This window comes from Meriones unguiculatus, chromosome 8 (genome assembly GCF_030254825.1).
Source record: "Meriones unguiculatus strain TT.TT164.6M chromosome 8, Bangor_MerUng_6.1, whole genome shotgun sequence".
Taxonomy (NCBI): Eukaryota; Metazoa; Chordata; class Mammalia; order Rodentia; family Muridae; genus Meriones; species Meriones unguiculatus.
The window spans coordinates 80,487,062-80,775,419 of NC_083356.1; the positions used below are offsets into that span (position 1 = coordinate 80,487,062).

Here is a 288,358-nt window from a genome sequence, read left to right on the forward strand (position 1 = left end):
ACAATGCCTCCAAGGCTAGCGGGCTGGAAGGAAGCCAATTGAATGACATTCAGCCAGCATAATGCAACGTCTGAAGTGAGTCTGAAGAATCCTCGTGCAAGTAGCAGAGGGGGAGGGTGCCTTGGCTGAGCAGGTGCTCATGGGAAAAAAGTGTGCACTGCATTTTTGAGAGAATAATGTTGCTGGGGCCTCGAATGACTCCAGCGTGAAAGCTACATTACCAGAGACAGAGTATGTGGAAGACTGGGAGAGTGCCTTTGAGTTGGCCCTGTCAATCAACACTGAATCCCACCCATGGGGGGGGGACAGTGGCAAGCTAGTGGCGGTTCAGTGAGGATGGCCTAGGTTATTGGGAAACCACAGCACCTACAGGCATGCATTCCAGCTCCCCAAGAAGGAGCCAAGACTCCTGTATGCAAATGACTGTGGGGGAGGGGAGAGGAGAAGAGGCCACCCCGAATGCACACAGCTAGGGAGAGACACCCACTGAGGCACAGAAAGAGACTGTTTCAAGCTCTGGTGATGGGACAGGATAGAGAGGTTTGGGAAAGGGGCCGTTGACCTCGGAGTCTAGTGGTGGTCTCTTGGCAGCTCAGTCAAAGGGGGACGTGGTATCGGGTGGGTGAGTGGAGAGATAGGACAGCACAATGGGTAAGAGTGCTTGTGGCTCTCGGAGAGGACCAGAGTTCAAGTTCCCAGCACTCTTATAAGGCAGCCCGCGGCCACCTGTAACTCCAGCTTCCAGGAATTCAAATCCTCTACTGGCCTCCAAGAGCACTTAATACACACAAGCACACACCCACCCAAACACATGTGCACACACCTATCCACCCATATATGCACACACACACACTTTAAAATAAAATCAGATTTTGAAATAAAAAATTCCTTTAGGGCCTGGAGAAATGGCTCAGAGGTTAGAGGTTAAGAGCACTGGATGCTCTTCCAGAGGTCCTGAGTTCAATTCCCAGCAACCACATACGTGGTGGCTCATAACCATCTATAGTGAGATCTGGTGCCCTCTTCTGGTGTGCAGGTGTTCATGCAGGCAGAACACTGTATAAATAAATAAATGGATAAATCTTAAAAAAAAAAAAAGAATTACTTTAATCTGAGACAGAGGCAAGAGGATGGCTATAAACTGGAGGCCAGTCTGGGCTACATCAAAAGGCCCTGAGTCAAGAGAGGAAATGTGAAGGTTACTTGCATAGAGACAATATTCTTTTCATGTGGAGATGTTGCAAATAAAAATGTTAAAACAGCCATAAGCCATCCTCAAGGCCTCAGTATGTAATACGACCTTGACTGTGGCCTTGCCCCTTCCCAGGCGCACACATGCAGCTTTCTAGGCCTCTCACAGGAGACCCCGTGTACAGTAAGGCATGTTCTGACTCGATTGGGTAACCCTTGTGACTCGGGTATTCTTTTTTTTTAATCTTCTCAGATTGAAATCCTACCAAAGGCCCCTCCAAAGCCATCCCACAACCTCCCTCGCTGAAAAGGAGAAAAGTAAGGGCAAAGCTACCTAGCTAGCCTTACAAATGTAACTCCAGAGCCACTTGATGTGTTTGTTTTTAAACTACTTCATTTTGGGTTCCTTAAAGCCTCTCCCTTCCAACCCCTCAACCCTAAGTAGGAGACAGAAGGTTAGTGGGAGAGCGGGGCACAGACCCCTTTACTTCTCCTGGCTGTTTAGGGTGGATGGGTTCTTTTTGGGGTTATACCAGTCTTTGTCCATCTCCCTCCTTAATCTAGGCCTCTGCTCCAGGAAGCATCTTTTCCATGTCTCTCCAGTTGCCACACTGTCACTCTCTGCTCACTCCAAACTGTCACATTTCTCTTTCTGGACTCTCATATTTATATCCCTCAGAGTCCTGGACCACGCTCCTCTCCTTGCTGCTCACAACCATCCACAGTGAGATCTCCTCTTCTGGCCTGCAGGCACACATGTACACAGGTTCCTGCCCTGTTTGAGTCCCTGTCCTGCCTTCCTTCAATGATGGGACTACAATGGAAGTGTAAGCCAAATAAACCCTCTCTCCCCCATTTGCTTTTGGTCATGGTGTTTCATCGAAGCAATATTAACCCTAAGTAGGTTAGATGGGAGGGACGCTGTAGGTAGATGGTCCAGTGAATAGGCCCAAGGTAGGAAGGGGCAGTCAGGTGGCTAGGGAACCAGTGTGCATGGGTGTTGGTGCCTGAGCAGAGAAGGTGGAGGCTAGGAAATTCTGTTTTCGAGGGCCATGTCTGGGAGTCATAGCTCCTGCTGCTGGTGGTAGTGGCGTGGAGTGGCTCTAATCTCAGCACAGATAGGTCTCCAAGGAGCCGACTCAGTTACTTGGGCCCTCTGGGAGTGTGGATGAGGGTGGGCCTGGCTCAAAGCCACCATTGTCGCCCCACATACACGTCTGACTGTCTCAGGCCGAAAATAGAACAGAGAAAGAGTGATCCCGTGAGAAGATTCTGGCAAAGGGCTATGGGGAAAAGGACATGAGTCACAGCTGGGAACCCTTGAGTTTGACACTCCCAAAGTTCTGCCGCCCTGCCCAACATCAGGAGCCTGAAACCCACTAGTCCCTAGTGACTAGGGGTAGGCCTCCCACATCCATCCCTGCCCACTTTGATGTGGCTGGGGAACTGGCAGGCCTGGTTTTGGCCTCATCTCTGCTCTGTCATGGAGGAACTGAAGAGATGCCCATGCCTCATTCCCATGGCATCCTGTTTCTCAGAGGTATCAAAAATAAGGGACCTCGGACACCTGCTGTAAGGGACCTGGTAATGAGAGATGGGCCCAACCCAAGGACCAGCACCATTATCCTCCTCCGTATTTCTCTGAACCTCATAGTCCTCATCTGTAAAGGTCTGTTCTCTGCAGGCTTCGGGTCAGGAGATCCATATGCAATCCCAAGAGCTCCTGGGACCTGCATCTCCAACTCCAGGCCCTCAGCCGGCACAGTAGGGAACGTTGGCCAAGACTAACATAATTTTACATGCCCTGCACTAAGGCACACTCTGCCTCCTGCTCCTTGCATCTTGAGGTAGAGGTGGATGTTGTCCCCAGCCCCAGGGCCAGCCAGAAGCTTGGCTCCTCGTGGGTGCTACCACGTGCTAGGCGCTCACGTGTTTTACTCAACCACGGGTTGGGCAGTGGTAAATCGGATCCTGTTCTGCGTGAGGAAGGAGTCCGTGGGAGCGTTTGCAGTTGGTGTCCTGGTGATTGAGGTTGGCGCGCCCTCTAGAGGCCACTCTGTCTTGTTCCACAGCCAGAGTGGTTCGGGATCTGGCGGGCAGGGTGGTCCCAAGGTTGGAAGATCATTTCTGCTGGCTTCAGGAGCCCTGCGATGCAGCTGCTATACTTTCTGTAACTAAAAGCTCTTTCGCTAAGGCCTTCCGGGTAGGTCTCAGAGACCTCCCCTACTGCGGCTGCGCGCCCTGACCTATTACCATGGCGACTGCTTGTATACAATTTTCCTTCCCTTTCCCTCCCCTTTCACCCTGTCCAGAACGCAGGCCCCTCCAACGGGACAGGTGCCCTTAGGAGGAAGCCTGCCCAACCCAGAGGCGGGTGCCCATGAACAGCGATGGCCCCAAAAAATTGGCTGTGGGCAAAGTGAGGTACTTCGGTCAACATCGCGGGGAGGTGAGGACACCCAAGGTCTACGCAGTCTTGGTGGGGTCTTTCCAGGTCCCAACTCAAGAATAGACTCTAGGTTTATTTTCTCTCTCTTTCTTTCCTTTCCTTTTCCTTTCTTTCTTTCTTTTTTCTTTCTTTCTTTCTTTCTTTCTTTCTTTCTTTCTTTCTTTCCCTCTCTCTCTCTTTAATTCACTTACATTTATTTTATGTGCAGTGGCGTTTTGTCTGCATGTATATCTATGCGTCAGATACTGGAGTTACAGACAGTTGTGAGGCTGCAGCGTGGGTGCTGGGATGTGAACCCAGTCAGTGCCCCTAACCACTGAACCATCTCTTCAGGCCCTTTTTCATTCGAGACAGGGGTTCAGTATGTGGCTGTGACTGTTCTGGAACTCATTACACAGACCAAACTGACCTTTATCAGAGATCCAGCTGTCTCTGCCTCCCTCGTGTTGGGATTCAAGCGTGCCTACCAGGTCTTTTTGTTTAAAGACAGGGTCTCCAGCTGGCCTGTAACCCAACTCTGGGAGGCAGAGGCAGGCGGATCTTTGTGAGTTCAAGGCCAGCCTGGTCTACAAAGTAGTCCAGGTCAGCTAAGACTACACAGCGAAACCCTGTCTTAGAAAAACAATGAATGAGTGAATGAATGAATGAAGTCTCAGGGGGGCCATGGTAACACATGCCTTTAATCTAAGCACTCCAGAGGTAGAGGCAGGTGGCTCTCTGAGTTCAAAGCCAGCATGCTCTACAGAGCGAGTTCTAGGACAGCTACCCAGAGAAATATGGCTGTTTGGGCCAGGTTATCCAGGCCTCAAACACTCACAGATAGGCTTTGTCTTTTGAGGTAGCATCAGGCTGACCTCAAATTTAAGACAATCCTCCTGCCTCTTCCTCCCTGGTGCTAGGACCAAAAGTGTGCATCATTACGGCCAGCTTGGATTCAATCCAAGTTCAATGACTTTGAACTTGTCAATTCATGATCCAGAACTGGCTTTAGGCTTTGGGTTCCAGTGTTGGTTAGAAGATTCCTGGAGTTTATAGCCCTGTCCAGGGTTCCTGGGCAAGTTAGCGATGGTTAGAGCTGAGGGGACAAATGGCTGCTGACAAGCATGGGACCAATTTTGGCCTGTCCTTTCAGGTTAACTGCTCTGCCTTCTCCCCTGATGGCAAGATCCTCCTCACAGCCTCTGATGACGGTTTTGTGTATGTATGGGAGACGAAGAGTAGGCGACTGCTCAGGAAACTGACAGGCCACAGAGGTGGGGCTTAGCCACCTCGATGAAGAGACCTCTAGGGCTCTGCTGACATTTTGAGCCTACCTCGGTGACCTCTGACTTCTGGGGAGAGGGTTGGAACAAGAGTCTGGCAGGGGCTGCTGAGACACCAAACCTAACAGCCAGGGGTCAGTCCCCTTGTTCTAAGACTTGAACTAAAAATGTTATTTCACAAATCTTAAGACATGTAGCCCCGTTCTCTGGAAGCTCCTCTTCTGGCAGAGCTGTAACATGAAACACCCCCCTCCATCCCCACCAGTGCAGTTTGCTCTCTCTAGAAGCCTCTCCACTCAGGCTTATTCCACTCAGCCTCAAGGCTGCCTCTTGTGATGCACACATGAACTTGCTCCGACTGTTCTTAGTTTGTGCCAGAGAACCTAGCAGGGCAATGAGGGCACGTTAGTGGGAGGCGGAATCTGGATATGATGGTCCCTGAGATGGGCAAACCAGCTGAACCCAGCTCAGGCCTGGCCTGTGGCCAGAACGACAGATGACAAGTCTGGATGGTGAGAGCAGGACAATGCCATGTGTTCCCTGCCTCAGGCCCAGTGAAGTTCTGTCGCTTCTCCCCTGATGGCTGCCTGTTTGCCAGTTCCTCCTGTGACCACACTGTACGCCTGTGGGACGTGGGCAGATCCAAGTGTCTACACGTACTGAAAGGTGAGTAGTTGGTTTGGCTGGGAACCATACTGGCTACTTTGTGGATTGTGTCCTGTCTTCTTTCCCACCTTCGGGCTGGTGTCTGCAGGTCACCAGAGGAGTGTGGAGACAGTGAGCTTCAGCCCTGATTCAAAGCAGCTGGCATCAGGTGGCTGGGACAAGAGGGTGATTCTCTGGGAGGTGCAGGTATGAGGATGGGGCCTGGTTTAGGTTTGCCTACTCCCCACAGCCAGTCAAGTATCCAAGAGTTTCTAGGCCTCAGGTTCTAGCCTGGATTGCCCTTCCTCCTGCTGTGGCAAGTCCCAGGAAGACTTAGGTCAGCAGTAGGGAGCACCTGGCCCTGTCCACCTCTGCAGCTCAGACTCTCTCTACAGTCTGGTCACAAAGTGCGCCTCTTGACTGGGCATCATGATTCCGTCCAGAGCAGTGACTTCTCCCCAACTTCGGACTCTTTGGTGAGCCTCTCCCCGACCCCCTGCATCAGTGGCCAGCAGATAGAGCTGTTTCATAGTATTTATCACTGCCCACAGGCCACTGGTTCCTGGGACTCGACTGTACACATCTGGGACCTGCGGGTGGCAAGCCCAGCTATCTCCTACCAGGAGCTGGATGGTCACACAGGCAAAATCAGCTGCTTGTGCTACTCAGCATCTGGCCTCTTGGTAAGCTAGGCTAACTGAGCCCCCAAACCTTCAAGGGTGTAGGCTACTGTCCAGTCCACTGAGCTCAGGGATGTCTGTTCAGGCATCTGGCTCCTGGGACAAGACCATCCGCCTCTGGAACCCCACAACTAGCAGCTTGCTTTTCCAGCTCAAGGGCCATGGCACCTGGGTGAAGAGCCTAGCCTTCTCTCCTGATGAGTTAAGGCTGGCCAGTGCAGGCTACTCCCGCATGGTAAGCCCCTTCCTCCAAACCCCAGCCTCACCTTTCCAGAGGTTTCAGCCATACTAGAAATGTCCATGCACAGCAGAGGCAAGGACTAGATCTGACCTCTGATGACCTCAAGGAAAGCACAAAGAACCAGACTGTCCCACACATGTAGCACCAACACCACTGACCTATTATGTGGCACAGCAAACCTTGTCTGCAGACAAGCCCAGGCAATGTCCTGGCCTCTGAGCACACTACCTCCCACCTCTTATGCCTGTTTTTACTCCCAGGTCAAAGTCTGGGACTGTAACACAGGACAATGCCTCGAGACGGTAAAGGTAAGGCACTAGGATCGGTGCAAACCAACCTCCTCACACCCCACCCACCCCACCCACTAGCAGCAGGGGCCTAGGAATGGTAGGACCCCCTGACCCTGACTCTGATGCTGTCACTGACAGGGCCTGCTGGATGTGGCCCACGCCTGTGTTTTCACCCCAGATGGCAAACTCTTAGTGTCAGGGGCTGCTGTGACAAGATGACAAGTCTCCTGCTTAAAGTCTCAAGAACCCACTCCAGTAGCTTATCACAGGCCTAAAGTAACTAAGAAAAAGGTCACTAGATCTCTCTGATGCAGGGGCTACCCTATCCTGTCCCATAACAAGACCTATAGGCAAGTGGTCACCTGGTCCCCCACCTCTCCCTACCGGCCCCAGGTGGCCAGTGTAAAACATGAAACAGAAAGAGCCAGTTTTGCACTTTATTGTCGTTGCCACCTCAGGCCTTGACTGCATACTTGCGCAGCGGGTATAGCCTCTCCTTCCGCTGCTGCTTCTTGGTCTTCAGCTTCTCTTCGTGCTTGGTGAGCCGGCGGCGCATGGCTCTAGTCTTCTTGGGCCGCAGGTCCAGAGGCTTGTATTTCTTGCCCTGGGACAGAGATGACAGAGTGAATCTGAGCACCAGGGGCTACTGGGAAGATGCTGAAGCACGAGAGCCAGATGGGACAGGAAGTTGGACTTCTCTGAGCAATTTGTAGGGCATCCAGAGCCTTTTACCTGGAGGCTCACAATAAGGTTCACAGAAGTTGGCAGGCCAAATATTTGCAGAGTCTCCTAATTTCAAGACTACAGGGATAAGAGGGAGGCTAACCTTCAGTTTTCCTACACACCAATCACCAGTAACTAAGTAAAACACCACAGCACAGAGCGGGCATGATGGTGCATGCCTGTACTTCCAGCACTTGGGAGCAGAGGCAGGCGGATCACTGTGAGTTTGAGACAAGCCTGGTCTACAAAGTGAGTCCAAGACAGCGGAGGCCACAGAGAAACCCGGTCTTGAAAAAGCAAAAAGACATGGCACAATCTAAAGGACACAAGAGACACACTAGGTCCTGTGGTGGCTACTACTACTTGGCTACAATTAACTGGATGGTCTCCAGGGCAGGGCTCATTAATGCTCTAGGTAACACTGAACAGGAAGAAGGCCTGGCCAAGGTCACCCTGACACAATAGCCAATAGCTTAAGACCCTGAGCTGTTAAGGGAACTATTACCCTCCTTTATGTCCTAGTCCTTCCCAAGTGCTCTAAAGCAAGGCAGTCCCTTAAGTCCCTGCCTGGGCCCCCCCAGGCCTGTGGGTCACGCTCCTACATGGGGAGGAGCAAAAGCACCACCAAGAATTTCAAGAGTCAATAACCTCCAAAGCAAGCCCCTCAGTTGAAAAGCAGAGAGCAGGGCGTAGAATATCCTTTAAGAATGTACAATCAGAAGCTGGACATGGTGGTGCATGCCTTTAATCCCAGCATTGGGAGTCTAAGGATAGCCTGGTCTAAAGAGTCCCAGGGCAGCCAGTGATGTACAAAGAAACCCTGTCTCAGAAAACAAAATCAGGCTCCATGTACGTGGCTGCTGCCGCCTTCAAAGGGGCAGGCGTCATGAGGTCACAACACCATGCATCAAACTCCAGCACGTAACAAGAAGTCACCAGAAAGCTGTGGTGCAGGATGGGGCAGGGACACAAAGCCACCTCAGGCAGGCCCTTATCCACGCCAAGTTCATGTATCTATTTAGCGCTCTGCCCACACAGCAGCCACTAAACATCTCTATTCATTCTAAAACCAGGGTGGGCAGGGGTGGAGGGACAGCTCAGAGGTTAAGAACACTGTCTCTTCTTCCAAAGGTCCCAGCAACCACATGGTGACTCAGAACCACCTATAGTGAGGTCTGATGCCCTCTTCTGGCATGCACTATAGGCACAACACTTTATACATAACAAATCTGTTCTGCCTGCATGTTCACCCCATGCCAGAAGAACCATCTCTCCAGCCCCTAGTAAATCTTAATGTAAGTGTCACAAAGCATGATGCCTCTAATCCCAGCACCCAAAGAAGCAAAGACCCTGTTCTCAAACAAGCAACCCAAAACCCCTCATCTGGTTCCTTGTGGCCTGGAGGCAGCTCAGTGCTGCTTTTACTCACTTGCCTGATATGTTAGACCTCACGGTTTAAGCCCCAAACACTGCCTAGATAGAAAGCCTACATCTCCAGCCACATCACATATTCATGAGTGTTGACAAGCTCTCTGTACCAGCAGTCACCGGGAAGCAGAAGCAATTCCACACAAGCTCCACTGCAGAACAGTATTGTTAGGCCCGACAACCAGTTCCCTGACAGTTAGCTGGATCCCAGACTCTCAAAAACTGAGGGACACTTCAGACCCGCCCAAGACAAAAATTCCCTCACATGAGAGGCCCCCAAGGGCAGTGAGTGCAGTCGCAGCACGCAGTTTTCTGACGTGCCTTGCAGAGGTAGTGAAAGACTCCACTAGATGGCTTCAATTAAGGGTGACTACCTTAGAACGAGGCTCCCTGTTGCCATGGTCACAGGAGCCAATTCCCAACAAGATGTGTAAAATTGCAGCCTTAGGACAAATCCCTCACAACCATCCCAGCAATGCTCCAATGTCCTGACACGGTTCTGAAGAGAGGCTGTTGGACCCTCAGTTTTACCTACTGTGCTGTCTCTGGGCAACCCAACCTCTCCAACCCTTGGAACAGCAAGTGCTTGGCTGTGAGACAGACCCATTTTCACAGTCAGCTGACACCGAACAGCTGGTTTTACCTCAGGGGAGGGTTCCAGTTCCATCTTACAGCAAAGCAACCCTACAACTACCACAACTGAGAAAGCTGGGTTCAAAGCTCATGTTCAGACCCTTTAACACCAGCATCATGCCAGTTCATGAGGCTGACAACTGGGTGAACTCAACCACAAAATGGGAGCCTTGAGGGCCCGAACCCCAGTCCCATGATATAATGCTCACACGATACAGTGTTGGACAGGGCTCACCTTGTAGAATTTCCTGAGGTTTTCTTTTTGAGTCTGATTAATGACAGTGAGGACACGGGCAATGGATTTGCGGACGACTCGTCTATAAAAACAGATGACAGTGAGGACCAGGAAGGCACATAGCGCTCACAACACAAGTCTCTTATCTATAGTCTCTAGGAGAGCCAGCCCGGAGGTAAGGACAAGTTTGTCAACAGGCTCCCCAGGGACAGGTGCGTGTGGAGACTTAATGCAGATGAGAAGATGAGGAAAAACCTTTAAACCCAGGCCAAGACCTTAGATCAAGGGCCACAAAGACTGAGGTCATGTTAACTGACTAGTTCAGCTTACGGAATCACAAATTGGAGAAATGGAACAGGCGTCGAGAGAGAACACTGAAGACAGGTACAGGGTACTTTTAGCCATGCTGATGACAGGATCAGTTGCTGACTGCCACACATGGTCTGGAGGTCTCAGAATACAGGTAGCCAATGTTTCCCTAATCATCTCAAGGTTGTGTGAGGGGGTGCTGGTGGGATCCATTAAAAAACCCAAGTTGTCCCTTCGAAGTTGACTTTCTAGTCCTTACATGTGCCTCCAGTCCCACTGCAAGCTACCTAAGAGTCCCAGTGGATGGCACTACCATGGCCCTTCCTTCAGGAAGAAAGCCCAGTTCTTTCACCACGGTAGTTGGCCAAGGACGACCGGGGGAGACGGCACCAGGGGTAAAGGCACGGATAGTTAAATACACAGGTGGGTCACTTCGAGTGTTACCTACATCTTGGACAGCTTGGACGCGGCACCGCCTGTCACCTTGGCGACGCGAAGCTGAGACAGCTCCACCTTCAGATCGTCGAGTTGTTTCAGCAGCTCCTCCTTCTTCTTGCCACGCAGGTCCCGAGCCTTAATCTTGGCCTGCACAAGAAAAGTTTCTGTGGGTCACTGAGCGGGAACTCCCGTTTCCTCCGAGGCCGCGACGCAAGCAGTCTGAACCGGCCAGAACCACGCACAACCAGAGCCAAGCCACAGGCCCCGACTGATCCCTGGGTTCCCCACGTCCGCCCCCCGCCCCGCTCCGCTGTTCCCACGTGTTCCCCGCGCCCGATGGCACCCGATTCTCTTGGCCTCACCATGGCTGCGCTGCTCACTGCTGAAGACGCCTGGTTCGAGAGAGAGGGCGAGAGCGAGGAAGGGGCGAGGCCGACCTTTGCAACTACTTCCGGGTGGCGCCGAGCACGGCCAATAGCATCTCGGCGTGGAGGACCCGCCCCACCTGTGCGCAGTGGAGGTGCCCTCCGCTTCCGGGGTAGCCTGCCCAATCTAGACTGGCTGGTTCCTAAGCAACGCATGTGCGGAACCTGAGAGGCGAGCTGAGCCGCACACACCCGCCGAGAGCTGAGGGAAGCTGTTTGTCCTTTCGGTGGTTTATTCGGGAAGCCTGACGTTCCCTGGCCTGTGCAGCTCTGCACTGGCCGCGGTTGGTCTTGGGTGCGGAGGGCAGGAGGTGTGAGGGTTTTATTACTTTAAAAGTTAGAGAAAGGACTGGAGAGCTGGCTCAGAGGTTAAGAGCACTGGCTGCTCCTTCCAGAGGTCCTGAGTTCAAGTCCCAGCAATCACATGGTGGTTCACAACCATCTATGAAGAGATCGGGTAATGAGATCTAGTGCCCTCTTCTGGCCTGCAGGTGTGCATGCAGGCAGAAATTGTATACATAATAAATCTTAAAAAAAAAAGTTAGAGACATGTTCTTACTGGAAATCCCTGGCTGGTCGGGAACGTTACCAATGCTGAGATTCCAGGTTGTCTTGGCAGTGAGTGCTAGAGCGAGCCAGCGAGCATGTTTGGTGGTCAGAACAACCGTGGGAGTTGGTACTCTCTTTCCACAATGTGGGTCGCGGGGCTCGAACGCAGGTGGTTAGGTTCTGCCGAAACATCTCGCTAGTCCAGTTTTTTGTGTTTCTTTAAATACAAGATATACATTCTGGGCTGATCTGGGGTGCCCGAGGCTGGTGTGGAAAAAGTGCGCCACCAGTGGTCAGGGTAAGAGTTTCAAGGATGACAATAGAGCCAACCTCCAGTGAGAACTGATGGAGACAATGTAATCAGTACAAATGGCATCCCCAGACTTCTGGGGTTTCCGATTATTGCTCTAGGTCTGAGCACGGTGTCACACTCCTGTGACTCCAGCGCTCAGGCAGTGGAAACGAAGAATCCAGAGTTCAAGCCTCCTGTACTGCAGCCTGGTGTTGAGACCCTATCACAAACGACTCAAACATAGGGGCTGGGAGTTTGGTTCCTTTTCCCTGACATGCACGAGGGTCTGGGTTCAATCCTCAGCACCAATATATGAATAAATAAAAAAACAACTCCAAAACAAAACCAGATTCTTCTTTTATTGCTTTGTTATCTTGGTAAGTCCATGTGTCTTTGAGGATTAGAGGAACTAACCTGATAACTGGCAAAGCCCTCAACCAAGACGTGAAACGTAAAGATCGAGCAAAGAATCATTGGTATTTGGTTAAAGTGGACACTGCCCTTCATCTGCAATCCCAACAGACCACCGGCATCTAGGCTGGAGCAAAGCAGACTAGATCTGCTAGGTTTCTGTAATACGTGACCAAATGGACCTATTGGAGCCCTTTCTTTGCCAAGCTCCAGTCACACAGCTGCCCTCGGCAGCAGCTTCTCAGTTGCTCAGTACACAGTGCTGACCTAAATTGGAGAACAAGCAGGGACCTAAAAGGCGGAGTGTAATAAAGGTTTTTAGGCTGGGTGTGGTGCACATGCCTTTAATCTCAGTACTCGGGAGGCACTGGCAGGGGGATTGAGGCTAGCTGACCTGGTCTACAAGTCAAGTCCAGGATAACCAGGGCTCTGTTACACAGAAAAACCCTGTTTTCTAAAAACAAAAAGTTTTTAAAGTCCTCTCTCACCCCTACGAGTGGCAGCCTACCCTTGTATTCCAGGTGTTCTGTGTAATGCTTTTAAGCACCCAACTGAGTTAAGTGGTGTTTGTGTACCTGTCTCCAGAGTCAGTCTGGAAGGTCTCCGATGGCAGAACCGCTTATCTGGTTTTCTGCTCTCCAGGCCCAGGATGTGGATACTGGCTGGAGAGATGAATTAATGGGCCTTGTCCCAGACCGCTGTGAAGTCAAGGAATATGTAGAAATGAGCAGAGGGTGTGAATTAGTTTTAAATGGTAAAAGTGCAACTTCCCAGATGCCCAGAATTCTACTAGAGTTATGATTATGCATATTTTTGGAAAATTTTTGTGGTTCTAGGATTAAATCCAGGATTTCCAATGTATTGGAACTTCTGGTGTATTGGGTTCCATTCGCAGACCTGCATCTTTATCTGCTAGTTTCTATTACATGTCCCATCTAATCTAACAGCAAATCCTGTAGGATCTATCTGGAAAACACCTGATATATTCCTAGCACCCTCTTTTGGTACCTTCCTGGCCTGAGCTACTATTGCCTACAACTTACTCCTATTTTTTTTTTTTTTTTTTTGAAACAAGGTCTTGCTATGGAGCCAAGTTGTATGTCCTGGAATTCACTATAGGGACTATTCTGCCCTCAAGCTGAGAAATTCCACCACGCTCAGCACACCTCACAACTTTGGATCTTGTTCCCAGATTTTTGCTTTTTGAGACAGGATTTCTTTGTGTAACAGCCCTGGCTGTTCTGGAACCCTCTTTGTAGACCAGGCTGGCTTTGAACTCACAGAAATCTGTCTGCTTGCCTCCTGAGATCTGGGATTAAAGGTGTGCATGATCACTACCTATCGTAGAGGTCCATTTTTCATTCCCCTTTAAGAAATTTAAGGCATAGTGGCACACACTTTTAATCTTGGCACTGGGGAGGCAGAGGCAGGTCACTCTCTGAGTTCAAGGCCAGCCTGGTCTAAAGAGTGAGTTCCATGGAAACCAACAACAAAACCCAAACCAAAACTTAGTAATTTTCTCCTCAGCAGTTTGCCATCCCTGACATAAGACAGCTTAATTTTTTTTCTTTTTGGTCTTTTGAGACAGGATTTCTCTGTGTAGCCCTGGCCTCAAACTCAGAGATCTGCCTGCCTCTGCCTTCCAAATGCTGGGATTAAGGGCATGTGCCATCACCACCTGAATTAAAAATTTTTATTATTTTCTATTACCATAGGTGTGCCATGCCAGCAGAGCTGACTGGAGGTGGAGTTGCAGAGCACTCTGAGCTGCCATGTGGGTGCTGGGAACTGTACCCAAGTCTTCTTGACAGCAGCAAGTACTTTTTGTTTTTGAGACAGAGTTTCACTATGTAGTCTTGGCTGACCTGGAACTCATTATGTGGACCAAGCTATCTAGAACTAACAGGAATCCTTTGCGGCTGCCTTCTGAGTGCTGGGAGCAGAGTCACGTGCCAACATTACTAAGCTGTATGCAGCAGGAGATCTTAACCAGTGGGCCATCTCTCTAGCCTGGGATTTGTTTTGAGGCAGGATTGCATTTAGTGAATGCATTCATTAAATACTCACTCTTTATCCTCTTGCTTAGTCTTCTGAGGATCAGGATTACTGTGGTGCACCACCACGTCAGATTTCATATCATGGATTTAAAATCCTATCTGACTGATAAATGTGCATGAACACAAGCTAGAACATTACTTCATTATCTAGACTATCTGAGGCTATTTCCCTGTCAAACTCATATTTCTGATATTAAGTTCCTTCTCACCAAGATGTTCTAGGGGAGGGACTGGAGAGTAGGTTCAGCAGGTAAGAGAACTGGTTGCTTTTCTAGAAGACCCGTGGTTCCATGACAGGGTGGCTAGTAACTGGCTGTGTAATTGCAGTTCCAAAAGGATCCCACGCCCTCTTCCGACCTCCTGCAGGCAACACACCCAACGTAGTGCCCAAAAATACTTGCCCGCGAAGTACTGATACAAATAATTTAAAAAAAATTAAAGAGGGACTGCCTCTGACATAATCTGATTGGCCTGCTCTTTGACCACCTCCCCCTGAGGGGGGAGCAGCCTTACCAGGCCACAGTAGAGGACAATTCAGCCACTTTTGATGAGAACTGATAGACTAAGATCAGAAAGGAGAGGAGAACCTCCCTATCAGTGGACTTGGGGAGGGGCATGCATGCAGAAAGGGGAGCGAGGGTGGGATTGGGAGGGGAGGAGGGAGGGGCTTATGGGGGGATACAAAGTGAATAAAGTGTAATTAATAAATAAAAAAAAAAAACAAAAAAAATTAAAGATGAGCCCGGTGAGGTGGCACACGCCTGTAATCCCAGCGCTTTGGGATAAAGAGGCAAGTGGATCTCTGTGAGTTCAAAGCCTGGTTTACAAATCGAGGCCAGCGTATCCAAGCCAATACTACACAGAAACCCTGTCTCGAAAAAAACAAAAAAAATTAAAGATGTTCTGGGGATATTAATTTCTGCTCTCTTGTGACCTGCTTGCGTTCCATATTTCTCCTAAGGTACAGGCAGGAATACGGGTAGGTTTTGACCAGTTCCGTGATTTGTGACTATTCAGCATCTATCTGTCCTCGTGGGAGCCTGCCTTTAGGATCCCAAGGTTAGGTTGCATCAGTCTGGCAAAGCAAACCCATGTTTCAACTACTGGTTTTTTGCTCAAGAGTTCTATTAGGTGAAAATGTAATAAAGTTTTCGTACAATTACAGGAAAGATCCATTTTACCCTACGGCTGAAATAAAGAGAAACCAACGTCGCAAGCGTCCTAGAAACTGCCTGCCTTCCACCATATCCCGGGAATCCTGCAGCTTTCGCCTCCTAACATGCGCCTCTTCAGTGAGGATCGGCGTTCAGTAGTACATGTGGCCACGGAATCATCTTTTTCTGGAGTGCCCAGATGTACTGAGTCGGTACATTCGCAAGGAAAGACGTCATCAAGCGTCCTGTCAGCCCCTGGGTTACACATTAACGCCTTTCAACTCTTGACTCCTTTAGCAAAAAAGTCACTGTGGTCCATGCGGTTCGCGTTCGAGGTTGCGAGGCACCGACACTGCGCTCCAGCCCACTCTTCCCTCAGCTCAAAGGTTTCTTTCCCAGGAGCGGACTGAGGCGCTGTCTATGACAGCAGGCTGGTTTTTGCGAAGAAGCAGTAACGGCCGCATAACCGGACCCCACCGCACCAGCGGCCCACTGTCCCGTGGCGCTGCCCCGCCCCCGGGGTGCTTCCGGTTCCGGCGTAGCCCGGAAGTGGGCGGGCGGCGGCGGCTGCGCGCGGAGGAGGTGCCGGGCGGCCGCTTCCCGCCCCCGAGCGGAGCCGGTGCGCAGGGGAGCCGGTACGGAGCGAACCCGAGCCGCCTGGGCGGCCGCCGAGCTCCCACTATGGCCCGGAACACGCTGTCCTCGCGCTTCCGCCGAGTGGATATCGACGAATTTGACGAGAACAAATTCGTAGACGAGCAGGAAGAGGCGGCGGTGGCAGCGGGCGAGCCAGGCCCCGACCCCGGCGAGGTAGACGGGCTCCTGCGGCAATATCCTTCCCGGCGCGGCGGCCCGGGCTTGCACCCTTATCGTCCCAGCCCCTGTTTCCCTGTCCCCCTCTGGCTCCTGCCGGTCCCAGGCTCCGCTGGTCAGTCGTTGGTGGCCTCACGCTTCCTCAGCAGTGCGGCCCCGGAGCTCGTCTCACTCCTCCGCGCGGCCACGCTTCGCATCCCTCAGGGTGGCCCTGCATCGGCCTTGGTATCCCTCCATTCCTCTTTACAGTAAACGGGGCCATTCCCGGGCGCTGGTCCTCGGGAGGGCCCGAGGTGAGACTCCTTGGATTCACTGAGCAGCTAGGGCCACTGCCCTCCTGCGCCTGTCTAACTGGCTTTCTTGGGCCGGATTGCAGTCCAGCGCGAAGATAGGTGGGCGGATAGTTGGAGGAAGGCAGGAGGGCGGAGGTGGGAGGTGATGCCTTAAGGCCAGCCCTCAGGTGTGAGGTTGTAGTACCACCTTTTCTCACCTCGCCACTTTGCTCTGAGCACGTTGGGTTTTCTGCCTTTATGGGCCCAGTCACGTTCAACAAGTGATTTGCGACTCTCCCATTAACCGCCTTGTGCAGAAATCAGGTAAAAAGCTAGTGATTCAGAGCTAAGCAACACGTACAGTATCAAGTGTAAAAGTGGCTCCCTGCGACTGAAAATGAGTGTTTGTGGTCACAGAAAACAAGCGTTAAGAAGAGTAAAAATAGAGGTGATTGTCACAGCTGGCCTGGACTCTTAGCAGTTTGAGCACCACAGGAAACTGACTGATTCTCACAGGAAGATTTTTTTCTTTATTCAAATGGTTTGAAAGGAAGTGTGTACCCCTCCCCCGCACTTGTCAGGGTAGGGTTGTATGCCCTTGCTGTATATAAATCAGGTTCTGGGTGTTTAATAGTTGATTAAGCCTGGGAAGTAAGGCCCACTGCTTTTGGGACGATATCTTTAAAGCAACTCTTCTCAGACTGAACATGTGTTTTCAAATGTGGAGATTTCAAATTTGTTTTTCGTGCATCATCAGATGGTTAAATGGGGAAGATAGGCTTTTAGTATGGTGCAGGGTACTGACTGGCTTTTATCGGCAGTGACTGTTGTCAAGGCTCCAGAATGATGCATTTGGCCTAGAATCCTAATTATATTGATGAAGAGACTGGGGCTTGTCAGCCGCTGCTTTGGTATTGTTGCTGCTGGAGCTTGTTGAAGGCCCTGGCTGGTTGTTGTATTTTTTTGAGGCAGTTTAGAGGCATTGGCCTCGCTCATAGAGGAGATGGTTTCTACACTCATGGTAGTGTCAGAAGCCTTGTTACCATGGAGAGCATTACCTCTTGGGACTGGGAGAAGGGAGGTTAGCAGATGAGAAGTGAAACCCTAGCAGATGTCAGGGCCAGGTAGGGAGAAGGATAGAACTAGTAATTGAGTCCCTTTCAGGAGGCAGTCACTGCATTCAGTCTACAGAACCTCCTGTGAGTCTTGGGAGAGAAGAGGTCTGGGAGGAGGGTAAGAGGAGGTTATCTCAGGGCTGTGCTGGGTATTGTCGTTGTGGAAGAGCCGAATGAGGAAGTAGAAAGATGGCTGTGCGTTCACATAGGCAGGCTCTAACCTGCTTTAACCTTCCACAGGTCACATATCTCAACCTTGGTATTGTTTTCTTGATAGAGACAACTCTGTTGATCTTACTACTTCAGGAGTATTACTGAACAGACAGCAGGTGTTCTCCACAGCCTGGGTCCGGGTTGTAGTGGCAAGGGATTGTGGAGAGGGCTTAGATTTGAAGGGCAGGCCGGCACTGTAGTTTTGTGTCCTCTGCAGGTAATTTCCCTTTGACTCAGTTTCACTGTCTCTAAGATAGATGTCAGGTCTTGTCCCAGAGGATTTTTAGAGAAAAGTGAAATGTGACTGCATCTGGTCCTGGGTCCAAGACCTTGGGAACATTTTTCTTCCATTCTGGCAGTTTTTTTTTTTTTAAAGTACCACTGTTTTCTTTCTCAGTGAAACAGATAATAGTCCTTGAAGCAGGATTATAGAGCAATGGTTTTGAGTGATTTTGTAGTGCTTTCACCCTACCCCACGGAAATTGGACAATGGTTGGTGACATTTTGGTTATCACAGTTTTGGGATGTTACTGGAAACTTTAGGGTAGAGGCCAGGGAAGCTGCTAAGCATCCTGTATCACTTATCAAAAAGTTAATATGGTTTAAAATGGCTGTAAAGCCATGCCTGAGACTAGTCCAGCGGGTTCTTCAGTTACCACAGCTTGTTTTCTGAAAGTCTGGAGCTAGTTTAGTAAATGCTGCGTGATTGCCGCCTATTCTACCCAGCAGTTGGGGGCCCTTAATTGTTAGTGGTTGCAGTGGCTGCTTGACAGACAAGCTGCAAGTGGTCACTAAAGCAGTACTAAGCCTAATATTTTCATCTTTGCAGGCTAATTATATCATTTCTCACCTTCCCCACCATTCATTTTGTGAATGGAGTGATTAGTCCATGTGTACTGTTAAGCCTATGGGACCCTGATTATTGCCTGGGAATATCAAGTTAGAAAAGTTATGGGGTGGAGGGTTATCAGTGGCTGTAGCAGGACTAGTCCTTGTTTGCCTGAAAAAAGGAATTCCAAAACTAAAAGGGTGGGCACCTGTCCACTCTGTAAGGTAAGTCTGATCCAGCACGGCAGGGGAGTGACTTGCCTGGTATAGACCAGCTTTTCAAGATGGCACTCACTGGAGAAGTTGGGAATTCAGGTTTGCACCAGAGACTAGCTGTTCACACATTGGGATTGCTGCATGGACAAGAGTAAAGACCTGATTGGGCAGAGTCATCCCTTGTTCTATTTTTGAAGCTTTTTGGCTTAAGCCACTGTTTCACATGAGGAAATGAAAGTTGGCTGATGTAATTCAGTTTAAAATAGGTGTAACCTTTGGGGACATAACCTAGATTGTAATTTTCTTTTGTGTGCTGGGTATTCAGAACTCAGCACTGAATGTGAACTTAATATTCTATCTAAGGTTTATGGGGCAAAGGAGCAAATAGCTCATTTTGTGGGCCAGACTGAGATCTTGCTGACCTGGAAGAGAGACCACCTACCCCTCTTTTTGAGACAGGTAGCTCTGGCTGGCCTTCAGTCTGCCTGCCTCTGCCTGAATGCTGATTTAAAGACATGCTACTAGGCCTGGCCTGGGAGGTAGACTTGACACACTTGATTTCTTTAGTAGTTTGATAGGAGTGAAGAGTTAAGGCGCGTTTATGTTAAGCCAGTGGTGGTAGTGCTTGCCTTTAATTCCAGATTTCTGAGTTTGAAGCCTACAGATGAGTTCCAGGATAGTCTGGGCTATATAGAGAAACCCTACTTGAAAAAACAAAACTATTAAGATGTGTTTATTTCTTTCCTTCCCTTTTAGAATGAGAGGTTGAGTCTGTTTGTGTATGATTTTTCTACGAAGATCCTTTAGGGCAGACAGTGCCCAGCACTGAGGAGGTGCAAGTAGGCTCTGAAGGGACTCTGGCCAGCTTGACCGTGGCAAGCATGGCTCTGGCAGGCCTTGCCCTTCTCTCCCGTTCCCTTTGCCTTGCTAAAAACCATTAGATAATATTCCTGAAGCTAGCTAAAAAAGTCTATTCCCTTATTTGGCCACTTCCTCCTCCTGAGGCCAAGGTCCAGCAATCAAAAGCCCCCTTTGACTCACCTAATTAACATGCCAATTAAAATTAAACACTTCGTCCTAACATGGGGTTTCCCATTGTACCTTTATAAACCACCATTTTCCTATGTGTGTGTCTCCTCTCTATCCAGAGGCAGTCTATTGTCCTCTGGGACAAATACCCTTGCCCCCTTTCCCCTTCTCCCTCATTTTCTATCTCCTGTGTTTGTTTCTTATTCCTTGCCCTCTCTCCCTCTGGGGCAAAATATACTTTGCAGTGAGAACTTGGTCTTGGGGATCCTGATAATTTTTCTTTCAGGCTCTATCTGATTTTACCACAAAAGAGGGCAGGTTCTCCCCCCCCACCCCCAGGAGGAAGCTTTAGGGAGATATGAAGGAAGAACTTAGAAGTTGGCAGAGGTGCCCTCCATTCCTTCCTGTGGCTCAGGAAAGGTCAAGGCTATAACAGGATGTGCCTGCCTGAAAGAGGCCAGCAGGAGACAGTGGGTGGTATGGATAAGATCCCTTTGACTATTCTTGAGCTGTTTATGAAGTGAGGTCATTAATGACAGCATGGACATGTTTGAGCCTAGCCATCCTTAACTGGCTTTGATGTACAGGCGACATGCTTCGGGCGTTTCATGCAGCCTTACGGAACTCTCCAATCAACACCAAGAATCAAGCTGTGAAGGTAAAGAGGTTGTGCTGCAGCTCTGCTCAGTAACAGGGCCAGGGCTTTGATTGTGTCCTTAGCAGCAGCCTGAACTCCCTGGGGCCTGGACATTGGGAGTGAGCTGCCACTGGGAATTGCTTTCCACGGAAGCCACCTGGTATACCCCAGATACCAGGTGCAGTAGGTAGCTTGATAGCTTTGTAATCTGTAGTCTGAGGCCTTGTTAATGTATCGAGAGTAGTGATTCTTGTGGCTGGGATGAGCTTAAGTGGTAGAAGGCTTGCCTAGCATATGGATGGTTCTGGGTTCAATCTTTTGACACCAGAAAAAGAACATTGTATTTGCCTGCAGTAAACTACTGTTCTCTCCACAGTAAGTAGAATAACTTATTTGTAGAAATATGGGATATAGTGAAATTTAAAGCCAAAGAAGTTTAGCTTATCCATGTAGCTCTACCCTAGATGAATTAGGTTGCTGTTTTTGGCATGTTTTGTCTTTGGGTGTTCTGCAGCAGTGTTAGGATTGCAGCTCCTGGCCTCACTCACTTTTTCTATCCTCTGTAGGAACGGGCCCAGGGTGTAGTCCTGAAAGTACTCACAAACTTTAAGAGCAGCGAAATTGATCAGGCTGTGCAGTCACTGGACAGAAATGGCATTGACTTGTTAATGAAGTACATTTATAAAGGGTTTGAGAAGCCCACAGAAAATAGCAGTGCAGTGTTACTCCAGTGGCATGAAAAGGTACGTGACTACATTGCTCTACTGCAGCTTGCAGTTCCCCCAGGGTTCACTGGCAGGTCAGACTCAGAACAGATGTAGGATGGTCTCATAGTCATTTGGGAGTGGCAGGTCTAAGCTGCGACAGTGAACATTTCACCTCACCCTGGAATCACCTAACAACGACGATCTTCAAATCCTGCAGCCATATATTTTTTTTTTTTTTTTGTTGTTGTTTTTTACCTGTTGATTTAGGCTAGGCTGTCCTTGGTATAGGACAGGAGGCAGGTGGCATGGTGAGGTAGGAAGGGCCTTCATTGATGTTTCCTTTGTTTGTGGAAGAGAGCTGCTAAAAAGAGGGAGCTGAAGAAATTTTAGAAATGTAGGCCCAATCTCACTGCCAGAAGGGGCAACTGGCAGAAATCAGAGTCATTTAAAATGGCTTTCGTTCACTTGAAGCAAAAAAGGCTTTTTTTTTTTTTTTTTCCTATTTTGGTCCTTTATTAGAAGGATGCAGGACTGAGGCATATGTCAAACTTTGTCCTGCCTGTGTCAAGTATACACCCCTCAGCCCTGCAACACTTAAATATACTTACCACTTAAGGGTTCCAGGCTGTGATGAACACAGTTCTTGCCAGGAGGTTCAGTATGAGATTATTAAGATTTTCATGTAGTTCAGGTTAGCCTCAAAATTTTTTTTTAACTGGGGATGATCTTGAACTTCTGATCTTAGTGCAGAGATTGTAGGCATGTCCCACTCTACTGGGCTTTATATGGTGCTGGGGACAAAAATTTTGGGCCTAATATATGTTGGGTGGGTTCTCTACCATCTTAACTACATCTCTATCCTGAGATTTTTTATTTTTTTTTCCCCTTAGGTTAGAGGTGGAACCAGGGTCTGGTGTGTGTTAGGCAAGTGATCCCTCACTTACAGTATTGAATTTTAAGAATACTGCTCTTACTGGCAGGTCACTTTCCAGCCAAGTGTTGGACTATGGCCTCTGGTCCTGTTGGTGAGGGTGCTGAGCCCTTTAAGCCTCATCTTTGCATGGGCTCAGAAATTGCTGTTGGTGGTATGGTAGCCAGGCCCTTTCATCCCTGTGAGGTGACTTGATGTCAGTCTACCAGTAGGAAACAATGAAAATGTTACAAGGAAACTTGGGCTTTGTTGTATGCTTGGGGACAGTGGTCCTAAGCCAAAGCCAGTTCTGTTTCTACAAGAGCTGGCAGCTTTCGGGACCCTAGGCTTTAGGACAGGGCTCTCCCTAGAACTTGATCTTTTGCAGCAAATCTGTGACATGGTGGGATTGAGGTCTGGGAATATGTGTCCTCATCTCTATAGGTGAGTGAAGCTTCCCTCTGGCCAGTCAGGTTCCGTTTGACATGTTTCCTTTTCCTGTCCCCACAGGCCTTAGCTGTAGGAGGACTAGGCTCCATTATAAGAGTTCTTACAGCAAGAAAGACTGTTTAAAAAAAATTACGTTGAGAAGAATTTTGGATGCCCAGGCTGGTGAAGAAGGGACTGACAATGGACCATCTTCCTAGAACTCCTAACTAAGTACTTCAGGACACACCTGCTGGAATGTATTTTACTTTTGAGGTGGAGGGAGAAAATGTCTTATTGTTTCCTAAATTCTTTGCAGGATCAGAGTGTCTGCCTTTATCTACAGAGTAACACAGAACTGACACTTGACTATCAGGCTGGCTGGCCAGATTATGTCAGGTGTACCTTTGTGCACTGTCTGTTTGAAATGGGGAGGGACTATTTGGGCAGGTGCAGATCCAAGGGCTGTAGTGAAAAGGAGAGCTTGGATTCTGAAGTGGAAAAAACCTGAGAGATTGTACAGATGTTCTGTCTTCCCAGAGAAGACAGGCTCTCTTGGGTTCATTGTAAAGTGCCTGCTGCATCAATAAAGCTCTTGGCTTATTAGTCTGTTCATTGCGGTGTGTCCTCTGTATATTAAGTGGTAAAGCAAGGGATGGGAATGAGTGATAGTTTGGTTTGGAAAGCTGATGTGGAAGGGGTACAGCTGTCCCTGTCTTGCCCTCCCTGGGGTAGGGAGAGAGCAAGCATGGTGGTGTCACAGCTATGCTACACTTTAACCAGTGATGCTGGATGCTACTGAGAGGCATTTTGCTGAGTGTCTATTTTTCTTAATCCTTTGGTTTGTATGTAATTTTGGAGCTTATTTAATAAAGTGCCAAGCCTTTAATGATTGAGGTTTCAAAAGTCATCCGTTTGTATGATTACAGTTGGGGTCTTTATCTCCTGGTGTAGGGTCTGTTGTATTGCAGGATTCTCTGTTATGCCTTGACAAATTTTCTTTCAAGACTAAACCCCAATAATAGTCAGCTATCAGACATAAAGCAAGTGCTCCTGAATATCATAACTGCAGCTTCAATACTGGTAGAGGCCCCCATTCATATTCCTGTAGTTCTGTGGCCAAAGTGCCACAGGCTCTTCCCTTCCCAGATCCTCTCTGCAGATGCTTGAGAGGTAAAACTAGGCTATGGATTTCATTAAATCACATTTATTTATCTAATCTGGGGAGCTTGCTTTCTTTTGAAAGACAAATGTATAATCCTTGACATACCATATTAAATACAAAGCTGAGAGATGGTGGCGCACGCCTTTAGTCCCAGCACTTGAGAGGCAGAGGCAGGCGGATTTCTGTGAGTTTGAGGCCAGGCTGGTCTACAGAGTGAGTTACAGGACAGCCAGGGCTATGTAGAGAGGAGAGACTGTCTCAAAAAAAGCCAAAAAAGAAAAATACAAAGGATTATGGTTGAAACATCAATCACATCTCAACTTTATCAAGCAAAACTCACTGTAGTTGTATCTTGAAGAGCTTTAATCAAAAAGTATTGCACCACAAATGACTCTGCTACAGCAGTTTTTCAGATAATACCATCCTTATTTACATTGTAGTAAGATCACCACCGTCCAGTGCTACACATACTGTCTCATCACCAAAGTTTACAGAAGTAAAGTGCATCAAGCCATGTGGAATAGCTACTGCACACTTCTAGTGCTGGAGGAGCTCAACATGCAGCAGGAAAGCCATTCTAAATGAGTGGGCCCCATAGCCACACGGTATGTGTATGTGCATGTGTGTGAGAGACCAGCTCAAGGGCCTGAGAAACCTCAGGTGTAGAAGGCTTCTGCAGCTGCCTCTGAAAGGCTGTGTACTGCTCAGTCCTGGGGTTTCTTACCTGGGACAGGAGGAGGGGAAGGACTCATACTTGGTGGTAAAGTCATATAACAGTGACTCTGGTTTCATGTACCCACTAAATGGGAAGAGGCATCCTAAAGGGCAACAGCCAAAGCAATGCCATCTTGATTTAGAAGGCAAATGCTGCAAATACTTGGATTTCTGTATGACACATTATATGTATGTACATACATAAGTTGACTTTAAGCTGAAAAACATAGGTTTACCTAGATCAGTGGTTACTTTAGAAGCTCAATTATTAGTTTATTTGCTAATGAAACTTTCATCAAACTCAGTCAAATATTTTCCCTTGCATTCTGACTAAGTTTCTATCAGCTAAAACTGAGGCATGTGTGCTGTTAAGTGCAGCAGCCAGCTGGGCTTTCTGGGCGCCATGTATGAATGTAGTGTCATCGAAATACTGGGGTTAGGAGAGGGAGAGCCTGCTTCCATTGAATTCAGCAGGTTGTTCCTAAGTAGAAAGAGTGTGATTGGCATGTGCTCAGTGGTAATGTGACAGAATTCAGAGCAAAGCCAGAGAAACTCCTCCATTGCTTCAGAGAGCAGGTGCCATAGAAGGCAAGCAAAATTACAAAGGGGCACAAGTCCTGGCACTAGAAAGACTTGATGCTGATTTTCTTTTTTAAATGGATTTTATAATACAGAAAACATGTTTATAATAGTGAAGAACTTTTGCTATAAAAAATAGTTTAAAATGGTTTACCAGCAACCCATTCAAGACGAGTACATTCATTAAGAAGGCAATTGAGTGTATTTGGTGCTATACGTAGAGATCATTCCGTCTGCTTGCTAGTTTTCTCAGGACTGGAAAGTTGCACACTCATTAGTCCACACTGGCCCCGTTACCTATGAGATGGACACATCTCAAGTTCTAGGTTGGGGAAACAAAGTGAAATGATACTTTCTTGAGAGGCAGCATTGCATGAAAACCCAGACATGCTAGTGGAAGGGGACTTCAAAGACCACCCTTGAGTTGTCTTTTTATACAAGGACTAGCTCCACCTACAATCCTGTTACCTCTGCTTGATAATTGTCACCTGACATGCCACTTCAATCTTAAGTGCTAATGTTAAGAGAGGACTTAATTGCAGCTTGCCAGAGCTGGGATATTAGCAGCACTGGAAATCCGGGCAGTGCCCAGGATTCCTTCTCATGTTTGGTGACCACAATGACAGAATTGGCTCCCCTCTGATGTTCTTATCAGTCTGCAGGGAGGTGGGCCTAAAGTCTTGTAAACTCTCTAGACACTTGTACAAAATACTGCAGTTACAGCAATTAAAAACCCACCCAGTCTGGTGTGTCAGTGTTCTTTTCACAGAGTGTCAGCCCATGTAGCTCTATCCTTGGGTGGGTCTAGGACCATGGTATCCGAGGGTTGGAGATAGAAGGTCGGATGCTGCCCTTGGGAGCTGGTTTGGATCCAAACCAAGACATCTGCATTTGAAACAGAAAAGGCTTCTGAGTGGAGAAACAACTAGAAACAGTGGGGGCAGAAACAGCTCTTTGCCTTCTGGTCATCCCAGTTGGGAAGAAGCTTCCAGTCTGCAGGGCTAAGAGCCCAAATTCAGGGAAAGAAATGGTAGAAAGACAGTGAGTTGATGAAAAGACAGTGAAATTGTAGGAGGGTTTCTTCCACTCTATTACAGTGTTTATGCAGGTGCCTTAGCAGTTGCATGGGGTTTGCTGTGCTGGTGGTTGAACCTGAGACCTTGCACTTACTAGGCAAGCACTTTACCACTGAGCTATACCCCAGCCCAGGAAAAATATTGTTTAAGTGTAGGTGCTAGGCCAGAACTGGGGCAATTGAGAAAATGCCATCAGTGAAAATGCTATGATGAACAAAGTCTAGTGGTGACAAAGAACAGAACATTGGGCTAAAGACAGTTCTTTGAACTGTCTGATCAACTTCATCCTGCAAAAGCAAATAAGCAGAGGTACAGCTGTGGCTGCTGGTCTGGATGACAGTGCCTGGGTAACTGACAATACTGTGTGGTAGTGGAAACAGCAGACCCAGGAAACTCACCTTATATTCCAGAGTTTCTTTGAGCATGTTCTCCTCTTCTTGTGAGAAGTTCAGCAGCATTGATACTGCTTTTATGAGATGAAAAGCCTGAAACAAAACCCACTTTTGCTGCCATAGGCCTTGAGGGGTAGGCAAACAGTTAAGGGGCTAAATGGCAGCATTTCCTGTTTTGTTTTGGTTCACGAGAATGAGGCAGTGGGTGCAGTTCCAGGCTTTTGAGTCATCTCTCACTTTGGGGACTGAGCCAAGAGAACATCCTTACCAGCTACCCTGCTCTTCATGCAGGGCAGACTTTCTAGGTTTCTAGCTTCAGGAGCATTCAAGCTGGAATTCAGAGGGGAAACCCACATTTCCCAAGGAACCATTTCCTGTCAAGGTATGCTTCGTACTGAGGGGTGAGGGGAAGAAGGCAGAACTGGGCCAAGAGGGAAGCCATGCAGGACTGGCTGTACAAGCCCAAAACCCAAAAAAGCAGCTTGGAAGCCTTTACCTCAGATTCTCGACAGGACATGAATTTTAAAACAACATGTTTAAGGTATTCAAAGTTGATCTCTCGGGCATCAGTCAGGTCAGCATTATTGGTGACAGAAGGGGCCATATTTGGTATTTCAGGGCCTGTCTTCTCCCGGACCTCAAAAAGCTCACTGTCAGGTTTGATTTTCTGAAAAGCAATGGGAGATGTGCCATGTCAAACCCCTCAAGCTAGGTCTAGTATCACAGGGATTCTCCAGCCCCAGCTGTGACCAGCTACTGCTCCTTGACTGACTGTCCACATCACTGGGCAAAAGGGCCCTTGATTAGAAGGAAGTGCCTGAACCTGAGGAAGGCTCAGCAACTCCTCTTGGGGTCAGTGGCTGAGAGGAGTGAACTAGAGCATGTTTTTCTATCTATGCAAGAACACATGGAGATGGTATGGAGAAGGCAGACTCAGACCTGTGCCCAAAGGCTGCATGGTCACAAGAACACTTTTCAAGATCTCAGGCTGTTCTTCCACTAGCCCAAACCTAATCTCTCAGAGAACCTTTTGCAATCAACTAAGAGCACACCAGGCAGCCAAGGACCCCAGGAGGACCAGAGAGTCAGGGAGGCCATGGGAATGGGGAGATGTGGGCTGTGTGAGGGCACAGGTGGGCACTTACCAACTCCTTCTGCAGAGTCTTCTTAAGTTCCAGCATCCTCTGCTGCATCTGCTTCATAACCTGGAGTAATCCCCACCCAAAGCCAGCTGTCAGTGTCATGTTAGAAGGCCTTCAGAGGCCCTCCTGTAGGCTCATTCTCATTGCCTCCTGGGCTTCCTTCCTTCCTGACGCTCCACCCCTTGCTTTCCTAGACCCCAGAGGGGCCACAATATCATCATGTTCTCTCACAGCATACTCCCCACCCAACTGTGTGTGCTGGGCCCTCAGGCCTGTTGGCAGTGCCCCTATATGTTGAGGGTGCTGCTATCAGTGTCTCTGCAAAATATATTCCATTTTTTAAAATTAACTTTTTTGTGCATGGGAGTTTCGCTTGAAGATGTCTCAGATCCTCTGGGACTGGAGCGACTATGTAGATGCTGGAAATTGAACCCAGGTTCTCTGGACAACCATGCTCTTAACTATTGAGCCATTTCTCCAGCACCTCAGGTTCCATTTTTTGGGGGGGGGGAGGCTGTTGGATTTTACACATCACCACTGCACTGATAATTTGCAGGGTAATTCAGATAGTGTAAAAGGTCATGAAGTTTTTCTGTACAGTCCACCAATACTAGCTTTACATTTATGTATATACACATATATATGTATATATGTACATATATAATTTTTTCCATGTACATTGGTGTCTTGCCTGCATGTATGTTTGTGTGAGACTGTTGGATCCCTTGGAAGAGCAGTTATGGACAGTTGTGAGCTGCCATGTGGGTGCTGGGAATTGAACAGGCTCCTCTGGCAAAGCAGCCAGTGCTTTTAACCACTGAGTCATCTCTCTAGCCCCTTATTTTTGTATTTCAATCAATGCGTTTATTATTATAAGGCTTAAATGTAGTTTATTACACATTCCATCATTCATCAGAAAGGCTGAACTTCATTTAACACTTTATAACTTGCAACAAAGGGGCTGTCCCCTTTACTCTGCTTTACTCTGTTGACTGGGTTTTCATTTTACTTCATTTTATTTTTGTAATGCTGTGGATTGAACTCAGGGTCTTATGCAGGCTAGCTAGTCTATGTTCTATTATTGAGCCCCATCTTAGTCCTTGGCTTTCTATTTATTTGTTTGTTTTTCCTAGAGACAGGGTTTCTCTGAGTAGCCTTGGCTATTCTTGAACTTGCTTTGTAGACCAGGCTGGCCTCAAACTCACAGAGATCTACCTGCCTCAGCTTTCCTGAGTGCTGGCCACCATGCCTGAGTTATTTACTTATTTTTTTGAGACAGGCTCTCATTACAGAGCATGCTATGTAGAGCTGGCTGGCCTTGAACTCAGATAGATCCACCTGCCTTTGCCTCTAGAGTGCTGAGATGAAAAGTGAATACTACCATGGCTGTCTTTCCCAATTGTCCATTTTTGAAAGCAGGCCTCAAGGTTAAGGTGGCATACACCTTTAGTCCCAGTACTGGAGAGGTATAAATAGGTAGATCTCTGGGAGTCCTAGGCCAGATAGGGCTACACAGTGAGGTCTTGTCTCAAAGACCTTTTTTTTCCTTTTTCTTTTCTTTTTTTTCTTCTTCTTCTTTTTTTTTAAGTTACATAGTGGACCTGACCTGTCTTCATTTAAAGAGAGCTTCACATAACCCAGGCTGGCTTTATCTCCTGGCCCTTCTGCATCTATCTCCAGAGTGCAGGGTTACAGGTATGCGCCATTACACTCGCAAGGACTGCAATTTGCACCGAGAGAGATGGAAGCAGAGTAGGACAGTGAGTGAGAACAAAAGCTATTAGAAGCCCAGCAGTGGTGGTTCACACCTTTAGTCCCGATGCGGAGGTAGAGGCAGGCAGATCTGAGTTTGAGGCCAGGAGTTTGAGGACAGAGCAAGTTCCAGGACAGCCAAGGCTTAAAAAAAAAAAAAAAAAGCCATGAAAAAACCAGCACCAATCTCTGGAGGAGAGATGGTAGACTTGGGGGAGGGGCTAATGGCCATGAGAAGGAACAGCTGGGTCTAGGGCCTGAGTGCTGGGCTAGAGCAGAACACAGCTACTACAGCTAGCCAGGTGCAGTGTCCTTACCTTATTTTTCTCTGTAAGTTGCTGCTCTAAGTCCTGCTTTTCTTTCTGTAGCTGCTTTAGATCCATGGCCCCAACTTCACCATTTGGAGTTCCTTCTGCAGCCGGGAGCTCATACTCAGAATCCTGCATAGCTTTTGAGATGATCTACAGGATAGTGGCAACAGGACAGAAGGCAGGTGAGCTGAAGGTCTGTGGTGAAGGGGTCCCAGCTCATTGTACAGGTGTGGCTTGGTGCAGGCAACTGGGGGGAACTAAGGTCAGACATGAGAAGATTCCATCCAGTGCCTGCCAGTTGGTGATCAACTGGCATACTAATAGGTGCTGCCACAGAGCCATGGCCCTATAGGTCTCAAGCCCCCTAGGCAGCTGAGCACTGTCAAAGTGCAGAGCAGGTTCTCTACCCTCTCCCATCCCCCTAGCAAAAGGAAAGCACTCACAAGTGGCTCCTGGCCTTGCAGTGGCAGGGGGTCCTCTCCTGTTGTGGCTGGCACTGCCTCCTGGGCCCTGCAGGTCCTCAAGGCCGCCAGTTCACTCTGCAGTTGGTGCATCTGCAGCAGGGCAGAATTGTGACCTGTGGTGGTAGGAGCATAGCATGAGCCAGTGATTGTACACTGCTTGTGACAGGCTGGCTCATTAATGACACCTTGCTGGCCAGGGGTCAACTCCTCACCTTTTTCCAGCTGGCGAAGTTCCTGCTCCTTCTGGAGAAGCACCTCATCCTTTTCACACAGGCTCTGATTTTTCTCTTCTATGATGGCTGTCAGCTCAGCAGCCTTAGCAGGAAACTCAGCATGAGAGGGGCTGACATAATCCCCTCTCCTACAGGGACTCCGTTTTCCAACTGGAGGATGGGGAGCCCTCCATGACATCTGCAGCCTAGAACAAACCTATGGCAATCTGATCCATTCTCCTAAATGGCACTGCACAGGGTGCTTCTCCTCATTGCCCCTCTGGCCTATGCTGGGCCAGCCAGAGTGTGAATGTTCTGGTCAGCCTCTCAATACATCCCTTCCTGAGCACCCATGCTTCACCAGCCTGCTGCATCACCTTATTTGGAGTCAGATGATTGATTACCCTAAGTTCTTTTCAGAAGTGACTGGGCCTCGGAGTGGTCAAGAACTCACTGGAAGCCTCTAGCCAGCAGAACATTGCTAGGTGCTCTGTTTGTCCCCACATAGTTTCCCATACACTTCTGGCTGGAAACTTAACTTCCCCTTTGTGGGTAGTGGGAGATGATGTACCACTTCAGAGTCTACCTGTTAGATCCCTACCTAAGGACTTTTCTCCAATCAATGTTTTATTACCAAATAGCCATGAAAACTTAGGAAGAGGTATATGGGCTAAAGTTGCTTGGTAGTAGTTTCTCTTTGTATCCCACAGGTCATAGGGCATCTTCCAATGGACTATGCCCCCAAGACCTTTGACATGCTTACCCTGTGTATGTGGGGACTCTCTGATGGCCCCAGCAGGTGCAGTGACCCTGAGACTGCAGGGGAACATGGTTTTGGCCCACGCCTTGGTAGGCAGCTAGGGGCCTACCTGTTTCTGGAACTCTTCCCTCTGTTTCCGCACCTCCTCCAGGGCTTGAGCCATAGCCACACTCACAATTTCTCTTTGGCTCCATTCATCCTAGAATTCAGGAAACAGGTAGGTGACTGAGTCCCAAAATACTTTTTTTTTTGAGACAGGGTTTCTCTGTGTAATAGAGCCTTAGCTGTCCTGAACTCACTTTGTAGACCAGGCTGGCCTCAAACTCAGAGATCCACCTGTATCTGCCTCCTGAGGCTGGGATTAAAGGAGTGTGCCACCACATCCAGCCCAAAACAGTCTGTTTTCTTATCCAGTCTATTTTCTTACCTGTTTCCTTCACTTGAGGCACAGCAGAGCTTCCTCTCTTGACCTCCCTCCCCCCAACACCTTTGCAGGGCCATTCTTCCTGCTTCCCTAAATGCCTCTGATGACTACCTTGTTAGACACTGTACCTATTCTAACAAATGGGCACATCAATGAGGGCAGTGGTTCTGGGAGCTCATCATCTAGTATCCAGATGAAACCCACATAGAACATGAAAACTCACAGGCACAATCTGGTCATAGGAAATGTAATGAAGCAGCTGCTGAGATTTATAAGAGCTTACTCTCACTGATTCATCCACAGAAGCCCTTTTATGAGATGTATTTTTATTATTTATGTGTGTGCAAGTGTTGAGTGTAAGTCATGTGTATGGGCACCTGTGGAAGCCAGAAGGGGACCCTACAGCTGCAGATCAGGCAGTTCTGAATTGCTTGACTGGGGTGCTAGGAACTGAACTCAGGTCCTCTTGGAGAGCAGCAAATTCTCTTAACTGCTAGCCATAATACACTCTGTCTAGTCCCCATAATACATTTAATAATTTAAAGCTATCTTTCTTTCTTCTTTCCTTCTTTCTTTTTTCCTCTCTCTCTCCCTCCCTCCCTCCCTCTTTCCTTTCTTCCTTCCTTTTTTTTCTATGTATGCGTGTGGGCTAACATGCCACTGTGTGCCTGTGGGGCCAGAGGGGAACTTATAAGAGCTAATTCTCTCCTTCTACTATGTGGGTCCTAGGCATAAAACTCAAGCCAGAAGGCTTGGTAGCAAGTCCTTTATCTATTTAATCATATCACAGCCCATGGGCCTATTTTATAAGAGTGAAAACAGAGGCTCCAAGATGTTTGGTGATTTGACTTAGGTTCCGGTACTAGCAGGTGGCGGGAGCAGACAGAGAGCCAGACCTAGTTTGACCCAAGTCCAGGGTCTCTGGATGCCAGACTCTCCCACCTAAAGCATCTTCAATATGAGCAGGAACATCAGTGCCCCAGCTGACTGGCAGGACTTCTGCAGCACAGGACTGCTGTGCTCCTCTGAGAGTGTGTTACCACTGTCCTCCTCTGAGAGTATGTTCATGCTTGTCAAGAGTCACAAGTATATAGTACAACCTTTCAGGTCTTGACCACTTGGTCAGGGAATGACCTGGGGAGAATATGATTTAATATCTGCTGTTTCTGTCTACCCAGAACCCCCTGGATGCTGTGTAAGCACCTCATTTCTGTCCTCCATTCCCACCTTGAGACTCTACATGGCAAGAGTTGGACTGTCTGTAACAATGCCCTAATTTTGTGGCATATGATTTGGGTCTGACCTATCATAGCATCTCTTCCCCTTGATCAGATAAATTCAGCTAGCAGGTAGTTACGTTACCAAGATGAACAACCAAAAGTCTTTTGTATCAAGAGTCTTCTTTATACTCTGAAGCTAAGTTGAAGAGGACCTCCTGAAATGTTCCAAGATCAGAGCTAACATTATGTCCGTCCCTCCAAAACAGGAAGCTGTCTACATTAATGAGCCAGCAAAATATCATTGAGGGAGAAAGAAGACCATCAGTTTCTCTGTGTCTGTGGGCTTCCTGTGTCTTCTTAATAGTTCTCTCTGGGTCAGCTACTGGGACATGGCATGCTGGACCTTCCTTACTTGAGTAATCACAATTGTCTTCACAGTGAGTCTAGCTCTGGCAGAAAAGGAAAACTGGTACCTGAACTTGACAGGCTAATGGTGAGATCCTGAAGTGCACTGTGCAAGACTCCTTGTCAGGGTCCCCCCATTATCTCCTGCTACCAAATGTTGGTTCAGGGTGTGGCTGCTGGTACAGGTGAAGGGGGTGCAGATTCTGGCTTGGTAAGAATGCTTTACCTACTAAGGAATGTTTTTTTTTTTTGGGAAGTCTAGAGAGATACTTATGACTGCTAGTGTCTGGAAAGGCAGATGGCCTCAATATATCTGAGAAGGCATGAAGGCAGGGTGGGGCACAAAGGAAACTCATGCTGGGGAACTGTCCTTGGCACTTTTCATCTAGCCATGTTTGTTCCTCCAAATAAAAGTCTTGTTGGGGTCAGTGGTTTTAAAAAAGAGAAAACAGACCAGGTATGTAGGCACAGACCTGTAATCCTAGTGCCTGAGAGGCTGAGACAGAGAATTCCAAATCCCAGGCTAGCGTGAGCTACATGGAGATTCCCTGTCTCAAAAAGACAAACAAACAAATAAGACGAGGGGTTTCTCTATAGTAGAGCACTCAAGTAGCACAAGGGAAGCTCCAGGTTTCAGGCCCAGTACACAAGACAACAACTTAATACCAAATACCAACTTAATATCAACTGTAGTAACAGCAAACACACAGACACACAGAATGGATTTTTGATAGTGAGTGGTATACATGGCCAGGTAAATGTAGTTAGGAAGTGCCTCAGAGTCTCATGCGTCCCCAACTATTAGATTCCAAGTTGATATTCCAGCCTGCCAAGTAAGCCTGGTTTATATCCTGTAGGGGGTATCAGGCCTCCTAGCTGGTAGTTATGTTACCAAGATGAACAACCCAAAGTCTTTTGTATCAAGAATCTTGATACATGGCAGCTAAGTACCTGGGGCTGAGCCTGGTATATGTGGGGAAGTTGTTCCAGTAACAGCTTGTTTTAAAAAACAAAAACAAAACAAAACAAAACAAAAAAAACCCAACCCAAACCAAACCAAACCAAAAAATAAATAAAATAAAAACAAAGCCAGGTGGTTGTGGCACAAACCTTTAGTGTCAGCACTGGAGGGAGGCAGAGGCAAGCAGATCTCTGTGAGTTCAAGGACAGCCTGGTTTACAGGGTTGGTTCTAGGACAGCCAAGGCCACACAAAGAAACCCTGCCTTGAAAAACTTAAACAAACAAAAACCCAATTGGGTGTGGTAATGAATGCCTTTAATCTCAGCACTTGGGAGTCCGAGGCAGGCAGATCTCTGTGAGTTTCAGGCCATATGGGAATGTAGAGTGAGAGCCTGTCTTTAAAACAACAACAAACCCCAAATATATGTATGTAATAAGTTACAGTCCTTTAAAAATGCATGAAGACAGAAAGGAGAAATGCAGACAGAGGCATTATTAGAGATTTGTTGGACTCTGAGTTGAATCAAAGAAACAAGTAGGAAAAACAAGTAAATAAAATACTGATTTTTTTTTTCTTTTCTCCTTTGGATTTATTTTTATACACACACACACACACACACACACACACACACCTGCATGCCAGAAGAGGGCATCAGATTCTATTATAGATGGTTGTGAGGCACAATGTGGTTGCTAGAAATTGAATTCAGGACCTCTGGTTTTAATTGCTGAACCATCTCTCCTGCCCCAAAACTCACTGATTTTAATAATGCTATCATGTAAAGAAAAGTTCAAAGTGTGTGTATGTGTGTATATGTTTTTCAAAACAGGGTTTTTCTGTATAGCCCTGGCTGTCCTTGAACTCTGCCTGCCTCTACCTACTAAGTACTAGGTCAGCTGGGTCTGTCCTCTGTCTCAGGGGCATTCCAGGAAGATGGGAAGGCTGTTCCTTCCTGGGGTCTTCCTGGTCCCCAATAACCTAGGAGGAACTCTCCAATTCCAGATCCTTCCGGATCCTTCCTTCACTCTTCACCTGCAGAGTCCCCTTTGACATAGAAAATGACTGGGTATGCACAGAGTTAAGGCTGTGCCTTAGCTTCTGCCCCACCGCAGCCTTTCACTGCTGGGATGTGGCATGTACCACTACACACAATTTCATATAACTTTTCACTTTTACAGCAGATATTGGTATAACATTGTGGGATGTTTTGTTGTTATCACTGTTGTTTTACTGAGACAGGGCCTCTAGCCTAGCCCGGCCTTGAACTCCCTAAATAGCTAGGAATTAGTTCTTTATATTTCTTATAATGTTATGCCTATAAGATATATAATAATGTCTCATTTCTCACTCTTGACTTTGGTAATTTGGCCATTTTTTTGTGTCATTTCCTTTTTTCCTTGATTCATCTCACTTTGAGTTTTAACAATTTTACTGACTTTCAATGAATCAACTTTAGGGACTGGCAAGATGGCTAAGCAAGTGAAGGTGTTGCCACAAAGCCTAATGATTTGATCAAACATTTGGACCAGAGAACAACTTACTCAACTTTTTTTCTGACCTCTACACTCCTACCCAAATAAATGTAATTAGAAAAAAAAAAATCAACTTTAGGTTTCAATGCTTTTTCTTAATGACTCTCATATATTCTGTTTTTTAAAGTTATGTGTGTATGTGTGTGTGAGAGAGAGAGTAAGAGAGAGAGAAGGTGGAGGACAGAGGTTGAACTCAACCATCTGTTCTCTTCCCTATTGAGACAGGGTCTGTCATTGGGCCTGGCACTCACTGACTTGGCCTCAATGACTGGCCTCCCAGTTTTGAATTTACAAGTGCCCAGTACTGTCTTTTTGTCTGTTCTTGAGACAGAGTCTCGTTTTGTACTGTCTGGAATTCATGATGTAAACCAGGCTAGCCTAGAACTCAAGAGATTCTCCTGCCTCTGCCTCCCAAACGCTGGAGTCGAAGGGCTATACCACCATTCTTCTCTTCTCTCCTGTTTTTCCCCTCTTCCTTTCTTCTCTCTCTCTCTCTCTCTCTCTCTCTCTCTCTCTCTCTCTCTCTCTCTCTCTTTCTTTCCAAGACAGGGTTTCTCTCTGGATCCTGGCTATGCTTGAACTCCCTCTGAAAATCAGGCTGGCTTCTAGACTCAGAGATCTGCCTGCCTCCCAAGGCTAGGTTTAAAGGACTGTGCCACCATTGCCAGGCTGCTATGCTTTCTAATTTATATAATTACCTTAAACCTCTGCACTGACTTCCAGATTTGTCAGTTAAGAAACTACCAGATATATCCTAGACACCTGTGAATGGTATCTCTATGTGCCCAACCCTCTGGTCAGGTGGAATTGTGTTTCCCTAAGGACATTTCTGGTTGTCATCAGTGGGCTGGCTATTGGTGTCTAGTGGACCAAAGTACTCCTAGAATCCAACAGTACACGTGTGCTGCAAGGTGCCCACAACAAATCTTAGCGCAAATGCCAACAGTGCTGGGTCATGGAGCTCTGAATTCCACAGACCAAACCTAGGAGTCACTCCATCTCCCATTCCTCTCATTTCCTTCTTGCAATCAGTAGAAAGTCCTAAATGTTCACCCAGAATCTGAATATGTCTTCCATATGCTGACCTAACACAGCCATCTTTTCCAGTTTGTGTTATTAAAAGCTTTCCTTACAGAAATTTCTCTATGCATAGCTAAAGAAACACCTTCAAAATAAAACCTCTCCCATGCTTTTCTGCAATGGCTTTCCATTGTACTTCCTAATTCCTACTGTGTTCTATACTGGGAAGTCCTGTTCTCTCTGTCACTAAGCACTGGCCACATTGGCCTTCCAGCGGTTCTTTGAACAGAACAAGCTTTCACCTCAAAACCATTTTTTTTTTTTATGTCAGAAACAGCATTTCCTTGGAATGTCTACTTTGCTGGCTTCACTGTTCACATCTTTTGCTGAAATGCCACCGAAGCCTTCCTTTCCCTCCCCTGTCCTTCACAAGGCTTCATTTTCTTCATAGCATTTGCTAATTTTTTTTTTTTTTTTTTTGGTTTTTTGAGAGAGGGTTTCTCTGTGTAGCTTTGGCTGTCCTGGACTGGCTTTGTAGACCAGGCTGGCCTCAAAATCATAGGGATCTGCCTACATCTGCCTTCCAAGAATTGAAATTAAAGACATGTGCCACCACTGCCCTGCCTGTCTTGTTCTTGACACATCCTAACACCTATCCTGGTATCTTGGCAACTGTGGAACTCAGATATCTGCTGATGGAATGAAAACCAAAGCCAAACCAACCAACCAAACAAAACCCAAAACAAAACAAAACTTAACTTCAGTCTGGGCTTTATGGTGCAGGCCTGAAATCACAGCTACCTGGGAAACTGAATCAGGATGACTGCAAGTTCAAGACCCTTTTCTGGGCTACAGAGCTAATTCAAAGTCAGCCTAAGTTGCCTCCTCCTCCTCCTCCTCATACTTCTCCTCTTCCTTCTTCTTTTTCATTTTTTCAAGACAGGGTTTCTCTGTGTAGACCTGGCTGTCCTGGACTCACTTTGTAGACCAGGCTGGCCTGGAACTTACAGAGATCCACTTGTCTCTGCCTTCTGAGTGCTGGGATTAAAAGCATGCACTACCACCGCCCAAGAAAAAGAAAATCTGATTGTAAGATACATGCTTTTTGATGTAGCACCTTTGCAATAGTGCCTAAGCAACTCATTGGATATTGTTACTGGGAGCTTGCAAGGGGAAGGCCCTGAGTGACAGGTATTGATACAGAGAAGGTCTGAAAAGGCTTGCTATCAGGGAAAAAGCTTGATACCAGGATTAAACTGGGCAAATATTGCCATGACTCACCTCTCAAAAGTATCATGAAAGACCCAGGGAACCTAGAGGGCCTATAAGAAAGTTGGCATGCCAGGGCTGGGGAGATATCTCACAGGTTAGGAGCACTGGCTGCTCGTCCAGAGGACACGAGTTCAATTCCCAGCACCCACATTGTAACTCACAACTGTCTCTAACTTCTGTTCCAGGGGATCTAACACCCTCACACAGACATATATGCAGGTAAAACACCAATGTACAATTAAAAAAAAAAAAAGTGGGCATGCAGTTCTATCTGGGGAACAACAGGAATAAGATTTGATTAAAACTCCAACTTCACACATGGGAAAAGACAACCACGCAGCAATCTGTTCACTCTGGTACAAGGTCCCCAACATACATAAACATCTTTCTAAGGCTAAGTCAGAGGGTTGCTCTGACAGCATAGTTTTCAGTTAGCTGTTGACAAGGATACAGAGAAAGAGCTGCACTTTGGGGTGGAGTGAACAGCTAGATGAGACTTGGACTGACTGTACTCAAAGGTCAACAGCATTAATTGCTAAAGGAGCACAACTCTTCCTCCTCCTGGATCACTGAGAAGACTTGAACAGATCCCTAACAGAAGCACTGGAATAAGAGCAACTTCCATTCCCTCTTTGCTGTAAGTGCAGGACTTTTACCTATCCACTCTGAACATATGTGGCAGAGAGGAACTTCTGTAAAACTGATTCTATTAGATAAATACCTTTAGTTTCTTTAGTTCTAATTGGTGCTGTTGTAAAGAACGTTCACATTCATTTCTGCTTTCTTTAAGGGCCACATTTTCTTGCTGCAGTTGTTGCTGTAAATTGAGCAGAGCATATGTAAGAAAAGGTCTTACCTGCCATATTTCCTCCAAGGCATAGCCTGATCTCTCTGATATTGCCCTTTTGAAATGACTTTTCTTGGGCTGAGGAAATGACTTATTTGATAACGTGCTTAGGAAAGTATGAGGTATATTTAGATTTCTAACACCCATGTGAAAAAGGCTGAGAGTGGTGGTACACACCTGTAATCCCAGTGCTGGGCAGAGGCTGGTGAAACTCTGGGGTTTGCTGGCCAGCTGTCTAGCCAAATAGGTGAAATTCCATCCCAAAAAGTAAGGTGGAAAGCAACTGAGGAAGACAGCTGATATATAATCTCTGGCCTCCATAAAAGAAATGAAATACTGAAATACTGAAAATCTCCAGGGGCAGGAGAGTGGCTAGAGCACATGCCTAGCAGATGTGAGGCTCAATCTCTAAGTGCTTAAGAAATCCATGCCTTTTAAGACTGTGGGACACATAGAGGGGCCATAGAAGAGAGAAGCTAATATAGAGGAACAATGTGGATTTCAGAAAAACCTGAGTGGACTGCTGGAGAACAGAAAGATGTCCCTGTGGAAAACTCATCTGCTGTGCATTTCTGTAAAACCTGGTCTTTTTACTTCCAGTCTCCTAAGCAAGTTAAGTCCTTATAGAAAAGGTGAATTGCTCTCTCAAGTGATTCCCCAGCCTAGAGACACCATTTTGCTCAATTGCAATGATAAGTGTTCCAGCATGGGCTGACTCCCACTCCACTCACCATTCCATTCTCTGAGGCTATCTGGTCGGCCACCCGTGCTTGTTCCAGAGCTTCAATCTGGGTCTCCAGTGCATGGGTGCGCTCCCTAAAATGTTGCTCCAGGGCATGAACCTGCTGCTGGGAAACACTGCTCTCTTGGTTTGTAGTGATCTGCAGGAAAATCAGAGGACAGTTAGCCCAGACACAAAGATTTCAGAGGAGGGCCTGCCTGTCTAACAGAAACTATCCTCTTTGACCTCTGCTGCCCTGGTGTGGCTTTGAACCCCTGCATGTTCTACATATTACTGTTGGGTCTAGCCCTGCCCTGAAACTGAAACCAGGCAGTTGTCCAGATGCCACTAGCACACCCTTCAAGGTGTATGCTGAGCACCTCTTTGTTTTCAGATATAGGTCTCTGTCAGCTGCTCACTGGATTTCTATGGCTAAGGTTTTCCCAGGGGAGGCAGGAGAATGAAGTGGTAAAGAACAGGGCTATGCATGGACAGATGGAGTCTTGACACCTTTATGTTTACCTTCTCTACAGAATGAGTATGACAGACAGTGCCAATTTATTAGGTGTGCTACAAGGACTAAGTGAAAAAGCATTCTGCACAGTGCCAGGGATGTCACAAACAAGAAATCAATGCTGGCTGCTTTTATTTCCCTAGCTCCAACTTATTAGCTCATTCAGGGTGTTCTGAATGTATAAATGCTTCAACTTTTTTTTTTTTGGTTAGCTTTTGAGAGGGTCTTACTATATACTCTGCTGGCTGGAACTCACTATGTAGACCATGGTGGCCCTGAACTCAGATCTGTTTTCCTCAGCTTTGCAAATGCTGGGATTAAAGGAATGTGTCACCATGCCCAGCTCACCTAGTAGTTTTGACCTGTTTTCCACACCTCTGACTGAAAGCTAAGCTTTGAACTCTAGAGAATCCACCAAAGGGCAGGGTCCTCAGGAAAGGCAGATGTTAGGTAGATACTACCAGTTAGTCCACGGCTCTGGGTAACACTGAGTCCCTGGCATAACCTCCCTTGCTCTGTTAATGGTGAGTACAGATAAGTGTTGTGCACATCTGGGGCATCTGCAAAGGTGCTGAAGGAGAGCACTGGAACCTGCACATGCTGAACACTTACAAGCTTCTGGATCTGGACTTCCTGGGCAGCCACAACGTCTCTGCTCTCGCTTAGCTGCTCTTCAGCAGCCTGTAGACTGTGCTCTAGGTCCTTCACCTGAGAGAAAACAGAAGCATTCTTTTTGTTCACAAGAAGCTGGGCAAGTTTAATGAATGACTTTAAAATTAGAGCCAGACCACAACAGGGCAGGGTGGGGGGGCAAGGGGAGCCTGGTGGTAACAGCACATGACTTAAATCACAGGAATATTTCTGAGTTTGAGGCTAGTCTGGTCTATAAAGTAAGTTCCAGGACAGCCAGCGCTACACAGAAAAACCCTGTCTCGCAAAACAAAACAAAAAATTAAAACAACAAACAAAAAAGTAAAATTAGAGCCAGAAACAAAGGTGTAGTAATCAGGGCAGTCAGTAGGTGGAGGCAGAAGATCAGAAATTCAAAGCTCTCCCTCACTACATAATAAGCTTGAAGCTAGCCGAGGCTCTAGGAGACTGTGTATGTGTGAGCACATGCTCTGAGTTTGAGGCCAATCTGGTATATATAAAAGTTATAGGTCAGCCAGGGCTACATAGTGAGACCCTGTCTCAAAACAAAGATGGCTCAGTAGTTAAGAGCATTGGCTACTCTACTATTCCAAAGACCCAGGGTTTAATTCGCAGCACATAAGCTGTAGCTCAGAGATGCTCAGGACTCCAGTTTTAGGGACTCTTCTGGCCTCTGGCAGACATCAGGCCTGCACATGATGCACAGACATAACACATAGGCAAAATACCCACACACATAAGAAAATAATTAAAAATAAACAAACATAAAAAACTACCCCTTCAAAAAAAAAATCCCAACATAAAAAAATCAAAACAGAGCAGGTAAGCTCACAGAGGAACTTTAGTACTTGGAAGGCTGAGATGGGGGATTGCTACAACTTGTAGGACAGCCTGGGAGATATCTATATATATATGTATATGTATATACATATATATGTATATATATATGTATATGTATATACATATATATATATATATGTATATATATATATATGTAATATATATAATGAAAATAAATAAAACTCCATTAGAAAAAATAAGTTCAACTCAGGGACATAGATTTTGCTCAGTGGTAGAGAAAGTGCCTAGAATGAACCAGGTCCCAGCTTCAATTTCATAACACACTTACATAAATCCCTACTTTATAGAAACAAGCAAGAGAGTCCCGAGTCTTCCATTATAAAGCAATACCACTTCAATGTTTTTTCTTCAAACCTTTATGACTTCTTTATAGTTTGTGTACAATTTAAATAATCTGTCATCCTTTTCCTCCCATTCAGTTCCACTCTGACCTGAGATTCTTATTTTCTCAAAGAGTGCTTCCCGCTTTACTGACCACACGTCTACAGCTGCGGGTACTTGGATTGTTTTACATTTGTATTTGTTCTAGATTTTCAAATTTTTGATTATTGTGTGTGTGTGGCACATATCACGTGGGTTTATGGATGCACACACCAAAGTGTGCTGAAGAGGTCAAAGAACAGCTTTGTGGAATTGACTGTCTCCTTACACTCCATCTGGGCTCTCGGGATCAAACCCAGATTTGTCAGGCTGATGCAGCAGGTGCCTTTACCTGATGAGCCAGCTTGAATGCCCTCTTTGACCATTTTTTCAATCTAAAATAAAGCAGCCATTAATATCATCACATAAAACTGTCTGATGTGGTTTCAATAACTTCCTTGGGAAAGAGTCCCAGAAGTAGGATTGCTGATCACAACATGAATTTTAATCTCACTTAGTCCACAGATTCTGAGATACATACTGCCAACACACTACAGAAATATATCAGCAAAGGCAGAGACAATCCAATGTGTTCAGAAAATCTTAGTATATGCTAAAGTTAGGTTAGTGACAGTGAGGAAGGTCAGACTGTTAAGTAAACAGTGCTAAGAAACGTAGAGAAAAGGAAAGCTAGATTCTTACTGAATACAACACACAACTACAGTCTGTAAGTCAGCAAGAGCTCTATTATGTGGACAAACATATACAATTAATTAAAAATATAGAAGACCTCTGTGACTTAGAAATATGAATGGATTTTTTTTTTTTAGATGGAGCTTTAGACCACAGACAGAAGTGATAACAAATTTCAGAATTTCTGTTCAACAAGGTATACCAACAAAGACTGGTTCAAGACTGTAACTGATGAGATTAGGAACTAGAATATGAAACAAAATCCTATAACCCACTTAAGAAAAGACTGAAACCACTAAAGAAAAATAGGTATAGGATTTGTAGACAATTCAAAAGTAGAAACCCTAGAGGCTAACAGGAAGATGAAGCAATTGGTGAAAACCACAACAGTAAACACAATGAACCATCACTTCACATTTACCAAACGGGCAAAACAAACAAACTCCAAAACAAAAAACACTGAGGTTGTGTAATACCCACGCTGGGAGATAAGAAATATAGCTCGGGGGCTAAAGAGATGGCTCGGCAGTCAAGAACACTGACTTCAGAGCATCCAGATTCAATTCTCAGCACCCACATGGCAGTTCACAACTGTCTGTAACTCCAAGACCTGACTCCCTTACACAAACATTCATGCACACAAAACACCAACGAATATAAAATAAATTAATTTATTACAAAAAAAAAAAAAGAAAAAAATGCAGCTGGGGCCTACAGTGGACAGAACAACTACCTCGACCCTGGCCAAAAATAGCTCCTTGGAATGAAGATGCTCTGACCAAGGAGTGTCTTAGCTGGGATTTACACAGCACAGCATATACTAGGAATGAGGTTCAGTACCCGAGTCTCCAGGAGGTCAATGGCCTTGGTGTGGCTGCTTCTAGCAGCCAAGAGCTGCTGCCTAGTATCTTCCAGATTCTGCTCAGCAACTGTTTTCTGTAATTTAAAAGATGAGTAAGAGAAAGTTGTTTCTATATTTAATGAGTATTTATTGATGCTATCACATTTGTGGTAGGCACAAATAGATAAAACCATCAGCAAAATGAGATATATTTCACATATCATAGAGGACACACAAATAAATTTGGCAGTCTTTTGTTCCCAAGGCTGGAACAAATGACTAACAACACTGGAAGACAGGCATGCATGGTGGTGTGAGCATTTAATCCTAGTGCTCATGAGGCAGAGGCAGACAGATTTCTGTTAGTTTGAGGCCAGCCACATAGTGAGCCCTTGTCTCAAAAACAAAACAAAACCAAACCAAACCAAACCAAAAAAAACAAAAACAAAAACAGAAAAAGAGCTTGCTGTGTTCCAAGAACTATAACTCTTTAGAACTCAAGACTATGAATGTTTGGTATAAGGGTCAGATGATGAGGAACTCTTTAGTGCTATAAAAAGCAAGTTTTTTTTTTTCTTTAATAAATTCATTCATTTAAAAAGAAAGTTTTACTTTATTTTGCAGGCAGAATTTTTTTCGAACGTATCTTCCAAAACTTGGGGAGACTGGCTAACTGTGAGGTCTTACTAAAGTAAGGCTAGTGACCTGTTGACCTCTAGACCTGTCTAGAGACCTGTTGATGTCAGCATTTCTTGGAAAAGGATTAGAGATACATACTTTAAACAAACTCCCAAGTAATTCCTCTTCACTCTTTAATAATGGTTATAATACTAGTAATGCTATTAAGCCAGGCATAGAGGCTTAATCCCAGCACTTAGAGAGTTCGAGGCTAGCCAGGTCTACAAGGGGAGTCCAGGACAGTCAAGGATACACAGAAAACCCTGTCTTAAAAAACTAAAAAATCAAACAAGAACCCCAAAACTAGCAATGCAATTATTATATACTCCAATTTTTATTCTTATTTCATCAAGTTTGACATAATATGAACCCAAGTTTATAGAGAAGACAATAAAGAGATTAAGTGACTTGCTTTAAGTCACAGTGACTAGACACAAGATACAGATGCTTCCCTCTAGAAAACAACTTAGACATTAGAACCCACCTTATACTCAATGTAGATGTTTAAGGGAATTGTAGAAGATGTTCAAGGAAGTAATATGATCACAAATACAGTTTGGGAAGATTAATTTCATACGAGTGGAGACTGGTGTTGGGTGGCCAGCCTAGAGACTTCAATGCACCTTTAGTTAGTGCTGTGAGAAGCTCTGAAGCTCTGCAGTACTGCAGTGGCTGGAGAGGAGAAGCTTGGCTTAATAGACATTGAAGTCTACTTTAGGGTATGCTCATGGCTTTGTCCACTTTGTCATGATGAGACCAATCACTGGGCTACAAAGAGGAGAGAAAGTTCACCTCTACTACAGGCAAAATCAGTCTGATCTACAGCTTCCCCAGCCAAGGTAAACCTTGTTGTTGCTCAAGTTAAAGGATTTCGTAATTTTCCTTGCCAGTAGAGAGGGAGGAAAGTGTATATGGAACAGTACAGCAAGACAAAACAGCCTGGGTAGTATTAGTCATGACATGGTCAGGATGCAAACTGTCCTTATAGTCCTGTAAACTAAGCTCTTTCCTTCTCCAATAAGCATATAGAGGCATAAGAAGGACGGTTTTTGTTTTGATACAGGCTCTCGTGTAGCTTAGGCTAGTCTCAAAATCACCACCAAGGATGACCCTACACTTCCCAATTCTTTTGCTTCTACTGACTAAATTCTGGAATTACAGACATGACTTTTTTATGCAGTGCTCAGGAATAAGTCCAGGACTTTTTACGTGTCAAGCAAGCAGTCTAATAATTGGGAGACATTGCCCTGCCCTATAAGGCTATTCCCCTCCCCCAAGGGGTTTGGTTTTCTTTCTTTCTTTCTTTTTCTTTCTTTCTCTTTCTTTCTTTCTTTCTCTCTCTCTTTCTTTCTTTCTCTCTCTCTCTCTCTCTCTCTCCTTCCTTCCTTCCTCTCTCTTTTTTTTTTGAGGCAGGGTTTCTCTGTATAGCCCTCACTGTCCTTGAACTCACTCTGTATACCAGGCTGACCTCAGAGATCCACCTGCCTCTGCCTCCCATGTGCTTAGGTTTAATGGTGTGTGCCTCCAACACCTGGCTAAGGCTATTTTTGATGTCAATCCAAAATTGGTTAAGCCAGGTGCTGTGGTATGTGCCTATTGTCTCAGCTACTTGAGAAATTAGGTAGAAAGATGGCTTGAGCCCAGGAGTTTTGTGCCCAAAAGAGCTACATAAAGTTTTAGAGAGCTTTTATCTAATCTTTAGATTAGAAACTCAGAACATATTCAACATCATGCCTTTCTAACACTGGCCAGCATGTGTAGATATTACCTCTTTCAAGAGTTCTTGTGCATGATCTTCTCCTGATAAATTCTGTTCTAGTCTCTTTTCCAAGAACATAACCTTTTCTTGCAAATGTGTGATGACTTTTTCTTTTTCTTGAGTTTCAGCAGTGACCTGGAGGGGAAAGCAGAGTCATTGTTTAAGTCCTCTTTAGACTATAGCCCTCTTACCACTCTTTCCTGCCCTGTTGTGTTGTTTCCCTGAAAATCTCTGCTTAATCACATCACAGAAAAATATGCAACCAAAAACCCATCCCTGAAAAATGGGCACAGAGATGCCAGATCAGAACCAGCAACATTAAGGAAAGAGCCCTACCACAGCAAGAAGCAAGCACAAGGTGAAGGAGGAGACCTTGTACAACAACAAGTGTGCATGCTCACCAACTTAAGCACCCAATAATCAGGAGGGAACAAACTTCACTTCCCTGTAGAGGCAGTAAGGACAATCCCACTAAAGAAGCTCTCAGTGTCCTTGAAATGACGTATGGAATCATATTTCAAAGGCTCTGGATTCAGTCCCTAGCACTGACAATAAATAACTCTCCAAAACAGAAAACCATAATGATGTTCGTAGAAACTCAAGAGCTGGATACAGGAAGAAAAAGCTAAGATAACAGCTTTAAGGACAGCAAGAGAACTTCTAAAGCAAGTGACAAGAACCAACAGGCCACCATGACTCTCACAGCTTGGCCTCAGAACCACACTGCACACTTCAGCTTGATATTCTATCAACGAATGCAGTGATGATAGGTGACATGATGAGTCCTTTCATCACTACCAATCATCAAATGCTGCTTAATGTCAGATGCAAGAAGCCAGAAATCTGAATACACAACATTCAGATCTGTGGTGGTCCTTCATCCACTGAGGATGCCCATTCTCCTATCCCATAGGGTGCAGGGAATCAGACTTTAACAGTGGTATGTACACACACCTCACTCACTCTGCTCCTTTGCATCCCCTTCTTATACTTCCAATTTAAGCCACAGGCATGTTAAACCCTGGCTAATCTCTCCTCAGGAAGATGCAGTATAGGGTGCTAAAGAAATACCATTCTCAACAGTTATCTAGTGAAAGCAAGGTCAAGTGGGAGGACTCTGAAGAAAGGATGCACAGCCTCACAATTTAAAAAACTTTGTTAGGCCTACATATTATCTGTTGCTGTCCAAGAATATACAGGTTCTGACTACAGAAGCAACAAGTATGGTCTCTGGAAGTAGAGAGAAAGCTAAACACAAGTGAGCCTGTGTGCATTATCTCCTCTCTGTTTTGGACTATGGATATAATGTGACTGGCACCCTCACTTCCCTCAATCATGGACTATATGGTGATCTGAATAAGAATGGCTCATATATTTGAATGCTTAGTCATCAGGGAGTGGAACTATTTAAAAGGATTACAATATAGGGAGGTATGGTGTTGGTATAATGTTCTTGTGGAATGTATACAATTTACCCTTGTTCATTCAAATGCTGATTTCTCTACCCCACTATCTGGTTTCAGTCCAGACACTGTATTGTGATGCTTATTCTAAGCATAGTCTGTCTCAAGTTTGTGTAAATATGCTACCACTTGTTCTCTGTGTTACCAATAAAAACAACCAGCCAATGCTCAGCAAAGGAGAGATTAGGGTGGGATATCCAGGTCTGGAGGGGAGGAGAAAGAAAGGAGTGGGAGGAGAGATTAGAGAGGAGAGGACCTGGAGACATTAGGAAAAATGAACATGATCTGAGATATGACTAAAAAGCAAGTATGACGTGGGAAATCTGAATGAGAGGAAGCTGTGTGGGCTTGGAGGTTTAGGATGGAGTAATAATTACTCAGCATTGTGCTGAGTAATTAAATAAATTCTAGTCTCTGTATGATGATCTGTGTATAGAGCTGGTTTAGGAATAACTGCTGCTTAACTAAAAGATAAATCAATATTAAATATTAATAATTATTAACAGTATGGCCTTGTTGGAGGAAGTGTATCACTGGGGTGGGCTTTGAGGATTCAAAAGCCCATGACAGGCCCAGTCTCTCTGCCTATAAACTAGGATGTAGCTCTTGGCAACTGCTCTAGAGCCACCATACTCTTGCCATAATGATAATGGACTACAGTTCTGAAACTGTAAGCAAGCCCCCAATTAATCGTTTCTTTTGTAAGAGTTATCTGGGTCATGTTATCTTCACAGCAATAGAACACTGTAAGAAACCCTGTAACTTGAAACTTTAAGCTAAAATAAATCCTTTCACCCTTAAGGCTGTTTACTATAACAGATAACATATGCAAATAGCTAAAACAAGTTCACCTGGACCAGTAAACTGGATAGAAGCCGCCAGAAAGGCTGAAGACACACCCCAAACCTGTGGCCCAGATGTTAAGGTGAAGGACAATATTCAGAAACTAAGGAAAGATGAATATTAAGACAGGAAGGAAGAGCTGGGCATGGTGGCACACACCTTTTACCCCAACACTTGGGAGGCAGAGGTAAGCAGATCTCTGTGAGTTCAGGGCTAGCCTTGTTTACAAAGAGAGATCCAGGACAGTCAGGGCTACACACCCCAAAACCCCATCTCAAAAACTACTCCCCAAAGAAAAAGGAAAATGTTTAAGTTGGGAGGTTGTGATACATGCCTTTAACTCCAGTATTCTGGAGGCAGAGGCAAGCAGATCTTTTTGAGTTTGAGACCAGCCTTGTCTACAGAGTTCCAGGATAGCCAGGGCTAAAACAGAGAAACAAACAAACGAAGGACAGGAAGGAAACCACTTTGCCCACACTGATGCATCTAAGACTCTCCCATTATAATGAAAACCAATGTAACAGAAATACTTGCAAGCCACAGCAGCAGCAGTTCCAGTATGAAAATATGTATAAACATTTCCCATTATTTCTAGTCCTTACAACCACTCTTCATTGTGTCTATGTTACAAAAAACTGACAGATCTCTCAGTGACACAGTAAGGGTTCAAGCCTACACTTGTTCTGCTGCACATTACTCTGAACTTGAGGAATACTATAGTGACCTGTTCCACTGTGGATCAACCATCTTACACAAGTTACTGTGTTGGTTAGGTAGAGCATAAAGTTGGGATCAGAGAAATTATCAGTTGCCAAGCTCCAGTTTCTCTTCTTATGGATCACATCCTACATTGCTTTTGGTCTGGGTGTACTACATCAGGCCTTCAACACCTGGGGCTGATTAATGGAAATTCCTACCAAACATGATGTCTGCTGCTAAACTTGATCATTTCTTAAGACTCCCTCTTCTCCAGCCATATGTTCTCCAGCCTTACCTAAGCCTCACAGGTGCAGGCCTAAAATAAGAGTTACATTAAGATTGGAGATGTAGAAGGGGGGTATGGTGGTACAGGCCTTTAATCATAGCACTAGAATGCAGAGGTAGGTGAATCTTTGTGAATGGAAGGCCAGCCTGGTCTACATAGTGAGCTCTAGGCCAGCCATAGCTGCAAAGTGAGACTGGGTTTCAACAAAACAAAATAGCAAGGTTTAGAATATTTATACTATGATTTCATTTATATGATTCTAAAAAGAACAAATGATGATACTGTATAGGAATCAAATATGATGAAAATATAAAATAAAGCAAGAATTAAAACAATCTATGGCTTGTGCTTTATTATTATTATTATTATTATCATTATGATGTTCTTTTGAGACAAGGTCTCATTATATAGAGCAGGCTGGCCTCTTCCAAGTGCTGGGATTAAGGATGTGCACAACTATGGCCAGTTTGTGCTTATTTCTGAAGGAAGAAAGGATGAGATAGAACAGTGAAGGGTGTGCACAGAAGCTTTATAGATAAACACTGTTTACTTAGCCTTACACAAGGGAGTCAGCAGTTAGCTACATTTTTTTTTTTAACCTCACCCTATTTTCATAAATCTGTAAAGTTTATAAAGTCATATCTGGGTAGTAAGAACAATAATAAAACCTATTCTAAACTCATAACCTTGTTACTAATTGATCTTCCTGTAGTACTCTGAGTAATGACTGGTAGTATTAGCAACTCAGATGTTCAAGCTAGGAACCAAGAAATCCAATTTTGTCAGTCTCCTCAGTATTTGAGTTTGTCAAACCTCTATTTGCCATTATTCTTAGCAATGCTACCATCACTGGCTGGTCAGATGGCTTAGTAAAAGTAAAGGCACCGGCTGCTTAGCCTTACAGCCTGAGTTCAATCCCTGGGAGCCACATGGTGGAAGGAGAGAACTGACTTCTGAAGCTTGTCCTCCGACCTCCACACGTGTGCCATGATGCATGTTCATGATACAAATGCACATATAAATAAAAAAATTACTAAAAATTAATCCACCATCACTTCACAAGTGGACAACAGTAGAAGTTTTCCACCTGTAAGGATTTGTCAGTATGCCCCCTCCTACAGTCAGACAAGTCTCTTCTACGCTGAGGCACCCTTCCAGACTTCCTCTAGGTCCTTCCTGTACCAATTCTTTTACTTGTCTCAGGGTTTTTGCTCATGTTGTTTCCTGACTGAGATTCTCTCCCTTCATCCTTCCCTTCTAACTCCAGAGAATATCACTGGGTGTCACTATTTGAAAGAGGCATTCAGATCCCAAGATGAGATCTATAAGGGCTCCCACAGCATATCAAGTCTTCTTTCAGTGCACTCACGAGTTATTAATTGTATAGTGATATTACTACTGGTGAAATCTGTGCACTCTTCAAGAATATAAGCACCAAAAAGGCAGGGGAAGTATTTGTTCTGATCACCATGATATTTCTAATAGCTAAAACATAGCCAAGCATATGAAGTCTCAGGATTTTCAGAAAGGAGGGAACTTTCTATAACTATAGCCTCAACCTTCCTGGGCCTTGTTTCTTAATTATAAAAAGATGATGAGCAGTTGTGGAGGTGTATGCCTTTTATCCCAGCACTTGTAAGGAAAAGTAAGGACAAGCTTTGAGTTCTAGGCCACTTCCAAGCCAGCCAAGGCAATAGTGATCCAGCCAAGGCATGGATGATTTTACCAGACATAAAGAACCTCAGGTGGACTTTCTACTCTACCATCTACCATCGTATCTTACTTATTCTTGTCATTCCATTTCCTCTGGGCAAATTTCCTTGGCTCTTGTATAGAAATATACTCTCCCCTGACACATCTTATGAGTTTGAAAAATCTACATGACTAATCTGGGACTTGAGGTTTTCTTTGTGGGTATAAGCAGTTTGAGTTCTATAATCAAACTGTAAGCCTCTGAAGGAAAACAATGAATGTGTCTAGATATTAATTTAACTAAGGATAGGGACTTTGGACCACAGACATAAATTTCTATACTATAAATTTACTGTTTTATTTTTCCTTTTTTCTATTTTTTGAGATAGTATTTAACTATGAAGTCGTAGCTGTCCTCGAACTTGCTATGTAGACCACACTGACCTCAAATTCACAGAGGTCTGCCTGCTTCTGTCTTCTGACTGCTGAGATTAAAGGCACCACCACACTTGGCTGTTATGGAAACTCCGACATTGTCCAGGCTAGTCTCAAACTTGCTATTCTTCTGCACCAGCCTCTCAAGAACTGAGATTACAGACATGTGCTATGGTTTACTGGGTGATTTATTTTCAAGGAAACAAAACTCATAAGAACAAGTATAAATTTTAGAGTGAGACTTAAATTAGAATCCAGATCTGAGGGCCAGTGAAGAGGGCTCAGCAGGTACAAGTGCTTGCTGCCAAGTCTGTTCACCTGGCCTCGAGCACCAGAACTGACACAGTAGGAGACAAATGACTCTCACAAATGGTCCTCTGACCTACACACACACACTCAAAATAAACAGATGTAAAAAATGTTTTTGAGGCACAGTTGAAACAGGGTCTCTCTGTGTAGCCTTATTTATCCTGAAACTTGCTCTGAGACCAGGCTGTCCTTGAACTCACAAAGATCCACCTACATCTGCCTACTAAGTGCTAGAATTAAAGGCATATGCCACCACTGCCTGAAAAAAAAAATATATATATATATATATATATCCAGTGGATATATATATATCCAGTGAACAACCAACTTCCTGAACTGACAGTGTTGGTACATACCTTTAATCCTAGCATTCAGGGGGCAGAGGCAGGTGGATTTCTGTGAGTTTGAGGCAAGGCTGGTCTACATAGCCAAGTTCCAGGATAGCCAGAGCTATATAATAGAGAGACCCTGTCTCAAAAAATAAAGAAAGAGAAAGAAGAGAATGGAGACATGGCTCAATGGTTAAGAGCATTGACTGTTCTTCTAGAGGAACTGGGTTCAAGTCCCCAGCACCTACACGGTGGCTCACAACTGTCTAAAACTCCAGTTCCAGGGGAACTGACACTCTCACACAGATATACATGCAGGCAAAATACCAATGCATATTTTAAAAAAAGTATATAAGTTTAAAAAAAAAAAAAAAGGAATGAGGCCATTTCTTCTACTTATACCTCTCAATGAGTTTTCAAAAGTGCCATGCCGGGCCAGAGTATCTGGAGGTTCATCTCCTCCATGGTCTGTCACAGCCACTATGAGTGAAGTATTTACCATTTTCCATGGAAGACAAAAGCTAGTTGCTGGTTATAAGGACCATGGACCTTGGACCTGAATTTACTGTACCTTTCTTCATAGTAAGACACAAGCTACTTAATTCATCCCTTTAAGAGACATGAAGAATATTTACAAGGAGCAATATAAAAAACAAACAAGCAAACAAACAAACAAACAAGAAACAAAGTAAACTCCTCAATGCTTATACTAGATAAAACTGTAAACAAACTAATGACAGAAAAACAGAGAGAGAAAGAACATGGAGTTGGGCAGGTAGGGAGGAGTAGGCAGAATCTGTGAGGAGTTGGGGAAGGAAAAAGAATATGATTGAAATATATTGGATGGGGCTAGGGAGATGGCTCAGTGGTTAAAAGCACTGGCTGCTGTCCTGAGTTCAATTCCCAGCAACCACATGATGGTTTACAACCATTTATAATGGGATCTGGAATCTGATACCCTATTCTAGTGTGCAGATGTGCATACAGTCAAAGAACTCATGTACATAAAACACATAAACAATTCTTTTATAACCTAGTTTGGTTCTTAGAACCTACACAGCAGAAAGAAGACACTGGCCACTCTGGGTTGAATTCTAACCTAAACATACCCACACGCGGAAGAAGTAAAGAATAGTCTTTCAAATTCAGTTATTATTGTTCATCTGTCTATTCTCAGAATTTAGCACAGGCCTACAGTTTTTGCCTACTGGGCAATAAATTTTCTTTCAACAAAAATAAAAAACGATGTTAAGTCCAAATAAAATGTAGCCATATCAGTGACTGTTACATATTCTTGCACTCAAGGTCTATTATGTGTTACTTTCAGACATAATATTATTTTTCTTGATGGTGGTAGGGACTGAACTTAGGGCCTTATACTAAGCAAATGCTCTACAGCTGCACTTAACTCCCAGGCCCTTAAGACATGTGTAGAACAAACAAATGACATGCTATTTTATATGGATACAATGGTACAAGCTTTTAATCTCAGCTACTTGGGAGACTGAGGTTGGAGAATTGTAAGTTCTAGACCACCCTAAGCAATTTAGACTGCCAATCAAAACCAAAACCAATAAATATTACGCTTTGAGAATTCCTGTTACTTTACCCCTTCACCTCTTCCACTTCTTTTTTTTTTTTTCTGTTCTTTTTGAGACAGGGTTTTCTGTGTAGCCTTGGCTGTCCTGGACTTGCTTTGTACACCAAGCTGCCCTCGACCTCACAGAGATCTGCCTGCCTCTGCCTCCCTGAGTGCTGGGATTACAGGCGTGCGTCACTGTGCCTGGCTCACCATTTCCACCTCTTAAAAAAAAATGGAGGTCTCACATTGTTTGCAAAGCCATCTCAAATGCCTAAGCCAGTAAGCCTGTCTTCGCTTCTAAGTTCTCAGACTACAAGTATGGACCAACACACCAACACACGCGGAAATACTGTCTTTCCTATTAAGCAACTTGGGTAATTTGAGTAGCTACTCCCCATGAGTGCCATTTGGCTAGAACAGAAAGTAGGACATGTGGTCCATGCAAGAAGCACACACTCCAACAGGAGGAAATCCCCATTCATGCTTCTGTGCTTACCTTTTGTAAGTCAACGGAAAGCTGCTGGATGAACGCTTGGAGCTCTTGTTCCTTTTGTTCCAGGACTATAATCTTATGTTCTGCACCTGCTTTTGAAGCTGTCACGTGATCTCTTCATTAAAAGAAAACGGACAATGAGCAAATTGTGATATTTCCTGTATGACACACTCTCCAAAGGAAGAATGCACACGACTTCTTACACTTCAGGCTTCAAGTCTTATTACAGCCACATTAAGTTTATCTCTGTGAAAAGGCTCCTTGGCTTTTGGAAGCAGAAGCAGGAAAACTATCCAGGTCTAAGTAATGAACTCTGATCTTGTCTTTGAGTACTCAATAACTTTACAACTCAAATCAGATTATACTGCTTAGCAGGATAGGAATGAACTTGTGCATACACAGGGGAGGGAGGGAAAGCCACTGCTGAGATGGCATGGAGGGCCTGAGGCCTAGGCATGTAAGGACTAATCCAGAAGCCTTTGCCAGCAGAGATCAAAAGTTGTGATGAGCAAGGGGGACATGTGAGCGAGCTTTAGCAATACTACACCAACACCTTTCCCAAGGGCCCCACAGACCAAGCAAGAACCTCTGTTCTTCCAGCGTTGAGCAGTGTCTCTGCAATTCTTCTAGTTGCTGGCTTAAGTCAGATGACAACTGATTGGAAGTCACCAACTCCTCCTGAGTGCGATTAAGTTCCCTGGTTCGTGCATCCAATTCTTGTTCCATCTTCCCCAAGCATTCTTCTTTTTTTAAAAGCTGATAAAAAGACAAAATGTCCCATTAGGCCACTGCTAAGAAATACATTTGAGTAGACGGTCAGACCACTGAGATGGCTCAGTGGGTAAAGGAACTTTCTGCACAAGCTTTATCACCTGAATTCAATCCCTGGATTCCACGGTGGAAGGGAGAATGGACTGAAAACTGTCTCCTGACCTCCACACAAATGCTAGAGCATATACATGCCTACTTTCTGTCTCTGTCTTGCTCTCTCTTACACACACAAAAACAGAAAGAAAAAAGAGAATGACATTTTTATGAGATGAGAATTGGGCTTAATGTATAGTACTTAAACAAACAGGAGGTAAAAGATACATTTCAAACAGGACTTTTCCACTTTCAACAAATCTGAAAAACATTGCAATGTGGTTAATATCAAAGACTATGAGGGTGTTCACAGTCTTGTGAGTGATGACCTCTTGAGGCATAAGGACTCACTGCTCATTGGTACTATTACTGAACTTCTGAAACAGAAACACCTACCATGTGTTTTATTTTGCTGATTTCCTGTTGCTGGAACCCCTCTAACTCATCAATTTCATCTCTCTTTTGAAAAAGGTTCAAGCTCTGGTTCTTCACTTCTTGCAGCTGAGCTGTTAGAAACCTTTTATCCTGTTTGTAAAATAAAGACACCAACTTAGGCAACCCAAGAAATCTTCATTGTACAAGCAGAACTTCTAAAAATAGTTTTTAAATAGTGTTCGCAGACACACACATGCATGCCTCAACATGTGTGAGGATTAAATGGTAACTCGTTGGTCCAGGTCTCCAGACTTGGCCACAAGTACTTTTCCCCATCTCTCCAGCCACCAGACATTATTCTGAGACAGGCTTCACTACGGAGCAAATAGCTCCCTATGTAGAACAGCGAGCAATGGTCTTTGGATAATCATCTCATCTCTGTCAAGCCAACTGCCTCTCCTACCTCCTCAGTGCTAAACCTTGAGAAATGTTCTGGTTCCCCCTGTTTTGTTAGGCAGCATTCCCAATGTCAATCAGGGCCCACAAGAAAACAGAGAGCAGAGCCAACTTAACTGTTAGGCAAAGGGCACTAAAAAGAGGGAGAGGTCATGAGAAAAACTATCTCAAAGTGTTCATCTGAACCACTAGTCCAACAGAAGCTTAACTTTTTGGTCATGGGATTAAGGAGATCCAAGGAACTACATGTGGACAAAGCTGAGGAATAAACATTTGGATTATACTCTTTCCACCATCATTCTTCTGGTGTTCTCAAGTGGTCACTCAAAGCCAGGGGCATCAAGTGCAGTTAATGCAGCAGCCACCAGCCTTCAGATAAATAAGGAAAAGGATGAGGGTAGAGAGCACAACAGGAAGAGCTAACAAAAGATACCCAGCATGCCCACTATGGAAGAGGAATAGGCAGGATGTCGAAGTCAGTCTAGTCATCTAGTATTCTGCTTCCAGGGTCTGGAATTGTAAGTTGGGTACTAGGGAAACAGCCTCTTTTTTGCATAGTATGTGAGATTTATCTTTATTAATGTTTATTATTTGTGTGTGTTTCTGTGAACGTGGGCATGTGTGTGCCATGGCATATGTGTGTACATTATAGAATAATTTGTGGTTCTCTCCTTCTACCACGTGGGTTCTAGAGACTGAACTCAGGCATGAGGCTGGGAAGCAAGTGCCTTTATACACTGAGCCACCTTGCTAGTTCCCACTTCTAAATTTAAAAGAATTTTGGGGCAGCTGGCTCAGTGGTTAAGAGCACTTTTTGCTATTCCAGAGAAGTCAAGTTTGGTTCCCAGCACTCATGGCAAGTAGCTCACAACTAACTTTGACTCTAGTTCTGGAGGGTCCAATGCTTCTGGAATCCATGAGCACCTTCACACATGTGGCATATAGTCACATAGTTACAAATAACATATATATGATTTTAACAAGCAATCTTTTTTTTTTGTTTGTTTTTGTTTTTTCAAGACATGGTTTCTCTGTGCAGCTTGGCTGTCCTGGACTTGCTTTGCAGACCAGGCTGACTCTGAAATCAGAGACCTACCTGCCCCCGCCTCCTGAGTGCTGGGATTACAGGCACACACCTTCACACCTGGATTTTTTGTATTTTTATTTTTTAGATAGAATTTTACTAAGTTGTTAGGGCTGGTCTTGAACTCACTCTGTAGCCAAGGCAGGCTTTGACTGTGTAATCCTCCTCTTTCAGACTATCAAATAGCTGGAGTTACAGGCCTCTACTAACTAGTTTCTTCTGGCTGGAGAAAGCATTTTCTAAGCCCCAGAGATGACGCCAACGTGCACAAAAGAAAAATGACTAACCTTTTCAAGCTGGTCCATCTTTTCTGACCATTCCTAAAACAAAACAAAAGAAATACAGTTTCCAGGGAAGAGAATCTGCAACACTAAGACTCTCAGAAAATAACCTCCCCCTAAAAGCCATCAATTAACAAAAAAAAAGGAATAATAAACAGTAACATAAACAAACAAAAAATAACCATCAATTAGTTTAATATTAAGAAAACTAAATGTCCTAAAAGAAAAAAAAAAAAGAATTTTACATAAAATTCTAGAACACAATATAGCCTGCATGTGTCTACTCAGCAGGACATTCAAGCTCTGCTGTTCATCTGTGTCTCCCACGAACACTGCTATTACTTCTTGAGAAGGGCATCTTGAGTAGATTCTGGGCAGTAGAATCTATTCAGTTGGGTCACATGGCTGATATTTAGACATCAACTTATTGAAAGTCTCAAGGAGCATGACCAACAATATATGGTAATTGTTTGTTCCCTTGTTTGATTTTCTAATATGCATTATGCCCTCCAGTGTGTGACAAAGAAGAGATATTACACTCCTTGTTCAGGAACCACAGAACGCAAGGAAAACAACAAAAGGCCTAATCACAATAGCTGCTAATCAAAATATACTACGTTTTGATTGTTTTTTTCATATTTACATATATTCACACTACAGTTATCAACTAAGTAGTTGTACATAATGCTTTTACATTTATACTTTAAAACAAATCAACCACTTATCTACAGAATTATCACTATAAAACACTGAGGTTTACTCTAATTTAAAACACTACTGACTACATCAAACACAACATACCCCATAGTTACTATAGTATTATTTTCCTTTAAAATTTTTTTGTTTTGTATTAATTTATTATTTTTTTCCCTTTTTTTTGGAGATAGGGTTTCATATAGTCTAGGCTAGCCTTGAACACCTGTTCCTCCTGTATCCACCCAAGTGTTGAGATTATAGGTGCACACCACACCTGGCTTACTTTTCTTTTTGTCATTCATTTAGCATCTTTCAGTGGCTGTTTCTATGAAGATCAAGATTTTCACTTCTGTTTATACTTGGTTTTGGAGAAAGGGTCAGAAGGGCTATGTGAACTCCTGTGAGTAATGTGACGGTGTCTTATATTGGAAGAGGCTACTGTTTGTTAGTGCAGGTGTAGGTTTGGGGACAAATTTTTAGAGGGTAAGATCTTCTCCTCATTTGTAGGATCACTAGTAGATTATGGACATACACCACTTTCTTCTCTAGTTTACAAAAATACACAGAGAATCTCTTTCACATTCTGGACACATTTCATGATTAAAAGTGTGACTTCATAAGTAAAGGTCAAATGAATTCTTAAAGAACTTATATGCATTCCTTTCCTTCTAGGTCTTATAGACTTTTATCAGGTCTGTGGAAGTCATGATTTTTAAGTCGGGTCTCTAAGTGAGATCTTTTCCTAGCCTTGGGCAGTACCATATTTAAATACCTGGTCCTTCCTGGCTAATGCCAAAGCCAGTCCTTCTGCCATTTTGGCTCTGTTGGCTTGGAATGTTTCATTCTGCTCTTGAAATTTCCGCATGGAAGCTGTTAACAAAGAGGCTCTATTTGAGATATGGAAATACTTCAGAAAAAGCATGACAAATAGCCCATGTGAGTAGTTTACAAATGTCACCAAATGAAAAAGGCAAGATCACAAAAATGGGTTATGAGACTTTGAAAAACTCAAGTTTCTAGAACCTTTCTATCCTGGTAAGGGTCCTTACTTTTGCCTTCTGTAATAGTGATGATATTAAATAGTTGCTTTTTGAACAGTATAATGACAAACAGATATGCAGAAAACACCAAGGCTATTGTGAAGTGACAACTACTACCTCTTCATCAGAAATGATAAACAAAATAAAAATCAATACCAATAACAACAACAACAACAAAACAAAAGCTTGCTTTAGTTTTCTTCTGACTTTCTGTAGCATCTTTTTGGATGACAATACTCAAGGAAAACAGGAGTTTAGAAAGGTTAGGGTAATTTAACAAAATATAGTCCATTCTATTGCTGGTATAGTGATGTCATAGCTTTCCCACAGTTAGTCAATATAACTGTAATGAAACTACATTGAGAATATTCTCCTCGGTTAGACCCAAGGGCCAGGTACTAGGTTATACTAAAACCTAAGGGCAATCAGAAAGTGGGTCAACTAGACAGAATGAGTACAAAATGATCCCCTTAAGTAGTATGCCCACAAAGCAACAGAAATATGCTTATACTTGATAACTTTCAGTCAAATGTTTCATCAATTTGACTAAGAACACTATAAAATAGAGGTGAGTTCTGATGGACCTTGTAATAATATATGAATTCATTTAAAAAGCTAACGCCTGAAAATATTATAGAAAGCAGGAAAAAAAAATACGTACAATCCTGGTGTTTTTCTAATGCAATTTCAAGCTTCTCTTTTATCTTCTGCAAGTTTCGGACCTGTTCAGCATAGTCTTGGGTGAGGAGGGTGATGCACATACCAGGAGTGGACAAACATCAAGAAAGGAAGTTAATTAAACAAACAAAACAAACAAAAATGAATGAAAATGGTAATGATTTTCTTAACCTGAAAACCAGTCCTGTTAAGGAAAGCTAGGTAAAAAGCCTCCCATTAGCAATGAATGACACAGGCGGACAGGAATAGTACAAACTACCCATGGTATAAACAGTGAGTACAAACAGGTAGATTTGTTTAGCCTTGACAGAGAACAATTAGGCTGGGCCTGGTCATCAGAAGTGCCCTGCTATGAAAAACCTACCGCCAACTTTATTCCTTAGTTCTAAGTATCAGGGTTACTTTGGAGTTTTGAGAAAGAATGACTCCCACAGGCACACATATCCAAACTCTCAATCATCAGGGAGTGGTACTATTTAAAAGGGTTAGAAGGATTAGGAAGTGTGGCCTTGCTGGAGGAAGTTTGTCACAAGGTGAGGGCTTTGAGGTTTCAAAAGCCAAAGCCAGGCAGAGTATCTCTCTCTCTCTGTCTGTGGGTCAGGATGTAATTCTCAGCTATTGTTCCAGTGACTGCCTGTATGCTGCCATACTCCTCACTTTGATGATAAAGGCCTAACTTTCTGGAACTGTAAGCAAGCCTCCAATTAAATTTTTTTTTAAGAGTTGCCTTTGTCATGGTGTCTCTTTACAACAATAGAAAGGTGACTAAAACAGTTCCCATCCCTGTTGCCCTTAGTAGTATGGCAGATAAAGGATGTTCACTAAAAAGCTCACTTGCAGACCATGCAACTGAGCAGCAGTGGTTAGGTATACAGCAAACAGCGCAGAACTGCCTTTATGTTGCAAGTGCTTAATTCTGTAGACAAGTGTGTTCCCTTTATACACAGGAAGTGTATAAAGGCGAAAGAATACTTGGGGTGCCAAAGAAAACAGTACGGGATAGCATAAAAGTAGACAGTAGTTCAAATCCCAACTTTGTCAGTTCTGAGCTAGGAATCTTAAGTAAATTACTCATCCTGAATATCAGTCTCTTCATATGTTAATATTAAATTAGTAACATCTATTTTAGCTAATACTAATAACACCTATTTCTCTTTCTTTTGGAGACAGGGTTTCTTGGTGTAGCCCTGGCTGTCCTGGAACAAGTTCTATACATCAGGCTGGCCTCAAACTCAGAGATCTGCCTTCTTCTGACTCCTGAGTGCTGGGATTATGGGTGTGTGCCTAATTACTTGCTGGCCCTAATTACATCTATTTCAAAGGAAGCATTAATTTATTCATTAAGTGCTTGGTACATAGTGATGAATAAAACATAGCTACTATTGTTATTACTCATACAAAGCCAGTGACAATTCCTAAGACGTTAAGTGGGCTGATTAACGTCAACTCTCTGTGGTCCTCTGCCATCATTAAGTCAAGCCCAAACATTCTCCTTTTTGTATTAAGGAAATCACATACCAAACTACAAGTACCTTCCCAACATTAAGCAATAGTTATTTATTTCACTTCTGTTACTGGTGTTGTTTATAGATATCAAGACAGAACAACCAACTTTATGGATAGGTGTACAAGATAGTAACAACTGACTTTAAGCAAACTATTTGGAGCTAGGGCTGAATCTTAGTTTGGATCCCAGCTCTACCACTCACTACTTATGTGCCTTTTCTTGTGGACCTCAAGAAGCTGATCCTGAAGACAAAATGATAAACTACAGTGTGAATAATGCTATGAACCCTTAATAGCTATATAAATCTATTTTACATAAAATCCCGTGAATTTTAGTTTTAACACCCCAATAAAATCAGCATAAAGTCAAGGAACAAAAGGAGACAAATAAACCATGGAGCACTTCACAAGATGAAGCTATCAAAATAAGTTCACAATATAAAAACTCACAATTCTATCATGAACATGCCTTTATCTGGTAAAGGATATAATGGGAGCTGTGTAATTTATAAATTGAATAGGGATTATGGTGGTTTGAATAAGACTGACCCCCATATGCTCATATATGTGAATGCTTAGGCACCAAGGAATGGTCCTATTAAAGAGGAAATAAGAGGCATGGCCTTGCCCGGAGTGGGTGTGACCTTGTTGAAGGAAGTGTGTTGAAGGAAAGGGGTGTTCTTTTTAGGTTTCAAAATCCCACACCATGGCCAGTCTCTCTGTTTTCAGATCAGGATTTAGCTCTCAGCTACTTCTCCAACACCACACCTGACTGCCATCAAGCTCTCCTCCATGATGACAGTGGACTAAGCCTCTGAAACTGTAAGCAAGCTCCCAATTAAATGCTTTCTTTTATAAGAGTTGCTTTGGTCATGGTGTCTCTTGACAACAACAGTAGTACAGTGACTAAGACAGAGCTGTAATAAGAATTACACCTCCTAAAGAAGCAGGTATTAAAGTTAGGGAAACCACTGAAAAGTGGCCCTAAGCAGTGGAGCAAGGCTCACACGGGTAATGTGAGCTATACCAAGCGGCAGCCCAGCACCAAAGCCTCTCTGTAGCACATGAGTTCAACATCTGTTAATCATTCCCTATAGATAGTAGTCCCTATAACTTTCCACCTGAAAGGAAGCAATGCAATTGGGGAATGTGGCCTAATGTATTCTACATACACTTTTCTCATTTTTAAAAAAGAACCATCAAACTTCATTATTTTGTGTTTTGTGTGCACATACAAACGCATGAAGATCAGAGGAAAACTTTCAGGAATTGGTTCTCTCCTTCCTCCATTTGGGTCCCCGGGATAAAACTCAGGTTGTCAGACTTGGCAGCAGGTGCACTGACCCTCTGACCCATTTCTCTGACACCCACCTCCCTTTGCATCTTGCTATATAGCAAAAGACTGGCCTTAAACTTAGAATCTTCCTGTCTCCTTAAGTACTGTTATTAAAGGCCTGTCTGTACCATCATACCTGCTTCTACATGAACTTTAAACACTTTTTACAGCAGTGACTAAAAACTTCAGAAGCAGAAAAAAAAAAGAAACCTTCTGTTTTAAGAGATCAAATGCTATGTGGAACTTCCTATAGAGTTATCCTATAAAGCAGGCTCATAGCAGGGGAGGGTCACCTGGCCTATGTTTGCTGTTTATGGCTTCTTAACACATACCAGAGAGTCTGGCCTCTAACTTCCGTATCTGTTCATTTCTTCTCAAAAGTTGGGATGAGAGATCTTCTCTGGAGCTGCTTCCATCAGAAGCCTGTCGGGACAGATGAAAGGAAAGGTCAGTTCACATGGATCTCTAGCCCTGTGAGGCAGCACTAGTTAGAAAAGTAACACCTCTTCTTTTATACTTATTACATTTTAGTTGGGTATGATCACTAAAGACTTCCTGATGCACCTTTAGCTCCTCCTCCTCCTGGAAAGTTGAAGTGACACTACCTTCCTCTGTGACTTGAAGGCCACAGGGACTGTCACACAGATAAGTCATCTGTGGGTGTAGGCTACTACAATAGCTCTTTATGGAATAGTATGAAATAAATTAAGTTTCTTATGATCATATTACACCAAGAATATAATACAAAAAAGAAATCACTTTGTCTTTTAAAGATTAAAACAAAGAGGGAAAGGTCTTTAACAAAGAACCAAAATCTTGTGCATGGCCAAAGCTTTGTCCTGTATTGATAAAGCTTCAATGTCTCCATTTACAAAACAAAAGGTTTTTAATCCAAACTTCCAAAATGCATCAGACTTTCACAAAAAACATGCATTCAATAGTTCAATATATGAATAGGCATCCGTTTTCCCCCCCCAACATCAATTATTTTAAAACTTATGTTAAGTTGGGTGTGGTAGTATCCCTGAGTTTCAGGCCAGCCTGGTCCACATAGGCTGTTCTAGGACAGTGAGGGTTAGTTAGTGAGACTGTCTAAAAAACAAACAAACAAACTAACTAACTAACTTACTTACTTATGGGGAGCCAGGCATGGTGACACAAGCCTTTATACCCAACTCAGGAAGCAGAGAAGGCATGTATTTCTGAGTTAGAGTCTAGCCTGGGCTACATGGTTAAATCCTGTCCTTAAGTTTATGGGTAGCACTATTATTACTTTGGATAGCACCCGTTACTGCTAAAATATAACTTACTTTGGAGGAGAGGGTTCTTTTGGTTTTTGAGACAAAGCTTCATTAAAAAAAAATTATTTATTTATTATGTATACAGTATTCTGTTTGCATGTACAACTGCACCGCCAGAAGAAGCCACAATGTATATACATTTGTGTGGAGGCCAGAGGACAATTTGCAGGAGCCGGTACTTGTCTACCACATGTGTCCTAGGGAGAAAACTCTCATCAGGCCTGGCAGCAAGTGCCTTTACCCACTAAGCCATCTCACCTGTTTGGATATACAAACTCTTATCTTTTTACTACTACTACTAGTACTTCTTCTGATGGAGAAAAATGAGATGAAGGAACACACACATATATATATTCTTTTTAAATTGGGGCGGGGAAGATGGTTCAGTGGGTAAAGTACTTCCTGTATAGGGACTTAAATTTGGATCCACACACCCACATAAAAGCCAGTACTGGGTGGGAGGGAGAAGATAGGTAGATACCATAGCAAAATGGTGAGCTCCAAGTTCAGTGGGCTAGAGTGTTTGCTGGGCAAGCATGAGGATGAGTTGAATTTCTGAGCACCCAGATAAAAATCCAAGCATGCCTGCATGTACCTGAACCCCAGTGTTGGGGGAGAAGGCTGGGGACAAGTGGATTCCAAGAACTCCCTAGACAGCCTGCATAGCCCAAAGGGCCTTCTTTCTGAGTGAAAGACCTATTCTGAAAGAAATCAGAGAGCAGAGGAAGATATCCAATGTCCCCCCTCTGGCCTTTGCATGTGTGTTCACCTAGGTACCCACATACATATTACCCCCCCCCACTACACCAAAAAATAAAACAAAACAGAAAGAAAAGAAAAAGGTAGGGATAAATAGAAGAAGATTCTCAAAGCTGACCTCTGGCCTCCACAGAAGCCTTTCTGCGGCTTCATAGAATGAGTTTGGTAATGTTGCTTCTGTTTCTATTTTGTGGAATAGTTTGAAGAGAACTGGAGTTAGCTCTTTTTTGAATGTCTGGTCGAATTCTGCGCTGAAGCCATCAGGTCCTGGGCTGTTTTGGATGGGAGACTTTAGGTGAATGTACCTGCATGCATATGTGCACACTTGCGCTTACCACACACACTCGAGGGGGCAGGTAAACAGAATTTAAAATACTAAAAAATATTCTATCTACCTACCTACCTACCTACTACCTACCTACCTACCTACTACCTACCTACCTACCTTCCTTCCTTTGATAGACAGATACAATGTTTTTCTATGTAGCCCAGTCTGGACATGAATGGAAGATAATCCTTCCTTAGCTTCCCAAATGTTAGGATTATAGGTATGTGTCACCCTGATGACTCCTGAGTTTTTGCCTTTACTATAAAAGTTTTCAAAAATAAATCAAAGCAAGGAGAGTAGCCTAGTGATCATTTCCCATTAGCCCCTCAAATGCAGGTTTGTTTTTCTCACATTTGCTTCTTCTATTCTTATTTTGCTGAGGTTCAAATAACAGACATCAGGACCTTTTATTATTTACTCTGATACATATTTCTAAAGAATGGTATTTTCCTATTTAAGCAGATCCTGTTACCACATCAAACAAAATTGAAAACAATACTAATATCCCGTCTTTCATATTGTCTCCTCACTTTATCCCCAAGATGGTTTTATAAGTGGATGAGTAATTCACAACCTATTTTAAACGTTTATTTACCTGTTCAGCTACTTACCATCCAATAATATTTACTAGAAGTCAGTTTCTTTAAGAAAATTCTGTACTAGGGATTGAATCTAGGGCCTCACTTATGTTATCAGAGTACTCCGCCAGTGATTCTTTTAACCCTCTGAGAGTCGGTATCTAGGACAGGTAAAAGTAGTCTATGGGTTCAAGGCCTAGTTTCACCACTTCTTAGCTGCAAGAACATGGGCTGATTACCCAACCGGCCTGCACAGTTTTTCTTATGGGCAAACTGTGATAGTGATATGATTGACCTCACAGAGCTGTACAAGGACTAAATGAAGAGGCGCTTTCAGTTCACAAAACAGAAGCTGCCACAGACTTACTTCTGTTTCATACCATCTGCTACTAGTTATCTTCTCTGCTGCTATAACAGATACCATGAAACAGTGGCTTATAGGCTACAAAAATGGACTTCTCAGTTCTGTAGTCTGAGGAGTCTAAAAGATCAAGGCTCAGGGAAAGTTTATTGTTGGTAAGGGCTCACTTCTTATTTCATGAATTTTTTTTTTTGGTAGATTTTGTTTATTTATTTTGAATGCTCTATCTGCAGGTACACCTGCATGCCAGAAGAGAGCAGTAGAGGGCATAGATGGTTGTGAGCCACCATGTGGTGTGGTTGCTGGAAATCGAACTCAGGACCCCTGGAAGAGCAGACAGAGCTCTTAACCCCTGAGCCCTCTCTCCAGCCCCGGACGGGCACCTTTTGTCCATACCCTGCATGGTAGAAAAGGAAAAGCAGTGTCTGGAGCCTTTATAGGGATGCGAATCCTAAATACCCACGGCTCCTGATTTACTCCTCTCTTCTACCTCCTAATGCCAACAGTGATGAAATGTGGGGGAAATAAACAAAACAAGTTGTTTTATTACTGTGAATGAAATATCCTAGGCTTTCACAATGTGCTAAACATTAGGAACAATGGAGAAACAGGCTTCCCTAAAGGGCAGTAGCAACAACAGAAGCTGATTATGAAACGTTCACTAAGAACCAGCCCCCACAAAATTATTTATTTATTTATTTGTTCGCTTGCTCACCCACTCATTTACTTACTTATTTATTTTTTGTTTTTCTGTTTGTGATTTTGGCTGTCCTAGAACTTACTCTGTAGACCAGGTTGACCTCAAACTCACAAAGATCCATCTGCCTCTCCCTCCCAAGTGCTGGGATTAAAGGTATGTACCACCACTGGACCGATATTTTGGTTTTTTAACACTGGGATTTCTCCGTGTAGCTTTGGCTGTCCTGAACTCGTTTTGTAGACCAGACTGGCCTCAAACCCACAGAGATCTGCCTGTCCCTGCATTTCTGAGTGCTGGGATTAAAGGTGTGTACTACCATGCCCAGCTCCTATAGGATTTCTCTAAAAAATACGTATTTCCTATGTGTTTGGGGGTTTTGCCTGCATGTATGTCTGGGCATGTATGTGTACTGCACCCTCAGCAGACATTCTCCATGTACTGCTACAGCGTAGCACTTGGGCAACAGAGTATAATACTATAAAAATTAGAGATTCCACCAAACTTTGCTCCACATGTCTCTCTCCTTTGTTAACTGTGCTTTACATCCTTTCCCTGCAAATGATGATGGCAGTTAAAAGTGTACACTGAGTGCTCTTGGCATATCATCCTGCCTGGGGGATAAGTTGGTAGATCCCTGACACATACTTTAATAAAGACAGATCCAGTTTAATAAAGACAGAACCTGTTTTGCAGGTATGGGAACTAAACAAAGATGAGTGAAGGAAGCTGTCCACTGTCATATAGTAAATGATGCAGTAAGAGATCAAATTCAGCTTGGTGAGGTCATATGCTTTTAGTCCTCAGGATGTAGAGGAAAGGAAAGTTCCATGAGACTGAAGCCAACCAGACTGAAGCCTATACAGTGGGTTCCAGGCTACCCAGGGCTATATAGTGAGATCTCGTCTCAAGAGAAAAAGAAAAGTAAGTCTAGGTCTTGGTTCTGTAATTGGCCTCTGTGAGTTGTTAAGTCCTTCACTTTGCCTTTCAAGGAATTCCTAGTTTAGTGGAAGAGCCCATCAGGTGAGTCAGCACCAGGAATTAAGAATAACCGGGGCTCCTACAGAGGAAAGATAAAATCTGCACCAAACCCAGGAGGAGAGAAGGGTCAGGCTCCAAGGCGATCTCTAGAGTGCCATGTGAGGAGAGTCTCTAAAAGATGACCAAGAATATTTCAGAGGATCATCAGTATAAAAGAGAGACATAAGACATTCTAGAGAGAGTAAATAGCACAGGCAAGTATTTGCAGGCAGGAAGCAATGAAGTCTGTTCCAGGAAGTTCAATAAATTAAATATGGATTTAGCATATGGTGTAAGAAAAGTTGAGTAAGATGAAGTTGGGTAGGTAAGCTCTGACAAGACCATCAGTTTATAAAACACAATAATGAGTTCCTGAAAATGAGGAGAAAGCTACAGGGTTTTAAGCACTGAGAGACATGAATAGATTTACTGAGAATATCACAGGGGCTGGAGAGATGGCTCAGAGGTTAAGAGCACGCACCGTCTACTCTTCCAAAGGTCCTGAGTTCAATTCCCAGCAACCATATGGTGGCTCACAACCATCTATGAGATCTGGTGCCCCCTTCTGGGGTGCAGGTGTACATGCAGGTAGAACACTGTATATAATAAATAAATAAATTAAAAAAAAAAAGAGTATCATCGTAGGGGGAAATCTACTGGAATCAGGGTACCCAGAATGGCGACTTTCATCCAGGAAAAACGGGCAGCCTGGGTAGGAGGGAAACACTAGTAAGTGCACTAGTAGTCTGAGTAGAGGACTTTGGGAAATGGAATCCAAAGTATCTGTTGACTGATTAGACACTAAAAAGTCAAAAGAGGGAGGATTCTAAAAAGCCTTTACAGCTTCTGTCCAAGGACTTGGGCGGATGAGATACACATTTAAAGATGGAGTTAAGGAATTCAATTTATTCATTTTGAATCTGAGGTGACACAGGGAAGATGTCTGTTTAGAGAAATATACTCAGTTAAATGTAAGGGTCTAGAGAGAGGGAGTGAAGTTCAGATATTTAATTATTTAAATTTAAACACGTTACTGGAAAAGTCTCAAGTCAAGTAGTCCCTAAACTCAAGTCAATCTCTATGTCTACAACAGATTCTAGATGAGAGGGCTTCATTTATCATCAACATGAAGGGAAAACAGGTCTTTCTGCTGAAGAACTCAGTGTTAATACTAAATTCTTCAGCTAGGCAATCAAACTGCCACTCCTATTTCTGTATGTTATAGGAGCCAATGATAATCTTGATCTTGTAATTTTATTGCTCCACTCCAATAACCTAATAGCTTTTGCCACGTAATATGACCTCAATTCAGGTAGAGGAAGAAAAGAGAAGGAAGACTCAGCTGACCATGGAAACAATTCAAGTGTCAATCACCAGAAGAAGAAAGATAAAATACAACCATTTCAAATAGTAGAATTTTAGCAATGTTAAAAATAAATGAGCCATAGCTTCAGGGAACATAGATAGATTTGGAAAAATGTTGAGTTAAAGAAAAAAAAAAGGTAAGTCTAAGAAGACTATGACATACCATTTTTATAAGTTCAAAAATGAAGTTTTAAATAACAGATTATTTATGACTAAGAGATATTTTAAATCTTTTAAATCAAAAAGCTGCTAAGATATTTTAAAAAGCAAGTGAATGATAAACACAAAATCTAGGATACTGCCTATCTGGCACAGCTGGGGAATTTGGAAGTAGTACATAAGTGGCTTTAATAGTATTAGTAATATTCTGTTTCTTAAATGGGCACTAGATTTGTTTCATGACTTACACTTTACATATACATTGTTTTTTACAAGCTTTCTTTCCTTGTAGAGCTGAAGAGTAAGTCTGCTTTTATGTTATATACATTTACATATAAGAATATATATATACATATACTAGACACTAAATGCTTAGTCATTTAACTTAGTATATCATTAAGCAGGATCCTTTCCTGATAAAGCAGCATACTGTGAAATTTTACCAAACGCACACACGCACACACGCACACACGCACACACGCACACACGCACACACGCACACACACACACACACACACACACACACTTTATGAACAACATAGGACACTGAATCCATTACAGTTAATTTTCCATCAACTTTCCCAATAAAACTACACTCTGGCTAACTCAAGACCATAATTTACAGACCCTGCTAAATAACAATGACTTAAAATGTGTGTGCTTGCAGAAAAACAAGATATGTATGTATGCCTGTATGTATTTGGCTTTTTTGAGACTGTTTCTTTGTGTAGCTCTGACTGTCCTGGAACTCGCTCTGTAGATGAGGATGGCCTCAAACTCAAAGAGATTCATCTGCTTCTGCCTCTTGAGTGCTGGGATCAAAGGTATGCACCCCCACACAGGGCAAGATTTACATTTTAATAAACTAAAATGTAAACAGAGATGCACAGGTTATATAAATGGAAAAACAGAATAAGAGGGTAATGCACAGAATACAGGAGAGAAAAATGGATAACAAACCAAATGCTAAAAAGAATGGAAAATGAGGAATGCAGAGTTTTCTACCTCTATAAACTAGAAAAAGCATAAAATAATCATGAAATCTAAAAACTTTTATTGGAAAGATTTCTTGCAGTAGTATTTAGAAACTCTATACTGACTTCATCAAATATTCAAAGCAAGAGAAGATACTTACAAAGTCATCTCCTGAGTCAGCTCCCATAGAGGCCACAGACTCCTTGCTCACAGATCGTGGAATCCTAGCAGTGCCGCCTGGCCTCTGAGCAACAGCACTCTCTTCTGCAATTTTCTTCTTTAGTTTTGCAAACATTTTTGCTGTGTGGCTATATTGTAGGGTAAAGTAACCCCTGAACTTCTCAGGGAATGAAATTCAGACAGAAGTACCTAAAAAGTTTCACACCTCCAGGCTAGATGCATCCCACTTAAATGTGGACCAAAGAATTTTGGCAACACAGTATCTATAAATCAGATTAAAGAGATAGTTCCAAGTTAAACACTGAAAAGATTTCATATTTCAGTCATCAGGTTAAGCTTCACATATATGTATACACACAGATATAATAGAACATAGTTATTAAACATTTAAAAGTGCCAGGTGCAGTGGCACACTCCTGTAATCCTAGTACTCTGGGAGGCAGAGGCAGGTGGATTGGTGTCTGTTCGAGGCCAACCTGGTCTACAAAGCGAGTCCAGGACAGCCAAGGCTACACAGAGAAACAAAAAACATTTTAAAAGCACTCATGTGCATCATTTGCATATATGGGTAAGAAATATTTGGTCTGAAAGAGGCAGAATAACCTCTCAAGGACTATGTGGCTAAGTCATAGAGCTAGTATCTACACTTGGTTGACTCATAAATCTCAACTTTATGTTTTAGCAATGGTGTATGACACATAGTAAAATTTTCCAGGCCACCAGCATGTAATCATGACTTAATACTTTTGAATGTTTATTCTAATAGTATGTTACTAAGAATTTAGTGCTTTTTCTCTTTAAGTCAAAGACACAAAAGTCAAAAAATACAAAATATGCAACACAACCCCTCGTTTTCAATCGATGCTTCCTGACTGAAAGTCACAATGTAGAAAACAAACAAACAAAAAACCACAAACAAACAAGCAACAAAACCAACCTCAAACCCAAGAAATCCAGTCTAACTAGCGTCATCTGATAGCCTTTAAATTTCCCCATCTGTGTGGAAATGCGTGGTTTTCTTTGTGCTTGATAATATTACCTCAAGCCATTAAGTTCTTCCCAAATGAGATTTAACATGAGATTCAAAATTTCTTTCCTCTCAGTGGTATATAAATCACTACTGGGCAGCTGTAGAGTTGGATGCAAGTCTTTAATCCCAGTAGAGGCAGAAGGATCTCTGTGAATTCAAAGCCAGTCTGGTCTATGGAGCAAGTTCCAGGCCAGCCAGGGCTGCATAGTGAGATTTTGTCTCAAAACACAAAATAAAGCAAAAGACTACCATTCGGTTTCAACCTTAACTTTTCCTGTCTTGTAAAGGATACACTCTGCTGTAAGATGACAGATGACTCCTTGCCACATCAGATTATCCATTAAAGTCTATGAACTCCTTCAAAACTTTACTCCCAATCTCTGTAAACCACTAGAGTCACCTGTCTTTATCTACTATATTTAAAACAGTCTGGAGGTCAAAGTCACTGCCCTGTGTTGAACACAAAGATAAAATAGATTGGATATTGCAAGTGCAAGATCAAAATGTTCAGTGGGAGTGGGTCGAAATAAGCTGGGCAAGGATGATTAAGGGGGCGAATACACCTTGACACTATTGTACTGCTGTCAATGGGATGGCCCCACTCCCAGTGAACAGCCTAAGAATTTCACCTATAAGCAGAAAGAATTTCTAACAGCATTGGTGTCTATATTCACTTCTCCCTAGGTGTTCTGAGCAAAACAGCTTGAATTAGTTGAAGGTTTCCCAGTGACAGTTTTTATTTCTCAGCTGATTCTCATACATATAAGTGTTTACCTGGTCAGGCTTGGTGGTCTGGTCCCGGAGCCCTTACTCTAGCGCTAAGTCGCTAGAGCAAACGACCAACCGCAAAGTTCAGACAGATGCTTAAGATCCGGAGGTGCCGACACCGCAATTGAGATCCCACTCCCTCTGGCTCGCCCTGGAGCCGCGTCCTTGCTAGAGCTGTCAAACAAGGGAGGGGACCAACCTCTGACAGCAGGGGGACTGCGCCCCAGAGAAGAGTGGTGGCTTGGCTCTGATGGCGGAGGGCGGCTCCAGACCCTCAGGCCAATGGGGCAGCCTCCGCCCGGAGTCCCCGGAGCACTCCGGCACCGCCCCCACCCCTGGGTCGGGGTCCAGCTTGTTCCCACCTCACGGTGGACCGCCGGAGGCCCCTGGAGGTAGGGAGTGAGGCCTACTTGCGTCCCGGGGCTCCGGTAGCGCACTTGCTGCTTTCAGGGCACAGCCACGCCTCCGCGGACTCTCGAGGGTGCTGGGCTCCCACCTCAGGCCGGCAAGCCGAGCACCGACCCGGAACCGCACGTTTGCCGCGCGCCGGAAGTGGCTGCGCGTCGGCTGGGTTCTCCGTACGCGCATGCGTCCGTGTGGGACTCCGCGGCGCCAGAGCGGGCTTCCTGGGCCGTTGAGCTGGAACGGCTGCAGGTCGCGGGCGCCTCTACCTGTGCTCCCCGGCCACTGCCACGTCAGCGAGCTGCACGACGGCGGACGGCAGTCGGGCTGCCCTCGGTCACCGCCTTCCCTTCTGAGGTGGGAGGAGCCCTGTGGCTGACGCGGCCCCGCGGCGGGCTGTACTGAGGGCCGGCGTCGGGGCTACCGGAAAGTCTGTGCCCCAAAAACTACAGCTGACACCTTTCCCGTTGTGACCCGGGTTTTAACTTTGGAGTCCAAGTTCCTGTCGATCATCCGTTTCATACAACTGAAAGAAGTTTCTAGAACCTTATTATTCTTGTGCTGCCTAAGTAAGATTTCCATATTCCTCAAGCATTCCACGTTAAAGACACTTCAGTCCTTCCCTAGAGGTAACACCAGCCCTAGCATTTGTTGATTCCACCTATTCTTCCAGTTTTCTCTTGTTCCACCTGTAGCAGCTACCAGGCAGAGATAAAACAAATACCTTAAACAGTATTCTCAAAACTATAAAGTAGGAGTATTAAAAGCGTGAATCTGTAACTCAAGACAGCTAAGAGCGCCCAAGGTAATATCCCAAAGAAACAGCTGTCAATAATATTAAAGAAGTACACAGAACTTTAAGCAAATAATGTTTATTTTAATATTGATGATACACTTAATATATACGTGATTCAAGATACAAAATTCATTTACAAGAGTTCACACTTGATGAATGTATTCACATTCCTAGAGAATATTTATCAATGCAAAGTTCTTTATTACACTGACCACAAAACCCCAAATATTCTGTAATCTTGTTATTTAACAAACATCAAAACCACAACGTTTTATTTTCCATCCTCTAGTATTTATGTGCCCTCTAAGCGATAGGCACCGTGTAACAGAACAGTTAACGTTGGAACGCCTACGGAATCTGCTCTGCAGAATCACAGTGTTTACTCTGAAATCCATGTAGTGAAGAAGTGAAAGGCTCACATTGTTTATGACAAATCACACAAGAGTCAAGTGATCAAAGCAGGAAAATAAAATGTTCAAGAACTTGTCAATTTCTAAGGTCTATAAAATGTTAATTGTGACAGACAAAAGCAGAAATGACTGCTGGAAAGGAACAAAACGAAATAAAAACCTTAAGAGAATGTATAGTTTAAACAATTTAGAAACGCCAACAGACAAGACTTTTACAACACAAACGTTGAGGTCAAATCATACAATATAATTTTCCCTTAGTCACTGTAGTAAAGTCTCTTCAAAATTCACCAGTAACACATAAAAATTGTGAATCCAAACAGTTTACTGTATAACAGAGCTGACAGGTTTATTCTAAAGTATTAACTCACAATACCCAAATGAACAAGACAAGTCTCAAGGATCATAGTTGATCTGTGAACAACTAAATAGGCAATCAGCTTTGTTATTTTCACGACAGAGAGCACTTGGATAAGGTTTGTTACATGAATATTGTGCTTCAATCTGTTGAGCTAATAAATATAACTCTATAGTCCCTACAGTGTTACAATTCTATAACATCTCAGTTACAGACAAGCACATTTTTTTTTTAAAGTGTTTCACACTATTAGAAAGTCAAGTATAGTTTCTGCTATGATTTCAACAAGTGCATTTCTGCCTAACATATTGTAGACAACAGGTTCACCATTATTTTCAGGGTAAAAAAGATCAAACAACTTTTAAAAAAATCTTACTCGATTAAATTAAAACTTTAGTGATACCTTGAATAAAGCTAATTGATGCTAAACCTTAAAAAATGGAAACTGCTCAGAAAATAACAAAGTTCTCTGAAATCATACTAATCCTTACAGCAAAGTAAATGTTTTCTAACTACTTCTGATTTAGTGACAAATGCAACTACTACTTATATTGGTGCTACAACATAGGGGTAACTTATCTGGGGAGATTTCTCTTGTAATCTCTACAAAGAATATGTTAGGACACTGTATCTGCATTTCTTGGTATGTAAGACCTTTCTGCCTCAATTGTAAGAATCCCACAATATACAGGACCCCAGTTGAAGAGCAAGGCTCATTAAAATTAAAAAAAAAAAAAAAAAAGTTTGGAAAACTAGTGATCATAGTCCTATGTGGTGAAAATAATGCTTCTAGGTAACTACAAAAGGCCACATAAATCAAATTCTAAATTACTGTATTGAACCACACGAAGTATTTTAATGATGATATCATAAAGAATTAAAAAAAAAAAACTCCTCAGCAAACAGTAACAAAACTTACTATGCTAAAACATCTTAAGTAATTTTTTTCCTGAAGATTTTTAAACACATCACTGTATACTTTTAATTTAGGAAAAAAAAATCAGTGGCATGCAAAAGAGGATGGGAGTTAAGGTTTTGAAAACATACAGTGGCATTTCTCTGTGGTTTGGAAATGTTTACTGGAGAAAAGGGTAACATCATTTGACATTTTATAATGGTTATGCTGGTTTCATGTATAAGAAAATTCATAGTTCAAATTCTACTATAAATCTCACTTTTGAACGAGGAACCAGTGGACATTCATAACAACTTTAAATGGAAAAAAACCCCGTGATATATTAAAAAATATAATAATTTAAATACCTTTCACTGCAGACTTATAACTAGCCATAATTATCTTTAATTTGAAAGTGATATAACTCACTCCATTACTTTCATTTCATAAGAATAAAAATTTAAAACGTAAAGTCTGAGATCTGAGAAAAGTAAATTTGAAATTAGTGATATTGCCACAAACAATACTACAACTAAAGAGATGATTGTCTTAGGATACAGACTAGAACTGTCCACTTAAGGGAAAAATATTTGCAATTTGTAGACTGTTCTGTGACCAAATTCAGACTGAGTCTGTAGGCAAATCTGTCAGATGCAATGGAATATACTTATTACTGTTTTTTAAAGTATACTGACTATACTGTCAATAAACAAAACAACAAAAACACCACCACCACCACCAAAATTACTGCATTGAGTAATCTAACTTAAACAAAACTTGAAAACCACAAAAAGAAATAAGGATATTTTTAAACTATGAAATGATGCTAACAGTTATGAACAGTCTTGTATAAAAATGGGGTTCTATACTGACTTTCACTTAAGAAAACATAGTTATAGAATTCCAAAGAAAATACTTCTCTGGCACCAAATTAGTTACACTCAATACCTGTATGCTTACCTAATTACATGTTTCTCCTACATCATTCCTTTCCCGTAAGCAAGTGACTGACCCCATCTGCACATACATCATTCTTCATTAAATACAAAGAATGTTGAAAATTATCTTGTTGAAAATTATCTCAGGAAAGATGGGACTAAGTATAGACTTACATTTGGAAGGTCTACTCTGAGGAAGATGTATCGTCTTTTCACTTTTATTAATTATGTGGCCCTAGTATTCAGGAAAGACTAGGAGTTGACTGTGTGTGCAGCATCAGTACATAAGCATTCCAGAGATTATGGGGAAAAGGCTTTGTTTTCTCAGCAATTCGTAGCTTACTCAACTGCAAAGTTACCAGCTTTGTGACTGTTTGGGACAGAAGTTAAAGGCACAGCCATCAACCTTTCCTACTATGCTTTAATTTTTTTTTTTTAAATAAGCATTTAGATGTATGAGTGTTTTGCCTGCATATATGTCTCTGCCAGAAGAGGATGTTGTGTGCCTGAGAGCTGAAGGCTGTGAGGAGCCATGTGGACGCTAAGAATGAAACCCAGGTCCTCTTGGCCAGGTGTGGTGGCTCATGACATTTAACCTCGTCACTCAGGAGGCAGCTCAGCCTACATGGCTAACTCCAGGACAGCCAGGGCTATAAGAAAGCAAAAGAACAAACAAAAGACGTGCTCTTATTAACTGCTGAGCCATCTCTCCAGCCCCTAGTTTTAGGAATTTTTAAACAACATAATATATGACCTGCCACCCGCAAAGAAGTTTGGCTGTTAAAACATTAGAGCCTGTGAACATTTTTTGAAGGATTTCTCAGGAAAAACACATTAATGCATCTTAATGTACTTCAAAAAAAAAAAAAAAAAAGACAACTTTAAGAGTATAATTGAAAAGTTATGCACAACTGGCTGCTTTATTAACAATGGGGAGGCAAATGTAATAGCATTAGAAATGGTAAAACTGACTCAAACTGATTTCTCTCTTTGAAACAATATAATGTTAATAGATTGATTTGTTTTTGGAAGATTAGAGTAGAAAGCTGCCCTGCAGTTTTATTTTACAATGCAGAAATAACTTTCCTATTTAAAGTGAATATAGAAGTGTGTTTAAACATCCATTACATTCATGTGAACAAACACATAAACTAAAGATAATGATACTCAGCAATATCCCAGACACTCATGAATTGGCACTGTACATATTTTCTATAATTTTACTACCATCCCAAGTCTTTCTGTCATTTTTGTTTTGTTTGGTTTTTCTGTCATGATTTTTGAGTAGGGGGGTTCTGTAGACCATGCTGCTCCTAAACTTACTATGCTTCAGAGGCTGGCCTGAACTCTTGACTCTCCTACCTCCACTTTAAGAGAACTGGGATTACAGATGTAGTGCCCTTGCCCTAACACACGCTGTGCTCAGCTGAAAGCCTAGGGTTTATACCCTCTCAGGCACTTCATATTAAGAAATCCACTTTGTATGTGAATGTATGGTTAAACTGTAGAGCAAAAGTATTCCCATAGAACTCAGCAATAAAAGTAAAGGCACTGAATTTGCTGGAAACATTTTTTCCCCCAGATGAATAGATGTATCTTTGATATGAATGCCAGTAAGAAAAGTTTATTTAACCAGACACTGCTGCAGACACACATCAACAACCCAGTTCCTCTCTATCCAGCCCTCTGAGGTTTGGCCTTCTTTTGCCTCATAGAAACACATTTAGAATGAGCATACTGATGGGGAAAAAATTCAGAAATTAAGATTTAGCATCCAATACTGAAATGATAAACATGACTATTTCCTCAACTTAAAGATATTTCCTATTTTCAAATGAGAGCAAAGTAATTTTTTTCAGTAGTCTCCCCACCCCCAAAGTCATAAACAATTTTCTACTCAGTAGTAACACTCAAATATGGACTAAAAAAAAATTGGACCAATAAAGTTTAAGACACTGCTGGTGTCTCAGTTTTACAAACTTAGGTTTTCAGGTTTCTAGCAAACGTATCAATTTAAATGGAAGTTTGTAGATGAGTCTAAAGCTGAAAATATGAAGCCTCCTCTTAGTATTTTCATATCCTAATTTCAACTCCAAAGGAGCCCATTTTTATCTCAACACAAGCCCCTTAAAATTGAGGCTTGTTAAAGAGATCTAGCCACAACCTAATTATAGTAGCATGAACAATGCCACTCTGATGTCCTCACAGAACTAAAATAAATTCAGCCCACAATGGGTATGGGTATATAATACACACACCGCACACCAAGATATTTACAGATATGTACACATATATACAGAAAGTTTACAGAGATTTAGCCTCACAAAAATATACACATGCCATTAAAAATAAGAATTTCAAATAAATAAGTTCTAAAAAGAGCCTTCAGCCTAAACACTCTTTAAATTCTCCAAATAAACATGAGAACAGAAAACACTCCCAAGTCACCAGGAGACATCACCAGGAGACTCAAGGCATTCATATTCACGTTTATATTAAGTCTTATACTCACTCTTATAGAGTGGACAGATAATTATGGCAGTGGCCAAGTAAGCAGACACTGGTACCTTAATATATCTCCAGAACATCTGGTTATTGAGGTGACTATCAGTCTCCATGGATAACTGAGACTTTTCAACTAGGTTGAAACCACTTCTCAGATGCAGGCAGAGATTGAACTTGGAGAATGGTAGAGAAGGGTCTGTAACCTATTCAGGAGTCTGATCTGTACTTCTTCCTTGACACTAATGAAATTCAGTACCATTACCTATTTAAGGGAATTCTATTGCATGACAGAGGAGAAAAAACAAAATCAAACTCCAAACCCAGACAGACCCTGAGTTAGGAAAACCTCAAGTAAGATCAAATTACACCTCAATTTCCAAACTGTGAAACATTTCAGCTTTGTTAAAAAATATAAAGAGCACAATAAATTCTGTGCTTTGAAAGGTTTTGAGAGCACCACTTCCTAGGAGGGAAACATACAAAGAGTATATCCTGACTAAAATCAAAGAAAAAAAACCCATCTGATTTTATAATTAATAAGAATATGCTACGGGTGACTGGCATGAATATTCACTGTACTGGGAATCAAACACAGGGCCTTGGAGATGCTAGGCAAGCACTTTATGACTGAGCCTTATCCTGACTGATTTGAATATCTGATACACTGGGAACAAAATCTTAATTTTTTATGTTAAGAATTTACAGCTCTAAACTTTTCTCTCCTTTTTTTACAGAAAGAAGTTTGGGCTACTGGGGAGACTGGGCTGAGATGAGATGTTTGTAGCCCTATCATAAAATAATCAGCAGCCTTTGGACACCTCAGCTGTCTCTGCTATAAAACAGGCAAGGTGGCTGCTTTAGTATTAGAAATATATGAATACAGAAAGAAAATCACATTGTGCTTCACTCTGCTTTGTGTGTAACTGGTCTCTTGGAGTCTGATGCTTTCTAGTTTGTTTACAATGATTCTTAAGAAACCAGAAACTTTATCAGAATCTATACAGAAATTTGTGCAATTTGAGTACAAAAATGTTGCTTCTTCAGCTTTGCTGTTTTTATTTCTAATATTTAAGTTTTTAAAAATCCTAAGGGCTTAAAATAAGCAAATCTGTTTTTGGGACAGGGTCTCTTGCAGCCCAGCCTGGTCTAGAGCTTACTCTATATAGCTAAAGATGGTCCTGAACTCATGATGCTGTTGTTCTACCTCCAAGTGCTGGGAATGGAAACCAGGGCTGTGTGCATGCTAGGCAAGGTTCTACTACCAAGCCATAATCTTAATCCTTAATGCAAGAATTTTTAAGTCTCTTTTGCTTGCATTTCAAGTGCCATTAAAAAAATGTCTGCTGTGAAATACATGTTTTTCTTCTTAAAGGCATAACTTTTAAAAATGTTTCAAATTTCTTACCATAGTTTTGTTCTCTAAGATTCCGGATCTCTTACTAGGTTTTTTTCCCCCCCAAGACAGGTTACTTAGCAGTTATTTTTGAGATGAACTTTTGCTGTATAGTCTAGGTTCACCCTGACCTTGCAATCTTCCTATGTACTGGGATTACAGGCATGCACCACAACACCCAGTTCAAAACTGTTTCTATTTTTTTTTTTCTTTAAAAAATGATGGAGGCCAAATACAGAATTTCTGAATACTAGATAAATGCTGTTCCATGGAGCTACAGCCTCAGTTTCGGTCCACTTTAGATCTTTAGCTACTAGTTAGGAACTACATTACTGTTAGTTCAAGGGCCCCCATTATAATCTAGTTTTACACTGTGATCTTTAAGACACATTTTTCTGATCAAGGAAAGTAATTTCCCCAGGACAGTCTAAGCAAGTCTCAACAGCTAAGTAGGATCTAGTGGTTTTTTTTTGAACTATCTTAGTAAACACAATATGGGAAGGATATTATAGTGCTAAAAACACATACAAATCAATTTTTTTCTGGAAGCAGTGGGGAGGAGATAAACATTTTTGGAACTAAGGCTCCAAACTGTAGAATTACAGACAAGATCAGGATCTTGGGTAAGTCACTCTTCTTTATATGGAAGAGTGCTAAAAAGCAGACACATGAAGCTACTCATCAAAGGGTATCATGCTAATTATTAAAAAAGCCAAAATTAGAACTCAGACCTCTTGCTTCTGAAACCAGCGGTCCTTATGCTTAGCAGAAAAGAATAAAACACAGGACAGCCACTTTAAATGTCAGGAAACAGGAAAGTGTGTGTTGTAGGTTAGCAGTTAAGGCAACTGGAACAGAGGAGCTAATGACCATTTACTGCTACAGTTCAGAACAGTTAAAAAAGGAAAACCATGATTTGCAAACAAAGTAGGCCTTTTAAAAAGGAAAAACTACCACCTGCAATGGCTCTTTCCACATTAACTTTTTTTCTAAGTTTTAAAAAATACTGTGTGAAAGAACACACAAACAATTTAACAGCAAACAAAACATCCAAAGTCTCTGACTCAGCTCTAACCTGGACATCATGAAATGCATGCACTGGAGCAGAGATGGTCACAACTTACAACTACAAGATGCGCTAGGTGAGAGAAGGCGACCCCAGGAACTGCCAGGGGTAGACCATGAACCTACACAGAAAATGGGCAGAAGGAAGTGTGATGCACTGATTTTTGAACTTAAATGCCATGCAACCTAAAGGGGCTGGGAAGGGGGGAACCTTCTCATAATCGCAACCCTTGAGATTATCAAGGAGATGGAGGGGAAGAACACATAAAATTCTTTATATTACATACTGAGTCCTATTTAAAATATTAAAAAATAACTTGTGCATGAATATAAAATAACAAAAATCAGGGAGTTTCAATATCTTACTTCCAAACTGCCAAAGCAAAATCAACTCAAAACTTACTTTCCTAATACCCAATTATCCTCAATTCAAATTGACAGTATCTCTAACACTTGAATATGAAAAAGGATCAGAAACTGTGCAGTGAGTATACCAAGGAATCTATGAAAACACTGTTTAAAACCCAATCAAAATCCTACTGGAGACATTGCAGGATTATGAAACCACTGATTTGATTTTTGGGTGAAATATTTAAAAGCATTTTCCTTTGCATTTCTGGCATTCAAAGACTACAATGAAAATAAAATATGCAAACAAATTTCATGATAACAGTATTCACATTCTAAGTAAGGTCTATCATCTTAAAGTTCCAATTTAAGATTTAATTTCCAGATGCAATTCAATCCTAAACAAATTCTAAAAATCTGACATAATTTAATGATATTCAGTGATCTTAAGACATCCATTTGTACATCAGCGAGTAACTCACTTTCCTACCTATTAGTGTGGAGTAGAAAGAAACTCCACAGAAGGGCTCTGCTCTTGATTTTCAGTAGTCCATGTGGCTAGTTTCACCACTATGAACAATTAGATAGTTCCCAAATCCAGACAAGTCCAAGTATAATTTATGAATTGTCCTCATTATGTAAAAATAATTTATTCTTCCTAGGGTGGCAAAGTAACTATTTGAGTATAGGATGTCAGAGGTAAGTATCTAATGTCAAAACCAAAAATAAAAATTTCAACATTGAGACTTTAAAAGACTTGAAAGATTATATTTTAAAAGTTACCCTAAAAGTCTGAACTTTTTTTTTCAGTTTGCTTTTAAAATGATGGTTCTTAAATCCAAAAATAAAAACCAAGTAACACACTATGTCTCTGTCATTACATTAAAAAACTGCACCATTTAAAATCTGTGGAAAATGAAAAAACTGTTAAACAAGAGGGTTTTAATAGTCATCCATAGAATTCTCAAAGAAGATATTTCGAACATCCAGAATGGTGGCCAATTCCAAAATGTGCTTCTGAAGGTGAGGATTCTCCACGGTTTCATCCCTTGGCAGTTGTGGATAGGATTCTGGGTAATTTCGAGTTTCCTGGTAAATAAGAAAAGTCGTGTGTCACAGTCTGATAGGAGGAAATGATGCTGTTTCACAGTATTAAGGAGCAGCTAAACACTTATTTTCCTCTCTTAACAGTTATTATTACTAGTGTACTGGTTTTTTGGTTAGTTTGGGAACTTTTTTTTTTTTTAGAATCTTTTTATACCTCTAACATATGGCAATTTTCCTGGGTCAGCCTCCTGCATGCATAACCATACTTGGCTACTGTACTGAATTACTAACAAGTGACAATTCTAACCTCTCAATACAGCTTCACATGGGTTAGCCTAATACATCTGCATGCTGAATTATTTAATAAATATTTGCTAACCTCTATGGCTGCTAGGCCCAATATTCTATACTATCAAAACCCATACAAATCCTGAGGGAGCTATACATTGAATTAGAAAAAAAAAAAATTCTGAATGGAAAAAAAAAAAGCTGTAGTAGAAATCAAAATGACTAAAACAGTCTAAAATAAAAACTAGTAAATAAAAAAGAACAAAACTTTTGTGAACTCAGAACAGAAAAGATTTCTTAGGTACCTTAAGAAAACACAAACCACAAAAGAAAACTGATTAGTTGAATTTCCTTAACATTTAAAAAGCTTTTAGTTCCTGTTTTCTCCCTCCTCTGATGTCCATCCAGTTTGCCTTTCTGAGTGAGGACTGATCATCTGACCCAGGGTCCTCCTTCTTGCTTAGCTTCTTTAGGTGTACAGATTTTAGTATATTTATCCTATATTATATGTCTAATATCCACTTATAAGTGAGTATATACCATGTGTGTTTTTCTGCTTCTGGGATGCCTCACTCAGGATGATCTTTTCTAGTTCCTACCATTTGCCTGCAGAGCCTACCAGAGAGGGCCTCTGAAAAACTCTACCCAGCAGGGTATCAAAGCATGCTGAGGCTCATAGCCAAACTTTGGGCAGAGTGCGGGTAATCTTAGGAAAGAAGGGGGAGATAGAAAGACCTGGAGGAGATAGGAGCTCCACAAGATGCGCAACAGAACCAAAATTTCTGGGCACAGGGCTCTTTTCTGAGACTGATACTCCAACCAAGGACTATGCATGGAGATAACCTAGAACCCCTGCACAGATGTAGCCCATGGCAGCTCAGTCTCCAAGTGGGTGCCCTAGTAAGGGGAACAGGCACTGTCTCTGACATAAAGTCAGTGGCTGGCTCTTTGATCACCTCCCCTTTCCCCCAGAGGGGAGCAGCCTTACCAGGCCACAGAGGAAGACAATGCGGCCAGTCCTGATGAGACCTGATAGGCTAGGGTCAGATGGAAGGGGAGGAGGATCTCCCTTATCAGCGGACTTGGAGAGGGGCATGGGAGGAGATGAGAGAGGAAGGGGTTAGGAGGGAATGAGGGAGGGGGCTACAGCTTGGATACAAAGTGAATAAACTGTAATTAATATAAAAAAATTTAAAACAAAAGCTTACAGTCTTCAAAACTTTTTAAAAAACAAAGAGCTATAAAACCAAGTGACAAAATAAATTAGCCAACCAGTAAGCAGAAGGAAAGATATTTACTACCACTCCTGATGAATATAATGCAAATTGGACCCCATTCATCTGGATGGGATCACAGTGTATGTCTGATAGTACCCAGTGCATCCAGGTACAAAAGCAACTTTCATACCTTGCCAAGGGAGTGTTAATGACCTGCTTTGAAAAATGGTCTGGAGGTTTCTAGAAATGGAACACACAACTTTCTGCCAATAAAACTCAAAAAAGGGGTTGGGGCAAGTGGTCCTGATGGACAGCCAGTAGGGGGGAATTCACAACTGGATGTCAAACAATTACAAAAGAAAAGCAAACTAGTGACAATAGGATATATTGGGTCATGCCAATGGAGAGGAAAAGGAAATAGGAACAGAGGCAGTGAAGTCCGAGTTTCCTAATGATTATCTTTGAAGAGACTGAAAATAAAAAGATCTTGTATTGCCACACAAGTCAAAAAGTTAAAATTGCTGATCAAGCTGCTGCCTCGTGGGGAAGCAGCATAAAAGGAAGCACTTTTATTAAGCCTTCTCTGTATATGGAGAACTTTAAAAAAATCAAAATATGTCTGCAAAGACTCACACAAACTCTTCTACTTTCACTGAAGTAGAGTTTCATTTACTAGCTAAAGACTTTCAGGGGCCCTGGTGATCATCAACAATAGAACAGCAGTCTGCTACTTAGAGAAAAAAAGAACTAAGTGGAGTTGGAGGGACAGCACAGTGATTCAGAACACTTGTTGCTTTTGCAGAGGACCTAGGTTTGGTTCCCAAAACCCACATGGCAACTCAAAACCATCCAAAACTCTAGTTCCTGGGGACCTGATGATATCTTCTCATTTCTGTAGGCAACGAGGCATACAAGTGGTACACATACACACATTCAAGCAAAACGCTTAGACACATGATAAATAAAAAGAAGGAAAAAGAAACAAGCTAGTGATATATGAAACAAAACGCACCAATCTTACTAATGGCTTTAATACAAGATTTTAGCCAATGTGATTCAGGTCTATGAGATGGCAGTGTAGTAACTACCACATGAGTAGCGATCTGTAATGGACTGGTTCAGACTCACCAGAACAGTTAGGAAAGAAACGTTCTGGAAATGATGCTATTGTATTTGGAATGATGCTTAGTAGAGGTTTTCATTCACAATAATACAATATACACCAATGGTAAACACCAGTTTAGTGTATTTCACTGTAGGTATGCATAATTGGGCATAGCGATAATCCTGGCACTCTGGAGGCTGAGGCAGGAGGATAGACAGTTCAAGGCCAGCTTTGGCTACACAGTAAGGCTGGATCAATTATACAAAGCCAAACTAGAAATGTGTTGCAGAATATTTTGAAACTAAAAGTTTTAAAATCTTTTAAAAAACATTAAAAAAAAAAAAAAACCCTTATGTTCTATACTGAAGTAAAAAATGCAATGTATAACATCAAAAAAACAAAAACTATGAGTACCAACTTGGTCAGGACATCACTTAACCCTTATCAGAAAAACTTCTTGTAGTAGATGGTATAATATAGAGACCCATAACTGGACAATGTGCAGAGAGTGGGGCTGTGGAACATTCAATTTAAACATGTCTTCATCAAGGCCTACCCCCAACCCCAGGGCTCAATGATCTATGCAAAAGAAGAGGTGAAGAGATTGTAAGAGCCAGTGGTGATGGATGACTCCAAGGAAACAGTGTCTTTAGACACACAGGGGTGATATACAGAAGGACCAGCACAGGTACAAACCAGACAAAATCCCAACCCCAACCAAGAAGCTATTTACAACTGATACCTGCTGGGGAAAGGAAAATGAGCCTTCTAAGTAGAGTATCACTGGGTTTATCAATCACATTCCAGAACAGGCCTCATGCCCAAGACACGTGTTTTGTGTGCATTTTTTGTTTTGTTTTATTGGTCTTTTTGTCATTTGTTTGTTATTATTATTATTATTATTTTTCTAATAAGGTCTCACCATAAAGCCTTGCAGGCCTGGAACTCAGTATGTAGACTTGGCTGGAGTCAAACTCATAGAGATCCTCCTGAGTGCTGAGATTAAAGGCATGCACCAACTATTATTGCATAATTTATATAATAAACACCTAAGCAATCCAAATGTCCATTGCTGGCAGAATGGGTACGTAACTGAGACACAGTCAATGCCATGGGGTAAAAACTACAATCACCATGGTTCAGTTGTGGCAATATGCCATATATACATGTACATATGCATGTTCGTGGATATGTGTGTGTTTTATTTTTCCAGTGGTGCTGCTCATTGGACTTAAGACCTTGTGCATGCTAGTTGGGTTTTCTATCCCTGAGCTCCAGACCTCAAGACACTAGTGACTTGAAATAAAGCAATATAAATCCAGTCATATACTAGATAGAAGTGAAAATACACAAAGTTTTAATAAAAGACAAATGATCACAGCACTCAGGGTATCACCTGCATTTGAGGAGAGATCTGGCAGGACCCATAGCAGGATTCCCAAGAAAAGAAAGGTTTTGTCTGTTCTCTATTTATTTAGAGACAGGGTTTCTCTGTGTAGCCTTGGTTGTCCTGGACTCACTCTGCTTGCCTCAAACTCCTCCCACCTCTGCCTCCCGAGTGCTGGAATTAAAGGTGAGCGCCACCACAGCTCTGTGTTTGTCATTTTTTTTAAAAGTTAATGTCTCATATATCCCAGACTGGCCTCAAACTCAATAGGTAGCCAAGGGTGACCTTGAACTTTGACTGCTTCCTCTCAGGTACTGGGATTACAGCAGCTCATGAAAATGTTCATAACAGGAACATGTGTCAATACGGTTAATCTTTTTCTAATTGTTTCAGCATTTAAAGATAAACTTTTACTGTGAATTCCAGGCTGACCCTGAACTCCATGTTCCTGCCTGCCTGCATCACCATGGCCATACTACTCATCTTAATGCTGTACATACTTACTTCTAAATATTATCCTGGATCTATTTAAACTTTATTTAATGTGAGTAAAACATGACGAACAACTCTCAGTAACAATTAAGATAGCGAACTTGGTCTTTCTTTAATTCTCTGCCTACCCGAAAGGCCTTGTGCATCCTCATGGTGGCTGAGCAGAAGACAAACCTTGTGAGAAGCAATCGAAGAAACTCATCTCCAAAAAACTGGAGGAAGGCCTGATCTGCAGAGGAGAAAGAGACAGTGAAAGGAGGGGACATGAAAATGACACTTCAACAGGGAACTAAGATAAGGAAAGCTTCACGACTTTCCTGCCTGTACCTTAAAAAAACCTATATAATTTACAGTAAGAAACCATTTAAGCCACTACAGTAAGCTTGGGTGAGTGTGCAGGTAGATTAGCAGGGTACCTATTGAACGTGAGTGGGTCAGTAGCTGGGCAATGTCACGGTTGATTTTTCGAAGATATTCTTGACACTTTTCCCACAGGCCTCTACGCATGCTTGACAATCCAGACACAAATAGGAAGGCCATTAGAGGATTGTTCAAAAAGAGAGTGAAGAGGCTACCTCGCTGAGACTGATCTGTAATAACAAACATGTTACATACAGACAAGAGTTTTACAAAGGGTTAGCAAACACATGAGGAATATTTTAACACACTAATAATGTGTAAAATTAAAGCTGTATCAGTAAATCACAATCCAACAATGTAAATTCTTCATGAAACTATGAAAACACATCCTAGTCAAATTGCCTTCTGAATAAAATAAAAACACTGAGCCTCCTTCAAATATGAATGATAAATAAACACGTTTCTCATCTTCACATCAACTAACCAACTTCATCTGAATATGACAAGTGTTGACTCATGAAGCACCTATGAGGTAAATATCTGATGAGTACTTGATCTGCAAATTTACATGATGGGTTGTTCTTTCTTTGCGACCCAGGCAAAGAAAAGGCCAGCCTTGAACTCATGAAGTAGCTAAGGACAACACTGAGCTCCTGATCCTCCTGCCTTTTTACCTCCTAAGTGAGGGATGATAGGTATGTGCCACCATATTAGGCTCTCTGCCTGGCTCTTCAATGTCAATATTTTCTTTGGCCTATACATTGCTGATCTCACCAACTCCTAGGACATTAGTTGCCATTCATGTTCACAGATGCTTAATTTTCAAATACTAAGACTGAATTCCCTAGTTATGGCTCTGCTCCAAACTAACACTATTTATGAATTCATTACAGATTTCAGATTTGTACTTCAAAGAGTACAAAAAGGCACACTGTTAACACCCACTAGCTATGTAACTCACACTACAGTTCTACCTAACCGCACTTGGCTATATTCCATTCCCCTCTCAGAAAGACCCTGAGTTCAACATATGCTTCTCCTACAGTTCTCATCAAGACTCAGGATTTCTACCAACACCCGAGCCGCAGACTCCTGTCTTCTTGCTCTCTGTCTCCCAGAAAATCCTGCAGCGTTAGTGGACTCAGCATTCATTCACTACTGAGCTCCTAACACCACCATTTAGCTATGTCTCTAAGTGGCCCTCTATTTCATTCTCTATGGGTGCTCTTTCATCCTTCTCTGTTTAACATCTTCCATTCAAATCTCTAACTTCAATCATATCACCAGTCTTGAAAAGATTTTTATCATTCAATCACACATTCCCTTCAGCCAGAGACACTACTTTAACTTCTCTAAGTGTTTTATGGGCTCTCATAGTTTAAAGCTATAGCACATACAATTTCTTGGCTGGAACATTCCTGTTCAGTAATTCCTCATCTCCACCCACCATCTCTCCCTTTGCTTCCCTCCTAAGTGTTAGTAGCAGTTCCTCATTTGTACTCCCATGATTCCTCCTGTTAGATCATCTTATCTTCTATGAGTCATTGGTTCTGTTTGAAACACAACCATATTATCAGATACAATGCTGTTCCCCAGTGCCTAGCACCATGCCTGATAAATAAATCTTAAAAACTATACTGAATGATTTAAGTATGTCTCAACTAATGATAGAGATACAGACACCAAAAATGTAGGAATCTTATCAAATACATCTACTACTTTGTGGCCAGAGTGCCCAAGCCCTTTAGTAGAAGGCAGTGGCAACAATGTTACTGAATAAATTCTAAATGTTTCCCATAAAAGAATATTCAATCTGTCTGGTGGCTGAATTTTACTTAAAAGTGTTTGTAACCTAAGCTTTATAGTGTAAAGACAGGATGCTGGGCAAAAAACAAAAACAAAAACCAAAAAAACCCATTAGAGACATGAATCATTAACAGCACTGAGTGCTTTCTAGACACCTAGCACTATGCTATAGGGTTAAGTACTATTATTATTTCAATTTGATAAAGTAATTGTACAAAATGGCTTAATAACATTTCAGTGTCACACAGCTAATAAGTGGCTTTGTTGAGACTCAAATTCAGCTGGCACCTTTAAGTCTATGCTTTCCTCCTCTGTGCAATGAACTCTCTAATCAAATTTTGATATTAACACACTTGATCATGTAGTTTTAAATAAAACTACATTAGAACAGGATGATGACAGCACTCTCTAGTAGTGGGAAGAGGTTACATTCCTCCAGAAACAATAAGAAACAGGATGCAAAATGCTCAAAGCAGGAGAATTTTACCGTTGTTTGAAGGTAAGTTCTATCCCTTAGGATTTGGCTTTGGCTACGTGAACTTAGAATTGCTACAAGATTTTCCCTGTTAAACAGCAGAACTTACCTTAAAACAACGGTGTAAGTCTCCAGCTTCTCTCAGGCATTCAAGTGCTGACCATCACTTCCTGTGTCAAACTATGTCAGCAGACTGGACTTCGGGCTGGGAAGTAGCAGTGAAATGCCATCTCCCACAGAGAGACATCGGCACTATTCACAGTCAGGGAGATAGTGAAACAGTTCAAGTACTGCTAAGACAGTGTGAAGTTTCACTTAGCATTTGACCTAGGAAATGACTGGGAGTTAGAATTAGATTTTATGTGTAAACTATTGAGGACAAAATACTAAGGACAAAAGGCTTTCACTTTGTAGCCACCGGAGAAATGGCCCAAACAAACTTGTCCTTCTGGTGAATTCTGGAGAGGTTTTTTATTTTAAAAGCACAAGATGAAAGTTCGAAGAAAACAAAACAGAACAAAACAAGCAGCCAAAAAAAAAAAAAAAAAAAAAAAGAAGCCTTTTAAGTTGTGCCAGCTAAAGTATCCTAACTCTTGGACACAGGCTAAGAAGTTTCCTAAGCCAGCAGGTTTAAGGTCTTCAAAGATGCCTAAGGTAAGTAATTAAAGATGTAGGAAAATCATGCTATATGGCTATGACAAGAAAATCAGAACCAATTTTTAAACCTAAAAAACCAAGAGGTCTCTAACAGCACGGGATCAAACTACGTCAGATATGAATTACCTCAAGGCCTAATCATAGTACATGAGGGAAGCCTTATCTGCAAGGACTCCAGGCATATTTCAAATTGACACTTGCTACATGTACCATATATCCATGTCAAATCATGATGGTTGGTCAAAACAAATACAGTCTTTATTCGTGAAGACACATTGGTGTGACTGGCACCAAGAACATACCTTGCAAAGCTTTTGGATACACTGTCGGAGAAAGCAAGCAGACAAGTGGCTGTCCAAACAAGTTTGTGAAATTCTGCAATATATAAGAATTTAAGACTTTTATTAAAGATTTGAAAACCTGTAGTTACCTAGAAACTTTCCAATGTACATCACTAGTGTACAGATTGGGTTCTTTAACTTATAAACAAATGTGGGAACAGCAGCAGCTGCAGATATACATTCATGTCTCATTACCATGCATACCAACATGCTAAAAAGGTTTGCCCCCAAAACAGTGAAGTTTGCTATGTCGACTGTTGACTTTTAAAATAATAGCAGATATGTAACTGTAGCTTAGTAGGCACATGGCATCTGGGTCTCTAGAAACTGTTTCCACCAGATACACCAAGGCAAAATTTCAAGAATGTCTAACTTTCATCCTCAAAGTCAAACTTTCATCCTCAAACAGGTACATCTTTTACTGAGACTCATGGCAACAACTCCCACAGGATGATGCCAATGTGCTCATTACAGCAAGAACAAACTGGACATTCAGACTGCAAGTGGAGTCCTCTGCAATTAGGATATAATTTCTTTAAAGGCTGATCTATTATAATAGATACAATTTTAATAACATAAATTATTTGGTGAAAAAACAAAAAGATGTATCTATATATTAGGACTAAACTGAGTAAGCCAGAAGGTTAAAAATTCTAGCAGGTAAAAGCAAAGACAAACAAATGGAAAGACACACTATGTTCTTACAGATGAACCCATCCTAAAATGTCACGACAATAATGTATTACAACTTGGACTAATCACAATAAAAATAGCTATTGGTGTTCTTCTCCACAGTAGAAAAATGTGCCAGGTGGTGGTGGTACACGCCTTTAATCCTAGCAGTTCGGAGGCAAAGGCAGGTGGATCTCTGAGTTTGAGGTCAGTGTAAGTTCCAGGACAGCCAGAGCTACACAGAGAAATCCTGTCTTGAAAAGCAAAAAACAAAACAAAACAAAAACCAAATAAAAATAGTGCTGCTAAACTTCATGTGCAAAACCAGTCAGGAAAGTGAAAAAGAAGGCTCACTACATATTAAAGCAAGTTTAAAAATTCAGTAATTGAAAGGTGTGGCACTGGTGTAAGAGTCAGCAGAAAACAAATGGAACAGAATGGAAAGTTCAGAAAAGGACCTGAAAATACATAGGACTTTTGGATGACTATCTAAACAATGAAAAAAAAAAAAAAAATCTAAATTAAAAAAAAAGCAAGCAATAAAAGTGTTGACCAAAATTACGTCAAATTATTTTTGTGGCCTGGAAGCCCTTTCTAACTATTATGACTACTAAGATTTATTTTATTTTGAGTGCATTGGTGTGAGGGTGTGGGATCCATTGAACTGGGGTTACAGTCAGCTATGTACTGTCCTGTGGGTGCTGAGAATTGAACCCTAGTCCTCTGGAAGAGCAGACAGTGCTCTTAACCACTGAGCCATCTCTCCAGCCCTACTGAGCCATCTCTCCAGCCCCAGTTGCTAAGATTAATAAAACCATATACATAAAAATAAAAAACCTAGCACAGCAAAATGCAGCATAAGCCATGCAAGGTGGAAACATCTGCAATCTCAGTACTTGGGAGGTGGAAGTAGAGGGATCAGGAGTTGGGTCCAGCTAGGCTCCATAAGAGCATGTCTACAAACAAACAAACAAACAACCCTCTATGCTTGCCTATGATATAATGAGGTCCTGCCCTCCATTCCCAGCTCTGAAGAAATCAATCACATCATTAGTCCACATTTCAGAAATACCCCGGGTCCTAGTCCGTGCTGCTTTTGATCTGGATAGTGCTAACATAGACAGCACTGTCACTCATTTCCCTTAAGACCTGCTCTTTCTGCTTGTTAGTCAGGCTTTGTCCTCTGACACATCTTATGTACATACACACATACACGAAAAAATGTGCAGTTATCACAGCAGGCCTGAGAGCCAGCTGATAGAGTTGGCTTTGCCTGGCTTCGATACTGGACCTACTCTACCTAGATGAGGCAAATGAGACACTTTAAGGGGAACCCCAATGTTCCCTTTAGAAGCCTGGCACAGGATACCCTAGTGATCAGTTCCCAAGAAAAGCCTTGACTTTAGTTCTTGAGTAGGAATCAGTCTTTAAAGTTTTGTGACTGGGTTTTATATAATCCAGATTGGTCTGTGTCTGACCCTCCAGTCTCTCTTTCCCAAGTACTGAGAATATAAACCAGAGTTTCGTAAATGCTAGGCAAACACTCTACCAACTGATTTGCACCCTTAAAAGAAAGTACTTAATCTACATGGTTGCAATTTGTTGCTGGGGAATGAAGTGTGTATCCTGTATGACTACTGGACCAACACCTTGGAAGTTTAAAACTGGGTTTCTCCAGTCACCTCGACATTCCTTATCCTTTGCTGATTTTGCTATCAACATCTTACTGAACTAAGAATTTTCACATAATTACATGCCAAGTACTGAATCCTCCTTGAAATTACGTGCATTTCAATGTCTATATAGCCATGAATTACCTCTTCTGGTTTCTCTGGACAACCATACATATGTGGTACACACACACACACACACACACACACACACAGTCACTTACTCACTTTTAAAAACCTGTAAGTTGATGAATCAAACTGCAAGGCCTGGTAATTCATGCCTATAACTTGAGACTGGAGCATCTCAAGTTCAAGGCCAAACAAGCTACAAAGTAAGACTGACTCCAACGAAACAGAACAAAAACTCCAGTACTAACTTACATCAATAGATTCACTATCCTTTTAAATGGTTTATTTTCACTAAATACTCATTGAGGAGATGGAGCAGACACTGCTAAAGATAGGATAGTAAGTAAAACAGAAAAAACTTGTCTCCCTGACAATGACATGGATACAAGTGGCAGATACAGGCAGACCCTAGTAAACAAAAAAAGTAAGTAACATACAGTCCTCAACCGTAACAAGGATTCTGGGCACAGAGCATGGAATTCAAACAATTACATTAATAGCACAGTTTTATGTTCATTTATTTTTAAAATTTGACCAAATATAATGGTCTAAAGTTTTACTTTTTATTTTGTAATAATTAATTAATTATTAATTCATTTCACATTCTGATTGTAGCCCTATCCCTCCTGGCCTTCCGGTCCTACCCTTCTTCCCCCCTCCCTCCCCTATTCCTCAGAAAAAGGTGAGGACTGCCTTCCCATCCACCCCATTATTATTTACTTTAAAGATGATTTATTTTCATTTTATGTACACTGGTGTCTTAACTGCATTTATGTCTGTGTGGGGATGTTAGATCCCTAGAGCTGGAGTTACAGTCGTGAGCTGCCATGTGGGTGCTGGGAATTAAACCTGTGTCCTCTGGAAGAGCAGCCAGTGCTCTTAACTGCAGAGCCATCTCTCCAGCCTCCTAGCACAGGTTTTATAATCAGGCTGTTTAAACCCAGCTTTGCTACCACTTGAGTGTGTGATCTTAGGTAAAAATGCTTCAACTTCAGCTGTAGAAATGGCTCAGTGGTCAACTGTACTGGCTCCTCTTGTAGAGACCTGGGTTCAATTCCCATACCCACACATTGGCTTATAACTATCTGGAACTATAGTTCCAGGGTATCCGGTATCCTCTCTGGCCTCCATGGGTACTATATGCAAGTGATGCAAAGACAGGCATGTAGACAAAACATTCATACACATAACATAAAAATAAAATATGTGCCTGGATTTTCTTATTAGTCAAATGGGGACAGTAAAAGTGGCAATGGTGGGCTTGAAGGTATAGTACTGTAATTACTGTAGTTACTTGGGAGGAAGATTACAAGTTCACGGCTCGCATGAGCTATACAGTAAATTCAAACCCAGCCTATGAAGCTTAGTGAGACACCACTATCTCCAAATAAAGCAGAAAAAGAGGGCTGGGGAAGAGTGCTTGCCTAGTACCTGTGAGACCCTACATTCAAACTCAGTCCTGAAAAAAGAGTGACACATTAGCTGTGTGAGAATAAAGTGTGCACAAGCACATTAAACATTTAGAATACATAGCAGCAGTGTCATAATACAAATGTTAACTATCATGGTAATGAAGAATAATAAAGTCACAAGGTAAAAAAGGCCTGTGACCTGAAAAATGGCAATTAGGACCTAAGTGTTTTCATTTGTTCAAACACCTGACAAATATAAGGTACCTTTGGAAGCACATTTAAGACAGAAAGAATAGAACGTAAAGGGCCAGAGCAAGAAGACTGCCTGGGATACTAAGGGCCAGGAAAGAAATCAGTGTAGCTGAAGAGGCTGGCAAGAAAGAAGGTCAAAGATGCCTGTGTGTCCATGTGTCTCCTGAACTCCAAGGGAAGTAAGAAGTCATGTGAGAGTTTGAGCAGAGAAGGACCATCCTGACACATAGGCACATGTGTGTGCAGGAGATAAGAAGGAAAGTAGGAAGTAAAGAAGGAAGAGGAGGTAAGCTTAGCTGGGAAGCTGCTGGAGTGAGAACAGTGGCATAGACAGGCGGTTACAGTGGGGTCCATGAGATTTTTACATTTAATGAGATCTTAAAAGGTTTCATGAAATGCATGTGATACAGGAGGAAAAGAGAATAACACCAAGAAAAAAAGACTTTCAGCTGAGACAACTATATAAGCAAAAATAGGCACCAACCAAGATAGGGAGTCTAGAGGTACAAGTGGCCTAGAATTGTCCTGGGTATGATAGTTTTTGTTTGCAATTGCTTGAAGAATTTTCAACTGGATACACAGAGAAGGCAGAAGGTGCAGTTCTAGAGAGGTCTGGCCTGGAGGTAACACACTTGGAAGAAGCCAGTAGGGAAATAGTAATTAAGTCATGAAACTAAGTATGAGCACTAAGGGGGGTCAGCTATGGCTGGAAAATAAGAGTAACCCAGGGACACTCCAACGACGGTCAGAGATCTGAGGCAAAGACACTAGAAGAGACCAAGAAAATAAGCTAATGCCAGGCCTTGGCTAGCCTAAGGCAAACCAGCAAGTTGAATTTAGGTTTTGAAAGCCACACCTAGAAAAGGGCAGAAATGCAAGAGACCCATATTTGCCCACATTAGAGAAGACTGCTACAGGGCTACATCTTTACAGTAGGAATGGAGTAAAATCAAAGCTCACATGTCCTCCCACTAGGACGATTTCTCACACAAAACGGTAAGGTGGCATTTCAACAGACATACTGTTCCCCTAAGTTAGTTCCTGCAGGTTGTCAGTTTCCCTACACACCTACAGCCCAAGCATCTACTAGGGTCCTAAGCTGGTGGCACTTCTAGATGTTTGGTACAAACAAACTCAAACTTCCTGTAATTCAAGGTTCCTTCATATTAGGACCCCATGAAGTACTTCCAATGTTAAATGTAGTAATAAAAGGTGAAAGCTGGGTGGTGGTGGTCCACGCCTTTAATCTCAGGAGGCAGAGGCAGGCGGATCTCTGAGTTCGAGGCCAACCTGGTCTACCGAGTGAGTTCCAGGACAATCAGTGCTACAAAGAGAAACCCTGTCTTGACTGCCTTTCTCCCCCAACCCCAAAAGAAGTGGCATGCACATGTGCACGCACACCCACACACACACATACACACAAAACCAAGCATTCTGCGGTGGGAGAGATGGCTCAGTGGGTAAGTGTGCTAGCTGAATTTTAAGAGGACTCCATTTCCATTCCCACTACCTGCCCTAGTAGCTCCCAATTCCCGGCTCCGTGGGATTCAATGCTGGCTTTTGATCTTTGCACACACGTGTGCACACACACAGACGCCACACCACACACACACAGAGGCACAAGGCATTCATAAGATATTTACATTTCAAAAATAAGCAAACATAAAAACTGAAAGTGGTATCTTAAATAGCAAAAGTAGACTCAAGTGTAGGAATTATGTGATAGACAAGACCAATAACTGCTTATTAAACTCAAAGAAGTAAAAACAAAGACTAAAAATAATAAACTATAATAGGCAATGTAATATATCAGAAGGAATCAGAGAAATAAAAAATACACCAACATGAAACTCAAGATATATTAATAATGTGCTGACACAGCTAACGAGACACTGTGAACTAAAAAAGGATGAGAAAAAAAAATGACGCAATCCTCAACAGAAACAGGGTGATGGAGAATTCTGAAGAAGCTAACAAAAGTGGAAGGGTCCTAGGAAGAGATGGAAAAGAGGTCCAAGAGCTAGTATGTAAAGAGGTAACAGCTGAAAACTGTCATTACACGGAGCGAAAAACTCCAATCTGACAATTCAAATCATCCAAAAGACCCTGACGTGTTCAGCCAAACATGTACCCACCACATAGTAAGTGCAGATTACTAGAAGCTAAGAGAAGAAATTTCAAAAGGAGCAAAAAGAAATAGGTTTCTGGAATTTGAGGGGGCTGGCAGGGAACCAGGTGTAACTGACCATGTGGTAAAAGTCCTAGCACAGTACAGCAATTTGCACACATCAACCACATCAGGCCAAGACTGCTTTGGACAGCCATGTAAGTCATTTTCTACCGGCAGGGACCTGCACTTAATTTTTGATGTTCACAAAGAATCTTTTCTTCCAAAGGAGAAAAGAGAACTAAAAAAAAAAAAAAAAATCTCAGTTATTGTGTTTTTTTTTTTTGTTGTTTGTTCATTTTTTAACTTAAAAAAATTCCAGCTAATGCCACATTATCACAGAAACAGCCAACTGGCATGCTCACTTTTCCTTTTGTTAGGCAGAATATGGTCATAGCTGTCACAGAGAAACTGATGTATTGATGTATCAATCACTTCCTTCTTCTGCCAGAAAGCTTATACTAACATTCAAAGCTCCTTTTCTTCCAAGGGTAGAAAAAAACCCAGAAATTTAGAAGGAGAAAGATGAATTACACAGGACAGGGAGAGGACAAAGACACGTGTATGTAGGTAGCCACAGTGTACACATCAGGGAAAGCATTCATAGTCCAAACTGGTATGTGTGTATTAGTCAGGGCTGACAGTCAGAACTTCATAGTCTAGGCAGAATAGTGAGTTTTATCTGATAAATATGGTAAGTGTAAAGGAAGTCCTTAAAGACACAGAGTTTACCACTCTACCAAATAGCCCACCTCCATTATGACAAGTCCTAACCATTCACCCAGTTTCTTGTCTCCATTCTAAAACAGAACCGGACAAGCCAGGATTATGATACTCTAAATAAAGCCTTATATAAAAGAGGTAAAAAGAAACAGAGATAACTCGGAATATAGGAAAGCAGAGAGAATATAAGATGATTTCTTTGGCTAAAATGTAGCTAGGTAAAGCATTCACTTAGCATGATGTGAGGCCCTGGATTACAACACACACACAATAAAATAACACACACAAATAAAATAAAAATAATAATTTATGTTCCCAAGGGTATGAGAAGATACTTCAAACATGAGAAAATGCAATTATAGAGGTCTATTGTATATACATATACATATTATATGGACATATATATCTATTTCTCTAGCTTTATCTAATTCAAAGAAAAAAGACAGGGGCCTGATTTGGGTGTATTTTGAACTGCTGGGCTTGGTGAATTCTTTCAGTATGGAAAGTGCCCATTTTCTTTAATTATTCCATTGATATTTCTGTTTCTGTAATACTCTTAACAAATTATTATGTATATGTAATTTATATATTTATATGCTGGACCTGCTTGTCTAGATTTTCTGTTTGAGACAAGGACTTACTCTGTAGCCCAAGCTGCTCTGAACTCTCATCAGTCCTGTTTTGGCTTTTCTTTAGCAGCTCCCTACTCCCTTCTACATCCAACAGATACACACATATACAACTTAAAAATGTACGAAGATAAGTTCCCTAAAAATTAAAAAATCTAACATTGAACTTTGAAACATGGGTAGCAAGAAACATGCTAAAAATCTTTAAAATTTAGGGTGGGTTATATGCTCTTAAAATTCAGAATTGATTTATTTATTTGCCTATCTATCCATCCATCCAACTATCTATCTGTTGTTTTTTTTTTTTTTGAGATTTCTTAGCAACCTTTAATTTTTTAAATCTCTTTGCCATGATTAAATGGCATATTTATTTTTTAATATAATTTTTTACTTATTACAATTTATTCCTTTTGTATCCCAGCTTACACCCACCCTTGTTCAAGACAGGGTTTCTCTGTGTAATAGCCCTGGCTATTCTGGAACTCACTGTGTAGATGAGGCTGGCCTTGAACTCACAGAGAGCTGCCTGCCTCTGCCTCCTGAGTACTGGGTCTAAAGGTGTGCACATGACACCTGGCCAGGTTTTATTTTTAAAAGAAAACCAAACATGAGAAGAAAATGAAAAACATACATGCGGGGTACCATTCTTGGCTACCAGGCATTTCCATGGCCAGGCTGGAATAAATTGAGTAATGTTTGCTTTTTCATTCATGTTGATACTCAGAGCGGAAGAAGTTTTCAGGTGCAGAAACAAGCACTCAGCCCAGTGTGGAATGCTCTTTCCTAATTCAAGCCTGTTTTGCTTTACTATAAATCACTACAGCTTGAATTCTAGTGATTTCAAAGTGTTTTGCTGTTGGTGCTTTTGAAGTCATCGAGGATTTGCTTCAAAAGCAAAATATTGCAAAAGTACCTCCAGGTTAAACCACTGTCACTCCAGCATTCAGGCTCAACGGTGGAAAAACAAAGCATACATTCAATTGTTATTATTTAAGAACATCACTATGTAACATGAGACGGAGTTTCATTTAAACTAGGTGTGCATTACATTAGGTGTGCAGAAAGAAAGTGTTTACAAAATAAGCCACCCGTGTTATCTCTAGCTCTATAAAGGAAAACAGTCTGTGTTATATAACAAGAATAAACCTCCCACCAGAGATCTTGGAAATCTTGAAATTTTTTTTCCTGCAGGAGGATTTATTATTTTCCACTGAGAGTCCATTCATGCGTTTCTTCTTGTTTCTATTCATAGCATCAGATCCTGACTAGCATGCACAACCTCAAAAGAAAAGAAACACTAAATACAAACTGTAAAATTAAATAATCAAAGCAAAGCAAAACAAAAGGGAGGGCACATGTTAGAAGTGGGGACCCTGGGGTTACCGCTTCATGCCTGGCGCGTGCACTAGCTTTCCAGGAACTCACCTTGTAGGCAACACTATTGGAGGAGTCCACAATGATGAACAGGGGTTTCCTTGTGAATGGATAGAGATCTCCAGGATGAAGGCTGCAGAAAAAAACAGGGAGGAATTGTGTAACTGTATGGCCAAGTCTCAGAAACAGTATTTTACAATTTGGTCTTCCCAACACAGCACTGGAGAAAAATACACACAGAAATGTGTATTTACTGGGACATGTTGATTCTACCTCAAAAGGGTCCAAAGAGAATTGTTATTCAAGGCTATCCAAATAAAAGTGTGCAGTAGTATTACCTACAGCTTTAGCCTGCAGGAGACTTAAAGAGGGGAACTACTTGAGTCCTGGAGTTCAAGAGTAGTATGAGTTCAACATCAGTGAGATGGAAAAAAAACCCTCAGCTAAAAAGGACCCATTCTTAAACATGACTAGTTGATGGCATGAAAACCCCAGAAGTAGGTTTCACGTAGGCAACTAACTGCTTTGTATTATTTAAAAGCTCTTTTAAGGAGCTTGGCTGCCACATGCCTGTAATCCCAGCACCCAGGGAAACAGAGGCAGGCGGGTCTATGAGTTCAAGGCCAGCCTCATTTATAAAAGCAAGTACAGGACAGCCAAGGCTACACAGAGAAACCATGTCTCAAGAAAACTAAAAAAAAAAAAGGGTATAGTTTGAAATAAAGATAGAATAATATAACTATATCCATATTTCAATGGCTCTTACAGTGCATCAACTATTTTAAAGATGTTTTCCAATAATTTTTAGAGATTTATTTTATATGTATGAGTATTCTGCCCACATGTATGTAAGTGTATCATGTGATGCCTGCTATCCTTGGCCATCAAAAGAGGCAGTCAGATCCCCTGGAACTGGAATTAAAGATGTCTGTGAACCGCCATGGGGCTGCTGGAAACTATACTCAAGACCTCTGCAAAAATATCAAGCGCTCTTAACCGCTGATCCAGCTTTCTATATTCTTAAATATTAAAAAAAATAAACAAATTCAAGTACAATACAATAGTCCAGACAAGAAGGAAATCTTTTACATTCTTTGGACACTTACTACAATCATCTGGGCTGCCTGTTAAATATAGCTGGGCCACAGATCAATGGACTGTAATGCCCATGTCAGGAACATGTACTCAAGAGTCTCTGCTGTGGATTACAGTTTTCTCTTCACACCAGAGTAGACAATGTGCGTATCTGTATCAGCACTTGATGTAAATGTATATAACAAAGTAAAAGTGGTAGGTAGTAAGATTCTGGAGTTTTGGTTTATTTAAAAAACAGAGAACTAGATGCCTCTCGGGATTCCCTTCTTCTTCCCAGCCCTCTCACCTCCCACTCCTGTTCTCCTCACATCTGATCCCCACCCTCGTTCCCCTCTTCATTCCATCTCTTTCCAAGTTCCCTCTCTTCATTCACTTCTATTCTATTCCCCTTCTAAATTCCAGCACCCTCCCTTAAGCCCTCCTTGTTACTTAGTAGGCTCTGGGAGGATATGGGTGTGATTCTAGCTGAGACTCCTAGTGGGGGTGGGGGCATGAAAACTGAAGTGACTACCTCCTAGTCAGGCAGGACTACTGAAGGGAAAGGAAACAACTCACCGACAAAAGCCTTTGAGCCAAAAATTACCCTGCCTACAAAAAGTGCAGGGACAAAGAAGGAACAGAGATTGAGGGAATGTCCAACCAATGATTGGCCGAACTTGAGACCCACCCCACAATAGAGAGCCAGCTCCTGACACTATTGATGATACTCTGCTATGCTTGCAGATAGAAGCCTAACATGACTGTCATTTGGGAGGCTCCACCCAGCAGTGGATCAAGACAGATGCTGGGACTTGCAGCCAAGCACAGGGCGGAGCTCTGGGGATCCTGTGGAAGTCTTGGAGGTAAGGTGGAAGGAGGAAGGGACAGGAAGACCAACAGAGACAACTAATCCAGATCCACGGGGGCTTCCAGAGACTGAGACATCAACTAAGGAGCATGCATGGTCTGGATCTAGAGCCCCTTGCACATATGTGGCCGATGGGCGGCTTGGTCTTCATGTGGGTAGCCTAGCGAGCTGAGGTGGGGGAATGGAGGGGCAGGAGAGCTCCCCTTTTCTGTGAGGAAAGGGAGAGGGGAAGAGGAAGGAGCAGGGGAAGACTGGGATGAGAGGAGAGAGGGGCCACCCTTGGGTATAAAGTAAATAAACTGAAATAAAATAAAAATTAAAAAACAACACAGAACTATTATATGTTTCTGTTTTAATCTCAGGTGTGGGGTATGTGGCTGCTTTGCAGCAGCCGACTATGATTTCCCTTGTGCTCTAGGAGAGGCGTGGTCTTGCCAGTGGCAGATAATTGCGACTGTGTGATGTTTGGAATTCTGGTAGTTCTTCAGAGAGTATATAAATGCTAGGTGGGGTCAGTGGTTGTTGGTCATCCAGGGAGGAGGGTGGCTGCAGTTAGCAGTGGTGCTCAAAGGAGAAACAAAATTAAAAAAAGACTCCCTCTATCCTTCTTTCTCTCCTATCTAGTGATAGGGGATGAAACTGGGGTGATAAAGGAAAAAAGAAGAAAAAGAAGAGCCCACAAAGTAGAAAAGACTGGTTATAGTGGCATCTTACTAGTTCACAATAAGTTTTTTGCTTTAATTGAAAAATGAAAATTATATATATTCATGGTGTAGTACACTGACACACACACATACACACACACACTGTGTAATGATTGGCACACTAAATTAAATATCTGCTCTACGTGGTTTTTAGCAAATTTCAAAGAAAAAAACTGTGATGGCTACTCTTGATTGTCAACTTGACTACATCTGGAACTAAAACCCAAATGGCTGGGGACAGCTGTGAGGAATTATCTTAATTACATAACTTGAAGTGGAATGACTCACTGGACCTTTGAGGTGGGAAGAGTCACCTTTAATCTGGGCTGGACCTTTGGCTGGCAGCCTCCAGAAGGAAATGGAAGAAGGAAGCTCCCTTTTCTGCCTGCCCGTTCCTGTCAGCAAGTCCATCCTTTGGTGGCATTTGAGCCCACTTCTTTGGGATTCTGGTGTATAGTGAAGACAGCTGAGACATCCATCCTGTGGACTGAATCACTACTGGATTCTTGAACTTTCAATTCCTAGACACCCACTGTTGGACTGGCTGACAAATCCAACCATCTATCTATCTGTAGTCCAGCACTTATGCACTCTTAGCTGTAGAAGCATCTTTTTAGCCTCAGTCTTCTTCTGTTATCTGAGACAGGGTCTTTGTACATAGCCCTGGCTGTCTTAGAACTCACTATGTAGAATTTATCTATAAATTATTTTAAGTCCTGTTCCTTTAGAGAATAGACACTAAAGTTATAATTAAAAGTTTGTATCTTTTTTTAAATTTAATTGTTACATGTTTAAGTGTGTGCACCCACATGAGTGCAGGTGCCCACAGATGCCAAAAGAGGATGTCAGATTCTCAGGAGTGGCAGGCAATTGTGAACCATCTGACACAGGTGCTAAAAACAAAACTGGTGTCCTTTGGGAGAGGAGTTTGCACTCTGAATTGTTGGGTCAATTCTCTACCCTACTTTATCTTTTGACAACCACCTTCCAATTATCTACAGAAGTTAGCCTCTGACCTTTCCTCTGAGTTAGACGTTTTAAAATTCTACTGAAAGGGTTAGACTAACTTTGTAACCTGTATGTCTTTTAAAGCCTATAGTTTTGAGTTTTAGGTTCAGGTTAAGCTAAAGCCTCTTAGTACCTTTCCAGAGAATGGAAAAATATGACCCTATCTATGAGGACAGATAGAAAAAAAGGTAAGCAAGCAATGACCTTCACTCAGCAAAAAGACCAGACCCTTGTCTTTGAGATAGTGTTTCTTAGCAACGAACCCAGACTTCTTCTGATTAGCTTTTGACCTCCAGCCAAAAGTCCACAGCCCCTAATCTTCAAGGATGAGCTAACCACCCCCACCTTAAATTGCAGCTGCATCCACACTTGGCAGGACTGGCCAAGCTTCAGCACCTAAGACTAACCAATTATCTTACTTTATAGCTTCCTCATCCAATCCTAAGTTGCCAAAACTGCAACTTCAAATTTCCCGAAATTTTTCTTTTAAAAACCTAAAGGCCTTTGTCTCCGGGTGCCACTCTTTGCTGACTGGCAGGGGTGACCCCATTGCGCAATGGTTAGTAAACCTCTTGCTTTTGCAACGAGTCTTGGTCTGGGGGAGTTTCTGGGAAGGGTGCGATCTTAAACTCCTGAGCTGTGAGACCCCAGGTCTTACACCACATGTAAGCAAAACTATGTAATATTTATCCACATGTTTCTATATGTGGCAATACCTACTTTTCTTTGCATCTTAATAATCTTTCCTTTAAAAATTACTTTTGAAAATTATGTGTATGTGTGTCTGTACATGTAAGTGCTGTTGTCCACAGAGGCCAAAGGCATTAGGTCTCCCCTGAGCTGGAGTTAAAGAGGCTGTAAGCTGCCCAGCACTCCACCTTTCTAAGAGCAGCATGCACTCTTAACTGTACTTAAACTCTGAACTTTAGGCCAGTCTTTTTCTTTTGTTTGCTTTTTGAAACAGGGTCTTCCCACATAGCCCTGGCTGTCCTATAACTCGCTATGTATTCCAGGCTGTCCTAGAACTCAGAGATCCAATTGCCTCTGCATCTGGAGTGCTGTGATTAAAGGTATGTGACACACACACACACGTATGTATATATGTACCACCTTTATATATACATCCATATATTTATTTGTGTGTATAAGTACATGTAAGTGCACTTCCCAGGGAGTCCAGAAGATGGCATTGGATCCCTTGGAACTGGAGTTACAGGTGGTTGTAATCTGCTGTAACATGGTTGTAACATGCATACTGGAAACTGAACTCAGATCTGGAAGAGCAACAAAAACCTGCTGAGCCATCTCTCAAGCCCAACACTCAGCTTTTTTGATAGGTTATTTCTAAATCTTGGCTTTTGTGAGTAATGTTGTGATGAAGATGGGGTGCAGACATTTTGTTGAGATAGCGAAATAAGTAACATAATTTCATTTTCTCTATGCGTTGAGAATTTTATAATTTTGTTTTCTTTAAAAAACAAATGTTGTGGGACTATGTTTTCATCTTAATTCCAGGTGTGGGGATGAGGGTGCTTCCCAGCAGCTATGATTTGCCTGGTGCTTTGGCAGCAGCATGGTTTTGTCAGCTGTAGATACTGTCTGTGTAGCCAATGTGTGATGTTTGGAATTCTAGGACTATCTCAGAGGATAGTATATAAATTAGGGCCCTGAGAGGTGAGGTTCCTGTTGTGACTGGTTGCTGTTGTTTGTGGTTTGTCAAGTAATTTATGTGTGAAGAAATGAGAAGAGAAAATTAGATATCCTGATGGTGAAGAAAAAAACTTGCCCCGAGGAACTTGATGACCCCAATCAGCAGGAAGTAGTCTAACGATAACTCTGCCCTTTTCCCCTCTAAGCTTTTTTCCCCCTCTCCTATCTAATGTTAGGGGGTTAAATGGATGGTGAAGGGTGGAAGAGTTTATAAGGAACTCACAAAGTAGCAAATGATGGCTACCCTCAGATATACACCAAGAAATGGTGTTAGTGTTTTATGGTCTATTTTTAATTCTTTGTAGTGTGTGTGTGTGTGCTGGGCATGAATGGAGGCCTGAGGTTAATGTCAGGAATGTTCTTAAATCACTTTTAACCTTAATCTTTGAGGCAGTCTTTTAGTCAAACAGAGCCTGCGGAGATGTGTCGTCCAGCAAGTCAGCTTGCTGCAGGACATTCCTCTCCATTTCAGGCCAACATATACACTCTTGTTTGTGAAGCAAGGGCTATAACTGCTGAGCCATCTCCACAACAATATATTTCAGATTTAATTATGTATTTATTTATTCATCTGTTCATTCATTTGGCTATGAAACCCAGATAGTCTTGTAAGTGCTAGGATCACAGGCATATGCCATTATACTTAGCCTATCTTGTTTACATCTATTTATTTATTTTTTTATATGTGATGCCGCACACACACCTTTACCTCAGTGTTCACGTGGAGGTCAGAGAACAACTTGTGGAGATGCAGTTCTTCTTCTACCCTGTATGGGACTGAACTTGTGCCATCAAGATTGATGGCAAGTGCACTCACCTACTGAGTCACCTTGCTGGCCCTTATTTTTAGCTTTTTGAGGAAAACCCATACCGTTTTCCCCAATAATTGTACCTGTCGAATTACATTCTATCAGAAGTTTTCAGGCGCTCTCCGCTCATATCCTCCACAACATGTGTTCTGCAGTAACTACCCTAACAGACACTAAGCGGCAGCTTCTCAGGGTTCTCATCCACACGCCTCAGATGATGAGGGACGCTGTGTATGCATTTATGTATCTGTTAGATTTTCTAAAGTAAGTAATTTAAAACTCAGGGGAGCAACAGTATTACTGCTGGCTTAGGGAACCTTTAGCCACGACATGAAAAATTTGGAAAATACATAGGCCTGGTCTCCTCCGCTTTTCAGTAAGAAGGTCGATGTTTAATATAAAGTATTATTAGACAAGCCCACTGTTCATTAAAAGCAGAATTTTCTCTTCCAGCTAGAGGAATTCTAAAGATGGCTCTGTGCTAGAAAAAGAGCAAGCTTTTACACAAGAACAAAAATAAGTGCTGTCCACAGTGGTCCAAGGGAACTACTGTTCCAACTGGAACACATTCCAGTTTCTTGTAATATTTTAGGAGTGCTGATCCTCAAGACACTGGAATACTTACCAGTGCATCTCCTTGTGGGACTGATTTCGTTTGTGGATTGCATCTCCATTTATAATGTCCCGGTTACTATTAGTAAGTACACCTCCAAAGTCGTAAGGACCTAAAGCAACAAAGGGAAGAAACCCAGAATTCAACTGGAGGGTAATACCAAGTAATCTGATGCTCAGGTGCAAGAGTACCAGTCAATCTCCCTTTGACAGAAGCACAGGATAAGCATAAAACATTTAAATTATCTTTAAATTTAATTTAATACAACACCTACATGATGTTAAAGTAGCACACTGTCTACTTTAATGTTTTTAAAAACATCTGAATTAAAAAAACGAAAACCATAAAGACAAACAAACAAACAAACAAACAGCAAAAACAACAAAACCAAGAATATATAGCATCCCATTAATTTGGGTGGTAAAAGGGACTGAGACTTGGGCTAATTTACAGGATATCTGAGAGGAATCCTCGTGAGGATCCTGTTTTGATGGTGTAGCAGAAGCCAGATGCCTCAAACCAGAACAATGACTCACTGCAATGAACATTTGCAAGTACAGATGTGTGGACAAAAGGGTATATTGTGTGACTCACTGTGACACACCACAGTTTCCAGGTTGACATGTTTTGTTTTGTTTTGTTTGGGGGAGGGGAGGTTGCCAGGATGGAAAACAGATATGGAGGGATGGGGAGATGAGTGGGATTGGGGTGGATGATGTGAAATTCACAAAGAATCAATGAAAAGTTTAAAAAATAAAATAACATTTGCATTGCAAACGAAATTTTAATCTGTTCTAACAAAAGTGCTTTACAAAGAGAGCTGATAACTGCACACTGAACTCTCTCCATGGAAATATGCATTTTGAGTAGCTGGCACAACAGGGATATACTACTGTACCTCATCTAGTAAAGATAATTTTAAATTAACTACTCAGTGAAAAACTTAAAGAAAAATTTGAACAGAATTTGAAATTTCTTATTAACAAAACTTCATTGTCATGAAATAGTCTGCCAAATTCCAGTACATGAAAAATCCATTAATCTACTATTATGTCAACTTCTTTAATTCTGGTCTACATGTTAGCCTTTTCCCACCAGTTAGAAGAGTCACTTAACTCTTGTCTAAGTTGAACAGTGACTGTGGGATGTTCATGTAATTTCTGAGATTCAGTTACCACCTCTATTAATTACAAAATGTAAAATAAGAGGCCAATAGTCTAACCCTGAAGACCCAGAATAGCTGCTTTAATAACATGTTTTCAGACAATAAATACTTAAAGATAAATAAAATGACTAACATTTAAATAAGAACTAAGGCAATCCCTAAGGTCTTCTTCCTCCCTTGCTCATGCCCATAAGTGTTCCAGCATGCCCCACCCCCTTATGTCACAGGTGGATTATAGACCTTTAAAAATCACTGCAACGTAAAGACTATAGACATTTTCTTTTTTTTTTTTTTGTTTTTACTGTAACATTTTACTACTTTGTAGGTCATGCAAGGAAGATGGTAGGTCATGCATTTTATAAAGGAATGCCAATTGCAACAGACAGATGAGGAGGAAAATGTTAAACTATTTTTCTCCAAAGACTTAATTCTTTCATTTACATCTTAAGTTGCTCATCTAGTCTGAACAATTTCTGGGCTTCTATGTTCTGACAGTTTAAGGTTTTATTCTGAAACAGCATCCCAGTAGTGCATGGATTGAATCCATAGTAATAAAATTAAAAGGGTTGAAAATAAATTGTAACAAGGACTTGAACTTTCACAGTTACAAAAGTAAACTGATTCTACTAAGACTTTCAGCCATAACACTGTCTCCACCAGAACCCCAGATGTTTTAAATCTTACAATGATTCAATGATGTCAAGGAAACAAGCTGGCAGATTCCATAATTCTTTGCAATGTCAAATATCAAACTGTGTAAGTATAGATCTATATGTGATGCTTTTGACAAATTTGACAGTGAAGTATGCATTTGATATATGTATTGTCTTAGGATTTTTGGACTTCAAGGAATAATAGTTGAGCATGGAGAATTAACCATGTTCTCTCCAACACTGTCACCAAACAAAGAGACCAGGTTTTTAATTTGGAAGCTTCTTTATAGAGCTTGAGGTGGTCTCAGGGCTGTGGGCCATTGTCTTGTAGAAAACAGAGAAAATTCAAGCCCTGCTCACAGTGGGAGCATTCCTTTATTGTACCTTCACCATCAGAACGACCTGTGGGGAAAACGCCAGTGGCTGACAGGTAAATCAGAAGCACACTATTGGCAGGCAGCTCCTGAAATGAAAGAAAACCACACACACAAAACCAGACAGGAGAAACGACAGTTTTACTTAATATTCTGGGCAATTTAAGGCTGTCTGGAAAATAGTTATCATTTAACACACTGCTGTTATCATATCCACACTTGTTCCAACTTAAAATCACATGGCAAAGACTCACTATGATCTACACTGCATAACTGTGGCCAAAGCCGTGAACACATTTTCTACTTGCAGCATCCCATCTGTTATAGAATGTTCTCTAAGAACATAAAATGGACGGAGAAAGATCTCCATTGGTGACAAAAAAGGCAAGCTTCCCTGCAAACCTTCCATAATGTAAATTTGGAAAGATAACACCCAATTCCCATTTTTTTCTTTTTTGAGGCTTCAACCTTGCTTGTGTACTGATGCACCCAGGTTGCCCTTGAACTTAGGCCTCTAACTCCTGTCTAAATAAAGGCATTTACTACATTCTTCTATCAGATTGCCACAATGTCTCTCAGAGCCGCCAGAGCACATGAATGCTATACATACTGTTCTTGTTTTTTAATTTTGCATTGAGTGTTAAGCCCAAAGTTGTTTAATAATTAAAATCTAAAAAGGAGTGTTGTGGATATAAACATGTTTTTGTTTTGGTCCCAGGTGTGGGATGTGGGACTCATTGAGATGGTCCACAGCAGCAGACTATTTGCTTCCTGCCAGCTCTGAGAGGAGCTCTTTGCCAGCTGTAGAAAGTTTAGAAAGTTTAAATCTGAGGACTCTGAAGAGAGAATAAATGCCAGAGCCCAGAGAGTGTGGAGACAGAAAAAGAACAATGCTGCTCCTGCTTCCCCCTTGCTGCTCCTGATTGCTGCTGTGACACAAGAAACTGGAGATCTCCTGAGGACTGGCCTGGTTCCAAGAAACCCAACAACCCTAACTAGCAGGAAGCAGTTAAGAGAACTGAATCCCCTCTTCCTACTAATCCTTCTTCTCTCCTACCTGGTGTTGGGTGTTAGAAGGGACTGGGGTGGAGTAGGGAGAAGAAGATATAAGAAATGAAAATAAAGTTTTTTTGTTTAAAGTACACCTACAATGGAAAGAATGATAATTAACCAATAGCCTCTGACATAAGCAGTTACCATTCCCAAAACAGAAGGGTCAAAACCACTCCGGGAACAGCACTTGCGTATGCTCATACATTACTAAACACTTTTAGTCGGGCATCTGAAGAGTGACCGAGTCTATCCTGAGCATACTTTCCCCACCGCAGAAAGAATACCGGTCACACATACCTTAAAAGATGCTGCTAAGAATGTATACAGTTGGCTGAAGGTCGGTTTGTAGAGCAGATACTTGTGGGGGTTTTCTCGTCTGGTAGGCTTGTCAGCTGGCTCCTATGGTGCCACAGCAAAAATGACATAAGTGGTTCGCGGCAGCTGAATTTATCAGTGTCTACAGCCCCTATCCTTTCTATCAGATGTCCTCATTTTATTCAGTGTCTGCGATTTTGCTCGTCAACTTCTCTGTGTCTTATCAAGAGTGTTCTTTGTGTTTTGTCACAAAAACTCCTTATGTAGCCTGGGCAGGCCTTTAACTTTCAACAGTGTTTGGCTGTCTAGTGTGCCTTACAGGTGTGAGGCACCTAGGAGTGGCTTGGGAGTATTCTTTATTTGTACCTGTGCTCCTAAGAGAAGCAGAAGCAGTAAGAATTACCACTCTGGCAAATGATCACCTGTATTCCTGGTTTATTCATCTGCGAAGCTAAATTCATTGGCTCCCTCTCCAAGGCTTGCAACATCCGGAACATGTCAACAGTTAATTCACTGAATTTGACCTGAAAGGAGAAAGTACCTGGTCATTTATGTAATAAGTAGACTTGTTGGTCTTTAATCACATTATTACCCTTGATTTTCACGTATACTTAATTACAGCTGATTATATACATATATACATGAGCACACATATATTCATTTTTAAAAGAGAAGTTACATTTTTCCTGCTTCCTTTTCCTCCCTTCAATTCTTCCCAGGTAGCTGCCTTATTCCTTCTTGAGATCATGGCCTGCTTTTTAAGTGGTTACTGGTGTGTGTGTTTATGATTGAGCACCTAAATACAGAAATACAGCCTGCTCTGCTCAGCCCATTTAGTGCTACTTATATGTATATGACCGCTTGGTCCCTGAGGAAGACTATTTTCCCCACTGTCAGATTTCCTTAGTTGCCTGTAGTTGTCTATGAGTGGGTTGGTTTTTTTTTTTTTTTTTTTTTGGTTGAGACAGGTTCTTACCATGTATCTTTAGCTGACCTGGAATTGCTATATAAACAGAAATGACCTTGAACTCAAAGAGATCCTCTTGCCCCAGCTTCCTAAGTGTTGGGGTTAAATGCCTGAGCCCTCACACCCAGAGACAGCTCATGTTTTACTCTCTAGCATTTAATTACAAGACTTTCAAAAGGCTAATGTGGCGAAAGGACTGCGCAGCAACACTATGTTCACTGTCCACTTTAAAATAATTAGTATTGTTTAGGCTGCTCCATCGTGACACATTGATTTAGAAGGCAGCAAAAGTAACAAACACGACAAACACACAGCCCTACAGAGCATGGGAGCATTTGCTTAGGCTGAGCTATGTCTGGAGCCTCATTTCTGGCACTACACAGCATTTAAGAGTGCACCCTTCTCTGTCTTCATTCATTGTTTTGCAGAAGACCTAGGAACACGTGACGATAAAACAAAGGAGAAGTTTAGAAAATATCTGCTTCTATAAGATAGAAATGCTTTGGTTAAGGTATTTGTTAAAAAAATTATTCCCTGAAGCTTCAAAACTGTACCTTAAGACTGGACACAGTGGCTTACATCTTTATTCCCAGCACTTGGGAGGCAGAGGCAGGTGGACCTCTTTCTGACTTTGAGGCCAGCCTGGCCTATAAAGAGAGTTTCAGGACAACTAGGGCTACAGAGAGATCTTGTCTCAAAAATCCAAACAAAAACGTACCTTATTCACACATACATTATATAGTGCTAGGGACCAGGCCCAGCAGCCAAGTCTTTCATGTCAGGCAAGTGCTCTACCACCGAGCCACACCCTAATCCTATTTAGTATTGTGTAGCAGATCAGCAAAACTCCAATTCTCCTCATACAAAATTTCACAGAATAAGAATAAAAATCAAATAAAATCATCAATATAGGTATTTCTGAACACATTTAACATTCCAACACAGCACTGAATTTCTAAAAGTGTTATAAAACTGCACCACAGCCCCAGATGTGCACCACCTCTACATGAGAATGAAACAAGTGCTTCTAGATCAGAGCAAGGAGGCAACAACCTGGCTATTTGTCCTTTTACTGTCAAACTGAGAGCACATGTTCCAGGAAAGAAGCAAAGCAGTAGCTTCATGCACCCTTTTTCTTGTTTGTTTGCACAGGGTCTTACTGTGTGGTCCAGGATGGCCTCAACACCTACCTCTGCCTTCCAAGGGCTGTGATTATGGGCATGTGCCACCACACCTGGCTCTTTTTGAGTTCTAAGGAACAAACTACAGACAGCAGAATTACAGATTGTTAGTTTCCTGTTTTTGGGTATGTCTGAGTTTGTTGTTTTGTTTTCAAAGACAGGGTCTTGCTGGGTGTGACAGCAGAACTTGGGAGGCAGATGTAGTGGGATCTTAGTGAGTTCAAGGCCAGCCTGGTCTACACAGTGAGATCCAAGACAGGCAGAGCTACATAGTGATATTGTCTCACAAATACCAAAAAAATACCAAAAAAGACAATCTCACTACATTGCCTATGCTGGCCTTGACTTATAGCAATATTCCTGCCTCTGCGATCCCAAGTGCTTAGACTGTGTGTGCCACCACACGAGACAAAGCTACCACTATTAAAACCTACCATCCTGTCAGCAGAACACACACATTCCACAGTTCAAGCCTACCGGCTTTTATCTAACCATGCATGCCAGGCAGCACTGTTCTCCATGCTGAGTGCTGACTTAATTCCCAGCAGTTCTTCAGTTCCTCATTTATTAGCCTTAACCCATTTTTTCTTCTTTTTTTCTTTTTTTTTTGAGACAGGGTCTCATACTGCTGGCTATAGCCAAGTGACTTCCTGTTCTGCCTTCCACAGGCTGAGATTAGTTTTACAACACCAGACCCAGTTATGTAGCTCTGGAGCTGGAAGTCAGGGACTTAGGAGCATAGACACTCTACCAAATGAGCACATCTTCGCCTTCACTAGCAATCTAATTCTTCTCTAACTCTTTTTTTTCCACTTTTTAAAATTTTATTTATATTTTTATAAATTACAGTTTATTCATTCTCTATCCCCGCTGTAGCTCCCTCCTTCATTCCCTCCCAACCCCATCCTCCCTCCCTCACCTCTTCCCATGCCACTCCCCAAGTCCACTGATAGGGGAGGTCCTCCCTACTTCCCTCTGACTCTAGCTTATCAGGTCTCATCAGGACTGGCTGCATTGTCTTCCTCTGTGGCCTGGCAAGGCTGCTCCCCCATCGGGGGGAAGGTGATCAAAGAGCCAGACACTGAGTTCATGTCAGAAACAGTCCCTGTTCCTCTTACTAGGGTACCCACTTGGACACTGAGCTGCCATGGGCTACATCTGTGCAGGGGTTCTAGGTTATCTCCATGCATAGTCCTTGGTTGGAGTATCAGTCTCAGGAAAGACCCCTTTGCCCAGATATTTTTGATCTGTTGCTCTCCTTGTGGAGCTTCTGTCTTCTCCAGGTCTTTCTATCTCCCCCTTCTTTCCTAAGATTCCCTGTACTCTGCCCAAAGTTTAGCTACGAGTATCAGCATCTCCTTTGAAAAAATATGGACGGATTCATGAATTTGCATGTCATCCTTGTGCGGGGACCATGGTAATCTTCTCTGTATCGTTCCAATTTTAGCGTATGTGCTGCCGAAGTGAGCACTTTTCTCTAATTTTTTACAGGTGGATTTTTCCTAGGCCAAATCATGAATGAGAGCATGGTCACCGGAGAATAGTTTATAGCACACATACGCATACATGCGCACACACACCCACACACGTGTTATGTCAAAATGATCCCCTGGGAGGGGGGTGTATAGCAGCAAAGTACGTTGCTGTATCTATATCCATCTATATGTATATATGCAAGTGTCATAATGAAACCTATTACTTTGTATAACAACTAAAAGATAAAAATTAATTTAAAAAATTACAAAAACAAAACCAACCCTAAAATACAGCCCTCATCAGTTCCTCTCCTTGCCCTGGACCTCTGCTAGCTTCCTGTGCACTTGGGAAAAGACAACCTTCCTGACTGTTCCTGTGCTTCTTGTTCTCTCCATCCCACACAGGGAAGTTTTCTACCAGGGCCCCTTCTTCCCAGGTAGCCAGAACTATGGACAGCAGCACGACTGTTACTTTTGCTTGGCCTGCTTATTCTACTCTAGTTTTTGCTGTTGTTTTCCAAGACAGGGTTTCCTGTATAGCCCTGGCTGTCCTGGAAGCTGGCTCTGTAGATCAGGCTGGCCTCAAACTCACAGAGATCTGCCTGCCTCTGCCTCCCTGATTAAAGGTGCGTACCACTACTGTCTGGCTCTTCCTGTAGTTCTTAACCAAACAAAAAGCACTTTCTTAGAAAAACATCCCATCATCTCCGAGACTAGCTCAAATCTCTTGATGCCAGACATTGGAAAAATACATCTATCCTTTGCTACATTTGTTGAAGTAATATTATCTAAGTAGTTATTTTGTTAATAATTGTATTTATAGGTAAACAGAAAGCTCCATTAGTGAAGGCACTTTGTCTTTTTTCACACATACACACACACACACACACCCTGGAGACATGACCGACACTTCATAAATACTGATTGGGCTGGGGAAGTAGCTCAGTGGCAAATTAATAAACTAATAAGCATCTTTCTATGTCATTAAAAAATTCTTTCTCAACAATTTCAAAGTCAATATCATATATGTATAAACACAGCATAATTGAATTAACTATTCCTTATAGATGTAAGAAACTTTACAAGGAAAAAATTCCACAATGATCAAAACCAACCTTTTAAAAGTGATTTTTAAGCATAAATCCTTCACGGTTCTTTACCTGATTATTACAATTACCAATAATGAGTGCATCAGCCAGAGAGAGCTGTCCCACAATCATGCCTTGTTCCAGCAACGGGGCTCCTGTTTCAGCGAGGCGATTGGATGTGATAACAATGGTGTTGTCATCATTTAACACCATCACAGGGTCTGCCTGAAGAAAAAAGAAGCACATTAATGGCTACACAGAATATCACTATTTGTTCTTTTCAAAGTCACATACGCACCATAAATACACAGCACTGTCATTCGCCTACTTATTACTATGACAACCTTTCTCTCAAGAAATTACCTCAATGAATGCTGCTACTTCTTGAAGCACCAGGTTCCACTCTACTTGATCTTCAGTATTAAAGCGATGAGTATAGTCTTCAATTTCATCAGACAATTCCTGGTATTAGAAATGCCACAAAGAAAAGGGGTTATTAACAATTTCCATAAAAAGGCTAGCAAGATGGCCCAGCAGGTAAATGTGTCTGCCACTCAGCCAGACAACCTGAATTCAACCTTGAAACCCACACAGTTAAAGGAGAGAAACAACTGCTGCATCTATCTTATCCTCTACCTGACACCTGTGAACACATCACACATTCTCTCTCTCACATACTCAGAAAATAAATGAGTGTAAAAAAAATTACTCTCCATAAAATCCATCTGTATTGCAATATTCCTGACAGAAAGTAAAAAAATTAAGTTTGATCAGTATCAATATCCAATTGAAATTATTAAAGAAAACAAAGAATGAAAACCATAGATTTGATTCGAAATAAAATTTCAGAGTATATACATCAAATAAAAACTTGATAAAGATCTACTTCACAACTTGGTGTTGTATCAACCATGTTCTTATTAACAAAACTGAGAAAGAAACTCAAGTTTTCTTTGAGAAACAAACAAATATGACATACAAAGAACACCCACTTCCTTGGATTTCAATCACACTGTGCTTTGGAAATAGTCTGATAAGAAGCCTAGGGTAGAAGATCGCAGCAGAATACAGATCTCCTTCCACAGGGCTTGAGAAAATTAGGACAATTTCAGTGAAATGTATCAAGAAGTTTGTCATCAAGCTAGGTATGGTGGCTCACATATGTAAGCCCTCAAGATTGAGGGAGGAGGATTGTCAAGAGTTTACAGATAGCTTGAGTTATACAATGAGGTCCAGGCAGCCCTTGCTGTCCTGGAACTCAGAGATGCCTGTCTCTGCCTCCCAAGTGCTGGGATTAAAAGCATGCCGTACCATGCCTGGCTGGGTTTTAGTTATTTTAAAGTACATTTACAAAAAAAAAAAAAAAAAAAAAAAAAAAAAAAAAAAAAAAAGTACATTTATAATTTCAGCACTAGAGAGACTGATCCACATTTATAATCTCAGCAATGTAGAGACTGATTCATGGGAATTACAAATCCAAGACCAATCTGGATTATACCAACACCCTACGTAAAAAAAAAAATCTATTTACCTTTACCAGGTCTTTTACAACATCCATTTTGTTAAGAAGAAGACAAACTACTATAAATCTTGCATAGTATCGGAGTTTCTTAACAACCAACTCAGGCCTACAGTGGACAAAAGAGAAATAAATCATTATATTAAATGGATAACATGCGTGACAGAATTCTGGCCAGCCTGATCAGGGCAAACGTGGCCCCGGCAGGCCTCACCCCTCCCCCATTCCCTCTGCCTTGCTAAACAAACAGACAAAAAACAAAAAAAAATGTTAGATTACATTCCTAAAGCCAGCCAAGGTCCCTCTTCCAGAGGCTGACTATCAAGGTCATGCTATCAAAATACTGAAGTTCAGCAATCAAAAACCCCCTTTGGCTCACCTAATTAACATGCCCAATTAAACACCTTATCTTAATTTGGGGTTCCCCCTTCGCTTTTATAACTTGCCATTTGCCTGTGTGCCACCACTGTCTCCTCTCTATCCAGAGGTAGTCCTCTGTCCCCATAGGGGACAAAGACTCCTTCTCCCTCATCCTCTATCTCCTGTCTTTGTCTCTTATTCCATGCCTTCTGTTCCTCTGGGACAAATAAATCTTGTCCTAAGAACTTAGTCTTGGGGGTCCTGAGCTGATCCTTTTTTCATGCTGTTTTGACTTTTTCCACTTTTAGATGGCCTTTAAAACTTCATCATTTTTAGAGAAGTGATAAAAATTTTCACATAAAACCATATAGTCTTAGCTTGCAATGTAACACTTGCCTGTAATTCCACAACTCAAGAGGTGGGGGAGGCAGGAGAATCAGGAGTTCAAAGGCAGCCTGGGATGCATGAGACTGTCTCAAAAATCAAAACCAGATAGCTTTTTAAATACATTTTAACACTGATTAAGTCATCATTCGATATTCATTCATTCAACAATCATCTATTGAGAATTTAAGTGCATAAGAAACAATGCCATGATGGGGACTGGAGAGACAGTTCAGCAGGTAAGAGAACTTATTTCTCTTGTAGACAATCTAGCTTCAATTCCCAGCACCTACATAATTAAACATAATCTGTAACCTTAGCTGTAGGGTACCCACCATCTTCTGACCTCCTTGGACACGAGGCATACATGTGGTATATATACTTATACACATACAATAACAATTTTAAATCTAAAAAATAAGAAACAGTGCCATGATACTAAAAGAACAGTGATTAAAAACATAGAACAAAAATCCCTTCTTCACAGACCTTACAGATGGAATAGTAATTTAAATGTAGATGAGTTAAGGAAATACACAAAACAGTGGAATAAATATTGGAAAAAAAAAAAAGACGCCATATGAGTCCTACTGACAAGTTTCTGGAAAATCCCATTTTTGAATATTCGGTCCCCAGTTAGTGGTAGTTTTGGAAGGCTCAAGGAAGTAGGTCCTTGGAGGTGGGCTTGAGGGTCACTGGACATGCCTCACTTCTGCCTCAGTAACAATCCTGCCTGACTCCATTTTGAATGAAGGAGCCATTTTGCTGCATTGTTAAAGATAAGTTTCCACTTAATGAAAAAGCTGTTGTTGTTTTAATGTCTGTTTCCTGGAGCCTGACCTGCCCCAACTCATGACCTTGACTTGTTTTTTAGAACACCCTGACCATCTTTGATCTTCTAATCACACGGTGTTTTTTCTTTTTTAAAGATTTTTCTGTATTTCCTTATTGCCACATTGTCTCTCTTCTGTAAACCTGCTTTGCAACTACTTGGGATTTTTACTTCTTAAAAAGAGGCCAAAAACTGGACTTGTGCTAGTCTCTTTAACCTGACTTAGGAGGCAGTTGCTGGCTAGCTCTTAGATGTTCTCTATTAAAAAAAATATGTGTGTGTGTGTGTAGTTTTATTCTCACCTGGTAGGACTTACATTTTCTGGAGGCCCCAGTGAGATTTAGATCATCCACCCAAATTCTAAAGCTAGACCTTCTTCACTCTGGGACTTCGGGCTGAGGCGCCTCACCTTAAGAAGTTCCAAGGTTCCAGGTGTGCCTTGGACTATCAGAGTAAACTGCCACGCTGAGCAAGTATCTGCAGAGGCCTCCCTAGTAAGTCAGTCTGGTCTGTTGGGATCCTGATCTGAGATATGGGAGCTTTTGACGGAACCCAAATATTCTCCTATCTGGTTTTATGTCTCATTTGTCTTGTCTTTGTACACCTGCCTCTAGCTTCATTTTTACCATTTCCATTCTCGTTTGTACTTTCTGTGTTAACTGGTTTATCTTGACTTGGGGAAACTGAACTGATGGACAGTATGGGTAATAAGGCCAGCAAGCCTACCAGTCCTCCAACCTATATTCTAAAGTTCTGACAAACTTCACCTCAATCCCCATAGTTAAGGAGAATTATGATTATCCTATCACCAAGAGATACCTCTGGACATTCTGTGAAACTGAATGGGCCACATTCAGGGTTGACTGGTTTGACTTTCAGAGAGCCTGGGCAGTGATAAATGTCACCCTTGATAAGCCTGTGCACCCAGAGCAGATTGGATACATCTTGCCTCGGGCTAAACCAACTTTCAAACTGGCTTCCTGCCCCATGATGGTTTTTATGATCCACAATGGGCAAGGTGGCGAAGCCCTGAATGTCAGCAGACAGGCCCTTCAAGGGCCTGTAGCAGAGACCTAGGACCCCTCTGAAAACTGTTCTGCAGGATTCAAGGAGGAAGAATTCCTCTTCATATAATCATATTTACCCCCTGCTCCCCTTCTGGCCTCAACCTCCACCACCTCGGACCCCACTACGAAAGACACACTCTGACTCCCTGTCTGAGTTTCCTTCTATCCCACCTAATAGCTCTTCCTCTACTTATCTTCCCTTAACCCCCAGCTCTTCCCCACCTCCTATCTCTTCCCCTCCTGCACCTGCCAGAGGGTCCCTTATGGCCCTCCTACCCCTCCTCCAATTCTAGTTCTGGGGTGGCACCTCCTTTGGTTCTTGCTTTCCTACAGCAATTTCCTGACAAGCACTACCTGTATGTCCTTCTCCACTACAGAAACTACAACTGGAAGAACAAGGATCCCCCTTTCAGCAGTAACCCTGACTCCTTAATTTCTCTAATTGCCTATCTTTTTTAAAATCATCTCCTCACATGGGACCTGCCAACAGATTCTCCATGCCTTCTTCACTACAGAAGAAAGGAAACAAATTCTCACAAAAACAACTGAATAATTTCAATGGCTAATGACCAGAGGGCAGAGATAAGACAAGACAAGGCTCTGCCAAGGCAGACGGCAAAGAGACTACAACACAGAGAAAGGAGGTCATTCAGTGAGTACCTCCAGGTTCTGTTAGAAGGGATGACACCAGCGGCCAGAAAGCCCACTAACCTATCTAAGAAAGCAGATGTAAAACAGAACCCAGATGAATCAGCTTGAGCTTTCCTTGAGTGACTCCTGGATGCCCCTAAAGACCCACAGGACCTGGCAAATCTCAAGGTGATTAATCTTGGCGCAGTTGGCCCCTGACATACATAGAATGATATGAAAGATGGATGGGTTTGCAGGGAATAATAGCCTATAGCTATCAGAATTGCTCCAGAAAGTGTCTGACAACAGAGACAGCAAAGAAAATCTTTTGGTAAAGAAGATGGGGTGTGCCACCGTGGCTGCACTATGGCAAGCTCCAGCCACTTTCAACTCTACCCATGCACCCCATCATAAAAAGAAAACATTTTTGCAAAAGGACCAATGTGCCTACTGCAAAGAAATGGGTCATTGGAAAAATGAATGTCCACAGTGGAAACAGGTAGACTCCTGGCTCCAAGCCCAAGCCCATCCTAGCTATGGAAGATTAATGAGGCTGAGGCTCACTCAAACTAGGCCCCCAGAAGCCTATGGAATCCTTTACCATCAGGGGCCAAACTTTAAATTTTCTGGTGGATATGGACACTACCTATTTGGTATTATAGGAACCCCTAGGACCCCTAGCCAACCAATCAATGGCAGTACAGAGGGCAAGAAGGGATTTTAAAGACTATAAATGGATCAGACTGCTAACCTAGGACAAGGAACTGCGACTGACTCATTCAGTTATTGTTATTCATGCATGTCCCTACCCTTTAACAGGACAGGACAACTTCAACAAGCTCCAAGCAACTATCGTTCTCAGAAGACACTCCTAGGTTGCAGTTGGGAGGCCCTGTCTTTGAGTACCTGGGCATGCTGAAATTGCCAAACCTTTTTATTCTGCTATGGGGACAACACTTCTTTGGAATGGGCTGAGGAACCTGAACAGGCCTTTAGGAACGTAAAAGAGGCTCGGTACAGGCTCTCACTTTAACTCTTCCTGATATCTTCAAGCCTCTCATCTTTATGTCCATGAAAGAAAGGGCACTGCCAAAGAAGTCCTGATTTACACTCTGGGTACCTGGAAAAGGGTGAAACCTTCTGTCTTAGGGCTTTATTGCTGTGAAGAGACATTGATCAGGGCAACTCATTCAGCCAGACATGGTGTCGGAGGAGCTGATACCTCCTTTTTACATCTTGATCCACAGACAGAAGGAGATTGCCATATTAGGCCTAACTTGAGCATACGAGACTTCAAGGCCCGGCCCCAGTGACACATTTCCTCCAACAAACCACACCTACTCCAACAAGGCCACACCTCCTAATAGTGCCACTCCCGATAGGCCAAGCATTCAAACACTTGAGTCTACAGGCACCATACCCACCCAGACCACCATAGCTTACATCTCAAAGAGATTGGATCCTGTAGCTTCTGGATGGCCCTTTGTTTAAGAGCCGTCACAGCCACCACAATTCTTGTAAAAGAAGCTGACAAGCTCACATTGGGACAGACTCTAACTATAACTGCTTCACATGCTGTGGAAACCCTGCTGAGGGATGCCACCAATCGATGGATGTCAAATGCCCACATGACTCAGTACCAAGCCCTTTTTTTAGTCCGACCTTTGATAAATCTTTAACCATCAACCCCGCCACCCTGCTGCCAGTTGATGACCCTGAGAAGCCTGGAGATGCTGGATGTCATTACCTGATATGACATCACCACCAGAGCTGTGGATCTCTACACAGATGGCATCAGCTTCATTGAAGAAGCTACCAGGAATGCAGCAGTGGCCACGGGCCAGAAGGTGGTCATCTGGGCACAAGCCTTGCTCAGGGGTACATTCACAAAAAATAACCCTCTGTGACAAGATGGCTCAGCAGATAAAGAAACTCACCTAATGGCCGGAGTTGGGTTCTCAGAACCTATGTGGTTGAAGCTGAGAATGACTCCTAAAAGTTGTCCCGTGACCTTCACATTTACACCACGGCATGTACACATGGGAGCATGATGAATACACGGACACACACACACAGTAATAAAAGGAAAAGGAAATGTATGTTTTTTTGCCCCATTTTCACATGAACTAAAATGCTGAATGTCTTGTCTTTATCTTTCCTAAAGTACAGCTGACACCTACCTGTCTTCTTTATTGACTTGAGAGTAGTATGATCTTTGTCTGATTGCAGAATAGAAGGAGAAAGCTTCATTCAGATAGCTGGTTTCAGATGTGCGTAAACTGTAAGAAAAAAAGTTAAATAAGACCCAAACTGGGTATATTCCTTATGAGAAACACTTGTTCTAGATTGCCCTATTCTACACAGGGGGAAGGGAATAACTGTCTTAACTTTGCGTCATCGAGGTATTAATCATGTTATATTTCAATTGTCAAGCAATAATCAAGTATTTCCCTGCTGTTCCAAGCTTCTCGGAGGTCTACCAAAGTACATGCCATTCTCATTCTACAAGAGACAGATAATACTGTACCTTAGTATATCTGCTCCCAGGGTTAGACCCATGACCTCTCTGTAATCCACCATCACTTGGACTTTTGCCCATTTCTTTAGTTTTTCCCCTCCTAACTAACCTATACTACTCTTTGGAAAATGTTAATGAGCTATGTTGTCTGTTTAATATGTTTAGTTTAATAAGACTTTAAAAATATTTTACTTTAAAAATTAATTTAGTGCCTTGATAATTTCTCTCTCTCTCTCTCTCTCTCTCTCTCTCTCTCTCTCTCACACACACACACACACACACACACACACATATAATGCATCTGGTTACTCTCTCCTTTTTCTCATCAAAATTTCCACTCCTATAAAGTTTTGCTTCTTTCTGTCCCTTTTCTAGATTCATGACATGGTTTTGTTGCATTATTCATTTAGTTTAACCAGGGCCATTTATGCAACAATTGAATTGGGACTATCTATTGGAGCCTGCTGGAGTCACCAATGGGCACACAACTGCAGCTAACAACACAACCTTTCTCTGAATCTATCAGTAGGAAACAGCTCAGTAGAGAGTAGAGACCTTTGACCCCTCTTCCGTTAAGGACTGGCTGTTAATGGGCCCTTTTTAGTGGAGACCCAGGGCAGACACTTGAAGCTGCTGAGGTTTCATAATTACAGTGTCTGTGTCTTGCTCCCCCCAATGACACTTTCCAGCCCTCTCCCTATCTGCATGTTGGTACTTTCTTTCTGCCCCCAACCCTTTCTCTAATTACTATTCCCTGGGCACTGGAGGGATGCTATACATATCTTCTCTGGTGATGAGCACTCCAAAAGTCACTGATTTTCAACACCATAAGTAAGGATTTTTGAGGTCTTGTTCTAGCAACGAGAGGGAGGGATCATAGTAGTGGACATTCTAAGTGCATGCCTACATTGGGAAGATGAGACTGTTTCTTATCTTTTTTTGGTTTTGTTTTTTTTTTCCAGATAGGGCTTTTCTGTGTATCCCTGGCTGTCCTGGAACTCACAGGCTGGCCTCAAACTCACAGAGATCCACCTGTGGGATCAAGGGTGTGTGCCGCTATTGAACGTTTTGTTTTTCCTTACCTTTTAAATTATAAAAGGCTCAAGTATTTTGCTATTGATGTTACTTTGTGCTGAGATTTACCTTTGTGAAAGCAGATCTCTTCCTCACTCAAAGGTAGGACTACACAAATGTTACTATTTCAAGGATGGAAACAACTGTCACTTTACCTCACATAACCTGTCAAACATAGCCAAGTAGGATGAGTGTCTAAAGAATGCTGTGAACAATACACAGGCTATATGTCTCTACACACCATCAGGACTTAAATTGTCCTAAGAACAATAAATTATTTAGTGTTTATCATTTATTAAAAAAAACCAAAATCAAACTCCTGAGGTCTGATCAAATGGGTTATTGAAGAGAATTCCTGACACAAATAACACTTGAATTATGGAAGGCCACTTCACAACACCATCTTGATCCATTTGGCTTAAACAAAATCCTATCTATAAATCACTGTCCCCCCTCCTATATATTCTTTTTTTAATCAAAGAAACACTTTCTTCTTTGCATGCATAATTCACTTACTAATAGTGGTAATACAGCTGCCCGATCTTGGAGGCGATTTCCCCTATTTGCCACCGCTTCAAGCCATACCGATTATCCAGGACTTGTCTGTTTACATAGGAGACAAAAAACAAAACAAAAGAAATAACAAAATATAAATTTCAAAAGGAACCGAACCTATAAATTCAATATATCTTATTACCAAAGTTTATGAATTATAAGATTTCGCCATAGTCATTCAACAACATTATAAAGTGTTTCTCTACTGATCTATGTTACATCGTGTGTTTATGTCTATTTAATTTGTGTATGCGAGTGTGCTTGAGCATGTGATTGTGTGAGTACAAGTGTGTATGTCTCCGCTCAAGGGTGGCAGTCAGATGATAGTCAGGTATCACCTCTCATATTCTTGGTCACTACTGTGTACAGAGGTTAGCCAGGGATTCCTGTCTTTGCTTGCCATCTTACTACATGATTAGCTGGGATTAGTCTCACACTGTATGACAAGCACTGAACCTCCTGAGTCATCTCTCCAGCCTCAGTTGTTTTTTGGGGAACAGGATTTCATGTACCAAGACTGTCCTTGAAAACCTGTGTAGCTGAGAATGAGCATCAACTCTTGATCCTGTTTCCACTTCCTAAGCAGTAGAATTGTAAATGTGTGTCACTACACCCAGCTAAAAAATATTTATAAAGTGTCTATTGAAGCCAGGCAGGTGGCACACGTCTTTATTTCTAGCACTCAGGAGGAAAAGGCAGGCAGATCTCTGTGAGTTCAAGTCTAGCCTGATCTAACAAGTGAGTTCAGACTAGCCAGGGCCACACACAGAAACTCTACATTGAAAAACTACAAAAAAAAAAAAAAAAAAAAAAAAAAAAAAAACAAAAACCAAAAAACAAAAACCCCAAAGAACCCTCCCCATAGCATAGGTAATTAACCACTCATTTCAGAATGAAACCACAGATCATCTTTCCATGTGAAAGCAGGAACAGACCATTTCATATAACACATTCATTAAAAATCAGAGAAGAGTACATTAAAAAATTAAACAAAACAAAACAAAACCCTGTTTTTATTTGGGTCATTAAGATATACTACTTTAAAAAGCACTGAAATATGTTATTTTAAAAGCACTACGACTGAGCCAATAAGATGACTAAATCTCTAGAACCCATATGGTGGAAGCAAGATCTGAATCCAGCCAATAACCCTCTGACCTAAACACACACACACACACACACACACACAGAAGGTGAAGTCATTTTGAATAAAACTGACACTTTGAATAGGCGGTCAAATGAACTTTAAGTTCCCAAGACCTCTCTGGGTAACGGACATCCTAGTATGAACGCTAGGCAAGTCGTCACAGTTGAATAATCCAACCAACGGGAGCAGGGTAAGTGTACCACAGAGACATGTTCCTAAGGAGGTCCTCTAACCATAAATACTGATTGGTGGGAAAAAAAACAAAACAAACAAACAAAAAAACCTGTAACTTGGCACAGATGTTTGTGGTTTTTCAAGCTTAATAGCTCTGTAACATTCTGGCTCAGGGCAGGGGTGGGTGGGGTTGGGGTTGTGAGAGGTAGGGTGTGTGTCACAGTTCAGCTCCCTAGTCTGTTCTGAGGCCCTGAGCGATCAGTAGCAGCTTGATTACAATACATTTTTGTTATCTGCATTGACCCGTGTTCACACACACTCACACACACCATACTAAATATGTAAACAAAAAACAAAGAACAAGACAAAACACTAAATTTGTTCACAGAACTGTGGCTGGTATACAATTATACAATGCCCCTTTATCGCCCTTTAGCTATGAAACTCTTTACCGATGCTGCTGCTGGAATTTCCAGAGTTTGGTATAAACATCAAAAGTTCTTCCGAAGTAGGACTGCCACTGCTTCTGTCCATACTGTGGCAAATCTCTGTAAAAGTGAAGTGGGCATTGACTTTAAATTTCCAGAAATTTTGTCTTGTGATAATATAAATCACATTGATTAAAGTACTTACCTTTAGGTTTTCTCTGTTATACTAAGTTCTAATTTTTGAAGCAAAAATAATTCTAGGCACCAGAACACATGTTTTCCTAGTCTCACACTAAACTACAGTTCATGTTAGTATCCTCTGCACATGCTTCCCCCACGAGGAAACAACCATGTCTTCATTGACAGGTACTACTGATTTCTAATGTTTATCTTTAGCTAAGACTGCAGCAATGTGGAAACCCTGCTTTAAGGAATACAGCCATAACTATAAGCGGATGTGTAGCTGTGCTATTCTATCCCCTTCTTAGAAGAGAAATAAATACCCCATGTCCTTAAGCCTGATAACCGTCATATCTGTCTTAGATAAACAAATACTCCTTATCCTACGAACATTGGGTCTAATCATATTAGCTTCTTTGGGGCAATGAATATAATATTAAGTTACTCCATCTTCATTTCACCACCTGATCTAAAACTGATTACTCAAAAGCCTGTAATGGAGAAGTGTAGAAGAATTTTAATCCATCGACATGGCTACTCTGATCACATCCAAAGATCTTCTAGGTCTGTGTGATCTGGCTGGATTGCAGACATCCCTTAGTACACATCTTTAATCCCAAACAATAAAGGTAAAGTTAGTTTGTAGAAGGGAAGCACCCATGTTTGAAAGTGATGTCTAACTGAGACACAAAGTGTCAAACCAGAAAAAGATTTGACAGAATAGGATATGGCCAACTCTCACAGAAGAGGAAAGAGAGACAACTTGAGGGAGAGCAGTGCAGAGAGAGGAGGGAGGCAGTTTTACCTGGGGAGTTTTATAGACACAGGTGGAAGACAGAACAAGCTACAGGTGAAGACTGAATGAGCCAGAGAGTGAGGAGGAGCCAGAAGACTGGAATAGATTGCTTTTGAGGCCAAGCAGAGCAATTCACTCAGAAGCTCAGAGAAACCAGTTTGATTCAGTCAGCTTGGAGAAGAGTGTGAACCAGAACCAGCTAGCCAGAATTCGGAAAGAGCTAGAAAGGGTGAGCTTTATCAGCAGTCTCAGAGGCTGAAAACATTCTAGGCCTGAATTAGATTGCACAGAGGCTAGAAGCTTCTAGGAGTAGGCCTAGGTTAGCAGACGGAGGCAGTAGGTGTCCAAGACAATCATTACTTCAGGCGAATAAATGTTATATTTACCAAGAAGATATACTTAATGAATTTAGAGGGCTGCAGACAGCTAACAGGTAATTTGGGAGTTAGTAATAAATCTCCAGTAGTAAGGCATAAATATTTGGGAAGAGCTAGTGTAAAAACTGGTGTTGAGAGAAGGTTGTTGTCATGAGAAACCTTGGGATTGGACTTTGGAGCATCTAATTATTACCAAGGACGGGAAATGAAGCCACTGTGGGCTGACAAAACTCTGCCTGCTGTACTCTGGAATGCAGGTAATATGACAAATGAACTTGGGGTCTACATAAAGAGGACAAAAATAGAATGTGACTAGTTAGCCCTGGGTTGTATCAGTTAATTGTACTTTAACAAAATGCTCTAAGAAGAGTTAAATTCTGCCCCTTGCAAACAAAGAAAAAATAAGCACCTGAAATGGAGAAAATCTACAAATTCAAGGAATTTCAGGACTGAAAGATTCAAATTCAAATACTTAGCTATAAAAAACACACTTGAGGGGGCTGGAGGGATGGCTCAGAGGTTAAGAGCACCGCCTGCTCTTCCAAAGGTTATGAGTTCAATTCCTACAACCACATGGTGGCTCACAACCATCATATAATGATATCTGGTGCCCCCTTCTGGCAGAACACTAAACATAAGAAATACATCTTTAAAACACACACACACACACACACACACACACATACACACACACACACACGAGCCACACATGGTATTACATGTCTGTCATACAGCATGCAAAGGGTCTAAGCAAGGGGGATCCTGAGTTTGAAGACATTCTAAGCTACACATAGGGAGACCTTGTCTATATAAATAACAAACAAGCAACAGCAACACCGCCAGCAAACAATGCAGAAACACATTCATAAATGTTTCTAAAAACTCATCCTAAGAAAAAAAGTGTAATATGAAAACCCAAAAGAAAACAACCAAAAAGTACCCAAACAACCCATAGTCAGACTGTTTTCTTGTAATATTTGTTTTGTTGCTTAAATAAAGAAGTTGTAGGCTTGTGAGATCCCTCAGTGGTTAGAGTGTTAGCTGTTTAAGCCTGGGTTCAGTTTCCAGACCCTATATGAAGATGGAAGGAGAACACGGACACCACAGGCTGCTTTCTGACCTCCACATGAGTACGGCATGTGCATACATATGATGATTATGATAAAAGTTGTATTTCTATTTTCTTTGTCGTACAAAACAGGGCTTTTAGGACAAATGCTTTGTGCCCAGTCTTGGAGTTACCACTAAGAAAAATAACTACTATTTGTCAGTAAATGACAGTACACAAACAGTTCTCACATTTAGAGCAATGAACAATGTTAGTTATATATTTTTAATACTAATTTCCTTAAAAGGATTCAGAGCCCTTAGCACCACAGCCTAAGGAATCAGCCACGGCTGCTTTAGCTGGCAAGAGCACCTGCTGCCAAGCCTTGTGACCTGAGCTGCAAGATTCACACGGTCCAAGGAGAGAGCCAACTCCCAGAAGTTGCCCTTCGGCCTTCTCATAATTGATGTGGCTTGTGTGCCCGACCCCTTCTCTCACACCAAATAAATAAAAGGAATTAAGAATCAACTATACAACTGTTTCTTTTGCAAAGTGAGGTTAACTATTTTTTTGCTATGATCACCCTTTTCCTAATGACATACATATTAGAGCTAACATATAAATCACAATAATATGCTGAGAGTCTAAAATTAAATAATGTATTTGATAACGAGTTTTAGACAAACTTTTCTTATATTTAGAGCTTGAATCTGGCTTTTAACTCTGAATGCATCATCCGATTATTACTGCTGTCAATAGAGATGGGAAATTAATGACTCATGAAATTAAATTAAATGGGGCTCTGTGAATTACCCCATAAGTGAAATGACCTTGCATTTCATTTTGCAAAGGCACTGGTGCTGTAAGCTGGCTGCTCACACTCTTTTTCTGATGTTTTAGAGGAATGTGCTGGGGTGACACCAACATCTCTTTAAATCCTTCGTGCTGTTAGCAGACACTAGTAGGAGGCTAGGAAGAAACAGACTAACACGATCCTTGCGGGTGTAGCCAGTGTGAAGCTAAGTTGTCAAAAATCTGGAAGTTTCTATAAATTTACCATCTTCACTCACTTGGGTGAGCTATGATCACTAATGCCTACCTACAGATTACCCTTCAGCCCTCTTCACACCAGTCTTCTGTGGTATGGCATCTACAACTCTTCTGTTTTTACAATGTCTTTCACTGGCTTCTTTTTCCTTAGTGTGATCCTCAAATTGTCTCTTTTCTATGTTCTCATACACATAAGTTTATATATACACGTGTGTGTGTGTGTAAAGTTGCTTGGGAACTGTGGCCAGTATGGTTAGGCTCAAATTCAAACCCATTCTAACTCCTAATCTAACATTCTCCTCTTTTTTTTCTACCATTTAGAGTAAAATCTAGATTTCTTTATCCTCTTAATACTAAGATTGAATGCAGGCATCACACACACTAGGCAAATAGTCTACCACTGAGCTATATCCACAATTCTAGATTTTCTTAAATCAGCAAGAATCATAGTGTTTTGTTCTTGAAGCAGAGGGAGTTTTAAGAAGGTATTTTAAACCACTTGGTGGTAGCACATGCCTTTAATTCCAGCACGTAGGAGACAGAGGCAGGTGGATCTCTGAGTTCAAGGCCAGCCTGGTTTACAGACAGAATTCCAGGACAGCCAAGGCTACACAGAGAAGCCCTGCTCTGTACCAGACAGACACATTAAGATCTAAGAAGAGCCTTAACAGACCTTTGAGAGTTTAAAATAACTGCTGAGAACAGACCAATCTGCTCTACTGTTTAATATGTTAGTATGACATTTAAATTGCTAGATTTTGCAGAAGCTTTGATTCTACTGAGAACCTTCCCAAAATTGACTGAACTACAAAACAACAAATTAAAAACCCACAGAAAACATTTTTCATCGATACTAACTCTGGGACCCTTAAACAGTCTAATTTGTGTCCTGAGAGCTGGGCACACAGAGAAAAGCCAGGGCCCTTACATAATGACACTGTATGAGGACACAGGAGAGAGTGCACAGTCCTCAGAGGGAATCAAACCTGCCAACACCCAAAGTTTCGACTTGCAGCCTCTAGGACTGGGAGAAAATCCACGACTTAAGCAACCAGGCTATGATACTTTTGTTCTGGCACACCCCCTCAAAAGAACATAACAAGTGATGAAGCACCCAACAATTTCCAAAACGCAGGTGGTTGGAGATAACAGCCAAATGCCCTGCATGCTATCAGTATCTATGAAGAAGTGAGAAGCCAAAAGGAGGCACATGATGGGACCATCAAAGAAGAGGACTCAGAATAGGCAATACTGATTAACCAGAGAGCTGTGTGGGCCCCAGTGAGGACAGAAGCCCAAACTGGGTAATTTGGCTTGAGCCATGAGCCACAAAGCCACACAGAGCTACTTAGTACTAGAAATGATAATTTCTAGTCTAATATGAATTGAGATGCAAGCCAGTGTAAAACAGTCACTGCATCCAAGGACTAGATATGTAAAAGAACATGTATTTCTTGGAAAGTTCTACATAGATCATATGATAAAACAGAGCTATTGACACACTGAATCAAACAACATATTTATTAATGTTTCTTTTTAGTTAGAATATAAAACTACATTTGTGGCTCACATTAAATCTGTCTTTATTATTATTTTATTATCATTATTTTACCTGATCTTATTGTGTGGCCCTGGCTGGCCTGCAACTTGTGGTGATCCTCCTGCCACTGCCTCCCAAGGCTGAGATTACAACTGTCCCATGCCCAGCTCACATTAAATTTCTAATACTAAGTCAATGCTTTTCTAGACTATGAACCTAAGACACCCATTGTATTTGGTGGCTGTGTATGTCAAATGCACACCTGACTCTTCTGTGTGGTAAGCCAAATGAAATGAAAGCATGGGGAACAGACGGTGTCATTTCTGTAAAAACATTATTAGTTTGCATAATTGGACTCTGGGAGAATAGTAAGAAAGAGTAGCTGCGCAGTGATGGCACATACCTTTAACACTTTAACACTAGCATTCGGGAGCGAGGCAGGTAGATCTCTGAGTTCAAGACCAGCCTGGTCTATACAGTGAGTAACAGAACAGCCAGGGCTATACAGAAAAAACATGTTTTAAAAAGAAAAGAAAGATGGAAAGAAAAAAAAAGAAAGAAAGATAAGTGAAGAAGAAGATAGAAAAAGGGAAGGGGAGGGGACAATGGAACAAACTTCATTTCTCATTTGCCTTTTTTTTTTTTTTTTTTTGTAGTAACAAGGACACCACAAAGAGAAACCTCTAGTGAAGATACTACAGATCATTGGGAGTGAGCATTGGGAGTACATTTATTTAATTTCTAAAATTAAGTTCACCCAAGACCGTTACACTTGGTACATATCCACAGCCTCAGCCTGCTCCTCCAAGGCTTGTTTTGGCTTTATGTACTAACTTCTCTAGAAGGAAATAATTAGGAACTTAGAGGCCTCTGCTTTTGCAAGATAACCACTATCAGTGGGAGACACAGCTGCGTTTCTCAAACCTAGGTCTGGAATTGCTGCCTGGAATAATCCCACCAAGTATTCCATTCTGCTTTCACAGTTTTAGTCACCATGGCAACCAGAGCCTGGTAAGCACTCAAGCTTTTGATCATTTCCTGAAAGTATTCAAAGCTTTTAAAAACATTATCCTCACTTCATGACTACTGAAACTACATGCAAGCACTATTATAAGCAAATCACCATTCACTTTACCCATTTCTTATTCTCTGGAGTGTTTTCTTACAGTGAATGGAAGGAAGAACTAATTACTCAGCATATATTCCAAACAGGAAATTTCTATCAAGAAAAACATTCTGTTAAGATAATTACAGCTGGAGAAACAAAAGGCTCTGATACCTCAAATGAACATCTCATTATAGTATGGAAAGACACAACTCCTTGAGTTAAGACTTAGCATCCACGTCCCAAATGAAATGATACAAAGAAAACCTTGACGCTTTTCATACACTGACAGGTACTTTTAGACTCTGCTTCGAAAAGGTTAAAAACCCCGTTACAGTCCCAGGGAGTTTCTGAGACTCTACATTCTGTATCTTTATTCTCAGTTCAGGTCACATGAATATGTTTATTTTGTTTTTAAAGAAAAAAACCATACTTAGGCTGGAAAGATGGCTCAGCATTTAAGAACAGGAAGTGATTTTGTAGAGAACCTAGCACCCACACTGGTGGCTCACACCTGCCTGTAACTCCAGTTCCAGGGGAATCCAATACCTCAGGCCTCCTAGGACATCTGCACTTGCATGCACAAACCCACACATATATACAGAATTTAAAAAATTCTGGATTGCATTTTCAGCACTGTGCCATCCTCAATACCCTTTTCCCCAAAGCCCAACAAAGAAACATAAGGCTCTTTTCACCAACGGAAGAAAGAGAAAACACAAAGGAAACTGAACAAAAGATGGCAGTAAGAGTGGAAGGAATGTCTGGAGGAAGGCCAGTGTAAGAGTTGACACCATTGCACCTGGATGCCACTTGCCTCATCCCCTAGCTGGGTCCTGGTTCAGGCTATCAAAGTAGTTCATGTGCTCTGTAAGCACTGTGATCTTGTTTTCCATTTAAACCAACATAAATACAGAAGGAAGGAGACAATCAAAAACCTTCCTCAAGACAGCAAGATGCCTCAGTAGATAAAACTGCTTGCTGCACAAACCTGGGAATCTGAGTTTGATCCACATAAAGGTGGTAGAAGAGAACAATGAAAAATAACTTTCTCATGGTTATCCCACCAGAAATCTTATATACTGCAAAAGAATGATCAAAACCAAACCAAGCCAAAACCAAACCATCAACACTTAAGTTTTTGGTTTAGTAATTCAAAGAAGGCAAAGCGAATACTGCAGAGAAGGCAACATGTCTCCCCTCTGCCACCCTTTGAACACCAAGGAAGACACTGAATGCACAGAGAGAGCTCTTTCCAAGAATTTCCAACTAAGGCCCGAAGGCATACACAGGCACATAGGATTTTAGCTATTGAAAAATTATTATTATTATTATATTTTTTTGGTAATGAAGTCTTAACTGTTGTCTAAGCTAGTCTAGACATTTGGGTTCACTTTCTATTGCTGTGAAGAAACACCATGACCTAAAGCAACCTGGGGAAGCAAGTGTTTATTTGGCTTACACTTTCCAGTCACAGTACATTATAATGGGAAGTCGAGGTAGAAACTCAACTCTGAAATCTGGAGGCAGGTTAACTCCTCCATGAAGGAAAGGCCATGGAGGAGTGCTGCTTATTGGCTTGCTCCTCATTGCTTACACGACTTTTTGTTTTTGTTTTGTTTTTTCAAGACAAGTTTTTTCTGTATAGCCTTGGCTGTCGTGGACTCGCTTTGTAGACCAGGCTGGCCTTGAACTCACAGTGATCTAACTACTTCTGCCTCCCTGAGTGCTCCTGGGATTACAGGCGTGTGTCACTGTGCCCCAGTCACAACTACTTTCTTATACATCTCTGGCCCATCTGCCTAGGGTGGCACAGTCCCTGGGGGTACGCTGGGCTCTCCCAGACTATTAATCAATAAAATGCTCAACAGATTTGCCTACAGGCAGTCTGATGGAGGCATTTTTTTTTCAGTTGAAATTCCCTTTCCCAGATGACTCTAACTTGTATCAAGTTGTTAAAAAGTAACTAGCACAGGTATATTCTACCTTGCCTGTCACAGAGAATTCACTTAACACTTTTTTTTTTTTTAATTAAAAAAAAACAAAAAAAACAAGTCATGTGGGGTCTGAAGAGATGACTGAGCTGGTTAGAGAGCACTTCCTGCTCTTGCAGAGAATTCAGGTTCAGTTCCTAGCACCCGTACGCTGGTGCACAACTTCCTGTGAGTCCCAGTTCCAGAGGATCTGACATCCTTTCTGATTGTGCCGTTTACATATAGTGTCCTCACAAACATATAAATAAAACATTCACAGATAAAAAAATAAAATCTTTTAAAAAAAGTCATGTGGGGCTAGAGAGATGGCTCAGCAGTTATGAAAAGGTACTGCTCTCAAAGAGGACCTGGGTTCCATCCGCAGCAGTCACATCAGCTGGCTCACCACTGTGATTCCATCTCCTAGGGATCCAGCTTCTTCTAGATTCTGGGAGCATGGACTCGAAAGTGTGCACACACACAGAGAATTTAAAATAGTATTTTTTCTAATCTTAAAAAATACTGCTTTTACAATTTTCTTTTTTGTGACTTAATCATACCTCTAATGAAAAGACAACTTTTCATTAATATCTCTACTAAAACCTTTGTGATCCTGTGTATGTATGTGTGTGAGCCTCTGTGTGTGTGTGTGTGTGTGTGTGTGAGTGTGTGTGTGTGTGTGTGAGTGTGTGAATGTTTGGCCAGGTCCGCCTTTGATATTGTGACTAAGGTCTTATTTACACTGTTTTTTGAGACAGGATCTCTCAATGACCTCAAATTTCACCATGTTGGTCAGACTGGATGGCCACGGAGCCTCAGGGAAACTACTGTCTCCACCTCCTCAAGCAAGGATTACAAGTGTGCCCTACCACACTCACGGCTCTAGCTCCTGGACCTTAAGCTTCCAAGGCAAATGCTTTACCAACCCAACTACCTTCTTAGGCCCTCAACTAAAGTATTTTTTAAAATTCCACGTTAAAAGACAGTTTCTAGGGTCTGGGAGGATGACGGCTCAAGGTGGCTGTTCTACTGAAAGGGTTAGGATAACTTTGTAACCTATATGTCTTCTAAAGCCTATAGTTTTGAGTTTTAGGTCCAGGTTAAGCTAAAGCCTCTTAGTACCTTTCCAGAGAGTGAAAGAATGTGACCCTATCTGTGAGGACAGATATAAAAAAAGGGCAAGCAAGCAATGACCTTCACTCAGCAAAAGAAGGACCAGACCCTTGTCTTCGAGATAGTGTTTCTTAGCAAACAACTCAGATGGCCTCAATCCTTCTTCTGAGTAGCTCCTGACCTCCAGCCAAAAGTCTGTAGCCCCTAATCTTCAAGGATGAGCTAACCACCCCCACCTTAAATTGCAGCTGCATCCACACTTGGCAGGACTGGCCCAGCTTGAATACCTAAGACTAACCAATTATCTTACTTTATAACTTCCTCATCCAATCCTAAATTGCCAAAACTGCAACTTCAAATTTCCCGCAATTTTTCTTTTAAAAACCTAAAGGCCTTTGCCTCCCGGTGCCACTCTTTGCTGACCGGCAGGGGTGACCCCGTTGCGCAATGGTTAATAAACCTCTTGCTTTTGCAACGAGTCTTGGTCTGGGGGGAGTTTCTGGGAAGGGCGCGATTGAACTCCTGAGCCGTGGGACCCCAGGTCTTACACTACCAAGAGGACCCAAGTTCAACTGTCAGCTCACATGGCAGCTCACGGACACCTGGAAGTTCAGTTCTGGAGGGTGTGACATGTGCAAGTAGTGCACAGAAAAGCATGTGGCCAGGCACTCATACACATACAAATACAAGAAGACAGTCTGAACTGAAAAAGACAGCTCCAGAGACAGGTACGGGATAACAAAACCATTTTCTTCCCCCAGCCCCACACACACCAATGAACCAATGTTTGCCTAGTATGAAACCAATCTGCGTGTACAAGAAATCTCTTGTGTATTTTAAGGATGCAACACCTGTCAATTAAAACAAACAAACAAACAAACAAACAAACAAACAAAAAAAAAAACAACCCATGGTCTATGGCTGAGGCAGAAAATAGGTGGGACATCCAGCAGGCAGAAGGGATTCTGGGATAGAGCCACGTTCTTGGGATTCAGCTGGCAAGATGGGAACAGGATAGACGCACGGTTCCTGGGCCCAGGTAACCAGCCATGTGACAGAATGTAAATTAGTATAATGGGATATTTTAAGTTATGAGCTAGTCATAAAGAGCCTAGCTATATAGGCTAGGTAGCTATAAATAATAATTGAGTCTCATGGCCTTAGGGAAGGGAGGAAAAACCTATAACACCTGGGTTTGATTCCCAATAATGGGGGAATAAAAAAGCCAGGGGTAGAAAAGAGAAGTTGGCAGAGAATCAAAACAGTAATTTCTGAAACAGAGTACAGGGCTACCCAGTAGGGTTACTGTGAGCTAATAATATTTCACACAAGATCTATGTGTTCACAGAAGATTCAGACTTTAGTTAAGGCTTAAATTTAAGAGGATCATTCACATAAAATACTAAAGTGAATCTTTGCTGGATTTTCTTATCCACTATTTAAGGTAAACAATCAAAATTCACCATTATTAGTATTGTCAAATATTAAGATATTACTTTATGAAGATACTACTTTGCATTCAAGAAGACCGTGTCTCAAAACCACAGTTAGGTTGGAGAGATTCCAGTTGTTTAAAGTACTGGCTGCTCTTCCAGAGGAACTAGGTTCAATTCCCATAATCTGCATGGTGGCTCATGATGGTCCATAACTACCGCTCCAGGAGATCTGGCACCTTTCCGTGACCTCCCCAAGCACCAGCATGCATCTGACATGCACGAGGCATACTTACATACATGCAGGCAAAACATTCATACACATCAAGAAAAAACAGAGTGCTTAAACCTCAAAACTTTCATGAATAAAATTAGATGCCTGTAAAAGGAACTTTTATTCACCTGCTTCAGTTTTTGTCTCGGATGCTTACTGCCTCTGTCTGTTAACCTAGGCTATGCCTGGAAGCTTCTAGCCTCTGTACAACCTAACCAAGGCCTAGAATGTTTTCAGCTGCTGAGACTTACTGCTTAATAAGCTCACCCTTATTCTTATTCTTAATTTCTTACTCTTTCTGAACGCATAGCTGGCTGGTTCAACTCAGTTGTTCTGCCCCAAACTTCTCTCCCACCTGACTTACTCAAAATGGCTTTTTCTCTCAGCTTCTGAATTGCTCTGCTTGGCCTCAAACTAACTCCAGCCATTTGCTCTAATCTCCTGGCTTCTTTGGTCTTCACCTGAGTTCTCTCTCTGCAACCTGTCTCTTTATTACTGTCCTGGTCAAACTGCCTCCTCTCTCCCTCATTCTTCCCTCTCTGTTATTTGTTGAGAGTTGGGCATGTCCTAGCCTTCCAGTTTGGATGCTTTCTTTTCTCCTCCATGGCTACCAGCCTTGCACATGGTACACACTCATATTCAGGCAAAATGCTCATATACATAAATAAATCTAAGAGCTTTTTAAATTAAAAAATGCACCTGTAAGTCTCTTAATTTTAACAAGGCTTTATTCCAGGTACTCACTTTAATTTTCTCCTTTTACTAATCTAAGATGTCAGGTAATGGGGTGATTTGACTCCTGATAGATGGCCGGCTATTCCCTGGCGTCTCAGCTTACTTAAGGGAATGACTATCAACTAGGCTGTCTGGTGGACTGTCTTCATGCCAGCACTCCTCTACAGATATCTTAAGGAAACTGCATGGTAACCTCAGCTGCTTGCTAACAAAGGAGCAACCTCTGTCACTAGAAGGTACTATTCCAGCTACAAGTGTTTCAGAAGACCTATACCAGTCTTTTGACCACCACAAACTTCAGTGAATTCCAGATGACCCCGTAGCCACTTTTACTCAGTCCAGAAGGAAAGCGTTTGCACTGATGGTCCAGCAGAAAACCTGTGATTACTACAAACACAGTCCTTTTTGGCACAAAGATTTGGTGTGATTGGTGCACATGTCCTGCCCACTCTTCTTTCTGGGTAGAAAAGTAGGCTGTTTGGCTCACTTTCTAAGACAGCTGAGACACTGTCCTGTGCTGCACCCTGGTGTTGCAGTAAGGAACCCGACATGGTTTTTCTCCCCTACTTTTGATTTTTATTAATAGTGAAGACTGAACTGGTAACACAAAGAAAAGTTGACATCATCAGCAGCACAAGCAGGAACAGATGGAGGGAGCAAAGGCAGTGTCAGCTGCACTGGAATGGAGATGGCGGTGGCAAGAGAGCTAGTGTATAAATGACATCAGAGCCAAGTGACACAAGGACTGTGAAGAGCTAACCATAAGAAGCTGTAGGGCCTACTCTCTACAAGGGCTTCGGAGAACCGCCAAGCATTGAGGACAAAGGGTCACAGACAGCACAGGCTCAACAGATGCGACACTAACCAATGTAAAGGCCTAAGAATCCCAACACCCTTGTTGCTAAACGCTGAGCACCTATTCTAAGAGCTGTAACATTAGGAGGAGCTGCTTGTTGCGGTCTGTCGCCCTGATTACTGATGTCAGAGCTTTATACCAGCTTCTAAGTACTGGGGTTGCTGGTGGACAAATAATAGAGCTACAGTCCTCTAACCTGACTGCCTGAAGCTCCAAATCCTTACCTTTTAAAGCCTGAACAATAGGCCTGCCTTAGGACTGCCAGAAGAGCCCCCAGGCCTCAGAGCTCAGCACTGCAAGTGTCTCCTGTCTACTCATAATTCCTATCAAGGTAAAACAAAAGACCTTAGCTAGCTGAATGGTAACAATATATTTTTTTAGTTTTTTAATTTTTTAATACTAGTTACAGTTTATTAACTTTGTATCCCAGCTGTATCTCCCTCCCTCATTCCCTCCCACCCTCATATCATCCCTGCCCCTTTCCGAGTCCACTGATAGGAGAGGACCTCCTCCCCTTTCATCTGACCCTGGGTAAAAGTTTTAGATTTACTTCTATTTTTATTTGTGTGTAACTGGGAAAAGGGCACTGGATCCTCTGGAGTTGGGGTTAAGGTAATTGCAAGTTGCCCAACATGGGTACTGGGAACTGAACTTAGGTCCTCTGGAAAAGTAGTCCTTAACCACTGAGACACCTCTTCAGCCCAACACATTGTTTTTTTCATCTAAGAATAAACACTGTCAAAGAAAAAGACTACAATCACTTCTTTCTGTTTGTTTTTTGTCTTGTTTTTGAGGCAGGATCTTACTTTAGCCCACGATGACCTGTGTGAGTGTTTGTGTGTGTGCATATAAAATGTACCTGTGTTATATGTAAGTCCATGCATAAAGCAGTCAGGGGGAACACAGAAATAGGGTAAAGTTTAACACATCTAGAGTCTACTGACCTTAACCCATTGAATAGCTGCTTGGACTTATCCAAAAGATAACAGAAATCTGTAACAGTCTTCCTCTCTCCCTGTGGGATGTCATCTTCAGCACCTCCAGAGGACATGGTTTCTTTAAGAGTAAATTCAGTCCTGTAAGGAAACATAAGATCATTCACTCGACTGATGAACAGAGGATGAGGGCATATCTTAGTTACAGTATCTGATGGCATTTTTTTTCCCAAGGGAGATAAAAATAAATTATCTCACACTGGTAGTGGAAAGAATTGATGGAAACAGACAAAGCCATTTTTAACGTTCTTTCATCTAAGAACTATAATTTAAATTCCTACTCTATTGCAGACTTTTGGTCTGTCTAAAAAATCTGAAAAATTGACCCTTTTACCTATTTGCTCATTTTAATTCTGTAAATTCCTCATAGAAAATAATCCTTCACCTCTTCTCCTTATTTTATAATAACAATTAAAACCTAAAGACGATCTAAGGAGCCCAGAGAATGGACCAGGGAAGTAATTCACATAGTGTGAGTCCCTGCATTTATCTCAGGGCTGACCTGCATTTCTACTCAAGGTGAAGGTAGGGACTGAGATGCTATCCCAGCAGATAAAGTGCTTGCCACAAAAGCACCTGCATGGTCCCAGCACCCACACCAAAGCTGGGCATGGTAGTATGCATTTATAATCCCCACAGATAAGAGTAAGACACAGGCAGACCCCTAGGGATGGCTGGCCAGCCAGTCCAGCTAAGTTGCCTAGCTCTAAGTTCCAGTGAGAGACTCTATTTCAAAAGTTAAGGTGGACAGCAGCTGACAACTGATACCCATCACACAAATGAAGACAGATATATGCATTTTACACACACACACACACACACACACACAGCATGTGCACACATAATACCCTAAAAGGGTGAGGCAACCAAGTACAGAAAAAAGACAAAAGATATCTCACACACAGAAGCAGATACTAAAGCTGTGCTTTTGATATGTCTAGCATTGTGGTTCATTAAGTAAAGACCTTGCTGTCAAGTCTGATGACCAGAACAAGATCCCTGAAACCCTTAAAGGCCGGAAGAAGAGAACCAAGTTCCATCAACCATCGCCTGATCCCCCACAAAATGAAAAAATAATATTTTAATCTATATTTTATTGAATATAAGCTATCTCCATATGTAATCAATTATATTAACCAACCATTTTAAAAATGTAACCTATACTAAATTAAGATATACAACAATAACTCATTTTGTTTACAAAGACAGAAACTCCTGGGACAACCCAGTAAAATTGGGTTCCAGTGTAGAGAGAAAAAGAGGCAAGAGTAGACAAAGGCCAAAAATCAGAGCAAGAAGTTAGGGTATGGCATACTGAATTTTTATATAAATAAAGAACGAAATAAACAAATAAATAGATTTATTTTACATATGTATTTTTCAATTTGCATACATACATGCATGTGTGTATGTGGTCATGAGTACAGGTAACTAAGACCATAGGTGTTGGATCCCCTGGAAGTGAGTTACAGGTGGTTGTGAGCCAGCTGATGTGGGTTCTTGGAAACAAACTGTTACCATCTGGGATAGGAGGATATGTTCCTAAGTGCTGAGCAATCTCTCCAGTCCCTGGTACAGTTGTCCTAATGACTTTCTTTCTCTCCAACATTATCTGGTATAGGCAATTGTGGATGCAAGGCAGGAAAACTATCAGCAGTCCTGGAGCAGGCCAAAGCCTGTTGGGTGACTCAAAGGTGTCACTGGAGACACACGGTTGTAAAGTCATCCTTATTTTTATTCATTTACTTATTTAAAATCATGTGTATATGTGTGAGTGTGTGCCACATGTGAAGGTGTGCCAATGCAGCTCAGAGAGGTTGGAACTCTAGTTACAGGCAGCTCAGCTGTCCAATATGAGTATGGGGAACTGAACTTGGTTCTCTGCAGGAGCAAGACATACTCTGTGTCATCTCTCTAGCCCTGAAATCATTTTTAACATGCATGGTCAATACGGGGAAGGGGAGAGGAGGGAAGGGGAGGGGAGGCGAGGAGAGAAAAAAGGGAGGGGTAAAGGAAGGAACAAACTAAATAAATAATTCATGAAAAAATAAAGAAGCAAATAAGGATAAAATTTACAATAATCTGAAATGAGTGCTTGTTTGGCTAGTTGGTTTGGGAATACTTGAAACAGGATCTTACTTCAAAACCCAGGCAGGCCTCAAATCTTTCTGTTTTTTTGTAGCTCCAGTTGTCCTGAAACTCACTATGTAGACCAAGTTGGTCTTGAACTCACAGAGATCCACCTACCTACTTTTCCTTAGTGCTATGATTAAAGGTGTGTACCACACCCAGTTAAGTTCCCCCGCTTCCCCCTCTTCCCCTCCCCTACTGTTTGACCCTAGCCTATCAAATCTCATCAGGACTGCCAGGATCCTCTTCCTCTGTGGGCCAGCAAGGTCGCCCTACCAGGGAGAAGTGATCAAAGAGCAGGCAACCTAGTTCATGTTAGAGGCAGCCCCTGATCCCCTTACTAAAGAACCCACATGGAGACTAAGCTGCCTATAGGCTACATCTCTTTAATTAAATTTTTTATTTTTTTATATTAATTATATATTATTCACTTTGTATCCCAGCTGTAGCCTCCTCCCTCATTCCCTCCCAATCCCACCCTCCCTTCCTCATGTCCTCCCATGACCCTCTCCAAGTTCACCGTTAGGGGAGGACCTCCTCCCCTTCCATCTGACCCTACTTATCAGGTCTCATCAGGACTGACTGTAATCAGGTCCTCTATGACCTGGCAAGGCTGCTCCCACCTCGGGGGGTGGTTAAAGAGCCAGCCATGGAGTTCATGTCAGAGACAGTCCCTGTTCCCCTTACTAGGGAACCCACTTGGATACTGAGCTGCCATGGGCTACATCTGAGCAGGGGTTCTAGGTGGTGCATACACTTTTAACCCCAGCATTTAGGAGACAGTGAGATTTCTGAGTTCCAGGTGGCTTGTCTCAAACAAGCAAAACTGTGAAAAGGCAGGCCATCAAGAAAACGAAGATTTTGTAATGTGTGTATCTCATAAAGAACATGTAAATAAAATAAATGAACCCCTCTTAAATTAGTAAGATTTTATAAAAGGAGATTTAAAAAAAAAAAGCAAATGCCTTAAATTTTTCACAAGGATAAATTAGGGAGGGGTGCTAGCAATGCTATGTGCTATATTTTGTTATTTTTATTCATGGACATGTGTGGTGGATATCTGAGTGCGTGCCATGTGTGTGCACTGTCTATGGGGTGTCAGGCCCCTTGGAGCTAGAGTCACAGGAGGTTGTGAGTGACCAGACACTGGTGCGAGGAACTAAACAGGTACTCTGGAAAAGCACATGCTCTTTATGGCTGTTATCTCTACAGCGGACATTGTCAAACTTTGTTAAGTTACAGAAGATTCACTATGTAGCCCTGGCTGTCCTGGACTCACTTTGTAGACCAGGCTGTCCTCAAATTTAGAGATCCGCTTGCCTCTGCATCCCTGGTGTTAGGATCCCTGGTGCTACAAAGTGTATGCTGCTGCTGCTGTGGCCACCACCACCACAAGGCTGGTTTTCAATCTTTTTTTTAGTTAAACCATGTTGGAAAAGGTGGGGGAGGGTGGCACATGCCTTTGATCCCAGCACTTGGGAGTCAGAGAAAGGCAGATCTCTGAGTTTAGAACAGGAGTTCCAGGACAGGCAGGCCTACACAAGAGAAAGCCTATTAAAAAAATAATAAAATAATGTTGAAAAATATACCTATGAGAATGGATTAAGTATGTTCATTAGTTTGTATGGGAACTATGTGGATACCCATATCGCATGGCTAGAAAGGAGTGTAGAGAGCTCAAAAGATATGGACTGTTATGGGCTGAATTTCATCTCCCAAAAACATATGTTTAAGTCTTAACCTCTGGTACCTATGAATGTTTACATAAGACATTTAGATGCAATGTCTTATACATGCAAAGAAAATATAAAGGAAGAAATACTGAAGTACAGAGGGTTCTTCATCCAAAGTGACTGCTAGCGTCACAAGAGATAGCCACGCAGAGATGAGAAGCATGTGAAGACATGGGGAAGACAGTCATGTGAACAAAGACACAGAGTGGAATTATGCAGTTGTTTACCAAGCAATGCCAAAGACACTAGCAACTGCCAGAGTTTAAGGAGAGTCACGAACAGATTCTCCCTCTGAGGCCTTTAAAGGACCCAATTCTCCAACACTTTCATTTTGGGATCTGGCTCAACTCCAAAAGCATAAATTTCTCTGGCTTTAACCTGCTCATCCTGTCATTTCTCATCTTAGCTCTAATTTGCATTTCTCTGACAACCAATAATGTTCACTGATCTCTTTTTTGTTACTGCAAGCCTAACAGATACAATACATAGTCTTAGCATGAATTCCAAAGAGGGAAAACAAGCAGAACTGAAATGAGCAGGACAACTGTTCCAAGCCTCATTCCACTAAATACAGAAAAAGCGACTGATTATTGACCTACATTCTTTACACTTCCTTTTTATAAGAAGTCTTTTAATAAAGCAACAAGAAAAATTGCTACTCTCGGGACTGGAGAGATGGCTCAGCCGTTAATAGCACATAATATTCTTCCAGAGGACCCAAATTAGATTCCTAGCCTCTATGCTAGGTGGCACACAATCATGTGCAACTCCTGCTTCAGGGAGATTCAACTGCTCAGCAGGCGTCGGCACCCATGTGCCCATACCCCCCCCCCCCCATGAAGTGAAATAAATATTTTAAAATAGGAAAGAAAAATTGCTACTCTGAAATGAATTCTAGGTAAAGGGTTGGTAACATGAAAGCCTGACAAGAATCTGGAGACAGAGTGATGTGTCTGTTAGATGGCGCCCAGGACACACAGCAGGGTGGAGTAGCAGTGGGTGGCCTGGACGGGATAGAGAAGACTGGGTACTCCTCCTGAACGCTTAGAGTGAATTAGCTGCTGCTTTCAGTCAATCCACACACAAGCACGGTTTTCTTGCCCTGCAACCTCAGAAGACTGGTAGACACAGGAAGAGAAGGAGGCTTGAAAGGCTACAGAACAGGTGTCACCACCATTGCTACGCTGCAGTTACTGACACTCAAGACAAGCCTGCTCCTATGATTAGACTCAAAAGGAAGCAGGCTGACAAAAATATGCAAATGCACACCCAATGAACTAGAAATACATTAGAAGTTTCATTTTAACAAGAAAGGTAACATTTGTGGAAATCGCAGGCTTGAAAGGATTGTTTTCTTAGGAGCCAATTTTTTTTTGTCTTTGTTGTTTAAAGAAACATTAAAAAAAGGATTGTAATCATGTGTTTTATCAACTAAAAATGTGACAGGCAGTTCCCCTTGGTGAAGGTCACACCCATATTCTAGGTGTGTCTCTTTCTTCCTGAGCTCCTTTCTGTTTCTTTTTATTTTTAATTTCTTTTTTATCACATTTTTATTTTTTATGTTAATTATAGTTTATTCACTTTGTATCCCAACTGTAGCTCCCTCCCTCCTTTCTGTTTAACTCTAGTGATTAAAATCATACTAAACATCTTCAAATAAACTTTAACTCTGCTTTGAAAAAGAAGTTTAATCAGTAAGATGAATTAATGGATATAAAATTTGCCCTGTAAACTGTAACATATCCTAATTGTTAGTTGTAAAATTATCAGTTTGCTTAAAAAAACAGAACACAAATTGAAAAATATTATATATATATAAAACCAAACCCAAAACCCAAAGTCAAGTGTGTGTATGTGTGTGTGTGTGTGTGTGTGTGTGTGTGTGTGTCTGGGAGTTGTGCTGATTCATTTGCCATGTGGAGTACGAAAGGAACAAGAGGCTGTGAGGCTGTGCTGGTGCAGATGGTGTTCTTATTATACGGACAAATGACAGAGCTCCACAAGCAGCTTCTTACCAGTGGGAAGCATCTTACCAAGGAAAGCATAAAATTACCACATTATGCATAAAGTATTTTCCAAAAGAAGCTTATTCATGGCTTATCCCTATATGTTATTAAAGTTAAATTATGCCAGGCAATGGGAAGCACACACCTGTAAAGAGAAAGCTCACAGAAGAGAGAGGCACGAGAAGCAAGAGTTTGAGGCCAGCATCAGCTACATAATGATTTTGGAGTGAGTCTAGACTACATGAGACCCTGTCTCAAAAAACCCCAAAACCAAGGACCAGGGAGACACTGAATTAAGAGACATATTGTTTGTTCTTCAAGAGGTCTCAAAGACAATTCCTAGCACCCATGTCAGTTGGCTTAAAACTGCCTCCAACTCCAGCTTTGGGGGATCTGTGGACATCTCCTCCCCAACCCCCACAAACACACACACAGCCAATATAAATAAAGACATGAAAATTCTGGGGAAATCACTTTATGATAACACCTCAGCATACATTGAGAGAAGGTGTTGTGTACATAGTAGCTTACATCTATTAGAAACTATGTAGAATTTAAAAACCCCTAAAGATACATAGGATCGACACTTTAACAAATCTGCTTTTCTTAATTGTCAGGTTTTATCTGTAATAAGCAGGAAATAAAAAAGTTACGAAAAGAATGAACAATTCCTCCAAACAGAAAGGAAAGTTGCTGTAAGCAGTGTCTGCTCAGTTGCACCTCTTTCACTTTTCACATTCCACTGTGTGATTATAAAGCATATTGCTTGCCCATCCATCTATTAAGTCTATTCTGTGACTAATGTGAATAATGTGCTATGAACATTTGCGCATTAGTTTCATGGATATGTGTATTCATTTCTCTTGGATATATACTGCGTATGTGCTGGGTCACCTGATAACTCTTTAACTTGTGAAGAACTGCCTGACCATTTTCCAAATGAACACACCATTTCATACATGCAGCAATGTGTGATACACCTCTTCCCCCATCCTCATCAGAACCTGTATATATCTTTATGCTTCTGGCCATCTTAGTGGGCATGAAGCACAAACACCTTGTGATTTGATATGCCTTTCCCTGACAGCAATGCTGAGCATCTTTTTATGTGCTTTAATGGACCTTTACAACATCTCTGCTGAAGAAATGTCCATTCAGATCCTTGTCAAAGTTTTTTTTTTTTCTTTTTAGTGGATTGCCTTTTTATTATGGAATTATAAGAATTCATTATTTACTCTAAGTGAAGTACTTCAGCAGATATATCATTTGACGGGTCTCAAGCTCCTGCGTCTGCCTCCTGAACAGTGGAATCCAGGAGAAGCCACTGCACCCATTCCAGATCATCCCACTCCCTTGCTTCCTGCTTGCTTCTTGGATCAGTCTCCAGACATCAGATATGAATTCCTACACAGCTCCCAAAGAATTCCTTTTCTGCTTACATAATCTGGAATTTTACCCTGTACTTTTCATCCAAAAACCTTTTCTGGAGCAAGCCATGCAACCCTTTTCTTTCCTTTTTTTTCTTTTTTTTTTTGTTTTCAAGACAGGGTTTTTTTTTGTGTAGCCCTGGCTGTCCTGGAATTCCTGTAGGTCAGGCTGGACTCAAACTCAAGAGATCTGCCTGCCTCTGCTTCCCAAATGCTGAGATTAAAAGTGTGTGCCACCACTACCTGGCTCTCTTTTCTTATTAATGACTGCCACTCACTCTATTTAGTCTCCTAAAATGGGTTTAATTAAAAAGCTGAAACTATAAATACCATTCATACCATACCAAGCTCCTAACCAAAAAAGTGAACAATTTATTTTATTATTATTTGACAAACACAATCTTTACCTGTTTTATGCTTGCATCTGAGAAGCTAAATATAGCCAAAGAAGACCAATAAATGATTGGGCTCAACCAATAAATGATTCTCTATCCATGATGTCATAAAGTGTTGAGGTGATATTTTTGTGTACAGTGTAAATACTGTCTTTGTTTTATTCAAATGTTGATTTCTATGCAAGCAGAGAGCTGAGTACAGGTCGGACTTTGGTACTGTTATTCTTTGGCTGCTTATTTTGTAAACACTCCCTCCAATACCTCCTGATTGGTTTAAAGAACTGAATGGCCAACAGCAAACGTAGGAGAGGAAGGAAGGACTCTTGGCAGAGATAAAAACTCTGGGGAAGGAATGAGGTGTGGGAAGTTACCAGCCAGACATGAAGGAAGAAATAGGTTCGGGTACTGAGAAAGGTAATGAACCATATGGCAGAACATGGATTAGTATAAATGGGATAATTTAAGGGCTAGTTGGGGAACAAGCCTAACCTAAAGCCAACCATTAATAATTAATAGAAGGTCTCCATATCACTATTCAAGAGGTGTTGCTCGAAAGAAAGTCCTCTTATAATAAACATACACCCATTCCATCCCAGGCACCTGCCACTGTACAGACTCTGTATTTTACCTTTAAATATAGAATCAAAAGTCAGCACTAAACCACTTAGTCCTGATGTGACTTGATGTACCGGGTTGGGTTGGTGGGGTGAGGGGAGCTCTGAGGAAATGAGGATGGGGCTCCCTGTGATCTCAGTATATGGGAGGCTGAGGCAGGAGGATAAGAGTTTAAGACCAACTTAGTCCACATGATAAGAACCTCTGTTGTTGGTATAATGTTCTTTTGGAATGTATACACCTTACCCTTGTTCATTCAAATGCTGATTTTTCTTCTAAACTCTCTGGTTTCAATCCGGGCATTGCATTGTGATACTTATTCTAAGTATCACCTGTCTCAATTTTGTGTAAACATACCAAAATAAAACAACTAGCCACAATGTTGAGCAATGGAGGGGAAGGAGTAGGAGGGAGAAGGGAGGAGCCATAGGACAGGAAGGAGTAGGAGGCAGAGGAAAAGAAGCTGCGAGACAGAGGAGGAGAGGTCTTGGAACGATGTGGAGAGATGGACTGGACCTAATATATCACAAAAAGCAAGTATAATGTGGGAAATCTAAATGTTAGGCAACTATAAGGGCTTGGAGGTTTAGGATGGAGTTATTGCCCAGCATTGTGTTCTAGGTTAATTAAATAAATCCCAGTCTCTGTGTGGTGGTTTGGTTAAAGAGCTGTTTAAGACTAACAGCAGCATTGATATATCAATAGTAAATAGTAATATTTAAATATAACACTAACAAAACCAAAAGTGAAAGGGTTAGACTAACTTTGTAACTTTTATGTCTTCTAAAGCCTATAGCTTTGAGTTTTAGGTTCAGGTTAAGCTAAAGCCTCTTAGTACCTTTCCAGAGAATGGAAAAATGTGACCCTATCTATGAGGACAGATAGAAAAAAAGGCAAGCAAGCAATGACCTTCACTCAGCAAAAAGAAAAGGGACCAGACCCTTGTCTTTGAGATAGTGTTTCTTAGCAACGAACCTAGACTTCTGAGTAGCTTTTGACCTCCAGCCAAAAGTCCACAGCCCCTAATCTTCAAGGATGAGCTAACCACCCCCACCTTAACTTGCAGCTACATTCACACTTGGCAGGACTGGCCAAGCTTGAGCACCTAAGACTAACCAATTATCTTACTTTATAGCTTCCTCATCCAATCCTAAATTGCCAAGACTGCAACTTCAAATCTCCCGCAATTTTTCTTTTAAAAACCTAAAGGCCTTTGTCTCCGGGTGCCACTCTTTGCTGACTGTCAGGGGTGACCCCATTGCACAATGGCTAATAAACCTCTTGCTTTTGCAAGGAGTCTTGGTCTGGGGGAGTTTCTGGGAAGGGTGCGATCTTGAACTCCTGAGCTGTGAGACCCCAGGTCTTCCAAAAGCAGTACTCTACTGGGTGACCCTTCTCCCATCATCTCTACCGTATCGTATCATTGAGTATTTTCCCCAATGGGTCTCCACAAGAAACTTTCCTTGTTATTGCTTGATTTGTCTGTTGTTGATATTACAGATTTGTAACAACAGCAAAAAGATGCTGGTTCTTTTACAGTTCCCAGAAATCCTCTCTACACCATTAGTTATAATATTACTTACACAATTATTTTGAAGCTATATAAATTTATATTTCAATAAAGTATCCTTTGGTTAAGTATGTAACAAGTAGGGAGTTACTGACTTTATGTGAATGTATGTACCTACCAGTCACCGAGTGTATGTATATGGGCCTAGTGCCTGCCGGCTGTAGAGCTCACAAAGAGGCATTAGATCATCTAGAACTGGTGTCAGAGGAAGTTGTGAACTGCCATGTGGGCACTGGGAACTAAATGTAAGACCCAAAGTTAACTTGTTTATGTGTTGCTCAGGTGATTTCCTGCTCCTCAGTGCTGCTGAGGTCGAATTAAACTGTGAGGGCTTTTAGTATGTGGCCTAGAGACTATTTGGCAAGGAATGTGGCTGCTTTTTGTCCTTCTCTGAGAAGTTTGCATGTGGCTAAATTGAAGAGTTTCAGACTAATTCCACCGGCAGAGGATATCTCAAAATAGCCTAGTACTGACTCTGTTGTGTGGCTGGGATCAAGCTGAGCAAGGGAAAAAACAGAATGTACAGCCTGAGGAGAAAGAGGGTACCAGGGAGTGGAATGGAGCTAAATCCTCTGTTCAAGGAGATAAACAGATTAAAAGAATGCCTGATGCTTAATGGAATAAAGGGAATGGTGACCTCAGGGCAAGACCTCACCCAGCTAAACTTCCTTCTTGTAGAATTAAAAAAGGCAAAGCAGACCTCTGAGTCTACATGTGGCCATTTGGTTTACAGAGCAAGTTCCAGGTCTTTCAAGTTTAGGCAGTGAAGGAAGCCATGAATGGTGGCAACTGCCTGTAATCCCAGAACAGCCTGGGATAGATGAGACTGTCTCAAAATTTGAGGCAGAGAGAGAGAGAGAGAGAGAGAGAGAGAGAGAGACAGAGAGACAGAGAGAGAGAGTGACAGAGACAGAGAGAGGGGGTAGATGGCAAGGAAGGAGAGGAAAAACAAGACAAAATGAAAAAGAAAAGTTAAGATACTTGTGGATATCAACTGACTAATAAGCTGCTGTAGAGTTCCCTCTGTCTCGCTGATCTCGCACCCCAGTGGGTCAAATCCGCACAAAGAGGCCAATGCCATCACAGAAGGAAGGGATACTGGCAGAAAATTTCCTGCATAGAACTGGCTGTCAGAGGGATCAAACTTGTTCCATGAGGTGGAGAGTTAAGCTCAGTGGTTAAAAGCACCTGTTACTCTTGCAGCGGAAGCCAGTTCGATTCCCAGTTCACAACATGGGGCTCACAACCATCTATTACTCTAGTTCCAGGGAGATCTGATACCCTTTTCTGACCTCAGCAAGTACCTGGCACATATATAGTGCACACAATATGCAGGTAAAACTTATACACGTTTAAAGAAAGGGGGTACAAAGGGCTACTAAGCCTTACTAAGCCTGTACAGAGTGAAGGCCTGTCCTTAGATAGGCAAAACTTTTGGTCAATTTTGAAATGAGCAAATTAGCTCAAGTGCCACCACTTCACACAACTTTTCTAAATCACCCTATTAGAAACAATCTGTTTTTCTTGAATTCTTGAATGACTTCCCATATAGCTCAGCTGCCTTCTATCATGAATGAATACTTGTGCACATCCATCCTTCCCTTACTAAATTTTAAGTTACTACCTGTGTGGAATAACTTCTGCAAAGGCCCTATGCAAGTGCTTTGAAAACAGTTCCCAGACAGCTCCAAAAGAAACTGATCACAGCAGGTAGACTTGTCAGTGAGTCTCTTCAAGGTAGGCACTATCTCACAGCTGAGACTGGGTGAGTGTAAGAAACCCAAGAAGGTCAGGAGTTAAGAAAAAAATGGCTGTAGCCAAGTCAGGAATCTCTAAAAGCTGCAGGTTCATCACCTGAGCATCCCAGAAGAAATGCCAAATAGCTGGCCTTATGGGTGTGGACAAAGTTCAGTCTTCCTAGAAAGGAAAAAGTCAGCTATTGGCCTGACTAAACTGGCATATGGGAGTATGTGAAGAATTTATGAAGACAAAGTCATCGCAAAACTTCTGATCCAAAAAGATGCAGATTAATTATGACAAATGACAGCTGTTATGCCCAAGTCTCGAGGACCCCAAAGACCACCTATTCTGATGCAAACACAGTAGGGTTTTTATTATAAGCTCAAGCTCAGGCCCACACTGTCACCAACACAGCAGTTCTCGAGGGTAGAGCCCTGAGCTCAGGGAGAGAGGGGGGTTTTTATTTAGGGTTACATCAAGGTTCAGGAAATTCCAGCTTACCAGTTCTATGATTGATTAACATTTAACAAATATCTGGTGCCTGGAGAGCCAAACCAAAATTGTTTTACTCAACCTATTGTAAAGAACACCTGGGTAGGGCTGGAGAGATGGCTCAGAGGTTAAGAATGCTGGCTGTTTCTTCCAAAGGTCCTGAGTTCAATTCCCAGCAACCACATGGTAGTTCACAACCATCTATAGTGAGATCTGGCATCTCTTCTGATGCGCAGGCAGAATCATTTGTAAATAATAAATAAATAATATTTAAAAAGAAAATAAATTTGTATTCACTGACTAGCCCTTCCTAGGAGTGATGGTTAAATAATACCAAAGGTAGGTGGTCGAAGCACATTTTTGTGGCTTTTTCTCCTTTTTGAAACTGGAGTTTATGCCAATCTTATTACCCATAAGATGGAGTTTCTTTTTCAGAAGCGGGGTTACACAGGCCTCCCAGTTAGAACAGTGTGTATGCTACAAAAACAGATAATATTTGAGAGGAGCAAAGAGGCAACATCATAGAATGGTTGGCAGCACAAATACCAAACTATTTCCACAGAAATCCTGGCTCTGCCACCAACTACTCAAATATAGTTGGGTAATCTCAGCCAAGTTGTTTAACTTCCCATTACATAAATGGGGATAATAATAGAATCTGCTTCTTTTAAGAGTTGTCATGAAGATTAACTGAGAATATACTTAGAAAGGCGTCTGGCATACACTAAATGTTATCTGTGTGGGATTACCATTTTATTTAGCATCCACTTTTGGACAATTTTGTGAGGGGAGAGAAGGAGGAATCTTCTTAACAAGTATATCACAATTATGTAAAAAGTGGTATTGTATCATGGAAACTGAGACATATTGGCACCCTGTAACTAATAGTCAGAAAAAACAAAAGCATCAAAAAATAGAAAAGAAAACAAGAGGATGTGAGCAGAGAACAGAATTCCTGCTTCATGTGGAGGCCACCTATTGATGCATACACCACAAGTTAATCTGAATCATTTCCTCTGCGCAGCTGGTAGAGCTAAATGAGCATGGCTTACTGTTGTAAATAAATTTTCTTGTCGCCTTTATCTACGTAATGCCAATTGTGCTGACTGACATTCCATCAAATACTGAGGCATTATTGCTTAGAGATTACTAGTAGATGGCTAAAAATACCGAAGACATACTATGTACTAATTCTATCAGATAGAGAGCTCTGAGGTGTGATTTTGTCCTCAAGAAACTCACGAATAGGCCAGGTGTGGTGGTGCAAACCTTTGATCCCACACATCTTTAATCCCAGGTAGAGGCAGGTAGATCTCTGAATTCAAAGCCAGCCTGGTCTACAGAGCTAGTTCCAGAACAGCCAGGGGCTTCATATAGAAACCCTGTTTCCAAAAACAAAGAAAACAAACAAACTAACTAACTAACTAACTAACAAAAACCCCCCACAAAACACCAAACCAACAAAACAAATTCTCACTACTAGTTAAATGAATGATGCCTACAGAGACACTCCTAATTTATAGTCCCCAGGGGCCACTGTTACACATAAAACCTGGAAGACAGCTCAGGTAAAGCCTGAAAAAGAAAGAAAAAGAAAAAAAAAAAAAAAAAGGCCACCTGAAATAGACAAGATTTAAAAAAAGAAAAAAATTAAGAAGGGGGATGGGGAAGTAACGCACTGGTTAAAGAGCACCTGCTGCTCTTGAAGAGGACATAGTTCAGTTCCCACATCAGGCAGCTCACAACTGTCTTTAGCTCCTGGGAAGCTAAAGACTCTGAAGGCAACTGTACCCATGACCATAAACCTATACAGAGAGACAGACACACACAGATAGACAAACCGACAGACACACACATACACAACTTAAAATAAAATATAGCCAGGCATGGACACATTATCTTTAATCTTAGCACTCAGGAGACAGAGGCAGACAGATCTCTTTCTGGTCTACATAGGGAGTTCCAGGCCTGCCAAGGGTATGTAGAGAGACTTTGTTTAAAAAAAGAAAAAAAATATTTAAAAAGGAAAAATAAGCATTGTATTATTTGTAGGACATACCCAAATGCACCATACCCTAAAGCTGACAGGATGGCTCAGTAGATTAGCTGTTGTGCAAGCAAGAAGACCTGGCTTGGACTACATTCCCGGAATCTACAAAAAAACTGTATGTGTGTGGTAGCTAGGGTTTGTAATCCCAGCATTCCGACTGAGATGGGAACATACAGAGAGCCTGGAACAAGCAGAGCAGATAAACCAAAAGAAACTGCCTCAACAAGCTAAAAGAAGAAAATGACCAAAAGTTGTCCCCTGACCTCCACAGGTGGTGTATACACACACACACACACACACAGAAAGAGAGAGGGAGGGGGGGAGAGAGAGAGAGAGAAAGAGAGAGAGCTCTCCCTCTCTCAGGATCAGGTGAGATTGTGTAGATACAGATGGACTAAAACTGGCTAAGAATTCATAACTATTGAATTTAGGTAGTGAGTACATTTCTGTAAGTGTAACTATTTTACATAAGAAACATTTTTTCAGTATTATTATCTATAGTACTTGATAAGTATATTTTTTCTATACCTTTATCCACATATGTGAAGATGCTGGGTCAATGCTTTAACTATAGGCAGTGCTGAGTATTATTTGGGGACGTTCTACATTGAAAAATCAAGTGAAAAATAAATATCGAAATATAGAACTTTTTCTAACACTTGTGTTTCTCAACCTTGGCACAACTTATGCTTTAGACAAAATAATTTCCCCCCCAAAATTCATGTTGTGTGTTTGTGTATACATGCATGTGGGTAACGGCGCATGAATGGACGTCAGAGGACAACCTGTAGGGACTGTTTACTGCTTCTGCATTTCCGAAGGTTCTGGAGATTGAGCTCATCAGGCCACCAGGCTTGGCAGCAGATCATTTCACCCCCTGGCACGTCTCACCAGCACACGGCTTACTATGGGGATGCTGAGCAGCATTCCTGGCCATGACCTACTAGATGCCAGCAACACCATCCCCCCTCCACCTGCTCTTGGTATGCCCCAAACCGAGAGGCAAAACCATCCACGGCTAACAACCATTACGTTCTGTCCTATAAATATAAACGTTCTGAGCCTTAGGTCAGCCCACACATTTAATAAGTTCAACATACTTTTCTTTCTTAGTCTTAATTCAGGTACTAATAATGTTCTTTGAGTTCAGGTTATTTCAAGAAGAAAAAAAATCAAACAATGGTTTGCAGATCTAGCGATCCAACAAAAAAAATGCACTGCTTCCGGCACGTCATCATTCATCTACTTAGAAAGCCTGAGACCTTAGTCTGTGACCTCTATACAACAAGTAGCCTTCAAAAAATATGGAAGAAGGCTTACCCAAAGTTCTTAAAACTATTACTCAACCTTTGGTCTAACTGAACAGACCTCAAACATGTCAGACAAGTGAACAGAGGGGGTTGGATCATTGTGAGGCCTCTACTGTATGCAGCACTCTAACAGAAATGTCAATGCACTCTTCAGGGGAGAGCAAAGCTTGATAAAGAACATAAAGCTGTGATTTCTGTACCTGAGTTTTGTTTTCTGACACAAGGTCTCACTGTGGAGCCTATGCTGGTCTCATGTTCATGGCTGGGATTACACGCTTGTGCCACCAAATCCAGCTAACCCTGACTCTAATATTTAAAGATAGAGATTTTCAGACCTTCCTAGGTGCTGTGGGTTGTGTGTGTGCCCTTTTTAGTACTGTCTGTAAGTCACACTTTTCTTTAGAGGATTTAAATACTGTACTTATTCTTTTGAAAAAAGGTCTCACGTAACACAGGTTAGCTTTCAACTCCTGACTCTTCCACCTTCACCCCTCTATACTGCTAGGATTAGAAGTGTATATCACCACACCTTCAGAATTTAGATCCTATTTCCTTTCTTACTATTTTTAGTATAATGGATATGGGTTTGGTTTATTTCAGATAACTAATAAGAGATGAAAGCTAGATTATGGGTTGGGTATCTGTTTTTTGAGGTGTCTCAAGCTCCTGCCTCAGTCTCTTGAGCAGCTGGAATCCAGGTAGAAGGCACTGCATCCATTCTAGATTGCCCCACTCTGCTTCCTGCTTGCTTCTTGGATCAGAGTCTCCAGACTTTCCATCATCTGTGAATTTCATGACAGCCCTCAGAGAGTTCTTTTTCTGCTTACATTATCTGGAATTTTACCCTATAATTTTCATCCAAAACCTTGTCTGGAAAAATGCCATGCAGCCCTTTTTCTTTTTAAATGACTGTCATTTACTATATTCAGCCTTCCAAATCAGATATAATTAAAAAGCTAGAATTCTATACACCATTCAAATAAGATGAACTTCCTGAAAAGAGCTTTAATAGTCAATAATGCATCTTATTATTATTTGGTAAATGCAACTGTCTACCTATTCTTGCAGCTGAGCAGCTAAATATGGCTGAAGAAGGTCAATACATGCAATTCTGTGACTGACCGCATTCTTCATCTGTGACCTCACAAGGGCACTTTTGTTCCATTCCCCAGTCAAGTCACTGCTTTCCGGAGCAGTTTCACTTCCTCACCCTTCCACAAACAGTCCATGCTTTAGTTAAGGCCAAATGCCTTAACTGCTCTTCCAAACATAGCTAAACACATTTCAGTTGCCATGTTTGCTACTTTATTTCCATTTTGCTGATTCAGCTGAGTATGCTCCAATCTGAGAACAACCCCTTTATTTATGCAGCAACCCTCCCATCCCCCACAATTATTCAAGGATCTCCTCTTGTTCCTGCAATGCCACTAACCATCTCTCCTCTCCTGGAGAGTTAACCATACCAAATGAGCTGCCATTCCTCCCAACTTTCCATCACACAATATTGCTCCATCTTGCACGCTGGCCTTCCTGTTCTTCATATAACAGCTCATTTTACTTTGTCTCAAAACAACAAGAACAACAACAACACTCTTTAAAAGATCTGTCTTTCAAGCTACCTCCAGTTTGCGTCCTCCATTCTCACTAATTAATCCACTTTGTCCCCCTCATTACAGTAAGCGCTGCTAGTCAGCATTAACAATCTCCATACCAGCAATGGCAGCTAAGGAAGTCTTCACTGATGTTACTTAGCAACACTGACGCACACTTTCAGATGATCATATTCTTAAAGCATCTCTCACTTATGTCCCAAGGCTCCATCTTCACTCCTTCATGACACAGCCTCCAAGCACGGGAATGTTCTTGACCGTAGATCTCTGAGTCCTTCTCTTTATCACTGTGGTGGTTTCAATAGGAATGGCTCCCCTAGACTTGTGTGTTTGAATGCTTGGCTCATAGGGAGTGGCATTATTAGGAGGTGCAGCCTTGTCGGAGTAGGTTTGGCCTTGTCCAAAGAAGTTTGTTACTGTGGAGGTGGGCTTTGAGAGTTCATATATGCTCAAGTCTGTCCAGTGTGATACAGTCTCTTTCTGTTGCCTGTGGCTCAAGATGTAGAACCCTTAGCTCCTTCAGCACCACGTCTGCCTGCACACTGCTATGCTGATAATGGACTAAAGCTCTGACTTGTAAGCCAGCCCAAATTAAATGTTTTCTTTTATAAGAGTTGCCTTGGTCATAGTGCCTCTTCACAGTAATAAAACCCTAAGACAATCACTCATTATAAAAGCTGCCTCTCATACATAGTCATGACTTTTTAAATTTCTCTCTCTCTCTCTCTCTCTCTCTCTTTTTTGATATAGGATTTTTCTTTGTATCCAGGTTGGTCTTGAACTCACTATGCGACCAAACTGCCCTTGAACTACTAATCTCCTACCTCAGCCTTCCAAGGATTAGGATTACAGGCACATGACACCAAAGCTGGTTATGCTCATGTCTTTAAATACCAACTGTATACACTAACAACTCCCAAGATTTTAAGCCTTGTTTCTTTTTTCCAACTTCCTACTTGATATATCTGTGAGTATGGCCAATTGGCACCGACAACTGGCCGTATTGCAAACAGAGTCCCAGCTGTTCCCCACCCAGAACTTGCTCCACTCACAATGTTGCTCATCTCAGTTAAAGACTGTGCACTTACACAGTACTCAGGCACAGTGAACTTCCATTATAACAAAGTGATCTCTTAAAAACATGACAGATTCTGTCATTTCTCAGGTCAACATCTCCTGTAGTCCCATCCTGGGAGGATCCTCTTTGCCACGGATTTTAAGGTCTCACATGACCAGATTGCTAGTACTGGGTCCTGGACTCGTCTACCACTCTTCATTCTACCATCCTACCATTCTGGTAGACTCCAGCCACACAGCCTCCTCCTTGCTGTTCTCAAACATACCCGTCATACAGCTGCCTTGGTACTTACTGAAATCTCAGTTTGGAATGTTCTACCACCAAAGACCTGCATGTTTCATTAACAATTTCATGCAGCATTCAATCAAACCACCTTGTCAGAGAAGGATCCTAACTACTCAACACATTATTTAGTTATTATCGTCTATCTCCAAAAACCCCAGGAGGAGAGAAACTTTGTTTTAAAATTTCCTCATATCTAGTGTGAGACAGTAGTTGCTTAAGACATTCTTGGTGAAAAAATAAGCAAATGTAGCCTTTCAAATTTTAAAGTGAATAAATAAGTTCATTACTTCTTTTTTCATGTAAAGACTTTTTAAAATTAATTTTAATTGTTATTATTTTTCACAATTTATTCATTACATATCCTGATTAAAGCCCCTTTCCTCAACACCCTTCCTTCCCACCCTCCCTCCATCCCCTTCCCCTAGTCCTCTGAAATGGAGAGTTCTCCACCATCGCGTCTAAATACATTTGTGACGAAGACAGAAATGTGTCATTCCAATCTCCTTCAAGAAAGGGCAAATTCAGCACCTGCGAGGCTCACCTAGCAAAGCTGCCTTGTCAGGTCCCTTCCATGGTAGTCTAAACCTAATGAGTGGCAGAAACAAGGATGTTGGATCCTCCAGTTTCCCCAGCTTTCTTTCTGGATTACAATCACAATTCATATATCATTTGGCACACTACCTTGTAAGAATTTCCCTGCAGGCCAATCAGTTCATGTCAGAGACAGTCCCTGTTCCCTTTACTATGGAACCCACTTGGAGACTGAACTGCCATGGGCTACATGGGTGCAGAGGTTCTAGGATATCTCCATGCATGCTACTTGGATGGCATAGAGGCCACAGAGGAAGACAATGCAGCCACTCCTGATGAGACCTAATAGACTAGGATCAGAAGGAAGGAAAAGAAACCCTCCTCTACCAGTGGACTTGGGGAGGGGCATGTGTGGAAAAGGGGAAGGAAGGGACGGGTTAGAAGGGGAGGAGGGAGGGAGCTACGGGGGGATACAAGGTGAATAAAGAATAATTAATAAAAAAAAAAAAAAGAATTCCCTTGCAGCTGCTTCCAGGGCAACTACAGCAAGCACGTTCGGATGGACAAAAACTGAAGGGCATACACAACCAACCAAGCACTCCACTCTAGCCTGATGCTGAGCAACCCTGCAAGGACAGTATCTCCAGGGCTCCCCATGTAGTCAGTGATGGCTACTGTCAGAAGAGCACTGCAGCTCAGTCAAATCCTATTTCATTCCTATCACTTCTACAGTGCTTGAACCTGTGGTCACTCTTTAACATCTCACGCATTAAGTTCTGTCTCAAATTCTGCTGCCTAGAGACCCAACTCATGACACAATTACAACAAAATGTGTGCTTGTGGAAACTAAAACCCAACAAAACCAATAGCTTTGTAAACTATAAAGTGAGGATGTCTACAGATGGTTCTATGATACATGCTCTTTCCTTCTATAGAAACAGTTGTATAACAGTCTCCTATTTTAGCTGGGCACAAGACCAAACAGAATAAAACTATTTTCCTTTATAACCAGAGGTAGCCATGAAGCTAAATCACAGCCAGTCCAGCTTGACCTAAAGTAACATGTTATTTCCAGAACTAGTCCTTATCCCTCTCTTCACAGAAATATGAACATCAGCTTGAGTGTTGTGGACCATGTATATCTGGGCAATAACCACGTGATAGCAATGTAACAGCTAGCCTTGGCCGGCTTAAACTCAATCCATACATTTGAAAGAACTAAGTCTCTAGCTTCAAATCTTGGTGTCAGCCACAACTGCTGTCAGGAACTTGTTCACATCTCCCCGACCCCAAGTTCTCATTCCTACACTCAGCACCTGCAGGTCTCTGCAAGATGACCTCTTACAGGGCATAGGCACTTCTTGACCTACCCTTCCTTGCATGGGTGGTCCCAAGGGCACGAACAGTAAAGAACCACAGTCTTTACTTTCTTTCTTTGGCCAGTGACTTAATTTAACTCCAGCTGTCCACCTGACTTTTCCTGATGTTGCACCTCTGCTCTGGGTCCAGCCTTAGTTTCCTCCTAGTCCTGCTTTCCTACTCTTTGACACTCTTTCTAGCAAGTCATTTTCCCATGAATCTTTATCTCAAGATCCGATTCTGCTCAGCCAGGACACTGATTTCTACTCTGCTGTCTAAGGTTCTTCACAGTCAACAATTATACGCCATTCTAAACCATCTTCTTTGCATACCAAGCATATTTTCTTAAATGAAAATGAAATTGTACAATATAAACTATGCAACTTGTAATTGTCATTTAAAATGTCTTGGATCATATTCCAACAACTGTTTTATGTATGTATGTGTAGAGATACGTGCATATTAAATGTTGATGTAATGTGTCATCCTCTAGTTCTGTAAATACCTGAAATTTTAAAGGCCTGAAATATATCATAGATGTATATGTAGTAATCAAATTAGTGTATTTAAGTATTTTAGACTGAGATATATATAATTTTTATAAAAAATGTTCTTCCTTTGAATCATGTGATTCAGTGAGGAAGGAAGAAAAGAAGAATTGATGCTGAACATGGCAGTACCTTGTTTAAAAAAAAAAAAAAAGAAAGAAAGAAATTTTAAGCTGGATAGTCAATAGTGGTGCAGGCCTTTAATCCCAGCAGAAGCAGGTGGATCTATGTGTTCAAGACCAGCCTGGTTTACAGAGCGAGTTCCAGGATAGCTAAGGCTACACAGAGAAACCCTGTCTTGGGGGAAAAAAATACTGTTTTCATAGAGGAAAGAAAGAAGTATTTAGAATATAATTTAAAGTATAACAATAAAAATGACTTTTTTTGGAGGTAGATCTAGAAAAGTAGAAAATGGGCTTATTAATAAAGCAGTGCAACATGTTCATGTTAATGAACAAACTCAGATACCTTCGGTCCTTATGAGTGTCCTGACTGCTTTACTCTCATTAGAAAATGTCAATGTTACGTAGTAAACAGTTTGGAGGAGCAATAACCTGGATCACCATAATTTCTGAATACGTAAGATGAGGCAGCAAGATACAGACACAATGCTGGTAAACTGAGAGACAGGGCAGGTCAGAGTGGGAGAGAATTACTGCAGTGGTGTTTTTCCTATTAGTGCACTGAGAAGGGAGGTTTCCAATCTAGTTATTAAATGTTCGCTCTGTCTGTGGTAATAGCTAGTATGCTCAAAGCAATTACTCAGTCTAGAACTAGAGATACAAAGGGCTGGTTGTCGTTTGGTAGAAGTCAGATAATTCCTGGGTTTGTAGGGACGTGCCCTATTCCTCCATCAGCAAGCACATTTACAATACCAAAACGCTCCTCCTGCTTCCAACTCACCGTAAAAGCACAACAACAAGGACTGGAGAGATGGCTCAGCAGTTAAAAGCACTTGCTGCTTGTACTGGCTAATTTTTATGTCAACTTGACATAAGCTAGAGTCACTCTGGAGGAAGGAACCTCAGCTGAGAAAATGCTTCCGTTAGATTGGCCTGATCTAGAGCTAGCCTCCCAATGTGTTGATCCCCAGCTTTTCTACCACCTGGTACAATCTTCTGAAAGAATTGAGAAAACTATGAGAGCTGGTAATAAGCCAGATTTTTTAATTCATGGCTTTCTCCTCCAACTTCTTGTCCCTGCACTGAAGGCTTTCTCTCGGCTGCTTCCCTGCTGCTTTTGCAACTACTGAATATAAGTACCCTTTAGCAGTGGTTTTCAGCCCCCTTTCACATAATTTCCATGACTCCAAACAACCTTAGATGTATTATTATAACTGAAGATTCAAGTTAAAATTCAATATTTAACTAACTTGGCAGAATATTTTTTTCTTTTCAGTTTGTAGTTTTGTTTGATGTTCTTGAGACAGCTTTCTAGTATGTAGCCCTACCTGGTCTAGAACTTACAGAGACCTACCTGTCTCTGCCTCGCGAGTGCTGAGATTAAAGAAGTGTGTCACCATGCCAGGCAGTTGGCAATTTTGTAAATAAAAGGAACTAGAAGGAATACTAACATCAGCAATAATAACAACTAACACAACTTAAAAATGGGTCTATATTCCAAGCACTGACGAAAAAGCACATCATACATATTTAAACATGATTGTCTCCAAAGAAGTCCACTTTACCATTCAGCAATGTAAGTGATGTTATACTTTCAGAGAGGTTAAGTAGCTTTCTTATAGAGCAAGTAATTCATAAAACCAGGCCTAGGGCTGGCTTTTATAACAAAGCCAATTGCTTTCTTAACCAAGCAGCACTGTTTCATTTTTTAAAATTACTCTCAAAGCTCAATCCTCTGAAGTCTTCCTCAGGTTCACAAACTTAGAGGACAACTCAAGGTCAACATTATTAACTATAACTCTTGATCTCTGTATTAAGGAACATATCATTTTTTTAAGACTCCTAGAGCTGGACAGAAGCCAGCTGGATCTAAGGCCTGTGCAGGCACAGCTCTATAATCCATTCCAGACAGATGGGTATTTTCTATTTTTAATGACACCCAGGAAAGGAAATTCTTGCCTATTAAATTTAGATTGTGAGCCAAAGGAAGGAAGCAGATCTAATTTTAAGCTCCATATAGCTACACCTTCACATGCATCCTGACCATTATTGTCACAACAAAAATTACACTAACTGCAATCCAAAAATAAAGCTGGTCACTAGGAAGGGATTCCACTGGACTCTCCAACTGACAAAAGAACACAATAGCTCTAGTCCAAAGCACCACGGAGCTGACACTGATGACTCTAGTTAGCCAGATAGTAGTGGTGCCTTCAACACTAGCACTTGGGAAGCAGAGGCAGGTGGACCTTCAGAGATCCACCAAGGCCAGACTGGTCTACTGAATGAGTTCCAGGACAGGCAGGGTTACATCAGAAACCCTGTCTCAAAAAACTGAAAACCAAACCAAATCAAACGAAAAGTGCCAGGGCAAAGATCATCTGACAGGATTAGAGGAAACAGTCACTGGAGCCAACACACTCTCTCTTTCTACCATCCAGGTGGAAAAAGCCTTCTAATCCTTAATAATTCAACAATGTCTTGGCTAGAGTAGTAATGATGAAAATCCTGAGTGCTACTCTAGTCCCATATGATAAAGCTTAAAAGTATGATCCTCATTCTGAGTGAGGTATCCCAGAAGGAGAAAGACACACATGGTATATATGGTATATACTCATTTATTTAGACTTATAAGATATGATAAACATAATGAAATCTATACCCCTAAAGAAGATAAACAAGAAAGAAGACCCGGGGTAAGATGATCAATCCTCACTTAGACAGACAAATGGGATGGACATGGGATGTAGAACAAAACAAGTAACAGGACAGGAGCCTACTGCAGAGGGCCTCTGAAAGACTCTACCTAGCAGTGTATCAAAGCAGATACTGAGACTCATAACCAAACTGTCAGCAGAGTGCAGGGAATCATATGAAAGAAGGGGGAGTTAATATGACCTGGAAAGGAAAGGAGCTCCACAAGGACCAAATATATCTGGGCACAGGAGTCTTTTCTGAGACTGTTTCTCCAACCAAGGACCATGTATGGATATAACCTGGAACCTCTGCTCGGATGTAGCCTGTGGTAGCTCAGTATCCAAGTGGGTTTCCCTAGTAAGGGGAACAGGGACTATTTTTCACATGAACTCAATGGCGGGCTCTTTGAACTCCCCACCCCCCAAGGAAGGAGCAGCTCTGATAGGCCACAGAGGAGGACTTTGCAGCCAGTCCAGAAGATACCTGATCAGATGAAAGGAGAGGAGGTCCTCCCCTATTAGCAGACTTTGAAAGGTGCAGGGAGGAGATGGAGAGAGGGTGGTATTGGGAGGGAATGAGAGAGTGGGATACAGCTGGGATACAGAGTTAATAAAATGTAACTAATAATACAAATAAAAAAAAAGTATGATCCTGAAAGAAGCAAAGTACGTCTAAATAATCTAACTGTATCCCAAGGGGGGAAAAATGTAAAGAAATGTGTAGGATGGTGAGGGTAAGGTACCGAAGTACCTTCTGGTTGTTTGAATGAGAAAGGCATCAGTAGATTCATATATTTAAATGCTTGGTCCTCAGCTGGAACTGTTTGAGAAGGATTAGGGAACTGGCCATGTCGGACGTGTGTCTCTGGCTTTGAGGTTTCAAAAGCTATAAGGTTTCATTCCCAGTTATCTCTGTCTCCTACTCTCAAATAAGGATGTGAGCTCTTAGCTACCGGTACTATACCTGACAGCCTGCTGCTAAGCTCTCCTCCATAATGGTCGTGGTCTCTAACCTTCTAGAACCATGAGCCACAAATTATTATTATTATTTTTTGAAGAGTTGGTTTGGTCATGGCATCTTATCAGATGCAACAGAAAAGCAACTGTGGCAAAGTTGGTACAAGGCTGTTCCTGTAACAGGCCTGATGATGCAGTTTGTTCTTTTCTTTTAAGGAAGGTCAACTTTGAACCTGGAAAGCAGTTGAACCCTGAAAGCAAGGCTTAATAGGCCACCCTCGTAGAAACTTGAAAGACCGTAGTCCTGGAGCAGTGTGGGCCATGGAGGCCCAGCTCAGAAGACTCAGACAGGACCAAAATTAGCAACTGGGCTAGAGAACACTTTTGTGATATTTTGCCAAAGAATGTGGCTCCTTTTGTTCTCATCCTAAGAAACTGCCTGAGGCTAAGTTTAAAAGTTTTAGACTCATTTCTTGCCATGGGAAATTTCAAGACAAACTAGTACTGACCCTGTTGAGTGGTTATTAGTAATCACTCTTACGTAGGTATAAAATGAGAAGGAGCAAAGCAAAAAGAAATATGAAAGGTACACACGGGCAAAAGAGAGCATCGGGAAATGTAATGTTGTTGCCAAGGTTTGTGCTAAAAGGAAGAGAGGCATGATGGGAAATGGGATAAAAGGAGTGGTACTAGGGCAAGACCCCCTCCCTCCCAGGCGATTCTGCATCTGGTCAGAGGAAAAGGCCCAAGGTATTTTCTCTGCCTAAAAAGCAAAGTTTATGTAAATGTAATTCAAAGAGGAGACTGGGCTCCATTTCAAGCAGTCAGATAACCTGACAGCTTTACAGTCATGAAGGATATAAGAGAAAGGGGTTGTGGAATCTCCTTCTGAGAGAAAGAAACCTCTGAAGCCAGGTATGTGTCAAGACAGCACCTGCATGGAGGCCCTGAGAGGCCACTTTGTGAAGCTATGAAAGTTAAGACTAGATTTCATTGGTGATCCCAAGATGTCAGAGGTGAAAAAGCCATGAGAGTATCTGCCGAGGAAAGCTGCAGGCCGGGGGTGGAACCATAGGAATGTAGTGCTGGGGAGCTATGCGACTGCAGGAGCCTACCTGGAGCAAGAGGAAGGTCAACGCGTGTCCAAACCCAGCAAATCTTGTCTTGAGACCTGAACGAGTAGGATTACTCCCTCCCTGAACTGGGCCTGCATGTTCCAGTGCGCGGGCCCCGCCTCGGCCAACCTTGAGGTGGTCATGCGGCCAGGTTACCGGTTAACTTCCTCTCTCCTTATAAGGTCCTGTCCAGCAAGCACCTGGAATTCCTCCTCATGCAAATAAGGCACTTCCAGCGCCTTGGCCCTGGCCAATGATGTACACACACCCTGAAGGGCTTAAATAGCCTTTGTTCCTTCCAATTGAAGGAGCTGTCTCATTGCAGCTTTCTCCGTGAAAGCTGTTTCTAGATCATTCACCACTGACTGAGATTCTGCATTGCATCCACCTGCTCCAACTAAGCTTCCCCTCCCTTCAGTCCAGCAGGATGTGCAACAAGCCTGGTCGCCCTGACAGGGGAAGCAGAAACTAGGTGGCAGAATAAGAGAGAGAAGTGTATTTCACAGTCAGCAAACTTCGCAGGGCAGAACCATATAAGCTCTCTGACATCAGACATGGAGCTACAGGATTTGGAGTTTGCTCTGCTGTGTTTCAGTCTTGCTTTGGTCCAGTATTTTTTAGCTATACCTCAATTCTTCCCTTTTGGAATGATGATGTATATTCAATGCCACTGTATGTTAAAATTATATAAATTTCTTTTTAATTTTGATTTTACAGGGGATTACAATTAAGAGATTGCCTTGAGTTTCAGAAAAGACTTTGGACTTCGAAACTGTGTTGAGACTGTGAAATGGTATGGAGACTTTTAAGTGGGACTAAATGCATTTTGCATGATAATATGGCTTATAAGCTTATGGGGGCCAAGGAATGGAATGGGGTGATTTGAATAATAGCCTCCATAGGCTCACATATTTGAATGCTTGGTCCCTGGTTGGTAAAACTTTTTGGAAAGAATTGGGAGGGGTGGTCTTGTTGAATGGGTACGTCACTGGAAGTGGGTTTTAAAGTTTCAAAAGCCCATGCCATTTCCAGTTAGCTGTTTCCTTCTTGTAGATAAGTACATAAGCTCTCAGCTACTGCTCTGGCACCATTCCTGCCTGCTGCCATGCTCCCTGTCATGATGGTCATGGACTCTAACTCTGGAACTATAAGCCCCAAATAAAACATTTTCTTTTCTAACTTGCCTTGGTCATGGTGTCTCATCATGGCAACACAAAAGTAACCAAGATATACCTCTACAGGCATCTCAATCAAAAATTACATAAGGTACACGAAGAAATAAAGATGAGAAAAAGATAACAACCCAGAACTGACATTAAAGTGCTTATTACACTGCCAGGCATGGTGGCACACAACTATAACTTCAGTACTTAGGCAGCACCGGCAGGAGGAATTGTGAGTTTGAGGCCAGCCTGGGCTTTAGAGGAAGAACAAACCTCAAATGCCTCAAAAAGAGAGGAGGGGAAGGAACATGGTATCAGGGTTAATATAACCCAATCAACCAAATGGGTGGGCACGTACCCTCCACATGATAGGATAGGGTGGCACTTGATGAGCAGGAATTCCATCATGCAAGCCAAACAGGAAAAACATCAGACAAGTTCCAGTGGAGGGACATTCTGTAGAAGCCAGAGCATAACCATAGCCTTGCCTGTTCTGGAACTAGCTCTGTAGACCAAGCTGACCTCATAGAGACTCACCTGCCCCTGCCTCTCAAATGCTGAGATTAAAGGTGTATGCTACCACTACCCAGCAGAATTTTAAATGAGTATGTACGGTCATATTTTATCTCAGATACCCGTGCTATAGCTCACTGTAAAAGAAGCACAAATATAAGTAAGTAAAATTGATGGAAAGCTAGCACATTGCACATGCCTATGATCCCAGCACACCAAAAGCTGAGACCAGAAGATTTGAGACTAGCCTGGCTACAACACAGCAATACTACACCACACACAAACACAACAGAAGAAAGCAGCAATTATCCAAAAGTTCCGCTCCCCCAATGTAACCATGATTAAGAGCCCAAGGCTGTGGAATGTGTACTCAGGCTCACCGCCAATTATTTTACATTTTCAAAGGAAATACAGTGACACCTGTGGGATCATACATAAAGCACAAGCTCTGGCTAGTTCAAGTTTTGCTTTAACCTACTTTATACTCTTTCTGTGAAGGCTAGGTAGGACTCTACCTCACTTGGCACCACACACAAGGCCCTGGGTTCTATCCCCAGCAGTGCATAAACTGGATGTGATGGTACAAGCTTGTACTCCCAGTACTTGAGAGGTAGGGGCAGGAGGATCAGAAGTTCAAACTTATCTACACATAAAAATTCAAAGCCAGTCTGGACAACATAAAACCTTGTCTCAAAAAAATACGTTCCCCCCCGAAAAAAAACTACTACCTCCATCACCACCAAAAAACCCAAAACAAAAAATAAACAACAACAAAACAGCCAAAAAGCAATTATACATACCTTCTACTAATGTCATTTTCAGAAGGCTTGTTTTTATCAGGGGCTGCAGCCAACAACAACAACCACCACTAGCCCAGGGCAAGAGAGATGGCTCAGAGGGTGAAGACAACATTGGTTAAGCAAACCTTGCAACCTGAACTCAAAACCCAGAAATCATGTAAAGATAGAGGAAGCCAACTCCAAACTTAAAGGTTTCCTCTTAGAATATTGCTATCTTGTTGAGGAAAAAATAGTTTCCTGAAAATTATAAAGTTTTTATTTTTTTTCCCCCACACTTATCAGGTTTTCTGTACCTGGGTAAAAGCACATCTTACACTAAATCAAAATGAAATTTAAAGAAGTGTCCAAAAAAAATATTCTTTCAAATAAAAGATGAATCTGTGTGAGGGTATCAGATCCCCTGGAGCTAGGGTTACAGAGAGTTGTGAGCTGCCATGTAGGTACTGGGAATTGAACAAGAGTTTTCTGGAAGAACAGCCAGTGTTCTTAACCCCTAAGTCATCTCTCCAGCCCAACAAAACATTTATTAAGCACCTACTTTGTTCTACATGTTCTTAGTACTTTGTTGACAAGAAAATATTCCTGTCTTCATAGAGCTTACACTTAGCAGAGGAAGAAAGCAAAGCCCATAAAAAAATAGCTGCAGGGAAAAATTATAGATACAAAGCTTTCCTTTCTCAAAAAATAAACAGTAGACTAGAGGAAAGAATATTAGGAATATGAGTTGGATTGTAATATATACTGCTGAACTTATTTTGATATATTTACTACGAATACAGTTTTATTGTAAATAAAAATATCACAGATTTTGGCCAGTTTAAAGAAATTAGGGCTGGCTGTAGTGGCACACATACATGATCACAGTATTTAAATATCGGAGAAAGGAGAATTTTTGGCTACATAGAGTTACTGACCCTGTGTCAAAGCAAACAAACTTATGTCGGGGCCAGGAATGAAAATTTTGTGGTAGGTCATATGCCTAGTACACTTGAGACCCTGGGTTTAGCCCCCAGAACTGCAAAAATGACAATAATAAAGCAATGGGGCATGAAGCAGAGACTTTCAATGGCCCTAAGTTATCAGCTCTTACCAGTGCCCTCCTGTGCGACTCTCACATTCTACATCATTCTTGTCTTCTCCGCAGGACTCTTGTCAAAGAGTAGCATGCCCTCTCCACCCCATGCCTCCTCCATTTCTTTTCACTTGGCAATAAACAGATGTTAAGGACTGCATCTTAACTGATCAGACCTTGTTTTGAGTTGTTTCCTAGTGCTACATTTCAGATCAAGCCAAGCATTCCTATTTTGAAAATCCAAAATCATCAAAAATGCAAAAATTGTTTGAGTCCACCAAAGTGACAGTAAGTGAAAAGTTTCACAGATGATTCATGTGACATGCCGCAATCAAAATGCTACTTGCCAAAACTGCTTCAGATGCATGCACATTGTATATAAAGCAGCATATACACTGTATATAATGCAAATAAATTTTGTCTATAGACAAGTTCTAGCTCTGAAATTGATCTTTATGTATAGGCATATGTTCTAAAATCTATGGAGACCTCCTATCTGAAGCATCCTGGTCTCAATCATTTCAGATGCAGGATACTCAGCCTGTAAGGCTAAAACTTTGCGCCAAACTGTTTGTCTTGACTGTGCCACTTCCTAGCCATTGCCCTGAGAACACCACTGTGTTTTCTTGGGTCTCCGGGATATGTTTCTCTGTAAGTGAAATAATACACTTGTCTCCCAATGAGGTGAAAAATAAGCCCGGTCAAAAGAAAGCTACAACCTCAGAATTGATAACCATCTCTTGTCTTCTCCTTCCATTCAGTTCGGTGCCTGCTGAAAAAAAGAAAATTCTCAGATGACCTAAAATTTAACAAGGTCCAGTGGCTGGAGAGAAAAAAATAAAGAAAAGTTTACTGTCTAATAGATAATAGATGTGGACCAAACCAAGAGCCTAGTCCACATTCTTGACTTTAACAATACTCAAAATACTGTGGGTTATTTACACATAACCTTTTCCTGCAATAAGTCCTTAGGGATATTCTCCTTTCAACTTTCCCCATTTCATATAAACCCTCTTAAAGTTTACTGTAAACAATTCAGGTTTTCCTTCTGGGCTGGCCTTCTACAATTTGGCTCAGGACCATGTTTTGTTTTGTTTTCCTAGACAGACTTTGTTTTGGCTCAAAAAGCCCTTTATTTCTGAAACCCTTCACCTCAAGTCCAATGTTCTTCTTGGCACTCAATCTAAACGTTGAACAACTGAGAATCAAATGCAAAATAAAGTTAAGATACATACACTTTACGACATGTAAAATTTGTCTCAATAAACTAAAAGGGCGAGTCAAAACTAAGCATGGTTCAAGAAAGTAATATATCTGAGATATTGCTTCTAATCTTTCAGTTCATACAGATAGTATCAACAAGTCCTAAAACTACCACCAACTCTCCCCCGAACCTGGTTTCAAGATTCTTCCACTACCTTTATCTTAATGTTTCTCCCCACCCCTGCAAATGGTTGGTGTGGTCTTTGAGTCTTCAGTAAATGTTTAAAGCCTTGAAAACAAAACAAAACAAAACAAAAACAAACAAACCTGAAACAGGTTTTCTTTTTTAGCTCTTTCAGTCTTCCCTGACCTTCTATCCCTAAATTCTTGGGAGTGTTACTCATTCCCCATTATGGGTCACAACCTAGCAGCAGTGACAACTGGACATTAGCATAAATCACTGAAATCTCACAACAAACCTTTATCTCTAACATACACACTGTTTATAGAGCTGGAGAGATGGCACAGCAGCTAAGAACACCTGTTGAGCTGGCACAGGACCTGGGAATTCCAGAAACCATATGGTAGCTCACCACCATCCATAACTCCAGTTCCAGGGGACCCAACACATTCTTTCAAATTCCAGAGGCACAATACACACATGTGCACATACATACATTCAGGCACATACATTTAAAAAAAAAACCTAGCATACCATTTTTATAGATGAAAATTGATCTGCTAAGTTGATACACTTTTTTCCCCCAAGGCCATCCATACACCTGGCTTGAATCATTCAAAAGCCACTGCTTCATCGAGACTGGAGTCAGGGGAGTTAGTGCTCAGCAGTCACTCTCCCAGAAGATCCAGATTTAATTTTCAATATCCACATGGTAGCCCATAACTGCCTGTAACTCCAATCTTAGGAAATCTGATGCCCTCTTCTGGTTTCTGTGGACACCAGTCATACACATGTACATGTAGACAAAACATTTATATACATAAAATAAAATGAAAGATGTAGCAAAGAGTGGTGGTACATGCCTGTAAACCCAGCATTGGAGATAAGTGGAGCATCACCTGTTCAAGGCCAGCTTTAGTTACACAGAGGCTACAAAGCAGGGAAAGAAGAAAGCGTATCAATTCCAGCTTAGTTACTTTTCTATTGCTGTGATAAGACATCATGATGAAGGTAACTTAGAGAGAGAAGAGTTTACTGGACTTGCAGTTTTGAGGGCCAGTTAGAGTCCAGGACTGTCATGGGAAGGAACATGGCAGTAGGTAAGCAGGCATGGTGCTGGAGCAGTAGCTAAGAGTTTACTTCTGATCCCCCAAGCACTGGGCAGAGAGAGAAAGCTAACTGGGAATGGCTTGCGCTTTTGAAACCTTAAAACCTACCCCCAATGCTACACCTCCTAATCCTTCCCAAATAGTTCCACCAACTGGATCAAAGAATCCAAACCTCTGAGACTATCTGGGGTCATTCTTATTCAAACAACCACATTTCTCATGTAGAAGTACATGAAAACAGAGCTGCAATATTATTAATAGGTATTTTCTTTCTTTAGTTAAAAAAAGCCGTAATTTAATGAACATGTAAAATGGAAATCAGTGAGGTAAGAATCAGCAAGGGCAGAGGACACATAATCCATCTTTCTTGGAAAATTAACAGTGCTTCTAAAGGTAGAAATAATTTTCCTTACAAACAAGGCAGGCCAAGTCACAGTTATCTCTACTGTAAATGCTGGCAAAATAACAACAAGCCAATCACTTACTTCTGTAAAACTTAAACCAATGCCTCCCTGGGAATGAATCTACAGTCTGGGTGAACTTGCTCTTCCTTGGAGAGAGGGGCTTTGATCGGGATCTGGAAGATCAGGCTCTCCATTTGTGCTAGACTGCTCAACACTTGGCTGGCAAGCCGAATGTCTGCTGGGAACTCATCTGGGGTTAGAACCAGTTTCTCTTACACAAGCCACTCATGACTGTTTGGCTCTTCACAGCATAGCAAGGCAGCTACAAAACCAACAAATCTGGGCCCAGGGGGCTCAGTGGAGACTGATGCACCAACCAAAGACGGCGCATGGAGAGGACCTAGGACCCCTGCTCAGATGTAACCTATAGGTAACTCACTCTCCATGTGGGTTCCCTGGTAAGGGAAGCAGGGGCTGTCTCTGACCTGGACTCTGTGGCCTGCTCTTCAATCACTTTCTCCTGGCAGGGTGCTTCCAAAAGGAATGGCTCAATCTCAAAATTCGCTCAGTGTTACACAGGCCACATTCGATTGGTGGTGGAAATTAAAAGGGGTTGCTCTGGTTAAAAGATGGGGATATGGACACGAAAGAAATGCTGTGGACACAGTCCAAGAGGAAAATATAGGATAAAAGACCTAACCTGTCCTACCAATGGGACAGGTATGTATCAGAATGTAACAAAGCTAACTTTCAGTGATGTTTACTGGTTGTTATTAGGCAGGTGTTTCCTATAAAAAGCAAAGCCTAGCCAGGAGAAATGGTACACACTTTTAATTTCCAGCACTCAGACAGGCAGAAGCAGGTAGATTTCTCTTGAGTTTGAGGCCAGTCTGGTCTACAAAGTGAATTATAGGCTAGCCAGCGCTAGCTACATAGTGAGACTGTAGAGGAATTTTAATTCAGAACATGGCTCTTCTGGCAAGAGATCACATCCAAAGACCTTCTAGGTCTATGTGATCCAGCTGGCTCACAAACATGTCTTTAATTCAGGAGACAAAGACAAGCAGATCTGAGTTCAAGACTAGCCTGGTATACAGCAAGTTTTAGGTAAAGAAAAGCTTAGATCCAGGTGTGTTGGCACACAGCTTTAATCCCAAACAATGAAAGTAAAGATAGTTTGTAGAAGGAAGCACCCATGTTTGAAAGTGGTATTTAATTGAATGGCAGAAACAGAGATGACTCAGAGAAAGTTTTGCAGAATAGGATACATCCAACTCTCATGAGAAGAGAAACTACTTAAGGGGCAAAACAGAGAGGAGGCAGTTTTCAGAGACAGGTTGTAGAGAGAGAACTTAGGTGAAGAGCAAACAAGCCAGAGAATGGGGAGGAGCCAGAAGATTAAAGCAGACTTCCGGAATTAGTTTGAGGCCAAGCAGAGCAATTCAGGGGCCTGAATGAGAAGCCTGATTGAATAAATTAGCTGGGAGAGGAGTTTGAGCCAGAACAGCTAAATTCAACAAGCTAGCCCAGAACTCAGAAAGAACAAGAAAGGGTAAGCTTATTCAGCAGTAAGTCTCAGGGGCTGAAAACATTCTAGGCCTAGGTTAGGTTGTAAGGAGGCTAGAAGCTTCCAGGACTAGGTCTAGGTTAGCAGATGTAGGCAGTAATCCTCTGAGACAGCAACTGAAACAGGCAAATAAAAGTTCTTTTTACATGAGACCCTGTCTCAAAAACGAACAAAACAAAACAAGAAAAAAGAACAAAGAGATTGAAGGCAATAACTAGTTTTTCCTCCCAGTGACTAAAATAAATTGGCCTATTATTAAATAGCTTCAGAATCCAATGAGTTAACATTACAGTGAGGAGGAAGAATTAAGTATTTCTCACAATAGAGTCATTTTAAAAAAATGAAACCTGCAGGGTAGTGGCTCACGCCTTTAATCTCAGTACTTGGGAGGCAGCGGCAGTCGGATCTCTGTGAGTGGGGCCAGCCTGGTCTACAGAGCATGTTCCAGGACAGCCGAGATTACACAGAGAAAACCTTTCTTGAAAAACAAAAACAAACCAAACCAAACCAAAACAAAAAAAAACCCCAAACCAAAACAACAACAAAAAACTCAAAACAAAACAAAAAAAAAAATCCAAACTAAAAACCAAACAAACAAACAAAAAACTAGCAGTCATCTTTCACCCAAAATTAAACATACTGAGTTGGACAAGATCTTTGATACAAAATAATTGCACTACCTTTACCTAATAGATACTAACGAACAGGCTCTCATTTATTTTTCAGTAAAAGTCAGGTGTGGTGGCCATTCTTGGTTGTCAACTTTATCACATCTGAATTAACTAAAATCCAAAAGTGGAGGGCACACCTCTGAGAGATTTTTGCTTCATTTCAAGTGGGAAGACCCACGTCTAATCCAGATCTTTGAGGTAGAAAGACTCATTTTTAATCCTCTCCTAACCTTGGGGAAAAACATGCCTTTAATTCTGGATCTTGAGGTGGGAAGACATGCCTTTAATCTGGGCCACATCTTTTGCTGGAAACCTATATAAAGCATAGAAGCTCTCTCTCTTTCTCTCTTTCCCCCCCCCTCCCGCCTTTTGAGTGCTGGGATTAAAGATGTGGGCCACCACTGCCCAGCTCAAAGCTTTTGCTCTTTGCCTGCTTGCTCTGACCTTGTTAGAAAGTATATTCCTTCACTGGCATTAGAGCCTATTTCTTCAGGCTTCTAGCATCTACTGTACATCAGCTAAGATGGAGAAACTTCTGGATTCTTGGACTTTCCATTCATAGCTACCCATTGTTAGAATAGCTGGACCACAGCCTGTAAGTTATTTTAATAAATCCCCTTTCTAGGTATATAGATTCATTCTATAAGTTCTGTTACTCTAGAGAACCCTGATACATCAAAGCTTTTTGTAAAATTCTAAAATGAAACAATTTTCAATCATTCCTTTCACTCTGCTGTCACTAAAGTAAAAACACTTAAAACAATGTTAAAAAAAAAACAAAAAAGCTGAGACACCTGCAGCCTGTTTCAAAGACAGGTTTCCTGGCACAGAACAACATATTACATAACCGATGTTGAAAAAAAAAAAAAAAAGAATAAAACCCCTAGGACATGTAGAAAAGAAGACAAGTGACTCACAGCCTGACAAAGCCCTGGGGATTTCACCAGCACATGGGCGTATACACTCTTCTAATGTTCCATGAAGACCGCCCCTGTATAAACCACTAGTCCTTTCTGCAAACTAGAGCGAGAAATGTCTGCTGAGATATCTATCCAGGTGTTCCCAACACATGGAGGCATAACGAATTCTTTTCAAGAGTGAAAATTCTGTGGATTACCATATGACAATGTATTTTTATCATCAGATCATAGGAGGGGCATGAGTACCATGAATTCATGAGAACTTCTAAGTTCTTTGTCATAAGGGCATTCATATAAAAGAGAATGCTCAAAAATACTTGACTGGAATAAATTTCTTAGGAAACACCAAATGCCTGTGAATTACTGTTAAATACTTACATAAGCTGTACTTGAGAAAACTGTAGACTGCTGTGAAGGCACACATCCACAGCACTAGCACTCGGAGGCTGAGGAAGGAGAATGGCAAATCTGAGGCCAGCCCGGGCCACAAAGCCAAGCCCTGTCTCAAGAAAGGAGAAAGGGGAGGGTAAGGCTGGGGAGACGCTCAGTGGGCAAAGCACCCACATTACAATTTTAAGAACTCAAATTCTAGTTCCTTAAACCCACAGAGTTGGGCATTGTGGCCTGTAACCCTGGTGCTCCTGTGATGAGATGGGAGGCAGAGAAAGAAACAGCCTCACCTCACAAGCCAGTTTACTGGGCAACGAGGCAGCAGACACAGAGAGACCTGTCTCGGACATGGTGGAAGGCAATGATCAACCCCTGACTACACATGGCACATACACGCTTGCGCTCACACAAACATGCAAACAGACACATCGTCCACATAAACATACACCATATACACACAAAAAAATGAGAAAGACACAGTGAAAGTTTTTCATTGTTTCTAGGTTTATTCTACATGCATATGTATGCACAAGTGTACATCACAGAGCATGTGTGGATGTCAGAGGACAACTTACAGGAGCATTGTTTTTGTCCTTCCGCCTTAGCATGGGTTCCTGGGATCCAACTCGGAGCACCAGGCTTGGCAGCAAGCACCTTGACCCATTGACTCATCTTGCTGGTCCTCCAGAAATTCTTAAGGAGTCATTTTGGGGCATGCTATCCCAGGGTTTCTCCTACCACACATGTGGATAGACTCAGTAAATAATCTTTTCCAAAACAGGGTGTGTGGTTCTATTACAAATTGTTGCCATTTCCTCCTTTTAAACTTATAGTTTAATGATATAAAACTGTTGGGCCTTTTGTATGTTTGTTGTTTTTCTTTTTGGTTTTTGAGACAGGGTTTCTCTGTTTAGCCTGGCTGTCCTGAAACTCAGTCTACAATGATTTCTAGGCTGGCTCAGAAATCAGATATCCTTCTGTCTTGGCCTCCTGAGTGCTAGAATCAAAGGCATGTGCCACTTATTAATTAAAAAAAATAAGAATTCTCTAGCTAGTTGATGACAGTTTTAGTCTTTTTTTGTTTTTTTTTAAAGACAGGTCTCCTTTTCTTGTGTAACTCTGGCTGGCCTGGAACTTAATACATAGACCAGGCTGTCCTTGAACTCACAAGATCATCCTGCCTCTGCCTATAGAGTACTGGAACTAAAGGTATATGCCCCAATGTCTGGCCCCAGACTCTAGTGAATTCCAGGACAGCCAGAGCTACTACAAAGTCAAGCAGGGTCTGGTAGAAGACCTTAAGGTAAGGGGACTGTGGGACCCCTATTTCTCTTTGCCTTCATGCTCCCTGGCCATGAGGTAACCAGCTTTGCTGTAACACACAATCACAACCTATGTTACCAGCCCCAAAGCAACAGGGTCAACTGATCATAGACTGAAATAAGCAAAATTGGGAGCAGAGAAACAAACAAACAAACAAACAAACAAAAAAAGCCTTGTCTTTTTATAAGTTCATTATCACCTCAGGTATTCGTCATAGTGACAGAGACTTGACTAATGTACAGGCACATATGCTTTCAAGTTCTTGGAGAAGATACAAGAACTTAAAGGGAGCATGTGTGTGGAAACAAGAACACCTTTGAGGTATCTAGCATTAGAGTGGCGCATCTCCACCACAGCTGCCAGGAAAATGGAAAGCCATGCACCTCTCTTTTTGTTTAGCTTGTGGTGAAGATGGCTATGTCAAAGCTGACTGCAGCACAAGGAAACACACAGCTGGCAATATGGAAGCTCTGAGAGGTTGTGGAGCTCTTTGGAAATCCCGGGATGGGACAGAAAGCAGGGCCACAGATGACTACCGGGCTTATGTACTTGCAGGGTTCTCAGATCAGACTTACTACAAGGAATTCACTCATGTAACACTGAGAAATGAGATCAGCAAACTAGAGAGAAACCTGGAAGAGCCAATGGTGTGGCACTAATCCAATCTAAAGACAAGAAAATAATAGAGCTGAAGCGGCAATAGTCCAAGGGCCAAAGACAGGCTCAAGAGCCACGGTTTTGGGTTGAACCCAATGTCAGGAAATGATGAGATGAGAGCATGTGTTTTACTTAGTGTTCTCATGCAAATGTTCATCTCAAGAGCTAAGCATAGTGGCATACTCTGGCATTCCCACTCCTTGACAGAGGCAGGAGCATTGCCACAATCAAGGTCAGCCTACTACTGATACTGAATTCCAGGCCCACTAGGATATAACAATACCCTGTCTCAGAAAACAAGCAAGCAAACAAGCAAAGAAAAATTAATCTTACCCAGAAACACATCCAGGATACCCTTTGACCATACACATCTGGGGACCTGTGGTCTTACTAGGCTGGCACATAAAATTCATTATTATGACTGTCTTATTTCTTAACTCTTCCCAGACAGCCAAAATGGCATTGAAAAGATTTTGAAACCTAAGGCTGGGCATGATGGCTCACACCAGTAATCCCTGAGAAGGCAGGAGGATCAGGAGTTCAAAGTCACCTGCAGTTATGTAGGGAGTTAAGAAATCAACAGGATCATGTCTCAAAAAAATTAAAACAATACAATAAACCTCTTTAAAGTCTGGTGACAGGTAGACAAGAACCAGGCAGAGGAAGAATGACTCTTCTCTGGTCTAATATGAGCAGAGACTTTCCTCCCAATCTAGGGAGCAAAAACAGTAACATGAAAGTCAGCACTGAAGACGCTGCATCGCTGTCTGGAAAATGATCTGCCTTCAAAGCCATAAAGACAAAGAGGGCTGCTCTGGGCTTGAGTGCCACTCAGCATGTGAAGATTCATGCTTAGTATGCCCAATGCCACCCATTCCACCCCCAAGAAAAATCTGCTTTCAAAACATACATACTTTTTTCTCTTGTTCCATACACAGATATTGTCATCCTCCTTCGTTTCCTATTACCCTCACACATGTGTGTGCACACGCACCTGGCCAAGTCCAGAATAAAAGAGCATGCAGAGGTTGAATCCTTTGGTTACAGGACAGCCAGAGCTAGAAGAAAGGGGACTCCAAAGAAAATCGCAGACTCACATAGCCCAGCCTGTGTGAATCCAGTTAAGCTGTTGGCCAGACTAGTCATCACAACACTCACAGACACAGGAGGATCTGAAGAACCAACCTGCCTCCATCTTAGGCTTAAAAGCCACCTTAAAGTAAAGACAAACTAGGCTCATTTCTTTTCATGATTAAACCTCTGTTTTTCAAGGATTGGGATATGTCCCACCTATAACCGTAACTATAAATGATTCTGGATTTTTTTATTCCAGGAATGGCAATCCTGCTTTTGTTTCAAAAGATTATCTAGCTTTGTTTCAAAGGGTACCTTTGTTATATGACCCCCATATAATTATCTTGTTATGCCTACCTGTTGTTATTACTTTGTCTTGACCACCTGCTATATTCTGTTCCTGCAAACCCACCATTAGGAGGTATGGCCTTGTTGGAGTAGGTGTGGCCTTGTTGGAGGAAGTGTATCACTGTGGAGGCAGGCCTTGAGGCTACCTATGCTCAGGCTATGCCCAGTGTGGCACACAGTCTCCTTCTGTTGCCTGTGGATCAAGATGTAGAACTCTTAGCTCCTTCTCCAGCATCATGTCTGCCTGCACACTGCCATACTTCCTGCCATGATGATAATGGAATAAAACTCTGAAACTGTAAGCAAGCCCCAATTAAATGTTTTCCTTTATAAGAGTCATGGTGTCTCTTCATAGCAATAAAACCCTAAGGTAGAGGTGCTAGAGAGATGGCTCAGCAATTAAAAGCACTGGCTGCTTTTTCAAAAGACTTGAGTTCAGTTCCCACATGGTAGTTCATAATCATTTGTACCTCCAATTCCAGGCATGACAAATATCACACGTATAACAATTTTTTAAAAAAGCCTATAAAATCACCAGGGAGACCTAAAGAATCCAAAGAAAATAAAGCAAATCAAACCAGGCATAGTGGTATCCTTTTGTAGTCCTAGCTACTCCTGAGTTCATCTCCTGAGGCAGATGAACCCATTGAGTCAACGAGTTTAAGACCATAGCAATAAAGCAGTATCTTTCCTCAAAAAAAAAAAAAAAAAAAAAAAGAAAAAAAAAAAGCTAGGTAAAGACATCAACAAGAGGAGCGGGGAGGGGTTACAGAGATGGCTCAACAGTTAAGAGAACTAGCTGCTCTTCCAGAGTACCCAAGTTTCATTCCCAGGACCCACATGGTGGTTCACAAGTGTCATTAACTGCAGTTCCAGGCGATCCAATACCTTTCGGCCTCTGTAGGCACCATGCATACATGTAGATGCATAGATATACATGCAGACAAAATATACATACATATAAAATAAAAAATACATATATAACAATAATAATACAATAATAAAGATAGCAATGCATCCATTTTAATTTTATTCTCACCATATTCATCAATCCTCTAGTCTCCTCTTCCCCGAAGGGAGGCTTATGTTTGCTTCCTGGTAACACAAAATCCTTGAGGAAACTGTGCCCAGAGAAGGGTGAGGGCTTCCAGGAATGGCTGTCACACCTGTAATCCCCACGCTAGGGGTACAGACCATGCTGGGGTACATAGTGAAGGTTATCAAGGAAGGGAAGAGATTCCTTACAGATGCCAAAAGAGGAGGTCTAAAACCATACTTCCCAGTAGTGTTTTAGAAAAACAGTACAATCCCAGAGGAAAATAATGAAAGGAAGCTAAAACCCAGACTCCAAAATCCCCAATTCAGAACCCTGAGGCTGCCCATGACCATTACAGACATTAAATGCCAAAGACCCATGTTAGTCAAGCATTCCATCATGGTGACAAAAAATACCTGGAATATTAATTTAAAAGGAAAAACACCATCTACTTGAGCCTATGGTTTTGTGTACGTGTGTGTGGGAGGGTTCAGTCCGTGGTTTCTTGGCTCCATTCACTCTGGGACTGTTGTAGCCTAGTATATCATGACAGGAGTGCACACTCATCTCATAGGAGTAGAAAGCAAAGAGGGAGGAAGGGCTCTGGATCCCAGTGTCCCCTACAAGGACATGCGGGGTCCCACTTTCTATCGGTTCCATCAACAATATAAGGACTTTGCCGATACACTCAGGATTCAGACTGTAGCTCCATGGACTGAAAACTAACCTTCTACTCTTGGAAGTCATTCACAGCCTACTTCTATGTCTGACTTAGCATCCTGTGACTATATAGAAAAAAAACCTTTTAAAATTTATTCTTTACATACTATTAGCTTCCATGAGTCCAAGCTAAGGATGTCTTCAAATAATGTCTGAAACCTGTAACAGAGTTTTCACAACCTTGTTGCAACCCACCTACAATAGACTATTAAAAGAATTTATGTTATTTTCGTGTGTGTTTTGCCTGAATCTGTATCTGCGTTGGTGGCTTTGCGGTCAGATGAGGGAGTAGAGCTTAAGTTATAGATGGTTCTGAGCCAGCATGTGGGTGCTGGGAATTAAACTTGGGTCCTCTGCATCATAAAAGTTCAAGCATGGCAGTGTAACATCTCTAACCCCAGCACTCGGAGGGCTGAAGCAAGAAGGTCAAAAGCTCAAAACTAGACCTGGGTGTGATGGTGCATGTCTTGAATCCCAGCACTTAGGAGGCAGAGGCAAGCAGATCACTGCAAGTTCAAGGGCAGCTTGGTCTACATACTGAGTTCTACGACAGCCAGAGCTACACAGAGAGATCCTGTTTCAAAAACAAAACAGTAACAAAAAGTTCAAGACTAACCTCGACTATCCTATTGATAAAAAAAAAAAAAAAAACATAAGTCAGAGGTTATTTTGTCTAAGCTTTCAAAGCTATTATTTAAAAGCACTGTAATTAAAATTTTAGTTCAGAATTTCTTAGTCTCTACATTATTGACTTTCTAAAAATGTTTTATTGTTTATATATAGGGACTGGCTATATATAGCCAAGCTGGCCTTGACCCTTCAACCCTCCTCTCTCAGCCTCTGAGGCCCGGGATTACGGGCGTGTAGACACTGCAGACATTTGAGTTAGGTAACCGAGGCAGCTGCCCTGACACTGCAGAATGTGTAGCAACATCCCCCACCCACTACGCACCCAAAGCTCTTACAACCCAAAGCCTCCAGACTCTGCCAAACGTTCTCGAAGACACAAGAATCTCCTTTAAGTTGATATGTTAGTGTTAGGTAGGGACAAGACACAGCTCCCCAAAGACCCATTCCCATCAAGTATTCCACATCTCGTGTTTTCATGAATCGCGTGTTTTCATGAATCGTGAACAGTGCATCAACTTAGGATTCCACCAATGGATGAACCTACTGAGGAAGTTGGAGGCCTCATGACCCAATCACTTTCTCAAAGTCTCTCTTCTCCTCAATGCTGCTGCCCTAGGGACTGAACCTTCAACACACGAGGCTCTGGGGGACATTGAGAAGCAAGCACTGCTTTTATCTAGGTTCATCTCTAGGTTCCCAGCTGTCACATTATCACCAAAATTAGCCTTCCAGCCCTTCACGGTCTACAATGCCTGGAATCTACCCTCACCACCAGTAAGCAGAGTTACTGCAAATCCTTTGTATATAAACAAAGTCATCAAACTATCTCATATTTCAGTGTGTTTTCCTCACTAATATGAATTTTCCCTAGCATGGGCATATATTACTACATCTCAACAACCGAAAAATACAAAGTATTCCAATAATATTCCAATTTGTTTCTTAAATAAATTACATATACCAGATGCTAGAGAGATGGCTCAGCAGTTAAGAGCACTCATTGTTCTTTTTCACTTGGAATTTACTGTGTCCAGACATCTTTATGTCAAGCACTATACCAGGGACTCTTTAACCCTCTGACTGTTGAGCTAATTTTCTAGTTTGCTTTTTCTTCCCCCGAGGCTCAGAAAGGATTCCCCCTCCCACCTGTACTGGTACTAAGGATTAAGCTCAAGGCCTCTTGCATGCCAAGCAAGACAACATGTATGGGAAAGGATCTTCATATGATACAGCACAAGACATAGGGAAAGGGATTGGGAAATATTTAGAGAGTGAATATTCTTGGACATGATCTTAGCCACATGGCTTATGAGCTCACAACATGCATGCAACAAGAGGTGGCTTCACATTCAGCCAAAATCATCACATGTAAGTATGGATGGGAGCAGAAGAGGAGAGCACAGGGAAGGGAAGGGGATGGAGAAAACCTTACCAAGGACGTGATGTATACTTTAAGTTTTAAAAGAGCAGAAATTATCCAGAAAGAAAGGTCACATACAAAAATTAAACAGAAATTCTGGGAATGGCAAACAAGATACATTCAGCAATTCACTCATCTTGGCTCACCAGATGGCAGGTCCAGCAAAGAGAATTTCTATGGCTACAGCACTAACCAGTGGCTAGAAAGGAAATAGTAAAAGGGAAATAGTCCTCAGTTGCTATGGTTAGCTTAAAAACTCTGAATTATGTTAAGTAGCAAGGAGGAAACTCATGAGGTTACTCCTGCACAAGAAATACATGATCAAATGGCACAGCACAGTGAATAAAGATTAGAGGCCAAAAACCAGCCAGGGGCCTCCTATAAGAGTCGGCAATGGGGTAATGAGAAATAAACGAGGGCCATCATAAGACAAGCAAAAAAAATTATAACCCTGTAAGATTTTCATTTTCTAATTACCGCCATCAGAAAGAGTTAAAAATGAAAGCTTATGTTTGTGTGTGTGAAAAGTATGTATGTGTAAATGTAGTGGACTTACCACTATTGTTGGCAGGACAGAGATTTGGGGAATGGAGGGGATAAGTGGATTCCCAAATCTGACTATAGGAAGTCTAGTTTACTGCATAGTCTACAAGGAAGCTTAGGCTAAACAGTAGCTAGAGTACGGCCTGCTAGGAAAATAATTTTAGTAATAACAAAAATTACTTAATTTGGGCCAGAATGACAACTCGGTGGATAAAGACACTTGCCACCATGTCTGACAACCTGAGTTCAGTTGGGAACCACAGGATGAAAAGAACTGACTCTTGCAAAGTGACCCCTGACCTCTAAACATACAAGTGCGCGCGCGCGCGCACACATACACACACACACACACACACTAACTAAATGAAAAAAGTAAATTTATTTACTCCAATACATCTAACTATTCTACCAAGTAATGATTAAAACTCAGAACGAGAACTTCACATTCATGTTTTTGTGCTAACTTAAATTTAATTTTATCATATACTTGTTTTGAACATTACATTTTAATTGGTAGGCCTGGTAAATATTTAGACTTTCATAAGACTTACAGATGAAAGAACAGACTTACATACCCAAGAATTCTTAAGACATACTTAAACATTTTCTAACGAATGATGAGCTTGTAAATGTAAGGTTAAAGGGCCAGCAAGATGCTCAGCAGGTAAAGATTCCTATAGTCAAGCTGATAACCTGAGTTTCTTCCCAGGGACTCACATGGTATACAAAGACAATTGTCTTCCATAAATTATTCTCTGACCTCCACATGCAATGTCCACACTCATATACATACATAAGATGAATAAATAAACAAATGTAAAAATAATTTTTTTAACTTACATTAAAAACTGACAGTCTGGAGTAGATAGGCAGATAGATTCAGGGACTGCTGGCTGACTAGCCAGCTTAGCCAAATGGTGAGCCCCAGGTCCCAGAGACAGAGCCTCCACAAACCAGGTGTATGGCTCCTGAGGAGCAACAACAAAAGTAGACCTTTGGGCTCCACATGGACACGCATGTATGGGCATTCACAGGAACATTCAACTGCACACACAAATACATGCCCACCTACAAACAATCCAGTTTCTCAGGTATGCTAGCCAACCTTATGGGTGCTCGGCAGCTCCATGTGACTATGAGAGTGAACAGTAGCCCTAAAAACTAGCAAAGCTATTTGGCTACTGCTTACACCCACCACTGGCATTTGTACCTATTTACTGTTGAGGATATCTGCGTATTAATGGACAACTTCCGAAGTATTAGTTATGAAAATGATGCTACTGGCCACATCATCATTACTGTAGCTAACTTTCTCAATTCCAATACCAAGATAGGTTAAAAAAAAAAAAAAGTAGTCTTCAAATAACTAAATAAAATTGTGCTGTAAGTACCAACATATGAAACACACTAAAACATATTTAGGAAATCAACACTCTTCACGGCCTAAGGAAAAATTCAGTTGTGTGTGACCTATGTAAATCCTTAGTTACTATTTTCTTATTAACCATTGTAATTTATTAGACCTTATATATAATAAAAAAGAGAGAAAGCTTGGGGGGGGTGAGACTACTTTCAACTGTATATTTATTAGAAACATTACAGTCTAAAGAGCATAAATTCCACAGTCAGACAACCTGGATTCAAAAACCGGTTCTATCATCTATCAGATGTGTGATCTTGGCTAAGTAGTGACCACTCTGGTTCAGTTCCCTCTTCTGCAAAACTGTGCCTCAAAAAACAAACAAACAAACAAAAAACAACACACAGAGAATTTGTGTACACAGTAGCTGTTCAATGACTATTTCTGTTACAGAGATGCAAGAGAAACTGAAATTATGATTGAAGTAAAAAACTGGGCTTTTATATATGTTTCCAGAATCATATACCTCAAAGGGGAGGTGGTGGTACTTTGAAGCATGCAGTCGCATTTACTAAAACAAACAAACAACAAAAAAGGACCTAAATCAGAAACTTCACCTACTGACCATGTAATTATGCAGCACAGGGGCAGCCAGGCAAACAGAAAAACACGAAGCTAGAGAGGAAGGCATCTGCCTTACCTGCTTTTCCGCTTTCGAGGTGGTTTCTCCACCGTGCCCGTCAGTCTACAGAGCAAACAAACGAGACCCGTAACTAAGAGAGCTCACCCTTGGCTTCGCCCTGCCCGTGGGGCACTCCGTGTACCACCCTCCGGGGCCACAGGCTGACCACAGGTTGGCCGCGTCCACCCCTGCCCTTACAAACCCCTCAGGCTGAGACCAAGCAACCTGGGACTCACTGGTCCTCGAATGCCCTCGGCTCCCCGCCCCAATGCTCGGCTCCCCGAAACCACCCGCCCCGTCGGCCTCATTGTCTGCCCAGAGCCGCAGGCCCCTCAGCTCCCCTCGGCCGCGGCCCCGCCCCTCAGCCCCGGTTCCCGCATTCCTGGGCCCCCGTGGGGCGCGCGCCCTCCGCTCCAGCCCTGCGCGCCCTCGCTCCCCGCCCCGACGAGCTGCTCCTCCTCGGCGCCCCCCAGATGGTGCGTGCCTGCACCCCCGCCCCTCAGGGCTCGGCGCCCCGACACCTCGGCCGCCACCCCCAGGCCCGCTCCCTCGGACCCCCGCCCCTGGCCTCCGCCTGGCAAGGCAGGCCGCCGCACCTGGGGGCCAGGCGACTCCGCGGCTGCTGGGACTGCCGGGCTCCTCTGACCATCCGGCTCCTGCTCCGCCGCGGGAGATGCTCCGGCGGCCGCAGGGCTCGCTCGGGAAGCTGAAGCGGCGGAGGCTGGAGTAGGCGGAGAGACGGGAGGAGGGACTCGCGCCTCGGCCAGGCTGGCCGCGGGGACCGTCCCCTCCTCGGCTCCTATTGGCTGCAACGGCAGTGTGCCTGCAAGTCCGGCCGCCGATTGGGCGCTCAGGCCGTCACGTTTCTCACGGCCCACCCCGAGGTTTGGTTGAGACTGCTGGTAGCGGCAGAGATGCTTTGGAGACTGCCAGCAGAGCAGGAGGAGCCCTGAGCGCCCCCGTGTGCCAGAAAAAGGGACTTGCATGTCCAGAGCCAGACACCTGCCTGCAGGTTCTTTGGCTAGCATCTAGCATCCCAGACACCTGCTAATCCCGTCCCCCGCCCCCACCCGCCTCTGCACCGTTCCAGAACCAAAATCAAGCACTGCGCTTCTCTAAATACATCCAGAAGTTCGAGAGCAAAGCAGCTCTCCTTCACGGAGTCGTCCTGAATCACCTCGAATGCAGTTCCCGCGGCTCAGTGCTTCCCTTCAAAGAGGACTCGATCCTAAATTATAAAGATTTAGCAATATACAGTATGGTTTGGCTGCAGGAAAGATCCTAAGCTTGTAAGAAGGCACGAGAATTTTATTACCATGAAAAAAGAAACCGCACTGCAAAAAGAACCAATTGCAGTAACTACAAGAAATGTATTCCATTTTGAAGAGCCTAAAAAGAACTGCTTCTTGTGTAAGCTAGCCATTCTGTGCCATTGCAGATGATTCGAAAATTTACACTAGTTAGCTATTTTTAGTATAAACTTCACTGCATTTTTGACAGACCCAAGCATGCAAAACTACCATCATCTAAGTACAATTAATACTAGTAACTTCTTCTATTCTGCTCTAATGAAGAGTTATCTTTGATAATATAACAGTTGTATTTCATCTGAAGAATATAATTCTTAAGCTGAGTAATAACTGTACATCTTCATTCCTATGCAAATCTGTCTGGCAGATCCTAAATTCATTTCTTCCTGTCAGATTTGGGAGAAGGCATAAAACTTTCTCTTGAGCCACTTTCGTTTTATTAGAACACATTTTTGTTAAAACACACACCATCACAGTGCAGATACATGGCTCAACAGAGTGAGAGATGCTTTTTGTTCAAGCCTGACATGACTTCAGTTCTGGAACCCTCTGTTCCACAGAGGAACGGGCTCTCAAAGACTCTTTGATCTCCACATGACATACACACTTGCACACACAGCACACAAGAGCAAATAAAAATGCACGAGAAATATCTTAGAAATGTCCATAATTGGACAGTATCCCAAATATTGAGATACTAAGCTTTCACAGAACCAAATGTATTTGGTGCAAAAGGTTCTCCTTTATTCCTCAACAGTTTATGTCGCACTCATCCTCGATCCTGAATGGTTTTTCTTTAATGAAATAATGGGATGCTCAAAGTTGTAGTGAGATTTTGTATTGCTGAGGAACTACTCTTACTGCATTTACGAGGAGGAAGGGAAGAAGAGAAAGAGGGGTGAGGGACAAAGTGTGAGTTTTGTGTGTGAATGCTAGGACACCCAGGGCCAGAAGACAACCTGTGGGAGTCAGTTCTCTCCTTCCATCATTTGGGTGTTGGGGAATCAAAATCAGGTCACCAGGTCATCAGGATTGGTGGTAAACATCTTAATCTGTTGAGCTGCCTTGTTGGCCCACTGCTGAGGATAGGATTCCAGTCTATGCTTCTTCAGAATTGTTTCCAGATGTTAGGTAGATGGGTGTTTCGCTTCCACACAGCCTGTGTATCACAGCATGCCTGGTGGCTCTGACTAGGAAAAATATCTTGTTCCCCCCAAATGATGTATTCTTAGGGCCAAAGAACCACCAATCATCCCAATTTTATCTTATATCAATTCACATTATCAATCCAGCAAGAATTAAGGATTTTCAGGTAGAGGGGTCTTGATATAATCTTGAAATATCAATCATGAAATTCTTACTAAAATCCTCCTACCACCCAACATTTTCCATGATTGGCCAGTCCTCTCTGAAACACAATCTGTCAACAGAATTGCAACTCCTCCATGGGTATCCTAAAATGTATCCTTCATGTTGTGTCCAAGAGCTACCATATCAGCCTCTGGGCTTATATAAAACATGCACATCCTATTGCCCCAATCCACTAATTCATGTCTCCTACTGCATCTAACACTTCCTCTAAATTTCTTGTACTTAAAAGACTTGAGCGATGGAGCAGTTATACTTGAAGAGGATCTGGGCTCAGTTTCTAGCACCAACATGTGGCTCACAATCATACCTAGCCCCAGATCTGAGGCTCTCTTCTGAACTCTGCACATACATAAGCACCAGCAACATTCATACACAGAAAACAAATAAATTCGATTTTTTAAAGCTACAAGTGTTGACAATTATGTCTTACCCTGGATTCCTCTTCCTAATCACACTGATTTTGGTTGAGTCCTCAGTAAACAGTAAGTTTGGGCCAAGTTATGGACATTTTGTAGGTGCTATTTCTAATACTATAATCAATTTTACTATATTCCTTTTAGAACATAAAAGATCAGAGAATTCAATTTGTTCACGGTCACAAAGCTGCAAAAACCAACAGTACTTAAAATAGAAGGCTTCTCACTGTGATGTGCCCTCCAAAGGGTTCAAGTTCCAGTTCTCCCACGTGACCTTGGTAAGTTACCTGTCTTTTCCAAACTCATTTCCTCATCTGGGTTGAAGAACTTAGGCAGAGATTTATAGTAAGAGTACCATAAGAATCTAGCGTGGCTAGACTCATGGTGGTGTATGTCTTTAATCCCAGCACTTGGAATGCATAGCCAGGTGGATCTCTGCAAAGACAATGTGGGCTACATAAAATTGAAAAACTGTCTCAGAACAACCAGCCTCCTCAGACCAAAAAAAAAAAAAAAAAAAAAAAAAAAAAAATCACAACCTAAGACATGTAGCTTCAGTGGTAGACTGCTTACAAGAAGGCCCCAGGTTCATTTCTCAACAAGGCAAAATAGGACATGATTAGCATCTACCTAAAATGCTTCAGTATAGATTTAAAAAGATCCCCTCTCATTTATATACAAAATGCTAAGAACCATTATCAGGTACTCACAGAGTGGCATGTACTATGAAATAAATGTTTTTGTTGAAACACATAAAAGAAATTATGTATAAACTTCATATGTTGTTGAATTAAGAACCATGTTAATAATGTAAGCTTTAACTTATTCTCAAAAGAAAGGTACATAATCATGTGATGAAGGAAACTTGCATCATTCTAGGGGATTTTTGAATTTTTTTTGGTTTTGATTACTATATTATTTGTAATAATGAAACATATAGTAATCAAGTAAGCACACAGTATAAATACCTCCCTGTAAATGCACAGTACAGAGTTGTAATGACCTCATGAGGCATGGTTCTGGTCACATGGTCCATCTAAAATGGAACAATAAATAGTGCCTTTAAGAAACTGGAACACTTTAGGCCATAGGCAAATGCAGGGGGAAAAGAAAGTTTAACAGTCATACAACCAAGTGAAAGAGCAAGCAGTTCTTTAAAAACATAAATTATATGAAATGCTACCTTCTTCTCAGGGAATACTACAGACTACATTAGATAAATTATTTTTCACAAACTTCCTATAATCTTTTTATTAATTGACACTGAGGGAATGTAGCACCTTTCATTCAAAGAACTGGAGGTGCTTTACAAACATTAGCATTTAAAAAACAATGACACTTAAAAATTGGATTCTTGTAGATAAATTTGTAGTTAAATCTCTTCAACTTTGTACACAATTTTCAAAGCTGACAAAAGTGATTCTACATCTGACAATGGCAGGCTTTCACAGTACAGGCATTTTTCAACTCCCAGAGCTGGGGTTACAGAGCAAACACACACAGATCTTAAATGCAATGAACATTTTGAACCTTATTTCAAAAGCAAAACTTAGCATTTAAGATGTCAAAATCTTCCAACAGTTCTAGACATCCAGATGGAATAGGAGCTGATACAGATTGCATATTAGATGTAATCAAGGCTTTTTAGAATCCCGTCCGAGTGAACACATTTAAAGAAATGAGATTCTTCATTGACCTATGGAAAGCTAGCCAAGAGTCTTTCAGCCAAATAAAGAGAGGGAGAAAATGGCAATTCAAAGTAGACAGTTCTCACTGGAGGCTCGGACACTTTATTAGAAACCAAGTATATCACAGGAAAATAAAAATAGTTCTTAGCTCCACTGATACAACATAAGGGATTTTACATTCGGCCTACATACAGGGAGTAGCAAATTCCCTCGCCTACAGATCAATGGCTTGCAAGTATCTCCTACCACACAATTACTCTTGTATAATACATAGCCCTTGTTTAGTAGTGGGATCCAAATTATTTCCAGGCTTACAAAGTCCAATACATTCACTCTCTTTCCTTCACACATCTAATAGTAAAAACTAGTTTTTCCATGCCCTAAAGCCATTATCAGCTGAAGAAAAGTCAGGCAAAACAGAGATGGCAGTTAAGGAATGGACAGAATATTATTGGCACATGCCCAGCTAGTGACAAACAAGTTTAGTACACCATGACTTGAAAATAAGTCACATTTCAAGGTGAATGAAAACAACCACATCAACTAAGCTAAGGAGTGTGAAGTGGAAAGGCGACTGAGAGTAACTGGTTTTACTGATACAACTTAGAAGCAGTGGAAGGCAAGCACTTAAATACAATTTACGGTAACAAGAACAAAAAAATACTGCAGAGCTGTTAAAAAAAACACCACACCACGTTGTCTGCATCATTAATTCCAGTGTTTCGCAATTAAGTAAAATACATAGCTACATATTCCTGTGAGATAAAAATACCTTTCCACCTGAATTACACTGGGGTTAGGGCAGTAAGACAAAGCTACCGACCCACTATTAGTTCAAGTGTGTGCTGCAAATGCCTCAGCCACTTCTTTCATAGAGCTACACAATTAAAAACTATACAAGGAGCTGGGTGGTTAGGGACAAATAAAATCAAACTAAGATTGTGCTCATTCAGTAAAAGAAACCCTGATGAAAGATTATTTGCCAAGAAGCTTAAACTATTAAGATTTTTTTTTTATTGCATTTTTAGATAACCTGGAAGTTCTTATCCTGAAGGGGAAAAGTTTTTTGTTTTTTAAATTACCTGAACAGATGCTAAAGTGCTTTATCAATCGGCTTCACACGGTTTCCTGGGATGACAAAAAACAATTATAGTCATAAAGGGATACCAACAATTTCACAAGATGGTACATCCCGAAATCATCTATGACCACAGTCATAAGAGATAATGATATACTTGTCCTTATTAAGTGGACAATACATATCAAGAACTGATCATCATAACCCTTTAGATAGTCAAATTACACAAAGCTGAAATATGGTATGACAGACGTTCACAAGAGGACAGTCTGTTTCTTCCCACACTTTAAATAATCTGCTTCAGATTACAGTTCACAAACACAAGGGTTCTGATTTTTCAGCCTTTAAAGTTGCAGTTAAAACTGAATAGTTTGTAAAAGTTAAGGTCAAGGGTTACAGTGAGAGAATGCTTGCTATTGAAAAGTACATGTGATTACTTGATGATTCTCATGACAGTGTAAACTGGTATCAAGCACATTCTACTCAACTGGTATTTAATCAACACGTCAGTGCTACAAGTATTAAATGTTTTTCTATTACTATAGAGGATAGAAATCAAAACATTAATATGGCAGTTATGTTCTTTAGGCACAATTTAGTGATTTTTTTAAAAAAATATTGAATTTCAATTGAAAATTTAGACTCAACCAAAGGGTCAAAAACTCTTGAGAAAACGGAAAAAAAAAAAGGAAGAAAGAAAGAAAAAAGTAACTTTAAGCTAACAATGTAAGTTGCTTAAAATTTCTAACACTTAACCTATCTGGGTTTTAAGATTACTTTATTAAAAAATACAAGAAATCTGAAAAAAGATCAGTACAATTATCTTAATGTACAAAGTCATAGCTGTAGCAGTTTTAAACTAAAATTTAAAAACACAACAAGGAGGGCAGCCCTTTAGACCAATTTATTTTTATACCCCTTTAAAACATCAAATTATCATCCAACAAAGGACAGTGAAGTTTACAGCCGGGACAAGGGTACATGACTCAGGCATATGCAGTCCATCCTGCCCACTGGACAACTTTGCTGCTGAAATTTCTTAAACCCTACCAAACAAAAACAGAAGGCTGGCTGATACAAATGAGGAGGATTTCCATGTAAATTGTCAATTGGCTTTTTAAAAAGGGAAACACTTCCTGTCTCCCCAGAACAGCAAATATGCAAGAGCTACATGCAGCAACATGAGTATTAAGACATTTCTCAAGTCTTCTCAAACGAGTCCAAGGTGGGGATGGGATGAGTGGCAAAATTGATAGAAAAACACTGCTATTGACACCATAACAAACAATAAATTTAGATAATTTAAAATTAAAAAAAAAAAAAAGGCAAGAGGCAGCATTTCAGCAGCAAAGTGCTCAATAAAAAGTATATTGTAGAGGGTACAAGAAAGTTGGGGTAAAAGAGGGCAAAAAGTGGGCCAGCGGGATGGCAAAGGCCTCAAAGGAAATACGGCGTCGTGGTTCTGGGAGGAATAACACGTTCTGAATCTGGAACTGCCCGGAATAACTTTGGCTCTCTCGTATTGACATCTTTGAAGACCATGATGGAAGCAATGTTTCCACAGCGATAGCAGTAGTTAGGAGCAGACCACACTGTGACCAGCTTCTCGTCAAACATAAATTTATAGCCTTCATGCACAAGCTGATGTGCTCTGCAGATGAGTTTCAAGTTGTTGATATGAACAAACTGAAATTTAGAAAGGTTTTGTGAGTATTTCATCCAACCACTTAATAACCATTCTAAGCAGCAAGTATCACAAAGTTATCATGACTCTAAACCCCACTCTCTAACCATCCACAACATTTCAGGAGTCACTTTGGCCTGAATACGTAGCTCATATGTACTCTGAGGCAGGTACAGTTAACAAGCACCTGTATTCTCAGTTACTTGGGAGGCTGAGTAGGAGGATCACTTCAGTCCAGAAGTTTGAGACCAACCACTGCAACACAGAGGCAGCACATCTTTAAAACAGTAATAGTAGCAGTGCAATAGCAGAAATAGTAGTAATAATAATAATAGACAGTTAGGTGCCTGTCATCAAGCCTGATAACCAGAATTTGATCCCAGAACCCACAGAATAGGAGAAAACTGACTCTCACAAGTTGTCCTATGACCTCTCCACATTCCTCCAATATGCACATAAAAAACAAAAAACAAAAAACTAAATAAACAAACAGGCAAATAAACATTATAGAAATTGCTAGAAGTAAGAGCTTGAGGCCAGCCCAGGACATATAAGAATTATATCAAGGAAAAAAAGAAATTTCTAGGGGAAAACATTTACATAATCACTATCAACTACAAAAAAAAAAGTTTTCTATTTAATGGCTTAACAATAACATTACTATCAGTCTTATTATGTGAGGATTCAGTGCATGCCATGAAGAGATCATCCTTCTTTGCAACCTGAAGAGGAAAAGGTTCAGACTGAGTAAAGTCTTCCATGAAGACAAATCAATGGCCCCAGCACCTGGTTCTATAACTCTATTATGTTAAAAACATATCTCAACAGAACATCATCCCTGTGTGTGTGAATGCTTTTTGCCTATATGTCATGGCTTTTTAAATGTCTGTATTGTTTTGTATATGTATAGGGCAAATAGGCTTGTTACTTGATAAAGCTACCTTCATAAAATAGTAGCAGATGTCAGAATTTCTGTGTGTACCTTATTTGTAAATTATTTACCCTGAAATTTTGGCAAATAGTTTCTGAATTCTAAAATTATACTCATGTAGCAAGCACTGTAGATTATCAAAAAAAATCAAAGATTGTGATCATAATGTTTTATAAATTGTAATCAAGAAGTTATTTTTATATATTACTGTCTAATTATTCAACCCAGTGGTTCTTGTTTTCATCTAGTCATGAAGATTCAGTATGTGCCTTGGAACAACATTGAATTCTCTTTGCTCATGTATGTTAGTTTAAAATTTGAACTCAGGCTGGAGAGATGGTTTGGTGGTTAAGAGCACTGGCTGTTTTTCCCAACTACCACACAGTAGCTCACAACCACTTTTAACTCCAGTCTCAAGGGATCCAAGACCCTCTTCTGGCCTACTCAGTTACTTTATGCATATGATGCATAGACATAGTATGCCTTTCATAGTGGTGCACACCTTTAGTCCTAGCACTGGGGAAGCAAAAACAGTCTGATCTCCATGAGTTCAAGGTCAACCTGGTCTATACATTAAGTTGAGGACAATCACGGTTACATAGACCCTGTCTCAAAAAACAAGCTAAAAATGTTTTAAAGAAAAATAAAATAAAATAAAATTTGAACTCGACCAGGATTAGAAGACTGTCAGAATATATGTATGTTTCAGGATATTTGACCTGCCACTAAAACAAACAAGTTGCCTATCTTGCTCTGTGTTCTTGTTACTAAACTATTATTTTAATAACATTAGCAGATAATGCTGCTAATGAAACTTTCACATATAATCTCACTGAACAATTCAGGAAGCACAAATCAATTAACTACAGTAGAAATCTGATACCTATAGCAACCATAGCTTTAGTACTTTAGGCTACGAGTTTGATATCTAAGATCAATATTATTCTTTTGCCCATCAAAGAACTACTTTTCCAAAAATGTTAGCTTTACCTCATTCGTGACTTTTGCTCCAAAAAGCCAACCTGCTCCTCTGGGACTGATTGCCCAAGTATCTACATCTTCAGGATCTGACCACACCAGGTCACAAAATGCTCCTTTGTGAGGAATTTCCTGATTTCGTTCAATAGTTCGAATTTGATCCAGTGTTTTGATATCAGGAGATAAGCCGCCATGAACACACAAAATCTGCTCATCTATTAACTAGCAAAAAAGAACAATAAAGGGTCATAACGAACTCAAATTTAGTCAACAATAAATACTAAAACTAAATAAATGGCTACAATTGACAAAAATATGTAATGTTATTGACAAGAAATACATTTTAAACTCGGAGGAGATTCATATAAACTTACAGCTGCTACTGTGAGCATGTCAAAAACTTTGGTACAGTATCTCCAGGCATTAGCATTTCCATATTTGGTTTGGCACTCATCTGTGACAAAACCAGAAATGTTCTCATTAATTAAATAATACATAAAATGCTACAGTGACTGTTGTGACAAAAGAAATTCACCTTAATCTAGGGCAGAAAATTACAGTGCATATTTATCCCTAATAGACCTTTCATATAGAACCAAACAATACACATAGCCTAAGGAAGACGGGGCTACAGCCTCAGTGGCAGGCACTTACTTTATATGTGTAAAGCCCAAGGTCAATGTACATATATACATACATACATATATGCAAATAAGATGGACTGGAGAAATGGCTCAGCCATTAAGAGCACTCAATGCTCTTGCAGAAGACAATGGTTCAGTTCTCAGCAGCCACGTGGCTTAAAACTATCTGTAACTCCAGTGAGTGGATCTTACACTCTCTTCCAGCTTCTGCAGGCACCAGGCACAAATGTGGAGCACATATAACATGCAGACAAAACAATCACACACATAAAATAAAAATAAATAAATCTTTAAAAACTATGTCTCCTAAAGAAATTATAATCCTTTTCATTTCAGGAATGACCCTAAGATAAAGTTAGAAATATTAACCAAAATGCTATCAAGAGGAAGTAAATTACTGATTTCACATAATACAAACAAAATACTTTCATCAGTTATATTAATGCCAAGTAATTCTACAAGACATTTCTTTAATATGACTGCATTATTCTAGGAGGATAATCAAATCAAAGAAGTCAGAAGACCCTTAATTATAGGAGCATGAGTAATTCCAACCAACATTTCTCAGGGCAAAATTGTTTCTTGAAAGATCTTGAAAACTACACTAAATGCTGACATCTAATCAAATTCTAACAGGCAGAACTGATTAGACTCAGAGTATTACAAAAGGCCAGGAAGATGGCTTACCAGTTAAAGGCATTTGCCTCCAAACCTAATGTTCTGGCTTTGAACCCCAGAACTCACATGGTAGAAGAACCAGCTTCTTCAAGTTGTTCTCTGACCTCCACTGATATACACAGACATGTACATACATTCTCAGAGATTTACCTGCCTCTTGCCTTCTGAGTGCTGAGAGTAAAGACAGGAGCCACCACTGCCCAGCTTCAACATTCTCAGACATTCATGAAAGAACATGAACACACGTGTGCACACATACAAACTCAAACACATATACAAATAAATGTAATTTTAAAAGATCAAGTCGCCAATGTATGTTTATTAGTGTGAATTAAGCAACCAATATAATAATAGCTATCTTTGGCTTTAAATCACTGTAAATCCTTTAAGTAAAATTATGTTTTTTTCTAAGTAGCTACTTACCTTGTTAAATAAAACTACAAAAACTACTAGGTGAACACACTTCCGAGAAAGAGAAAATTCAATACCAAATTTAGTACTGTTACCATTTTCTTCAGCCAAAAGATACTAACTGAAAGGCCCTACATCCTCTCCCCTTTTTACTCCTTTGTCCTACATTGATGAATGTTGCATAATTACATTCAAAAAGAATTTCTCCTGCTTTTGTTTCTCCTTATATACATATTTTTGAATATTCATAATCTAAGTCTAAAATTTTAAATATTACAAAAAAGGTCAAATTTTATAAGCATCAAGTAACATGCACGGAAAATTCTATAAATACCTCAATCAAAATGGAAACATGCTAAAAATAAATATTGGGAGGCTGAAAAAAACTGGGAAGTTGGAATTACGGCTCAGTGATTAAGAGCATTTAATGCTCTTGCAAAGCACCTGGATTCAGTTCCTAGCACCTACATCATGCACAGACATACATGTAAGCAAACACTCATAAAATAAAAATGCACAAATCTTTTTTTTGGTTTGGTTTTTTTGAGAAAATGTTTCTGTGTAATAGAGCCTTGGCTGTCCTGGAACTCACTTTGTAGACCAGGCTGACCCTGACAGTCAATACCTCCCGAGTGCAGGGGTTAAAGGCATGTGCTACCATGCCCAGCAAAATGAACACCCCCCCCCCCCCACACACACCCCGACGGAGTTTCTTTGTATGTAGCTTTGGCTGGCCTTCATCTCAACAGAGATCTGCCTGCCTCAGCCTCCCTGAGTATTGGGATTAAAGGTACGTGCTACCACCGCCCAGCTGAACAAATCTTAAAATAAGATGGGCTGGAGAGATGGCTCAGAGACTAAGAGCACTGGCTGCTCTTCCAGAGGTCCTGAGTTCAATTCCCAGCAACCACATGGTGGCTCACAGCCATCTATAATGAGATCTGGTGCCCTCTTCTTGTGTGCAGGCAGAACACTATAAATAATAAAGAAATAAAACTTTAAAAAAAATAAAAAATAAAATAAGATACAATAAAAGCCAGATGTGGTGGCACGTCTTCAATTTCTGTACTTGGGAGTCACAGGAAGGTGGATTTCAAGGTGGTCTGCATAGGATGTTCTAGGACATCCAGGGACAAAATAGTGAATATGCTAACACACACACATACACACACAAACATTTAGATAAAATAAAGATTAGAATAATATTTTCAGGCTCGCCACCAGGCCTGATAACCTGAGTTCAATCTCCAGAATCCATATGGTTGAAGAAAAGAACCAATTCTTATAAATTGTTGTCTGACCTCCAAACATGGCCATGGTGTAAGCATGTGCACACACATACAAATATTTTAAATGTTTGTTTCCATATTTCCTTAAAAAATTAAGCAGAATGTGGTGGCACATGCCTTTAATCTCAGTGGTCAGAAGGCAGAAGCAGGCAGATCTATGAGCAAGGCCAGCTGGTATACATATGAGTTCCAGGACAACCAGAACTAGGCAGGGAGATCCTAACTTAACAAACAAACAATAACAACAAAATCCTAAAACATGCAAACATAGCACTGTGCCAGATATGGGGACACACATCCATAATCCCAGAATTTGGGAGGCTAAGGTAGGAGGATACCACCATCTTCAGGCCATTAGGATACTGACTTTTTGACTAGCCTGGGCTGCAGAATGATACTCTGTCTATAAATAGGCAAGCAAGCAAGCAAACAAATGTTCAGCCAGCAACTGGGAGACTGTTTTAGTTTTGAGGCTAACCTGGGACACATAGTGCCTCCCAGGTCAGCCTGAGCTACAGAATGCAATCCTGCCTCAAATAAACAGTTGTTTCATATTTCATATCTGAAATAGTTCATCCCATTTGAATGCTCAGGCCTCTAATCCTAACATTTAGGAGGCTAAGGCTTGCAGGAAGACACAGGTTCAAGGCCAGCCTGGGCCACACAGCAAGCTCTAGCCCATCCAGATCTATGTAGCAACATCCTGCCTCAAAATTCCAGAAACAATGAAAGAAAAAGTAAAAAGAAAGAAATGTTCGTGCTCCATAGCATTTCAGACTTCAGATTTTGGGGCTTGGGGTGTATGTAGCGCAGTGAAAGAGTTCTTAGTTTGTATGTCCTGGGCATGTGCTTGGCACATTAAAAACAAAAGCATTGTAAACCTGAAACTCTTAGAGTGTCATGGTGGTGCTCAAAGTTTCAGACTTTACAAATGATGATTTGGGGTGTGGATTTTCAGATTGGGAATACTCAATCTGTATTATACAAAATTTCTTTCAGACTACATATCATATTATAATGTATAAAATTATATTTTATATAACATAATCTATAATAAAATTATACTATATATAAAATATAACTGTTTAGATTTGTATCCTATCCTCAAGAAATCTCATGTTTTTCCAAATATTCCAAAATCATAGGATTTAGGAGGCTGCCACAGGATCATGTGATCATGTCAACCAGGATGACAGTGACTTCTAGGCCTCTATGGTCTCTATGGAGACATCCTGTCAAAAACAAAGAAAACAACCAAAAGATTAAGGAAGTGAAACGACTAAGTACACAACACAGCATTAAGGAAGGACTGCGGGTATAGCTTAGTAGTAGAGTGCTTGCCTAGTATGTGTATGTTCTGGGTTCAGTGTCCCACAAAAAGGGGGGGATGGGAGGACACGTGCAGATAAAACCCCAGTCTTGTGCATAGCATCCACCTTCAGTAGATTCTAGAATCCTATTCTGAAAGAATTTGATTATAATGTTTAAAGTGAGACCCAGTAATACACATTTAAAAAAAAATTTTTTTTAAATTGGGATTGGAAAGATAGCTCAGCAGTTAAGACTCCTTGCTCCCATTATCCTGTCAGGCAACTCATAACTGTCTTTAACTCCAGCTCCAGAGAATCTAAGGCCTCTGGACTCTAAGAAGACTTAAACTCACATACACATACCCACATGCATACACAAATATAGACATAATCAATAATACAACGATCTTTTAGATTTTTATTATCTTTATTCATTCGCTGGGAGTTATGCTGCAGAACACGTGTGGAGGCCGGAAATAACATTCAGGGTTCATTCTCTCCGCCCACCATGTGGCAAACAAACTCAGTCTATCAGGCTTATACTGAGTGCTTTTGCTTACTAGCCACCTCACAGGCTCACAATCTGCACTTTTAACAAGCACTCCAAGTGATTCAAGGTGGGAAATTTAAGATTACATTTTTTCACACTAATTTAGAACAATGTACAACCAAAGTCTTATTAATAGCAGTCAGCCTTTCACTGTATGTCAGTATTTTCAGTTGACTGGGAGAGATGTGGAGTAAAGCAGAAAACAAAAACAAAGTACATGTAATTTATACAACCTTTCCCCCCAAAAGTAAAATACAACTCAGAATCAGAGAAAAGAAAGTCTTACCATAAAATCCATACACCTGTGTTATCTGTCTACTCTCATGATTTCCTCTTAAAAGTGTAATACGATCAGGCCATTTAGCCTTTAGTGCAAGAAGATAAGTGAAGGTCTCCAAACTATAGTAACCTCTGTCTACAAAATCACCCTGTAAAGTAAAAGTTTACAGTTATAAACCATACAATAGTTATAATAGCCTCCCAAAATGCAATAAAGAGCTGTACATTGTTTTCTTCAAAAATTACTTAGAAACAGGAACTGTTTCTCTACAAGCCTGAAGAACTTTGAGTCCCTAGTACCCATGTAAAAAGATGGCTGCACATGCTGATAATCCAAGCACTGGAAGACTGAGAAGGTGAAGCCTGGGAGCTTGCTACCAGGCCAGTGTACTGAAATCCAGAGTTTCTTGCTCAGTGAAGGATTATGTTCTCAAGGCAGTAATAAAGTGTAGAATAAGCCTGGTCTGCCTAGAGAGCCTCAGGTCAGCCAGGATAATACAGTGAGACCCCCTCAACAAAACCATAAACCCAAACCCCTACATATACAAATGCTACTTACACTTCCAATTAATGTCTGACTTGGGCCAATATTATACCAATATTCAGAAAATAGCTTTAAAAATAGTAATACAGGACTGGAGATGTGGTTTAGTGGTTAAGAGCACTGACTGTTTTCCCTGAGGACCCAAGTTCTTTCTATTGCCAGCACCACCCTGGTAGCTAATAACCACCCAGTTTCAGGGGATCTGATACCCTCTTCTGGCTTCCATGAGCACCAAACATGCATGTGGTACATAGACATACATGTAGGCAAAACACCTATACACATAAAAATAATAAATTAAAAAACAAACTATTTATAATAATTAGGAAGGTGACAGAGAACTTTGTAATGTTACTTGTCCTTGCAAAGGGCCTGGATTCAATTACTGGCATCCACAAGTGGTTCCCTCAAGTTCCATAGGATCTAATGCACTCTGACCATCACAGGCAGAAGGCACACATGTAGTACAGACACACATGCAAGTAAAACACTCATACACATAAAATAATAAGTCTTCAAAAGTTTTTTTTTTTTTTTTTTCCCATTAACTGGCTGGGAGGATAGCTTAGTGGATAAAGTACATACTCAGGCAGGTATGAGGCCTTACCTAAATTCAATCTACAGATCCCACAAAGAAACAGTGAGACATGGTGCTATGTGCTGGTAATCCAGTTACTGGGAAGGCAGAGACAGGCAGAACCCTGAAACTTGCTGAGAGCCAGCCTAGCCTACTTAGGGAGTTCTAGGGTAATGAGAGATCCTGTTTCAAGAACAAGTGGATGGTAACTAAGGAACAACATCCAATGTTGTCCAATGGCTTCCATGTACTTATGTGCACACATACATACACATACATGCACATGCATGTGCGCACACACACAGTTCAGAAAAATTCAACATTATATCCAAAAAGGAAAGTTTTAAAAAAATCCACTATAATAGCAAGTGTGTATTAGGGAAAAGTATGAAATACAAACTATACCTTCATGTATTCATCCATCTACAAACTAAACCAGGGGTTCTACGTGGTCCTCCTGCCATCATTGGCAGTCACAGTTCAGTCCTATTTGTATAGGTTTACAATACAGCAATTACATGCAACTAGAAGACATGACAAAATACAGGAAACTACTGACTCTCTTTTCCATACATTTAAATAGCAATTATTATAGAATTTTCATGCAATAAGTGGTTTCTTCTGATTTTAAATAAGCAATTGGCATTATAGTGTTTACATACCATAAATATGTAGTTTGTGTCAGGAACCTGACCTCCAGTTCTGAACAGTTCACAAAGATCATAAAACTGTAAAAGAAGAAGTAATATATGCTAGTTACAAATTCCAGTGAATGACTAAGATAAACTGAGAATGAGATGTGTAAAGAAACAGTTAAAAAGACCTCAAATATTTACATTTGTAAGAAGAATTTTAGTGGATTTGTTTTTGTTAAGGTAAAAACAAATTAGTAGAAACCACTGGCTGCTTCCCCAGAACACCTCATCTGATTCCAGGACCCACATGGTGGCTCTCAATCACCTGTAACTCCAGTCCCAGGGGATCTGACACCCTCTTTAGTTCCTTGCAGCTATACTGCAACAACCAACCACCTGTAACTCCAGTTCCAAGAAATCCAAAGCCCTCTTTCAGCCTCCATAGATACCAGGAATGCAGACAAAAATATCCATACACATAAAATAGAAATATTTTTTAAAAAGCCAAAATAAAAACAGAAGAAGCTCAGACTTATGATCCTTGTACTTAGGCCGCTGAGGCAGGACTGCCACTGCCCAAAAAAGTACTTGAAAAAGCAAAAAGGAAATAGATTTGTAAGTAGCCAAAATGTATTTTATTTATGAAGCAGCCTCTATTCACGGCCAAATTAAACACATTTTTGCTCCTTTACACCATCACATTAAAAAGGAAACTTGCAGACAGTCAGATGAGTGGTAGAGTGATTGATGCTCATAACATATTCCAGGTCCCACAGTCCCAACTACACTATGTATATTGTAGGCTAGCTTTTCAGCTTTTAGTTCCCAGTAATCAACTTTTACAAATCAGGTAAAGTTAGCACAGAGGCAGAATACTAACAGTAGGATCTAATGTTAAAGTATGATCTCTAGTCAGTGCTTTAAAATTGTTACAAACAAAGCAGCAGGTGGGGGTGGAGAGACGGCCCAGTGGTTAAGAGCATGCATAGCTCTTCCTGAGGATCCGAGTTAGTTACTGACGCCCATATCAGGTGGCTTACTACCACCTGTAACTCCTATTCCAAGAACTCTAACTCCTCTGGCCCCATGGGCACCTGAGCACACATGCATATCACACAACACAACACACACACGTAAAAATAATAAAATTTAAAGTTAAAAAATAAAAGCCAGCGGTATTTCAGGCCCTACAGTCCCAATGAAAAAAATGAACTAAATCTTTTTCATCTCATTCTATCAGTGACTTGCTATAAGATCATGTAACAATTTACTTTTCTGAAGAAAATTTTTAGAAGATTTTAATAAGACATGAATGAATAAGCAAAGTACTTAAAACAATATTTTGCATCTTCCATTCTCATAGAACACCTCACACCAGTCCACAGAACAACACAGCAGTCTATACACTTCACAAGTGGAATTCCAAGTTCATGAAATATTTGGCCACTGCTTTTATTTGCTAGCATACTGAGCCAGAAACCACTCATAGCATGAAAACTAACACCATCTAACTACCAGCTGAGTTTTGTTTTGTGTATTTTGTAGCATAAATCAGAAAAATGCATCACTGACAGTACAAACCCTAAAACTTCCTTTGAAATTACCTGCCCATGTATGTCCCCGCATACTGTTACTGGCGTCGACACTGGCTGAACATTCGACTCTTCGAGGAGCAGATCACAAACATAGTCACACAGCCGCTGAAAGGAGAGTGGAAAGAAATGTCAACTTCTACAATATTACAACCAAGGGTCAAATACAAAAAACTGCAAGGACTAACATTTAGAAAAACCAAGTTTCCTTTAAAAATATTTTATGTGCACGAGTATTTGGCCTGCATGTATTACTACCCGCCTGGTGTCTGAGGAAGGCAGAAAAAGGCATCAGATTTCCTGAAGCTACAGTTAATGTGAGCTGCTTTGTGGGGACTGGGTCTAAAGCCAGGTCCTCAGCAAGAGCAACAAGTGCTCTTAACCACTGAGCCAATTCTTCAGCTCCTCCAACCTCAGGTCCTTCCTTTTGAAATTGTATCATACATTCAAACAAAAACAAAAAGAAGTATTTTTTTATTAGCAGATAAAAGCTCACACCTATAAACCCAGCACCTTGGAAAATAGAAGCAGGAGGATCAGGAGTTCAAGGCCTTCCTGGGACTACATAGAGAATTCCATGTCAGCTTGTGACATACTACACCTACCCACTTCCATTACAAAAAAAGGAAACTGAAACTGCGTATTCACCATATGACCCAAGAATTGCACTAAGTTCACATAAAAATATCGGTCTACCTGTATAGCATGGAATTCTACTCTAAAATGAACTACTGCTACACCACAGCCTGATTAATTTCAAGGGTCTTACATTGACAGAAGAAGAATCCAAGCATACTGCATGATTCTATTTACATACAATTCTTTTGTTGCTGTTGTTTGAGACACGGGCTCTTCTACCTCAGACTGGCCTCAATTAGCTATGTCCCAGACTATGAACCCATCCTCTGCCCTCACGAGGGCACTAAGATTACAGAGTGTATCATCACACTCAGCTACATAAAATTCTTTTTTAAAAAAAATTTTATTATTGTATTTTATGTGAATGAGTGTTGTGTTTGCATGTATGTCTGCGCACCACATGCATGCCTGTGTCTGTGAGACCAGAAGAGGGCATCAGATCCCTTGGAACTGGAGTTATACATGGAGTTATATAAAATTCATTAATGCTAAAATTACAAAAATGAAGAGCGGTGCCATCGAGATCAGAGGCCAAAGATTTGGTTCAGTAGGTTGAAGCACTTACCACCAAGCTTAACCTGAGTTGCATGCTTGTGATCCATATGGTGGAAGGAGTGAACCAATTCCCACAATATGTCCTCTGACCTCCACATGCATGTCATGGTGCCTGCACCCCTCCCCCATATACACACACATAAGCACATAAACATAATTAAAAATGCAATTAGAAATAAAAAAGAGCCAGGTATGGTAGCACATATCCTTAACCACAACATTCCAGGGGGCAAAGGCAGAAGGATCCTTGTGAGTTCCAGGCTAGCTTGGTCTACAAAAAGAGTTCCAGTCCAGCCAGCCAGCCAGCCAGGGCTATCTATGTAGAGAGACTCTGTCTCAAAAAAACTAAAGAGAAAACCAATCAATCAGCCAGCCAGCCAGCAAGCAAGCAAGCAAGCAAGTAATCTGGTCATCGGTGGTACAGTGCTGGAATCCCAGCACTGACCAGTATTCAGTTGACTGGCTTGCAGGATCTACAGCAGTCAGAGCTGGAGGCACAGACTCAGGTTGCAGAAAATCCTGACTCAGAGTATGGCCTCATAGACAATGTTGATAGGATAGTAAAAAATGAGAAGGTTAATGGAGAAAAGTCATCAAAACAAATTGTGGATCTACAGTCATTGCTAACTTGTGACTATGTGGATCAGACAGCTAAGCTGTCTCTATCTTATTACAGGGGCTTGTGCCTGCAAAGGAAAGCCCATCAGATTCCATAGCATTTCTAGTATTTGGTTGCTACTACAGATTTACATGATTACAAGGCACCTGCAACTGCCACGAATCTCCTCCCTTGGGGTTCTCCAACATGTTTTCTTTCTTTCATCCTCTTTTAATGAGACTTTATATATCTCTGGAATTATTTTTGGTTTAAAAATTTTATAACATGATTTATAAACACAACTATGGATTCTGTTCTACCTGGAGAAAGGGCTGTCTCTTGGTGGAAGAAGTATTAGGCGTAGAGTTATAACTCCCTCATCTAAAACGTGTGCATCGCTAGTCTGTAAATGGAGTCCGTCTAGCTAGCAGTTCTTTCAGGTCTATACTAGAAAAGGAAACTGATTAAACACAGAGGTTTCTGAAGCAGAATGAATTGCGGTCAGATCTTGGCCTCATTGTAGACTTCAGTTTATGACCTCTACAAGTATTTTAAGCTTACATCAAGCCTCAAGCCTTCCAGGGATAAATGACGGATAATAAGAAACATTTTCCATTAGTAAACATTTGGGTAAGGCAGCCAGTATAAGCACACTGCTGGAAAAGAAAATACAAAATAGTAAGAGCCTACACAAAAGTGCTTTCTACAGTGGGCAACCCTCAGTACTCTGCCATCTCCTAGGCATGGTGGGTGGGGGAAATCACATTACAGAAGACTGAACTGTGGAAAGTTCACTGCTTGATGAACACAATACATTAGACTGAAAAGGTCTCTTATCATTAATATGGAAACCTAACATAATTTTAGATTTATTTATTATGTATACAATGTTCTGTCTGCATGTAGACCTGTATACCAGAAGAGGGCACCAGATCTCATTATAGATGGTTGTGAGCCACCATGTAGTTGCTGGGAATTTAACTCATGATCTCTGGAAGAGCAACCAGTGCTCTTAAACTCTAAGCTATCTCTCATAATTTAAAAAGTGATTTCCTTGGCAGGATTGGGTGGCAGGACAAATTAAAAACTCAACTGGCTTTATCTAGAGGAAAAAAAAAACTGTAAAATTTACTAGGCTAATTTTGGAAAACAATACTGATATTAAAGTTATTGATATATCAATTATTAAAGAATATTCTAAGGTTACTATAATTAGTTTGATAAAAGGAATAAAGAGATCAGTTTAGTATAAGATTTTAAAAATAAATGCAAATACAAGAAGTTTAGAATATATTTAAGACAGGGCTAAGGATGTAGCTTATTCAGCGGAGTATTCTGATGAATACTTGCAAAGCCCCCTTCAAATATACTTGTGTTTAATCCTTACTATCATATAAACTGGACACAGTGGCACACTCTATAATCCCAGCACTTTGGAGGTAGAGGCAGGGGATGAAGAGTTCAAGGACAACCTCAACTACATAGTTGGCAACCAATCTGAGCTCAACCTTGTCTCAAAGAAACAAAAAAGTAAAAAACTAAAATTAATTGATAAATAACAAGAATTGCTGCTTGAGTGGCTAACTTTAGTTTCAATTCTTCCTTCCTTCCTTCTGTTCTTTTTTTTCCCCAAGACAGCATTTTTTTCTCTCTAAAGAGTCCTGGCTTCCTGTAACTTCCCATGTAGACCAGGCTAGCTGTCAACTGACTGCCTTTGCCTTCCAAGTGCTGAGATCAAAAGTGTGCTGCACTGCCATGACCGGGCCTTACTTTCATTAAAAAAACAAACAAACAAACAAAAAAAATCACTAAATAAACTTTGGCTTGGGATTAAGGCAGAATCACAATTTTCAACAATTTCTGAAATAGTTCTGTAATTCTGTGTTATATATTTATAATGATGAGCAACATTCCCCTCATAAAATAAAAATATCCATCAATACTGAAAATGCTGAAAATGTTGTCTCACAGTATCATATATTCACCTAAGACTTATAAACACATTTTACTAGCATGCAAATTTGATTCCATTTTACTAATTACGTGCATACCAAGGGCATCGCCATCACCATTGTCATCATCATCATCATCATCATCATCATCATTATTTTTTGAGACAGGGTTTCCCTGAGTAGCCCCGGCTGTCCTGGAACTCACTCTGTAGACCAGGCTGTCCTCAAACTCTGGGGATCTGCCAGCCTTTGATTCCTGCGTGCTGAGAAGGAAGATGTCCAGGACTTGTTTTAAAGTAATTTTAAAAGAAATTTTTATAATTATGAGTAAAAATATCTGACTTATACACTTTTCTACCAGGGCTTTCATAAAACTCTTAGACGAAAGGAGTTGTGGATGAAAAAGTTTAAGAAGCGCTGAGTTAGGGAGGACTTCCTTCACTTTCATATTACCTTTCTTTTTGACTTGTTTTTCCCCCAAAATTATACAAATTATACGCCACACAATCAATCTGTAGTAACATGTTTTCAGTATTTAATAAAGCCTCTAACTGGAGCTTGTTACTGTGTGGACTATAAACAAGACACACAAGATACTATGACCAGACCTTTGGGAGCCTTTAAGGAGGGTAAAAGGGAGAAATGCCTCTGTTCCCTCTATCAGGGACAGTGATTTCCTTGAGTAGCTTCTACTTTTAAACACCTTACGTTCTAAAATTAGTCAGCTCCTAGAATGCTTCAAAGTGTAATTTTTAGAAAGTGGCCTGGTCATTGCAGCATTTATTTTATATACCATGCTTACTTTCACTGCTGGCTCCATCTTAAATTATTTTCTGAATTGTTTTTCTTTAGTTTTTTTACTGCTTTACTGACACATCTTTGGAAAATACCCACTATCCTTTCTGGAACAAAACAAGTTATCATTTAATAAATATTTTGAAACCAATCATAATCCTGTTGGAATCCTGAAAGACTCCACAGTTTCCACATTCCAGTTTGCTAGAGTCTTTACCCAATTGAGGCTGGATCTCCTACTTCATAACGACTCCCAAATTGCAAGTTCTGTCTGGTAAGTGGCCCACCCTCCCTGAACCATAAACTAAAGAACATCACCAATAAACTTTGTCAACCTCAAAGGCTGAGTGTCTGGAGAAGGCATGTCAACTACTTAGGCATGATCCTTTATCCTTCATCTAATCCCGGTATTCTAATTAGTGTAAAATTATAACTGCTTCCTATGAATGTTAGTTCTGTAGATGACAAAAAGTGAGGATTTAGAGAGCAATGTCCCTGAGCCAAAGCACTGCCTTTCATTTCTGATTCAGTAAGGGCTTACAGCTTTGGATATGGCCCAGTAGCAGACAACTGTCTTAACAATCAAGGGGTCCTGACTTCAATCTCTAGTACTACAAAGCTGACCAAATAACAGAAGTAGCATGTAAGTTCCTATCAGGTACCCACAAAATAAAGAAAAGTCTATGAAACTTCAGTATAAATACCCTTTGTAGGTCAGCAACTGCATTACAGTGGCCTTACAGAGCCCAGACATATCATGGTCAAGACATAGGCTGCCCTTCTCCCAAACCCTTCTGAGCTTTGTTTATTGTTTGGTTTGTGGAAAACACAGCTTCTCTTATCAAGACACAATCTTAAAAAACAAAAAACAAACAAAACCCCACCAGATTCTTGATCTTATCTCAAATTCAGGGCAAATTATGTTCCTTTCCTCATCTTGTTCAGTTAAATCTTAATTCTCACACAGTAAGAGTTTTATGGCCCCACTCTTAAGAGGCCCTATCTCTCTTCTCTATTTCTTCCTCAAAATACACACTCATGGTTTCCCATTCTGTTCTCTGCTCTTGTCTCCCAGTTCCCTCTTGACCTTCAAATATATTGGTTTTGTTGTTTTCAGAGTGTCCCATGCAGCCCAGGCTCTCTACACAGCCGAAGATCTTGAACCTATGAGCCTGCTGTCTCTGCTTTCTAGGTGCAGAGCTTTACCACAACACGTTTCTATGACAGTTATATCCTATTCCAGTCCATGGTACATCATGTTGCTAGAATATTATTTCTCAAATCTCCCTTTACTGCCCTTAGAAATCCCTCAAGAATATTCCATCAGAACAATCAGAAAAATCCATTCAGACATTTTCTTTAAGATTTTGTAGATTCTTACTGCGTATAACAGTGTACAGTGTATCTCTAGCTGGATGTGGTGGCACATGCCTTTAATCCCAGCACCTCCGAAGGCAGAGGCAGACAGATCTCTACAAGTTGAGGCCTGGTCTACATACAACACATGTTACAGGGCAGCCAAGGCTGTTCCACAGAGAAACTCTGTCTCAAAAACAAAACAAAACAAAACAAAACAAAAAACTAACACCCCCCCCCCCCCCAAAAAAAAGCCACCACCACCAAAACAGTATCTCTCAATAGCCAGGAATAGAGCCCAGACCTTTAATCAAAGCACTTGGGAGGTCAGCAGATCTCTTGAGTTCAAGGCCAGCCTACGCTACCTAGCAAGTCCCAGGCCAGCGAGGCCTACATAGTGAGACCTTGTTTCAAAAAGAAAGAATGTATCTCTGTAAGTTTTTTCTAAGTTGACCTTTCCTTTTAGTTAACCATGTATTAATATCTCAAAATTATATATTTCTAGTGTATATAAACACTGGGGGGTGGGGGAGGAGAGATGTAACTCAGGTGCATACCTGTGATCTCAGCACCAGAGGCAGGAAGACTCCGTAAACAAAGCCAACTGTGAGACATTGTCTCAAAAAGAGAAACAAATTCACACTGAGTTTAGCCTTCTATTAGAGCACATGCTACACTGTATAAGGATCATTTCTTTAATGTCCCTTTCTTATACTGAGAGACCACCAAGGAGAGAGAGATATGTCTAATTCCATCCTTGGTACTCATATGACATATTACTTGACAAAAGGGGCTACTTAAATAGTTCAGCATGGTGTGACATCCTTGTAATTTTATAGATTCCCAAGGGTGGCTGGTTAGCCAGCCTACCAGAATCTATGATCTAGCAAAAGACCATTTTTACGAAAGCAAAGCAAAACAAAAATTCAAAAACAAACAAGCAAAACAAACAAACAAACAAAACAAAACCCCAAGGTACATAGGGACTGAGGAAGACACTCGAGGCTGACCTCTGGCCTCAGCACTTATGTGCATTAGAGTGTATACAACCACCACAGCCTAGAAGAAATCTGTACTTTTGGTTGTATTCTGTGGAGTCTGTCATGTAGATGTAAGCCCTTTAAGGCATTTCACCAATGTCTGCTCACTTTCATTCCTTTAATACACCTAGGACTAGTGAACTAACCATTTCCAATTTAAGTTCATTTAGAAACACAAATTTCTCAATGCCTCCAACTTCTAATTAATTTAAAATACAAGGAAGGGGCTAGAGAAATAGCCTAATGGTTAAGAGCACTTGCTACTTTTGCAGAGAGCCTGGATTCAGCTTTCAGAACCAACATGGCAGCTTAAAACTGTCTATAGCTCCAATTCCAGAGTATCTGACGCTTTCTTCTAGCTTGCGTAAGCACTGCACACATGTGGCACACAGGCAAAACACTCAGACACATAAAATGAAAACATAGCTTTAAAAAATGCATAGTACTCTAGCAGAGGGTACAAACTTAGTTTCCAGATACATTAGACAGTTCACAAGCACCTATAATTCCAGCTCCATGGAATTAAATGTCTCTGGTCTCCTCAGGCACCTGTTCATAAATGCGCGCGCGCACACACGCACATATGCATAATTAAAAATAGTAAAAATAAATATTTAAAAAACAAAATATTTTCTGTAATATATATTAAATGTCTCCAATTATTTCTCTTATTCTTTGGGCAGAATCTTTTGTTTTGGGGTTCAGACTTCTAAAAAGACTGCTAGAGGCTGGAGAGATGGCTCAGTAGTTAAGAACACTGGCTGCTTTCCCAGAGAATCTGGTTTCAATACCCAGCACCCATAGAGTGGCTCACAACCGTTTGTAACTCCAGTCCAAAGAAAGCCAATGTTCTCTTATGCTCTGCATTCATATGGTACACAGACATACATGCAAGTAAAATATCCATACACATAATATAAACAAATAAAAATCATAAAAAAATGTTATTTAAAGACTCAAGGCTGGAGAGACAGTTCAGTGGTTAAGAGCACTAGTTGTTCTTGCAGAGAACCTAGGTTCAATTCCCAGCACCTACATGGTTGCAACAACCCTCCGGAAACTCTTAATTCCAGGAGATCTAAAGGCCTCTTCTGATTCCCTCAGACACTAGGCAAACACATGGCACGCTATACAGACAAGACATTCACCTAAAATAAATAAGTTTCCTAGAATGCTTCGTTGGCTTACCTATTTTTAGTTTGTACTTTTTGCCAAGGAAGACAAATAAAATTGAATTTCTTTTCTTTCTTTCCTTATTTATTTATTTACTTACTTATATTTAAGGAAGAATTTTACTATGTAGTCCTATCTGGGCTGGAACTCACTATGTAGACAAGGCTGGCCTCAAATTCAGAAATCCACCCGCCTCTTCCTTCTGAGTGCTAGGACTAAAAGTATTTGCCACCAAGACTAGCTAAAGTTGAATTTCATAAACACTAGATAGTCAGTAAATTTTTAATTCCAATACTCAGGAGACAGAGGCAGGAAGACTTCAATTGCAGCTAGCTTAAGGCTAGGCTGGGCTACATAAATGAATCTGAGGGAAGACTGAACTACAGGGTAAAGCCCTGTCTCAACAAATAGACAACCAAGAAAACAAATAAACCAGAGACTGGCTGTGCAAGCAAATTAACTGTTTCCAGGATAGAAAAAAAAAATTTAAGGATATACAGAAAATACAGACTTTTTCTCTCAGTAGTTAATCAAAAAATAAGGGGAGAGGAAAAAGTCTAGTAAGAAACAGACAAATGTGGGGCCGGAGAAAAGACACAGTGGTTAAGAGCACATACTATTTTTGCAGAGGACCTGCGTTCTATTCCCAGCACCCAGGCCAGGCTGCTTACAACAGCCAATAACTGCAGCTCCAGAGAAATCTAATCCCTCTGGCTTCTGAAGGCATCTGTACTCATGTGTACATACCCCACAGACACACTGTGGGAGGGATGATCCCTGAGTTCAAGGCCAACTAGGTCTATGTAACCTCCAGGACAGGCAGGGCCATACAGAAAAACCCTATCTCAAAAAACAAAGTAATTAATTAATTAGTTAATTAATTCGTTAGTTAATTAATTAAATTAAAAAAAGCACACAACAGGAGTTAAAAGAGCATACTGCTCTTGAAGATTCAGGTTCAATTCCCAGCACACACATCTGGTGGCTCATACCACCTACAAATCCAATTACAGGGGACAGAATGCCCTCTGCCTCTGCCAGCAGCAGGATACACATGGTGCATGTAAATTCACATAAGTGTACATAAATAAAAATAACACATAAATCTTTAAAAAATTAGTTCAACCCCACACTACAGTAAAATACACCACTATTAAGGTGGAGGCAGGAGAACCAGGGATTCAAGGCAAGCTTGGGCTACATGATACCCTGCATGAAAACATCTGTATCTATCTATATTTAAGAGCTGGAGAGATTGCTCAATAGTTAAGACTGTAGAGAGGCACTGAATTTAGTTTCTATCACCCACATCTGGTGGCTCACAACTGTCTGTAACTCCAACTCCAGGGTGACCTGGTGCCTCTGGCCTCCAAAGGCACCATGTACCCACATACACACAAACTAATTATAAATAAATCTTATTTATTTATTTAAAAAAAAACCAGGAAGGAAATAAAAAGCATAACACAGCCAGGTATGTTGGTTAGGACACAGCATTTGAGAAGTGGAAGCAGTGGATCAGGAGTTCAAGGTCATCCTCAGGTACACAGTGGGTTGGAGGCCACCATGAACTTTTTTAAAAAAAGATCTGCACTTTATGTGTAGGACTATTTTGTCTGCATGTATATCTGTGAAACACGTGTGTGCCTGGTGCCTACAAAAGCCAGAACAAGCCAGATCCCTTGGAAGTTTTAAACCGCCATGTCCTTGCTGGGATTAGAACTTCCAAGTCCTCTGGAAGAGTAGCCAGTGCTTAACCACTGAGATATCTCTCCACCTCCAACAAGAAGTACCTTAAAAGCTGGGCACGGTAGTGCGTGCCTGTAATCCCAGCACTATGGAAGGCAGAGACAGGTGGATGGATCTCTCTGTGAGTTAGAGGCCAGCCTGCTCGACAAAGAAGTCCAGAACAACCAAGGCTACACAAAGAAACCGTCTCAAACAAACAAACAAACAAACAAAAAACTATCTTAAGATCCTATCTCACAAAACAAAAACAAAGAAGTTACCAAGCAGAAAGAAGAGACAAATGACTGATTCACGTGGCTGAACCTGAGTATCAACCATGTATTACACACAATCAGTATGGAAGTACAAGCTAAGTACTTTCTTTCACACAACATTTTGCATACTTGTTGATTGATTTAAATATCAATTTCATGTATCAAATGGGATGGGAAAACAGACACAGACATAATCATCCATAAGAGAAATGTAATTAACAAAAAGGTAATTTTTTTTCCTTGGGAAAAACAACAACAACAACAACAAAAACGTCTTAAGCCCATGTTGCATAAAAACAGCTTGAAAAGAATTCAAATAATGACAGGGCAGTGGCGGATCACGAGCTTAATCCCAGTACTTGGAGGCAGGAGGCTGTCTGTGAATTCCAGGACATACTGGTTTACAGAGGGAGCTCCAGGACAGCCAGGGCTACAAAGAGAAACCTTGTCTCAAAAAAAAAAAAAAAAAAAAAAAAAAAAAAAAAAAAGGAATTTAAATGCTGAGAATTTATCCACTTACTACATAGTAAATTAAAGTTAACGGAATAAAACAGGCACTAACAACCACCGGATAAACAACGCCAATGGGGACCTATCCACTAGCTTTAGCAGAAGTAAAATACGTTTGAAAACAGTAGTATACCAGCTGCTTACTAACTTTACATTCATTCTCTTAACCTGACCTGAGTAAGACCTCCTTTGGAAAAAAATTAAGAAAATGACACCTTGAGTTATGAGGGAATAACTCAGAAGTCATGCACTCAGAAGGTGTCTGAACTACTTGTTAAGCGACCGCTTATCCACTTAAACAGCTCAACAACGTGCTAAGAAATGGGATCCACACCCGAATTCTCACAAGAAAACTACCATTCCTAGGAGCAATTTCGGGGAGTGGTGGAGGACACTTGACATTTCCCCCCATGACTGTCTCACCGATCCCGCCCACCGGCTTCCCACCTCTCAGAGACTTAGACACTGCGGCCGCGTCCCTGGGGCAGACAGCAGCTCCTGTCAGCTCTGCTGAGAGGACCCCATCCCGGGGGCACTGCCCGCTCGCCCGGGCTCGTCCCGGGGAGACCGAGCGAGTTGGAGTCTTTAAGCAGAGCTGCATGGGCTCGGAGTCCTGTGGGGGACAAAAGGTCGCGACTTCCCCGGGGTCTCCCCTCAGGGAGCCGGGGCCGCATTCGGGGAATTCGGGCTCCCCTGGTTCTGGGCATCGCGCCGCGCCGGACCGAGCCACGCCGCGGAGCGCCCTCCGCCGCGCCGGCACCGGGCGCCGGCAGGGGTCCGGCAGAGGGAGAAGGGCGGTCCGGAGGGCGCCCACAGCCGGAGGGGGCTTGCCTCGCAAGCTGGACGGCCTCCGGCCCGGCTCACCTTCAGGTCGTTTTCGGGAAGGTACTTGCACTGCCGCGCTATCTCCACATACTTGTCCAAATCCAGCGGCGCCATTTTAGGAAGAACAAGCCGCGGCGACGGCAGCGGCGGCGGCTATTGTAGCGGAGGCAGCGGCGGAGGCCGAAGCCGGAACCCTCCTTACGTCACGTCCGACCCGTGAGTGGCGTCTGCGCAGTGACGTCAAAACCTGACCCGCTTCTTTTCCGGGACCCGACAGGCCCCGCGCACTCTTAGGCGGAAGTTTTGGGCCGCGGATCTCCAGGAGAACCCGGTGGTCCTGCTGGTGAAACCTGCTGCGATCCGTAGCTGTCTGCCGCGGGAAGTGCTGGGACTTGTAGTTTTATTGAAACGCTCTTCCTCTTTTATTCTTGCAACAGACTTTACCTCCGAAAAACCAGGTTTTCTAGGGAAAACCACAAAGTGGAAGCACCCTGTCAGCATCTTCAGTTAATGTTAAGGTTACAGCTACCATCTTCCCAGCGCTAGTGAAGACCTGGCCTAGACATTTGAAACGGGCTTGGAAGAAAAGAAACACATATTAATCATTTCCTATGCCAAATTCTGTGCAAATACTGGCGCTTTTTCCGCTTTACAATTCTTTTAAGATTGATAGGAATGCAAAGCTTGAACATGTTACTTGGCCCAAATCTTAAAGGAATCAGAAATGGTGGAGCCTAGACTGGAAAACAGGACCCTGACTTAATTAAATGTGTGATTTTCACGATGGGGCAGAAAGGTTTTTTTGTTTGTTTGTTTGTTTGTTTGCGTTGTGGGTTTTAAATTTTTCTTTGCTTTTGTTGTATCCCAGTGCCAAGAACAGTTCTTGACACCTAATATTGCTTTAACATTGGTTCATTTGACAACTGCGTATTGAACAGCAACGAAGTATAGATACACTTGTAGGCAGTTAGACCTACAAGTGTCAGTTACCATAATAGACAAAAATCTCTATCTTTGGGGCTGAAAAGATTGGCTGCTCCCAAATCCTTAAATCCAGTTCCAGGGAATCAGACGCCCTCTTCTGGGCATGTGTGTAGTGCAGACGTAAACTTGCAGACAAAGCAAATAATAAAAGAATAAAAAATAATATAATGATGATGATGTTTAAAAACTCTGTCCTCAACTCTGCTAGAGATAAACAATAAATATAATAAATTGCCAATAGCACATTAGAAAGTGATAGCTGTTAAGGAAAACATCTCACAATAATAAGGAGGATGGTTTGACACAATATTAAGAGTTAATCAGTTGGCCAGAGTGGCCAAATTTGACCCCTGAACTGTTGAGGCAGGTGGATAACTGAGTTCTAGGATAGCCAAGTCTAAGTAGAATGTTGCAGACCAACCAGGAGACCTTGCCTCAAAAAAGAAAAAAAAGTTGGGAAGGTGGGAAGTTGTAAGGAAGATATCTGATGAAGCATTCTTAGGATATCTAGAGCTTTTGAGGAAGAACCATACCATAGTGGCTGGAGATCAGAGGGAAAAAGGAAAACATCAGTTTCTTTTTCTTTTTAATGGTGGAAAACGTGCATATTTAGAATTAGCCAGGTGGACTCAGTTAGCTGGACAATCTTGTTGGCAACATCCAGAGCATCAAAATCAGAAGCCAACTGAACATACACTTCCTTTCTGTCAGGCCTTATCAGGGTATTAACTTTGGCCACATCAATGCTTCCTGGCCTGTTTGATCTGGTGCTTGTTAGCCTTGACATCCACAATGAACACAAGCATGATGTTGTCCTCCATTTTCTTCATGGCTGACTTGGTGGGCAGGGGAAATTTGATGATGGCATAATGGTTCAGCTTGTTTCTCCTGGGTGTACTCTTTTAAGGGTTTATGGGCTGCCTCTGGAGCCGCAGGGTCTTGGGCCACCGGAAGGTGGGTGACCTGCAGATCTTCTTTTTGTGACTGTGGACACTTTTCAGCACTGTCTTCTTAGCTTTCAAGACCTTCACTTTGGCTTCAGCTTTGGGAGGGGCAGGGGCGTCCTTCCTTGCCTTCATGGACATCTTGGTGAAAGCCATTTATTTTTCTTTTGATGTAAAGGACAATTAGTGTAGGATTTTAAACAGATGCAAAATGATCAAATTGATTTGGATTTTTCTTTCTTTCTTTCTTTCTTTCTTTCTTTTTTTTTTTTTTGGTGTGTGTTTTGTTTGGTTGGTTTTGTTTGAGCCATCCCTTTAGCCCCTTGGCTATCATTTTAAAAACAGAATTCAAACATTTCTACCAGAATTCATGAATGTGATTTCTAGTCTAAAAGGATTGGTTCATACAATGTAAGCTATCTGATACTCCAGTTCTTCTTGTTAATATACCCCTTCCAGCATGGCCTCTTGAAGAAATCCTTGCCAAAACACTCAAGGCACAACAAAGCTTCATGGGCAGAACCTGCTGTCTAAATGCATGTTGGGCACATGGCAGAGCCTATCTGGCCTTGGTTCTCTTTCCAGAAGGAAAGCAGAGTGAATGCGTAGCTCTGAACTCCTCTTTAGCAGTCAGTGAAAGCTTTCTACTAATTGCAGGAAGTCACAAGGACTCCAGGTGTTGGGAGTATGATGACAAAGTAGTGAAGAGAGCTACAGTCTCCCAATTTGTCCATGAATTCTGGTTATGTTTTCAAGTAGATAAGTTGGAATGGGGCATCATAGTCCTTATCTGTAAGTCCCAGCACTTGAGGTAAAGAAGGCCAAGGAATTCAAGGCCATCTTTAGCTACACAGTGAGTTAGAGACCAGCCAGGGCTACGTGAGATCTTGTCTCAAAATCAAAATCCAAGTTTTTCTTTCACTTGCACCAGTAAATTCTCTCAACAGCTGTCTTCTGGTTTTGCTATCCCCATTCTCGATGTAGTACCCTGGGTTCAGAGAGAGGAACAGACTTGACAGGTGGTAGAATTTAGTGCTGGGGCTTGTGTTTGAAGCTAGGTTCGTCTGCTGTCTCCCAGTGTACAGTAGCCCTGCTGTTTCTAGTCTGTTTTGAGTTCTGAGGGTAGTCAGTGAGCTTAAGAGTATGGTGCCTGATCACACATTAGTACATAGGTGAGCCATCTTTGTTTTAGGAAAGTCACAGAGCATCTATAACTACGATGCAGATGAAGTTTCCAACAAAGCCCAGTTCCTTTATAGATAGAAATAATCATGGCCTTTACAGAGGACCAGCTCTGGGCTTCCATAGATATATCTGATCACAATCCCTACAGAAATCTTAGGATTTTTGTGTTGCAGAGAGAAGACACAGAGAGAAATATTAATAACTTTCCCCAGGGGAAAAAAAAAATCTCAGTGAACTTTTTATTCCTCTCCCGTTACAATGGCACCTCCTAGTTGTCCTTGTGTTTAATCTCTGTGCTCGGTCTGTGGTCTGGAACGTGCTGTAACCACAAACAGCAATTATGGAAATGAACCGCTTTAGGCTCCACAGCTTGAACCAGCCTCAAGCCTGCACAGGCAAAGCCTGGCCTCCTGGAGGGTGCAGGAACCTCCGGGGCTGGGGCAGAATTCAAGGCCAGCCTTCCCCTTAAGAAGTCACTAACGACTGCTGTAACCAACTCCATCAGTCCTTTAAGGGCTGAACAGGGAACTGGGGTCATCAAACCGATGCCAACCTGTAGGCAGAGTTCCAGACTTCCCTAACTAGTTTGGAGGAGCCCCTCTATAGGGTAGGGAGCCTCAGGAGGCGCAGAGTGGTTGGCCCTGAAGAGCTTTTGCGACCTAGGCAGGGGCGGGGCTTAGTGAAGCCACCTGTGGCAAGTAATTGCTGTTGGGCTGGAGAGAGTCTTTGGTGCTCGCCATTTGAATGAGGCCTGATCCCTTAAGGGCCTTAAGGGCCCTGGGTCTGAACTGGGTGGCGCAGTCTGTGTCCCTGGTCTCTCGCAGGCCACATTAGCAGAAGGCAGTCATTTCTCCCTGACTCTTTTTTTTTAATTTTATTTTTTATATTAATTTCAGTTTATTCACTTTGTATCCCAGCTGTAGCCCCTTCTCTCATTCCCTCCCAATTCCACCCTCCCTCCCTCATCTCCTCCCATGCCCCTCTCCAAGTCTACTGATAGGGAAGGTCCTCCTCCCCTTCCATCTGACCCTAGCCTGTCAGGTCTCATCAGGACTGGCCACATTGTCTTCCTCTGTGGCCTGGTAAGGCTGCTCCCCCCTGAGGGGGAGGTGGTCAAAGAGCCTGGCACTGAGTTCATGTCAGAGACAGTCCCTGTGGACACTGAGCTGCCAGGGGCGACATCTGTGAAGGGGTTCTAGGTTATCTCCATGCATGGTCCACGGTTGGAGTATCAGTCTCAGAAAAGACCCTTGTGCCCAGATTTTTTGGTTCTGTTGCTCTCCTTGTGGAGCTCCTGTCCCCTCCAGGTCTTTCTATCTTCCCCTTCTTTCATAAGATACCCTGCACTTTGCCTAAAGTTTGGTTATGAGCCTCAGCATCTGCTTCGACACACTGCTGAGTACAGTCTTTCAGAGGCCCTCTGTGGTAGGCTCCTGTCCTGTTTCCTTTCTGAGTGAGGAATGCTGGTTCCATGGTGTAATGGTTAGCACTCTGGACTCTGACCCTGACTTCTTTTCAGGTGGAGATGTAATATAAAGGGGATATAAAGGAGGTGGCTAGGAGAGACCTGCAAATGGAAAGCCATTACCCCCCCATGGGTCTATATATGTATTGCTAAATTATAGGTGTGAGCCTCCCACAGTATATGAATGATGAGTGCTGGGTTAGTAGTGTAGGTCTGATACCGTACATGAACTATGAGACTGAGATACAAGCCTGAGGTCCCATTGTACATTCACCGTGAGTGCTGGAGTTAGAGGCATTTCGTTTCCAGACTACATGCACCATAAATACTGGATTATAGGTATGAAATCCCTAGAGTACATGAATTATGAGTGATGCATTATGGGGGTTGAATCTCCAGGCATGAGTCAATTTGACCACATCTGGAATGAACTATAATCCAGAATTGGAGGGCACACCTGTGAGAGATTATTTTCGATTGTTTTGAAGTGGATGAATCAACTTCTAGTCCAGACCTTTAAGGTAAGAAGACTCATGCCTATGATTCAGATCTTGAGGTGGGAATACACAACTTTAATATGGGCTTCACCTTCTGCTGGAAACCTACATAATGATATGGAATAAAGAAGCTTTTTGCTTGTTGTCTGCTTTCCCTTGCCTTGCTAGTACATCTATTCCTTTACTGGCTTTGGGATTCCAGAATATACTGAAGACCAGGGAAGTATCCAGCCTTATGGAGTGAGAAACTATTGGATTTTTGAAGTTTTTGTCCGTAGCTACCCATTGTTGGATGAATTAGACTGGAGCCTATAAGTCATGCTAATAAATCCATCCTAATGAGAAAAACAACATCTAAGAAAACACAGGATAAAGACACCATCACATCAAAAAAAGCAAAAGAAAACAAGCACACAAACACAAAATCATAAAAGGAAGTAACAATCATTGGTCACTAATATCAATTAACATCAATGGTCTCAACTCTCCAATAAAAAGACACAGACTAACAGAATGGTTATAGAAACCAATGGTATAGGATCCAACATTCTGCTGCATTCAAGACCTCTGCAACAAAGATAAACACTCGCTCAGAGTAAATGGCTAGAAAAAAGTTTTCCAAGCAAACGGACACAAGACACAAGCTGGAGTAGCCATCCTCATAGCTAATAAAATAGACTTTCAGCCAAAATTAACCAAAAGAGATGGAGAGGGATACTTCATTCTCATCAAAGGAAAAATCTACCAAGACATCACAATGCTGAATATCTATGAACAAGAGATCCTGCACTTTTTAAATTATTATTATTACTAGTTACATTTTATTAACTGTATCCCAGCTGTATCCTGTTCCCTCATTCCCTCCCAAACCCTCCCTCCCTCCCTCATCTCCTCCCTGCCCCTTTCCAAGTCCACTGATTGGGGAGAACCTCCTCCCCTTTCATCTGGGGATCCTGCATTTGTAAAAGAAACTTTATTCAAGCTTAAATCACAGATCGATTCCCAACACATTAATAGTGGGATACTTCAACACCCGACTCTCATCAAGGGACAGATCATTGAGACAGAAGTTAAATAGAGAAATAATGGCACTTACAGAGGTGCTAAATCATATGGACCTAATAGATGTCTACAGAACTTTTCACCAAGACACAAAAGAGTATACCTTCTTCTCAGCACCTTACAGAACCTTCTCCAAAATTGACCATACAGTTAGACACAAAGCAAGCCTCAACAGATATAAGAAGTTTGACATAATCCCTTGTATTATATAAGAAAACCATGGTCTAAAACTACCTCAAGAACAACAGAAGTAGCAAAAAGCCTATTCACACATGGAAACTGAACAACTCTGTACGCAACAACAGCTATGTTAGGGAAGAAAAATTAAAGACTTCCTAGAATTCAATGAAAATGAAGGCACAACTTGCCCAAACTTATGGGACACAATGAAAGTAGTGAGAAGAGGAAAGCTCATATCAATAAGTGCCTTCATAAAGAATTTAATGACATCTCATACAAGTAATTTAACAGCATACCTGAAAGTGCTAGGAAAAAAAAAAGAATAAACACACCCAAGAGGAGTAGATGGCTGGCAATAGTCCAACTCAGGGCTGAAATAAATAAACTAGAAACAAATAAAATAATTCAAAATCAATGAAACCTAGAGCTGGTTCTTTGAGAAAACCAAAAGGACAGACAAAACCTTAGCCAAACTAATTAGAAGGCAGAGAAACACTATTAAAATCAAGAAAATCAGAAATGAAAAGGGGAGCATAAAGACAGAAATTTATGAATCCAAAGAATCATTAGATCTTCCTTCCAAAGCCTATATCAACAAAATTTGAAAATCTAACTGAAATAGACATTTTTTTTCATAGACTGCATTTACCAAAGCTGAATCAATATCAGGTAAATAAATTACATAGTCCTATATTCCCTAACAACAACAACATCATCCCTGGGCCAGACAGTTTCAGTGCAGAATTCTACCAGACCTTCAAAAAGGAGCTAATATAAATATTCTTTAAACTATTCCACAAAATAGACACAGAAGGAACATTACCAACCTCATACCCAAACTGCACAGAGACCCAACAAGCAAAGAGAATTTCAGATTAGTTTCTTTATGAACATTGACACAAAAATACTCAATAAAATTTTCACAAACTGAATCCAAGAACACATCAAAAATATCATCTACCACAACCAAATAGGCTTCATCCCATGCATGCAGGGGTGGTTCAATATACGGAAATCCATCAATGTAATCCACCATATAAACAAACTGAAGGAGAAAAACCATATGATCATCCCCTTAGAAGCTAAAAAAGCATTTGACAAAATCTAACACCCGTTCATGTTTAAATCTTTGGAGAGACCAGGGATACAAGGCACATACCTAAATATAATAAAAGCAAGTGTATAGCCAACATCAAACTAAATGGAGAGAAACTTGAATCAATTCCACGGAAATCAGGGACATTGCAAGGCTGCCCATTCTCTCTTTGGATCTTTAACATAGTTCTTGAAGTCCTTGCCAGAGAAGTTAGACAACTAAAGGAGATCAAGGGAATATAAATGAGAAAGGAAGAAGTCAAAGTATCACTATACATCAAGTGACCCCAAAAATTCCACCAAAGAATTCCATCAGCTGATAAACACGTTCAGCAAAGTGGCTGGATACAATATTAACTAAAAAAATCAGAAGGCCTCCTTTATACAAAAGATAAACCGTCTGAAAAAAAATTAGGGAAATGCTCATGGATTGGATAGGATTCACATAGTGAAAATGACCATTCTACAAAAGCAATCTACAGATTTAATGCAATTCCCATCAAAATATCAACACAGTTCTAACCCTAATACTAAGCCTTGAAAGAACAATTCTCAATTTTATATGGGAAAACAAAAAAACCAGAATAATTGAGACAATCCCATATAATAAAAGATCTTCTGGAGGCATCTCCATTCCTGATCTCAAGCTGTATTATAGAGCAACAGAAATAAAAACTGCATGGTACTGGCATAGAAAGAGACTGGTGGATTAATGGAATTGAATCAAGACAGAGAAATAAACCCACACAGCTACAGATACTTTGTTTTTGCTAAAGAAGCCAAAACCACACAATGGAAAAAAGAATCTTCAATAAATGGTGCTAGGCTAACTGGATGTCTACTTGTAGAAAAATGCAAATAGATACATATTTTTCATCCTGCACAACAGTAAAGTCCAAGTGGATCAAAGACCTCAAGATAAAGCCAGACACATTAAATCTGTTAGAAGAAAAAGTAGGGAACAGCCTTGAATTTATTGGCACAGAAGACAAGTTTCTGAACAGAACACTAAGAGCACAGGCTCTAAGATCAACAGTCATTAAATGGGACCTCATAAAACCGAAAAGCTTCTGTAAAGCAAAGGACATTGAAAACAGAACAAAATGACAGCCTACAGAGTGGAAAAAGATTCTCACCAACCCTATATTTGACAGAGGACTAATATCCTGAATATATAAAGAACTCAAGAAGTTAAACACCAACAAACCAAGTCATCCAATTAAAAAATGGGGCACTGAGAATTCTCAACAGAGGAATATAGAAAGGCAGAGAAACATTTAAAGAAATGCTCAACCTCATTAGCCATTAGGGAAATGCAAATCAAAACGACCCTGAGATTTCACCTTACACCCATCAGAATGGCCAAGATAAAAAACTCAAGTGACAACACATGCTGGAGAGGTTGTGGAGAAAGGGGAACCTTTCTCCAATGCTGGTGGGAATGTCAACTTGTATAACCACTTTGGAAATCAGTCTGGGGCTTTCTCAATTAGGAATAGTGCTACCTTAAGATCTGTTATACCATTCCTAGGCATATATCCAAAAGATGCTCAAGTATACAACAAGAACATTTGCTCAACCATGTTTGTAGCAGCTTTATTTGTAATAGCCAGAACCTGGAAACAACTCAGATGTCCCTCAACGGAGAAATGGATACAGAAATTGTGGTACATCTACACAATGGAATACTATTCAGCAATGAAAAACAAGGAAACCATGAAATTTGCAGGCAAATGGTGGGAACTGGAAAAGATCATTCTGAGTGAGGTATCCCAGAAGCAGAAAGACACACAGGGTATATACTCACTCATAAGTGGATAAATGGATATTAGATATATAATGTAAGATAAACATACTAAAATCTGAACACCTAAAGAAACTAATCAAGAAGGAAGACTCTGGCTAAGTTGCTCAATCTCCATTCAGAAAGGCAAAGAGGATGGACATCAGAAGAGGGAGAAAACATGAAACAGGACAGGAGCCTACCACAGAGGGCCTCTGAAAGGCTCTACCTTGCAGGAGATCAAAGCAGATGCTGAGATTTATGGCCAAAGTTTGGGAAGAGTGCAGGTAATCTTATGAAAGAAGGGGGAGATAGTAAGACCTGGAGAGGACAGGAGCTCCACAAGGAGAGCAACAGAACCAAAAAATCTGGGCACAGGGGTCTTTTCTGAGACTAATACTCCAACCAAGGACCACTCATGAAGATAACCTAGAACCCCTTCACAGATGTAGCCCATGGCAGTTCAGTGTCCAAGTGGGTTCCATAGTAATGGGAACAGGGTCTGTCTCTGACATGAACTGATTGGTCTGCTCTTTGATCACCTTCCCCTGAGGGGGGTGAGCAGTCTTACCAGGTCACAGAGAAAGACAGTGCAGCCACTCCTGATGAGACCTGATAGACTCAGAAGGAAGGATCAGAAGGAAGGAAAAGAAGACCTCCCCTATCAGTGGACTTGGGGAGGGGCATGGGTGGAGAAGGGATTAGGAGGGAGGAGAGAGGGAGCTACAGGTGGCATACAAAGTGAATAAACTGTAATTAAAACAATTTAAAAAGAATGAGTAACCAATAATGAAAAAAAAAAGAAGCTAAACATCAAGGAGTACCCTAGGGAAGAGGCTGAAACCCCATTCAGAAGGACAAACAGGATAGACAGCGGAAGTAGGAGAAGACAAGGAACAGGACAGAAGCCTTCAACAGAGGGCTTCTGGAAGACCCTACCCATCAGGGTATCGAAGGAGAAGCTGAGACACATAACCAAACACTGGGCAGAGTGCAGGGAATCTTATGGAAGAAGGGGGAGATAATAAGACTTAGAGGGGACAGGAGCTCCACAAATAGTCCAACAGAGTCAAAAAACCTGGGCCCAGTGGGGCCTGCAGAGACCAAAGACCATGCATGGCGAGGACCTGGACCCCTTTCTCGGATGCAGCCCATAGACTGCTCAGTTTCTAAATGGGTTCCCTAGTAAGAGGAGCCGGTTCTGTCCCTGTCATGAACCTAGTGGCCAGCAGTTTAATCACTTCCCCCTGGGGAGTGCAGCCTTGCCAGGCTGCAAAGGAAGACACTGCAACCAGCCCTGATGAGATGATAGCCTAGAGTCAGATAGAAGGGGAGGAGGTCCTCCCCTATCAGTGGACTAGGGGAGGGGCATAGGGGGAGAAGAGGTATGGAGGATGGGACTGTGAGGAGATGAGGGAGGGAGCTACAGGTAGAAAACAAAGTGAAAAAATTGTAATTAATAATAATAATAATATAATGAAAAAGTAAAAAAAGAGTTGCCATGGTCATGCTGTTTCTTCACAGCAATAGAAGCTCTAACTAAAATACCGTCTAAATGATTGATAATCTTATTTGCAGATAGTAACTTGATCTGGCCTGTCTTGGCATTGTATCTGATCCCAGTTTGAGGAAGTAAACTTACAGTTACATTAAAACAGAAAATTAGGTAACAATAGAATATCATTTTGATTTCTTCCCTGAAGAATTGACCGTTTCTCAAGTGCCAAATTTTATTTATGACAGGGGTAGATGCACAACACTATATGTTTGAGAAGTCAGGATTCTATAGGTTTTATGTATATAACCAAATTTTAGTTTTATTTTATAGTTAGAGAGGGAAATAAGACTCTAATGTAGTCATTTTGCAATACTGCACATGTGCCTACCTTTGACAGATGATAAGTTTTATTCAGTGTTTATTTAATTGTAACCAACTGTAGTACGGAATAAATTGAAGATTTGTTTAACTATGCAGTTGGACCCTTAAAGTACAGCACTTAATTACATTCCATAAATGAAAATTTCTATAAGATATCTGTAGGTCATTAGCCCTGGCCTCTCCTTTAAGAATTGCTGTAATATCTCCATAGCTACCCCAGATTATATCTGTATTAACATTATCAGCCCTTCGCTCCCCCTCCCACTGAGGACAGGGTCTTTCCCTGCTTTGAGTTTTGAAACCATCCTGTATAAGTCTACTGTCTTGAATCCATTATTGCAATACATATTTTTCCTTAAAATAGTTTTTCCCCACTGCCCCATTTCTTGAAAAAGCATTTACAAATCTATGCTATTTTTTTTTTTTTCAATGCAGTTTATTCAGGAACATTGAACAATCCTCGGACCCCGGGGAAAGCCAGCCCACAGCTTAAATAGCCTCTGGGTAGCCAACCCAGGCGTGCCACGGGGGCAATGCAGATAGGTCCACACACACGGAAGCAAGCCAGATCCTCGGCCTTAGCCAAATGTGGAGTTGTTCGTGACAGAGAGCACTCACCATCGGGAAGGTGGAAGGCGGAAACCAGCTCCATCTTTAAGGCGCGGCATTCCGCAGCTCTCTACAGTTCCCCCTTTTTGTTTTAGATGCATCAGGCAAGAGTAGAGGTCTGATCTCTGATATTAGAAATAAATTGGGACTTTGTACAGATGTTCATTTAGGTGTCATCCACCCAAAGAGCATCAGACCCGTCCGATACCTTTTTCTCAGAGGCGGGACCTGGGGCATCAACCCGCATGCAATCAGACATGCTCTTCTCTGGGTCCAAAGCGGCTGACCCTGAGTGCAGTGCTTAGCCTCGCATCCTGAGCGTATCATTTTAGCTTTTTGTGGTATCCAACCATGCTTGGGGAGAGTGTCCTGCTTCAATGGCTGTAAAGGCCTGAATGATCATGGCTGCAAACCAAGTAATCCACTTAAAAAATGGGGAACAGAGCTAAACAGAGAATTCTCTGTAGAGGAATACCGAATGGCAGAGAAGCACTTAAAGAAACGCTCAACCTCATTAGCCATTAGGGAAATGCAAATCAAAACAACCCTGAGATTTCACCTTACACCCATGAGAATGGCCAAGATCAAAAACTCAAGTGACAACACATGCTGGAGAGGTTGTGGAGAAAGGGGAACCCTTCTCCACTGCTGGTGGGAATGTAAACTTGTACAACCACTCTGGAAATCAATCTGGCGCTTTCTCAGACAACTAGGAATAGCGCTTCCTCAAGATCCAGCCATACCACTACTGGGCATATATCCAAAAGAAGCTCAAGTACACAAAAAGGACATTTGCTCAACCATGTTTGTAGCAGCTTTAGTTGTAATAGCCAGAAGCTGGAAACAACCCAGATGCCCCTCAACTGAAGAATGGATGCAGAAATTGTGGTACATCTACACAATGGAATATTACTCAGCAATGAAAAATAAGGAAATCATGAAATTTGCAGGTAAATGGTGGGATCTGGAAAGGATCATCCTGAGTGAGTTGTCTCAGAAGCAAAAAATCTATGCTATTTTTAAAATGAGACTTTTATTAAAGATTGTCTTTATTCACTGTGGATTTAGCTTGATTTGGATTCCTAGTCTACAACAGATATACATTCAGTATAGTCACTCTTGCTTTTCTCATTTGGGCAATGTCTCCACTATTTTTAAAGAAGACAACTAATTTTTAAAGGAGACAACTGATCTAAGATTTTGTAGGAATAATGAGATTGTTTTTTGCCATGGTCAGAAGCATTAATTAAATTTGACAATAAATTTGATTTTTATAGTGTATTTTTTTGCTCAACCAATATTTTAAAAAAAACTGCTTATAACAAGCACAGTGAAAATGTTGAAGGATAGGCCAAATTTTATTGATAATTTTAAACATTTATCCAATAAAATAAATATCATGATGATTATGCAATACAGAGTGAATGCTACAAGTAGGAATAATTCTAACAGATTTCCCCCTATGGCTTTCCAGCAAGAGACAACTTTAAAACAATGGGAAATTGTTTTAAATATGTGAACAAATTAGATGTGGCATATTTATATCCTTGTTCTGAAGACATTTGGATAAAGTCTAATTACTGATTTCAAAAGGCACACTCATTAAAGTGCCTTTGTAACCCAAGAAGTGGCTTATACGGTTTGTGTTTTGAGCAAATGGGAGATATTGAGGATACATGTGAGTATACTATTTTGGGGAAGACTTCCAAAAATACAGTTATCATCAATTATATATGCATAAATTTACTGTCACAATTCAGGCTTTATTTTCACAGCTTCAAGAAATAGACTCTCTAGACTTCTTGGCCTCTCAAGGCCTTCATGACTATCATTTATTCTTGGGTTAGCCTAATTGGCTCTTCTTAGTTTTGGTGGAAGATTCTTCAACCCATTTAGTGGTATAACATTCATTATTCTAGAGCCTGAGCCACATTGATGATACTGCCAAAATCTGCTGTTCACATGAGATGTAATTTCAACCATTTTGAAATGTATGTAACTCAATCATGTTGAACGACAGTTGCAGAAACTTTTGTTTGTTTTTACATATTTAGGAGCAAAGATTTTCATAGAACTTTTTCTTTCACAAGTTTGAAGTTAGTTGGGCTGGGTCATGTCCTGAGTGTACCATTTCCATTTTACCAGTGGAGTCCAAACTTCATCTTGTAGACTTGCCTAAGAGTAATTACTTAGGACCACATCACAGTATTGGTATTATCTTGTCTTGCAACCTTCTTTGCCAAAGAATTAACTATTACTTTAACTATTACTTTTGAATTTAGCCTCAAACAAATTCTTAGGACAAATATTTAAACATTTGAGCCTATACAGATATGTTGGCTAGTTTTTTTAATTAAATTTTTATTTTTTATATTAATTACAGTTTATTCACTTTGTATCCCAGCTGTATCCCTCTCCCCTCTCCCCTCCCAATTCCACCTTCCCTCCCTCATTTCCTCCTATGCCCCTCTTCAAGTCCACAGATAGGGGAGGTCCTCTTCCCCTTCCATCTGACCCTAGCTTATCCACTCTCATTAGAACTGGCTGCATTGTCTTCCGCTTTGGCCTGGCAAGGCTGATCTCCCACCAGGGTGAGGTGGTCAATGAGCTAGCCACTGAGTTCGTATCAGAGACAGTCCCCGTTCCCCTTACTAGGGTACCCACTTGGATACTGAGCTGTCATGGGCTACATTTGAGCAGGGGTTCTAGGTTATCTCCATGAATGGTCCTTGGTTGGAGTATCAGTCTCAGAAAAGACCCTTGTGCCCAGATATTTTGGTTCTGTTACTATCCTTGTGGAGCTCCTATCCTCTCTTACCATCTCCCCTTTCTTTCCTAAGATTCCCTGCACTCTGCCCAAAGTTTGTTTATGAGTCTCAGTATCTGCACAATGGTGGCTAGTTTTATGTCAACTTGGAACAAGCTAGAGGCATTTTGAAAGAGGAAACCCCAGTTTAGAAAATGCTTCCAACAGACTGGGCTGTGGTACATTTTCATGATGATTTATTAATGTGAAATGCTTTAGCATTTCATATAAGGTGCCATCCTGGGTTTGTAGTCCTAGACACTATAAGAAAGAAGGCATAGAAAACCAGTAAATGGCACTCTTCCATGGTTTATGCTATAATTCCTAGCTTCTAGTTACTACTCTGCTTGTGTTCTTGATCTACCTTCCTTCAGTGATGGACTGTAACCCAGGATGTGTACCCAAATAAACCCTTTTTTTTTCCACCGTTAATTTTTTTCATGTCCTTCAAAAAATAAAATGGTTCCAGCTGTTGCAGAAATATCCCATTCCTGGTATTAATTTGTCTTAGTTATGATTACTATTGTTGTGATGAAACATGATGACTTAGAAGCAAGTTTTGAAGAAAAAGGTTTATTTAGCTTATACCTCCGTATTGCTGTTAATGAAGACAGTCAGGTCAGATACTCGGGGCAAGTTTCTGGAGGTAGGGGCTGATGCAGAAGCTATGGAGGGGTGCTGCTTACTGCCTTTCTTTGCTTGGTTTCTTATGGAACCCAAGACCATCAGCCTAGGAATGGTACCACCCAGTATGGGCTGGGCCCTCCCTCATTGATCACTAGTTGAAAAAATGCCTCACAGCTGGATCTCATGGAGGCATTTCCTCAACTGAGGCTTCTTCCTCTCTGATGGCAAGAAAGAAGACAGTTCAGGCAAGATGCTGCATCATAGCAATAAAAACTTGAATTAAAACAGAAATTGGTACATGGTTATAGGATATTATGATATTGTGAAGAACCTTGAATCATTGGCTAGAATATCCATCAAATGCTTGGAGCTTATTGGAAGCTTAAATCTATTGCAGAAAACTTAGAAGTTAAAATGTTGAAAACAATGTGTATCATGCAGACTTGGCTGGAGAGGTTTCACATGTAAAATTAAGAATGAATAAAGTGTAATTGATGAAAAATTTAAGAAAAAAAGGGAAAAAATAATTTAAGAACCTTAAATGACTTTCAAAATTGGAGGAAAACATGGAGTTAGTCAATTGGCATGGAGCACGTCTCGCCCCTGGGGGCAATGGTCTCCTGAACCTACTCAGACCTCGGACACCACCACTGCTAGTTCTAGAACTGACACAGGATGTTCCAACGAGGGGTTAAGGCTTCTCATAATATTTCCTATAAGCCCACACCTGTTTGTCTATATCCCCCATTTTTATTCATTATTAGCCAGATAGAGCCAAGTAATTGTGGTAATGATACTCGCTTTTTTTTAAACCCCAATGCTAGTAAAGTTAGGTATGCCCTGGTTACTCGCATGCCTCACTGGGTGCCTATGCCCATTGATGCCCCTCACGCTATGACTCTCTTCAGACAGAAAAGGGATCTTGGAACTACAGCCACCATTGTTACTACCATCTCATTGACGGCTGTTGGAGCTACCACCAGGGCATTAGCCATGAGTCATACTGGGCAGACTGCTCAGACCCTGAATAATCATTTAGCCAATGTAGCTCATGCCTTAGTTGTACATAAAGGAATTAATGCTCAACTAAAAGGAAGCTTGATGGTGTTCAATCAGAGGATTGACCTCTTGCAGGAGCAAATTGATACCCTATGGCAAATCGCTCAACCTGGCTGTCAATGAAAGTATGCTGGACTTTGTGTCACTAGCATACAACATGAGAATTTTTCCTGCGCTGCAAATCTGTCTAAACAATTGTCGAGCTATATTTTAGGTAATTGGACTGGAGAATTCGATACTACGATGGAGCAGCTGAGAGTGGCCATTGTCACAGTAAATTCTACCGGAGTGGACGCAGGACTAGCCACAGGATTATCAACATGGATTGCTGCAGCCATGAATCATCTGAAGGAATGGGCGGGCATGGGAGTGTTAGCAGGCCTTCTGGTGTTGGTCTCCTTGGTTTGCCTGTGGTATATATGCAAGATTAGAGTCTCACAACAGTGTGATGCAGCCATGATCATTCAGGCCTTTACAGCCATTGAAGCAAGACATTCTCCCCAAGCATGGTTGGATACCATAAAAAGCTAAAATGATACGCTCAGGATGCGAGGCTAAGCACTGCACTCAGGGTCAGCCGCTTTGGACCCAGAGAAGAGCATGTCTGATTGCATGCGGGTTGATGCCCCAGGTCCCGGCTCTGAGAAAAAGGTATCGGACGGGTCCGATGCTCTTTGGGTGGATGACACCTAAATGAACATCTGTACAAAGTCCCAATTTATTTCTAATATCAGAGATCAGACCTCTACTCTTGCCTGATGCGTCTAAAACAAAAAGGGGGAACTGTAGAGAGCTGCAGAATGCTATGCCTTAAAGATGGAGCTGGTTTCCGCCCTCCACCTTCCCGATGGTGAGTGCTCTCTGTCAGGAACAACTCCACATTTGGCTAAGGCCGAGGATCTGGCTTGCTTCCGTGTATGTGGACCTATCTGCATTGCCCCCGTGGCACGCCTGGGTTGGCTACCCAGAGGCTATTTAAGCTGTGGGCTGGCTTTCCCCGGGGTCCGAGGATTGTTCAATGTTCCTGAATAAACTGCATTGAAAAAAAAAAAAAAAAAAAAAAAAGAAATGTGCACCTGAAAAAAAAAAAAAAAAAAAGAATTCTTAAAGGATTCTATGAACTGTTCGTGTAATTAAAAAAAAGAATCTGTGGTGTCTGATGAGTTGTAGTTGTACACTTGGTAAAAATGTTGCTTTTCTTAGACAATGGATACTGGTCAGGTGAGACGGGCAAATCATATGTGATTAAACAGAAACCAGCACCTTGCAGAAGACATCAACTGAGAAGTGTTTTCTCAGGGTCATCATATAAAGATTGTGGTCCATAGATGGCCAAGGTTGTATCTTCATTGGCTGCTGAACTTGGTAGTATATAAGTCACCCATTGCATACTCATTTTTGAAGGCACGAGACAGTTATGGAGAACAACTGAGGCATGGAACTGTGAGGCAGAGTTAAAGTCCCAGAAGAGAAGTCTGAAGGCTAGAGCTGAAGGTATAGTCTCATATGCAGTTGAAACCCCAGGACTGACGTGCCCATGGAAGGAAGTTGGCATTTGGCACCATGCTGAAGTGTGTTGGTTTGAATGGGAATGGATACCATAGACTCACATTTTTTTTATTATTATTTTTCCCTGCTTGTGGAGTTGTTTGTGAAGAATTAGGGAATGTGGAGGAGGTGTGTCACTGTGGGCTTTGAAGTTTCAAAAGTGCAAGCTATTCCCATTTAGAGAGTCTCCATCTTGTGGATCAAGATGTAAGAAGTTTGCTACTTCTCTAGTACCCTGCTTGCCTGCATGCTGCCATCATCCTTGCCATGATGACCTCGGACTTTAATTTCTGCCACCTTGGTTCCTCAAATTAAATACTTTCTTCCGTAAGCTTACTTGGTCATTTATCTGTTGTACCTATAATTGGAAACTAACTAAGATAAGCAGAGTCATTGTCTCTAAAGATAGCTAAGGAGGGGCTATTGATATAATTGCAGCCACTATGCAGAGACTCTAGCATTTTGGAGAAACCAGTACCATGGGTTGACCATTGCGAACAGCAGGAGGTGTGTATTGGAGCAGGACTGTGTTGACTAGATGGACTTTGTCTATAAATGGCAGATCCAGAGAAGTGCTACTTTTCAAATCATTTGGGGTCCAGAAGATCATGAGTTAATGACAGATATGAACAATGAGTAATTTTCACTTTAAGAGTTTGGTTTTGCTTGGTTCAGACTGTAGTTGTACCCTGGTTCTTCAATCTTGGAATAATAAAGTATTTCACTTATTTTTGCTTTTTACAGGACCCCACAGTTGTGAAAATTTAGATATTTTAGAAAGACTTTTAAATTTAAACATAGAAACAGAAAGGTGGATCAATGGAATCGAATAGAAGACCCAGAAATAAACTTACACATCTACAGATACTTGATTTTTGAAAAAGAAGCCAAAACCATACAATGGAAAAAAAGACAGCATCTTCAACAAATGGTGCTGGTCTAACTGGATGTCTCCATGCAGAAAAAAAAGCAAATAGATCCATATTTATCACCCTGCACAAAACTAAAGTCTAAGTGGATCAAAGATCTCAACATAAAACCAGACACACTAAATCTGTTAGAAGAAAAAGTGAGGAAGAGCTTGAACTTATTGGCACAGGAGACAACTTTCTGAACAGAACACCAATAGCACAGGCTGTAAGAGCAACAGTCAATAAATGGAACCTCGTGAAACTGAGAATTTTGACTTTTAAAGAGATTTTGTAAATCTTTTTTTTTTGCAGAGAATATCTATTTTTATTTTTATTAATTACAGTTTATTCACTTTGTATCCCACCTGTAGCTCCTTCCCACCATACCTCCCCCTTCTCCACCCATACCCCTCCCCAAGTCCACTGACAGGGGAGGTCTTCCTCCCCTTCCTTCTGATCCTAGTCTATCAGGTCTCATCAGGAGAGGTTGCATTGTCTTCCTCTGTGGTCTGGTAAGGCTGATCCCCTATCAGGGGTGTGTGTGATCAAAGAGCAAACAGTTCATGTCAGAGACAGTCCCTCTGGAACCCACTTGGACACTGAACAGCCATGGGCTACATCTGTGCAGGTTCTAGGTTATCTTCATGAATGGTCCTTGGTTGGAGTATTAGTCTCAGAAAAGACCCCTGTGCCCAGATTTTTTGGTTCTGTTCTCTCCTTGTGGAGCTCCTGTCCTCTCTAGATCTTACTATCTCTCCCTTTTTTCATAAAATTTCCTGCACTCTGCCCAAACTTTGGCTACAAGTCTCAGCATCTGCTTTGATCCCCTGCAGGGTAGAGCCTTTCAGAGGCCCTCTGTGGTAGGCTCCTGTCCTGTTTCATGTTTTCTCCCTCTTTGCCTTTCTGAATGGGGATTGAGCAACCAGAGTCCTCCTTGGTTAGACTTTGATATCTTAAAAAGAATGATTTACTGAGCACAGGGGTCTTCCCTGAGACTGATACTCCAACTAAATAGCATGTGTGGAGATAACCTAGAACCCCTGCACAGATGTAGCCCATGACAGTTCAGTCTCCAAGTGGTTTCCATAGTAATGGGAACAGGGACTGTCTCTGACAGGAACTGATTGGCCTGCTCTTTGATCACCTCCCTCTGAGGGGGGAGCAGCCTTACCAGGCCACAAAGGAAGACAATGCAGCCACTCCTGATGAGACCTAACAGACTAGGATCAGAAGAACGGAAAAGAAGCCCTTCCCTACCAGTAGACTTGGGGAGGGGCATGCACAGAGAAGGGGGAGATAGGGAAGGATTGGGAGGGGAGGAGGGTGGGAACTAGAGGGGGGATACAAAGTAAATAAAGTATAATTAATACAAAATTAAAAAAAGAATTATTTATACAGTGATCTGCCTGCATGTATACCTACATGCCAGAAGAGGGCACCAGATTTATTACTGAAAAAAAAATAAAAGAATGATTAAAAAAAAAACTGTGGATAATTTAAATATATTTTGCTTTTATAGTGATATTAATATCCTGCCATCCTGGAAACAAATTAAGGAAAGGTTTTGTTGAATAGTGATATGTTTGTGTGTGAAGTTGACAATGAGTCAAAGCTACAAACTTGTTTACATAAACTTGACCTAAGGTAGAGTCATTTTGCAAGGAAGAAACCCAGTTGAGAAAATGCCATAGACAGATTGGCATGTAGGTAAGCTCTGGTGCATTTTTCGGATTAATGATTGATGTAGGAGGATCCAAAAAGTTATGTTAGATGTCACCCATGGTGTTATGGTCCCCGATATGATAATAAAGTAGGCATAGCATGACATAACAAAAGACAGAACAATCCAGTAAGGAGCACTTCCTCTATGGTTTCCGGTACAGTTCTCACCTCCGAGTTCCTATCATGTGTGAGCTCTCTCCCTGAAATTCTTCAATGATAGACTATGACCCAGGATATATAAGCTAAACAAACCATTTCTTCCCAAGTTGCTTTTGTTTGTGGTGTTTTATCACAACGATAGAAACCCTAACTAAGACAGGGGGACATTCTCATACAAAACTGCAATGATGTTTAAGAGTACTTGATAACTCAGGTATATAAATATATACTACCAGCATTTTTTAAAAATAGATGACATTATTATTAATCACAACTTATTCACTTTGTACTCCAGCTGTAGCCCCCTCCCTCATCTCCTCCTGGTCCTTCCCTCCCTCTTTCCCCCCTTAAGTCCCTCTCCTAGTCCACTGATAGGGGAGGTCCTCCTCCCCTAAGATCCGACCCTAGACTAACAGGTCTCACCAGGACTGTCTGAATCCTCTTTCTCTGTGGTGTAGTAAGCCCACCTTTCCAGGAAGAGGTGATCAGAGAGCAGGCAACAGAGTTCATGCCAGAGACTGTCCCTGCTCCCCTTACTAGAGCACCTCCATGGAGACTGAGCTGCCCATGGGCTACAGCTGAGCAGGGAGTCTATGTCCTCTCAAGACTGGGAGGGGATAGGAGCTCCACAAGGAGAACAATAGAGAAAAATATCTGGGACCAGGGAGGCCTGCAGAGACCAATGAATCAACAAAGAACCACCAGCATTCTTAAAGCTTGCCAATAAAGATGGGATTTCTAGGTGTGTATCAGCTTGATTTCTCTATTTTTTAATGAAATAAGTATGTGTATATTTAGGAACAGAATCTTCCCATCAGTTTCTGGAGGGAAACAGAGTGTATTAAAACCTGTATTGTTTAGGGAAGGGGTCAAGGATACCACTGACCAATAACTCCCACAGAGTAAGCATTACTGAACTTATTAGATAAGCAGCTGTATGTGGGAGAGACATTATTCCCTCATTAAAGAATAAATTCTTTTAAATTTCATGTATATAAAATGAAGTTTCTACAGTACTAAACTACCATGTGACATTTTAGAGGTCTAGAATTTTTGTTTTGCTTTCCCTATACTCTGCCCACTATCTCATTCTACCATCAGGTACCCATTTAATATTCACTGCTCTGTTATTCTCATTTCTTCACCTTGACATTTTCAAATTTCATGAGTCCTATGGGTATTCTTAGTTATACATACGTTTACAAAGATTCAAATCTATGGCCTAAAAATTACTGAGAAATTTTTGTCTTTATTTTTCTGGGTTAAAGATATCTTACTCAAAATGATTGCCTTCATTTTCATCTCTTTACTTGTAAATTTCATAATTTTATTTTTCCTAACAGCTGAATAGTAACTAAATGCATATACAAACCATATTTTCATTATACAGCTTTTGGGTATGGGCTATCAATAAGCAGGATGCACGAATACTTCTGTAGTTGGATATAGAGTCCCTTGGGTATATGGCTAAGAATGGACTAGATAGCTCTTGTGGTAGAACAGTTGTCAACCTTCTGATTTATAGAGTGTCTTCCCTAGATTTTGCATCTACCAACAATGAATAAATATTTCACTTTTCTCCAACTTTCAGTGGCATTTGCTGTTTTTTTAAACATAGCCATTTTGTGATGCAATCACAAAATAGTTTTAATTTGCACTTAACCGGAGGGCTAATAAAATAAAACTAATTAAAAAAAACTAATAAAAAATGTTTGTATGACTTTGTTTTTGTAGAATATCTTGAAATCATGAGTTATGATAATATTGTTTTCATAGTTCAAATATGTTTTTTCTGTCCTAGATTTTGTCTGTGTTTCCATACATATTTGGTATTTTTCAATATCTGTGAAGAATGATATTGGGCTATTTATTTATTTATTTATTTTAATCACAGGTCATTCACTTGTATCCCAGCTGTAGCCCCCACCCTTTTTCCCTCCCAATCCTCCCCTCCCTTCCTCATCTCCTCCCTGCCCCCTTCCTAGTCCACTGATTGGGGAGGTCCTCCTTTCCTTCCAGCTGACCCCTAGCTTATCAGGTATCTTCAGGACTGGCTGCAATGTCCTTATCTGTGGCCTAGTAAGGCTGCTACTCCCTGGGCTGTGGGGAGGGGAAGCTCAATGATCCAGTCATTGAGTTCATGTCAGAAATAATTCTTGTCCCCTTTACTAGGGAACCAACTTGGATACTGAGCTACCATGGGCTATGTCTGAGCAGGGGTTATAGGTTATATCCATGCATGGTCCTTGGTTGGAAAAGCAGTCTCATAGAAGACCCTTGTGCCCTGATATATTTGGACCTTGTGGGGATCCTGTCTCTCTAGGTCATACTAACTCCTCCTTCTTTCATATGATTCCCTGCACTCTGCTGAAGGTTTGGTTATAAGTCTCAGCATCTGCTTTGATACACTGTTACATAGAGTATTTCAGGTGCCCTCTATGATAGGTTCCTGTCCTGTTACTTGTTTTCTCCTACTTCCAATGTCGATCCCTTTCTAGGTGAGTATTGATCGTCTTATCCCTGGTCCTCTTTCTTGTTCATCTTCTTTAGGTGTACAGATTTTAGTATGTTTATCCTATCTTATAGGTCTAGTACCCACTTATAAGTGAGTATATACCATGTGTGTCTTTCTGATCTTGGGATATCTCACTCAGGATGATCTTTTCTAGATCCCACCATTTGCCTGCAAATTTTGTGATTTCCTTGTTTTTAATTGCTGAGTAGTATTCCATTGTGTAAAAGTACCACAATTTCTGTATCCATTCCTCCATTGATGAACATCTGGGTTGTTTCCAGGTTCTGGCTATTATGAATAAAGCTGCTACAAACGTGATTGAGCAAATGTCCTTGTTGTGTACTTGAACATCTTTTGGATATATGCTTAGGAGTGGTATAGATGGATCTTGAAGAAGCAGTATACCTGATTGTCTGAGAAAGCGCCATATTGATTTCCAAAGTGGTTGTACAAGTTTACATTCAATGGAGGAGGGTTCCCCTTTCTCCACAACCTCTCCAGCATGTGTTGTCACTTGAGTTTTTTATTTTAGCCATTCTGATGGGTGTAAGGTGAAATCTTAGGGTCGTTTTGATTTGCATCTCTCTGATGGCTAAGGATGTTGAGTATCTCTTTATATATTTCTCTGCCATTCTATATTCTTCTACAGAGAATTCTCTGTTTAGCTCCACACCCCATTTTTTAATTGGGTTGCTTGAATTATTGCCTTTTAACTTCTTGAGTTCCTTATATATTCCGGATATCAGCCCTCTGTCAGACAGGGGGTCAGTGAAGATCCTTTCCCAGTTTGCAGGCTGTTACTTTGGTCTGATGACAGTGTCCTTTGCTTTACAGAAGCTTTTCAGATTCATGAGGTCACATTTATTGATTGTTGCTCTTAGGGCCTGTGATGATGGTGTTCTGTTCAGGAAGTTGTCTCCTGTGCCAATGAGTTCTAGGCTGTTTCCCACTTTTTCTTCTAACAGATTTAGTGTATCTGCTTTTATGTTGAGGTCTTTGATCCACATGGTCTTGAGTATTGTGCAGGGTGATAAATATGGATCTAATTGCATTTAATATGCATGTAGATCTAATCTGCATGTAGACATCCAGTTGGACCAGCACCATTTGTTGAAGATGCTGTCTTTTTTCCATTGAATAGTTTTGGCTTCTTTGGCAAAAATCAAGTATTCCTAGGCGTGTGGGTTTATTTCTGGGTCTTCAATTTGGTTCCATCGATCCACCTTTCTGCTTCTATGCCAATACCATGCAGTTTTTATTACTATTGCTCTGTAGTACAGCTTGAGAACAGGGATAGAGAGGCCTCCAGATGATCTGTTGTACAGGATCATTTTGGAAATTCTGTTTTTTTTTTTTTTTGTTTCTCCATATGAAGTTGGGAATTTTTCTCTCAAGGTCTGTAAAGAATTGTGTTAATATTTTGATGGGAATTGCATTGAATCTGTAGATTGCTTTTGGCAAAATAGCCATTTTCACTATGTTAATCCTACCGATCCATGAGCATGGGAGATCTTTCCATCTTCTGACATGTTCTTCAATTTCTTTCTTTAGAGACTTGAAGTTTTTCTCAAACAGGTCTTTCACTTGTTTGGTTAGAGTCATCCCAAGGTACTTTATTTTATTAGTGGCTATTGTGAAGGGTGTTGTTTCCCAAATTTCTTTCTCGGCCCTTTTGTCTTTGGTATACAGGAGGGCTTCTGATTTTTTTTTTTTTGAGTTAATTTTGTATCCAGCCACTTTACTGAAGGTGTTTATCACCTGAAGGAGTTCTCTGGTTGAATTTTTGGGGTCACTCATGTATACTATCATATCATCTGCAAATAGTGAAACTTTGACTTCTTCTGTTCCAATTTGTATTTCCTTGATCTCCTTTAGTTGTCTTATTGTTCTTGCTTGGCCTTCAAGTACTAAAATGAAGAGAGATGGTGAGAGTGGGCAACGTTGCCTTGTCCCTGATTTCATGGGTGTTGTAAGCGGTGATTAATATTTACTATTGATTTATCTTCTGGTAATGCTGCTGTTAATCCTGAGCAGCTGTATAACCAAGTCACCACACAGACACTGGGTTTATTTAGTTAACCTAGAACACAATGCTGGGCAATAGCTACTCCATCCTAAACCTCCAAGCCCTCATAGTTTCTTAACATTTAGATTTCCCACATTATACTTGCTTTTTGTGCTATCTTAGGTCCAATCCATCTCTCCACATAGTTCCAAGATCTCTCCTCCAGCTCTGCTCTCCAAGCTCTCCTCGTGCCCTTTTTCTCCCACTCATTTCCAGCCCTCTAGCTCCTCCCACTCATTTCCTGACCTTTGGCTCCTCCCAGCTCAACATTGTGTCTACTTGCTTTATTTGGAAGTTTACACCAAGTTGAGACAAGATGTTTAGGATTGAAAAAGGGGGGGAGGGGTTGGAAGAAATCAGCATTTGAATGAACAAGAGTAAGGTGTACAAATTTTAGAAGAACATTATACCAACACAGGGGCATTGATTTAAGTTTCTCTCCATTGAGTTTGATGTTGGCTATAGGCTTGCCGTATATTGCCTTTACTAGGTTCAGATATATCCCTGATCTCTCCAAGACTTTAAACATGAATGGATGTTGGATTTTTTTCAAATGCTTTTTCGGCATCTAAGGAGATGATCAACTGGTTTTTCTCCTTCAGTTTGTTTATATGGTGCATTATATTGATGGGTTTCCATATATTGAACCACCCTTGCATACCTGGGATGAAGCCTGCTTGGTCATGGTAGGTGATATCTTTGATGTGATCTTGGATTCGGTTTGCAAGTATTTTATTGAGTATTTTTGCATCAATGTTCATAAGAGAGATAGGTCTGAAGTTCTTTTTTTTATTGGGTCTTTGTATGGTTTCGGTATCAAGGTGACTGTGGCTTCATAGAATGAGTTTGGTAAAGTTCCTTCTGTTTCTATTTTGTGGAGTAGTTTGAGGAGGATTGGTGTTGGACTTCTTTGAAGGTCTGGTAGAATTCTGCACTGAAACCATCTGGCCCAGGGCTTTTTTTGGAAGGGAGACTGTTGATGACTGCTTCTATTTCCTTGGGGGTTATAGGACTGTTCAATTTTTCTACCTGATCTTGACTTAATTTTGGTAGATGGAATCTATCAATAAAATTGTCCATTTCATTTAGATTTTTAAATTTTGTGGCATATAAGCTTTTGTAGTATGACCTAATGATTGTTTGGATTTCCTCAGTGTCTCCAGTTATGTTACCCTTATCATTTCTGATTTTATTGATTTCGATAGTTTCTCTCTGCCTTTTAGATAGTTTGTTTACCTTGTTGATATTCTCAAAGAACCAGCTCTTGGTTTCATTGATTCTTTGAATAGTTTTATTTGTTTTTAATTGATTGATTTCAGCCCTGAGTTTTATTATTTCCAGCTGTCTGCTCCTCTTGGTGTATCTACTTCTTCTTCTTCTTCTTTTTTTTTTTCTAGGGTTTTCAGTTGGGCCATTAAGTTGCTTGAATGCGCTGTCTCAAATTTCTTCTTGAAGGCACTTAGTGCTATGAATTTTCCTCTGAGCACTGCTTTCATTGTGTCCCATAATTTTGGGTATGTTGTGCCTTCATTTTCATTGAATTCTAGGAAATCTTTAATTTCTTTCTTTATTTCTTCCTTACCCCAGCTGTCATTGAGTAGCAAGTTGTTCAGTTTCCATGTGTGTGTAGGCTTTTTGCTACTTCCATTGTTGTTGAGGTCCAGCTTTATTCCATGGTGGTCAGATAGAATATGGGAGATTATTTCCATCTTCTTGTATCTGTTGAGGCTTGCTTTGTGAGCAACTATATGGTCTATTTTGGAGAAGGTTCTGATTAGGTGCTTAAAAGAAGGTATACTCTTTTGAGTTTGGGTGAAAAGTTCTGTAGACATATATTAGGTCCATTTGAATTAGGGCCTCTGTAAGTGCCCTTATTTCCCTATTTGGCTTCTGTCTAGATGATCTGTCCCATGGTGAGAGTGGGGTGTTGAAGTCTCCCACTATTAAGGTGTTGGGATCGATGTGTGATTTAGGCTTTAATAATGTTTCATTTATGAATGTAGGTGCTCTTGTATTTGGGGCAAAAATTTTCAGAATTGTGATGTCCTCTTGGTGATTTTTTTATTTGATAAGAATGCAGTGTCTTTCCTGATCCATTTTTATTAATTTTGGTTGAAAATGTAATTTAGTAGATATTAGGATCCCTACTCCAGCTTGTTTTCTGGGTCCATTTGCTTGAAAAACATTTTTCCAGCCCTTTACTCTGAGGTAGTGTTTATCTTTGTTGCATAGGTGTGTTTCTTGGATGCTACAGAATGTTGGATCTTGTTTCCACAACCATTCTGTTAGTCTGTGTCTTTTTATTGGAGAGTTGATTCCTTTGATGTTGATAGATACTAGTGACCAACGAATGTTACTTTCTTTTGATGTGGGGTTGGTGGTGTTGCTGTGTTTCATTGCTTGTATCTTTTGATTTTTTGTTGTGTAGTTATCTATGTCCGATGTTTCCTTGGATGTAGTTGTTTTCATTGGGTTGGAATTTCCCTTTTAGTAACTTCTGTAGGGCAGGGTTACTGTGTAGATTTAAATTTGGTTTTGTCATGGAATATTATGAATTCTCCATCTATGTTGATTAAAAGTTTTGCTGTGTATAGTAGTCTGGGTTGGCATCTGTGGTCCTTTAAGGTCTGCATGACTTCTGCCCAGGCACTTCTGGCCTTCCTAGTTTCTGTTGAGAAATCTGGTGTGATTCTAATAGATCTACCTTCATATGTTGCTTGGCCTTTTCCCCTTGCTGCTTTTAATATTTTTTCTTTGTTCTGTAGGTTCAGTGTTTTGACTATGATGTGGCGTGAGGAGTTTCTTTTGTGGTCTAGACTATTCGGTGTTCTGTAGGCCACTTGTATGTTTATGGACATCTCTTTCTTTAAGTTGGGAAAATTTTCTTCAATGACTTTCTTAAAAATATTTTCCAGACCTTGGTGCCTGATGTCTTCTTCTGTATCTACTCCTATTATTCTTAAATTTTGTCTTTTCATGGTGTCCTTGATTTCTTGGATGTTTTGTGTTTGGGACTTTTCTGATTTTACTTTTTCTTTGAGAGAAGTATCAGTTTCTGAAAGTGTATCCTCAGCACCTGAGATTTTCTCTTCCTTCTCTTGTATTCTGTTGGTGATGCTTACCTTTGTGGTTCCTGATCTTTTCTTTATGTTCTCCAGCTCTAGGTTTTTCTCCGTCTATTTTTTATTGACTTTAATTCTGTTTTCATGTCTTGCACCATTTTCTTCATCTGTTTGAATGTGGACTCCTGCTTTTCAATGATGGCTTCTATTTTTTTGTTCGTTTCCTCTCTATTTGCCACTAATTGTGCCTGTACTTGTTTGGCTGTATTTGCCTGTATTTCTTTGAGAGCTTTGTTCATTTCTTCTTTATTTGCCTCCATTTGTGTGGTTATTTCTTTGAGAGCTTTGTTCATTTCCTCTTTGTTTGCCTCTATTTGTGTGGCCATTTCTCTGAGAGCTTTGTTCATTTCCTCTTTATTTGCTTCCATCTGTGTGGCAATTTCTTTGACAGATTTGTTTGTTTCCTCTTTATGTGCCTCTAATAACTGGATAAGCATATCTTTAAATTCATTTTCCTGTGTTTCCTATGACTTGAAGTGTCCATTAAATTGGGGGGTTGCTGGTGAAGCCACGATGTCCTGATTTTTGTTGGGCGTGTTTTTACGTTGGCCTCTGGTCATCTGCTAATCTGTAATCCTCACTGTTTGTTCCTGCAGTCTGTACTTCAGGCTAGGACTGCCTTATTCTGGTTTCTGGACTGTTTTTCAGGAAGATGATAGAGGCTCACTGGTTTGGGAGTGTGTGTTGTGGTTTCAGCTTTACCTAAGTGAGGAATGTGATGCTGGCACTATTCGCAGGCACTTTTGGTGGGCACAGTGTGCATTCACTGATTCCCTGACTATTGCAGTGGCCTACAGGCCACTGGCATGCAGCTCTGTCTGTGTCTGGGATCCAGGAATTGTTTGCCTGGAATTCACTCGTAGCCCTGCAGAGCAGAGGCTTCAGTGTTGGGATCACTGTCCCAAGAATCCCTATGATGCCTATACTAGGGGTGTGGGTGGTAGGGATCTGTTGTCTGGTGGCTTTTGTAGAGGGACCTTGGATCTGGGGTTCTGCAAACACTCCCTTGAAGGCACACTCACTCCCTTGCAGGACCAGTTAGAAAGCACAGGGATTCCCCTTGCTCTCTACTCTCCAATTGATCCTGCTTGGGCAAATACGGGTGTAGGCCTACAATCACCTCAGTGGTGCTGTAGCAGCAGGTCTTGGTGTCCACCTGCACTGTGTGCTGTGCTGGGCACAGCCAGTGCTGGGGCCCAGGCAGTGTGGTCTGTGGCAGACTCTGCAGCCTCTTCTGTATCCTTCACTTCTTCCAGGGAATGATTTTGGTGGCTGGTCCCAGAGAAGTGCTGGGGTGGATGTGGGTAGGGGGAGTGGGGACTGAATCTCCTCTGTCCCAGATCCCAAGGTCGGGGCCCAGGTGCTGTGGTCTGTGATGGAATCAAGCAGGCCACCTCTCTGTCCTTCCCCTCTGCCAGGGAAGGCTTCTGGCGGCTAGTCCCAGGGGAGTATCGGAAAGGTTTGAGTTGAGTGTCCTCTGTCCTAGATCCCAGGCCCAGGTTTCTCTTCCAGAAGCCACCTGGTGCTAGAGCTTATGGCAGAAGGTCCTGGGGGAGTACCAAGTAGGGTTGAATGTTCTCAGTCTCAGATCTGGAACTGGGGTTTCTCTGTCAGGAGCTGCTGGTGCTAGAACTCATTGCATGTTGTCCTGGGGGAGTGCCAGGAAGGGTTGAGTGACCTCAGCCCCAGGTCCCAAGTTGGCGTTTTTTTGCCAGGGGGCGCTGGCTGTGCCGGTACCCAGGCGCTGTGGTCTGTGGCTGAATCCTTGGGCCACCTTTCTGTCCTTCCTCTCTGCCAGGGCAAACTTATGGCGGCAGTCTCAGGGAAGTGCCAGGAAGGGTCAGGATCAGTCCCAGATCCTGAGCTGGGGTTTCTCTGCCAGAATCTGCTGGCGCTGGAAGTTATGGCGGCTGGTCCCGGGGGAGTGCCAGGAAGGGTTGAGTAACCTCAGCCCCAGGTCCCAAGCCCGGGTTTGTTTGCTAGGAGCAGCCGGCTGTGCAGGAGCCCGGGCGCTGTGATCTGTGGCAGAACCCTCAGTGAACCTCTCTATCCTTCTGCTCCACCAGGGCAGGCTTATGGCGGAGGTCTCAGGGGAGTGCCTGAAAGGGTTGGATATCCTCAGACTCAGATCCTGAGCCGGGGTTTCTTTGGTAGGAGCTGCCTCTGAATCTGGGGCATGGGCAGTGTGGTCTGTGGCAGATTCTGCTGGCCACCTCCTCTCCCTCCTCCAAAGAGGGAATAGGGAGTTGGATACCGGGAAGTATCCAACTAAGGATCAAGTCCCCGGAAGAGTCTGTCGGTGACCTGATTCTAGATGGACTCAGTTCATGGTTAGTCTCTTTCTCCCTGGAAGCCTAGATAACTCTGTTCTGGGTTCAGTAGCCCCTTCACTCACCAATTTTGGTGTTTCAGGTCCTTTGCCCCTCAGATAAGGTACACAATAGTCGCCACCATCTTGGATCTCCTTGAGTTATACTTCTTTAGCCTTAGGTTTCTCTGATGAATTTATTGCTATCTTCCCTTGAAATATTTTATATTCAGAGTTAAGAATATAAACTGGGATTGTTTTGATGTGTATAATATTTTGTGTTTCTTTTTAATTATCTGTATTTTATTTTTCTTGTTGAACCCCTCCCTCCCCCAAGAGTTTTAACAGATAGTTTCTGGTATCACATTGTCTGTTACTGACATGGATTCCTAATGTATGGAATAGACTGGCTTGTGAAATGATTAAATGGAAAAAATGATCTCCATTCTATTTTTTTCTTACATTTTCTTACAGATACTAAGGCTTCCTGGGTTTTATTTCAATTCTGTTTGTTTCTCTTTTGAATAATCTTTATCTCAAGACATAACTATGACTCCTAGTCCGATTTTGTGTGTAGATCGTTTTCGTTTTTTCCTTTTACTGAAGCTGTATGTCATGTTTCCAAGTTCCTTGTATTACTTTTGTATTCACTTTATTTTTTATTTATGCAAATAAAAGTATGGTGTATGCTATAGTGTATGTCAGGGCTCTGAGAGAGCCCTGATTCTTCATAGGTCATTTATCAGTATCCTATGTTGTCTGACATATGGGGATTGCAATTATGTTGCTTGTTTGCCTGCTTGCTTCTCTTGCACAATCTGCTTTGTTGCACATTGGTCTGTAAACATCAGAGATACATGAAATATTCTGTTTTTTTTTCTGAATATAAATCAACATCTTTTTATATCAATACAGTAAACAGTATCACAGGTAAGTGATACTTTCCTGTAGGACATTCACTTAGTCTTAGTCATGAAAGTACTCTTCTCTCAGTGAGAAGTGATTGGATTTCTCTCAGCAAATAGTAGTAACTTCAAGTGCCCATTGTCTTGGATGCTTCATCTACATGTCAAGACTCTGTTCTGTGCTTGCTGTGCTGTTTGTTTCCTTCACCTTGTTTCTCTTTTGATGGTTATACATGAACCAGGTAGTTTCCATGGACATTTAACCTTTTTTTCAGGGTGTCTCAGTGTACACTAATACATTCTCTAGTAACAATGTTCAGTTTATTTTCTGTTATAAGTTTATTTTTTATAATCAGAGATAAAATTCATGAAGGGATGGTAGAACAGTCACCAGGAAGCTTTATAACCATATTGGTGTGGGATGTAAGGGCAGGTGGAAATGTTGTGGGAGGAGGTAGCAGAGAGCTTTGATTGTAGAACAGGGGCAATCCTCAGGGCTATGAATGGCTTGATCACTTAGATTTAGATGTCTTAAAATGTATATAATACTGAGACAACTGAAATAAAACAAATAGGCAACAATTAGAGATTATGCATCCATGTTCCTAGTTTTGACTTAAGCAAAACTGATTAACATTTTCATTCTTAATGCTAGTAAATCAAAGACCTCAACATAAAACCTGACACACTAAATCGATTAGAAGTGGGGAAGAACCTAGAACTCATTGGCACAGTAGACAACTTCCTGAACAGAACACCAACAGCACAGGCTCTAAGAGTGACAATCAATAAATGGGACCTCATGTAACTGAAAAGCTACTGTAAAGCAAAGGACACTGTTGTCAAAACAAAATGACAGCCTACAGACTTGGAAAGGATCTTCACCAACCCCATATCTGACAGAAGGCTGATATCCAGAATATATAAAGAACTAAAGAAGTTAAAAAAAAAAACAGCAAATCAAGCAATCCAATTAAAAAATGGGATACAGAGCTAAATAGAGAATTCTCTGTAGAGGAATATAGATGGCAGAAAAACACTAAAAGAGATGTTCAATGTCATTAGCCAACAGAGAGATGCAAATCAAAACAAACCCGAGATTTCACCTTACACCCATCAGAATGGCTAAGATCAAAAACTCAAGTGACAACACATGCTGGAGAGGTGGTGGAGAAAGGGGAACTCTCCTCCATTGCTGGTGGGAATGTTAACTTGTACAACCACTTTGGAAATCCATCTGGTGACATTTCCGACAATTAGAAATAGTGCTTTTTCAAGATCCAGCTATACCACTCCTAGGCATATTCCAAAAATGTTCAAGTACACAACAAGGACATTTGCTCCATCATGTTTGTAGCAGCTTTATTCGTAATAGCCAGAACCTGGAGACAACTCAGATGTCCATGAATGGAGGAATGGATACAGAAGTTGTGGTACTTTTACTCAATGGAATACTACTCAGCAATTAAAAACAACAAAATCATGAAATTTGCAGGCAAATGGTGGGAACTGGAAAAGATCATTCTGAGTGAGGTAACCCAGGATCAAAAAGATACACATGGTATATCCTCACTTATAAGTGGATACTAGACCTATAAGATAGGATAAACATACTAAAATCTGTACACCTAAAGAAGATGAACAACAAAGAGGACCCAGGGTAAGATGACCATTTCTCCCTTAGAAAGACAAATGGGATGGACATTGGAAGTAGGAGAAAACAAGTAACAGAACAGGAGCCTACCACTGCGGGCCTTTGAAATACTCTATGTAACAGTGTATCAAAGCAGATGCTGAGACTCATAACCAAACCTTCAGCAGAGTGCAGGGAATTATAGGAAAGAAGGGGGAGTTATTATTACCTGGAGAGGACAGGAACTCGACAAGGACCAAATATATCTGGGTTCAGGGTTTTTTTTATGAGACTGATACTTCAACCAAGGACCATGTATGGATATAACCTAGAACCCCTGCTCAGATATAGCCCATGGTAGCTCAGTATCCAAGTGGGTACTCTAGTAAGGGGAACAGGGACAATTTTTGACAGGAACTCGATGGCAGGGTCTTTGGCCCTCCCCCCTTCCCCCATGGAGGGAGCAGCCTTGCTAGGCCACAGGGGAGGACATGGCTGCCAGTCCTGAAGACACCTGATAAACTAGGGTCAGATGGAAGGAGATGAGGACCTCCATTATCAGTGGACTTGGAAAGGGGCAGGGAGCAGATGAGGGAGGGAGGGTGGGATTGGGATAGAATGAGGGAAGGGGCTATGGCTGCGATACAAAGTAAATGACCTGTGATTAACATAAAAATAAAAAATTATAAAAAAGTAGTCCATCTGTATGGTTAAAGAAATGAAATGTGAAATGATGTTGGGTGTCTGTATTCCAGTACTCTTCACCTGAGCTAATGTCATTGCGTTTGAAGGAAGAATCATGTTAAAAGGTATTGGACGGGTCTGATGCTCTTTGGGTGGATGACACCTAAATGAACATCAGTACAAAGTCCCAATTTATTTCTAATATCAGAGATCAGACCTCTACTCTTGCCTGATGCATCCAAAACAAAAGGGGGAACTGTAGAGAGCTGCGTAATGCCGCGCCTGAAAGATGGAACTGGTTTCCGCCTTCCACCTTCCCGATGGTGAGTGCTCTCTGTCACAAACAACTCCACATTTGGCTAAGGCTGAGGATCTGGCTTGCTTCCATGTATGTGGACCAATCTGCATTGCCCACGTGGCATGCTGAGGTTGGCTACCCAGAGGCTATTTAAAGTGGGCTGGCTTTACCCAGAGTCAGATGATTGTTCAAGGTTCCTGAATAAACTGCATTAAAAAAAAAATTTATGGAACCTTTTCAATGTTCTAAATGTACTGGAATCTCTCTGATATCTCACAGTCCTCAAGAAAGCACTGATGGTATGTAAATAATTTTGCTCTCATGACACATGATGTGAACATGTTACCTCAAAGCATAAAGTCAGAAACATGCTAGTTGTGCATGTGTCCTCAGAAGAACTGAAGGTTGAGTCCTTTAGAAAATAGTAACAGCAGTTGAGAAATCCCTCTGAGGATGGGCTTGTCTACTATACATCAGCCATGTTATTCAGATGTCCAAAGTCACAATAAAAAAAAAGATATTAACAACTTAGGTAGTTTTCCACATAATTTTCTGTTTACAAAGCATTATTCAAAGTATTAACATTAGAGTTAGATGTCAGACATATGGTAATAGAAGACCTTAAATTATTATTAATAATAATAAAAACAGATAACAGTGGTGATAAATAAAGGTTACTTTTAGGATAAAGTTTAATGCTCATAAAAAAGAATCACAGTTATATTCTACTTTGTGTTAGCTTCTTCCAGACAGAGGGGGAACTTAAGAGCAATGAGAGTTCACAGCATCAAATCATAAGCATTTTTCTGCCTTTCTCATTAGTAATGATGACCTGAGTCTAGACCCAGGGTACAGATGATCTTATCTTGTTCTAAATATCAATTTAATAGTTATTGCCAAAAGATTTATTTAGTAGATAAATATGACTCACGGCTAGAAAGGATGAAGCTGGATATAACAGGACAAAGAGAAACGACTTCATTGTTGCAAACGGGTGATCAACTCTATGGAAACAGCTGTGTCAAGCAGACTCGACTTGCTGTTTGGAGAGCAGATCTTTTATATCAGGCTGTGTTCTATTGGAACCTGTTTTTCAGGTACAGTTTGAGTGATTTGGAAGGAATAAAATAGTCAACAGATTGTTGAAACTAAGCAAGCCACAAAATCTCGGGACTCATGAAAAGGGTTTTTATTTCAAAGAATCCTATAGTTTTAAATGGATTCAGACCAAAATATCAAAACAAGAAATTGTCTAAAGAAGGCTTTTCCTTCCAGTTGCCTTTTGACCATTTTCTGTTATCATATATAAAAGAGACTTGTTTTCAAATTTAAATTTTTTCTAGCTTTAATTCTTGCTTAATATTCATTTTTGTGTTTTGAAACATTAGGTCATTTTCATTTTCATCGTTTAAATGATGAGGTACTGCAACGTTTCCTGTGCAATCACGTGATCTGAGGTCAAACCCTGAACCCAGGGATAGGTGGTAAGAGAAACCCAATTTCTCAATGTGTGATCGCGTGCAATGTGCTCACATTTGGTGATTTCAAAACCAAAATAAATATATCCAAGGCCTGAGTGTGGAGAAGATTTGTTTAGCTGCAAAATCCTATCATAATATATTATTAATTTACAATATTTATTAGTTGCAAGACAAATTTGTAAGTCATGACAAGGGTGTTAAGGATTTCATAAGTGTTGCTCTTATAGAGAAATGGTTGAAGATTTATTATGGAAGCCTACACATGCTCTGGGCAGGATTCATTCAGTCCATTCAGTGTATACATTCAATTCAAATCCTTACTTCTCAGCCTGCTCAGTTAGGGTCATGCATGCTATGGCAACATGTTAAGGTGATTTCAATCCTTATCATACTTAACATGCCCAGAATCTGCTGGCTGCTGTGACTTATCTCCTCAGTGAATTAAATTATGCATGCCAGGGGAGAGAGAGAGGGAGAGAGAGGGTGAGAGAAAGAGAGAGAGAGAGAGAGAGAGAGAGAGAGAGAGAGAGAATGAGTGAACTTCTTTTATGCTGTAAAGTGATTAAATAAACAAATAAATGAATAAATAAATGGGGAAAAATGGCTCCGATTCATTCATAGAGAGTGGCTTTTTTTTTTTTTAAAGAACGAGGATGTGTGGCTTAGTTGGAGTAGATGTGGTTTGTCAGAGGAAAGTGTGTCATTTGGGGTAAGCTTTGACGTTTCAGCAGTACAAGCCAGGACCATTGGCTCACTGTCTCCTCTCAGTGCTTGGGAATCTGGATGTAGATTTCTCAGGCTTTTCCTATGGCACCATCTTATCCTTCCTGCCACCCATGCTTCCCACAATGACAATAATGGACTAAACTCCTGGACTATAAGCCAGCCATAATTAAATGTTTTCCTTTATAAGAGTTGTCATGGTCATGGTGTCTCTTCACAGCAATAGAAACAATAATGATAATATGCTGTAATCTATGTTCATTGCCCCTCCTTATCCTGATACTAAAAATGTCAGTAAGAACCAAAAAAATCCCAAACCCCATGATGAGGAAACAGCATATCCCTAAACAATGCATAGCTCCTAAAAATTTAACACATTATTAAGTATATTAAAAATCAGTTGAATCCGCTTTGATAGTCTGCAGGGCAAAGCCTTTCAGAGGCCCTTTGTGGCAGGTTCTTAACTTGTTTCCTATTTTCTTTTTCTTCTGATGTCCATCCTCTTTGCCTTTCGGGATGGGGATTGAGCATTTTAGTCAGAGTCCTCCCTCTTGATTAGTTTCTTTAGATGTACAGATTTTAGTAGGTTTATCCTATATTATATGTCTATATGAGTGAGTATATACTCTGTGTGTCTTTCTGCTTCTGAGATATCTCACTCAGGAGATGATCCTTTCCAGTTCCCACCATTTACCTGCAAATTTCATGATTTCCTTGCTTTTTTATTGCTGAGTAATATTCCATTGTGTAGATGTACCACAGTTTCTGCATCCATTCTTCAGTTGAGGGGCATCTGGGCTGTTTCCAGCTTCTGGCTATTACAAATAAAGCTGCTACAAACATGGTTGAGCAAATGTCCTTGTTGTGTACTTGAGCCTCTTTTGGATATATGCCTAGGAGTGGTATAGTGGATCTTGGGGAAGCGCTGTTCCTAGTTGTCTGAGAAAGCGCCAGATTGATTTCCAGAGTGATGTACAAGTTTACATTCCCACCAGCAGTGCTCATTTCAACATATATTCCTTCTCCTGTGCTTAAGAAGTACTAAGCAAAAAATCTCACCACAAGTATTTTTTTTTTTTTTTTTTGGATCTACATATAGAATTTCATCCAGTTGGTCTGCAAACCTCAGGGACATATGAAGTGCCATGGAAAGTATTCCTATTCATTGTGAAAGTAAATTTCATCTGTTTACGTTAATGTAGTAAACGGTACATGTAAGTGATTCTTTGCTGTTGGTTATTGGCCATGAAAGGGCTTTTCTTTCTCCAGTAAGAAGTTATTTGACCCTTCTCAGCAAATATAAGTAACTTCAAGTGCCCATTGTCTGGGAGGCTTCTCTACATGTCAAGACCTCTGCTCTGTCCCTGCCTTGCTGGTTTTTTCCTTCCTCTCATCTCTTATGATGGTTACACATAAACCAGGTAGTTTCCATGGACATTTGGGTATTTAATCTTCTTTCAGGTGTCTCTGTGTACACTAATGCATTCTATCGTGACATAGTTCAGTTTATTTTCTCTTATCAGTTTATTTTTATAATCAGATAGAATACATGAGGGATGAAAAGACAGTCATTAGGGCATTCATAATCATGTTGAAGAGGGATTTAAGGTCAAGTGGACATGTTGTAGTGGGAGGAAGTAGCAGAGAGGTTTGTAGAACACGGGCCATTCTCAGGACTATGAAATGGCTTGATCACTTAGCTTTAGATGTCTTAAGATATATATAATACCAAAAGGAGAGTGGTGATTTCTGAAATTTCTCTATCTGAAATTAAAGAAATAGAAATCAATTAGAACCTATACATATATATCCTTAGTTTTCATTTAAGCATAAGTTATTATTCTTAATACCAGTAACTCATCTCAATATTAAGAATTATAGATTTAGATAAACAATGTTACTCATTGAAACTTTAATTAAAATAGATAGAATTATGAGAACTGTATTTTATTAGTAATGAAATTTCGGTGAATGCTGGAACCATGCATTGAATGCCTTCACATAAATGAACCATATAATATATATCATGACTTCGATGGATTTTCACAGTATGTGAGTTCTTGTCTGGAAGGTACAAATTATTTTTAAAATTTCTGCTGATTCTTCAAGACTATTCCATCTACATATCATAATTACATATTTATAAATACATTAAACCAGATATATGGGAACATAAGAGTATACGAAAACTAGTTCTTATATATATTCTTGTACACACACACAGCACATTTGTTTTAATATGGTATACCTACATTTTCTCACTAAAGTCTGTCTGAGTCTCATGATTTCTTATGAATATCTGAGCACTTTTTTTTCTGCCATGGTTTGATTCTTTCTCCTGTTCTTTGATTACTATTAAATTTATAAACACACTGACTTGAGGGTTCAGAATATTCAATGCATTTTTTCACAGTGTAAGTCTCTGAACTAAGGCTCTTTGTCATTTCATCATAACATAAACTTTGATAGAAATCTATGCCAGAATCAAACCTGAAGACACCAAACTAGAGAATCTACAAAAAATTCCTCTTCCTATTTTTCTTCACTTTATAAAATATAGTACCTGAATAGATTATCTTTGTGGGATGGGTAATGTTACAGCATATGTTTTTGATATCTGCAAAGAGCCTTTCTATTTTTTTAATTTTTATTTTTTAATATTAATCACAGGTTATTTACTTTGTATCCTAGCCATAGCCCCTTCCCTCATTCCCTCCCATTCCCACTCTCTGTCCCTCATCCCCTCCCTGTCCCTTTCCAAGTCCACTGATAGGACCTCCTCCCCTTCCATCTGACCCTAGCTTATCAGGTATCTTCAGGACTGGCTGCAGTGTCCTCCTCTGTGGCCTAGCAAGGCTGTTCCTCCTTTGGGGGGCAGGAGGGAGAGGTAAAGGAGCCAGTTATTGAGTTCATGTCAGAAGTAGTTCCTGTTCCCCTTACTAGGAAAACCCACTTGGATACTAAGCTATCATGGGATGTATCCAAGCAGGGGCTCTAGGTTGTATCCATCCATGGTCCTTGGTTGGAGAAACAGTCTCATAGAGGACTCCCGTACCCTGATATATTTTGTCCTTGTGGAAGAACCTTTCTATTACTTGATCTCTAACCATCAACTTGGATCCAGAACACAGGTTTTCCTACATTGCCTCAGCTATGAGATGCTATACAATTGTATTAGTGTTCGCAAATAACAAATTTCACTGTTCCAAAAGCTTCTCTCTGTATTGGTGATGGATTTGCAATTCATGAGTAGAATCAGATCCAAGAGATGTTTATAAATATATTCCTGCAATTGCTGAACTGACATTTAAATAATTCAAAGGCATAGTCTATGATTAGTTGCTGTTTATATATGTTTCTATCAGACTTTAAATATATCACTTTCAATATATCACATATAGAGTTTACAACATATATACAGAGCAGATATTTTTAAATTTAATGATACTCTATTTCATAGATCTACAGACTTAAAAGCCACAGTCTGTTCTTCAACAAGCACAAAGATGAACTTACAATTACCATAACTGATGGTGGTTTAAAAACAATCTCAGCTGGTGGTGTACTCTGTTGGGAATAGAGAGACATCATCTGTCTTATTCAATTCTTGTGTTCAATAAGGAAACAAAGTGTGGTAATTATCTTCATAATATAACTTGCATCTAAAATTTTATTTTGATGCATTTTCTTATTGCAGAGCTAGTTGCAGTTGGTCAGAAGTCTTCTGTAGTGGGGCTGAATTAATGAACATTATATATCTCTTCTCTTTTTAGCTTGGGTTGCAAATTGAGCTGATACAATTGCCATTGTATAAAGACATGAACATAACATTTTAATTGTACTATATTTTGAAAGGTCTTATATTTACTGTTTATTTTGTTCTCCTAGATATAATGTTAGAGCATGTTTTTTCCCTTTAAATATATATTTGAATATTTGTGGTGATATACTCTTGATATTTCATGCTTAAACACATTGGTAATGTTAGGTTTCACACTTTTAATTTTGTAGATTAAAATTTTTTTCTTCAAAGCTGTCAAAATATAGTCTCCAGTTTTTGTATAGCAATTAGAATATTAATACTATAATAAGTGTTTAAAAATATTGCATGGACTGCATTGCATACTTTGTGTAATCAAACCATGATCATGTTGAGATTTTAGCTTAGAATGGTTGATAATCAAAAATGTAGGGGTCTAGAAGAAAAAAATGTTGACTTGTAAAGCTTTGGTAGTGACAAAGTGAATGTATTCAGACTCACCAAATGAACTTTATTCTTGAATGCAATGGAACGACGACTGTCTAACAAGGAGAAAATGTTTAATTTTGTAGTATAGCACATTCTAGAAGCATTATGAGAAGGATTGGGAGAATATGTTCTATAACCCAGTGAATATCTACTCACCTACAATCATTCGAACCAAGAACAGGTCACCACAAAGTAAAAGCTAGTTGTTCAGAGTTTATAGTCATGTGGTCTTCTCTTACCTCATGGGAAGAAGAGCCAAATTCCAAGTAAATGAGTTGTTAGGCTGAATAAAAGATAATTTTTTATATCTACTTGTAAGTAGAAAGATAAATTTCATGAAATTTGGACTGGAATTTGGAATTTGGAATTTGGACTGTCCTTAGTCTGTGTGACGCCAGCTCCATAGCAAATGTCTAGCCTACTTTTCCTTTTATATTCCATAAGGACAATATGGAGGATGTTCAAAACTTTAGGATTTTGAAACATCAGCCTTCAAGAGTAATTATTATGTAGGTAGATAATAATTCTTTCCACAGTTGAGGTTTACTCTGAGAAAACTGAATTTAGATTCACATGAATGGAAGCTCATTTTTGCTGAGGGTGGTCTTGTCATAACCAATGGGGTTTTATGGAACTTTGAAACATGCCACTTAAAACAAAAATTACATTAACCTCTATTACTTCAGTTAGGTGTCTGCTACATACTCTTAAAATTTTATACCTCTAATCTTAATTGAGCTATGGCTAATTATAAATACATATAACAATTAATGTCAAGAATAGTAAGGGCTTCATGTGATGGACAGGCAAGATAACTTTCTTGTGGAGAGAGAGAAGTGAGTTTTTTAAAAAAATCTTAGGTTTCTCAACCGAAAGGAAATATGAGCCTTAGTAAGAAACAGTTAATTTTTCTGAAGAAAAATATGCAATACTGTTATCAGAATTGTTTTCACTTGAAGAAGTATCTGACCAGCCATAGAATCAACCTCAGATTTGAAGGCTGTACTTTTGGCATAATGCTGTGCACTGTGTAAAGTTTACCTTTGTTTATTCAAATGCTGATTTCTCTATCCCACTCTCGGGTTTCAGTCCAGAAAAGGCACTGTAATATTTATTCTAGGAACCCTGTCCCAAGTTTGTGTCAACATGCTAACCATTCATTTCTTGATTCACCAATAAAACTGGCCAGCAATTAGCTGGCCATTAGAGAGAATAGGGTAGGACATACATTTCTAGTAAGGGATTAGAAAGCAGTTGAAGAAGAATTAAAACATGAGGAAGAAAGTTCTAGGGATGAGGAGAAAGGATCCAGAGTAGAGAAAGAAACTAAATGCAAATATTTTGAGGTGTTTTGTCTGAGAAGATAAATTACCCATGGATGATTAGGTTAGATCTTTTTTAAAATTTTCATTTTTTTATTATTAGTTACATTTTATTAACTCTGTATCCCAGCTGCATCCTGCTCCCTCATTCCCTCCCAAACCCTTCCTCCCTCCCTCCCTCATCTCCTCCCTGTTCCTTTCTAAGTCCACTGGTTGGGGAGGACCTCCTTCCCTTTCATCTGACCCTGTTTTATCAGGTACCTTCAGGACTGGTTTCAAAGTCCTCCTCTGTGGCCTAGCAGGACTGCTCCTCCCTTGGGGGGTGGGGAGGTCAAAGAGCCTGCCATTGAGTTCCTGTCAGAAATAGTTCCTGTTCCCCTTGCTATGGGAAAACAGTTGGTTACTGAGCTACCATGGGCTTCATCTGAGCAGAGGTTCTAGGTTATATCCATACATGGTCCTTGGTGGAGTGTCAGTCTCAGAAAAGACTCCTGTGCTCAGATATATTTGGTCCTGTGGAGCTCTTATCCTTTCCATGTCATACTAACTCCCCCTTCTTTCACATGATTCCCTGAACTCTGCTGAAAGTTTGGTTATGATTCTTAGTATCTGCTTTGATACACTGCTACGTAGAGTCTTTCAGGGGCCCTCTGTGATAGGCTTCTGTCCTGTTACTTGTTTTCTCCTACGTCCAAATGCACCTCCCATTTGTCTAAGTGAGGATTGATCATCTTACCCTGGGTCCTCTTTCTTGTTTATCTTTTTTAGGTGTATAGGTTTCATTATGTTTATCATATCTTACAGGACTATATGAGTGAGTATATACCATGTTTGTCTTTCTCCTTCTGGGATACCTCACTCAGAATGATCTTTTCTAGATCCCACCATTTGCTTGCAAATTTCATGATTTCCTCATTTTTGATTGCTGAGTAGCATTCCATTGTGTAAAAATAGCACAATTTCCGTATCCATTCCTTCGTTGAGGGACATCTGGGTTGTTTCCAGGTTCTGGCTATTACAAATAAAGCTGCTACAAACATGGTTGAGCAAATGTCCTTGTTGTGTACCTGAACAAATTTTGAGTATATGCCTGGGAGTGGTATAGCTGGATTGTGAGGAAGTGCTATTCCTAATTGAGTAAGCGCCAGATTGACTTCCAAAGTGGTTGTACCAGTTTACATTCCCACCAGCATTGGAGGTGGGTTCCTCTTTCTCCACAACCTCTCTAGCATGTGTTGTCACTTAAGTTATTCATCTTAGCCATTTTGATGGGTGTAAGGTGAAATCTCAGGATTGTTTTGATTTGCATTTCCCTGATGGCTAAGGATGTTGAGCATCTCTTTAAGTGTTTCTCTGCTATTCGATATTCCTCTACAGAGAATCCTATGTTTAGCTCAGTACCCCATTTTTCAATTGGATGACTTGATTTATTGCTTTTTAACTTCTTTAGTTGTTTATATATGCTGGATATCAGCCCTCTGTCCAATATAGGGTTGGTGAAGATCCTTTCCCAGTCTATAGGCTGTCGTTTTGTTCTGACGACAGGTTAGATTTTAATGCCCTGCATTGTGCTCAGCCTATTTAAGTAAATCATAGTCTTTCTGTGTCAACTATTGGGGAACTAGTTGGTTAATGGTAAATGGCCACCATACTACTTTTCTGGGACATTTAGTGTTAAAATTCCTTTTTCACATAAGGCCCAATGTGGATAGCATTGTTATTCATGCCTTTGAATTTCATGTTCAGGCATTAAAGAGAGTTCTAGTAAAAAGCAAAGACTGAGTACTCCCTGGGACCAAAGGCAGTTTTTCTAGAGAAAGTGAAGGGGAAGGACCCGGAAATTTCATATGAGAGGCCAAGTACTTGGCTCCTTAAAAAAAAAAAAAAAAAAAAAGAAAGGTAACAAAAAACTGCAGTTGCTCAACGTATAATTGCTAGGAGCCCTTTTATGAGATCTTCAGGGGAAGGGGGAAAGCAGTTTCTCAGCTAGGTAGGAAGCTGGCAAAGTTGCTCTCTCAAGCCAAAAGGCTACCTAAGGGGGGAAAGCCAGCTTGCTAGACATGAACTGAAGAGGCTCTTGCCAGTCAGACATGTGCTGATCCAAAGAGCCAATGCCTTTACTCTGTATCTTCCCAGACTACATGAGCATCAAGATATGCTGAGACAATTCCAATTACAAGGGGAAGATAGAAAAACATGGTTCTTCTCTGTGAGCTGAAAAGCAAGTGCAGAGCTGCTGATGGCATGGGAAGCAGACACCAAACTCAGAACAGAAATTCTCATCAGGTAAAAAGTGTTTAAAAATCATACCTTAATGCTAAAAATAGAAAGAACTAAATATAAAAAAATCATAAATAGAAAACATACTTTGCAATTAATATTTTAAAGAAAAATAAACACAAAAAGATAAATACACAATGATTCAGAGCCTTTGGGCTTTAAATAATGCTATTTTATATGGCTTAAGGATGGAGAAAAAAGAAATGACTTGACTGAAATGGACAAATTGCCAATTATGAATATTGCCATAATGGTAACCCTTACTGAAAGGAGGACAATGACTCCATTTTGTGCTTTGTCTTCACTATAGGACCAGGCCTAATCTAGGTCTGGCCCATAGAAGTAATCAGTTCCAGGAACAGACAATAAAAATCCCCCATCCAAAAAGGAGCTTATCAGAGGAGAGGGCAGCCAGGAGATTAGCACAGGGATGTGGGAAAATCTTATCTTAAGACTGGCCATTTGTTCTTGATGCCCTTATATTCCGTTTGGGCATCTCATCTTATGGCTAAATGTTTCTGACACAAGAATGTGGTCTGCTGGTCACCTGGGCTCTGGCCAGTCAAAAAACAACCTATGTAACTGCAGTTACTGCCCACCAACCAGGTTGTAGATTACCTAACTCTTGTTGGAATTCCCCTATTTATGACAAAAAGCCTGTGAACCAACATCCACGGTCGCCATTTTATAAAATGTCTGACCATTGCACACAGGATTCTTGCTTTTGCAAAATAAAAACGCTCTTATCAATTGCATATGTTCTCTGTGTGGCATGCAAGATCCTCCGTGCTCTGTGACTGAGACAGAAGAGAGGGCTGACCCAAATATAGGTCTCCCTGCTCGGCGGACAAACAGTGGACACCACTGAGATGATGGATCTCCTCCACTTTCATTTGCCCCTGCTGATCAATATCTGGGAGTAGAGAACAGGGGGGAAACCCTCTGCTTTCTGATCAGGCCTGCAAGCGAGTGTGCCTTCAAGTGAGTACATGCAGAGCCCCAGATCGAAGGTCCCTCTATGCTAGCAGCCAGCCATCGGATCCTTCACATCGACACCCGCACAGTGGGCAACATAGGGATCCTTGGGACAGCAGTCTCAATATTGAAGGACATGTAATGTGAGTCTACCAGTGGAGTCCAGGCAAACAATTCCTGGAGCCCAGACAGATCTGAATATCAGGAGGACAATATGACAGGCCTGTAGGCCACTGAAGTATTCAGAGCACCCACATACTCTCATTGCCCCCAGGAACAGCAGCAACACCCTCTCTTGGGCTAAAGCTACACCCTTCCAGGCCATACATGCTCTAGAACTCTGTCACTCAAGGCACACTTCCACGAACTTACCCATACTTGAGCTGTAACCTTCCTCCCTTAGAGAGTGGTGGACCTTGCACATCTTTCTGAAGAATACTCCAGATACCAAGACAGACGGATTCAGTCTGAAGTTCAGACTCAAGAAACAATGAGTGAAGTTTACAGATAAGCAGATGGCTAGAGATCCATGTAGGAACACATCCAACAAAAATCAGGACATCATGGCTTCACCAGCAACCCCCCAAATCAAGGGATATTTGAGTTCATCGGAAACACAGGGAAATGATTTTAAAGCTATGCTTATCCAGTTATTAGAGGTACAAAAGAGGAAATAAACCAAAATATCAAAGAAATAGCCACAAACAGAGGCAATTAATGAGAAAATGAATAAAGCTCTCAAAGAAATACAGGAAAATATAGCCACACAAATACAGGCACATAAAGAAGAAATGAATAAAAAAAAAAAATAAAGGCCATCATGGAAAGACAGGAATCCACATTCAAACAGATGAAGGAAATGGCACAAGACATGAAAACAGAACTAGAATCAATAAAGAAAACAAAAACAGAGAAAACCCTGAAGCTGGAGAACTTAGAGAAAAGATTAGGAACCACAAAGGTAAGCATCATCAACAGAATACAAGAGATGAAAGAGAGAATCTCAGGTGCTGAAGATATACTTGCAGAAATTGATACTCTTCTCAAAGAAAAAGTAAAATCAGAAAAATCCCAAACACAAAACATCCAAGAAATTAAAGACACCATGAAAAGGTGAAATCTAAGAATAATAGGAATAGACAGAAAAGAAGATTCCAGGCTTCAAGGTCCAGAAAATATTTTCAAGAAAAATCATAGAAGAAAAATTTCCCAACTTAAAGAAAGAGATGTCCATTATCATACCAGAAGTCTACAGAACACCAACTAGACTAGACCAGAAAAGAAACTCCTCATGTCACATAATAGTCAAAACACTAAAATCTACAGAACAAAGAAAAAAAATATTAAAAGCAGAAAGGGAAAAAGGCCAAGTAACATATAAAGGTAGTAGACCTATCAGAATCACACTAGGCTTCTCAACAGAAACAATGAAGCTATGAAAACCAGAAGGGCCTGGGCAGATGTCATGCAGACTCTAAGGGACCACAGATGCAAACCGAGACCACTATAACCAGCAAAACACTCAATCAACATAGATAGAGAAAACAAAATATTCCATGACAAAACTAAACTTAAACTTAACCATAGTGTGACTCTAACCAAACAAGTTAAAGACATGTTTGAAAAAAAAAAAAAAAACTGCAAGTCTTTGAAGAAAGAAATAGAAGAAGATATCAGAAGATGGAAAGATCTCTAGAGTTTATGGATCAGTAGGATTAACATAGTGAAATGGCCATCCTGCCAAAAGCAACCTACAGAGTCAATGAAATTCCCATCAAAATACCAACACAATTCCTTATAGACCTTGAAAGAAAAATTCTCAACTTCATAAGGAAAAACAAAACCCCAGAATTGCTAAAACAATCCTATACAACAATAGATGGTCTGGAGGTATCTTCATCACTGATCTCAAGCTGTACTACAGAGCAACAGTAATAAAAACTGCATGGTACTGGCATAGAAACAGAATGGTGGATCAATGGAATCGAATAGAAGACCCAGAAGTAAACCCACACACCTAGGAATATTTGATCTTTGACAAAGAAGCCATACAATGGGAAAAAGACAGCATTTTCAACAAATGGTGCTGGTCTAATTGGATATCTACACGTACAAAAATGCAAATAGATCCATAATTATCACCCTGCACAAAACTAAAGTCCAAGTGGATCAAAGACCTCAACAAAAAGCAGACACACCAAACCTGTTAGAAGAAAGATTGGGGAAGAGCCTTGACATCATTGCCATGGGAGACAACTTCCTGAAAGATCACCAACAACACAGGCTCTAAGATTAACAATTATGAAACTGAAAAGCTTTTGTAAAGCAAAGTACACTGTCGTCAGAACAAAATGACAGTCTACAGACTGGGAAATGATCTTTACCAACCCTATAATAGAAAGAGGGCTAATATCCAGAATACATAAAGAACTAAAGAAGTTAAAAATCAACAAATCAAGTAACCCAATTAAAAAATGGGGTACAAAGCTGAAAAGAGAACTCTAAATAGAGGAATATAGAATGACAGAGAAACACTTAAAGAAATCCTCAACATCCTTAGTCATCAGGGAGATGCAAAATAAAAATGACCCTGAGATTTCACGTTACACCTATCAGAATGGTTAAGATAAAAAACTCAAGTGACTGCACATGCTTGAGAGGATGTGGAGAAAGGGGAATTCTCCTCCATTGCTGGTGGGAATGTCAACTTGTACAATCACTTTGGAAATCAATCTGGTGTTTTCTCAGACAATTAGGAATAGTGCTTCCTCAAGATCCAGCTATACCACTCCTGGGCATATATTCATAATATATTCTCCTATACAACAAAGACATTTGCTCAACCATGTTCGTAGCAGCTTTATTTGTAATAGTCAGAATTTGGAAACAACCCACATTCCCTCAACTGAGGAATGGATGCAGAAATTGTGGTACATTTACAAAATGTAATACTACTCAGCAACTAAAAACAAGCAAATCATGAAATTTGCAGGCGAATGGTGGCAACTAGAAAACATCATACTGAGAGAGGTATTCCAGTAGTAGAAAGACACACATGGTATATACTCACTTATAAACAGATATTAGAAATATAATATAGGATAAGCATACTAAAATGTGGACACCTAAAGAAGCTAAGCAAGAACAAGAACCCTGGGTAAGATGGTCAGTGCACATTCAGAAAGGTAAACAGGATGGACGTCGGAAGAAGGAGAAAACAGGGAACAGGACAGGAGCCTACCACAGAGGGCCTCTGAAAGACTTTACCCAGCAGGATATCAAATCAGATGGTGAGACTCATAGCCAATCTTTGGGCAGAATGCAGGGAATCTTATGAAAGAAGGGGGAGATGAAAGACATGGAGGAGACAGGAGTTCTACAAGGAGAGCAACAGAACCCAAAAATCTGGGCCTATGGGTCTTTTCTAAGACTGATACTCCTACCAAGGACCACAAATGGAGATAATCTAGATCCCCTGTGTAGATGTAGCCAGTGGCAGCTCAGTCTCCAAGTGGGACTGTCTCTGACATGAACTCAGTGGCTGACTCTTTGATCACCTCTCCCTGAGTGGGGAGCATCCTTTCCAAGCCACAGAATAAGACAATGCATCCAGTTCTGAGGAGACCTGATAGGTTAGGGTTAGAGGGAAGGGGAGGAGGACCTCCACATCACTGGAATTGGGGAGGGGCATGGAAGAAGATGAGTGAGGGAGGATGTCGTTGGGAGGAGACAGGGAGGGTGCTACAGCTGGGATACAACGTTAATAAACTGTGATTAATAAAAATAATTATTTAAAAAAATAAAAACGTAGTCCATCTGGATAGTGAAAGAAATGAATTATGTATTAATGGTGGTTATCTGCATTCCAGCACTCTTCCTCTGAGGTAATGCTATTATGATAGAAGGAATAATCACCTTCAAAAGTTCATATAATCTTTTCAATGTCTCCCAATATCTAATTCTCTGTGATATCAAAACACTGATGGCATGTAAATGATTATACTCTCATGAAGTATGACGTGAGCATGTAACCACAAAGCATATACTCAGAAACATGCCAGGTGTGCTCAGAAGAACAGAAGGTTGATTAATTCAGACAATAATGACAGTAGTTGAGTAATCGCTTGCCTAGCATGTTGTTCAGATGCCCAAAATCACATTAAAAGAATAAAGATATTAACAATTTAGTTAGGTAGTTTTCCACATAAGGTTTTCTAATCAAAGGTATATTCAAAGTATTAATATTACAGTTATATATCAGACATATGATAATAGGAAACCTTAAATTAATAATAACAAATAATAGTAATGATAAATACAGGTTATTTTTTGGATAATGCTAGTAAAAAGAATCACAATAAAATTTTTCTTTTGTCGTGGGCTATGTCTGAGCAGGGGTTCTAGGTAATATCCATACATGGTCCTTGGTTGGAGAATCAGTCTCAGAAAAGACTCCTGTGCCCAGATATACTTGGTCCTTGTGGAGCTCCTGTCTTTTTCAGGTCTTACTAACTCCCCCTTCCTTCATATGATTCCCTGCACTCTGCCGAAGGTTTGGTTATGAAGCTCAGTATCTGCTTTATACACTGCTAGGTAGAGTCTTCGCAGCTCAGTATCCAAGTGGGTTTCCTAGTAAGGGGAACAGGGACTGTCTATGACATGAACTCGGTTGCTGGCTCTTTGACCTCTCCCCAGCCCCGAGAGAGGAGCAGCCTTGCTAGGCCACAGAGGAGGACATTGCAGCCAGTCCTGATGAGACCTGATAAGCTAGGTTTAGATGGAAGGGGAGGAGGACCTCTTATATCAGTGGATTTAGAGAGGGGCAGGGAGGAGATGAGGGAGGGAGGATGAGATTAGGAGGGAATGAGGGAGGGGCTAAAACTGGGATACAAAGTAAATAAACTGTAATTAATATAAAAATAAAATTTTAATTAAAAAAAGAAAAAAATTCTTTTGTGTTACCTTCTCCCAGACATAGAGAAGGGGAACTTCAAGAGCAATGAGGATTCTCAACGTCAAATCATAACCGTTTTTCTGTCTTTCTCATGAGCTATCCATTTAATAATTACTGACAAAATATTTGTTTAGTAGAAAAGTGTTACTTACAGCTAGAAATAATGAGGCTGGATACAACAGTCAGGACAAAGAGAAGTGAAGACATTGTTGCAAATGATTGTTCCACAATTATGTGGAAACAGCTCTGTCAAGCAGACTGTAGACCTGCTGTTTGGAAAGCAGCTAATGACCTGTTACATCAGGCTGTGTATCGGAACCTGTTTTTCAAGTACAGTTTGAATTTTTTGGAAGAAGTAAAATAGGTAACAGATTGTTGAAACTAAACAATCCATAAAATCTCAGCTCTCATTGCAAGGGTTATTTTAAAGAACCTTTCTCTCCAGTTAACTTTTTGATAGTTTTCTGTTATCATATATAAAAAGTTACTTGATTTCAAATTTAAATTTTCTTCTAGCATTAATTCTTGCTTAATTTACATTTTTGTGTGTTTGATATATTAAATTATTTTATTTTTTTGTTGTTAAAATAATTAGCCACTAAAAAGGTTACTGTGCAATCATGGTGACCTGAGAGCAATCCCTTGAACCCAGGGAAAGGTGGGAAGAGAGACCCAATGTCTCAAAGTGTTTTAGAATGCAATGTTCTCACATTTGGTGAGTTCAATGCCAAAATACATATATTTAAGGCCTAAGAGTGTGGAGAAGATTTGTTAGTTGAAAAATCCCATTAAAATGAATTATTGACTTAGAAGACTTGTTAGCTGCAAGAGAAACTTATAAGTCAAGTCACTGATGTTAAGGATTTCTCAAGTGTTGCTCTTCTAGAAAAAATGATTGAGAATTTATTATAGAAGCCTACACATACTCTGGGTAGGATCCATTCCTCGATAAGTTGAGTTTAAATACTTATTTCTGAGCTTTCTCAATTAGGGTCATATTTCAAGAAGAATGGTGTGGCAAAAAGAATTTCCTCATATATGCTGTAGCCACATGTTAAGGTGATTTCATTTCAACCCTTATCACACTCATCATGCCTCAGAACCTGTTGCTTGCTTGTGACTTATCTCATGATTGGACTATAGTTATGTATGATAGAGGAGAGAGAGAGAGAGAGAGAGAGAGAGAGAGAGAGAGAGAGAGAGAGAAAGAGAGAGGCAGGCAGACAGACAGATAGACACAGACAGGCAAACAGACAGAGAGACTTAAGACACACTTTTGTAAGAAATAGTGCAGAAGCTGCAGCATAGAAAGATTTTCTACCCAGGTCCCTTTATTACCTTCTCAGTTTACTGGTTCTTAGTATTCCTGCCCTGGTAATAATCAGAAATAGTCCTCAAGCCCACAGTTACCAATGAAAGGCACTCCTTCAGGGGGTTACAACAGATGGGTCCCTAGAGCCCAAGCACTGTTATTACTATGAACAGAAGTGCTCCCATGGCCTTTGCTTGTATGCTTCAGCGGGATGCACACACTCCTCTCACACATGCTATTCACATACACACTCAAGTAAATAGTAAGTCAGAAACATATTTTCTATTGCCATTTCTGTTATTTTCTGCTGACAATATGGATGTTTTATTGTTATCAAGGATTTAATGATGAGAAGCATGAGAATGTTGTGAATTGGACATTATTACTTCTTTTAAAAATCTTGTTTTTTATTTTGAAAGTTGCATAAGTTTTAGGTATTTTGTTTCTCTGAATCTTTCTTTTATTTCTGTTCACTTTATTTATTTAGTTGTTCACTTTACATCCCTCTCCCCCGGTCCCACCCTCTATCACTTTTCTCCCCTTCTCCTCACTCCTACCCTAGCACTCAAAAAAGCGCCCACACTGCACTGACCCTGCACTTCAAGTTGCATCAGGACTGAGAACATCCTCTTCCACAGTGGCCTGCTAAGGCAGCTCTATAAGGGGGAGGTAGTGGAAAAGCATGCAACAGAGTCCATGGCAGAAACAGCCCCTGTTCCCCTCACTAGAAAACCCACAAGAAGATCAATTTGCCCATCAGGTATATATGTGTAGGGGCCTAGATCCAGTCTACCCATGGACCTTGATTGGTACTTCAGTGTCTGTAGGACTCCCTGGGCCTAGGTTAGTTGGCTTGGTTGGTCATTTTGTGAAGTCTATACATCAAGACACAAATGATGCTCCACCATACAACTAGGACACTTGCCCAGTTATGTCCACAGCAGCTTTATTCATAACAGCCAGAAACTGGAAACATTTCAGATGTTCCTCAACAGAAAAAATGGATTTTAAAAATGTGGCACATTTACACAATTGAACCCCACTCAGCCATTAAAAAACAAGGAAATTATGAAATTTGCAGGCAAATGAATGGAACTGGGAAAGACCATATTAAGGGTGGTGATCCAGACCCAGAAAGACTCACATGTTACATACTCACTTATAAGCAGATATTAGCTGTTTAGTACAGGATAACCATACTACAATGCACAGATCAAAAGAAGCTAAGTAACAAGGAGGGTCCAATGGAGGAGACTTAAATTTCACTCAGAAAAGGAAATAGAATAGGCAAAATAGTTGAAGCGACATTACAGAAATCTTGTTTCTAATATACAAGAATGCATTAAATACTATGAGAATTTTCGGGTTTTCTTTTCCCATTGAACTCCCATTTAATAGTGATCTGTGCTTTATTTTCTTTTGATTTTGATAAGGTGAGTTTTGATTAGGTGACAGAAAGTGTAGCCTTTATTTCATAGTATTTCAAGTAATGTCGATAGGAAAGTGGACTGCAATGTTGTGCAAAGTGGTTGACATATAGCAATTGACTGAATGGGTTAGTACTGTAAGTTGCTGAAATTTTGGATGCACAGCTCCAGACTCTTGCCAGAAGTCGTTGGAGTTTCTATAAATATTTATTGTTTTCCACTCAGTTAAAGCTGAATTTTTTACCTTTGCATGGAAATTAAATTTAGTATAAGCCAGTATGAAATAGAGTTGAAGTGTATATAAAAGGACATTGATATAAATTGTAAGCATAGGTATTCAGAGGAAGAGAGGTACTTAGAATATATAAGAGAAAGTCAAGTGTGAATGTATTTTTTTCTAAAATGAGTCACTCTCAGAGGTGTCAATGAATGAAAGAGGATTTTTATTCCTTAAAGGCATTTTAAAAAATGATGGTTTATTTAGAGCCAAACTAGAAATGACCATGGTTCAGGAACACAGACCCCAGATTTCCCCCAAATCATGTTCCAGTGAGACAGTAATTCCATGTGGTTTTAAAAGAAACAGACTAAAGGACAGCAAGTCAAGGCACTTATCTAATACGCTGGTGGCAATATCAGAAGGATGGGTTGTAGGACTCAGATGCCATCTGATGGCACTCTTAGCTTCTGGGTTGATAGAACCTAGTGATCTACTAAACTAATATGATTGAAAAAGTTTTATTTTATAGTCACAAAGATTTTAGCTTTGAGACAAAATTGGAAAGGCATGCTAAGGGGAGGGTAATGACAAGGTGAAGATAAATGTTGATTGACAGTATGCTACCTGGATAGTCATTCAAAATTTCTCTATAATGTTGGAGCATCTAACTTCAGTGTTCTGGCCCAATATAACTGGCAGACATATTTGTGAAGCAGGAGATGCTTACCAGGTCTTGGCAGAAGTTGGCAGTTGACTTGGCCTACTTCTAAGCTTGTCCAGTTTGGACAGCATTCTGTCTGTACAGGGTAGGGAATTTCTTTGCCCAGTGGCTACCTTGCAACATTAGAAGTCATATCCTAAAGAAGAGTCTTCAGTGTGTGCCATCTTCTTTCAGGTTGTTGGGGTGTTGCCAGGAGCTGACAGATCTCATTATCAGAAAAATCTTAAAATAACAAAATATATTTAAGTGCCATATTTTGTACATCTCTGATATTTTGAAGACCATCTATTTATCTCTCTGTAGTCATTTACATAGTATATAGTTATTATCTATCTATAGTAAATCTGAATAGCTAAACATTGTTTGTTTCTAGCTATTGACTAACAGTTTAACCTCGGATGTATATTTCTGTGGTACTCTAGACTAGTATCTGACATGATTATGAATTTGATTAAATAACTATCAACTTGGATTACTTAATTATCCTAAACATTTTGTAATAGCTTTTAAAAGTATGGGAAGTAAACATTGTATTCATAAAAGAGTAGAATATAATTTGTGTAAAAGTTGAAAATATATTGTGTTGTAACAAAAATAACCTTAAATTTTTTTTATCAGTATACAAAGATGTCTACCAATGAAAACCTTAAACGTGTGTATCAACATACAATAATCCATGTCAATGTAGACAAATATAACCTCATTTGATAACAGCAATAGCTCTAAATTAAAGAAAGTGTAGATTCAACAATCTACCTTTTAATCTTATTATTCCTATATATTTCTATATTCCTCTATTTTTCTTCACAACCTCTTTTCCCTTGCCTAAGGAAGAAAGATAGAGAAGAAAATAAAAGAGAGAAATCTCTGAATAGAAGTTCCTATATCCTAGTTCTTCCTTATCAAGGGATTAATAAATTATAATCAACCCCTTTATCATGACAAGCATCTATCACCCAATAGAACAACCAAAACCTACCCACCCTATCCTAAGGGAATGTGACATTGTTCTTTGAGATTGCTTTCTGCTGATTTGGGGTATAGGATACATTTTTGGAAGCACAAGAGAAATTGGGAAAATGGTTAAACAAGGGAGCAGAAACATTTGTTGTCCAGTTCTTAAATGCTGAGCAAATGTAGGTTTAAATGAAGCCTTGTTTGAAGCAGTCAGTGATTCTAGTGCAACTGTGGCCAGCAGCTTTCTTTGAAGCTATCCTGGAAGCAAGTTTTGATGGAGCAGCAACTGAAACAGTCTGAGGATTGATCATGTGGTGTGCTGGAATATATGTGTCTCAGCATTTTCCTCAACATCTTTGAGGAAGAGTCTATCAGGACTGTTGTCAATCTATTGGTGTTTGGTGCTATTGTTCTGTAAACATAGAAACTCTTATAAGAAAAGAAAGTCCTGTAATTAGGAATTTATGAGATTTGCAGGGTGCACCGATCAATTAAGGATGTGTTTCTGCTTTGTTTGAAGAGAAGAAAGATATCTGTAAATCTCTATGTATGCCATATAAAAAGACGGCATGCAATAAAAAGGCATGTCTATGTATAGACATTTATGTCTCAGCCAGTCTCAGAATTGTTCCCATGTTGCAGCAACAGCAATACAAGTTACCTTTTTTTTCTTTTGTTTGTAGCCAAGATCTTCAGGAGGCCTTTTCTAGTCAAATCTGATTTCCAAGAGCTTGTATGAAATGCATAGCTTTTTGTTTCATGTTGAGAAAAGAGCATATTCTCCTCTCCAATGCAACACATTTTCTGTCTTCTATTTTGGAATTAAGACCATTATATGAGGATCTGATTCAGTAGTCCTTTTCAAAATCTAGTGTATCTTAGCAGCTTGCTACCTGTCTCATTTAAATATTTTTAAATAAATAAATCATTATTTAATCTATTTTTGGGACGATACTATATTCTCCTTTTGTTTTATGACCACCTTTTTAAAATTTTCATTAGATCTTTCCATAATTGTTTCATCTATAGGACTGTAAGTTTTATCTGTAACATTTTTTATGTCATAATTTCCAAACAAAACAAAACAAAACAAAACATTACATTCCAATGGATACACATGCTAAAACACTGTTAGCCTCAATATGCAAAGGCACCTCTAAGACAGTCATCATTTCTAATAAATATGTAGTCTCCAAATGTAACACAAAAGCCCATTGTAATTCTGAATATGAACCTATGGCATGGCACATTTATTTTAGCTCTTTAAGCTCTACAACGTGAAACATATAAGCCATCGCCTGGCCTTACTCCAAGGCAACATAATGCAGCATCTGTATTTTTAATTTAGCATACAGATCTTTATCCTGTGATTGAATCTGGACAATATACATATAATAGCTAGTCTAGCCAACATGTAATGTTGACTTATAGACAAAGACTTTTTAAAAATTTGTTAATTATACTTTATTTACTTTGTATCCCCCTTGTAGCTCCCTCCCTCCCTCTTCCCCTCCCAATCCCTCTCTACTCCCCCTTCTCCACACATGCCCCTCCCCAAGTCCACTGATAGGGGAGGTATTCTTTTCCTTCCTTCTGATCCTAGTCTATTAGGTCTCATTAGGAGTGGCTGCATTGTTTTCCTCTGTGGCCTGGTAAGGCTGCTCCCCCCTGAGTGGGAGGTGATCAAAGAGTGGGCCAATCAGTTCATGTCAGAGACAGTCCCTGTTCCCATTACTATGGAACTCACTTGGACACTGAACTGCGATGGGCTACATCTGTGCAGGGGTTCTAGGTTATCTCCATGCATGGTACTTGGTTGGAGTATCAGTCTCAGGGAAGACCCCTGTGCTCAGATTTCTTTTTGGTTCTGTTGTTCTCCTTGTGGAGCTCCTGTTCTCTCCAGATCTTACTACTTCCCACTTCTTTCATCAGATTCCCTGCATTCGGCTCAAAGGTTGACCATAAGTCTCAGCATCTGCTTTGATAATCTGCAGGGGACATAGACTTTTTATCTAGTACTTCAATCAGGTGTTCATCTGGAACTATTTTTTTTTAATCTTTGTTCTAAGATCTCCAGTTTAGCAATCCATTTGTCATTTTCCAAATTCTTTACGTCTGTTATAACACTATTCCTAGTTGTCTGAGAAAGTGCCAGATTGATTTCTAAAGTGGTTGTACAAGTTTACATTCCCACCAGCAATGGAGGAGGGTTCCCCTTTCTTCATCCTCTCCAGCATGTGTTGTCAAGTTTTTTAAAATAAATTGTTATTTTTTAATATTAGTTACAGTTTATTAACTTTTTATTCCAGTTGTAGCCCTCTCCCTCATTCCCTCCCAATCTCACCCACCCTCCCTCATCTACTCCCTGCCCCTTTCCAAGTCCACTGATAGGGGAGGTCCTCCTCCTCTTCCATCTGAACCTACCTTATCAGGTATCTTCAGGACTGGCTGCAATATCCTCCTCTCTAGCAAGGCTGTACCTCCCTCTGGGGGTGGGATGGGGTGGTCAAAGAGCCAGCCATTGAGGTCATGTCAGAAATAGTCCCTGCTCTTCTTACTGGGGTAATCCACTTGAATACTGGGCTACCAAGGGCTACATCTGAGCAGGGGTTCTAGGTTATCTCCATACATGGTCCTTGGTTGGAGATACAGTCTCATAAAAGCCCAGATATATTTGGTCCTTGTGGAGCTCTTGTCCTCTCCAGGTCATAGTAACTCCCTCTTCTTTCATATGATTCCCTGCACTCTGCTGAAGGTTTGGTCATGAGTCTCAGCATCTGCTTTGGTAAACTGCTAGGTAGTCTTTCAGAGGCCCTCTGTGGTAGACTCCTGTCCTGTTACTTGTTTTCTCCTACATCCAATGCACATCTCATTTGTCTTTCTAAATGAGGATTTATCATCTTATTCTGGGTCTTCTTTCTTGTTTATCTTCTTTAGGTGTACAGATTTTAGTATGTTTATCCTATCTTATAGGTCTAGTGCCCACTTATAAGTGAGGATATACCATGTGCGTCTTTCTGCTTCTGGGAGATTTCACCTTACACCCATCAAAATGTCTAAGATCAAAAACTCAAGTGACAACATATGCTGGAGAGGATGTGAAGAAAGGGGAACCCTCCTTCATTGCTGGTGGGAATGTAAACTTGCAAAACCACTTTGGAAATCAGTCTGGCACTTTCTCAGACAATTAGGAATAGTGTTTCCTTAAGATCCAGCTAGCTATACCACTCCTAGGCATATATCCAAAAGATGCTCAAATAGAGAAGAAGGACATTTGCTCAATCATGTTCATAGCAGCTTTATTCGTAATAGCCAGAACCTGGAAACAACCCAGATGTCCATGAATGGAGGAATGGATACAGAAGTTGTGGTATGTTTACTCAATGGAATACTACTCAGCAATTAAAAAACAACAAAATCATGAAATTTGCAGGCAAATGGTGGGATCTAGAAAAGAACATCCTGAGTGAGGTATTCCAGAAGCAGGAAGTCACTTGAGTTTTTTATTTTAGTTATTCTGATGAGTGTAATGTGAAATCTCAGAGACGTTTTGATTTGTATTTCCCTGATTAGTAAGGATTTTGAGCATATCTTTAAGCGTTTCTCTGCCATTCTATATTCCTCTATTGAGAATTCTCTGTTTAGCTCTGTATCCCCCATTTTTTAATCGGATTGCTTGATTTATTGCTGTTTAACTTCTTGAGTTCTTTATATATTCTGGATATTAGCCCTCTGTTAGATACAGGGTTGGTGAAGATCTTTTCTCAATCTGTAGGCCGTCATTTTGTTCTGATGACAGTGTTCTTTGCTTTAAAGAAGCTTTTCAGTTTCATGAGGTCTCATTTATTGATTGTTGATCTTAGAGCCTGTGCTGTTGGTGTTCTCTTCAGGAATTTGTCTCCTGTGCCAGTGAGTTCAAGGCTCTTCCCCACTTTTTTCTTCTAACAGGTTTAATGTATCTGGTTTTATGTTTAGGTGTTTGATCCACTTGGACTTTAGTTTTGTGCAGGGTGATAAGTATTGATCTTGTTCTCCTATTTATAATGTTAGAACTTGTTAGGTTTTTTATTTTTCCTTGAAACAAATATTGAATATTTAAGGTGATATACTTTTGATATTTCATGCTAAAACACATTGGCAAAGATACATATTCATACTTTTAATTTTTTGAAATTTATGAATTAGAATCCTTAAAAGTTCTCAAAATGGTTTCAGTTTTCATATAGCAATTAGAATATTACTATTATAATAAGTGTTTCAAAGAAGTGCATGGACTGCTCTGCATACTTTATGTAATCTAACCATGAGCATGTTCACATTTTAGCTTAGAAGTGTTGATAATTAAAAGTATAGGGGTATAGAAGAAGAAAACCTTGACTTGTAAGGCTATGGTAGTGATGGGTTGAATGTATTCAGACTCACCAAATGAACTTTATCCTTTTTTAAATAATTTTTATTTTTTATATTAATCACAGGTTGTTTACCTTGTATGCCAGCTGTAGCCCCCTCCCTCATTTCCTCCCAATCCCACAAACTTTATTCTTAAATGTGAGGGATGACTCTCCAAGAAAGGAGAAAATGTTTAATGTTTTAGTGTTGCACATTTTAGAAGCATCAGTGAAGAAGGATTGGGTGAATATTTTCTATAATCTATTGAATATCTACTCACCCATCATTATTTAAACCAGGAACAAGTAACAACATAGTAAAAATTAGTTGTTCAGTGTTTATAGTCATGGAGTACCAAATTACATGTTTATGAGTTCTTTAGTGAATAAAATATAATTTTTGTTACTACTTGTGCATAGAAGGATAAATTTCAGAAAACCAGGACTGAAATACATGCTTCTGTCCTTAGTTTGAATGATCTGAGTTCCATGAGCAAATGTCTAACCTATATTTTCCTTTATAACCTATGCAGTTACTTTGGAGAACATTTAAAATCACAGTTATTTTGAAAGATCTAGCCTTCAAGTGGAATTACTATGTGGTTAAAAAATAAATTCTCTTCACAGTTGAGCTTTACTCTGAGAAAAGTGAATTTAGATTTGCTTAAATCAAAGCTCATCATTTCTGTGAGTGGTCTTGTTGTAACAGTGAGGTTTGAAGGAGTGTGAAACATGCCACTTAAAGTCAACTTCCATAAACTTCTACTCCTTCAGTTAGGTATCTGCTACATACTCTTAAAATTTTACACTTCTAATATTAGTTAGCCTTATGGCTAATTATATAGACATGTATTATATTGGCAATTGTCAAGAGCAATAAGGGCTCCATGTGATTAACAGGCAAGACAACTTCACTGTGGAGAGTAAAGTGAGTTTTAAAAAACTTGAGGTTTGTCACATAAAAGAAATAATAACTCTAAGAGGAAACAGTTAATTTTTCTGAGGAAAATTGTGTATTGGTGCTATCAGAATTGTTTTTTTCCACAAACAAGCATCTGACAACCATGAAATACAGCTCAGATTTGAAGGCTGTACATATACACTTCAGGATTTTGCTTACAAGACTACTAATGCTTAAGTATTTAAGTTACTTGCTAGGCATTATTTTAATGTTAATGGTAAACATTATCTTCCAAGGTATAATTCTTTAATTATGACATTACATGCAATTGTCCTCATTATAATTTTTACTTCTGAGTTTTTCATTCCTCTGTATTGTTAGCAAACTTGATGAATAATGAGGATTACATCTTTTCCAAAATATGTAAATACAGTCATGTTTGCATTCTTAAAACAATCCTTTTCTATATAAAATAGTTATTTCCTTCTATGTCAGCTAAAACATTTCCTCTTCTCTGTGATGAGAATTTCTTAGTGGTAAAGAGGGTTGAGTATATGAAGTTGATAATATTTAATCAGGTATTAAGGGGTATATCTTAGCTTCCTCTAGTGTTGTAGAGAGTGAAGGTAAAGGCTAGCTTTCATCATTAATCTATTTTACAATCGTTCTAATATAGTTTATTTGAATAAGAAATATATCAATTTTACAGGTAAGTCTGCACTCATGTAGAAAATCATTAAAATTAGGGTATAAAGTATTGTAATACTTCTATTTACTCATGTAAAGCTTGATCAAGGGTGGCTCACTATCATTAGGAATGTTCAGAGATATGCCATAAGTACATTTGCTTCACTCTTTTGTCAAAAATATCAACCAATCACCTGTCTATGAAGAAGCAATAAAAAATAATTGGCTGGTGTCCATCCTACATTTTGAAGTTGTGGATTCCAACAAGAAGCCATCTCAGAGTGGATGTATAAGTTTATATTCCCACCAGCAGTGGAGGAGGGTTCCCCTTTCTCCACAATCTCTCCAGCATGTGTTGTCACTTGAGTTTTTGATCTTAGTCATTCTGATGGTTGTAAGGTGAAATCTCAGGGTTCTTTTGATTTGCATTTCCCTGATGACTCTTCCTTAGTTTATAGTCTTTATTAATTTTTTATATTAATTATAGTCTCAGAAGAGCTTTAATCAGTGTTTGTTGGGCTAGTGATTTTTGGAACAAAAACAGCACACTTATGATGGAAGAGTCCAAACTCACATAGAGATTAATGACATAATCTTGAACAAATATACCAATGTTTAGAAAAATTTTAAAGAATTTTTAAATAAAGGAACTGAAAATAATTTAATTTTGAAAAACAAAAAAATACACTTATTTAGAACAGACAACTAATTTTAAATGCAAACAATAGAAAAATGATAAAATCTTCTAAATGTTGGCTGAGAAATGAGACTTTTGAGAAAGTTCTTTGTTTAAAAATTTTGACCTTAGAAATCATTTAAATTTGACAGATCACTGAAGCAAACATCCTTGTTACTATGTTCCAGTCTCTTTTGTTTTCTTAGTTTTCTTTTTTTTTTATTTACTACTTTATTTTTTTTTTATCAGTTACATTTTATTAACTCTGTATCCCAGCCGTGTCCCGATCCCTCATTCCCTCGCAGTCCCTCCCTTCCTCCCTCATCTCCACCGTGCCCCTTTCCAAATCCACTGATAGGGGGGACCTCCTCCCCATTCATCTGATCCTGTTTTATCAGGTATCTTCAGTACTGGCTGCAAAGCCCTCCTCTGTGGCCTAACAGGACTGCTCCTCCCTTCGGGGGTGGGGAGACCAAAGAGCCAGTCATTGAGTTCCTCGTTTAGAAAGACAGATGGGATGTGCATTGAACGTATGACAGGAGTCTACTGAGCGCATCTGAAAGACTCTAACTAGCAGTGTTTTCAAAACAAAGACTCATGACCAAACCTTTGGCAGAGTACAGGGAATCATAAGAAAGAAGGGGAGTTAGTCTGATGGGGAAAGGATAGGAGCTCCACAAGGACCAAATATATCTGGGCACAGGGTCTTTTCTGAGACTGACATTCAACCAAGGACCATGTATGGATATAACCTAGAACCTCCACTCAGATGTAGCCTGTGGTAGCTCAGCAACCAATTGGTTTCCCAAAGTGAGGGGAACAAGGACTATTTCTTAGTTTTCTTAATCTGTTGATGCATTGTGTACATTTCAGATCCCTCAATCTGTGACGTTTAAAAACCAGTTCCATTACATCAAGAATAACTGGTTATCCAAACAGTCTGTTTTTTTTTTTTTTTGTTGGCACTGCTGTTTTTCATAGCCTTATTTTTTCTTGTCTTTTTTTTTTTTTTAAAGAACAAGCACTTTATTAGAAATATGTGTTTATAAAGAGTACAAGTTTAGTTAGAACTATAAAATAATATCACTTCATGGAATGTCAGTATAATCGTATTCTATTGTTGGTATTTGTCATGCTAACCATGAAGTATTTTTATGTTACACATGCAAAAAGTAATATCAGGGAGATTACCTTAACCTGCTCTGGAACTCAGTCAGTAGCAGAAGCATGACTTTCAGTCTTAAGTCTGAGTTTTTGTGCATTTCACTCAGTACCAAAAGTGACCTCAAAACAAAAACCCTGCATGGTCTTGTTTTTCAATTAACAACAATTATCTTCTTTCTCTTTGCCCTGTGTGTATGCCTTGACCTCATGTTTAATAGGTTAAATCTTTACATCAAATGTATCTGATAGAAATTCTCAATGGAATAAAAAGTAAATGGGTCTAAATAAGCTATTTGTGAGCACTTTTCACTCTGAGACTTGGCACACATTACTCACACTCATGATAAATACAAAGAAACATGGCTTGTGCTGAAAAGCCTTTCTGTAATTGTCTTTCTCTTGCTTGGTTACAGTCACACCAAGGTGCTTTATGTTTTCTGTGGCTGCTGTGAGTGTTGTTTCCCTAATTTCTTTTTCATCCTGGTTTGTCTTTTATATACAGGAGGGCTTTAGAAAAGACAAATGGTCTTTAAAATTTTCAGCCACATTGCTGAATGTGTTTAGCAGCTGAAGGACTTCTCTGGTAGAATTTTTGGGGTCACTCATGTATACTGTCATATCATCTGTGAATTATAATACTTTGATTTCTTCCTTTCTGTTTTGTATCCCCTTTATCTCCTTTAGTGCTCTAGCTAACACTTCAAGTACTATGTTGAAGAGATAGGGTGAGAGTGGGTAGCCTTGTCTTGTCCCTGATTTCAGTGTGATTGATTTAAGTTTCTCTTCATTTAGTTTGATGTTGGCTATAGGCTTGCTGTATATTGCCTTTACTATGTTTAGGTATGTGCCTTGTATCTCTGATCTCTATGAAGTTTTAAACATGTTAGGTTTTGTCAAATATTTTTTTGGCATCTAAGATGATGATCATGTGTTTTTTTTTTCTTTGAGTTTGTTTTTATGGTGGATTACACTGATGGATTTCCGTATATTGAACCACCCCTGCATGACTGGGATGAAGCCTACTTATTTTTGGTGAATGATATCTTTGATGTGTTCTTGGATTCAGTTTGCAAGTATTTTATTGAGTATTTTTATGTAAATGTTCATAAGAGAAATTGCTCTGAAATTCTCTTTGCTTGTTAGGTCTCTGCAAGGTTTTGAGTATCACGGTGACTATATCATAGAATGGGATTGGTAATATTCCTTCTGTTTCTATTGTGAAATAGTTTAAAGAGTATTTAGCTCTGTTTTGAAGGTCTGGTAGGATTCTGTGCCGAAACCATATGGCCCTCGGCTTTATTTTATTATTATTTTTTGATGGAAGATTTTGATAACAGCTTATATTTCTTTTGGGAATATAGGACTATTTAAAAATGACCAGGGGATGGAATGGCCAATACTGAGAGAAAACAAAGCAGAAAATCAGCAATATTGGCTATACAGCTAGGAAAGCAAAGGAAAATCTCTGTCTTCTTTAATTTACGGTGCATGTGCAATAGTATGGCTACATGCATGCTCACCAAAATGGAACACCACTAACTGTCAGAAAAATGGCAAAGATATGGGCATGGGAGACATGAATGAAAGTGGCAAAACCTAGCAAAACAAAGACATCAAGTTTTATATAGCTAATACAGGCAAGACAAACATAACATCTGAAAATAATGAAATAGTGGACAAATTGGTATGATGTTTAACTGAGACTAGAATATTAAAATTTGCTAGGGAATAAATTCAGTAAGAATTTGAGTAAATTGAGTAAGAATGATAGATTACACATATGAAAAACTTAAAAGTTTACCCCTAAAACTAAAAAAGGGGGCAAATGGGGAACCAAATAAAATTAGAACAATCCTATGAGAATAACTATGATATGGAATCCATAGCCAGGTCATGGTTCAAACTTTTAATCATAGCACTTAAGAGGGAGGGGGAGACACATAAAATTTACAGTGATTTAAATTTAAAAGCCACTTGCAAAAGGCAGGCTGAAATTCAAAATGAATATTTTTTTGATGTAAAAATAAATACACTTAAACCTTGAATTTATATATAAAGAGAAAAGGGAAAACAGGTATACGTATACACACATACTAAGGTATATTTAGTTTCAAATTTTTAATTTTTTAAATTTATTTTTTATTTTTATTAATTACAGTTTATTCACTTTGTATCCCACCTGTAGCCCCATCCCTCCTCTCCTCCCAATTCCACCCTTCCTTCCTCTTCTTCATGCATGCCTCTCCCCCAGTCCACTGATAGGGGAGGGCTACCTCCCCTTCCTTCTGATACTATTCTATCAGGTCTCATCAGGAGTGGCTGCATTGTCTTCCTCTGTGGCATGTTCCCCCCTCAGGGGGAGGTGATCAAAGAGCAGGCCAATCAGTTCATGTCAGAGACAGTCCCTGTTCCCATTACTATGGAACCCACAGCTGAGATACAAATTGAATAAAGTGCAATAAATGATATAAAAAAACAAATTATGGGAAAAAACGGATCATCAAGAGAAAATGACCAAATAAAAAGAGTAAATCAGCCAAGTGGTATCACCCACTACCACACTGTCTCTGCTGTCATCTACAGACATAAGTGATAAATGGTCTTTAAGTGATCCAAATTCAATTAAAAATTGAGGCTGGCTTTGTGTTTGGAGCCTGGTTCTCTTCTCTAAACCAATGCCTGCTAGTTACAGGAAAATTCGAAATCTCTGTTTCATATCAGAAGAGCCACCTGATACTGGACAGAGGAAAACAAAAAGTAAGGAACTATTTTATTGCCCCTAATTATTAACTACTATTATCTTATAATTTTTGGTTTTCATTTGACTCTTTAAAACTCTTCTTAAAGTATAAACATTTTCTCAAAATCTGTAAGATTATTATGTCTATATGAACTTTCTGCTGTGCTACTAGTAGTCATACAGTGTACTAACTAATTCTAGAAATAGGCTTCATCTAGCTCAGCTAGCTCAGCTAGCTTCTGGTGCCCACAAAGACCTGAAGAGTGTGGTGGATCTCCTGGAATTGGAGTTACAAACTGTTGTGAGTTGCCATGTGGAAGCTGAGAACTAAATCCAAGTCCTCTGGAAAAATAACCAGTGCTTATAACCTCTGAACCATCTCTCAAGCCCTGGGTGCATCAGATTTTTCATATCAGAGCATGTTCAGTGATTAATGAGATCTCAATAACTGAAACTGTCATCATGATGAAGAGGATATTCACCTCATCAAACATCACAGTATATGTCTTTCATTCTCTCTAGGACTGCCAGGCAGAGTCTTCCGCTCACCTAGGCATCCCAGCCTCGATGCTGGTGGAAAGTCAATTTGAGTGTTAACCAACCATTTTTAGGTTCAGATCCCTAGAACAGATGTGTGTCTCTATCATATGGATATTAAACCAGAAATGTTGTCACATAGAATCAAAAGGTAAAAATTAGAAAGTAGACTTCTGCAAATCTGAATACATATAATCCACATAATTTAACAGGAACCATTGTCTTCTGAAGTCTCCTAGCAGGCAGGCGTTGTTTTTAATCTACAGTAGTTAAAAGTATAATGCGCTCTCTTTGGTTGTTCTGGCAACTGATCTATCAGTAAGCACATATTGTTTGAAAAACATGTTATTGGTCATCAACAACTGAAGGTACTGGAAGTTTATAAAAATAGGTGTATGTGGGAAGTAGAAGCGTCTGGACTTCCAGATTTTATCACTTTGTCACCATCTTAGCTGCTTTGTGGGGTCTTTTCTTTTCTCTTTCCTTCCTTCCTTCCTTCCTTCCTTCCTTCCTTCCTTCCTTCCTTCCTTCCTTCCTTCCTTCCTTCCTTCCTTCCTTCCTTCCTTGACACAGGGTTTCTCTGTGTAGCCTTGGCTGTCCTGGAACTCACTCTGTAGACGAGTCTGGCCTTGAACTCAGAGATCTGCCTGCCTCTGCCTCTCAAGTGCTGGGACCAAAGGTGTGCACCCCCCCTCCCCCGGATTTTATCACTTTGTACATGAAGGTGTAACAACTGCTACACCTTCATGTACAAAGTGCTGTTTATTTCTAACATCCAAGAGGAGTTCTGATGAGGTGACATATGTTTTATGATGGACAAGGTGGAGTTACCAATATGGAGATACCTTGTAGCAAAAGCAAATATACAATCACTTTCCTGTTTCTGTGTCCATTTTGCCATCCTCAGGCAGCCACTGATTACTAAGGTTTTTAGTTTCATTGTTGTTCTTTTCTTCTAATTATTATTATATCACTATAATTTGGCTTTTTGGTACAGTTCAGTGTTGTGTAACCCATGACTACTTGGCAGGATTATAATGTAGATCAACCATAATAGAAATGTGAATTTTAATCTGTTCAACAAACACTGCAATTTTTATTGACTTATTTAATATTTGTTCATTTGAGATAGGGTTTCTTCTATCCTTGGCTAGCTTTGTACTAGAATTGCAAGTGCGTACCTCATACTCAGCTTTTGTTTGTTCTTTTGAGACATGTTCTTGCTTGTTAGTTCTGGCTAGTGTTTATTTCCAGTGTAGCTCATGGTAGCTTTAAATTCAAATCTTCCAGTCTTAGTCTTCTGAGTGAGGATATGGTTAAATACTTATTTATATTTCTCATTCTCTCTCTTTCCCTTCTCCATCCCCCCCATTGTGTATGAATGCATGTGTGTGTGTGTATGTGTGTGTGTGTGCGCGCGCGCTCATGGAGATCTACAGATGGTGTCTGATTATCCCGGAGCTACAGGCAGTTGTGGGGTCTCCCGCACAAATACTGAGAACCAAATCTTACCCACCTTTAGCTTCCGGCTCACCTCTCCAATTCCAGCATATGCTATACATGCCAAGCATGTGATGTTCATTTGATATACAGTACATGTGAAACTGAATCCAGGGGAGATGTGTGTTGGAAATACTGTGTTGGTGAAGCCATGAGGCAGAATTAGATCCATGTAGGAACTGAGCATGGTTAGAGAAAAATAAGACTTTAAACAGCCCTGAGGACTGGGGTTCCAGGTGTAGGCCATCACACTAGACACAATACAAACAGGACTGATCACTTACAGGGTACCAGCTATTGTGCTGTGCTCTGAAAATTCCACATGAATAAGGCAGGAAATTTTTTGCCTTTCAGCTGGAATGAAATAAATTTCCTGAGTAACTCAGCAGAATGATGAACACACAGGGAAAGAGGAAAAGGCATGCAGTGTGCGCAGTCTAGGCTTTTTAGAAATCACTTCCTTTGGCTACATATGAATACATAAGAAATGTGAAATTGTCCACCCTCATTTCCCTCAGCACTCCCTCTCCTCTACTGTTACCCCTCTTTGAGCATTTCTTCTGTCTATTCCATTTCCCCTTTTCAGTGAGATACATGCATCCTCCCTTGGGCCCTTCTTGTTACTTGGCTTCTTTGAGTCTATGAACTGTAGTATGGTTGTCCTATACTATACATCTAATATCCATTTACTAGTGAGCGTCTTTCTGTCTCTGGGTTACCTCATTCAGGATGATCCTCTCTTGTTCGATCCATTTGCCCGCAAATTTCATGATATCCTTGTTTTTAATAGCTGAGTGGTATTCCGTTGTGTAAATGTACCACATTTTTTAAAAAATTCATTTTTCTGTTGACGGACATCTGGGATGTTTCCAGTTTCTGGCTATTATGAATAAAGCTGTTATGGAGATAGTTGGGCAAGTGTCTTGTCATATGGTGTATCATCTTTTGTGTATATACCCAGGAGTGGTAAAGCTTTGTCTTGAGGTATAGGATTTACAAGACGACCAACCAAGTCAACTAACCTAGGCCCAGGCATCCTGCAGACACTGAAGTACCAATGAAGGTCCATGTGTATACTGGATCTAGGCATATACACCTGATGGGCAACTTGGTCTTCTTGTGGGTTTCCTAGTCTTTCTAGGTCTTCCTAGGGTTTCCTCCCCTAGAGGAGCAGGGGCTGTTTCTTCCATGGACTCTGTTGCATGCTTCTTGACTACCTCCCCCCAGTGGAGGTGTCTTGGCAGACCACTGTGGAAAAGGGTGTTCTCAGTCCTTATGCAACTTGAAGTGTTGGTATGGGTTAGTGGGGGCTTTTTGTGAGTGCTAGGGCAGGACTGAGGGGGAGGGGGAAAAGAAGGGAGGGTGGAACCAAGAGGAGAGAAGGATGGGGACTATGATTGGGATGTAAGTGAACAACTAATTAAAGTGAACAGAAATAAAAGAAAGATTAAGAGAAACAATGTACATAAAACTTATGCAACTTTCAAAAAAGAAAGATTTCAAAAAGAAGTAATAATGTCTGATTCATCACATTCTCATGCTTCTCATCATTAAATCCTTGATAACAATAAAACATCCATATTGTAAGCAGAAAATAGCAAAAATGCCAATAGAAAATATATGTTTCTGGCTAATGACGTTGAGCATTTCTTTAACTGTTTCTCTGCCATTTGATATTCCTCTATCGAAAGTTTTCTGTTAAGCTCTGTTCCCCATTTTTTAATTGGATTACTTGGTTTAGTTGCTTTTCAGCTTTAGTTCTTTATGTATACTGGAGATTAGCCCTCTGTCAGATAGAGGGTTGGTGAAGATCCTTTCCCAATCTGTAGGCAGTCATTTTGTTTTGATGACAGTGTCCTTTGCTTTACAGAAGCTTTTCAGCTTCATGAGGTCCCATTTATTGATTGTTGCTCTTAGAGCCTGTGCTGTTGGTGTTCTGTTCAGGAAGTTGTCTCCTGTGTCAATGAGTTCTAGGGTCTTCCCCACTTTTTCTTCTAACCGATTTAATGTGTCTGGTTTTATGTTGAGGTCTTTGATCCACTTGGGAAGTTTTCCTCCTCTACTGTCTGATCCTAGTCTATTAGGTTCCATCAGGACTACCTGGATCCTCTTCCTCTGTGGGCTGGCTAGGTGGCCCCACCAGAGAGAAGTGATCACCTGAAATCAACTAAAACACAGGCAGATCAGCAGTCCTGTGAGGACTTTTCTTTCTTTTTTTTAAGATTTGTTTATTTTTTTTTTAAATATATTAGTGCTCTGACTGCATGTGCACCTGCCTGTCAGAAAAGGGCATCAGACTCCAGTATAGATGGTTGTGAGCTACCATGTGGTTGCTGGGAATTGAACTCAGGACGTATGGAAGAGCAGCCAGTGCTCTTAACCCCTGAGCCATCTCTACAGCCCTGTTTGTTTGTTTGTTTGTTTGGTTTGGTTTGGTTTGGTTTGGTTTGGTTTTTCCAGACTGAATTTCTCTGTGTAGCCCTGGTTGTCCTGGACTCATTTTGTAGACCAGGCTCGAACTCACAGAGATCCACTTGCAAGAAAATTTTCTTTCTGTTTTTTTTTTTTTTTTTTTTTTTTAATGCAGTTTATTCAGGAACCTTGAACAATCATCTGACCCTGGGGAAAGCCAGCCCACAGCTTAAAAAGCCTCTGTGTAGCCAACCCAAGCATGCCACGTGGGCAATGCAGATAGGTCCACATACATGGAAGCAAGCCAGATCCTCAGCCTTAGCCTCCTTCTGTTGTTTTAAAAGATCTATTTGCTTACTGTATATACAATGTTCTGCCTGCATGCCTGAAGAGGGTACCAGATCTCATTAGATGGTTATGAGCCATCATGTGGTTGCTGGGAACTGAACTCAGGACCCCTGGAAGAGCAATTAGATCTCTTAACATCTGAGCCGTCTCTGAAGCCCTGAGGGATTTTCTTGATTATTTTAAGTGGGAAGATCTACCCTAAATCTGTGGCACACCTTCTTGCTGCAGCCCACATAAAAGGACACAGAAGAAGTAAGTTGTTGGTTTTTAAAATTTATTATTTATTTTATTAATTAAATTTGATTCACTTTGTATCCCAGATGTAGCCCCCTCTCTCATCCTCTCCCAATCCCACTCTCCCTCCCTCATCTTCTCCCATGCCCTTCCCCAAGTCCACTGATAGGGGAGGTCCTCCTCCCCTTCCCTCTGACCCTAGCCTATCAGGTCTCATCAGGACTGTCTGTATTGTCTTTCTCTGTGGCCCGGTAAGGCTGCTCCCCCCTCAGGGGCAGGTGGTCAAAGAGCCAGCCACTGAGTTCATGTCAGACAGTCCCTGTTCCCATTCCTAGGGAACCCACTTGGAAACTGAGCTGCTATGGGTTGTTTATTTGACTTCATTGCAACCTTATTTATCCTGTTTTAGAAGAATTCCTTCGTTGGCATTAAAACCTGTCTTTAGGATCTCAACACAGACTAAAGGCCAGCAACTCTAGGAATCCAGTGCCAATTTGGAATTGCTGTGACATCTAGTCTTGTGAATTGAATAACTATTTGAACCATCACCTGTAAGCCATTCTTTCTCTGCTCCCAAGGACTAAAGATGATTCTTTACTTGAAATGGATGAAGCAGGGGGAATGGGTGACAATGATACATGCTGCTTATCATCTTGGACAGGATGATCCTGTACCCCATGTTGAGGCTCTTCATGGGCGGCATCTTTTGTGTATATGCCTAGGAGTGGTACAGCTGTGTCTTGAGGTATAGGCTTTACAAGAAGACCAACCAAGCCAACTAACTTAGGCCCAGGAGGTCCTGCAGAGACGGAAGTACCAAGCAAGGTCAATGCATAGACTGGATCTAGGCCCCTATATATATGTACCTGAAGGGCAACTTGATATTCTTGTGGGTTTTCTAGAATGGGGAGGATGGGCTGTTTCTTCCATGGACTCTGTTGTGTGCTTTTCCACTACCTCCTCTGGTGGAGCTGCCTTGGCAGGCCACTGTGGAAGAGGATGTTCTCAGTCCTGATGCTGCTTGAAGTGCTGGCATGGGTTAGTGGGAGAGGGTGTTCTTGAGGACTAGGGAAGGGGGGAAAGGGAGGCAGGGTGGGAACAGGAGGAAAGGAGGATGGGGACTATGACTGAGATGTAAAGTGAACAAATAAATAAAGTGAACAAAAACAAAGAAAGATTAAGTGAATCAATGTATATAAAAACTTATGAAACAAGATTTCAAAAAGAAGTAATAATGTCCAATTCATCATAGTCTCATGCTGCTCATCATTAAATCCTTGGTAACAATAAAACATACATATTTGTCAGCAGAAAATAAAAAGGAATATCAATAAAAAATGTTTCTAACTTACTATTGTACTTGAGTGTGTATGTGAATAGTGTGTGTGAGAGGAGTGTGTGCATCCTGCTGAAGCATAAAAGCAAAGGCCATGGGAGCACTTCTGTTCATAGAAATAAGAGTGCTTGGACTCTAGGGACACATCTGTTGTAACCTCCTGAAAGAGTTCCTTTCATTGGTAATTGTGGGCTTGAGGACTATTTCTGATTATTAGCAGGGCAGGAATACTAAGAACCAGTAAACTGTGAGGGACCTGGGTAGAAAATCTTTCTATGCTGCAGTTTCTGCACTATTTCTTACAAAAGTGTGTCTTAAGTCTCTCTGTTTGAATGTCTGTGTCTGTCTGTCTGTCTATCTTTCTCTCTCTTTCTCTTTCTCTTTCCCTGTCTGTCTGTTTCTCCCCTAGCATGCATAACTATAGTCCAATCATGAGATAAGCCACAAGCAACCAACAGTTTCTGAGGCATTTTGAGTGTGATAAGGGTTGAAATCACCTTAACATGTGCCCACAGCATATATGAGTAAATTATCTTTGCTACACCATTCTTGAAATATGACCCTAATTGAGAAGGCTGAGAAATAAGTATTTAAACTTAACTTATCAAGGAATGTATCCTACCCAGAGTATGTGTGGGCTTCTATAACAAATTCTCAATCATTTTTCCATAGAGCAACACTTAAGAAACCCTTAACATCAATGACTTGACTTATAAGTTTCTCTTGCAGCTAACAACTCTTCTAAATCAATACTTCATTTTAGTGGGATTTTAATGGGATTTTTCAGCTAATAAATCTTCTCCACACTCTTAGGCCTTGGATATATATTTTTTTGACTTTGAACTCAACAAATGCAAGAACATTGCATTCTTTTTTTTTTTTTTTCAATGCAGTTTATTCAGGAACATTGAACAATCCTCGGACCCCGGGGAAAGCCAGCCCACAGCTTAAATAGCCTCTGGGTAGCCAACCCAGGCGTGCCACGGGGGCAATGCAGATAGGTCCACATACATGGAAGCAAGCCAGATCCTCAGCCTTAGCCAAATGTGGAATTGTTCATGACAGAGAGCACTCACCATCGGGAAGGTGGAAGGCGGAAACCAGCTCCATCTTTAAGGCATAGCATTCCGCAGCTCTCTACAGTTCCCCCTTTTTGTTTTAGACGCATCAGGCAAGAGTAGAGGTCTGATCTCTGATATTAGAAATAAATTGGACTGAGAAAAAGGTATCGGACGGGTCTGATGCTCTTTGGGTGGATGACACCTAAAAGAACATTGCATTCTAAGACACTTGAGACATTGGATCTCTCTTCCTTTCTTTCCCTAGGTTCAAGGGATTGGTCTCAGGTCAACATGATTGCATAGAGACCTTTCCAGTGGCTGATTATTTTAACAGCAACAACAAAAATTTAATATTTCAAAAAACAAAAATGTAAGTTAAGCAAGAATTAATGCTAGAATAAAATTTAAATTTGAAAACAGGTATCTTTTATATATGATATCAGAAAACCATAAAAAAGTTAACTGGAAGAAAAAGTGTTTTTAGATAACTTTTTCTTTTGTTATTTTAGTCTCTGAATGTATTTAAAACTCAAAGGTTCTTTAAAATAAAAACCCTTGCAATGAGGGCTGTGATTTTATGGATTGCTTAGTTTCAACCATCTGTTATCTATTTTACTTCCTCCAAATCACTCAAACTGTACCTGAAAAACAGGTTCCAATACACAGCCTGATATAGCAGGTCTTCCGCTGATTTCCAAACATCTGGACTAGAGTCTGCTTGACACAGAATTATTCTAACATTTGCAACAATGTCTTCGCTTCTCTTTGTCCTGACTGTGGTATCCAGCCTCATTATTTCTAGCCGTAAGTCACATTTACCTACTAAACAAATATTTTGTCAATAAGGATTAAATGGACACTTAGAGCAAGGTAAGTTTACCTGTACCTTGGGTCAAGACTCAGGTCATTATTACTCATGAAAGAGGCAGGAAAACACTTACGATTTGATGTTGAGAATCCTTATTGCTCTTGAAGTTCGCCTCTCTATGTATGGCAGAAGCTAACACAAAAGAAGAATTTTATTGTAATTCTTTTTACTAGCATTAAACCCTTATCAAAAAAATAACCTTTATCTATCATTAATATTATTTGTTATTATTAGTTTAAGGTTTTCTATTACCATATGTCTGATATCTAACTGTACTATTAATACATTGAATATACCTTTGTTTAGAAAAACTTATGTGGAAAACTTCCTGATTGTTATTATCTTTATTCTTTTAATGCGATTTTGGGCATCTGAACAACATGCTAAGCAAATCCATCCACTAAGCGGTTTCTTAACACCTGTTATTATTTTCTGAATGACTCAACCTTCTAAGGACACATGGACAACTGGCATGTTTCTGAGTATATGCTTTGTGGTTACATGTTCACATCACGCGTCATGAGAGTATAATCATTTACATATCATCAGTGTTTTGATATCACAGAGAATTAGGTATTTGGAGACTTTGAAAAGATTATATGAACTTTTGAAGGCCATTATTCCTTCAATCGTAATAGCATTACCTCAGAGGAAGAGTATTGGAATACAGATAACCATCATCATTGCATAATTCATCTCTTTCAACATCCAGATGGACTACTTTTAACTTTTAAAAAAATAAGATGCCCAGACCATTGAGTATAAAATACACATTTTCCATTTTTGCCTTAAATAACAGACTATAAAAAGATCAGGACATAAAATGACCATTGATTGTTTTATTCTTTTATTTTTTGAGTGAATTCAAAGGCTTCTCCTGAAGTGAGAAACACTGACATAGAGATTCATAGAAAACCTGCTAAAGTAGCATGTAGTCAAATGTTCACAAAGGAAAGCTGTTTTCAAAGAGTCTAAAATGGCCAGGAAATTATGAGCCACAATATAAAAAAACTACTATTGGACATTTACAGTTACTTTGAGACTTTTCAATAATACAATAGAATAGACATACACCCCTATATTAATGTGTTTTCTATTGCACCCCAACAATAGTAGGGTCAGATGTTACAGAATGGGTTCCTGAGAAATTCAAGTAGCCCACATCAAAATATGTTCACTCATGACTGGCTCATTTGTGAGAAAAAAATTCTTTTGTGCAAAGTGAAGGTTTTGATGAGAAACTTTCTGAGCAAGTCAAGTGCAGTGATATTTCTTTGTATGACTAGCATTTGGAGAAGGAAGCAGAAATAAAAACAATTCGAGGGAAACCTAGGCTACATAGTAAGGTCTAGGCTAGTCTCAGCTACATAAAAATGCATTATTACACAACAAAAATACATGCACACACACACATACACACAAGGAAAATTTACAAAAACTATTTTTAGCAAGCTTTGCATTGTAAGAA

General features: G+C 41.0%; 6 protein-coding genes, 1 non-coding gene and 1 pseudogene across 23 annotated transcripts; 2 read left to right on the plus strand and 6 right to left on the minus strand.

Moving 5' to 3' along the window:
* The first annotated feature begins 3,500 nt into the window (after window positions 1-3,500).
* On the plus strand, window positions 3,501-7,178 carry Wdr38 (WD repeat domain 38). 3 transcript variants are annotated; one of them, XM_021633338.2, is made up of 9 exons: window positions 3,501-3,640; window positions 4,773-4,893; window positions 5,452-5,568; window positions 5,657-5,754; window positions 5,943-6,023; window positions 6,099-6,230; window positions 6,313-6,462; window positions 6,729-6,776; window positions 6,897-7,178. In XM_021633338.2, exons 1-9 carry the CDS (start codon window positions 3,572-3,574, stop codon window positions 6,975-6,977), a joined length of 897 nt encoding a protein of 298 aa, XP_021489013.1. In that variant the 5' UTR covers window positions 3,501-3,571; the 3' UTR covers window positions 6,978-7,178. The 3 variants fall into 3 exon arrangements, with proteins under 3 accessions (XP_021489013.1, XP_060246071.1, XP_060246070.1); XM_060390087.1 differs by having other exon boundaries at window positions 3,583-3,640; window positions 4,773-4,837; XM_060390088.1 differs by lacking the exon at window positions 6,313-6,462.
* Window positions 7,179-7,181: 3 nt separating this feature from the next.
* Window positions 7,182-11,120, minus strand: Rpl35 (ribosomal protein L35). Its single transcript, XM_021633340.2, has 4 exons — window positions 10,887-11,120; window positions 10,535-10,671; window positions 9,778-9,859; window positions 7,182-7,362 (listed from the first exon to the last, which is right to left on the minus strand). Exons 1-4 carry the CDS (start codon window positions 11,103-11,105, stop codon window positions 7,213-7,215), a joined length of 588 nt encoding a protein of 195 aa, XP_021489015.2. The 5' UTR covers window positions 11,106-11,120; the 3' UTR covers window positions 7,182-7,212.
* A 4,843-nt stretch (window positions 11,121-15,963) lies between these two features.
* Window positions 15,964-23,184, plus strand: Arpc5l (actin related protein 2/3 complex subunit 5 like). 5 transcript variants are annotated; one of them, XM_021633368.2, is made up of 4 exons: window positions 15,964-16,242; window positions 20,484-20,556; window positions 21,102-21,278; window positions 22,663-23,184. In XM_021633368.2, exons 1-4 carry the CDS (start codon window positions 16,094-16,096, stop codon window positions 22,723-22,725), a joined length of 462 nt encoding a protein of 153 aa, XP_021489043.1. In that variant the 5' UTR covers window positions 15,964-16,093; the 3' UTR covers window positions 22,726-23,184. The 5 variants fall into 5 exon arrangements, with proteins under 5 accessions (XP_021489043.1, XP_060246072.1, XP_060246073.1 ...); XM_060390089.1 differs by having other exon boundaries at window positions 16,008-16,450; window positions 20,486-20,556; XM_060390090.1 differs by lacking the exon at window positions 15,964-16,242 and adding an exon at window positions 16,500-16,518 and having other exon boundaries at window positions 20,486-20,556.
* A 904-nt stretch (window positions 23,185-24,088) lies between these two features.
* Window positions 24,089-72,553, minus strand: Golga1 (golgin A1). Of its 9 annotated transcripts, none has more exons than XR_009593836.1 (23): window positions 70,056-70,173; window positions 64,531-64,684; window positions 62,685-62,775; window positions 59,494-59,568; window positions 58,565-58,662; window positions 57,103-57,135; window positions 55,297-55,425; window positions 54,623-54,792; window positions 54,040-54,151; window positions 45,915-46,040; window positions 43,468-43,563; window positions 40,675-40,770; window positions 39,559-39,708; window positions 38,702-38,797; window positions 31,255-31,344; window positions 30,386-30,488; window positions 30,153-30,286; window positions 29,716-29,859; window positions 27,650-27,709; window positions 27,001-27,171; window positions 26,511-26,597; window positions 25,775-25,921; window positions 24,089-25,333 (listed from the first exon to the last, which is right to left on the minus strand). XR_009593836.1 is itself a non-coding variant. In XM_021633356.2 (22 exons), exons 2-22 carry the CDS (start codon window positions 70,188-70,190, stop codon window positions 25,841-25,843), a joined length of 2,277 nt encoding a protein of 758 aa, XP_021489031.1. In that variant the 5' UTR covers window positions 70,191-70,338; window positions 71,880-72,553; the 3' UTR covers window positions 24,089-25,840. The 9 variants fall into 9 exon arrangements, 7 of the variants coding, with proteins under 7 accessions (XP_021489031.1, XP_060246064.1, XP_060246069.1 ...); XR_009593835.1 differs by having other exon boundaries at window positions 24,089-25,358; XM_021633356.2 differs by lacking the exon at window positions 64,531-64,684 and adding an exon at window positions 71,880-72,553 and having other exon boundaries at window positions 24,089-25,921; window positions 70,056-70,338.
* A 578-nt stretch (window positions 72,554-73,131) lies between these two features.
* On the minus strand, window positions 73,132-184,685 carry Scai (suppressor of cancer cell invasion). 3 transcript variants are annotated; one of them, XM_060390093.1, is made up of 18 exons: window positions 184,558-184,685; window positions 183,980-184,024; window positions 138,356-138,487; window positions 124,956-125,051; window positions 123,144-123,230; window positions 121,216-121,314; window positions 115,775-115,871; window positions 114,607-114,705; window positions 114,316-114,468; window positions 109,955-110,056; window positions 109,515-109,616; window positions 108,193-108,253; window positions 105,985-106,084; window positions 99,238-99,319; window positions 90,120-90,192; window positions 86,936-87,109; window positions 86,648-86,748; window positions 73,132-82,072 (listed from the first exon to the last, which is right to left on the minus strand). In XM_060390093.1, the coding sequence occupies exons 1-18, from the start codon at window positions 184,608-184,610 to the stop codon at window positions 81,926-81,928; spliced, it is 1,803 nt and encodes a 600-aa protein (XP_060246076.1). In that variant the 5' UTR covers window positions 184,611-184,685; the 3' UTR covers window positions 73,132-81,925. The 3 variants fall into 3 exon arrangements, 2 of the variants coding, with proteins under 2 accessions (XP_060246076.1, XP_021489040.1); XM_021633365.2 differs by having other exon boundaries at window positions 108,175-108,253; XR_009593837.1 differs by lacking the exons at window positions 73,132-82,072; window positions 86,648-86,748 and adding an exon at window positions 89,270-89,412 and having other exon boundaries at window positions 86,974-87,109; window positions 108,175-108,253.
* Window positions 113,045-113,151, minus strand: LOC132656176 (U6 spliceosomal RNA). Its single transcript, XR_009594099.1, has one exon. It is a non-coding gene; the product is annotated as a U6 spliceosomal RNA (small nuclear RNA).
* A 3,594-nt stretch (window positions 184,686-188,279) lies between the features above and the next one.
* Ppp6c (protein phosphatase 6 catalytic subunit) lies at window positions 188,280-213,595 on the minus strand. Its single transcript, XM_021633360.2, has 7 exons — window positions 213,412-213,595; window positions 201,939-202,034; window positions 200,362-200,427; window positions 198,586-198,727; window positions 193,792-193,871; window positions 193,430-193,639; window positions 188,280-191,510 (listed from the first exon to the last, which is right to left on the minus strand). The coding sequence occupies exons 1-7, from the start codon at window positions 213,484-213,486 to the stop codon at window positions 191,262-191,264; spliced, it is 918 nt and encodes a 305-aa protein (XP_021489035.1). The 5' UTR covers window positions 213,487-213,595; the 3' UTR covers window positions 188,280-191,261.
* A 1,347-nt stretch (window positions 213,596-214,942) lies between these two features.
* On the minus strand, window positions 214,943-215,441 carry LOC110546512 (large ribosomal subunit protein uL23-like; annotated as a pseudogene).
* Between the last annotated feature and the right edge of the window lie 72,917 nt (window positions 215,442-288,358).

What these genes read in the sequence shown, in the direction of transcription:
- Arpc5l (XM_021633368.2), top strand. Translation starts at nt 16,094, where the DNA reads ATGGCCCGGAACACGCTGTCCTCGCGCTTCCGCCGAGTGGATATCGAC. An exon ending in GTAGACGGGCTCCTGCGGCA is followed by an intron (nt 16,243 to 20,483) that starts ATATCCTTCCCG and finishes GCTTTGATGTAC; the next exon opens with AGGCGACATGCTTCGGGCGT. An exon ending in CCAAGAATCAAGCTGTGAAG is followed by an intron (nt 20,557 to 21,101) that starts GTAAAGAGGTTG and finishes TATCCTCTGTAG; the next exon opens with GAACGGGCCCAGGGTGTAGT.
- Rpl35 (XM_021633340.2), bottom strand. Translation starts at nt 11,105, where the DNA reads ATGCGTTGCTTAGGAACCAGCCAGTCTAGATTGGGCAGGCTACCCCGG. An exon ending in CAGTGAGCAGCGCAGCCATG is followed by an intron (nt 10,672 to 10,886) that starts GTGAGGCCAAGA and finishes TTTCTTGTGCAG; the next exon opens with GCCAAGATTAAGGCTCGGGA. An exon ending in GCGTCCAAGCTGTCCAAGAT is followed by an intron (nt 9,860 to 10,534) that starts GTAGGTAACACT and finishes CTGTTTTTATAG; the next exon opens with ACGAGTCGTCCGCAAATCCA.
- Wdr38 (XM_021633338.2), top strand. Translation starts at nt 3,572, where the DNA reads ATGAACAGCGATGGCCCCAAAAAATTGGCTGTGGGCAAAGTGAGGTAC. An exon ending in CCCCAACTTCGGACTCTTTG is followed by an intron (nt 6,024 to 6,098) that starts GTGAGCCTCTCC and finishes CACTGCCCACAG; the next exon opens with GCCACTGGTTCCTGGGACTC. An exon ending in ACTCAGCATCTGGCCTCTTG is followed by an intron (nt 6,231 to 6,312) that starts GTAAGCTAGGCT and finishes ATGTCTGTTCAG; the next exon opens with GCATCTGGCTCCTGGGACAA.
- Ppp6c (XM_021633360.2), bottom strand. Translation starts at nt 213,486, where the DNA reads ATGGCGCCGCTGGATTTGGACAAGTATGTGGAGATAGCGCGGCAGTGC. An exon ending in TTCCCGAAAACGACCTGAAG is followed by an intron (nt 202,035 to 213,411) that starts GTGAGCCGGGCC and finishes CTCTCCTTTCAG; the next exon opens with CGGCTGTGTGACTATGTTTG. An exon ending in ACATGCTCACAGTAGCAGCT is followed by an intron (nt 193,640 to 193,791) that starts GTAAGTTTATAT and finishes CTTTTTTGCTAG; the next exon opens with TTAATAGATGAGCAGATTTT.
- Scai (XM_021633365.2), bottom strand. Translation starts at nt 184,610, where the DNA reads ATGGTCAGAGGAGCCCGGCAGTCCCAGCAGCCGCGGAGTCGCCTGGCC. An exon ending in CCTCGAAAGCGGAAAAGCAG is followed by an intron (nt 138,488 to 183,979) that starts GTAAGGCAGATG and finishes GTTTCCTTACAG; the next exon opens with GACTGAATTTACTCTTAAAG. An exon ending in CAGCTATTCAATGGGTTAAG is followed by an intron (nt 125,052 to 138,355) that starts GTCAGTAGACTC and finishes TCACTTTTACAG; the next exon opens with AGATTTGCCACAGTATGGAC.
- Golga1 (XM_060390081.1), bottom strand. An exon ending in CATTAGCCAGGAAGGACCAG is followed by an intron (nt 57,136 to 58,564) that starts GTATTTAAATAT and finishes GTTTTGTTTTAG; the next exon opens with GAATGGTCAGAAAAGATGGA. An exon ending in TTTCCGTTGACTTACAAAAG is followed by an intron (nt 46,041 to 54,039) that starts GTAAGCACAGAA and finishes TTTCCCCTCCAG; the next exon opens with GTCACTGCTGAAACTCAAGA.